A 288,358-nucleotide genomic window follows, 5' to 3' on the forward strand; every position below is an offset into this window, starting at 1 on the left:
AATGATCATTTTGCCTGAATTTTGCTTTGACTTCTCCATTGTCCCTATTTATATGCTTTGTTTCAGTTTTTAGTTCTTGTGTTTAATTATTTCTTCCCTGTGTGTGCGTCAGAGCCGCCTGACCCTAATTGGGTAAGACATTGTCTATTTAATCAATCTTTTTCCATGTCCAGAACAGAACAGTTCATGTGATCAAGCCTTTAGACTCAGAACAACTTGTCCTGAAACTAAATTATTTTAAGCTTAAGGGCAGGAACCACAGAGTTTTCTATTTTCTCACACCTTCTGGTTCTCTACATCAAAGGATATTCAATAAATATTAAGTAATGTAAAAGTGATTTCAGAGAAAATATTGACTAAATATTAAAGTGGAATAGCTAACATGTCTGATAGTTTTAGAGAGGCAGATCCTAAATAGGACTTGAATTTGGCAGGTTTGGCACCAGCCAGATCTGGATTTGAGCATTGGTTCTGCCACTGACTTTGTGGTCTTGAGCCTCAGTTTCTCTATTTAAAAAATATTAGTAAAACTTATCTCATTGGAGTCTTATGAAGGATAAATAAATTAAAATTTTTGTTAATGCCAGGCAGATAGTACAGTGCTCTGTAGAAGTTTTTTCTTTGATCCTTTATAGACTTTATTAATATGAAATAGAAGATTCTTAATATATTATTATATATACATTATAAATATATACATTTATATATTATGTCTGCATTTTTATTGGCTATTTTCTTTTACAAAGAGACCATTTTTATTTATTTATTGCAAATTTATGTATTTATTTTTGGCTGTGCTAGATCTTTATTGCCACCCAGGTTTTTCTCTAGTTGCAGAGAACAGGGGCCACTCTCCAGTTGTGGAGCAAGGACTTCTCACTGCGGTGGCTTCTCTTGTTGCAGAGCACTTGCTCTAGGGTTGGTGGGCTCAGTAGCTGCAGCTCCCAGGTTCTAGAGCTCAATAGTTGTGGTGCAGGGGCTTAATTGCTCTGCAGCACGTGGGATCTATCCTGACCAGGGATCAAACCTGTGTCTCCTGCATTGGCAGGCAGATTCTTTACCACTGAGCCACCAGGGAAGCCCCAAAAGACATATTTTTAAATGAATGTAAAAGCCTCTGTGTCTTTATAATTCTGGGTATATAAGAGTGCATGCAGTAAACAAATGGATTTTATGTTGCTGCTTCCAGAAATGGAGAAATCTGGATACTGCACCAGAGTGTCAAGAGGATACAATTCTGCATATACCCTCCTTTTAATCAGGTGGTCACTAAAAATTTCCAGTTCCAAAATGAGTTGTAGAAAGTACTTATTTAAGTTAAGGAGAGTTGGCCACTTTAAAGTGGAATGCAGGATATACCATTTTTATTTTAAGGTAAATGATTGCTCCTATGATATGATATGCTTTTCAAAGCACAGTATTAAAGTTGAAAAGAAATCTTTTAATTATGCATTTTTATTTTTTTAAGCAGTATTGAAGAAATCATGTTATTTAGAGTAGAGACCAGAATTGGGATTGAGTTGTCTTAAAATCTGGTTCTTGAACTCTGTCATTACATCAATATGCAAATGAGGGAATTATAACTAAAAATAATTTTATACATAGTACATGCAAAAATGTAGCCTAATTCTAGAGTTCAAATTTCTATGGCATCCTCTGTTTCAGAATTACTTAAAATAATTCTGGGAGAGTTGATTAAGTTCTGCTGTTTTGTCTTCTGTATGATAACACAAACTGAGAAATCATTATATATTTGAGTTAACATCTTGAAATAAAACTTGAAAAGGGAAAATTACACACATATATGTATATATTTAAGGTTTTGGGGAGGCCAAATTTATTCCCCTCAATCACAGATACAGCTGCACAGTCTGAGGTCTACAGTGGAGCACAGCCAGCCCACAAGGGTTACTGCCACTCACAGCAAATCTGAATGTCTCCCTGCAGGCAGGAGGATCCAGAAATAGAGCCCGGAAGGTGGAAGACAAGTTTTCATGTTCTTTCTACTAAAACCCTTAATAAGAGACTTTACTCCTTCCCTGGGAGGAGTAAGGAGGTGAACAGAGCCTGGAAATATTATTTTCTCACTTTTCCCTCTGGGAGAACGGGTTGAAAATTTCCCCTATGAAAACATGAGGAGCATGTGTTTGTGTGTGTATGTATATATGCATATGTGTGTGTGTGTGTGTTATATTGATACTAGTAACACATTTAAAATTTACTCTTTCTCTATATGTATCTCTAGCATTTATATAAATATGTATGTATACATAAATACATATACATACTCTCCTTATGAGAGAGAAAGAAGGGTGGGGGCAGAGAGGAAAAGGAAAAAATAGAAGGAAATTTTTCAATAGTTTCAAGTTTCAAAGTAAAAAGCCAGATTATTCATAAAAGTCCAGGAACATCAGCTAATTTAAGATAAATTGCCATAATTATTTCTACCTATCTTTGATCTTTTATTGTTATGATTAACATTATTGTCATAATATGTAATATCACCAGAATCATGAAGAGCTTAATTATGATCATGATATCATTTTTCAGAATGTAAGACAAGTGTGCTGCTGCTGCTGCTAAGTCGCTTCAGTTGTGTCCGACTCTGTGCGACCCCATAGACGGCAGCCCACCAGTCTCCCCCATCCTTGGGATTCTCCAGGCAAGCCACTGGAGTGGGTTGCCATTTCCTTCTCCAATGCATGAAAGTGAAAAGTGAAAGTGAAGTCGCTCAGTTGTGTCCGACTCTTAGCGACCCCATGGACTGCAGCCTACCAGGTTCCTCCGTCCATGGGATTTTCTAGGCAAGAGTACTGGAGTGGGGTGCCATCCTAATAAGTGCATTTTGCTTTATTATTTGTTTAAGATCCATTTTCTTATAACATTTATGGTTTGTTTCCCATGTTTTTTTCTGGAAGGATTGTGGTGGCATTATGTTATAAATTCCTGTGTTTATATACTTGATTATACTTTCAGAATCTACAAGGATAAAGTCTTAACTACATAAATACCTATTTCCTTACTTAAAGATCAAAAATTCTACCTATATTATCCACCAACTGAAATTTTAAAAAAACTGGTAACTTTAGTATTACATATTGTTCTTGAATCATATACGACAAAAGAAATTCACAACATTTTTATATAAGGACTCAAAATCCAAGAATATGATTGAGTCAATTTTCTTTTAGAGGTTTTTTCAAGAAAAGAGCTTACAGTAATTAAATAGTAAAATTGTTTATATGTAAATTTATTGTTCATTTTATTATTTACTTTTTTCATTTACATACTGCTTTTTCAGGTTTGCATTCTCTGCCAGAGGATATAGGATGTCAACATAAACTGAAGATGTGACCATAGATTTTCTAGACAAAGAAGCTGTGCTTAGAATTTAATAAGACTACAGAATAAATGAAGAAAGGTTATTTATGTTCGTGCAGACAGTTGAAGTATAAAGAATGCTATTAAATTTCACTGACTCCCATTTTCACTTTTATGTTTTAATTCTAGTTGAATTATTTGTTTTATAATATAAATAAGATATTTTATAAAATAGCAGAAGTTCTTTATAAGTAGTAAATAGATTTCATATTCTATTCCTGTTTTAGTCATTTTTAATTTAAAAGTATTTATTTGTTCTTATCTTTCTATACACATTAGTGGTATTTAATGAAATATTCCAGTAACTTAGTTGGTATATAACTTTCTTGGAGAAACTGTATACTCTGGTTATAATATTATTTGTTTATGTTTATTAGGGATTCCCTGGTAGCTCAGCTGATAAAGAATCCGCCTGCAATGCAGAAGACCCTGGCTGGATTCGCCGATTGGGAAGATCCCCTGGAGAAGGGATAGGCTGCTTACTCCAGTATTCTTGGGCTTTCCTGATGCCTCAGCTGGTCTACAATGCGGGAGACTTGGGTTCAATCCCTGGATTGGGAAGATCCCATGCAGAAGCCAATGAACTTCTTTGTGAGGGCTTCCCTGTTGGCTCAGATGGTAGAGAATATGCCAACAGTGCTGGAGACCTGGGTTTGATTGTTGGGCTGGGAAGATCCCCTGGAGGAGGGCATGGCAACCCATTCCAGTATTCTCCTCTGGAGAATCCCCATGGACAGAATAGCCTAGCAGGCTACAGTCCATGGAGTCGCAAACAGTCGGACGCAACTGAGTGAGAACAGCAAACACACAGCATTGTTAATTTATAGGAAATTAAATTTCACTGGAATAGTAGTAGCTTTGCCTTTATTAAATCTTAGAAGAAATAAATGGCTTTTCTAAAAATAGCTCTTTGATCTTTTTAAATTTTATTGAAGTAGATAGGTGATCAGAGTATTTTTATTGTCCCTAATATCGCAGTCCATGGGGTCGCACAAGAGTAGGACACGACTGAAGCGACTTAGCAGCAGCAGCAGCAGCAAGCAGCAGCAATATCATTGTATTGGTTTCCGCCCCCTCCCCACCACCCTTCTCTTTCAAAGTACTTGGTCATTGCTTGATGTCCACTGCAAGCAGCAAAAGTGTTCACCACTGTTTTCCCAAGCTTGTACCAACTAGGTCTGCTCTTTCTTCTCAGAGGACAGAGGAGGAAGCCTCTCCTGTCTCCATGACAACCGTGTGTCCTTGGGGAAGCTGCTGTTAGTGAAAGACCTTCTGAGAGCTGAGGGGGAGGGGCCGTTTCTAACGAAAATCTCACCTCATTTCCCCTCTTTCCAGCGCAATTTTCTAATTGTGTCTTTCTTTTTTTATGTCTCTACCTAATGCTGTACCCCAAAGCCACACACTCCAAACCTGATTTCATAAACAAAGAGCCATATCACCAGGATCTTTCTGGCATCTGGCACATAGTTTCACCTCCTCCCATGTTTTGCGTTAACTTTAACTTTGTCTCTAGTTTTCCAATTCCCTGAGATGATTTAAATATTAATGATCATTGGAAAGTCAAACAACTGTCTTAGCCTGGGAATATTGTTGCTATACATTATGAATATTTGAAAGGAAAAAATGTTTCTTTCTTTGCTTTTTGTTTAGACAGACTTACTAGTATAATTTTAAAATGTCACTCACAGGAAAAAAAAAAATCATGGTTAGACAACAAAGATGTGTGCTATATAATATATATTATTCAAACCTAAATTTACCAGATTAATTCATTAGGGGATTTGATTTAATTTGCCACAAATTCTCAGCAATATTTAACATATATACTTTTTCCTTTAAATAAGCTCTGTTTCAAGAAGATAAGTTTAAATTTTTGCTCTGTGGCTCTATCTAGTAATGGTACTGGGCTGCAACAATAACCTTCTCTCTCTCACTTTTCTATATTTTCTTTCAAGTCAGTCTCTTCCAGTTTTATGGCTTAAACCAGATCCTGAATCAGATAAATTATCAATACTCTTGTGTTAGGAGTGTCTTGGGTCCTGCAGACTTAGCCTGGTGTGGGAACTTCAAATGGAACGAATTCAGATAAGGGGAACTACGTTTCCCAGAATTCCCTTTGCGGCCGGCTTCAGCTTAGCGAGGTCCACGGGCAGAACCTGAGCAGCCACCCTGTTTGCGCCCTGAGATGGAGCGTGGCTTCAAGCAATGGGGCCAGATTGTGCCTGTGGTTGCTTGCGTTGTAGGCCTCGGATAGCACTTAGACCTGCGACTCCTCTGGATCCCGCCTGGCCTCCTTCTTCACCTTCTCTGGGTCCTAGACCAGGCTGGTGTTCGGCTTTGCGCGTCAGGGGCAAGCCTCACCGGCAGGCCGCTCATCCTTTGGATCTTCTCTTTTGTCTTTGAATCTTGGACCTGGTGCGTGCACAATGAAATATGACCAGATTTAAGCGTGACAGATCCACAATTATATGGGCGACCTTAGCCTTCTTTTCTCCGTAACTAATAGAATAAGCAGACAAGAGGTCAATATAGAGATGTGTAAACACTATAAATCTCTGTACCTCACGATAGGAGAATAGACATTGTTTTCAAAGATGTGTGGAATATTTACTGAAAAAGACTACATGCCATCTCTTAAGTAAATCAGCAAGATTTTATCTTTTAAAATTTTATTTTATTGTACACACATTTAAGAGCTACCCTCAACACATTTTTAAAGTGTACAAAATATTGTTAACTGTAGCTACTGTGTTGTACAGAAGATATCTAGAGCACATTCATCTTGCTTAATTGAAACTTTATGCCTGTTTTAACTTCCCATTTCCCCTTCCTCCAACCCCTGGCCCAATCACCATTCCAGTCTCTGCATCTATGAATTTGCCTACTTTAGCTACCTTGTATAAGTGGAATTATACAATATTTGTTTTTCTGTGAATGTTTTATTTCACTTCCTATCATGTTCTCAGGGTTCATCCATGTTGTCTCATATTGCAGAACTTCTTTCCTAAATAGTATTCCATTGTATGTGCATACCACACTTTCTTTATCCACTCATCTGTCAATGCACATTTATTCATAGATTGTTTCCATACTGTGACTACTGTGAATAGAGCTGCAGTGAAAATGGGAGTGTTGATATTTCTTTGAGATTGTGATTTCAGTTCTTTTGGATAAATAGAAGTGGAATTGATGGATCGTTCGGCAGTTTTATTTTTTAATTTTTTGAGGACTCTTCATACTGCTTTCCCGTTGTAGCTGCACCATTTTGCATTCCCACCAGCATTGTGAAAGAGTTCCAAATTTTCCAAGTGCTTGCCAATGTTTATTATTTTCTTGTGTGCTGCTGCTGCTAAGTCGCTTCAGTCATGTCTGACTCTGTGAGACCCCACAGACGGCAGCCCACCAGGCTCCGCCATCCCTGGGATTCTCCAGGCAAGAACACTGGAGTGGGTTGCCATTTCCTTCTCCAATGCATGAAAGTGAAAAGTGAAAGTGAAGTCGCTCAGTCGTGTCCGACTCTTAAAGACCCCATGGACTGCAGCCTACCAAGCTCCTCCATCCATGGGATTTTCCAAGCAAGAGTACTGGAGTGGGGTGCCATTGCCTTCTCCAATTTTCTTGTGTAGATTAATGCTTTTCTTTAAATTCGGAAAGTTTTCAGCCATTATTTCTTCAAATGTTTTCTCTCTTTCTCTCTCCTCTCCTTTCGATATGACCATTGCACATATGTTCGTGTGCTTAATGGTGTCTCACATTTCTCTGAGGCTGTTTATTTTTCATTTTTTTCCTCCCTCTCTTTTTCAAGTGGTGTAATCTCTTTTGATCTATCCTGAGCTTTGTTGACTTTTTTGTTCTGCCAGATCCAATTCACTGTTGAACCCCTGTAATGAAATTTTCACTGTAGTTATTGTTTTTAATTCTTTAGTTCGCTATGGTATGATTTGCTTGTTTTTTTTTTTTTTTTTTTAATTTAAAATTTTTATTTGCTTAATGATTTGGCTGACCTAATTTTGTAAAGTCTATTTCCTTAGTGTGGCCTCTAATTTCCCTGCTTAGGTTGTTTTCCCTTATTTTTCTCTTTTAGCCTGGATAACTTGATATTACCCTGGGGTCAGCATCAGCACTAGCTACTTAACTGGTCAAAGGTTCTGCTTGAGCCTCCTTGGACAGTTAATTTTTTCCACTTCACCACTGGATGTGTGTTTGGCTTGGAGGCTTGTTTTCCCAGGCCAGGGACTTTGGCCCCACGTTTAGTCAGGAACTAGTAGTTAGGAGTTTTTCTAACTGATTGCTGCTGAGGAAGTACAACCTTGAACTTGCACATAGTCTTTCAGATGGCCAGGGATGCGTCTGAGTTTTTTTAATCCTGGCCTCCTAGGAGTCACTTTTGGGTGAAAATAAACTTCAGTCAGTATTTGGTTGAAGGTTGCCCTTAAACCCTTCATGCAAGTGAGCCTTCCATCCTATTTTGATGGGTTTGCCTGCAGTTCAGAGAGTACTTACATGTCTGCCCTATGTCCTGTTCTGATTTCTCCTGACTGGGTAAGGCGTACTGCACAGATACAGCCTTCTTGACCCATAGACTTGGCTGTGGTCTCAATAGGGCTCTTTGGCTTTCTCATTCCTTGGTTCACTCTATAAAACTAATGGCTGCTCACTGTTCTGCTTGTATCACAGAGATGCTGCTGCTAAGTCGCTTCAGTTGTGTCCAACTCTGTGCGACCCCATAGACGGCAGCCCACCAGGCTCCTCTGTCCACGGGATTCTCCAGGCAAGACTACTGGAGTGGGTTGCCATTGCCTTCTCCTTCATGGAGCTACTAGCTTCCTCTTAACTAAATGTTCCTCCTAGATAGCTCTTGTTTTTCCATAACACCCTCAGACATGGAGTTCAGTTCCAAGCAATGTTAATCTTCTCAGGAACTGTTATAGAGCTTTTTATCCTGTTGGCCTATCTGTCTGGACAGAACCCCCATACCACTGCTGCTGACTTGAAGGTTGGGCCCTTCTTCTCTCTAGATGGCTTCCTTCTTTAGGAGTGGGCACTCGATGGTGAGTTAGCCCCTGGTCCAGACATGCAGCTCCTGGAGTAGAAACTCTGACCTCTGAGTGAGCTATAGTGAGTGTAGTTGGGGCCCTAGGTACTAGCTGTTGTGAGTGTAGTTGGGACTCCAGGTATTCCTCAAGTCTGTCATACCTGGGACAGCATTTGTGCTATGCAGATGGGGACTAGGTGAGAGAAGAGACACCTGGTCCTCTCAGGGAAGCCTCTCTGGAATAAAATTCCTATAGTATTTGGCTGGGGGTGGGGATTGGGTTGAGGATGAGAAATGAAGGCAGCCTGTTTTTCCTGGGACTGAGCACTAGGGGCAGAGGGAGTCCTGTTTCTTCAAGTGTTCCTGGAACATGGAACTGGGGACAGGGGAAGAGAGTGAGTTGTGGCTCAAATGCCACATCTCCACATATCTTTCTGATATTTAGTAGATTTTCTTGAAGGAATGTTTCTCTATTTGCTGTGTGCCATTAGGACAGTTTCCAGAGACCTTAAATAATTGGTTTAATAATTTTGACCACTTAAATAGTTGTTTAGCTGGTGAGTTTCTTACTCATTTATTCCAGAAGATTAACCTATTATATAAATATATTTCACTTATGTGAAGAGTAAAGTTGGTCAGTAATTTTTCCTTGTGTTACTGTCCTTGTTTAGGTTTGGTATCAAGGTTTAGTTTAGCTTATAGGATGGTTGGGGAATGTTTCTTCTTTTTCTGATCTGTGGAAAAGTTTGTATATGCCTGTCTTTTCCTTGAAATTTGCTTGAAATTTGAAACCAAGTGTGTTTAGTCTCTCTTTGTATGGGGATGTGTAATTTTAACAATTGATTACATTTCTTTTTTTAAAAGCTACTGATTAAATTTCTTTTTTTTTAACTATTGATTAAATTTCTTAAAGGTTATAATTTTTCAAAAATTTTTATAATTCAAAAATTTTAACAATTTGTAAAAATTATTTTATTGTCAGTGTTGGTGTGCTGTTTTTCTCAGAATGTATTCATTCTATTTTTCAAAAAGTTTGAAAAAAAGCAGTTTGTTGTATCCTCTATTATTATTTCAATCTTGGCAGTACCTGTAATTTTTTCCTTATATTGTTTACTTTTTTGATCAGTCTTGCAAGAGTCATTAAGTTTAAGACACAAATTTGTCTTTCTTTATTCTATCACTTTAAAAATATTTCATTAAGTTTTCTTCTCTATCTTCCTACTATTTACCTGTCTTCTTACTTCTAGCTTCTCTTGTTTTTAAATTACTCCTGAACTCACTAAGTTTTAGCCATTTTATTTTCTAGTAAAAAGATTTCCGGTTGTAAATTTAAATTTATCTGCCTTTGACTACTATTTTAGCTTCATCTCACAGTGTCTACACTGTGGTATTTTTATATTATCAAACTATTTATAATTTTTATTTTGTTTTTTAATCCTTAAGCTATAAATAAGTATATTTTTAGATTTGATGATTTTTATTGATCTTCAAGGTTCTTGACCTCTATAATTTCTAATATGCTGGATTAGATTTTTATGTTAGATAATTATATTTTCAATTATCAAGTTTTCTTTTAGTTTATTTTATTGCTTCTAATTTTCTTTCAATATTTCATATCTGTTCATTCATTATAAGTGTATATTCTTTTTTTAATCAATTAATTTATTTTAATTGGAGATAAGCATATGTTCTTTTACAGACCCTAATACAACTATATGACTGCTTCAGAATTTTTACGTGTTAAGTCCAATACCAGGGCTTCTGTTGTATGCCTTTTATGTTGAGTGTTGTGAAAGGTATCTTGCAGATTCTCTGGCTTCTATTCTGTTCCTCTGATGAGTATACGATGAGTTCAACTCCAGGCTCTTATCTTCTCTGCAGTGGGCAACAACTGAAAACCCTGAATGTTTAAGACTTAGCGTGGCTGCTTTAAATCTGTCACACATGGGCAAATTTAAGGGATCAGCCAGATTTGTATGGTTCTGTCACTTTCCAGCTGCTGTGGTTGTTTCAAACTCTGTGCTTTCCACTTGTAAGACTGTAAATTTCTATCTGAAGTTCAGCTCCCTCTTTCACTCTGTAGCTTTGTTTTCTCATTGTTTTGTTATTTCTCTAATGTGAGTTCATGTTCCTGGGACTTTGTGGGAAATCACTGAGGCCTGACCTAGGGTGTGGCCTTTTAGAAAGGATTTAAGTTAGTTTCTACCAGAATCTTGGGACCACCAGCAACCTGTGTCTGCTTCAAATTGAATATTTGCCTTGCCTTTTGTAACCAGGCACTGGTATAAGTTTGGACCATAAATACAGGTGAATCCTGGGTCTATAACTGTGCGTTGGTAGAGAGACTTTTTTCTGTAAACCAGAGTTAAGACCAGACAGAAACATCTGCTGCCTAAGGTTTTAAGGTTTTCTTTTGATCTGTGTTTGCAAATTTGATCTTTAAAAATGCTTTCATTAAGTGTGTAACTTTTTGTGGGTCTTGAATTTATTCAGGATCTCTAATCCACATTGGATCTAAGTCTTTGTTTTCTGTTCCCTGTACACAGGCAATTAAAACCAAGCTATAGGTCACTGGGATCAATAGAACTCCACAGGATAGCCGCTGACTTAAGTGCTAGCTTACCTTTCACTATCACCTGTAAGGCATTTCCCTTGTTTTCTGGTAAAATTTTTATTACCTGTCTCTAGATATTTTGTGACAGAAGGGTTTTAGTGTAATTGTCCCATTGTGTGCTGGAAGTATACATTCACCAAGCAAAATCCTAGTTATCAGTGTATTATCAGAGTACTTATGAGTTATTCAAGTGAAGAATATGTGCATGATTAAGGTAGTGAAATAAAACCTGACTACAGTTTTATTCATGCAACATATTTCTAGTTGAGAACCACTAAAGAAATCTATTCTTTCACTGGCAGAATTAATGGAAATGAAGTTTTTCTTTGTTTGTTTGTTTCAATAGTTTTTGTTAGGCAATTGGCATTACTTGTAAATTATAGTTAAAAGGTATTTCTGAGATATTTGTGTATCTTGTAATTAATTGTGACTGGTTTATCTGAATTTAGATGATGATAAATTTGAGAGTCATTCTCAATAAGGTTGAAAGAAAATTTACTAGTGTTACTGTTTGGCACTTAAGTTTTTTGTATGTTCCTGTAAGAATCAATTCTAGCAATATATGTGAAAACTGATAGTCACATACCTTTTAGTTATTGGTGATAAAGGGTAAAAGGGTGATAAAATTAATGAAGTGTGTCCCATACCTTGTATGTACTGTAATCTATTAGAAAAGATACGTAAAAGGAGGTAATGTAGCACAGTATGGTTCATGCCATCCTAGGTGTACTTAGGGAAGTCTGAGGAGAAAGGTTTTAGGGCAGTCTGAGGAAGCTTCATAAAAGATGATGATGTTTGAGCCAGTTTTTGGAAGATGCAGATGACACCACCCTTATGGCAGAAAGCGAAGAGGAACTGCAGAGCCTCTGGATGAAAGTGAAAGAGGAGAGTGAAAAAGCTGGCTTAAAACTCAACATTCAGTGTGGAGATTCCTTAAAAAACTGGAAATAGAACTGCCTTATGACCCAGCAATCCCAATGCTGGGCATACACACTGAGGAAACCAGAATTGAAAGAGACACATGTACCCCAATGTTCATCGCAGCACTGTTTATAATAGCCAGGACATGGAAGCAACCTAGATGTCAGCAGGTGAATGGATAAGAAAGCTGTGGTACATATACACAATGGAGTATTACTCAGCCATTAAAAAGAATACATTTGAATCAGTTCTAATGAGGTGGATGAAACTGGAGCCTGTTATACAGAGTGAAGTAAGCCAGAAAGAAAAACACCAATACAGTATACTAACGCATATATATGGAATTTAGAAAGATGGTAACAATGACCCTGTATGTGAGACAGCAAAATAGAACAGTCTTTTGGACTCTGTGGGAGAGGGAGAGGGTGGGATGATTTGGGAGAATGGCATTGAAACATGTATAATATCATATATGAAACAAATTGCCAGTCCAGGTTCGATGCATGATACTGGATGCTTGGGGCTGGTGCACTGGGATGACCCAGAGGGATGGTACAGGGCGGGAGGAGGAAAGGGGGTTCAGGATGGGGAACACGTGTACACCCGTGGAGGATTCATGTTGATGTATGGCAAAACCAATACAATATTGTAAAGTAATTAACCTCCAATTAAAATAAATAAATTTATTAAAAAAACAACATTCAAAAAATGATGATCATGGCATCCAGTCCCATCCTTTCATGGCAAATAGATGGGGAAACAATGGAAACAGTGACAGACTTTATTTTCTTGAGCTCCAGAATCACTGCAGATGGTGACTGCAGCTATGAATTTAAAAGATTCTTGCTCCTTGGAAGAAAAATTATGACCAATCTAGACAGCATATTAAAAAGCAGAGACATTACTGTACAGACTAAGGTCCATCTAGTCAAAGTTATGGTTTTTATAGTAGTCATGTATGGATGTAAGAGTTGGACTATAAAGAAAGCTGAGCAATGAAGAATTGATGCTTTTGAACTGTGGTGTTGGAGAAGACTCTTGAGAGTCCCTTGGACTGCCAGGAGATCCAACCAGTCAATCCTAAAGGAAATCAACCCTGAATATTCATTGGAAGGACTAAGGCTGAAGCTGAAGTTCCAATACTTTGACCAATTGATGTGAAGAACTGACCCATAGGAAAAGACCCTGCTGCTGGGAAAGACTGAATGCAGGAGGAGAAGGGACAACAGAGAATGAGATGGTTGGACGGCATCACAGACTCAATGGACCTGAGTGTGAGCAAGCTCCAAGAGTTGGTAATGGACAGGGAGGCCTGGTGTGCTGCAGTCTATGGGATCACAAAGAGTCAGACATGACTGAGTAACTGAACTGAACTGAACTGAAGTAATAATTTTTCAGGGGGAAAAAATAGAAAGACATTTCAGGCAAAGACTGTAGGATGTGCCAAGACAGGAGAGATATCAAAAAGTTGTGTAATTGGAGATTATGGATTCTGTGGGGAGGAGGCATGAGTTGGGGAGTGTTGGCCAATGATAGATGATAGTCATGGGATATGCAAGGGGCACTTTATGCAGAGATTTTTTTTGACTCTGTAATAAGATATGGAAATGGATTCTCTGACTAATGGGGTGCTGTCAGTTTTAGAAGATTTCAGATATGTATTTCAGTGTGTCAGCTGGCAGAAAGACTGCAGAGAAGCAGAGAGAAGAAATATTGCAGATGGAAGGATGCATGATAAGAAGTCAGTTACAATAAAAGTTGGATGCATCAAATCATAAATGGCTTCTCTGTGAAAGAATAAATCATTTTAGGTGCTGTTATAAGAGAATGATGTGCATCTTTTATTCTTTTGCCATAAAAATTAGTGCTCTAGGGAATATAAGACATAAGCCCAACTTCTTGAAGTTTTGTGGCAAATATTAATGACAAAGAAGTAGTTGTCATTACTTGTAGTTCAAGACAATTTTATGTATAACTAATGATACTGTTGTTTTAATCTCTTCTGTTTTATATCAGATGTTCTCTTTTAGAAATATGTAACACTATAGGAAAGAAATAATAACCATCCTTTCAACTATTTAAAACATTCTTCACCTTTGTCATATAAAATCTTTGAGGCCAAGGAGGCTTCTTCATTAATGGGGCTACAGTCAAGGTGAAATGTTGTGTTTTTATTTATTTTTAAAACATTTTTGGCCACACCCCACGACACTGGATCTTGCCCAGGGATCACACCCTTGCCTCTGCATTGGAAGATGAAGTCTTAACCACTGGACCACCAGGGAAGTCCCTCGTGTTTCTATTTAAAGTTGTCTGAGTAATCATTTACATGGTGTATTGACAATATGCATTTTTCATTAAATATTACTCATATAAAGGAAATTACTCATTTTGAGTAGGCAATTTGATTTTGAACATAAAACTGTAGAATTAAAGTATCACTAGAGACAACATCCCTAATCCAGCACCCCCATTGAAATAGAGGGGTAATCTGAGGGGCCAGAATTGATTTTCCTAGATTACACTGCTAGTTTTGTACCAGAACTGATACTAAAAGTCAAGTGTCAGAACTTTTGATCCATTTTTTTGTTTTACATTTTCCATGTCCACAAAAAATGGTCAGCAAGGACATTCTTTATGATTACTACTAGTAGTTTGAAATTTACAAGAATGATTTTTGATATTGTATTCTAGTTGTTTGAAAATTAGTAAAATGCATAAGTTTATATAACCATTATCTTTCAACTACAGTATTTGAAATGCAGAATGCAGAATACTCATTTTTCTCTCCACAAAAATAGTTTTTCACTACTAAAGGATCACTTACTGGTGATTTAGAATCATGTATTTGTGCTTTAGTATCACTTATTGGTGAATTTAAATTTCTTTAATTTCTTGGTATTGTTATTTCTGTGTCCAACTTGATTAATTCTATTTTTAACAAAATTATATCATGAAGTTTAATATTAAGAGGATTTTTCTTGTGAAAGTAGTTATTTCAGAAATCTATCAGATTACATTAGCAACCCTAAATTCTGAATGTTTTCAGAATATCATTTAGCTAGGTATATTTTTTTAAATACATATATTTTTTAACAGCTGAAGACTCTTCGGACCATAAGATCATTTAGATATAATACATATCAATAGATATATTTGGCCAATAATTATATAATTGGGTACATAAAAAGGTTAAGGACTTTGCATAGTAATACTTGACTTCTCTGTGGTGTTGGCAAAATCTGAAAATTGACTTGAACAGAAAGAAGCCAGTGAATTCCAACCAAGTCACCTTATGCCATCTGCATTGGTGAAACTGTAAAATGCATGTTTAGATCCAATTCATCAAAAATAGAAGCATTATAAATGGAGTTTTCCATTGAGAATAAATATTTTGTTTTGGCCTGACATAAATCCAAGGGGACCCTGGAAAAAAAAAGATTAATTTCTCAGTCACTACATCATTAATATTTTATGTGTAAATAGAAATTCATAAAATGAATTTAAGTAACAAACTATGTACTACAACATTTATTTACTACCAAGAAATTTGGAGATTACATAGTGAGGAGTTGAGATTAAAATGTTTACAACCAAGAGAATTAATTGAAATTGATAACTGTTGTAAATGGCTACTATTACTGTTGTTAAACTTGCAAGTTGGAATACGTGGGCTTGATCTTTTGCACACAGAAAAGTTCATAAAAACTGCTTTTAATTGACTTTATAGTATTTCTTGGTAAATCGTTCAGTAGGTTGTAACAAAATTCATGTGAACTTTTATGTATACAAATGTCAGATCAAGTACAGGTTTCATTAATTATATATATTTTAAACTTCCAACAATAAAAACAGAAGCCAAGAAATTAAATACAATAAAAAATGAAATATTTATTCATTTGGCTCAATAATGACATAGCTCACCATTCTTTTTAATAATAGCAATTCCCTGCATGCAGTTCATCAATACACTACAAGTAAATAGTTGTGTAAAAGGAATTAACATTACTCTTTTGGTTTGTGCAAAAACAAAAATTTATATCATGTTAAGTAATTGCACAACTTTGCCACTATGTTCATGGCTAAAAGGGACAGAGCCCAAGTTATATCTCTGATAGCTTTAGTGCAGCAGGAATTAAAAAAATAAGACTAGTCTGCATAAGCAAATACTACAAAAGTTGAGTTAAAAAAAAAACCTTCCATGAATAAAGGGTTATATTGAGGCAACCATAGTTGGTAGAAAATGACCTAGGTTTGAATTTTTGACCAATGTATATCCTACTGGAATGATAGAAAAAATATTATAACAAAGAAATTCACAAAACCCTTGTCTAACTTTTATTTTAGGAAATTATCCATTGAAAAGTCTAATGGATTCAAAAGTTTGGAGTTGTGATTAAAAATAAAAAGCAAAAGCATAAAGTAAAATAAATTGCCATGTCATCAACTTGAAAATAATTATCTTATGTATAAAATGCAGCAAATAAAATTGATCATATTTTTACATTATTTATATTTAAACAAGTTTTGGACATATTTTTAGCAAAATACGAAGTATATGTTTTGACAGTAGGCAGTATGCAGTGTGTTTCCTTGAATCTAGAGAGACACCATATGACACTCAAATTGAATTAAAAATGGAAAAGGAAAAGTGCTTTTAAATAACTGTAAGCTATTCTGCTTGACATACTAGACATAGAGCAGGTTGAAATCACTGTACTACCAGCATGTGACTTCTAACCAAGACTTGTGAAGAATGGATTGTGTAAAATAGAGCAGCATAGGCAATTAACATGCATTAGTGATAATCTTCAAACTATTTATGTTTAATGAATGGTGCAGGATACATCCCTGTTGGAAGCTTGCAAAAGACACATATACTGTGGTACATATTTGATTTAATAGAGGTTGTTTATCAGGATATATATATATATATGTGTGTGTGTATATATATATATATATATATATATATGCAAATATGCCCCCACAGGATAAAATAACTATTTACATAACAGAGGGTGTGGTTAATTGACATAAAATGTCAGCTTTGCTGAGAGCAGAAGATGGCAAAGCAATACTGCAGCAGAAAGTGGAACAACTATTCTAAAGTGATGCTTTAGATATACTTTTCTAGAACAGATTTATTAGATTACTTTTTTTGGGAAAACATTTAACCAAAATTAAATATAGTGCTCTGGAACTTAGAATAAAATTTGCACTTGCTGAAACAGAATACTTTGCATAAAAATAATCCTTTAAAAATTAGAGGAGACTTTACAGGCACATAACTGTGTAGATATAAACAAATGTAGACTAAAACACTTTCAAAATTAAAGCCATCTAGAAAATGGAAGTACCTGATATTGTTGTTAGAATTTTTTTCTGTTTTTGAGCAAGAATTTCATCTCTTGGGCAAAGCTCTTGTTTGATTTTCAAGAAACTTGTGAAATAGGAACACAGGGCTCTTATATTCTTTTTTTCTCAACCTAAAGCTCATTTACAAAAATAGTGACGTCGTATTATGAATAAACTATGAATTAGCGACCAGGGAAATCCACTAGAACAAATTTTGTAAAAATATGGCAGATATGGAAGTTAAAAATAGAATAGATGCAAGTACTGTACTAAAAGTGTTTGGTGTGGTTACAATGGATCACTTTGCACAACTATCCCTATGGTCTAGGTAGCCATTGAATTTCTCCTCAGCAGTGTCAGCTGGTAAAGAAAACAGTAACCTCTTGTCAGTGTTGATACCCTGATTCACAGAGTTGTAGTGACAGAGAGGTCACTGTCTTGTTATAGGCACTGACCATGAGTGTTTGTTAAAACAGTCAGTTTGGCATAGACCTCCTCTGGGAGTTCAGTTGACACATTAACTTTACCTTCTTAGGCTGTAAACAATTGATCACAAAGATAATTCTTTGTTTCTTTTTTTTACTTTTGATTTTCCCTGACCTCTTTCCCTTTGCTTTCTTTTTCTGGTTTGTCCTTCTCAAATTTTTCTTTGTCTGGCTTTGTTACACTATCATAGGAAGGAGGAGAGGTGGTAGAGGAACTTCCATCTGTTTTTTCTGGGGTGGAGTTCCCATTTAATTTGTCAATAATCATGTCATCTTTTATAGGTAAGTCAATCCTCCCTTTGATCGCCTCTTTGTTATACTCATTTACTACCTTCTTTAACCTTTGCTTTAAAAGATAACACCTGAAATTACGCTGAATGATAGCAGCAGACACCTCCTCTTGTTTGCGTTTCAGAGTGGTTGTAATGGGCTCATAGGAGACTTTGGAGGGATTTGACGCCATGAACCGATCTTCCATCTGAATTCGAAGGGCATCCATCTCTCCACTCTCACCCAAAACACGCTTTGTAAAGGCAAATAAAATGTCAAGGCAGTGGATCCTGTCCCCACTGACCATGGGCAGGTCCATGGCAATGAGCTGGACTTTGTTCGGTTTTGCTATGAGAAGAGGAGGATCCAGGGCAGCTGCAAAATCAGAGAGCTTGGAGAACTCTATGAACTGGGTGGCATCGGGATCAAACTTCTCCCAAACCTCGTAGAACATCTCAAAGTCGTCCTCACTCAGGGGCTCTGCACTTTCTTCAGTAGCAACACTGAAGTTCTCCAGGATGACAGCAATGTACATGTTCACCACAACCAGAAATGATATGATGATGTAACTGACGAAAAAGAAAATCCCAACAGACGGGTTTCCACAGTCTCCCTTAACTGAGCTGCCAGGGTGAATTGTGTCAGGGTCACAGTCTGGTGGTGCACTGTTGAGAATAGGTGCTAGCAATCCGTCCCAGCCAGCAGAGGTGGTAATCTGGAACAGGCAGATCATGCTGTTGCCAAAGGTCTCAAAGTTGAACATGTCGTCAATTCCAGCTTCTTTTTTAACATAGGCAAAATTGGACATTCCAAAGATGGCATAGATGAACATGACCAGGAAGAGCAGGAGGCCGATGTTAAACAGCGCAGGAAGGGACATCATCAAAGCAAAGAGCAGCGTGCGGATCCCCTTAGCCCCTTTGATCAGACGCAGGATTCGGCCAATCCTGGCAAGACGGATCACTCGGAACAAGGTAGGGGACACAAAATATTTCTCTATCAGCTCAGCCAGAAACATACCTATGGAAAAATACAGAAAACCGCTAACAGTGAGTATTTTAGGCTTATATGGATGCTTTTTCTTTGCGAGGTTATTGAAAACAACAAATTTGTCATGAGTATAAATCTTTACTATTTGGATCCACTTTCTAATGTTACCAATGAAAGATTATAGAGTTTTATTTAATAATTCTATAATGTCATAAACCAATGTGGACTCTTGCAAAATCCTATAAATTAAATAATCTCACATACTCGTATGGCATTTTAAGATTACATACTCCCAATTACTATGAATAGTTATCCTCATATATGAAATGTTTCAACAGCAAACAAAGACTGTTTCTGAAATCTTCAAATATATTGCTTTCTTTTTGAATACTGTCATTTTTCAATTAGTGGAAAATGACCAAGAGTGTTGAACTTTAGATCTGTACACATGATGATTCTCAGATCTAATTTCCGTGTCACACAGGTGGTAGGCTGTGGGGGATTTTTTCAACAACTATACTTCTATACTTCTCTGTAAATAAACCATTCTTACCTACGATGGAAAGAATCACTACCACAAAATCAAAGATGTTCCAACCTATGGTGAAGTAGTAGTATCTGAGGGAGATCAATTTCAGCACAAATTCTCCAGTGAACAGGATAATGAACACAAGGTTGATTCGGGACAAAACTAGAGTCATGTATTTGCTCTGGTCATCAGTTTCTACCATCATAGTGACCATATTGAGACAGATAAGGATCATGATACTGATATCAAAAACTTGTCTGGTTACAAAATCAAAGACCATTCCTTGGAATTTGTTCTAGAAAGAGAGAGAAAACAAGAAGGTTAATAGGCATATTTCATAAATAATGAGCCACAAAATTGAAGATGAAGTCCTTCTGTATATGGCCCATGGGATGTGTACCCTTCTCATACTACCTGAAACAAATCTGTTTAAAAAAGAGAAGGAAATGAAAAATGTCATATGACAAAAGCAAAGCATAATTGTTTTATTTAGATTCTATGGGAAGACAAAGCTGAACGACATAAATTGGTGGCAACTGGCTGATAATGTGCATGGGCTTTGCTTGATTTTAATAACTGGTAATTTTTACAAAAAATGTAACAACTAACAATGAAGATTTACAAAGTAGGTTAATGTAGATAGACTTTTAGATGGATGAATATGCCAGTTGATTTATCAACACTTAGGAATTTTGAATTATGTCTTATTTCTGTCTGTCCATGACTCAAAATATCAGTCATTTTTTATTTAATTCTGCTTCTTTAACAATAATACTTAAATGACATTCAGTAAAGTAGGTTTATGTCCTTTTGTGTATCCTGTCCTACTTTCTGCCTCCCCTCCCTTCCCTCCTGCCCCTGCCCCGCCACCCCTGCCCAGACTGTACCCTCTTAAAAATTATGCAAAGTGAAGTCATTTATAAGATTCATGAGATTTTGTCAAGTCCTAGTTCAGCAACTATAGGCTTTGTGACTTTGGGTACAATATATACCTTCCTTGGGTCTTAGTTTCCTTGTTCCTTACCCATCTAAGAGGATAGATAATTTAAAATACAACTCTGTGGACATAATACACCATCTTTATGTCTTTTCACTATAATGAAGCTCTACGGGGTATGCGTTCTAGATAAATCATTTGTGTGTGTGTGTGTGTGTGTGTGTGTGTGTGTGTCTGTGTGCTGAAACCAACTATTTTGATGACACCCTTTCCTTTCTAAGTAGGTGAAAAATCGTTTTCTGTTATAACAATGGAGAGAACAAATGGCACAGAGGGAGGTCATGGGTGTTGAAGGGGAGGTTTTAAGTTCATCTACTTAAAAGGACAAGAGGGGGGTCATATCACAGATCAGAGAAGGAGAAACCGGGTGCGCCGTTGGCAGCAGTAGGTGGCAGCGGGAGCATGAGCTTGCTTTGGGAGCAGTTAGCGGAAACTCTGACTTGGAACTTTTCAACTGACAAGTAAAGAACATTGCTTCATTTTTAAGAGCTTAGTAATTCTTAGAGTGTAGTAATTGCAAATTGTGTTATACAATATGTACTTTACGACTAGATCATGGTATATATATTGGTGATATCACCTAATATGTTCTGAACCAGCACTGCCCAGTTTCATCATATGGAAATAGGGCTTTGGAATGTTCAAGGAGATGAGTAATTCTTACTGCAGGCCGAGGTATGGGTTTCTGAGGTTTCTTAGACCCAAGTTTCTTCATTGCATTGTAGTATTTTTTCTGTTCCTCTGTCATAAAGATGTCTTGACCTCCAAAGTAAAGACATAGTAGGAAACTGGTTACAACCCAGCCTGTATTACAGCAATACTTTTACAAAAATACTTCTGAGTCTTTCCTTTAATCCTTCTTTTCAATTGTTAAATGGATTTTACCCTACTTCATATAGATTTATTCTGCTTTTTCATTTTATCTGAAATTCTGAGTACCTTAACACTATGTAAAACCCATAATCACATAAAACTCTGATTAGTACAGGATTCTAATTTGATAATATTACATTTAGAAGGAGGCTCAGGGGTCTCAAATATATTTTCATTAAAGAAAAAAATCTTAGTCCATTTCAGTGTTGACAGCTTTATTTTTTATTCAACACTTTTTGAGCACTTGCTGTAGGACAATGTATTCAGTATCAGAATTACGTAGATCTACATCTATATGTATCTATATGCATCTATATGTAAACAAATAAAACAACCCATCACTGCAGAGATAGCAATAAACTCCAGGATTCAGAAACAGGCTTTATATAGGGGAGCGGTTCAGATGTTAAAGAATCTGCCTGCAATGCAGGAGACCCAATCTTCCCTGGGTTGGGAAGATTCCCCTGGAAAAGAGAATGGCTGCCCACCCCAGCATTCTTGGCTGGGAGATCCCATGGACAGAGGAGCCTGGTGGACTCCAGTCCATAGCATTGCAAAGAATAGAACACAACTGAGCGACTAACACCCTTAAGCTAGACCTTAGAGGATGATTAAGGGTTTGCTAGACAAAGCATTTTAGGAGGAAAAAAAATATCCTGTGTAAAGTGACAGAGGGAAAAGAGCATACCTTGTTCAGAAAAGGGCAGAAAATCCATGTAGCTGTGTGTGTAGCAAGTGATGGTGTTAATGGTGGGTGGGTGGTTACTGAGGAGGAGGGAAGTGAATATAGAAAGTGTGTGGGCGAAGATGAAGCTGGAAGACTGGGTGGAGATAATTCCTGAAAGGCTCTGTAAGCAAGGGTAAAGCATTCAGGCCCACTGGATGGTTTAAGGCAATATGGTCATTTTTCTAAGTCAGAATGACACTATAGCAGATCTGCAGAGGATGAACCTGGAGAGGAGCCACCAGTTAGAGGCTGGAATCCTCTGCGTTTGAACTGACCACATAGTGAATGGAAAAGAATATAAAAATGACCTAAGTCGGTCCTGGTTATTGGGATGTAAAAAAAGAAAACCAGAATCTCAGAATGGGGAAAGGTGAGAGCTGAGGAATACTTATCTTCTTTTTCTGTTGGTTGAAGTTATCTATGATGACACCAATGAATAGATTCAGAGTGAAGAATGACCCAAAGATGATAAAGATGACAAAGTATAAGTACATATACAGATTTTCTTCATATACAGGCTGAAGTTTAACCTAAATAATATTGAAAATATTAAATAACATTTAAAAACACAATAAATACTTGGGCTAAATTAAAAATTTGGTGAGTGTTGTTACTTTCTATAGAGCTATTTTTTGCCTTGACCTGAGATATTGTTCTGCAAAAGCAGTTCTTTTTTTAAATTAGTATGACCTAGTATAATCTGCCTGCAATGCAGGAGACCCAGGTTCCATCTCTGTGTCAGGAAGATTTCCTGGAGAAGGGAATGGCTACCCACTCCCTTATTCTTGCCCGGAGAATTCCAAGGAATGAGGAGTCTGGTGGGCTCTAGTCCGTGGGGTTGCAAAGAGTCAGACATGACTGAGTGACAAACACTACTAGTATATTGAAAGTTTGTAATTTTTATGATTGTTCTTAAATCTGTTTTCCCATTGGGGCTTACCTGTACATATTCTTTAGAGTAAATAACAGTGGTATAAACAAGGCAAACATTTTGAACCTACTGTTTGTCTTACTATAATTTTTTTTTTTGTTGCAGTTTTTTCAACTTGGGTTTGGAGTTAAAACCCGAGATAACTCCTTATCTTGGAGATAAGGCTTTAATAACAGAACATCTACTTCTAAGAGGAAAATTCAGCAATAAACAGATGTGTGCTGAGGAACTATTTTTATTCCTATTTTCTAAATTGAGTTTCCCTGAAACTTGCTTACTTTTATCATGATATTTTTGGAGGCCGCTTTACAGTCTCTGATTTATCATACTCTTCAGGGATGGAGGAGACTAGTTCCTTCCTGCCTGAGCAGTTTTCCCAACCTTAAGAGTCTCATTTACTGGACTGACCTGATCGACCTGTTATTAGATGTATAACAGACATATATGAACCAAAGTATCATTTACATGGAAGTGAAGTGGCTTAAAAAGAGAATCTCTACATGCAGTTGTAAATGTTCTGATTCTGGGCCTTCCAGTTAAATTATCACAAATGTTCACTATGGAAAAATCTAGTAACTATAAATAGTTATTTGAGTGATACTTACATCTCGTGAATCAACAGCTGCATACATAATGTCCATCCAGCCTTTAAATGTTGCCTGTTAAACAACATATGTTTGAATTCTGCATAAAAACCTAATCCAACAGTATGCATTTTACCATATGAAAATATGATAGCTATTACAAATAATTTTTGTATAATATTTTGAAATACTCTACAAAGAGCCTTGAATTCTCTAAGAGTTGAAATTTCAATGAAACTGAAATCGAATAGGATTTTATTTCAAACTGGAACTCGTTTTGTCTTGGAAAGTATTCTATTTTTTTCTACACTAACATTTAACTGGATGAATCTCAGGCTCAAATCACTTTCAGAAGCTAAGCTCTATCATTCAAACCTCTGGTGTGTTTAAGCACTCAATTGTTTTGGTTAATTTCTTGATTAGTTAATATATTATCAATTATGTCAAAATAATTAAATATTACAAATTTTAAAATCCACACCAAAAGATTTGCATTTCCACACCTAATAGCTCTATACCCTGAAGATGTTGATACAATTAATTATCTGGCTAATAGTCTATACATTTAATTAATTACTACTATATATATTATTACTTTAATACACAAAATTGCTTCTTTGGCAATTATTGGTACAGAAAACTAAAAATGCTACTAGCGCAATAACAATAATAAAATAAGAAAAAACAGGAAGCAGAAATATAAAATCATATTAAAACATACTAACAACTGAACACTGGGGGACATACATTAAAATCACTGCAAAATATCTTCTTTGCAGTCAAGTCAAGCTAATAGTACAGCTGTTAGAGTACAGCTGTTATCATCAACTACTTTTGTGCTGTCAGATATTAATCACTCAAAGAACATCAGAGAAATGATTTACTTGAAATCTTTTTCAAAACTCATACAGTAGGTACTTACCACTTGAAGCAGTGCAAGATAGCCAGCGCCAACATTATCGAAATTTACTTTCACATTTTTCCACCGAGCTTTCTTGCCAAGAGCCTGACAGTCACTCAAATTGTTAACTTCACTAACATCAAACATGTTACCCGTTGTCGTGTTTACACAGTGGTAGAACTTGCCAGCAAACAAATTCACACCCATAATGCTAAAGATCAGCCAGAAGATGAGACAAACCAGCAGCACATTCATGATGGAGGGAATTGCTCCAACAAGAGCATTCACAACGACCTAGAAGAGGAGACAAGAATGAGGCAGCTTACAAGCTGTTAAAATGGTAACCATTTCTTCCATTATATAGTTAACATAAAATGGGTGTTTAATGAGTTAAATAAAAATCTGGGTGGACAAGTTGTTTCTTCCGATATTTTCTAGAACATATTCAGTAAGGGAAAACAGACAGTGACACAACTAAAAAGCTAAAGGATTTAAGGAAAGCAAAATATTCCAAAGTATGAAAAGAAATAAACAAAAACCTGATAGAGTAAGATGGAGTCAGAAAATGTTTGTATGCTAGGGAAAAAAAGAAAAAAAATGTATTAAATACCGACAGAAGAAGTAATCATCATTCAGCAATTCACTTTAATTTTCAAAGGTATTAATGAATAATTGGTGGTGTGAAAACATGGTTAAACAAACCCACTACAAAGAAACAAAGTAATGATAATGCCTTAAATCTGTGTCCCCAGATCAAGCTAACTTTTGATGATGATGAAGAATAGTATTAGGAATTTGCAAGGTCATTTTTTCCCCCTACTGATAATTCCCAATTTTTTAAAAAGTGAATTAAGATGGGAAATAAGATGGAATTTATCTCTGGACATAAAAGTACTGAACGTATTCCCATTATTATTGTTCCAAATCTCTTAAAGGTTTACTTCAGGGCACTCTTTACCAACCCAGGCCAACCTATTTGATGAAGGAGACGTTCCATCACCTTTCCTCTAATTGAATTCAGAAGAGATTAATATGTATTTTCAAATCTCTAGCAGTTTGTATGTTATCTAATTAATCTGTTTTATCTAATTAATTAATATTGGGACTATTTTGTTAAGCACTTATAAGTGAAACTATTATTTTTAAATACTGAAACATTATTTTAGAAATCAACACCAAAGAATTTTAAATTAATATCAAAACTTGAAATCCAAAATTGTAAAAACTTCATATGCTAGTTGAATCTTATTTCTTATGGAAATTGTCATGTATGTTATACCAAAACCTGTTTTTTGCTCTAAAATTGGTGTAATATGACCTCCCACAAATTTTCTTATCATCAAGTAAATGCATGATACCTTTTACCATGTTTTATACCTAGAATATTAATTCTGTCATATTATAAGAATTAAAAATGTTAATGTAGAATAGTTTTCAGATTAGAGCAAATTTGGAAATTTTTAATTTTGTTCAGTTGCTGTCTGCCCTCAAAAATGAATTATTGATATGAAGCCATGCAATCAGAAGAAGGCTTAAATAATATCAGTAATACTAAAAGATTGGTATGGAAAAAACTTGAAATTACATAATGATTTTTAAAAATATCATCTTGTGTGTTTATTTATCAAGTAACAATGAAGTAAAATTATAGTGTAACACTAAGCATTTCCTTGCTTACAGCGCATCTGGAGAGCGGTTTCATTCTTCCTGGTGAGTGAATCTCAAAGTTAAAGCTGAAGTGTTTTTTAAAAGTGCTTCAACAAACCACCTCCTAACATAAAAGCCCTATGGCCTAGAAGGAATTCAATATCCATGTGCATTTGCAAGCTGGATTAAACAAAGCTGGCCTTAGTGCTAACTAGTATTTTGAGGGGTGTGGCAAGTAGATGTGAATATGGTGTACTTTATGTTTAGAAGCATAAAATGTACACTAAGGGATAGAGATGGAGGGTCAAATACAAGTGTTAATGGAAAAAGTGAACCTCATTCAGAATGCTCACTTAAAAGGGAGATCTGTTAAACAAACCCCAGGGGTTGCCGGCAATGCTTAGTTAATTATCCTAACCCCTACTTTGGTGGCTTAGGATGCAGATTTTGTCAGAGACTACAATTTAGTGTTGTTTTCTTGCACAACAACTTTTTTATTACCAATATTAATGGAAGAAGTAGAGCACACAAAACCTTCATTACTAGTTATTTTTAAGAAATCAAACTACCTATTCAAAGGAAGAATATCTCCTCCTAGGATGAATGTCAGTAGTAAACAGTCATTATAAAATGTATAAGCAGTGAAAAGAAATAAATGGCAACACAGAGTTTGTAGTTGTGTGGAAACATCCTTGATCTGTTACCAGGAGACCTGGATTCTAGTTTTAGTACTGCCACAAAAAATTTTTTTGAGGGCCTGTTTTAGTTTTAGGAGGCTAGGCGTAGTGATCTTTAGGATTTCTGCTTTGAAATTGTATAATTCTATGAAATGTCAGAAGAGTGTGGCACCCCTCTGTATCTAAATCATTACCTACATTTAATTTTGATATGAATCGTGAGAGCTTTTATTCTTCTTACCCTCATGCCTTCAAACCGGGATAAAGCTCTCAGTGGTCTTAAAGCTCTTAATGTCCGTAGGGATTTGATGGCACCAAGTTCTGAGTAGCCAAGAGCATTGGCTACCAAACTAACCAAAGAAACCTGAAGAAGAAACAAAAATCAGTCAGTTCACCAGGAAATAAACTATTGACTAAAGGCATGAGACGTAATATCTCTTTTTTAGTGCCAATCAAACAAAGCTTTAGACAGCCCTTGGCAGCCTTCATTTTCTACATAGTAGTGTGCTCATTTTACCTTCCCAGTCTCATTAATTAATTGCTTTTCTTACCAAACATCCATAAGGCTCTCCAGTTAGATATTTTACCCATGGAGCCCTTTTCAGCCCAGACATAGACCACTGATGATTCGAGATTTAATTCAAAAGTCATATCCTTCATAGATCTGTGTTTAACATCATTGATTAATAATCATACTTCATTTCCAAGTTTTGCAGTATCCTGGTTATGTGTATTGCAGGCACTGACCATAATCCAGGCCACATTAACTCTTTATGGACTGAAATGAAACATTCTTATTTCAATGTCTCTAATAATACCTGGTTGAATATCTTTAGTCAGTATATGTTGGATAAATAAACAAAGAAGAAAATATTACCTGCAAAAACATTTTATCAGACCACATAGTTTCATAACAATGAAGTTTTTTTTTACCTAAACTATTGGATTTATGATTTAGAATACAATACCTCTCATTCAGAGTGATGATATATCTTTCTGATATTTACATAAATGTTGTTTTACTTAAATATATGAAAGGTTAAAGAAGACATGTCTTTTTCAGGAGGAAGAAGCACTATTTGCTTTGATTTTCTTTAATAGCCTGGCTTAGTCGCTTAGTCATGTCTGACTCTTTGCGACCCCATGGACTATAGCCTGCTAGACTCCTCTGTCCACGGGGATTCTGCAGGCAAGAATACTAGAGTGGGTTGCCATGCCCTCCTCCGGGGAAGCCAGCATTTTATTAAATGTTGAACATTTACTATATGCTAGGTTCTGTTCTGATTGTCTTACACCTATAAATCTCAAGAAGTATGTAGTATTACGTTTGCCTTTTCACTGATAAAGAAGTTGAGTTTCTCCCACACCTCTGCTTTTTTTTTTTTTTTTTAAAAAGATGTACAGATAGAAAGAGATGAAGTTAGAACCCAAGTGATTGGACTTCAAAACTGTATCTTAACCTTTTCCCTCCATTACCAGAAATTCATTCTTAATCTGAACCACAAAACTCAAGAAATGACTTGAATGATTATCTTCACTTCTTGTAAGGATTATATATAGCTTGATGGATAGGAGAGAGGATAATTTATGCATCCACTGGATGGCCTCAGGGCCATGGTGTAAAGGTGACACCAAAACCAGAACTGAGACTTTAAGGCAGACGGAGCCACTATCCCCTTATTGTTAGTGTTGAACAGAAAAATAAATGACTTGAATGTTAGACTTGACTAGTGGCTGCATAATTTATTGAGCTATTAATTTCTCTCTAGTGTTCACTGCTACAGAAGACTGGGAAGATGGGGAAGGTTATTATTAGAGAACACACAGGCCTTCTACATTCTGGACTCATTTGCCTCGGAAGCATTCACAACTTCTTTAAGTTTCTGCAGCTGCTTCTGAAGACTTATCTTCCCAACCAGGTCCTGAGATGGGGGCATTTAAAGGGAAAGTGGAACTGTCAGTCCCTCAGTCTTGTCTGACTCTTTACGACCCCATGGACTGTATCCTGCTAGGCTCCTCTGTCCGTGGAATTCTCCAGGCAAGAATACTACCATTTCCTTCTCTAGGGGATCTTCCTGACCCAGGGATCGAACCCAGGTCTCTTGCATTGGAGGCAGATTCTTTACCATCTTAGCCACCAGGGAAGCTCAATTTAAAGGGAAGTGGCAGGAAATTTCTCATGACTGGGAAGTAAGGAAGCTCATGCTTTAAAAGGAAAAGAAATATAATGGCTAGAGCCAGGAGATTCTGGAAAGACAGCAAGTTGTGGCTTCAGAGCTGAGAGGCACTACTTGCATATAACTACCCCATCATACTGCGGTGGCTCTGTGGATTGCTAGAGAAGCTGGACACTAGTGAACCCCCCTTTTTATGCACCTGTCATTTTGTGTACAATAAAAACTCATTTTATTGTATTATTGTGAAAAACTAAATATGGTTTAAACTCAATTTTGAAGTTAAAGATTTGAAATATTCTTAAAATTGGAAGATGATGCCTAATATTGGTGCATGCGTGCATGCTCAGTCATGTCCAGCTCTCTGAAGCTCCATGGACTGTAGCCCACTGGGCTCCTCAGTTATATTGGTAAGGTGCTGTAAAACTTAAAATGATCTTTTCCACTCATGAGCTGTGTCTCAGAGTAGTCAAATATTAGTCCAAGAAAAGGTAGCAAGGGGCAAGAACATAACTGGAATTTCTGTTTTCAGGTCCAGTGCGTTTCCCACCTCAGCAACTTCAGACTCGACCTTTCAATACAGTGTTTTAGTCTCTTATGCTCAACACAAAAGGCATTCTTACTAAGGTATCCTAAGTGTAACAGAACCTCTTTACCAAAAACTGAATTTTTAATACAAATTTACATGACTCTAGGTACCTTACTAAGGAGATCAGCCCTGGGATTTCTTTGGAGGGAATGATGCTGAAGCTGAAACTCCAGTACTTTGGCCACCTGTTGCGAAGAGCTGACTCATTGGAAAAGACTCTGATGCTGGGAGGGATTGGGGGCAGGAGGATAAGGGGACGACAGAGGATGAGGTGGCTGGATGGCATCACTGACTCGATGGACGTGAGTCTGAGTGAACTCCGGGAGTTGGTGATGGACAGTGAGGCCTGGCGTCCTGCGATGCATGGGGTCGCAAAGAGTCGGAAACGACTGAGTGACTGAACTGAACTGAACTGAATGCTTCTAATGGAGAAGGCAATGGCACTCCACTCCAGTACTCTTGCCTGGAAAATCCCATGAATGGAGGAGCCTGGTAGGCTGCAGTCCATGGGGTCACTAAGAGTCAGACACAACTGAGCGACTTCACTTTCATTTTTCACTTTCATACATTGGAGAAGGAAATGGCAACCCACTCCAGTGTTCTTGCCTGGAGAATCCCAGGGACAGGGGAGCCTGGTGGGCTGCCGTCTATGGGGTCGCACAGAGTCAGACACGACTGAAGCGACTTAGCAGCAGCAGCAGCAGCAGGTACCTTACTATCCACAAAATATATGAAACTGTCTGTGCTAGACGCTTCAGGGCGGGGTTTGGTTGTCAGTCACACCTTCCACATTCCAGTGGCCGTTGAGACTGAGAACGAAAGGAATAATGCAGGAAGGAGTTGATGGTTCTGAAGAAGACCTTGGAAGTCCTGTGATTGTTTAATGAACCAAGTGACATGACATTATTTCCCTTAAAAATGGCTAAAGATAATTTTTTAACTTCAGTATAAGCAGTTAAAAGATTAAAACCATAGGATCACCTCCATACACTGAAATGATACATTTCAGTGCAAAAGCTTGCTTGATTTTTAATGGAAAAATTTAGAAGTGTTTCTATTAAAACCAGAAGTGAAAAAAAAATGCCAGCTACTAACATTATTTTTTCCACCAACATTATTATTTAACACTTTCTGTAAAAAGAAATGAGCTAAAACAATTAGAAAAGTAGAAGTCATTATTTACATATTTGTTAATGTTGACCTAAAAAAATCAGAATAAAATGAATAAAATGAAAACTACTATAAATGATAATATAATTATTTTAGGTTCTGACTAATATATTTTTCATATTAATTTTTTAAAGTTTATATGTGTCTTTTGAAACTGCACAAAACAAAATATTATAAAGAAAATACAGTATAAGAATAATCTAAAATATTATTGTTTTAAGAAGAGCAATCAGAAAGGACAAATTCCATATAATATTAAAGCTAACTATAGGATCTTCAATAATTAACGCTATCATATAAATAAACAAAGAAATGAGTGAAACAAATCTAAACTGGACCCAAGGCATACTGGCATACCAAGTTTTAGCATATGGAAAATGGTAGTATTTTAAATAAGAGGTGAAAGAAACAAGGGGGACATTTTGAAATGTTTTAAAATGTCAAAATCATTTTGAGGACAATAGAATTGGAGCCTTACCTCACACCTTACACCAAAATAAGTTCTAGATTGATCAAAAATTAAAACATAAAAGTGAATAAATAAAACTCAAAAAATTTGAGAAAAAAAAAGCATGAGAAAATGTTTAATAATCTTAAAGCAAATGGTCTTTATAAGCATAAGAAAAGCCAAAAAGGGGAAAAAAAGGCTGATATATTTGACTAAATCAATATGAAAACCTTTTTACATGACAAAAAAAGCTCAAAAGACAAAGCCCAAGTCGGCAAAACAGTCATACCACATGTGACAAAATAGTAAACTTCCTTAATGTAAAAAGAAGTCCTACTAATCAGTAACAAAAAGGTCATTAACTATAACATACAAATTCCCTCTAAACTTTCATTTTAATATATTTGAACAACACATTTATTTATACTCCTTATTGAAATTTAACCAGAAAGAAATCTAAAGAATACACAGAGAATGCACAAAGGGACAAGAAGGAAAAAGGTTTTAAAAAATTCTTGAGTTAAAAAAAAAAAATAAAGTGCACTGGAATGATCACTTTCTCCACAGAGCAGCAGAAACCCAGGTGCTTGCAGAAGTAAGTCAACTTTTTCTAGTGGGCTCTGAAAAGGTTCTGGACCTGGAGGCACCATGTTCTCCTAAAACAGGGGATAATGCATGGCACTGAGAACAGAATTGATTCAAAGTCTCTGCATAGGGAAGCTGGGCATTCTTGACTGCCTTCCTCCACTTCTCCCCAGCTCTGCTAGAGAGCATAATGAACTAATACTCCTTTGTGGCTTACAAAGTAAAATCTGTATTTGCTACAGAGGTCAGAACATAGCAGCAATAATCTGCATTGTGGTTGGGTTTCCCTGTTAGACCACAAAAGCCTCTTTAATACATCATATAATGGAGGGTTTTCCATTAATACTATCATAGGGTTTAAACAGCCTGTGGTCTAACTCAGTATTTCCGAGAGCAGGCACCTAAAGTTTCAGATTCCTGAGTGCATATCTCCTTCCTTTCAGCCCAGAACAGTTCTGTTTTTTGTCAGATACACAGCTTCTAAAAAGGGCTCAGGTGGTGGTGAGGGACAGGTACAAAGCGTCCATGGAAGTGATGGCAGAAGGCTCTTGGCAAAGATGGGAAACTGGGGATACTGGAGATGGCAGGATTCTTCAGCTGCGATGGGTAATTTTATAGTAGGAATGGAGTGAAGACCATCCAGTGTCTGAGAAATGAAGAGCAGTTCATATGCATCATCAGTCAGGAGTGAGAGTCCTTACACTTTTATATAAGGGGTGTTTGTAACTCACCCCTTGCTTTTTACTTTTGACATTTTTCTACTTTTATAGTAGGTTTTTGCAGTTTATTTGTCTATAGCTTTTTACATGATTTGGAAATTCAGAGGAGGGCATGGCAACCCACTCAAGTATTCTTGCCTGGAGAATCCCCATGGACAGAGGAGCCTGGTGGGCCACAGTCCATGGGATTACAAAGAGTCAAACATGACTGAGTGACTAGGCACAGGAAATTCACAGTACTCACCAGACATGTAAAGGCATCTCAGTAATTATGGTTTTGTTTATGGCAGAGAGAAACTGGAGATAACCTTAGTGCTCATTCCTGGAGAACGGATGAGTAAATTCTGATGGTACATCACTGAACTGCACTGTGGAATATATATACCATGGGTACCATAGGAATTTCATTTAAATATTCCAGACACCATTTATTTTAATAAAATGAGGGTTTTGAATCAGGTGATTTCTAAGTTTGCTTTCTTGCCTGGAATTCTATGATTCAGAAATTTCAAGATGATTAAAGCAATATAACACAATATGTTATTCACTCTGGAAAGATAAATCATAGTAACTTTACTAATGGATATATCATCTTTAATCAAGTACTCACTCTACTGGGAAAATACTTGAGTGCCGGTCTGATTGATAGCATGATTACTTATGGGGTATGTATTAATAATTGGGAATTTATCCTTAGGTTTAATTATTGTTATTTCTAGGAAAATAAGAGTCGTTTTTGACATTCAATATAATGAACATATGTTATATCTATACAGAAAAATCAAATGAACTTTCTGATTGAACTTTTTGGCCAACCCAATATATAATAAATTAACAGCTAAGGAATTATTCCGTGTCTCAATTTCTTCATCTACAAAATCGAGATCGTAACAGTGGATGCCTCAGTGGTGGTTGTGATGATTAAATGAATTAAGGCAAAGATTAGTCATTATTAATATTATACACGAGAACCCTAATCTGCCTTCACTTTCATGCTCATAATCTTAGCAGTGATGAGCTGGTATAATCTTTCACGGGAATGCTTTTAGAAAAAAAAAAGAGCCATGTGGATCTTTCTAGGAAGCCATTGCTTGGTCCAGCTAGTCACTGTGGTGTTGATACGGTGTTGAAGAGAAGGGTTCAGACCTCCAATTCATTTTTCAGTTGGTAATCTGGAGTAGAATTTGCTGATTGACTGTGAGGTGTAAAAGAGGGAGAGGCTGAAGACAGGACCGTTAGCTTAGCTTCATAAAGACAGTACTACCAGAGTAAACAGGACATTCAGGAAGAAATGCATGATTGAAGCGTAAAAGTAATGAATGTACTCGGTCAGGAGGAGTGTCAGTAGTATTATCTGGGAGGCAATTAGAAATGTGAATGGGGTTTAAGGAAAGACCAGAATTGTGCTAAAACTCATAGTCTTTTAAAAAATGCAACACAGAATTTATGCTGTTAATAGGATTATTTCTTTAAACCTAGCCAGCGAAAATTTTTTCTTGTTAATACATTGATAATGGTAAAAGAATTAGACACTTCCCAAAAAGGAGAAAAGTGAGTCATTCCTACTAGGAGGCATTTGCAGAAAAAGCCAAAGCACATACGAGACTGTTTACATAGAACTATGTCTGAGAGACCAGAAATTGATATGAAAATGACAGTAATTTATAACTATCCAGTTCTTATCTCAAAGTTCTTTTACTTTAATCAAATCTTTCCACAAGAGTTGCAGGTAAAATTCACGGCGGGCGGAGAAGGCAATGGCACCCCACTCCAGTACTCTTGCCTGGAAAATCCCATGGATGGAGAAGTCTGGTGGGCTGCAGTCCATGGGGTCGCTAAGAGTCGGACACGACTGAGTGACTTCACTTTCACTTATCACTTTCCTGCATTGGAGAAGGAAATGGCAACCCACTCCAGTGTTCTTGCCTGGAGAATCCCAGGGACGGGAGAGCCTGGTGGGCTGCTGTCTATGGGGTCGCACAGAGTCAGACACGACTGAAATGACTTAGCAGCAGCAGCAGCAGCAGCATGTATTGGTAAGACATCTTATTGTTTTCATTCACCGCTGCTAAAGGCAGCCATCTTCAGAGTGTAATGTGCGAACTTTTTGACTAGTGTCAACTTTTTGACCTTTAAATTTATCTGGGCTCTGTTGCAAATCACAGAACAAAGAAGGAGTACAGTGCTAGATAAAGGTATCTCTGTTACTTATAGCTGTGTGACATCTCTAAATTTCATTTTATAAACCTCATTTTATTAATAGCAAAGTAGAGGTAATATTAAGAATTACACCACAGGATTGTTGAGGATTAATAATATATTATTTAAAAGAGATACTGACAATGAGATTTGTGATGTAGGGGGTTCGGAAGCAGGGTCATTAGAGCCAGATTCCTTGGTTACAAAACCAGCTTAGCCTCTTTCTTAGTAGTGTTAGTCAGTCAGTCGTGTCCAACTCTTGTAGCTGTAGCCACGTGGACATAGCCCATGGACTATAGCCCACCAGGCTGTTCTGTCCACTTCAGACAAGAATACTGGAGTGCGTAGCCATTCCCTTCTCCAGGGGATCTTCCTGACCCAGGAATCAAACCTGGGTCTCTTGTATTTCAGGCAGATTTTTTACCATCTGAGCCACCAAGCTTCTTTCTTATTTACTGTGTTTGCAACAACAACCTTTCTTTGTCTTAGTTTCCTCATCTGTAAAATGAGCCTAATTATGGTTTCTAACTTACAGAGTTTTGAAGATTAGGTGAATTAACATATATAAAGTGATTTTAGCCACAGTTGTACACAATAAGCACTAAATCAGAGTTACCAATTTTCTCTACTGTTAGGTAAGGCTCTTAATCAGTGCTATTTCCACAGGAAGGGCTAGGCATCTTATTGTGGCTACTAATAGCAATAACAATTCTGGCTTCATTATTGAGGATGCTGCTATGTCAAGAATAAATGTTAAGAACTAAGGTGGGGGTTACCAGATTCTAGATGTTGATAACAATTGAAAATACACATTAGAATCAGAAAATGTCCCTGTTCTGCTTTTGTTCACTTCATCAGAGCAGCTGATGAGGATTCTTTTTTTTTTTTTTTTTAATAGTTTTTCTCCTGTAATTGAGATCTAATCTTACTGCATTGTGGTCAGAAAAGATGCTTGGAATGATTTCTATTTTTTTGAATTTACCAAGGCTAGCTTTATGGCCCAGGATGTGATCTATCCTGGAGAAGGTTCCATGTGCGCTTGAGAAAAAGGTGAAATTCATTGTTTTGGGATGAAATGTCCTATAGATATCAATTAGGTCTAACTGGTCTATTGTATCGTTTAAAGTTTGTGTTTCCTTATTAATTTTCTGTTTAGTTGATCTATCCATAGGTGTGAGTGGGGTATTAAAGTCTCCCACTATTATTGTGTTATTGTTAATTTCTCCTTTCATGCTTGTTAGCATTTGTCTTACATACTGCGGTGCTCCCGTGTTGGGTGCATATATATTTATAATTGTTATATCTTCTTCTTGGATTGATCCTTTGATCATTATGTAGTGACCTTCTTTGTCTCTTTTCACAGCCTTTGTTTTAAAGTCTATTTTATCTGATATGAGTATTGCTACTCCTGCTTTCTTTTGGTCCCTATTTGCATGGAAAATCTTTTTCCAGCCCTTCACTTTCAGTCTGTATGTGTCCCCTGTTTTGAGGTGGGTCTCCTGTAGACAACATATGTAGGGGTCTTGTTTTTGTATCCATTCAGCCAGTCTTTGTCTTTTGGTTGGGGCATTCAACCCATTTACGTTTAAGGTAATTACTGATAAGTATGATCCCGTTGCCATTTACTTTATTGTTTGGGGTTCGAATTTATACACCATTTTTGTGTTTCCTGTCTAGAGAATATCCTTTAGTATTTGTTGTAGAGCTGGTTTGGTGGTGCAGAATTCTCTCAGCTTTTGCTTATCTGAGAAGCTTTTGATTTCTCCTTCATACTTGAATGAAATCCTTGCTGGGTACAATAATCTGGGCTGTAGGTTATTTTCTTTCATCATTTTAAGTATGTCTTGCCATTCCCTCCTGGCTTGAAGAGTTTCTATTGAAAGATCAGCTGTTATCCTTATGGGAATTCCCTTGTGTGTTATTTGTTGTTTTTCCCTTGCTGCTTTTAATATTTGTTCTTTGTGTTTGATCTTTGTTAATTTGAGTAATATGTGTCTTGGGGTGTTTCGCCTTGGGTTTATCCTGTTTGGGATTCTCTGGGTTTCTTGGACTTGGGTGATTATTTCCTTCCCCAGTTTAGGGAAGTTTTCAACTATTATCTCCTCAAGTATTTTCTCATGGTCTTTCTTTTTGTCTTCTTCTTCTGGAACCCCTATGATTCGAATGTTGTAGCGTTTAATATTGTCCTGGAGGTCTCTGAGATTGTCCTCATTTCTTTTAATTCGTTTTTCTTTTATTCTCTCTGATTCATTTATTTCTACCATTCTATCTTCTAATTCACTAATCCTATCTTCTGCCTCTGTTATTCTACTATTTGTTGCCTCCAGAGTGTTTTTAATTTCATTTATTGCATTATTCATTGTATATTGACTCTTTTTTATTTCTTCTAGGTCCTTGTTAAACCTTTCTTGCATCTTCTCAATCCTTGTCTCCAAGCTATTTATCTGTGATTCCATTTTAATTTCTAGATTTTGGATCAATTTCACTATCATTATTCGGAATTCTTTATCAGGTAGATTCCCTATCTCTTCCTCTTTTGTTTGGTTTGGTGGGCATTTATCCTGTTCCTTTATCTGCTGGCTATTCCTCTGTCTCTTCATCTTGTTTAAATTGCTGAGTATGGGGTGTCCTTTCTGTATTCTGGCAGTTTGTGGAGTTCTCTTTATTGTGGCTATTCCTCACTGTGTGTGGGTTTGTACAGGTGGCTTGTCAAGGTTTCCTGGTTAGGGAAGCTTGTGTCAGTGTTCTGATGGGTGGAACTGTATTTCTTCTCTTTGTTCAGTCGCGCTGTGGGGAGGGAGGGAGGGATGCTGCAAGCAAATAACACTGGCGTGCGCTCGCAGTGCCTCAGCCACACTGGGTCTGCCCCCGCTCACTGCGCGTGTAGCCTCCCTGCCCACACTGCTCGGGCTCTAGGTTGTTCCGCTGGGAACAATCCAAGGCTGGCCCTGGGTTGCATGTACCTCCCAGGTCCAAGCCGCTCAGGTTCAGGCACTCGGATAGTCCTCAGAGGCGCAGACTCAGTTGGGCCTGAGTATTGTGCTCTTCCCAGGTCCGAGCAGCTCAAGTGATGAGGTGTTTGGCGAGCGCCAATGCTGCGACTTATCGCCTCCCCGCCACTCGGTTATCTGGGCGCAAAACCGGCGCACCTTCTTAGGCAGATGTTAACCGTCCAGACCCCCAAGAAGTTTTAGTTAGCAAAGAAGCCTGCTTACAGTTTTATAGATAATGTCTCTCTGGGGCTGCGATTGCCCCCTTCCGGCTCTGGCTGCCTATCACCGGAGGGGGAAGGTCTGCAGCCGGCTATCTCTGTTCAATTCTTTGTTCCGTGCACGGGCCTGGCGGTCTTAGGTTGGGGCTGGCTTTTCGCGTAGTAGATATCCCACAGTCTGGTTTGTTAGCCCAAATTATTTCGCTCAGATAGTGCTCAGGGTATTCAGGCCAGATTCTTACTCTAAGCGATGCAGCCCGCGCTGCGCCTCCCTGCCCAGCCCCCGCTTGTTAATGGCGCCTGCAGGCGTCTGCGCTGCTTCTCCACTGGGGGAGTTACCGTAGGACTCGCAATCTTCGAGTTTTAATTGTTTATTTATTTTTTCTTCCTGTTACGTTGCCCTCTGTGCTTCCAAAGCTCGGCACAGATTCGGCAGTGAGAAGGTTTCCTGGTGCTTGGAAACTTCTCTCTTTTTAAGACTCCCTTCCCGGGACGGAGCTCCGTCCCTCCCTCTTTTGTCTCTTTTTTTGTCTTTTATATTTTTTCCTACCTCCTTTCGAAGAGTTGGATTGCTTTTCTGGGTGCCTGATGTCCTCTGCCGGCATTCAGAAGTTGTTTTGTGGAATTTACTCGACGTTTAAATGCTCTTTTGATGAATTTGTGGGGGAGAAAGTGTTCTCCCTGTCCTACTCCTCCGCCATCTTGGCTCCTCCTCCCTCCTCAGGCAGTAAGGCTTTATCCTCTTGCAAAGCTGAAGCTGAGAAAGGCTGGAGGATGGGGAACTTTCTTGCAAATTTGTATTTGTTTTCCTCTGTTGCTTCACAAAGCTGAAAATTTTTCTTCCTGTTAAAGGCAGCCACCGCCAGGGCCAGTGTGACGATAATGGAGAACCAGGAGACCCACAATGCCTTCTTTCTGTAGTTCTGGGCTTCATGAGGTTTTAGCCGAGTGTATGAATCAGAAAATTAGAATTAGAAATTAGATTAATTAATTAATTAATTAATTAAAATTAGAATCAGAAAATGTCCCTGTTCTGCTTTTGTTCACTTCATCAGAGCAGCTGATGAGGATTCTAAGGAGCACTTGAGCAAGCAGGATGTCTGAGTAGCAGATATCAAGCATCCATTTCAGCCACATCAGCAACCTGTGCTGTCTGTAAAGTGGAAATCACTTGCGGGCAATAAATATTTTATGATAGTCGAATCTTTACCTGGAGTGTGTTTTGGACACTTAGCAGCTTACAATAATTTAGAACCAAATTTGAAGTTGTCACAATAGATGCCCAGTGTATTTTCTTAGGGATGAAATTTATACAAAAATCTGTAAGGAGTATAAGAAATGTGATTTCCCCCCCCTCCATAAACTATGATCAACTTAATACATGTTCAGTTCATTCTGTGGATAATAATAGCATCTAACATATTGCTTGTATAGTTATAATACAGGATAGTTTGGTTTTCATATGGAGATAGTATCTTTTGGTCTTTGGATAGGAGAAAAAAGTTATACAGAATCAGAAAAAGTGGTCCATCGAGTGTGGCATTCTGGCAAAGAAAGACGTGGTTCAAGTTGTCTGACTTGATTCCAACCAGAATTATCGTACTTGCTGTCTCTGTCTCCTCGCCTCCATTCTTTCCTCAATTTTCCCAATGTTTCTAGAACTCTCTTCCCATCACTCTACCATGGTATCTCTTAACCATGACACCAATGATGTCCATTCTGCCAAAACGAATGTAATTTCTCAGTACTCATGGCACTTGCCTTCCTTGCAGCCTTTGACTAAATTGATCCTCTGGACTTCTACGATACCATGTATATTCTGTTTTCCTTTTTCTTCTAATTGCCACTTCTCAATCTAGTTTACTGGTTCCTAGTTTTTTGTAGGAACCAGTAAACTAGATTGAGAAGTGTTGGAGAAGGAAATGGCAACCCACTCCAGTGTTCTTGCCTGGAGAATCCCAGGGACGGCAGAGCCTGGTGGGCTGCCGTCTATGGGGTCGCACAGAGTTGGACACGACTGAAGCGACTTGGCAGCAGCAGCAGTTTTTTGCGTAACTTCTAAAAGTTGAAGTGTCTCTAGAGTTTGGTCTGGGCTCTTGTGTTTGTCATGTTGCATTCTCTGCCTAGGTGAGCTAATCCAGTTGATTCATGACTTCAAAAACCATCTATTTCCTGATGAGTTCTCAATTCATAATCAGGTGTTAACTTCTCTTCAGAACCCAAGACTTGTGTAAACCTCACCATATACTCTTCAACGTCTAATTGGCATCTCAAACTTAGTACATCCCTCTTCCATCTACCATCTGCTTGCCCTGTCAAGCCTGTTTCTGATCTTCCTGATTCCAGTAAATGGTTTCATCCTCTACCCATTTGTTAAGACTGAAAAAAATCTTTTCTGAATCTCCTTTTTCTTCATTCTGTACATCCAGTTCACCAGTAAGTCTTAACCACATTAGTCTAAGACATAATCTTCTCTTTCCTAGACCATTAACACAGTTCCCTCATTGGTCTCCCTGGTTTGACATTTTTGCTGTTCCTTCTCCATAGCCAGATGTGATCATTTAAGAACAGTAGAACAGATCCATGCTCACCATCCCTCCCTTGAATTTCCCATTGTAACCGTAATCAGTATACATTAAATTACATTCTCGGCCTTTTGGCTATGATGTAGTATTGGAGCTTCGTGGGTGGCACAGTGGTAAAGAACCCACCTGCCAGTGCAGGAGACATAAAAGACACAGGTTCGATCCCTGGGTTGAGAAGATCCCCAGGAGTAGGAAAAGGAAACATGCTACAGTATTCTTGCCTGAAAAATTCCATGAACAGAGGAGCCAGGTGGGCTACAATCCATGGGGTTGCAAAGAGTTGGACACGACTGAGTGACCAAGTGCACATTAAATAACAGTAAAACATGAACTTCTTACCATGGCCCTTGGCTTTCTTTCTGAAGTCAGCATCTATTACTATTGCCCGTGTTTCATCACACACAAGCACAACAGTTTTCTTTCTGTCTCTTGAGTGTCCTTGGCTCATACTTCAGGATCTTGAGATTGCTTTTTTCTGTTCCCTCAGGTATTCAAATGACTGGCCCATTGTTATAGACAATGTCTATGTGCCCTTCAAATTCATATGTTGAAACCTAGTCCCTAGTGTGAAGGTATTCAGAGTCTTTGGGGGGATTAGGTCATGAAGGCAGAGCCCTCCTGGGTGGGATTAGTGCCTGTACTTATAAAAGACACCCCAGAGAGCTTGTTTGCCCCTTCCTCCGTGTGAAGACACACTGAGAAGACTGCTGCCTATGAATCACAAAGTGGGCTCTCACCAGACATCGAATCTGCTGCTTTTTTCTGGGACTTTGCAGCTTCCAGAATAATGAGAAATAAATTCTACTGTTTATAAGTCACTACATCTATGATATTCTGTTGAGTGTGTATGTGTGCTCAGTCATGTCCAACTCTTGTGACCCCATGAACTGTAGCCCGGCAGGCTTCTTTGTCCATGGAATTTTCCAAGCAAGAATCCTGGAGTGGGTTGCCATTTTCTACTTCAGGGGATCTTCCCAACCCAGGGATCAAAGCTATGTCTCCTGGATTGCAGGGAGATTCTTACTACTGCACCACCAGGGAAGCCATGATACTCTATTACAGCAGATCAAATGGACTGAGACACTCTTTCTTATTTATCTTCCAAAAAGACACCTTCCATAGACACTCTGGCTAATACTCTCCTCTGGCTCCCATTCTGTAGTCCTTCTCTATCTCATTACCCTGTTTTCTTTCATAGCAGTGATCATCAACTGCTTTTATCTTATTTTTGGATTTTATTTGTTTACATCTTTACTGTCTATTTCATTTTCTCCTAGAGTGTTAAATCCTATAGATCTAATAGAGCTTTATTTGTCTTATTCATATCTCCTTTATTTAAAATAGCTTGTGGCCCAGTGTTTGGAATTTTTATTAGATAAATGAATGAATGTTAATGTAATGTTACTGAATGCATAGTATCTTTACTTGGAGGTAGGGAATTGAAGAGATTACATTTGTACATAGATAAGTTTCTCAAAGTTTAAAAGCCTGTTTCTTCTAGTTTGAAGTTACTTCACATATACTTCAGTTTGGGGAGTTTTGCTTTGTTTCCTATTGAGCCTTCTGTGACTGTTAAAGCATTATACCTGATGGACTGTAAACTGTTTTAAGCACGTTTTACTTGTACTTTCAAAAACTATTTTAACTCTACATTTACTTTAGCTTACTGGATCCACTGGTCTGAGATTAAGTTGTTAGTTAAGGTTACATTAATTCATGCATTTTAGTCCCTTCTTTGAGAAAAAGAAGAAAATAGATTCATTTACTATAACATAACTTGCCCAGAGGCACCCAGTTCCATTCTACTATTAATAATCTAAATGTACTGAAAGGGAAGTAACTTGGGGGGCACCATTCTTTGACATTATTCACTAGATAATTAAGTGTCTATATTAGGTTTCTAAGGATTCAAATATGATACAAGACTTTGATAGATTTTTGCATTATATTTATTCTTTCTATATGAGAGAAATGCATGGAAATAAAGTACAGTGTAATGAGTATTTCAGTGAATATAAATGTTGCAGTAAATTAAAATATAGGAAATTTGAGAATTTTCTGGAGAAATTATGTCACTTTTGTAAGTGATCATCATACATGACAATTTTTTTTTTTTTGGAACTGGAGAAGATTCTTATATATTTTGTGTTCCATCATTTCAGAGAAAAGCTAGAGATTATAAATGCTGAGTTCCAAAGCCAGTATGAAGATATAAATATAACATTTGTACCAGTTAGATGAGAAATCTACAGGGCAAAGGAGCACTGAATTGAGAATTAGGAAATTAGAACACTAATCTCAATTTTGTTACTAAGTAGTTGTGCTATTTTAGGAGAATTCTTTATACTGAGGCTTTAATTTACAATAAACTGTTCAGAAAACTGTGTAAATAAAGTCTGCTGCTGCTGCTGCTGCTAAGTCACTTCAGTCGTGTCCGACTCTGAGCGACCCCATAGATGGCAGTCCACGAGGCACCGCCGTCCCTGGGATTTTCCAGGCAAGAACACTGGAATGGGTTACCATTTCCTTCTCCAATGCATGAAAGTGAAAAGTGAAAGTGAAGTCGCTCAGTCGTGTCTGACTCTTAGCGACCCCATGGACCACAGCCCATCAGGCTCCTCTCTGTCCGTGGGATTTTCCAGGCAAGAGTACTGGAGTGGGCTGCCTCTGCCTTCTCCGAAATAAAGTCTAGATACTCTTTAAGGTCCGTTCTAGCTGCAGAATACAAAAATATTAAACTTCTCTGTTTGGAAACTTCAGGACAACACCGAGATTCTTCTCTATTATTCATTAAAGACCAGACATGAAAAATTGGAAGTCATTTCTGATTTATTAACAGTGACTTGACTGCAGATTTCTTCTCAACTCAAAGGGTTGAACGTGCATTTTGGTTATAGAACTGTGAGTGTATATGTGGGGAGAAAGAGGAGTAGCATTTAGATAGGCCCACACTTGTCAAAGATGATAAAAAGAATGAATAAACAGATACAGCAATCATTGATTCACAGTGACAAGTGTTAGAACTAAAAATAAGGTGCTTTATGATCATTGGGAAACAGCTAGAGATAGTGCTTAAAGCACCTTTTTGGGGGTCAGGAGGGAGACTGAGAAGCCTTGTGCAGTGGAATATTACAGACTACAAAAGATCAGCTGACTGTAATTTTGCCCCAGTGCCTCTCCATTGCTATAGTAAAAAAGTATGCTGCAAGTCAGACAGGTCTCATTATTGATACAATTCCCATGACTACTCACTTCATGGTAATCCGATTCAGAATAGGACTTCTACATCTAACTCTTTGCCTGGTAAATATTCCATTAGCTACTAGGATATCTAACTACCTATGTAAGAATGGTGGAGAAGGCAATGGCAAGCCACTCCAGTACTCTTGCCTAGAAAATCCCATGGATGGAGGAGCCTGGTAGGCTGCAGTCCATGGGGTCGCTACGAGTCGGACGCAACTGAGCAACTTCACTTTCACTTTTCACTTTCACACAATGGAGAAGGCAATGGCAATCCACTCCAGTGTTCTTGCCTGGAGAATCCCAGGGACGGGGGAGCCTGGTGGGCTGCCGTCTATGGGGTCGCACAGACTCGGACATGACTGAAGCGACTTAGCAGCATGTAAGAATGGAAATACATTTTATTGTCTCTGTGGACTTGTGGCTGAATGAATATAGTAAATAGGTTATTTTAACATTATTCAGCAACATGCATTCTAGTAAGGGATTAAAGTGCAATCCTGACAGTTTCCTGGCCCCAAAGCTGTCTTGATTTGACCTCCTAGAGAAACTTTTTTTTTTTCAATTGAGCTTTTAATGAGCTACGCCTGTCAATGAACAGACTGTTAGATATTCCTTACCTTGAGACCCTTAACTTTCACAAGAAGAAGAGCTGTCTGCTCGTGGCATAGAACAACTCTGTCTGTTTTCTTTTATCACTGTCCACATTGTTAGGACCTCTTCTACTGCTTTCCCATGACACTTTCCTCATTTTTGTATTTATTGTAGTTTTTAAAAGGTAGTTGCATAATTGTGGCAGAATTAGTGCAACTAGGTTCTAATTAAAGTCAAAGTTTTAATTATAGAAATAAATGAAATGTCACACTTGCCTTTTTAAAAATAATTTTATAAAAATCACATGGGATACTTACATCGACGATCAAGAAATCTAGCCAGCACCAGGCATTAGTGAAATATGTCTGAAATCCATAAGCTACCCATTTGAGAAGCATTTCCAGGATGAATATGTAAGTGAAGACCTTATCGGCATATTCTAGCATGGTTTTAATAGTCTTTCGCTGTTCAATGTAAATGTCTTCAAAAGCCTGTGAATCAAGAATGCTTTTATTTTACTTGAATGGCTTGCCTGCACCAAACACTTGATAAAATTGCAAGTAGTATACTTGGCACAAAGCACTAATTTGAGAAATATTGGCTAATGTTAGATTGACATGGAACCAGACAAAATCTAAAGACTGAATCTAATGGAAAATATTGGCAAGGAAATGTCAATATCTTTACTGATTTAGTGTATGCTTTCTTCCCTGCCTCTCACCCCATAATCTCTATCTCAATTACTACTAAGACATGCTTTTAGAGAAGCAATGTAAACTCAGAAAATAACCAGAATTTCTGTTAATGAGGGATAGACTTGGCCTATTCTAACCTTACTTTCATTGATGCTCTGAATAATCTGGCTCATATTGAAAGAATAAATTAATTAGACATAAAAAAAATCCACCATCAGTCCATAAATATTATTATGACTGTTAGGGAGAATTGGATGGGATTTGACATGGTAGGTAATGTAGTTACAGAATATCCCTATAAATGGTTGTCTCAGTAAGGAAAACATCTATTAGAAAAACACCAGATGAGAAATTCCATCTGGCTGTTCATGGTTGTGATTTATTCCATACTGAATTTTGTACAGTTAAACCCTGGGTGCCAAGCTCTGCAAGGTGTAGATGTACCTCTTTTTTTGCTCCTTAAACTAAGGGTATGCTTCTGGTATTTTTTGAGTAAAGCTATTTCACTAGAACCTGATTCTTGCCAATATGTGTCACACTCACCAAAGCACCACTACTGAGAAGAATCATGAAGACAATGAAAGTCTCAAACCAGTTGTGTTCAACAATGCTGTAGCAGGTTTTCCGAAGATTCCACCAGATTTTTCCTTTGCCTTCTTCTATACTTACTTGGCAGAATGGAAACTTTTTAATACATCCTAAAAGATAGCATACATTGTAATACATTAGAAAAATATATTTCCATCTTCTGTAGGAAGAAATTAACTTTGCTGCTCCCTCCCCATCCTAGTCTCAAATCATCATTTTATATAGTAACTGGCTACTTCATTTCGTAGTTATTTTCAGCTTCCCTCCTGTATAGGGAATTATTCTCAGACTTACATATGAGCCAGCTACCTAGAAATCAAGGAATTACTTTACCGAGAGTTACCTGAGTACAAACAGTTCCATTCTTGAACACTGCATAGGATCTCTCTTTGCCTCAAGGCCAATCATAGATAAGGACATCTCTGAGGTTTGGGGAAAAACTACATGTTCAAATTGTTTATTCATTTTTTGTGTGATCCTGGATTTTTACTCACTTCTTTTCACATGGAAAATCCCTCTGTCTTCCTGGGTCTCATCCTCTGTCAGTTTTCCCAAGCTATTTATTTTCAACTTCAGAGCTTTTCTTAGTCACACCTATGACTCATCTTGTCAGTCAGTATCTCTCTTCCTTTGTCCTCCCCCTCTTCGCTTTCATATTATTTCTAACTTCCATCCACTCTTGGGCTCTAACTGTCTGAGTTACTACTTATGGGATTCAGTCCAATCACATTGAATCAGCAAATCTTTATTGATTTGTGTGCTGGACACTGTACTGGTGGCTGTGAAAATAACTTGGTCTCCCTGCCAAGGCTCTGCAATGCATCTATATCCCCCAACACCTCTGGTCACAGCACAAATTAACCACATTTGAAGCTGTAAGAGATGGGGTATAGTTATTGCGGCATCTATAAATCAAATCACAACATTGCCAGTGAAGTCTGAAGGGATTGCTTTGTCAATAATGAGAAGATGTTCCAGAATACCATTTATCTCCTAGGGTTCACTTCTCCGCATTCTGGGATGAAAAAAAGGACATGTCAAATTATCTTATTGTCCAGGCACAGTAACTACTATAGTATAATCAGGAAATACAGATAAATGAACTTTTTGGAAGAAAAGAGCAAAACAAAGATAAATATGCCTTCACTATTTCTTTGAAATATTTTGTTCAAGTGAGGTATATTTAGTCTGTAAGGAAAGAGGGGGAGATTGGATTTAAGCATTTTAGAGCTAGTTTACCTTCAGTAAAACAAGCTTCTGGTTTAAGGTCCTCCTCAGGTTCAATTTCAGCTTGTTCACCTTCTCGAGGTGGAGCAACATCAACTGTACTTCCTTCAGATGAGCTGGTTGCATTTAATTTCTGGAAACAAAACCCCATTGAAAAGATGTGATTTTTCTTCCCTTTTATTCCATCAGTTTGAAAATGCTCGGACATGGTGTGAAAAAAAATGGTGGTGGTAGTGATAGTATTGGCTCTCTTAACAGTCCTGATAATTTTGTACTCATAATTTAACATAAAGTCCTATTATTCAAAACAACATAACTACCAACTTGATTCAGACAGAAAATGGTTAGAGAGCATTCAGTGTGGGTGATTTGGAAAGGAGCGATTATACTGATCAACTTCATGATCTCTGTTTGTCTATGGATGCCATGTGAAAATAATTTCATACATTAACACTCAGGCCAAATTGAGAATAGTTTGATAAGTTTGGTATATTGACATTCACAACTGATTATATTAATTAAAATGCTTCAAATCAAATTGTTATTTCCACTCTTCCAATGGAAATTTTCAGAGGGCAAAGAACATTACCAGTTGTCTATAACTACAGTTCATGTTTCTGTAATTTTAGAAAGGAAGAGCAGCAGATTAACATTAGTCACAGTCATTATATTTCAACTTTGTGCTATATTTTTCTCTGGCTTACATAATTTTCTTCTTACTTTACAAGCTGGAAAATGATGGATCTCTCTCTCTTTTTTTTGAACTGCTTAAATGAATTCAGTACTTGCCAAAGAATTCTAAATGAAATGGAAATTTCTTCATGAATGACACTGCTCAGAATCTATATAGACTTTCACTAGGAGCGTATTCTGAATTCAACATGTGATCAGGCTGTGAATTTTTCCTTTAAATAAATCATTGTGACATGTCACATGGCTAGAAGAGCCACTTTAGTGTTGCAAGAATAAATATCTTATAAGAACTCTAATAACACTTGGGAAGACAATATGGATGTGGAATTCGTTATGAAAAGTGATGCAAAGATGTGACATATAGCACAACCAGGCAATGTAAAGCTTTTAGAATGAAAGAACATGGACATGTTAATGGTTTCAAAGTCCCCATTAACTTTAGTAACTGAGAGGTAGGGTCCCTCTGCCCTAGCTCTCTGAAAGAGTTAACATGTTACTGAAAAATACCAGAATGACTACCTAAACAGGTCGTATTAGAGGATATCTGACTCAAAATTCTTAGCTTTTTGAAATCACCATGCAAATGTTAGTTTAATACTTTATAATGTGAACCCTGAAGAGTAATATCCAGGTGATACTTTCGGTGGTATTACTTGGAGGATGAGGTTAACTACGTCCAGTTAAATATACTATGAAAGTTACCCTAAGTCAAGATATAATTCTGTAATAAAATATCTCCATGTCCAAAGTATGCTAAGGAGAGAATAAGCCATCAATTATGGCTGATGGTTCTTCGGATCATTATAGTAAAAAAGTTTTACCATTAAAATCCTCTACTTTTTGTAGAGGTGAAAGTTCAAGACATATTTTCTTCCCTCAAAATTTTTCCACTTTTTACAGCCAGAATGTCTTTATTTTTGTAAGAAAATCCCAGGAAAGCTACTACTGAATAAAATTGCAGTAGATTCTGGTAAATCCGAGAAAATACTAAATAACTCTTCCCTTTCAGATTTACTGGTTTATAGGTTGGACACTATGACATTTCTTGAGTGGCAACAATAATATCCACTGTATAAATAAAACCAATAAGAAACCAAATTATTTTGAGGTTAGTTATAAAAAGCTTAATGTTTCTTCTTCCTCTTGGCCGATCCAAGCTGAAGAATTTATTCTGAGCCCAGTCATAATCCCTTCTCCATGAAGCTTTTCTTTATTATGATTTCTCCATGTTAAATTTTTATATAACATTTTGTCCATAATACTTGTTTTCTTTGACTAAATATTCTCATAAATATATATGTATATTTTATATATATACATAAAATTGTATAATTATGTACATATATACACATATATATTCAAATGTACACACATACACATATTTATACACCAAAAGATCCAAGCATAGAATAGACACTAAATAGGCTGAATTTATGAAAAATGAATAAATGAATGAGTGAATGCATTTTGTTATTACTGTTATAGAGAGAATTATGCTGCTGCTGCTGCTAAGTCGCTTCAGTCATGTCCGACTCTGTGCGACCCCATAGACGGCAGCCCACCAGGCTCCCCCGGCCCTGGGATTCTCCAGGCAAGAACACTGGAGTGGGTTGCCATTTCCTTCTCCAATGCATGAAAGTGAAAAATGAAAGTGAAAAGTGAAAGTGAAGTCGCTCAGTCGTGTCCAACTCTTAGCGACCCCGTGGACTGCAGCCCAGCAGGCTCCTCCGTCCATGGGATTTTCCAGGCAAGAGTACTGGAGTGGAGTGCCATTGCCTTCTCCAAGAGAGAGAATTATAGTGTTTAGATAATTTGATCTCTTCATTTTGATACACAACTCAGTTGTGGTCTTTACAGAAGGTTTAATTTTATTAGAAAATGCATTTTCTTAATGAATAAAAATTATTTAATTAATGATATTTTAGTGGTAAAAGTATGTTTCCAAAATGTTTCTCTAAAATATTGGCAGACATTCAATAAAGAAATCTGAAGGAAGAAAGTAATAAGCATATATGTATATACACAAAAATACACATATACTTTTCCATTTGAAAACTTTAGAAAATATACTCACCCTTCACTTCTTATTTTACCACTGTTAATACAGTTGTGAAATGTTCAATTTTTTGCATTATAATTCTCTGTCATATATTATACAAGAGTCTTATATTTAAAGACAAATACTTATTTAATTTAAAGCAAATCCTTCACAGCACAAGTAATGGTAGCCATTAATCTGAATGACAGTTCTGCTGTTTACCAAATATTGACCTCTGGCTGTATCTTTGTTGTTGGTATTGTCTTTAGATTGTGAACTTTTGTGAATGTGGTTAATATGTTTGAATATAAATACTTTCAATTTTCTAAATGTCTATGGAGGTTATGTACATTGTAAAGCAGAGAGGGTCAGTGTGTGAACTAGTTTACCTCCGTCTGCCTGGCATTATGAAGCTTAGCATGTCTTTTGGAAACAGACAAGGACTAAACAATAACAACAAATTCTGTGCTCAAATGAGCAAAACCCATTTAACATGAAGAATTGCTTCACTGTTATCCAGGAGTTTTGCTAAGTATAAACTCGTCAATCTTATGTTCTGGAAAACTCCTTAAGGAATGTTCAGAGACTTGATGCACCTAAGCTTAAAAAATAGTTGGCAGGCTAGTGTTCTTGCCACTAAAAAGTGCTTTGTGGAAGGATCCTTTTCATTGGAAATTGACATAAAGCTAATCTTGATAGTTGGAGAGTCAAGCTTATTCATGGTATAATCCCCCTAGGCCCCATTTTTATCATACAAAAGTACATACACTTTATCCTATGAGTTTATAAAAATACTATATCAACTATATAAACATTTTAAAGTTGTGAATTTATCTACATTTATAAATTAAAACTTAGACTGTGTTCTTATTAAGTTGCAGCAACTTACCAATTAAGATATACGGCCTGATAAGTTTTAGTCACTGGAAACATACAGAATTTTACTCCTGTATTTTTAAATTTTAAAATTTATATCCTAGCAAACTACTTAAGCATTTAAAATTCTGTACATGGATATGATACTATCTTCACAATCTAAACACTTCTAATTAAATTCAACACTTTGGCATTCATACTCAGAGAGTAATTTGTGATACATTTTATCATAGCCATACCAAAATGACTTCCAAATTTATTTAAAAGCATGTAACTAATTTAAAAGCAAGTGACTAATGATAAATACAAAGTATAACTTACTTTTTTTAAATTGCCATAGCTGTGATACTACAATGATAAAAAACAAAAAACCAAATAAACCTGAAATGAAGTTTTCCACATTAAGGAACTTGGTGACTATACTAAATAACTAAAATTAATACTCGTTCTAAATTAGTCAGAAAAATGTAATGAGGTATATAGACATAACAGTAGAAAGCTTCCATATAAAGCCACATAGTACAAGCTCATCACTTGTTTCCTTGTACTATTTTCTCCCTACCCGTCCAATATTTTATGACACTTAAGGTAGATTCTTCCATCCCTTGTAGAAACTGCTGAGTCTACAGAGGGATGATGGCTTATGCTCTACAAATGCACACTGGAAAGCAGGTTTGAAGATGCAACATTCTCCAGGCCTAATTCAGCCACAGAAAACATGCCTGGCTGTAGCAGAAGCCTGGCGCAATGCTGTGGAAGCTGCACGCTGATCCAAGAACCATGTTGTCAAAGACATGGTACCTGAATGTCAAGTTTTCAGGGTTAGCTGCAAATACAACTCATAAGAAATGACAGAATCAGCCCCGCAAATGGCCATTTCCCCTCTGATAACATGAACTTATTTAGAAATTCCCCTTTATGGCAATATGGCTCTTAATTTTTATCCAATTAAATAGTGAAATTTAACTTTCAGAAATAGAAGAGAATGTTAGCAACTGGCCTACTTCCACCGAAATGCGCTCACATTTCATTTATTTTCAATCAGCTATCAAATGTTTGACTCTCACAAATTGCTGTATGATTCAAAAGGCAAAAATAAAAGATTCAGCCATTACAGATTGCCTTTAAAATCTAGCCATTTCTTTCAAAACTTCTGGGTTTCGTCTTGCAAGTAGAAACAGACAATCTTTTGGTTATACAATCTCTCAGGGCCTTAGTCTGATCTTTTGGATATGCATATCCATATCTTGACTTGGGATATCTCACTTTAAGAACAGGTAGCCACACAGTGAGGCCACGAGGCTGCTATTCCGAGGCATGAAGAATGTGACTGAAACCAACAACTCTTTTTTTATGGACTATTCACTGAATGGAGAAAAATATAAACCACCTCTATTTGGTTTGACCTCAGCATATTTTGTGCAACAACCCTGATGCTCCTTTAATTTTGAAAGAGCCTTACTAAGAACACAGTATAGCAAATTGAAATTAATTATATGGTGGTTGAAGGGTAAGGCAGAGGGGCATCCAGCAGGCCAAGGAAAAGATGGTTTATCTTAGGAAGATATACAAAAATTTCCATCTAAACTTGCACTACTTTTTATTTTAGCAGAAATAAACTGAAGCACCAAAATCGTTCCCTGAAGGTCAGGATAGGTTTGAAATGTCTCACATTCAATTTCACAAAGAACATTTGGAAGGCAGGGAGAACCTAATAGAAATGGGAAGCCAGCGGTTTTCTCCCATTGCTCTCCAGATTCTGAAAACAGAGCACAGGGCCTTTTCCAGAGGGGTAAGTCCATTCTTGGGACCTTCAGTCAAGCATCATTTTCAAAGTCTCCATAATGGCTTTGAAAAAGAGGGAATCTTTACAAACATTGTGTAAAAGGTAATTTTCCAATACCATTTAATTCTGCCCTGCTTGTGAAGAAAAAATAATCAGATTTTCTTCAATGACTAATAATATATTGTTTTACTCCTAAAACTAAAAAGTCATTGCTAAGTAAAATTACATACATCGCCAGGGACTATGTTTTTTTCTATTTTTTGTTAATAATTTAATGTCTGAATTTGTTGAATTTTACAATTAATTCTCAGTTGTTCCTAAAGAAGAAGAGAGTATGTATTAATTAAACCTGGAGACAAACCACAAGATCTAGTTAGATTTTTTTTCCCCCACCAAAAGCCTGGAAAACTTTTCGTGAACTAATCCTCATGAACTTTTTACTTTTGCTCAAGAACACTCACTATGGCTGATATTCCAGTAACAGGAAAAATTGAGTCAAGAGAATTACCTAAAGATTTATTTCATCCACAAACCTACAGTAATTTTTGGAAATATCCTTTACTCGTCATAAAACCATAGTTAATAATTAATAATAATCAAAAGTAGTCTCCTTTTTGCCTGCTCAGTTTTGGGTTGAACATTTAGGGAGAAATTAATGTAGATCAGGGGGAAAAAACCTAATGGGTACACTGAACCAATTACTTAATGATCATGATGCAGTGAATTTTTCCTAGATTGTATCATGTTGCTTTTCATCTTTTAATTACTTTACAATGATCACTTAGAGTTCTGCAGACACATGACTTAACAATTTTTCCAAACTACATGAAAATCCAAGATATGTGGTGCCCAAATGTATACAGACTATGGCCCTTCATATCCAAAAATTCATGATCACCTTATTCTTTTTTTTTTTAACAGAGGCTTCCCACAAAACATGAAAGCAAACATTTCCATCTGGAGCACACGAATTGGATGGGTTGAAAATTATATTCACAGATCTGAATATAATGATCTGAAAATGGCAATACTATTAAAAAAAAAAACCTGCGAGGCTCATTTTGGTAATACAATTTACTTATAAGGGCTGAATCAACAACAACAAAAAGTTGTGATCTTATTTTAATGAAACAAAAGCAGAAAAAAAGTGCATGCTCTCAAATTGAACTTTAAACATTTCTATCATTTAAAAATAGATATAAATCCTATAGAGCATGCAATTATTGCTTTTGAAAACCTAAAAAGACTAAACTGGAAAGTCATTAGCAGAATCCAATGTGGTGTTGGGACTGCCCGTCTTGCCTGACCATGCTGTGATGTGTCACACGATTCAGCAGACAGCAGCTGGGCACGTCTAGCACTTCCTTGCCATGGCAGGGGAAGGAACACAGCTGAGTAGCATGCAGGCCAGTCAAAATTTACTTAGAAAGTGATTGTACATGTACAACTTGCTTGGGTAACCTGGGTAAAAGTGGTGACACGAGCCTCTGGCTGGTTTAAAAACACCAGAGTTTCATTCTTGATGGCTCCAGCTTGATTTTACCCCTGTGAGAAGTAAGAATGGTAAGCAGTGAAGGTCACAGGATGATATTCCTAGACTGTACTATGGAATTCAACTTCAAATATGATTCTTAAGAGCATTTATTCTATATCCTTCACCTAGGAAGACAATGAAACCTTTTAAGAACTAAATTGTAAAAATCCATAGTTACATAAAAATGTCAAGAAATTATGTTTATGTGAACTGTAAAAATATAAAAGCAAAATTCTATATTAAATCTTGTCACAAGACAGGTATAATTCCAAGTTTGCAAAAATAAAAAGATCACTATTTTGAAATCCATGCCTTCAATTTCCTTAAATTTTTTTCATGCAAAGCTTTATGTTTGTTTCTATACCAAGTCTTTTTATGCTAGCGGTCCATAGAAAGATACACATGTATAAAATTTATATTACATAATATAATAGCAATTCATATTTTTATTTTGAAAAATTTCTAGAGATCATTTCTCCTCGACTGTGGTATAGCTACATATACTTTATTATGAAAATGAGTGGAAGTAATTGAGTTGAGTTTTTAAATACTATCTAAATTAATGATTAATTTACTGCCTCTTCTTAAAGCACAAATAATGTTGCAAAAATTTTTTTCTTTTCTTTTTCCTTTCTTTTGAAATATATTGTTCTGTTAGGTTTAACTTGTATGATTTTTCAGTTTGTCAGCAAAAAGACATTTCGTGTCCCCCAAAGCCCAGCCCAATATGCTTTTTCTACTTGTGTTCAAAAAACTAATAAGCATAAACCAAAATGCTATTTTATGGATACATTATTTTTAATTTATGTGTGTATGTATGAGTGTGTATGTGCTATAGCTATTAAAAAAGAACAACCCAGCCAACATAAATATAAATCTGACTTGTGACCTGTGTTTAATGACAGCAGTTTTCAGAGATTTCAGATCAAAATTGAAATTTGCTGAAATTTATCTAAATCTGTCCTATAATGGTTATTTTTGCTTTTGTTTTTAAAAACAGTGTACAGTTGACCCTGGAACAATAAAGGTTTGACCTACTCAGGTGTACTTACACACAGATTTTTTTCAGTAGTAAATGCTACAGTACCGTAGGGTCTTCAGTTGGCTGAATTTGCTGATGTGGACCATGTATATGGAGTGAAAGTCGTTCAGTTGTGTCCTACTCTTTGAGACCCCTACAGCTCATGGAATTGTCCAGGCCAGAGTACTGGCGTGGGTAGCCTTTCCTTTCTCCAGGGAATCTTCCCAACCCAGGGATCAAACCCAGGTCTCCTGCATTGCAGGTGGATTCATTACCAGCTGAGCCACAAGGGAAGCCCAAGAATACTGGAGTGGGTAGCCTATCCCTTCTCCAGTGGATCTTCTCAACACAGGAATCGAACCGGGGTCTCCTGCATTGCAGCTGGATTCTTTACCAAGTGAGCTATCAGGGAAGCCCTTGTATATGGAGAGTCAACTGTAAATTGTACTGGGATTTTCATCTGGGTGTAGGGTTGACACCCCTAACACTTGTGTTGTTCAGTGGTCAACTGTACTTTTACACTTTGTGTGAGCATACGTGAGAATTGCCCTACTATTTAAAAAATTCATCTGCATAAAACCTATGCTTGAATTTAATTTTACTGTGCAAAATAATTTGAAGTTTTATCCTAACTTTATAGAAGTATTTGATTTTATATTAGCTTGCAAGTATTTTCCCTCTATTATATCTGTATATTTTAAACAATTTAATTTAATTCAGTAACTGAATTCTATCTACCCAAAACTAGCTAGGAAGAGGACAGATGATTATTTTAAAAATTCACCCAAAAAAGAAATCTTACTCCAATAATAAAATGTTTTCAATGGCTTGAAAATAAAGATATATTTCCTTGTTCCAAATTTATGATTTTTTAGCTATTAAAAAGATACACTAATAAGGTAGTAGTATACTAAAGCAATCATTTGAAATATCTATTTGAAATAGAGTTTTTGAAGTATTCTGGAAACCAACTTTTTGTTAAAAAGAAATTAACATATATCATTTCCATGAGTGCAGTGAGATGAAACCTATAATATTAATGTAGCAAAAGTTTCTCAACCTCTTTGGCTTTTCTATCTCTTCTTGACCCCAAGCTAGTCTTGTCCCTAATCTTCCCTTGTTTTCTCTTTGCAATTACTTCTGTGGCGAACTCCTTTGTTTTTAAGAAATCAGATAATGATGAAATCTGTGTTATCATATCTATTTTTAAACCCTGACTTCTCATCTAGGCTGTGGTTCCCATTGTATCCCACTTCTAATTCAGTATATCCCAGTTGAATTCCTTCTTTTCCCATAAACCTGGTAACCCAAAAGATCATTTCAGACAGTTACATTACTATTTTTCCAGTTTCTCAGACTCATTACTAGGTTTGTCAAATTGCCAGTTAGTCTCATCTGCCATACTTATTAACATAGCCCATATTTCTATCACCTTATTATAATCAAATGATTGTTACCTCATTATTCCTCAAGATAACCCTTATTCCTCACTCTAAACTGCTTTACTCATTACTATGGAATAAATTTTCCTAAAGCATCCCTTTCCTATTGCTTTTCACCTGCTTCAGAACAGATAGCTCCTTATTGATCATATAGCCAATTCCAAACTCTTTGGCTGATTTTCAAGACTGTATTATTTGAAACTACCTTACTCACTCAAACATGTTTTTCCACTTTCTCAGCCGATACATTATTCATACTGATTATTTCACTGCTGCACCTAACTGCCAAGCTCACTCTAACTCTGGCTTCTGTTTAGTGGTTTTCTGCTTTTGGCTTTCTGTTCATGTATTTGACCCACATTTCGAGGCCTACTTCAATTTTATCTCTTCATTTAGCAATTTACTATGTTCTTGCTGTTCTCAATACCTATTGTCTTTATACTCTTATAGTCAGTCCTTTAGGATTAAACTTTTTAATAGGCCTTTAATGATTTTCTGAGTTAGTATTAGCTTCCTTGAAGATTCTGAAAATTCCCTGAAAAGGGTTATATTATGAATCTCTCCTTTATCTCTTCCTTTACCCTTACTGCCCAGAAGTTGCTGAGTTCACAGAAGTGCTCAATCAATGCTTGTTAACTAATTGATGATTTTCTTAAGTAAATCTTTGTCAAGTGATGGGAAATAAAATTAGAATTGAATTCTTATCTTACCAGAAGGAGCAACATATAAATTAGAATTGAACTCATTAGACTTTGAGTGGAATTTCCGAGAAAGGATATTATGCCTCATTTTGTATATATTTTTACCTTTTTCAAAATATTTCCAAATTTACTGTTATAATATATCTCAGAAGCTCTGAAATGCCTGAAAAAAAGGCATGTAAATTGTGACACTGTCAGCTACTTATACAAATTCTGTTGCCACTGTTATTAAAAAAAGAAGGTTCCAAACTATGCAAATATGCTCACAGAATCAGATGTCATTTGTCTGATTCCTATGGTGTCACTATTTATACTTTCAAGTTAAAATCTGTCTTTATAGCTCTGTGCTAGACTTAACTTCCTACTAGCATATCAGAACTCTATAAATAAGTAATAGTAAAAAATTTAATCCTGATCTCCACAACACAGAATTGGGGAATTAATAGCCTTGAACTACTATCATAGACTCCTGTGAATTCTAATCCTGCAAGAATAACATTGCCTTTCCTTTTTCCTTTTCTTTTAAATAAGTAGTAATATGACAGTAAGAATAGCTTTTCAGTCTACAGTTCAGCTGTAATCCTTAAGCGGAGTTTTTCCAAATAGTTCTTAGTATTTCCAGGTTAATCTGGAAGACCTTATAAATATGCTCTTCCTTGACTGGGCCAAAATGTAATCATTACTACTCTTATTTTCCTATTATGTATAAAATTTTCATTAATGAATAACACTGTTATCAGTAGTCAATAAAAGGTTCAGAGGTGAACAAAACTACACAAACATTCACATTGAAATATCATAGCAAAACTTAACGTATTATAGAAAGTAAAGATATGACACTTTCACAATGATCAGTAAAATATGGTTTGTTTATTTTTCTAAAGAGCATAATGTAGTGTATAAAAGAATGTGTTAAATAAAATCTCTTTTTTGGAAGGCCATATTTTTTAATCAGACTTTAAAATATCAAGATGAATATACTAACTATTCAGAATGATGATTTCCTGTGAAAAGTTGGAATTTCAATGGAAGGAATTCCCAAAGAAGAATATCTGATAATTGTCCAACATTACTGTATATATGGCTTTTAATATACTTTTTAATAATGCCTATAAACACAATAAAAATTATAAGTAACTGTGGTACATGGTTTGTATAGGAAACGCAAGAAAAACTTTAAAATCATTCTTACCTCTTTGCTTTCTTCTAGTTCTGACTCACTGCTGAACTCCTCAGTATTTAAATTTTCAAAGTCAGACTCTCCAACAGCAATTGGCACCGTTACAGTGAGGCTGGGATTGTTTATGAATGACATATAATCGTTTTCATCAATTACATATTTTTCAGCACTGCTTCCAGTACCTACACCACTGGTGGTTCCATTCCCATCTTTAAGATAATTAAGCTCTTTGCTTATTTCAATTCCAGTATTATTAGACACACAGCTGTCTATTTTGTTGCCTTCATGGATTTCTATAACTTTTGGCTTTCTGAAAAAGGTTTTTTGGAAACACTCCCGTATCTTATTTTTCACATAATCAATTCCCTTTTGCATCCTTCCTACTGCAATCTGGAGATTGTTCATTTCATTATCATCATCAGTAGCAGCAAGATTGTCTGAGCTAAATGAACTCAACAGTAAGGCCAGAAAGAGGTTCAGAACCTAAAAGAAAAAAAGAAAATTTTGCTGTATTAATATTGAAATATGTGTAAACATAATAGTTTAAGCAGAGCACTCACAGCTCTTTGCTGAAATTAATTCAACAAATGCTTCTTGACTGTTTGCTATATTTCAGACACCTTGTCTTAGTCACACTCTATTTAAAGAATCTGCTCTAAGGGCAAAATGGTAAAACAAATGATTTTCCTTTCAAACGGAGGACAACCAGGAAACTGGAGCTTCTGAGATTTAAATTGTGTCTACTCAGAGTTGCTAGTGAAAAACAAAAATCCCATTTTTGTGGTTTTGGCCAAAGAGGAAAAATGGGATATTTTCACTTCAGTCATTTTACCAGTTTGTCTAGGGAATGTCTAGCTTTGTGTGTGTAAATAATGAATTTATTTATTTAATAGCCTGATGGATTGTATTAAAACAATATACTTGAAATGTAAATTCCAATGGCCAAAAGCTTTTAGAGCAGCCTGAAGGCAATGGCAACTCACTCCAGTACTCTTGCCTGGAAAATCCCTTGGACGGAGGGCCTTGTAGGCTGTAGTCCATGGGGTTGCTAGGAGTCGGACACGACTGAGTGACTTCACTTTCACTTTTCACTTTCCTGCATTGGAGAAGGAAATGGCAACCCACTCCAGAGTTCTTGCCTGGAGAATCCCAGGGACGGGGAGCCTGGTGGGCTGCCGTCTATGGGGTCGCACAGAGTCGGATACGACTGAAAGCGACTTAGCAGCAGCAGCAAAGGCAACCCACTCCAGTATTCTTGCCTGGAGAATCCCAGGGACAGAGGAGCCTGATGGGCTGCTGTCTATGGGGTCGCACAGTCAGATACAACTGAAGCGACTTAGCAGCAGCAGCAGCAAAGGCAGATTATATAAGGTTTAACACATTTCCCATCAATATACTTTGAAGTATATCTGTCCAAATAGTTCAACAGATGGAGAAAAGTCTAAAATTAATCCAGGGTTTAGGCTAGACCCATATAATGTAAATTACTTTTCTTTTTCCTTTTTTTTTTTTTGCAGAAAATGTGGTGAAATCTCAGCATATCATTGGGATACGTGAGGGAAAATATTATTCAATTAATTGGCAAAATATGATTAATACAGGAATAGTTCATTATAACTGATGCAAAAGAAAATTTATGAGAATATTTTTAGCTTGAAATGTAGTTACTGAATTTCAAAAAATGTTACATGGTAGGAAGACACACACTTAGCCAGAACCCCAGTTTATTTCCTTATTTTTATATCAGATTTGTTCAGAATCTAGAACTTCCTTATTTACAATTCTGAAAAAAGTTGCATGTCCACAGATATCCCACAAACCATTTTTAAAGAAATCTCATTTGATATGTACTTCTCAAAGGAAAGTTTCAGAATGATGAAATAAAGAAATACTCTGACACTGCATAATTGAAAAATGTAAGCATTAAAACACACAAACATGCAAATTGTGGTTCTATATTAGTGCTTTTAAGTCAGAACTAAAAGTAAGCCTTTTAAATCTGGTCAATGTTTATACATGTGTATAACTGAAACTACAATAATTTATTTTCCTTTGATAAAACAAATTCTGGGAAAAATATATTTAGTCCCCTTCCAATTTTTTTGGATAATTACAATACAGAGCTAAGATTTCATTGAAATTTGTCTTTAAAATTTGGTGATATGCAACATATGCCTCTGAGTAAACAAACAATATAAACTATGTATGTGTAATTACTGGAGATCATTATCTTGTCAAAATAATAATAGAATAAAAAATAATTCAAGCCATAAAAATAAAATTAGGACAAATCAGTTTTGATGCTGAAAACATTTCTTTGAAGAAGGAAAACTAATATTTTTGTCCCAAGACTTTCACAGATATATATACCTCATGTAATCCTCACATAAACTACAAGATTTCAGTTTTGTTATTCCAGTTTCATAGTTTGGAATTTGAGCCTGAGGGAAGTTAAGTGACTTGCCCCTGCTCAGAGTCCCAGTACTGGGATTTGAGTCTACATTGTTGATGGTAAAACCAAATATGTCTGTTGCATCAGGCCTCCTTCCCACCTACTATCTGATCTTGTTCTTAATTATGAGTGTTTGTAATACATACGTACCACCAGGTTTCCAATGACCATGACCAGCATGAAAACAATAAGGCACATGGTTTGACCGGCGACTTCCATGCAGTCCCACATGGTCTCTATCCACTCTCCACACAGCACCCGGAACACAATCAGGAAGGAGTGGAAGAAGTCATTCATGTGCCAGCGTGGGAGTTCACAATCACTAGAAATCTTGCAGACACATTCTTTATAGCTCTTCCCAAAGAGCTGCATGCCGACCACGGCGAAAATGAAGACGATGATGGCCAACACCAAGGTGAGGTTACCCAGAGCTCCCACTGAATTACCGATGATCTTGATTAGCATATTCAGGGTGGGCCAGGATTTTGCCAACTTGAAAACTCGAAGCTGTAGTCAAGTGAAAATGTACTCTTAGTAGTAATCACAATATAATTTTAAAAGTTAGACATCGTTTTATCAGTATGTTACACTGTAGACCCACCTTTGAGGAATATAAAATTTCAAAGCATACTAATCAAATCCATAAAAAAGTGTTAATAATACTGGAATTGTAAGTCAAATCATAATATCATTTAAATGCAAAAATAAGAGAAAATATTTCAGAAATGATAAATAAAACATTTGATTTATCAGCAGATATGACCATAAAAACAAATTAATATTTTAATTATAGACATTTGTGAATTTAGCAAACTAATGTCACCTCTGACTATACTTTAGAGAGTAAAAAGAAGTATTAAGAGTATGAGTTATATTTTTTAATGGACATTTAAAATATAAAAGTAAATGAACTAATTTTGGTAAACATAAAAAGTTCAGTTCAGTTCAGTTGCTCAGTCGTGTCCGACTCTTTGTGACCCCATGGGCTGCAGAACAAGACCCAGTTTCCCCCTCAGTCAGTCTCTCCCATCAGGAAGCTTCCATAAGCCTCTTATCCTTCTCCATCAGAGGGCAGACAGAATGAAAGCCACAATCAGAAAACTAACCAAACATAAAAAAGCTTGTATCAATTTTAAAAATACACATTTTACTTAATTTCCTATAAAAGTTTGCATATTTAAAAATTTTTTTTTGCCAAATTCAAAAATTTGTTACACCATTTTCTAAAGTGCTAATGGGAACACATTTTTTTCCGTGTCCCTTTACTAATATATGTTGATAAAAAGATTAATTGGGTGTAAGCTTTTTATTTGCATTTCTTTATAGACTTTAAAGCAAAAAATGTTTAATGCATTTAAAACATAATTTTAGAAGAACATGTGTATTTTAAAATGTGTCTTACACAGCTAATAATTATGAAGTGTTTCATTTTTCATCATTCTTGAAAAACAATCACACTGATTCATTTTTTAAATAAATGTTTTGCCAATGAAAGATAGAATATAAGCATAGTCTAAGCAGATACCAGTCTGAATGATCTCAGTACAGACAATCCCTCCACATTTGCCAGGCCAAGCTCCATCAAACTAAGGCTGACAATAATTCCATCAAAGATATTCCAGCCCTCTTGGAAATAATAATATGGATCCATGGCGATGATCTTGAGGACCATTTCTGCTGTGAAGATCCCAGTGAAGACCTAAAGTAACATAGAGAGCAGTACTTCACAAGCATTGGAAAACTTTTAACATTGAGAATTTGTAAAGAATATTAAACTGTTATGAGTAAAAATATCTAAAATTTAAAGTGAAGAAATGTGACAAATGGATATACAAGTTTAGCATTTTTTTTCTGGGGAATATTTTAAATGGGTTTGTGTTATCTAATGAATCTGCTAGATTTCCAAGACGATGCTGAGTTATAACATTTCGTTGTCCATATTTGAAATTTAATACTGGTAGTTTATTATTAATAGCTACTATAGCTATTGTGTACCCTATACTTCTACCATAATCACAACCAATTTTTAAAAAATATGGCATTAAGAACAAATCTATGTATTATTGGAAGTCACTCAAAAATTACTTCAAATGGGGAAAAAAACATGTTTTATTCTTGATTTTTATGTTGTTTTATTCAATGGATACCATTCTTATTTCTATAATTTTATAAACATTCCTGAAATAAGAATGAATTTGCCACAAATGTTTCTGTAATAATTATCTCTGGATTCGTGCCTCAGAATTAACATTAATGGATAAATAGAGCAAGGAACAGCAGATTTAATTGAAAGCAGTAGGAGAACATTCTCAGTATGCATACACCAACAATTAGGATTAATAAGTTATTTGAGAGGCTGGATGAATGTCTATTTGAAAACAGTTTTGTTTTTTAACTCAAAACCACAGGCTAAGACACCCAAGGACATGAAGAGCTATGAAATTACTCTTGCAAAAATTCTTTTAAAGCAATTATCTTAATTAACTATAGATAAAAGCTGCGTATTATGACTAAAGCATACCGCTTAGCAAGGTAAATCAGCCTTTACCTTGAATGAACTTTATCAAAATAACAGTATCAAGATTATTTGGTTTCCTAAAATATTAATTTAAGGAAATCTTGATCCACTCTTACAAATGTGTAAATGCAAGCTAACATCTCACTTCCTCAATCACAGAAAAACCTAAGGGAAATACCCATCCCAGAAAAAAATAGCATAACTTCAGTTATCATTCATTCATTCTAATAGAAGTAAAACATAATTCAAGTAAGCTTAGTGCATGAAAATCCAGATATGTGGTATAAAGCGCATTAAAATTTGTTTTTTTTTTCTTTTATTTTATATAAGAACTCACTCTGAAGTATTTTTTCCCTGGTTAATGTAAAATAAGTTATAAAGTTTTAGGAGCAGCTACTATTTAAATAAACAGCCTAATTATAGAAACATATTAGTTAAATCCAGTTAGAAACAATCCAGGTAAATATCTCTTCCTGTAGAAAATTATAAAGGTGAACTTTTTAGTTCTTCTGAAATGTCATGAGGATGTTCTGCATTTTAAAAACCCTTAAATTTAAATTTCTTTTAAATTTATAAAAGGAATGTCTTAAATTTATATTCCTATAAGTTTATAATCATGAAGTTTATAGCATGAAACTTCTCTTTAAAAACATTTGAATTACAGTTTGCAGTTTAATGTCAGAGCCTTTTATCTATTTAAATGGTTTCAATTTAGGCCCTAAAAATCATTAATAATTGTTTTTGTTACATTTCAATCTAGTTCAGCATTGTCAGTGGTTAAGAGAAGACTAAGACAGTAAAATTATCAAATGTTTATTGTTTGGACTTAGGCTAATTATATCTTGTCTTCTGCGGAAGCTTTTTGTTTTTCGAAAGTTTGGATTACATGCTTCTGTAGACATTCATTTCATTCATAAAAAATAGCTGCTTACTTACTAGACATTGTTTTAGGCTTTGAAAAGAAATACAGTGCTAATTAGGACATACAAGTTGAAATTGCAAACCCAATTCATCTAGGCTGGTAAATTTCTTATGGACAATACATTTATAGACTTCCAAAGCAGCTTCTTTAATAAGGAGATGTTTAGTGAAAAATCTTTAATATTATACATGATGACACATGACAGTTAGTGAAAACATAAGCACTAAAGATAGGGATGAGAATCAGCCTGAGAGTCTGGATCAAGAGTAAACAAATTGTGAGCATTTTGGGTTGTTTTGAAGGACACTGAGCTTGAATGATCAAATGTTAGGGGTTAAGGTCTCAATTCAGGGATAGAAAAATTTCCTTACTGAGTATTTACTTAGAGAGGAAAGTTCTGTTGATACATACATTAAAAAGATAGAAATGTTCATTCTAAAGGCTGAAGTTTGAATATTGGTCAGTTTGCTCCACAGGATCTCTACTTGTCCAGACTGACATTCCACTCTTTTGTAGTGAATTTGACATACCTGTAGCCTCCTTTCATTCCATTACTATTAGCTTCTTGTTTAAATACTTCTAGTTTAATCATACCCATGCCTTTTGGGTTTGTACCCCCAAGTATTTGTTGCTCATTCTTTTTTGGATGATGAAATTGAAATATATTTAAAGAAAAATGATGGGAAATCAGTCAACATTTATGATTTTCTTTTCTCCCATCTGTCAAATGGGGATATTCATCAGGTCTGTGTTTAATATTCTTGGATTTCTATCAGTATTAAATTGCTTAGCAAATTTTATTAGAAATTGTGGTGTACCCATAATTATTGTTACATAACAATTTTGTTAGTAGTGCTTAGTAAGAGACAACAATCAATTTTCTCTTATACTAGGAAAGGAATTAGGTAGCCAAATAGCACTTCTTCATTGATGCAAGAGGCTTCATAGGTGAGTTCTTGAATTTGGCTTCTAATGATATTATCTTTCAATAAACAAAGCCATTTTTTTCCTTCAAGATTTCTAAGATTTTGTATTCACATCCTAAACCACACCATTTAATTAAAATAATTTGCTAATCATGTTTCTTTAGGCTTTTATTTGAAAATAGCTTATAAAGTCCTTAGAACAGGTATCATTTTCTAAGTTCCCATCTGGGTCTAGCAGAATAGAGGGATATTGTGAATCTTTAATCTCTAGTTGGGAGAGTTGCAGTAAGAAAAACAAATAGTGTAGGAGCTAGAGATCTCTATCGATATTCCCTGAAGAAAAAGTTACAGGGTAGTTGGAAATGTTTATATGATGAAGGGATTATGTAACCTACTATGTTTGATGGAAGATTTTTTGCTTATAGAATCAGTAAAATGAGTGCATGTGTTTAATAGTGGTTAAAACAAACAAAAAAAAACACAAAAGCAAAACAGAATCTTAGAGAAACTCAATCAAGATTTGAGGTCTCTTGAAACTTAAATTTGATCCATGCAATCAACAGGGAAATGATATAATTTTTATATGTTTCAGCAGAAAGAGGATACAAAAAAGCACATTTATCTAAATAAAGGCTGAAAGTGCCACAACTCTTTTATGGCACATTCTTTTGTTATTAATTCAACCAGAAACTCAATTTCCTTATTTATAAGGCAGTATGGAATCACTTGAATAGTAATAAACTAGTCCAGAGAAATTTTAAATTGATTTTAGTAAGAAAACTATAAAATCTTCACAAAATACGCAATGCAACACCCATCTATGGTATATACCATAGATCCAAAGTCAGCTAAGTACTCATAATGCAAGCAATATTTCTCTCTCACACAGAGAGAAAGAGAATATTAATGAGCTTTTAGCTAGTAGTAACAGTCAGTTTACACATTCGCCTGTTCTTACGGTTACAAATAGTTACGTCAGTTTCCGGTCACCTGTGTTCTCTATCTTTGAGTCTTGTTTCCCTAATATTAAACTCAGCTTATCCATGGTTCTGTTACAGTCAACCACTGATCAGTATTTCACTTCACTTCTCTACCTCATTATCTCCACTGATACTCAAAGTTATAGATTTTAGCATGAGGAGAGACATGAAAAATCGTCTAGTCCCAACACATTGTACTCATGAGAAAACAATATTTGTGACTTTTTCAAGATCAGATTTTTAGCACAGACAACTGGACTTGGACCCAAATTTGGTGTTTTAGTCTAGTGCTGTTCCGTTTGATCATCCTATAATCCAACATCTCCTATCCTGTGCTTCTGTACTCCATTGCTTCAACGTCAAAATTCTTTAAGACCTCAATTTCCTGTGTCACTCTGACAAATTTCCCAAATTGTTCCTAACAGTTCAACTTCCCTAACTGTCCTGGGAAAAATACAGAGCTAGACCAGAACTGTTTTCCATCAGTATTTCAAAGAAAGGTTAATAGCGTACATAAGAGGAAGGAAGCTGTTTATTGAGCACGTGCTAGATGCCAGGCAAAGTGTTGTGTTTTCACATTATCTCATTAGACCGTCAGAGCAACTCTGGGAGATGAGTATTATTATATCCGTTTCAATAATAGAAAACAAAGACTCAAAATTGTCTTTATCATGCTTGTCCAGATGCTACATTATTAGTAAGGTCAAACCCAGTTCTACCTGATTCCAAAGCTCATGTTCTTTTATGGATAGGAAACAAATGGTTATTTATCAAGCTACACCCATGTAAACACTCTGAGAGATACAAAAGAAAAGTAGGATGTGATCTCTGCCATGGAGTAATATGTAGTGGAATTGAAAAACAAGAATTATGATGCAACAAGAAAATGTTTAATGTTCAACCATGTTCTATTCACAGAAATGGATTAGGAGTTAAAAGTGTGCTCAGTATGGACTGAGAGTCATATTAGAGGGGAGAGGAAGCTATGGCTGGACCTTAAAGAATATGAAAAATTGAGATGAAGTGATTTGAGTCAGGACACTTTAAATATGAATATAGAGAACTGTGAATTACTTTCCCTATATAAACATATAAACATTTGTGGGTTATAGTGTCAAGGCTGTTCTGAGAAGACTGATGGTGACTGGCTAGGAAACAATGGAAAATAAGATGACATAGGAAGGATGGGATTAGAGGGGGAGTGTTGAAAACCAGGTAAGATTGTTGAACCACAAATATAGACAATAGATACTTTGGCAAGATGAAAGCAGACTGAGTGTAGAGTACTAGAATTACAATTTTAATGGTAGCTATAGAGGTAAAAAGAACTGATACCTAGAAAAAAGAAACAATGGGTCTTGATATAAAATTGTATATAAGAAATAAAAGGTTTCTATTTTGAAGCTGGCAGCCTCTTTGAAACTGAAAGGCTACTACTAGAGGTAATACAAAACTAACTTGAAATTTTTAGGGCTTTCAATAAACTGTGAGAAAGATCATCTTTCAGATGTTTAAAGTTATCCCGGGGCAATAATCTATAACAGCTGGAAATACAGAAATAGAACACAACTTGTAAGAGTAGATAATACATAGAGCTGTTGAATACATACAAATATTGAGTGAAAAACATAGCCCTAATAGGCAAAAGAAGAGAAGTCCAGAAAAGGAAGCAGAGATATTGAGTGATTGGAAAGATGAAGGAGCCAATTAGACACATACACACAAAAATCAATATCACAGGTGTCAAAGATGAAGAAAGTCTCAAGAATCTGGTGGGTGTTATACTGAGTCAAATAATGCAGTGAAGTTGAGGTCACTTATTGAAGTAGACACTTAGACAGTTGTTTGCCCAGTATTCCCTTTCTTCTTTCTGTTGGGAATTAATCCTCCACCTGTGTAATTCCTCAGAACTGCGATTTTCACATGAATCTACCTTCGCCAATGTTGGTTAAACCAGAGAGAAGCATCTGATCCAAGCTATGCTAATCAGAGTCCTATCACGAGAGTCTTTAAACTGGAACTGAAAAAGAGATTCAGTGTTTTTCCATTGCAGAGGTTACAAGATTTAGAACCAACAAGGTATGGGTGATCATATTTCCTGACCTACAGACAAAAGATGCAATGAATGGTTGGGCTACATCCAATCCCTTGGTTAAAGCATTTCCTGAAGCCCAGTTGCAAAATTATCCTCATATGGTTTGGTAATTCGTCTTTTTCTTTCCATTTCATGAGACAGTCTTTTTATTTTCCTCTTAGGCTATTGAATTCTGTTTCTATCTTGTGCCAAAAAAAAAAGGTCTTGATTAATAAACTATTTAAATTCTTTTTTTACTTGTTCATCCATTTCAGTTTCTTCATTAGAAGGAGGAAATGTATATGTCGGCATACACATATACAGATGTCTGCCCAAGTAACATGAACCAGAGTGTGGCTAAATTACAAATGCATTTTTATCAACTATTTCTTCTCTTGTGTGAATTCTACTGAAGCATTTTATTAGGCAGTTCAGTTTGAAACAACTATGCCCTCGTTTGCACAGAAATCAATCTTTATGTATTCCCTTCAAAGAACTATTTCTTCATAAGCTGTGTATGTTAAAACTGCATGCTTATGGAGCCAGAGTTAGACCTCATGATTTCTGCTTTTTTTTCAGCAAGATTGACAGTAAAGATTTTAACAAGTTTACAAAGGGTAAAACACCATGATCAATCAGCACAGATGTTGGTCTCAACAGTCAGTATTCATACCAGTTGAATTCTAGACCTTATCCCTGAGAACGCCTTCAATATTCCTTTAGATATTTCTTCCTCTGAGAAAAGAGGGTATAGTTCGGGGGTTCTGCATAGCACAAATGGATTTCTTCTTTGGTCTATCTGCCTTATCTCTGACAAAGTAAATAAGTAAACTTCAAATGAACTCACCAGGTTTCCTACAGTCAGCACACTACTGAATTGACCAGTCATTGGGTAGTGCTCCATGGCCATGAAGAGGGTATTTAAGACAATGCAAATAGTGATGGCAAGATCAACAAATGGATCCATAACAATTAAATTTACAAGATGCTTTACTTTTAACCATGCATCACAGCAGTCCCAGATCAAGAACATATTGGCAAATCTATACCAGCATGGTGGACATTTCTGCCTAGATTCTTCAAGTTCTGGAGGAACAATAAAGAATGAGATAGTAAATAACAATATAACCAAATTACTGTTGTTGTAGATTATACATTATTTGATAAAATTGATACTTTTACTTAGGGACGGAAGTTCATATTAGTTTAACAGACTTGAGAAGACAATTCCATTGAATATTTTCACAAAATATTTATGAAAAATGTCTTTTAGCCGAAAAAATACTTCAAACTTATTATGTTGCCTCAAGTTAAATAACTTAATTACCTATTAATTAGGTAATGGGTTATTAAATTGCTATATTTTCTTTATCAAAACAGAATTTTAAAGTAAGTTTTAGAGAACTATTAAGTGTATCAATTACTGTTTCTTTTGAAAGAGCTTTTTCAGAATACTTTCTAAAACTGTGATTATTATTAATATATGTGACCCTTTATTCTCTGTCTCCACATTAGCATTGATCTTGTACACATCAAGATATAGTATGTTTTTCTTTTTAATATAGATTCAGCCCCAAATCTAGTTCTGTTATTCATATTTACTCATTTTTTTTTTCAGAATTCTAGCCTATTAAAAAGGTACTAGTAATTTAATGGGTGAAATATATATGAAATATATGCCCATTTGCATATCCAATATACCAATAGACTAAGATACAAAATATAATTGAAGTTTTCTAAAGAATTCATGTTAGATATGAATTCTGATTGGGATTTATAAAATGACAGTACTGATGTAATATTCCTCCAAGCTTGAAGAAATGGGGACTTATTTAATGAATGAACAAGGAAGTAATATTTGTTGTCCATTCCTGTGTGTCAAAATCAACAAATATTTGTGTCAGCTCTTCATTAAAGGAATGTAATGGTTTCTGTGTATGTGGAAGATGGAGGAAAGATCTTTTCTTAGGGCTCCTGTGGAAACAGAACAAAGGTTTTGATTTCTCCAACTCAACCCATATGCCTCCTCAACCCATCACCACTCCTATGCCTGGAGAACAGATTGAAGTTTTAGAGATGTTTCTTTGTGCTTCTGCATACCAAAACTTAAAAAGGGAATTTTTTTTTCTCTAATTGCTTGAGGATAATATAACATAAGGATAAATCCTCGCTGATGAGCTATCGAGTGGTGAAATAATCACTCGGTAGATGAGAATCGGAATCAAAAAGAAATAGAGGCAATATTAGTTGTGTAATCAATGTGATAATAGTGTTCCATATATTATCTGCTTAGGTCCATTATACAGTTCTGATCTTGGGTAACTGACTTTCATAATTCCATGGGAATAAGTAATAGTTCTCCAAACTATATAATCATAGAAAGCTGACTATCCCATAGCTGCCTTCTTACCCTCCATCGTGTTAGTCAAGATGCTGGCTATGCTCATGGCTCTTTGCCTTCCGGAGGAATCTTCTAGCATCTCCATTGAAATCTGGTAAGAACTTAGCCTTCTCTTTCTGACTTCCGTTTCAGTGGTGGTACCCTGCAAACCAAATACTGATGGCTCAAACCACCCTTTTCAGTGAGTAATACAACACAACATTAGCATTTCTTTGGAAAGTCATGCCACGTGCAGTTTTCCCAAGTAACAATTTTCAAATAATAATAAAATACTAATTTATTATTAAATTATAAATACTTAAAAAAATCACAGGTGATACCCTACAGGGTTAAAACAAGAATTTACCAGTTGGGTGCAATTGTATAAGGCAATTATGTTGCAGAAATATTTTAATTTACCTGTTGGAATTTCCAGAGAAATTTTTCATAAATCATTTATTATTTCATTTAATTCAAATGAAAAGTATTTTAGCTTTCTCAATAATTAAAATCAGATTACTCTTCCCCCAAAACAAATAATAGTATTATGTAATATTAATATTAAGGCTGAATTATTTTCTTGAGGCTATATTGAAAATATTGACATATATGGGCCGATTTTTTTCTATGCACGAACACAGATGTACAATGAAATGTGTGTGCTTTCCTGAGATTTTTTTAATTATTTCCATGTGCCATCCTATAAGAAATCAAAACATTTTAGAGTCATTTAATAGACATCAGAACATTTTAGAGTCACTGTAAAATATTGGCAGTTGTACCGAAACTGCCTGTTATCAATATGTTGGCCATTAAATTATTTAATTTTAAGTATATGAAATTTCCAGAATATGAATAGACTATTATACAATTCTGGGTGAACAGACATCTGTAATAGGTTGTCATAGTGCCCATTATTTTGTGTTGAATTTGCAGATAGGAGTTTTCACCCCAAACTCTAAAAACCAGGCTCTTTTAACCTAAAGCATTTGAAAGTTAATGGTCCCATACAATTCAATTGGTTCTCAAGAGTCTATTGGTTTTTTCATTCAGTAAAATCATATGTTATTTTTAAGGACTTTCATTTTGGGGAAGTAGGATAGTATAACAGGCTAAACCGCCCAGGCCTTGATTATTTCAAATCGGTGTATAATGTCAGTAGTAGCTAATTTATTATCTATTATCACCTCTGGCCGATGTCCAGTAGGTGAGGTTAGAGCTGATGGTCCACCCACCAAGGAAACCACACCATTGCAATCCACAGTGCTGTGCATCTTCCCATTGGCTGGAAGCCCTGGCACCATCCTGGATGACATACTGGCCTGACTAACGTTACTGTTGCGTCGCTCTCCGTGTCTGTGCGGCACAAACAGTGAGTCTCTCCTGCTCTCGCTGTCTTCAAATGTACTGTGTTCGTCATCAGCAAAGTCATTTTCAGAACCGATATCCTTTGCCCGACCTCTGAAGCTGAAAATACTTGTTTTGCTATTGCGTCGTGGGGAAAACAGGGAACCACGGATACTTAACAGAGACTGAGGAGAGAGCAAGGAAGGAAAGAATGGGGACAGGGGACACAGCTATTTAATGAAAGTCTTAATATTGCAGAATCTATTTGCTTTTGGGTAAGAATAGTCTTGCTCTTAAACACGGTTTATCAAATTTATAGAGAACACATATGTTTTGATATTTTTATTAAAGACCACAATACAAATTTAAGTAATTTTTCTGATTAGGAGTTCTAATCTGCAGTTTACTAAGTGCATGACCACTTCATTTAATCTTTACTGTAGTCCTATGAGGTGGATTTTGTCATCGTAATGTTCTAGGTGGGGAACCTGATGCTGGAGAGGACAAATGATTCTTTTTAACAGGTGACTTTCACTCCTAAATGCTATAATCTGAAAGGGCACACGACTTGGAAACTAAGTTACAGTTCAATGAGACTGTTGGCTTGAATTTAAAATATTTGGACCAAGTAAGTTTCTTCTGGATGATTTAAAAACAAAGGCATTATCTCTCCATTCTCTTTTTTTGAGTTTTAAAAGGAAGTTACTGTTATTTTCTGGGCCTTCTTGTCTTTTGCACATGGGCATAAAAGCCACAAAACTTATCTATGATGCGGTCTTCTAAATTTGCTAAGTTTTCCAGATGGCTACTAATGATTCACCTTGTTTGAGAGAATATATGCCATAGCAAACACAACAGAGAGAATTCCTAGATTGATGTAAATTACTATTCTTACTTAAAATTTCACACTAGTTTTAAAAATACTTATACATGTCTTCACCAGTAAGGGTGATGTAGAGGATAGCTTATCCTTCTAATATCAATTTAATTTCATTAAAAGGAACTGGATGATTAAAAACTTTAAAACTTATATATATTTATGAATAAATCAAGTAGACAGTTTCTGATACTAAATAATAAGAATTTAACATGAAGTCCCTTCTTTCATTTTTTGAATGGCTTTTAAATCAGTAGCGCCAAATAATTCTTTGTTTGTTTTAGCCTTGATGATAGTTTTCAAAAACATCTCTAGTCTGCTGCCGAATATTTGTTTACTCCCTTCCTCGTTGACAATGGCATTTCCCATATTTTGTCCCCTCCCCTGCCCCAGCAACCTCTCATGACCTGTTCTAAATCTCTGTATAGCTGGGTAACATATGCATACACATACATATGCATACATATCCACATGCAGCTGGAAATATACCTAGACCTTTCCTTTCTTCCACAAAGCTTCAATGTAAAACCAAAAATAGTAATTTTGGCAGAAAAAACTATAAGGAAGGCAAACTCCCTCAAATTTAGTTTTGGTCCCTCTGCCTAATTAGGTCATGCTGATTTTATTATGCCCCATTTTTAGCTTTATTTTATGGCTTTCCCCTGACTGCAAAGCACTAGAATCATCTTTTTTGCCTTCTGTGTCAGTGATATTCTGGAAAGATACTATTCATCGAGAAATGTGCTATTCCTTTGGATTTGGTTAGAAATATTCACAGGAATTAATGACTGCTCAGCTTATCCAGGCTGAGACTGTGTCTATGTGACACTCAGTTCATGTAGCAAGTTTGTCTACCCAATGTCAGGCAGTATCTAGACTGATTTTCTAGTCATCAAAGTGATCAAAAAATTAGACATTGTGAAGACATTCATTCAGCCCTCAATAATAAGGAATGATGATGCTTTTAATCTCCTCACAATCAATTTAAATTATCAATATAATATTTTTATGTCCACACTCATGTTTTGAAACCTTGGTGTGTATTTTTAGGTCCCAGCTTTCTGGAACTGGGATTCAGTAATCAGGGGTAGGACACTGTGGTGGTGGTGGTGATGTCTGACTCTTGTGATCCCATGGACCATAGCCCGCCAGGCTCCTCTGTCCATGGGATTCTCCAGGCAAGAATGCTGGAGTGGGTTGCCATTTTCTTCTCCAGGGGATCTTCCCAACCCAGGAATCGAACCTGGAGCTCTTGCATTGCAGACAGATTCTTTACCGACTGAGCTATGAGGAAAGACCCAGGACACTGGGATCTGAGAATTCAAACATAGATTCTAGGTGATTCTAATGCAGGTGGACCTCACCCTGCACTCAGAGGAATGCCAGCTTTGAAAAGAAAGTGAAAGTGTTAGTCGCTCAGTTGTTTCCAACTCTTTGTGACCCCATGGAGTGTAGCCCACCAGGCTTCTCCAGCCATGGGTTTCTCCAGGCAAGAATACTGAAGTGGGTTGCCATTTCCTTTTCCAGGGAATCTTCCCAGTCCAGGGATTGAACCCGGGTCTTCTGCATTGCAGGCAGATTCTTTACCATTGAGCCACTATGCAAGCCCTAATACCAGCTTTGTCTTACACTAATTCCTAAGATGGTTCAATTCAATCATCTTTATATCCCTGTATTAGAATATTGTCTTTGGAAACTTAAAGTCTGTCTATACATAGTGGTTGGGAGTGTGTGATATGTGTGTACATCTAAAATGTATCTGGTACATGCCTTTAATTTGCATGTTTTTATGTTGACATGTTTTCAGAGGCGTTTCAAATCCTTGGGTTTATTTGAAATTTCTGTTCACTCTTTGGAAAGTATAATAATGGGTGTGAGCACAGCTTTCAAGACAACAGAGACTGAAAAAAGAAGATAGCAAAAATAGTATTCAGAGAAAATAAACCAAAAATAACACACTAGAAGATGCAGCAGAGTGCAGGGAATACCCACAGCTGTGGCAGCCCTTTTTCTGGAGAAAACAAGCTTTTCTGCATTAAGGACCAAAAGCCCAACTTTCTTTGCCTCAGGCATGCCAAAATATAAATTCTAGGTATCTTTTTTTTTTGTCTTGTTCTAAGAAGGTAAATCTGAATTCTTTTTCTTAATTTTCAGTAGCAAAAGGTAAAATCGAAGCATTTAAGTGTAAGGACACAATCCTGCATGCAAGAACTGAACTTGAAGTGAATTTGGGAAGTCAGAATGGAAGACACAGAGAATTTGAAGATGTTCTAATAGAAGCATGGCATTTCAAGTTAAATGTATGTGGCTTATCAATGTTTCCAGTAAGTCAGCAACTACACTTGGTTCTAGCTATGAAGCTTCTGTTTTAAAATAAATTGCTTCCCTGTGTTCAAACAACATTGATAAAATCTTGGCAGGAGGATTCACTTTCCATTGTTTGCCTTTAAGTACTTTTTCACGTTGTACTATGAATATGTACTCTGTATTTAAGAATAAAATAATATAATAAATGTAAACTAACACCTAAAATTTATGTTAGTAGAGGACAGGGTACTCATAATTTATGCCTAATTGGCCTTAATGATTTTAAAGATATATTTGTTTTGAACATTATGCCCTGTCCACCTTGTTTGTTTGTGTAAACAAACTCTTTCCTTTTAGAGAGTTTGTTTACACAACCAGAAACTGTAAAATGCTTCTGGTATATTTTTGCTTGTGATTGTGTTAATGTTTTGTGCATATTTTTACTGGGGTATGTAACTGTCAATGCTAATAGGCTATTTCTTTTTCTTTGCAACATCTGTTGTCTATTTTATCCATTTATCTATCAGTCTACCTGCCTATCATCCTACCATCTCCCTCTCTTCCTATCTCCCTATCTGTCTCACTATCTCCAAATATGAAATGAACTACATATAATATATGTATATACCAATTCTGTTTTTAGTATTTAAACTCTTGATTTTCAGCTAACTTCCTATTGCTGTTGCTCCTCTTGGTTCACTCAACAGGGGCTTCTCAGCTGCTTCTTGAACATTCTGGGCATATTACCACATCAGGGCTTTCCACTTGCTCTTCAGTGAGGCTAAAATGCACTTCGATAGATAGCCTGTTCTCTTGCCTCCTCAAAATCTTTGCTGCAAGGTCTCCTTTACAGTCAAGGCTTCCCAAACCATCCTATTTAATTTTTTTTAACCACCAGCTAGTGCTCTTGATTTTCTTTTCTTGCCTTTCCCCTGCAATTGTACTTATCACTTTCTGACATAGTCTGTGACTTACTTATCTTATTTATTGTCTGTCTCCTCCTTCTGTATAAAAATCCATGAGGTCAGTGAATTACATTGTTTTGTTCATTGAGTTTTTTTTTTTGTAGAACTATTTCTTTCTCTTGTGAACCATAGTAGGTGAGCAATAAATATTTGTTGGTTGGCTGACCCAGGTTAAAATAATTAGAAGAGTTAATAATTCATAGCACATGAAATTCTAATGGAACCAAATAGGGTTCTAAGCCATAACTGTACTTATCACAGATTTCATAACTATTTACTCTTCATTATGCAACTGATAAAACTTATGAGTAAAGTTGATACTGTTTACCCTATTTGACTTGAAAATATGCTGAAGAATTGGGTACTTGGCATTAAATCAGAGCAAAATAGACCGTCTTTTATTTAATTCTCTTCGAGAGAATTTGGGTCATAATTTCATCCTAATGTATCATGGAATGACACCATATCAGCATAATGGAAGATACAGTACAGTTCTCACATCAAAAGACAGAAACAAAATCCATAGACATTTCTTTGCAAAATTCATACATATCTCACAGTAATGTATCTAATACATTAGATATTAGTAATATCTAATACTCAGATATTAAAGGCAGAAAACCATGTGCAAAAAAGGTAGGTTCATTTGAGGTCTCAAAATGGAAAAGGTAGACAAGAGATTACAAAACTGCCTCACTGAAGGAAAAAGTTTGATAGGTAGGTTTCACTCCTCCTATCTCCCAACAAAGCAGATTGAGAAAATGGCCTCAAAATACTATAGTGCTTAAAACTGATTACTGTAAAATCAAACTTATTAATGATTTAATAAAAGTCTCTTTTAAAGACAGTTTATGATATACATTTAAATAATCATATTAAATGTTAGTTCCCTGTCCCTCATTTACATCAGATGCTACAAAAATATACGAAGATACAGAAATGACAAAACAAACTGGAATCCTTAGTAGAAAGCTGTACCTGATGAGGGGAGTAGAATTTCTTGTCACTAGTTAGTCGATTTCCATCCATGGAGAAGAGGAAACTTCTTCTTTTGACACTGTCCTCAGATTCAGACTTGGGAAACCTGTTTCCCTCTCCTTTGTTGTTTCCTTCAAGATTCTCCCTCTGTCTTCTTTTCTTTCTTCGGTTCCTCCACTCCTTAGCACTTTTGGAGCTTAATTTTGATGCTTCTGACGAACTTTCCAAGAGCTCTCCTAACCCACCTATTCCACTGAAATCTCTTGAAGCAGCTGATGCTGCTGCAACTGCCTGTGTAAATAAAACCAGGCACTCTTTAGAACATGCAACTTTGGAAAACAGTTGACTGTGGTACATATGTTGCCATTTAATACAATGAACTATATTTGAAAGTGTATGTCTTTCTGGTCATTTTTATGTTTTACTACAAGAGAGTACTTAATAATGATACATTTTCGCATAGTATAAGGCAATATGTTAGCTTATGAATTAGAAAAGTCTGGTTTGGCACATCTTCTGAAGTCTTTTTTAAAAAACTCTGTTGAGATTAGCTTCATTTCAGGAAACAACTGCTCTCTTAAAAATATCTTCTACACTTTAAAAGCAAATGTTCTCTTAGTGGTGGTGTCTGGTCTGATTACTATTCCAATTCCATCCATAGGTTTGTTCCTCCCACTTGTGATTGTGAACAACTGAGTGGTATTTTTTTCTTCTAAATCTAGGACAAAAGACTTTTCTTTTTTTGTGAACTCAAAGCATTTAAAGTATCTACTTTTTACCTCTAGGGGGAAATAGTGGGAATGTATTGGCTAATTTATCCTCTTCTTCATTTGAATCACATTCAGTAGTATTTATTATTCGCATTTCTGGGTTCATGCGTACTCATCTGCTCAGTCGTGTTCAGCTCTTTGTGACCCCACGGACTGTAGCCTGTCAGGCTTCTCTGTCCATGGGATTTTTCAGGCAAGAATACTGGAGTGAGTTGCCATTTCCTCCTCCAGGGGATCTTCCTGACCAAAAGATTGAACCTGCGTCTCCTTCATTAGCAGGCAGATTCTTTACCACTGAGCCACCTGGCAAGCCCTCCCATTCCTGAGGTCATATTAATCCCAGAGTCTAACACGATTAATTTACTGCATAGCACTTTTAGCTTAAAATTTTAAATATTTATTTATTATTATTATAAATAATTAACGAAAGTTTAACATATCAGTCAATAAATACCTGTAATAATCATTCAAAGGATTATGACTACTTCAAATATTTTCTTTCCATATTTCAACACTAAGTATACTTAAGCATTTTAGTATATGTACTGCTGAAGCAAGCACTGCTGCTGCTGCTGCTAAGTCACTTTAGTCGTGTCCGACTCTGTGCGACCCCATAGACGGCAGCCTACCAGGCTCCCCCGTCCCTGGGATTCTCCAGGCAAGAATACTGGAGTGGGTTGCCATTTCCTTCTCCAATGCATGAAAGTGAAAAGTGAAAGTGAAGTCACTCAGTTGTGTCCTATTCTTAGCGACCCCATGGACTGCAGCCCACCAGGCTCCTCCGTCCGTGGGATTTTCCAGGCAAGAGTACTGGAGTGGGGTGCCATTGCCTTCTCTGGAAGCAAGTACTACTTAAGCTTTTTAAATTTCTGCACCTACTAAAGAAACACAGCAGCTTTGAGGTAAAACATGGCATGCCAAATCTTTTGTATTTTTATTTACGTGAATGGTATTTTTAAACGGGAAATGATCTAAACACTAACTGGAGAGGATATGAAATTCAAAGCTGAGTTCTCATTAAGTATGTTCCTGTTTATAAACATAATCATCAAATGGAAATAATTAAAATAGTAGACTACTGGTTCAACTCTTTACATATGTCATTACTGAATACAAGCAACTCTAATACAGCTGCTCCTTGTTCTACCTTCTCCTCTTCGCCACTAGACATATTCTTGTCTATTCCTATAGATAGGAATTCTGTCACTTGTGTATGTGTGTATGTGTGTTTGTGTCTGTCTGTGTGCACATTGCATATTATGTCATTTGACATAAAAAAGATTCAGTAAGTGTTTGGTGAATAAGGGTAAAAAAAGGCACTATACTGTCAGTTGTCTCAGATATTGAATGCGGGTATGGGAAGAATAAGACAGACTTGACTTTTCAAGATCTCATAAAAGCTAGGTTTCAGAATAGTCTGCATAACAGAAATATATTTTAGAAAAGAACATAAAACTCATATTGAATGCTTTGACAACATTTTCTCCTTCTTGAGAAGCAGACCCTTCTAAGTAGCTTCTATTTCTGAACCTCATCTCAACTAAAAATTTTAAAAAAGGTTTAAAACTAAAGGTTCTATGAAACACATTCCATGGGATTAACATGACCCCACGGATGGGAACCATAATATTACATATAGTACTAAATATATGTGTTGGGCCAAGGAACATGTAAAATGTTTATATTGATCGCTATAGTCATTATAGAAACCTGGATCTAAAACTTGATAAAAGACAATCCTAACATTTAAATGAAACATTAATTCAGAATTTGTATATTTATAGAATGCATATAATCAGATATCCAGATTTTTTTTAATTGAATTTTTCTCTTTTTTTGGCTGAGCCATGTGGTATGCAGCATCTTAGTTTTTAGTTCCCTAACCAAGGATCAGTCAAACTCGTGCCCTCTGCAGTGGAATCTTTGAGTTTTAAACGTTCAACCACCATGGAATTCCCAATTAAATTCTTGATCATGGATATCACTTTCAATGTCAGTAATGAAAGATGATAAATATTAAGGGCCCTTTATAAATATAAATAAATTTAATATAAAAGTATAAAATAAAGTGGATAAATGAAGGACTAATTTGAGCAAGTTAAATATAGTTGCATAGTGCTTGATACATAGGAGATACATAATTTACAGCACTCCTTGAGAGAATGAAAGTATACACATTTCTTTTTATCCAAATAAAGTCCTTAATTTTCCTTTCCACTTTGTATAGAGAAAAGCATACAATTCACAGTGCCAAATCATTTATTCACTTGTTTGTTGTCAGGAAAAAAGGAAGTGGAAGTGGTGGTAATAGTCTCTTGACATAATTCTGAAACTCAGGTCCATTAAAATCACTTCCAGAATTGGTTTTGCATAAGACATGATTTCCCTTCCTAGACTGGGGTAAACAGTTGGAATAACTCAAAACCAAAACAGATTTTTGTAAGGCAACAACGGTAACCTCCCGACACAACACATTTTCTGTGTCACTCGTCAGCTCGAATCTGTCACTTATTCCACTTCCAGGGATTTGTCAATTCCCTCAGAGGCAGATGTTTCCTGTCACCTCCCATGTCTGTGTACCTGTTTATACGCAGCGCTGTGACATGGCCAACGTCCTGCTTACTTAGGCTAATAGCATTACTTTCACAGTGGGTTTGCTGAATTCTTATTGTAACAGATAACAAATACGTGCTTAATATTTCCACAGGGAATAACATTTTGTTTCTCTTATCTCTGTGTGAAACAAAAGAGGCTCTATAACTTACTGTATCTGTGTGTCCTTAAAAAATAAAATAAAAATATATCTGTGATTATACTTCAGTGTAAACATAAGATCCAGTTTTAAAATCTCATTTTAAAACCTCAAGACATTAACTATACTTATTACAATTCTACCCCAAATTATATTGGGCCTCTTAAATGTCACTATTTCTAATTTTGTGCCAAAGTTTACTGCTAAATTTTTCCTATCAGACCAATATATACTTCTGTGGAATATGCTACGCTGAGCACTTAGACATTTAAAGATCACAAATTAAATGCCAACACAATTATGATGACATAGCACAAAACATTTCTTTCTTTGTCAGTATGTCTTTGTCTTTTAAAGTTGTACTTGGTTTGTGAGCTGAATATGACTTTTTTTCATGTCTAAACAGTGACTAGCACTTGGAGGTCTTTGAACATATATAAATAAAAATGGAAATGATGCTAGACTTCATGAAGTCATTAGCTAGATAGCTTTTGAAGAGTCACAGGTGATTAACCAGACTGACATTACACTGGAGCCCCAGTGATCTCATGGGTGTACTAAGTCTCCCTCTCTTTCTGTCCCCACCTCCCACTTCTCCATCAGCATGGGCTATTTACTGGTCACTGTTACCTGCATTGTCAATAAGGAAGTAAAATTAGCTTAGCACCCGTGCCATCCCCATCAATATTAAAACACTGGGATAATTTACTCTGAAATCAGTTTAAACTTTTGTGTATATGAACTTAAAGCTGAATCATGATTTGATCTCTGGACTCCAATAACTTTCAAGTGAAAAGAACTGACATTTTGGCTGACCTAATTAGGATATAGATAATTAGATTCTTTAAACTTCTACTAGACATAGTGTATTTACTGCTAAATTTTAAAGATTATACTCTTTTAACTGATGTAATATTTTACCCTAAAATGGCTGCATTTCAGAAGACATTCTTACTCCTGTACTGTAGGTTGGTTTAGTATTCTCATGCACATTGCTTTTCTGTTTTTGTAAATGACAATAGAATAACCCAATGCTTTAAAATACAACTAGTATGCACTATCTGTCTATATGTGTATACACATATATATTATTTCCTATAACTTTTATTTTTAGCTTTGAAATGAAAAAATTCTTTGCCCTGTAAATAGCTACCATTTCATCATCTTACAAATGTGTTTTATTTGTAACGATCTGGAATAAACTCTTGAATACTTGAAATATAGGAGAAATTCCTGGCAAGCATGAGGTATATTTTATAAGTTACACTCAAGTTATCACCAAATTAGTTTATGACTTTTTTTATAGATCAATAAACTGTAACCATGATACTACTCTGTACCCAGTGTTAACAGGAAAATAGAATCAGCATGTTCAGCAACTATTAAGTATATGGTTGGTCTGAGTAACCAGATAAACAATTCATTGTCAAATCCGTCTCACCAAAAAAAAAAAAAGCCTCAGTAAAAAGTACCTCTTGCTGTATGTTGTACATCTTCAGAGTAACTCAGAATTATTAAAAATTTAAATTTTCAACACACAATTCCAAGGATATACTGACATTCAAATAATGCCTCTAATGTTTGGGAACATCCATTTAAGAAAATCACTATGCACAAAAATTATTTGGATTTCTGCTTCTGGTTGAGATATAGTAACAGATCTGATTCACTCTTCCTCCTAAAACAACCACTAAGCAGCCTAGATACATGTAACAATGGTTTTGAAGAAATTATGAATGGGGGAATTGAGTTGAGTTTTCAGAAGGGTTTTCACCTAGCAGTAGGGAATAATTAGCCTTAGACTATGTTCTAAGTTATACCTAACAAATCTTCAAAGATTTAGGATCAAACTGTTTACAAGTAATTTAACTATGTTTCCAAACTAAGATCAAGAATTTTTATAGAAATACAAAAATATCCAGCACCCCAAAAGATCAAGTTTCAAGTGTCTGGAATTTAACCAAAGTTTGCAATAAATGTAAAAAAATCAGGAATATATAATCAATAATGAACAGAAATGATTAAAATTGATCAAGATCTGACACAGATGTTAGAATTAACAGACAAGGACTTTAGGACTCTATAAACATTTATTATAACTGTATTGTGTATGTTCAGTATGTTACCTATATGGGAGAAGTAAAAGAAATTCCAATCAAGCTTTTCAAGATGAAAGCTATAATGTTTGAAATGAAAATACCCTGGGTGGGACAAAGACAAATCCGATGATGCAGAAGAAAAGATGATAAACTTGAAGATGTTAGTCACAGTAGAAACTATATGAACTGAAATGAAAAAGCTAATTCTAAAACTCATATGCAGCTACACATTTTAAAAATATATTTGACCAAGAATAGTCAATACAGTCTTGAGAGAGAAAAATAAAGTTGGGGAGTTACCACTATCTAATTTCAAAACTCACTCAATAGCTACAGTGATTAAGAGAGTGTGGTTTTGGTGTAAAGAGAAATAAATCAATTGAACTAAATAGAATCCAGAAATAGACTTACTCACATATGGACAATTGATTTTGACAGTTTCAAAGGCTGTTTAGTGGAGAAAAAATATTTTGTTCCACGAGTGATGCTGGAATAACTAGGTATCCATATGCAAAAAAAGGGCTTCCCGCAATGCAAGAGACCTGGGTTCAATCCCTGGCTTGGGAAGAACCCCTGGAGACTGGACTAACTACCCACTCCAGTACGGTTGCCTGAAGATTACATTGACAGAGGAGCATGGTGGGCTACAGTTCATGGGGTCACAAAGAGTCAGATATGAGTGAGCGAATAACACAACAACAATAAATTTTTAAAAAGATTCGACTCATAAATCACACCACCTTACAGAAAAATTAGCTTAAAATGGGTCTTTGATGACCTAAATATAAGACATAAAACTTGCAGAAGAAAAATTAGGAGAAAATATTTGTGATGGAGACTTGGCAAAAATATCTTAGATGCTACACCAAAAGCATGATCAGAGAAACAGAAAAAAAAATCTTGATAAACTGTACTTCATCAAAATTTAAAACTTTTGCCTAAAAAAGTACAGTTAGGGTGAAAGACAAATTACAGATTGGGAGAAAATATATTCAAGGAATAGTTATCATGAAGGACTTTTTTTTTTAATACATAAAAATTACTCAATCTCAATGATAAGAAAACAACCTAGCTAAAAATATGGGGAAGATAGTTGAATATCCACTTTACAATAGAATCCATACAGATAGAAAATAAGAACAAGAAAAGATGCTCAGCTTCACTAATTGTTAAGAAAATGCAAAATAAGACAAATGAAATACTGCTAGTAGAATGGTCAACAGGCTTCCCAAGTAGCTCAGATAGTAAATAATCTGCCTGCAGTGCAGGAGACCTGGTTTGATCCCTGGGTCAGAAAGATCCCTTGAAGAAGGGAATGGCAACCCCTGCCAGTATTCTTGCCTGGAGAATTCCATGGACAGAGGGGCCTAGAAGGCTTCAGTCTGTGAGTCGCAAAGTCATGACTGAGCAACTAACACACACGGAGAATGGTCAATAAGACTGACCATACCAAAGTTGGTGAAGATGTGAAGGATATAATTCTCACTGACATGAATTGGATTTTGATTTGTCTTTCCATGACTGTCATCTTTCAATTTATGTTTATTCTTGTAGTCAAATATTGTTCTTATCTCTTATTTCCTCAAGACATGAATGCCCCATTCTCTATGCCCCTAGCCCAAACAGCCTTTAATATTAATGAAAATTTAAAGTCGGCTCTAATAGCAGATGCCTTCTAAATATCCTGATACCCTATTGTGCTATAGAAATCCTGAAGAATGGTGCTCGCTTCGGCAGCACATATACTAAAATTGGAACGATACAGAGAAGATTAGCATGGCCCCTGCGCAAGGATGACACGCAAATTCGTGAAGCGTTCCATAAAAAAAAAAAAAAAAGAAATCCTGAAGAATGATTAAGCATAGGTAGGCATGAAGTTTTGAGTTCAAAATTTGAGATCACATTTGAGATCAATCAATACAGAATAAAACTTCAAGTGTAATTAGGGGTGAAATAGGAATATTTGGAAATACCAGTTATGTATCTTTTTTTGTATTAAACTGAAAATAAAGTTCTTCCATGAGATTTCATAAGATAATTGCATAGTTAACTTCATCCTGAATATGTTTTCTACCCTGAGCTAATTTCCTCATGAAAGTGAAAGTGAAAGTCGCTCAGTCCTGTCTGACTCTTTGTGACCCCATCTACAGTCCATGTAATTCTCCAGGCCAGAATACTGGAGTGGGTAGCCTTTCCCTTCTTCAAGGGATCTTCCCGACCCAGGAATCGAACCCAGGTCTTCCACATTGCAGGTGGATTCTTTACCAGCTGAACACAAGGGAAGCCCAAGAATACTGGAGTGGGTATCTATCCCTTCTCTAGTGGATCTTCCTGACCCAGGGATAGAACTGGGGTCTCCTGCATTGCAAGCAGATTCTTTACCAGCTGAGCTATAAGGGAAGCCCTCAGTTTCCTCATATATAACATCTAAAAAGTTACTTTGACTCTAACTTAGGAAACAATTTCAAGTTTCAATAGCTTTTTCTTTTCTAATGACAATGCCAGTGTGCCATATGAAAAGCCAGCACCAATTTTACCTCCGTGGTACAATATGCCTACTTTAAATAACAATGACAATGATGATAATAATAATAAAGCAGCTTTGCTTTTTATCACTTAGTACCTGAGCTTCTTCCTGTTGCTTTTTAATCTGTTCAAGCATCTGCTGAAATTCAGCTTCTTTCTGTTCAGCCTCTTCCAGCGTTGCCTGATTCTGTTCTTCATAGGCCATGGCCACCACAGCCAGGATCAAATTCACCAGATAAAACGAACCCAAGAAAATCACCAGCACAAAAAATATCATGTATGTTTTTCCAGCAGCACGTAATGTCTAGGAGGAAGAAAAAGATCAATCTCAACAGTATTTTATAAAATGTCCCCAAATAAAGGTCTGCTTACTAACATTAGATAGTCGGAAGACGAATGCTTATTAGCATACAATGTATTTGACCAAGATTATTTTTTGTTTTAAAATGCATACACACACAAGTAAAATTATTTAAGACTTGATTGTAGTGTCATTTGATGTAAGCATACACATTTTAAATTTGTACATATTGGATATACATTTGAGGACTACTAAAATGCTTTTTCTTAGAGTCTATAATGCAGGGAAATATTACAAGTAAGAACACTATTTTAATTCCTTTCGTGGAGTTACTACTCAGTCCACACTGTCTTTCCACATCATCTAGAGATAACATCTTTCTTCCCTCCTAGAGCCAATTAACCTTAAGTTGAATTTGAAAATTTTATATAATTGAATTTGAAAATCTTTTCACATGTTCTTATTACATCCACAACTATATTATAAGCTCAAGTCATGAACATTCTCTGTATCCTCCATAGCCCCTAGCAGAATGCTTCTCAACAAAGAATGTCAAAATACATGTACTGACTGAATGAACAGTTGGGATCCTAGGCACACTCACTTTATGATGGACCCTTCTCAGTATTTTAGAGTATTATAGACAAATGCCTATACTTACGATTTCATATATGCTCATAAATTTAAATTATATGCATGTTATTTTGAACCTTACTGCTGTGCTCTGAATGTGAGTGTCCTACCAATTCATGTGTTAAAATCCTAATGCACAATGTGATAGTATTAGGAAGTATGGCCTCTGAGAGGTGCTTAGGTCATGAGAGTGGGACCTCATGAATGGGATTAGTGCCTAACAGAAAGAGCCTCCAGAGAGATCACTAGTCCCTTCCTCCAGGTGATGACACAGCAAAAAGGTATCGGCTTATGAGCCAGGAAGAGGGATCTTGCCAGAATGCATTCATTGTGGTGTATTGATCTTGGACTCCTCAGTCTCTATAACTGTGAGAAATACGTTTCTGTTATGGCATTTTGTTATTGCAACCCAAAGGGACAAAGACATTTACCAGCTGATAAAGGTTCTCCCAGTAGTCTTGAGTCATGAGTCGAAATAGAGACAAGAAAGCCCAGCTAAAAGTGTCAAAGCTTGTGTAGCCATAGTTGGGGTTTCGACCAGCCTTCACACAGATGTATCCTTCTGGACATTGGCTGCAAGAGAGAGGAATGGAGCTGGGCTCAGCAGAGCAGTTATAGCTATTTGAATCCATATTGATTTATAGGAATTGTCAAAACCCAGAGTTGCTGTCTGTGATGAATTTTCTTGCTTTCTTATCCAGAACACTTTAGGTAATTGCTCACAGTGAAACTGTTAGCAGATGAAATTTATCAGGAAAACCAATAGAAAACTTAGGTGCACAGGAGTCCTATTTATAGATCTTTAGCATGGCAGAGCAGCAGAAATCACACATTTTTGCACTGACACCTCTCTTTTTAAAGTGGCAGCAATCAATGATTAAAAATGAAAACCCAGAAAACCCAGCCAAAAGGTAGGGAACTGCTTAATAAGTTACTTCATTAGCACTTCTGTAAAAATTCCTAAAATACAATTTTTATTTTAGAATAATTTTAGATGTGCAGAAAAATTACAGAGTACAGAAACTTCCTATATGTCCTATGCCTGGTTTCTTGTATTACTAACATCTTAACGTTGGTATGTTTTAATCAATATTGATACATTATTATTAATCAAAGTCTGTCATTCATTCTTATTTTCTCAGTTTTTCCTTAGTATCCTTTTTACATTCCAAGACCCCACCCAGGAGGCCACGTTATGTTTAGTCAGCATGTGTCTCTAAAGCTCCTCTTGGCTGTGACAGCTTATCAGATTTGCTCTTGTTTTTGATTACCTTGACATTTTTGAGGAATATTGGTCAGGTATTTTGAAGAATTTCTTTCAGTTGGGATTTGTCTGATGTTTTTCTCATGATTAGATATTGAGGTTATGAATTTTTGGGAGGAAGATCACAGATGTAAAGTATCATAATCCTTACATCATATCAAGGTTACATGCTATCAATATGACTTATCACTGTTGATAATAACGTTCATCACCTGACTTGAGATAGTGTTTGTCCAGTTTCTCCATTGTAAATTTACTCTTTTTTCCTTGTTTTTCCATCCTGCTCTCTTTAGAATACTCATTATGTGTTGCTTACACATAAGGAGCAGGGAATTATGATCTACCTTCTTAAGAGCAAAGTATGTGCACAAATTTATTTGGAATTCTACATGAGATTTATCTATTATTTCATTTATTTATCTAATATTCAATCTATTTTATGAGTATATACTCATGGGTATTCATTTTACACTTTGAATTATAATGCAATTTTATGTATAATATCATTGTGTAGTTTTGCTTACGTTGTTCCACTTTTTGCCATTGGACGATTTTCAGGTGACTCCTATATCTCTTTGCCATCACTCTTGGTGGTATGTGTTTTGTTTTTGTTTGTTTTTCCACACTTTATTACATTCTGACACTACGATATAGTCCAGGCTCATCTTTCATACTTCCTGCCCCAGTCCTATAATCAACCATTTCTCCAAGGAGCCTTTGCTCTTTTATTGAAGAGTGGCATTAGAAACCATGGTAAAGGTGTGTCTGTGTTTGTGTATACACATTTGTCTCCTTGCCCTGCCGACTGAGGGCCCAGAAGCAATGACACTGCCTTGGCAATCAACATGGCACCCAGATCGTGGTTTCTAATACTATTCATATAGCCACCTGTGCCTAGGTTAAACTAAACGTGAGGTCATAGTCATTTCCCCAACTTTATTTCATTATTGCTGGATCATTCCAGATTCCTCCCTTTACTTATCTGTAACCCCTCACTCCAAAAGTGAGAAACCTGAGTTCTGTCATCTACTATCTATTTACTTAATTATTCAGTGCCAGTGTACATGCATAATTGTTTCTGGATTGTTAATCCATACTGTGATGGGAAACAACTTTATCAAGAAGATTATAGTTCCTTTTGCCTTTAGTCTTATAGGCTAATTCATTTCCAAAGTTACTTAGATTAGTACCTATTCCCTTCCTTCAGTTTATTATTTAAGTGTATTTAGATACTTTGTCACATTCTGTGTTTCAACCTGAGATCTCTCATCCTCACACGATTAAAAAAAAATTTGCATATAGTATTAAGTTTTTGTGCTGTAAAGTTTTGTAAAGTTGACAAATACTTAATATTTACCATTTCAGAATCACACAGAATAATTTCTCCACCCTAAAAAATCCCCTATACATTACCCAGTCAAGCCCCTACTCTGAACCCCTGGAAAACATTGATCTTTTTATCATCTCTATTATGTATCTTTTCCAGAATATCATGCAATTGGAATTATACAGAATGTAGCTTTTTCAGATTGCCTTTTTTTTTTTTTTTACTTATTAAGATGCATTTAAGGTTCATCAATATTTTTATGGCTTGATAGTTTATTTATTTTTATTACTCAATAATATTTCATTGTATGAATATACCACAGTTTGTTTATCTTTTCAGCTCTTTAGGGACAACTTGATTGCTTCTGGTTTCTTGTGATTGTGAATATAGATGGTATAAATAGATATTTACCTCAGGCTTTTGTGTGGATATAAATTTTCAAATTAGCTAGCTAAATAGTTAGTGGAGTAATTACTGAGTTATATGGTAAGACTGTGTTTATTTTGTATGAAACTGCCAACTTGTCTTTTAAGTGACTGTACTATTTTGCATTCTAGCCAGCAGTGAATGAATGAGAATTCCTGTTGATTTGCATCTTTACCAGCAGTTGGTATTGTCAGATTTTTTGTTGTTGTTGTTAATTTTAGTCATTCTAATAGATATATAATCAGATCAGATCAGTCGCTCAGTCGTGTCCCACTCTTTGCGACCCCATGAATCGCAGCACGCCAGGCCTCCCTGTCCATCACCAACTCCCGGAGTTCACTGAGACTCACATCCATCGAGTCAGTGATGCCATCCAGCCATCTCATCCTCTGTCGTCCCCTTCTCCTCCTGCCCCCAATCCCTCACAGCATCAGAGTCTTTTCCAATGAGTCAACTCTTTGCATGAGGTGGCCAAAGTACTGGAGTTTCAGCTTTAGCATCATTCCTTCCAAAGAAATCCCAGGGCTGATCTCCTTCAGAATGGACTGGTTCTGGATCTCCTTGCAGTCCAAGGGACTCTCAAGAGTCTTCTCCAACACCACAGTTCAAAAGCATCAATTCTTCGGCGCTCAGCCTTCTTCACAGTCCAACTCTCACATCCATACATGACCACAGGAAAAACCATAGCCTTGACTAGACGAAACTTTGTTGGCAAAGTAATGTCTCTGCTTTTGAATATGCTATCTAGGTTGGTAATAACTTTCCTTCCAAGGAGTAAGCGTCTTTTATATTCATGGCTGCAGTCACCATCTGCAGTGATTTTTGAGCCCCCCAAAATAAAGTCAGCCACTGTTTCCACTGTTTCCCCATCTATTTCCCATGAAGTGGTGGTACCGGATGCCATGATCTTCGTTTTCTGAATGTTGAGCTTTAAGCCAACTTTTTCACTCTCCTCTCTCACTTTCATCAAGAGACTCTTTAGTTCTTCTTTTTCTGCCATAAGGATGGTGTCATCTGCATATCTGAGATGATTGATATTTCCCCCAGCAATCTTCATTCCAGTTTGTATTTCTTCCAGTCCAGCGTTTCTCATGATGTACTCTGCATAGAAGTTAAATAAACATGGTGGCAATATACAGCCTTGACGAACTCCTTTTGCTATTTGGAACCAGTCTGTTGTTCCATGTCCAGTTCTAACTGTTGCTTCCTGACCTGCATACAAATTTCTCAAGAGGCAGATCAGGTGGTCTGGTATTCCCATCTCTTTCAGAATTTGCCACAGTTTATTGTGATCCACACAGTCAAAGGCTTTGGCATAGTCAATAAAGCAGAAATAGATGTTTTTCTGGAACTCTCTTGCTTTTTCCATGATCCAGCGGATGTTGGCCATTTGATCTCTGGCTCCTCTGCCTTTTCTAAAACCAGCTTGAACATCAGGAAGTTCACGGTTCACATATTGCCGAAGCCTGGCTTGGAGAATTTTGAGCATTACTTTACTAGCGTGTGAGATGAGTGCAATTGTGCGGTAGTTTGAGCATTCTTTGGCATTGCCTTTCTTTGGGATTGGAATGAAAACTGACCTTTTCCAGTCCTGTGGCCACCTTTGAGTTTTCCAAATTTGCTGGCATATTGAGTGCAGCACTTTCACAGCATCATCTTTCAGGATTTGAAATAGCTCAACTGGAATTCCATCACAGTAACTCATTATTGTTTTACCTTTCAACGCCCTAATGACAAATGATGTTGAGTGTCTTTATATATCCTTATTAGCCATCTGTGTATATTCTTTTGTGGGTATCTGTTCAGTTTGCCCATTTTAAAATTGGGTTATTTTATTTTTTTTATTTTAAGGGTGCTTTATGTATTGGGGGTACAAATCATTTATCAGATATGTATTTTGCAAATATTTTTCCCACTCTGTGGCTTCTCTTTTCACTCCCTTTACAGTGTCTTTGCAGAAGCTTTTAAATCCAACTTATAAATTATTTCTTCAGGTATTATGCTATGGGGTTTATATTTTAAAGCTCATCACAAAATCTGAAGTCATGTAGCTTTTATTCTATGTTTTCTTAAAGAATTTTTATAGTTTTGTGTGTTTTGCATTTAGGTTTATGATTGGTTTTAAGTTACTTTTTGTGTATAGTATAAAGCTGTATCTAAGTTCATTTCATTGCACATGAATCTCCAATTCTTTTAGCATTCTTTCTTGAAAACACTTTCCTGTCTCTATTGAATTGCATTTTCTTTGTCAAAAATTCATTGACTACATTTTTGTAATCTGTTTTTTTGAGTCTCTGTTCTTTTTCATTGATCTATATCTAGTATTTCCCAATACCATATTGTCTTGATTACTTTAGCCTTATAGGGAGTCTTAAAATGGAGTAGATTTCTTTAGAATTGTATTTGATGTTTAACAATAGAGTGACTATCAATTTTACTGTGTAAATTACCTGACCCATAACAGATACTCAATAAAGGGAAGTGATTACTATGGTTTAATAGAGATAAAGTATACATTAACCCACCTTATCCAAAATTTTATCTAGGCTTTTACATTAACTATAATAATAAAAACAGTAGCCAACATGCAATAAATGTTTATGACAGACCAGGTGCTAGTCCAAGTGCTTTATATGTATTAAGTAACTGATCACCATAACAACCTGAAGGGAGAGATGATATTACTCTTCAGTTTAGAAACAGACTTAAATACAGAGAGCTTCACTCTTTCCAAGGTCAAGAGTTTGTAAATGGTGGAGTTAGGATTTGAACCCAGGTATATATGAACAGTTGGAGAAGGGAATGCCTACCCACTCCAGTACTCTTGCCTGGAAAATTCCATGAACAGAGGAGCCTGGCAAGTTACAGTCCATTGGTCACAAAGAGTTGGACACGACTGAAGTGACTTAGCACACACACTCACGTATATGAACTGTAGAACTTTTGCTCCTGTTCTCTACCCTCTCCTATCAAAGTTTGGGAAAACTATCAGGAAAAAAAATTCCCCAAAATTCTGTCTTTGTTACTGGTCTATGGTTTTAGTAATCCTCTTAGATCTTTATAACCACACCAATTTCCCATCTTCTGCTGCTGCTACTGCTAAGTCGCTTCAGTCATGTCTGACTCCGTGTGACCCCATAGACGGCAGCCCACCAGGCTCCCCTGTCCCTGGGATTCTCCAGGCAAGAACACTGGAGAGGGTTGCCATTTCCTTCTCCAGTCTTCTGGGATGACTCAAAATATGTTCTCTGTAAGTTCTGCGATCTAAGAGTCACTACTGCTATCCCTTGGCTTTAAAAAATTTCAGTCTCTATCCTGAGTTATGGGCTTCAATAAAGAATCCACTTGCAATGAGGGAAACCCTGGTTTGATCCTTGGATTGGGAAGATCCCCTGAAGGAGGGCATGGCCACTCACTCCAGTATTTGTGCCTGGAGAATTCCCCAAGGACAGAGGAGCCTGGTGGGCTACAGTCCATGGGGTCACAAAGAGTTGGACCCGACCAAGCGACTAAGCACAGCACAGGACCCTGACTTATAATTAATTTGCAGTACTTTTGGAAAAATATGCTAAGTATGAGAGACTAGCAGGATGACTAAGACATTACAGCATCTCTTATTGTGTAATGTGACAGAAAAGAACTATAAAATATGCAGACGCAGACCAGAACATGCCTTTGACATACATCTGCCACTTGGATTCCTTGTATACAGGGGTTCATCCAATTTCAAGAGTATCTGAGTTTCTCAAAGCAGTTTTCCAACCGGGTTTGCACCCTGATGACCATGTTACAGCCTGGATCTTTTCCAATCAGGGCAGAACTTGTCCCATCAATACATCCTGGTGGTAGTTTATGGTTTAATCGTTAAGTCTTGTCCGACTCTTTGCGACACCATGGACTATAGCCCCATGGACTATATCCTCTGTCCATGGGATTCTCCAGGCAAGAATACTGGAATGGTTTGCCATTTCCTGCTCCAGGAGATCTTCCCAACCCAGGAATTGAACCCGGGTCTCCTACATTACAGGCAGATTCTTTACCAACTGAGCTATGAGGGAACACATCCTAATACCAGTCAAAATGTGCCCATCTTGTTTTTCCTTCTCTGTAATTCTTAACTGACTCTGATGGGTTTACAGATAAGACAGACACTGGACCTTCATTCTTGAAAGAAAAATTCATGTACATATTATCTGTGAAATTCTGGATAAAAGGTCTTCACCCAAAGGGATGATTTTAATGACTGTGAGTTTAGAATAAATACCAATCCCAAAAGATGGAGAAAGTACTTCCTAGGTGGGCAGCACCACTCTTTATTAAACACATGCAAGACTACCCTTGTATATTTTCTTCCTATTTACTTTTGCTTTTTCCCAAAGTGTTCTACATCTTAAAAAAAATTTTCCTTACCCTGCATCTGATCCATTTCCACAGAGTAAAGGGTCATTTTGTCCATCCAGAACATAAAAGTGACCTGTTAATATAAAGAATAAACTATTTCATATCAATCCTATTGACATTAGGGATAAATAGAATTTGTTTATCTCAGTTATTTCCAAAGTGGATACCAAAAAAGTAATTTACAAAGATGGCTTCAAGCCCACAGCTTCAACTATTTATAGTTAAAAACTCATTCAGCAACACTAAGATTAACAATGGAGCAATATTTCTTACTGTCATCTTCAATGTAATCCTTCCAGTTAAATGTGCTCATTGTTACATTAACAAATGTCCCATTTGAATTCATTGTGCCATTAAATAAAGAGGTGGTGTTGGTTTCAAAAGCAGAATCGCTTGGGGGCCATTGTAAGCATTTATTCCGCAAGTTGCCCATGAACAGCTGCAGACCAATTAGGGCAAACACGCTCAGACAGAACACAGTCAAGATCATGACGTCAGAAAGCTTCTTCACAGACTGGATCAGGGCCCCCACGATGGTCTTTAAACCTGTGGAGAGAGAATGAGATCAGCTGAGGAAGAGTGTCAGAAGCCACAGAGTCTTCTTAATAGTCATATACATTCTCTTTCCCCACAAACAGTTGCCTGTCTGTTTAGACATCAAAGCTTTATGGACAGCCAGATGGTTTGGGAAATGAATGAAGAGCAGATTTTTTTTATGAGCAGTGTGCTTTTGGGAGGTTTAAAATGAAAGGGTAAAGTATCTAGGCAGGAAGTTTTTTGGTTTTTTTTTTCATGTGTAGTTTTATGTGCTGCCATGAACATGTAAAGACAAACTTGCAGTTATTTTTCACGTCACATTTTGTGTTTCAGGAGGCTGTTTCTCTCCAACCATTTTTTAATACTAGCTTTCCAAGTTGCAGTGGTTTAGAGGAGAAAAGAATTTTAAGATAATAAAAATCCCATGCCATGTAGTACATGCCGTTCAGTAATAATCTTTTCTCCTTTGTAAGAGGAGATCCACTTTCAAAATATATCTGCAGTAAATGGGAAAATCTAAATCAGTTAGTAAAGCCATGATAGCAAAGCTTTTATAGGATGTAAAAAAGAAAACATTGCATCATAAATGCACAAAAAAGTGGGTGAGAAAGAGAGCAAAACTAGTATTTTGTATAGACACCTCATGCAAGTCTCTGTTAAACTCAAAGGCTGACTTTATAAATCAATATTTAATTTCATTTGGCATTCTTGAAAATAAAAAAACAAACATAATAAGCCACAAGGCTCATGTCACATGTGTAATTTCAACCTCAGTATTATTATAGTGTATTTAAAGTCAGCCTCGGTGTTTAACCTAGCTCTCACCTGGAATGACTGAAATTGTTTTCAAAGCTCGGAGAACTCTGAAGGTTCTCAACGCTGAGACATTGCCCAGGTCCACAAACTCTGTCACATATCTGTAATAGGGAGTTCACACACAAACACAATAACAGAAAAGTTGGAGATATAAGGGGTCTACCATCTTACACCAGTTTCTTCTTACCTGGAATTACAGAAATAGTTTTCAGAGCTCTCAAGACTCTGAAAGTTCGAAGAGCTGAAACATTGCCTAGGTTTACAAATTCTGTTACATACCTGTAGAATTAAATCAGAGTTACTGATAGTTTTGGCAAAGTTTATACTACATAAAGAATGAAAAGTGGGTTGGTTTGGCATATAGAGCCCCTTGAATTTTACGGAAATGCTAGACTTCAGGGTGCCATGTGCTAAAAGCTGCCTTTAAGGAATAAAATTTTGTTGCTTTATTTCAATACAGTTTTCACTAATATGAACGTTTGTTTGCAAAACTAATTAAAGTACAGTTGGTGGTATTAAATTTATAGTCAATGAATAACTTCATTTTGATGAAGTAGAAGACTATGACATGAAAGTAATTCCATTTATTGCTCATTTATCAGATATTTACCTTGCAATATATATTCTAATATGTATTCTCAAAATATATGAGGCATATAGTTAATTTGGCTAACAAGCAAACTCTACATTTAAAATATGTCACAACAACCTGTTTTATGCTACAACTGTTTCATGCCTTTGAGCTTAACATGTTTTTAAAAATACTCACGCCATGACTATGACACTGAAATCCAGCCAGTTCCATGGATCACGAAGGAATGTAAAATCTTCTAAGCAAAACCCTCTTGCCAAGATTTTTATAAGTGACTCAAAGGTATAGATTCCAGTGAATGTGTACCTAGGAAAAGCATCCAAACAAAAATTAACAATTTCATTCGAACTGTTAAAATACAGCAAATCTGATTCTTTTGTGGTTTTTCAGTTCACTAAGATGGAATTCCTTATTCCCACCTACAAAAAAATCTACTAGTTTAGTCTTACGAGTAAAGGGTTAAACTGAAGAGCTAATACCTTCTACTAAGAGTTTGATCTTGTTTAAATATTTAGGTTTGATAGTAATAGTTTCATGTGTTTTATGGATAATCATCAGGCTTGATCCTCTAGAGTAACACTGTCCAACTGAAATTTAATACAAACTACATATATAGTTTTCAAATTTCTAGTAATCAAATAAAAAGAAGAAATGAGTAAACTTAATTTGCATGTTATACTTTATTTAAACCAATGTGTCTAAAATGTTATCTCTTCAACAATTAAAAGCAGCCACATTTCAAGTTTCAAATTTCAAGCTGCATGTGTCTACCTTCTCCCTCACTAGACAGTGTAGCTCTAGAGCTAACATTTCTTGGATTTGTTTATTTATAATAAAACATTTCATTCAGACTTCTTAAATGATTAGAATAATTTGGGGGATATTTTATGTATCTAATATCAAAAATGAACTTCCCCTTTATATCTATCCTTAAGATTCAGGCATAACTCTGTAAATCTGCTTCTCTTATACGCTCACCAAAAATGTTCAGTTCATTAGTGTTCTATGTGTGTGTGTCTACACAATTATCAAAATTCAGGGATAACAAAATTCCTGAGTATAACCTCACATCAGTTACTATCTCTATGCACTTGGGCCAAATCAGTTCAGTTCAGTTGCTCAGTCATGTCTGACTTTTGTGATCCCACGGACTGCAGCACGCCAGGCCTCTCTGTCCATCACCAACTCCCAGAGTTTACTCAAACTCATGTCCATTGAGTCGGTGATGCCATCCAGTCATCTCATCCTCTGTCATCCCCTTCTCCTCCTGCCTTCAATCTTTCCCAACACCAGAGTCTTTTCAAAAGAGTGGGTTCTTCACATCAGGTAGCAAAAGTATTGGAGTTTCAGCTTCAGCATCAGTCCTTCCAGTGAATATTCAGGACTGATTTCCTTTAAGATGGACTGGTTGGATCTCCTTGCAGTCCAAGGAACTCTCATTTAAACATGCTCAAATTCAAATTTCAATCCCTCAAATAGTGAAATACTTTTCTATTTGCTTTTTGGTAGAGCATTACCAGCCCTCTCCTTTGAATGTTGACAATGTAAGTTATTTCTGTTTCTTCCAAAAATAGTTGGGAGAGAGTATTTGTTTTTCAACATTGAATTCTTTTTAAAAAGTATAATCTAAGTTTGTTCTTCAGATTACTTCACTCAAGCCACAAAAATTGAATTTACTTTTATTAAAATTCACTATATTTTCCAGTCTACTAGTATTTTATACATGAAAAAAAAAAAGGGAAATTATTTTTTCAGGTTTTTTTTTTCTGTAGAAATTTCTTTCTTATGAGGGAGCAAAGAAATCACAGGAAAATGTATGTCAGAATCTTCATGTCTAGCTTTCCTAGGAATGTTCTTTCTCCTTTTTAAACAATGCAATTGATTTCATGAAGAAAAGAATAATTCCTGTCTTTACTTACTATGAAGTAGCTGATTTTATTAGGAAGAGAGATAATTTCCAATGCCAAGCTTATGGTTACTTGTGTTTTGGTTTGAATCTTTGTATATTTACATATAATCGCCATGATATTTCTGTTTGGAGAGATTCCTAGCATTGCAGAAGACCATAAAAGACAGCTCCCATCTATGTTCTGTTTATCATATTAGTAGATAATGCCCTATGGTTTATGCTAGGCAATTCTAAGTTATTTACAGAGTTGTTAGGAGTTATTTACAGAATTGTTAGGAGTAAGATTTGGAGGAGGCATTGGCACCCCACTCCAGTACTCTTGCCTGGAAAATCCCATGGACGGAGGAGCCTGGTGGGCTGAAGTTCATGGTGTCGCTAAGAGTCAGACACAACTGAGCAACTTCTCTTTCACTTTTCATTTTTATGCATTGGAGAAGGAAATGGCAACCCACTCCAGTGTTCTTGCCTGGAGAATCCCAGGGACAGGGGAGCCTGGTGGGCTGCTGTCTATGGGGTCGCACAGAGTCGGACACCACTGAAGTGACTTAGCAGCAGCAGCAGCAGTAGGAGTAAGATTAAAGTCCCTACTCCTATTTCTGTTTTGGGGAAAGGAAGAAAATTTGTGGGGACATTTGGAATATATGGTGAGTGTTGATAGCTATTCAAGGAAGAGGGTCTTAGAGCTTAACATTTAAGACAGCTTTGCACAGGACAGGTGTTCAGATATACCTGTTAGAAAGCTAGATTGAATGCGTCAGTGAGAATCAAGGAGGACCTTGATTTTTCCTGGCTCTGACCCCACTAGGTTCTTAATCATGTTGTTGATTCTGTCCATGTTACAAGGTGTTTTCCCCCTGTAATTTTGATATTTATAGAAATGATTTGCCTTACATATTATGACTCTCACTGTATAATATGGTCCTTGGGATGCCATCTCTCTGTATAGGGAAGATTTCTGCTGTCAGTTACTTGTATTTTCCTGTCAAAACTGACTTCTCTTTTCATTGGACTCTGTTTTTTTAAGGTTTTTGTTGTTTGTTTCTTTTACTGTAATCACTAATGTTTTGCTTATTTTCCTGCTGCCTTGCTGTCAGGTGACTAGAGATAATTGATTAGGAAACCTGTGCAAAGTTTTCCAATTAAACAGTGTAAGTCAAAAGCTTTTGTAAAGCTGACTTTTCATAATGGATATAGGCATCTCTAAAAATAACTTAAAAGAAAACTGCATATTCAAATAATAATATTTGTGTCCCCTTTACCTGTCTTTTAATAACATTATATAAATAAATTCATACATGTTTAAGTATGTCAATAATTTATGCAGGGAAAAATACATACAGAATAGTTTTATACAGGTATATCCACTTGTTAAGCCCCAAATGGTAACTGAGAATTCTGTTAAATGGCTTGCCTCAACATAAAAACTGGATTCTCTACTAAAATGATTTCTAGGGAGCTTTTTCAATCTACTGTCAAAAAAGTCTTTAATTTGTTAAATCACTGATGAATGATGGCTTAGAATGATTCTGTAAATTCTCATAGAAATCTACAAAAAACAGAAATGAAAGTGTCAGTATTTGTTATAATAGCTTATCTCCTATTGGACATTACTTTAAAAATATAATGGTAAAAACATACAATTTTCTTTTTCACTAAAACAAATACCTGATCATTGTATTAGCTTATTACATAAATAGACTGTCCAAGCTAAACACCTGTTTCACTAAAAAAAAAAAATAAAGCATGTTTCTTTCACAAATAATCTTATATGTGATTGACAAATTGGGGAATAATGCTGTTATAATGCAAAGATTTTTAGTTAAAGCACAGTTTTCCTCAGCACATTCATGTTTTGAAATAATCAGGGGCACCTTTTCCTTCACACTTACATACAATATCCTAAGCAATAAAAGACCTTAATACTACTGTAGAAAAATCGACAGATGTTCCTTCTTTCGTGCAAGCAGGGTGTAGTTTAACATGCCCAAAATACTGTGCTTAGACCTTTCCCTCTGTATTAAAATACTGAATCAAATGTTTTACTTTGATGATATCATTGCCAGGGTCTCCATTTCAAGGCAGGAAGGACAAGGCCCAGGTCTAAGACTGCAGAGAGGTTGCTGGCTCAGGCTTTAGGTACAAATGTCCACAGAGATTTAACTGGGCTAGTGTCTTTTTATTGGGACTGTTATGTTTTTTTATTAATATTCCAATTACAAAGTTTTAAAAGTTTTGAGAGATCTGTCCATAATCATGTTTTCTCCTTAAGCCTTGTTATTATTTGAATATGGTTTTGCAAAGACATTTTGCTTCCTTTACAGATTTGTGATGTTTCTAGTACACATGTGTGTCTAAATAATCTATGTATCTTAATATAACTAAATATCAAAATAACTTAAACACCTAAGTATGTTTTTTTTAATGTACCTATATAGTGTATAAATGAATTGCCTAGTGATATAGAGCTAAACACCTAAATTAATTTTATCAGAATATAACAGTAGTAGTAATATAGTAGAATAAAATAATTTTATTTATGCTCAAATGGTAATTGTATTTTATCTAAAATGCATAATTGTGATTCAATCTTAACTTTTATGATAAATGATTATTTAGCTTCAGTTCAGTCGCTCAGTCATGTCCGACTGTTTGCGACCCCATGAATCGCAGTACGCAAGGAAGGCCTCCCTGTCCATCACCAACTCCCGGAGTTCACTCAAACTCATGTCCTTCAAGTCGGTGATGGCATCCAGCCATGTCATCCTCTGTTGAACCCTTCTCCACCTGCCCCCAATCCCTCCCAGCATCAGAGTCTTTTCCAATGAGTCAACTCTTCACATGAGGTGGCCAAACTACTGGAGTTTCAGCTTTAGCATCATTCCTTCCAAAGAACACCCAGGACTGATCTTCTTTAGAATGGACTGGTAGGATCTTCTTGCAGTCCAAGGGACTCTCAAGAGTCTTCTCCAACACCACAGTTCAAAAGCATCAATTCCTTGGTGCTCAGCTTTCTTCACAGTCCAACTCTCACATCTATATATGACTACTGGAAAAACCATAGCCTTGACTAGATGGACCTTTGTTGGCAAAGTAATGTCTCTGCTTTTGAATATGCTATCTAGGTTGGTCATAACTTTCCTTCCAAGGAGTAAGCATCTTTTAACTTCATGGCTGCAATCACCATCTGCAGTGATTTTTGAGCCCCCCAAAATAAAGTCTGACACTGTTTCCACTGTTTCCCCATCTATTTCCCATGAAGTGATGGGACCAGATGCCATGATCTTCGTTTTCTGAATGTTGAGCTTTAAGCCAACTTTTTCACTCTCCACTTTCACTTTCAGCAAGAGGCTTTTGAGTTCCTCTTCACTTTCTGCCATAAGGGTGGTGTCATCTGCATACCTGAGATTACTGATATTTCTCCCCACAATCTTGATTCCAGCTTGTGTTTCTTCCACGCCAGCATTTCTCATGATGTACTCTGCATATAAGTTAAATAAGCAGGGTGACAATATACAGCCTTGACGTACTCCTTTTGCTATTTGGAACCAGTCTGTTGTTCCATGTCCAGTTCTAACTGTTGCTTCCTGACCTGCATATAGGTTTCATTTAATAACCTTTCTTAATCAAATGCTATCATTTGTTGAAAGAAATATCTATCTCATAGGAGAAATACGCCCCCCCCCAAAAAAAATTCCCTTGTTTTTCCATATTATGCAAATAATAGTTTCTTAGAAGTGTTTAGTTTGACTTCAAAAAGTGGAAACCATAAGTCAGACCATAATTAAAAGGAGATTGCTAGAGAATTTGAGTGTGCATTTCTCATTCCAAGAAATCATTTTTACTTACTCTACATTCTTTGTCCAGTCTGGAGGATTACTCAAGGTCATAAATACACAGTTGGTCAAGATAGTGCACATGATAAGCATGCTGAATAAAGTAGATTATAGTTAAGGAACAAATGCTAGTATAATTTTGTGGCCATTTACAAATAATCCAATGCAAAGAAACCAAGTTACCTGTAAAATTAATTTTACTTATTTGTTTTAAAACAATGACAAAGAAAAAAACGAAACTCCGAAGTCTATCATATATTCTTTGTATTCTTGGTTCGTTGTTTTTTTATTTTGCATCATTCCCTCACAAAACTGAATTCAATAGAAAGAGATCTCTGTTTGAAGCAAATGGGAATTTTCTAGTGTAAGTCTAAAAGTTATACTTCAGCTACCCTTTAAAATTTCCACTGATGGACAAAAGGTTAATGAATGGAATATAATAAACCTGAGAATGTATATCCCTGTGTATTCAAGGATTACATTGATTGATTCTACTGTAATTAGGAACTCTAGTAGCCGTACAGTGATGGAACTTGTCCCTTTAGCATTTACCACATAAGAATAAAGGGAGAGACAAATTTTGCTAATGAGCTAGTTTTATTTTCTAGCTTTTTATTTTCACTTGCGAGTATAGGAACTTATCAGGACATTTAATTATCTTTCTGTATCTTGTCCTTACCATACCTAAACACACACTGTTTTTAAACCTTTCTAAGAATTAGCTGTAATGATTTCTCTTAGAATTTCAACCCAGACTTCACTCTAAGAAAACTTAGGATTACATTTTTTGAAGTAAATCTTTCTGTTTTAAAATGTAAATACTTTCCAATAGCAAACCATGGACTGGGAGAATTCAAAAGCACTTCAAAGGCTATCCGTCCTCTTTTCCCTGTCTCTAGGTCAACCCTGTGTCTTTTGTCTCTCTTTTAGTTTTTATGTTGACCTGTTTTGAATGTTTGTATAAGATGCCTATTTTGGATCACTGCCTCTGAAGATCATCTAGTTTATTATCACTTCTTGAGAGTTTTCTTGAAATCCACACCTATTATGTCATTTTACATAAAGTTTTTGACTATCATTGTAGGTAGTTTTAAGTTCAATGATTTTTAAATAGATGCTATCAATCAGATGCATAGTAGTTTAATAAATATTTACTGAAGGAAGAAAAGGAGGAAGGAAGGAAGGAAGGAAGGAAAGTCCAGGTGATGAAGATACAGAACCAATTAAGGCAAAAAAATTTGAACGTTTGGAATATAGATAATAATACTAAGCACAGGAGGCTATGCTTCTTTAATGATGGCTATATATGGTCTAATTGAGGTTAATAACAGTTTGAAGGAGATTTGCTGTTGTTCCTGCTACACAGTGTGTTTCATTTACTATCATAGTTTTCTTTTTACTACTAGAATCATAATTGTCATTCTACAATAATCTTGTTATAAAGAGCAGAAAATCAGTGAGTACAATAGATTAAATAACAAGGTTATCAATTAATCTGAAAGAATTATATATATATATATAATAAAAAGAATGACATTCTTTATAAAATCAGCTACTAGAAACAACATTTAGACAATTCACATAAAAAGGATATGAATGTACCAAAATCTTAATAGCAATTTTCCTAATAGGGTTTAGTGGAGTTAAAATATACAAGGCAGAGGTGGCACTGAATCGGAAAATTGCCTTCCCTTTATTCAATACTATAAAAGTCTGAAAAAGAACACATGAGAAAAAATTACTAGATTAGACATGTGGCTTATATGAAGAGCTTACACACATAAAAACTTTTTACCTGATTTATTTGAACTTGTTTAAGCCAGTTTGTATAAGTATAAACATATTAGATATCATTTTTTCTCCCCTAAATTAACATATAACTACAAATAAAGATACAACGTACTATTATCTAATCTGTCTCTCAGGTATTAATTTCCCAATACAAACTGATGATCCTACACAAAATTTGTATCAAGTTGTAAATTAACTTTGTGGACTCTAATTCTATTTAAGGCTTACCATCTGTCCCCAGTTTTGGTAACTTTTCAGATTATTCTGTACATACTGGTATTAAAATAATCTTTTATAAATATTTTAATTATATCAAATCTTTTAACTCCAAAGTTTATGAAGCTATTTTCCCTGTGGTAGTTGTCCTACTTTAAAATGTTCAAACAGGCTGAATAAACTGGTTTTGCTGGTTGTATAGATCTGCTGTAATATGAGAAGGACCAGCCGCATTAAGAATTAGTCTGAAATGCATCATTTCAAAGGGCATTCTGTCTCTAAATTCCTATGACCTGAACCCTATAATCATCAATTTAGCATTTAGGCTGGGCTTTCCTGGTGGCTCAGATGGTAAAGAATCTGCTTGTAATGCAGGTCCAATCCCTGGGTTGGGAGGATCCCCTGGAGAAGGGAATGGCTACCCACTTCAGTATTCCTGGGACTTCCCTGGTGGCTCAGATGGTGATTACCTACTAGGTCTCTCTGGAATCATCTTTTTGGTTTGCTTCGCACCAAAGCACCTTTGTTCCAGCCAATTCAATTCACTTGTCAATCCCACTTACTATCAACTTCTCACTCTGATTCTCAAGATGAGTGTCATAGAATCCTAGAGGAAGGAGGCACCTGAGAGGTCGTGTAATGCAAACTTACTTTTGTCCAGATCCATAACAGATCTGACGATAAGGTGCCATCTACAATGACCCACTCTTATATCAGATGTTCTTAGTTCTGTCCACATGTTAGAATCTCCTGGGGTGATCTTAAAATTGCTGTTATATGGGATCCACCCAAGAACAACAGAATTAATTTCTGGAGGATGGGCATAGACAATGGTATGTTAAACATTTTCCCCTAGTGATTCTATATGCAGCCACGGGTTGAAAATCCCTACTCTCCAGGAATGTCATCAGCTGTCAAAATCATCTCCACCATTATGTCTTTCCAGATAAATCACACTGCCTTTTGATCACTCCCCAATTGTTTCCCTTTTCCAGTAAGTCTTAGTATATTAATATACACACATTGGCATGCTGCTTGTAATTATAGCAGCAATTATTTGTAGAGTTCATTCCACTGAGGACTAGCTTAGAAGTTGTTATAAATCATTGAGCATAAAGAACCAGTTAGCTACTTTTTTTTTTTTCATTTTACACAGCATTTAATAGCCTGGTTTGCAAATAAACTCTTTTCAATTAAATGTGAGTTTACCTTTAAGTTGCTATTTACTTTTAAGATATCTATTCTATATAACCGTTTAGTTATGAATATGTTTTCACTATTCTCAAGTTTTACACGATCAATTTGAATGCCATTAAAATGCATTGTGATGTTGCTTATATGATTAAAGTAACTAAGGGCTGTATCCTAGACATTCATGTTCACTGACAACATGCTCTGTTTGAGTAGAATATTGTGAGTATGATATTTACATTTAATGAATAGAAAATATTTATATATAAGTGTAAAGCATAGAGAAAGCGACCTCCCTGCACGTTGCCTTTTTGTATTCAAGACCATAGACCTAACCAACTATTTTCTATGAACTGTCTGTAGATTTGAAAAATGCTCTGATAAGGGAAAATAAGCTGTTCTTTACTAGCACTGAGATTATTCACAAGGGAGAGTGGGCACTGGGATGCCTGCTCTTGAAACACAATGCATTAAAGGATTTTTGAATTCATAGGATTAAATCATTTAATATTATAGTCAAGCAATCTGGGTCTGTTTAGATATTCAATGATAGCAGTAACATGTAAAGTTTACCACAGTTTAAGGTGCATTTACTCATTTTTTTTTTTAAAACAATATCCCTGAAAAAGCCAACTGTAACATTGAGAGGATTTTATTTTGAAAAATTTCCAAGGTCAAAGTGAACAGAAATGAACTGTTTCTTTAAACATGGAAGCCTCTCCTCTTCCCATAAGATTAGCCTTTGCAGTACTAATGGGATTAAAAATGACATAGCAAGGGCATCTTCAGTGAATTTACTGATTCTGGAATAAAGGAGACCTTAAGAACACAATCCCAGTTTATTTCTGGAGAACAACCCCTCACAGAAAGAAAACCTTGAGTTCTGAGAAGTGAAGAATAAAGGGTTGTTGTCCTGTATGGTAAACAAATGACAAGAAAGGCATTTGAAATTTGGGGCTCTTTTGTTGAGAGATATATTGAAACTGAAAATTATTGGAGAGAATGACTGATAAATAGAGGAGAGATCAATAGTGTCAATTCCAAAATCTGTTCTCCAATAAATAGTAAGTAATGATGTGACTTAAGAAAATAGTACTATATATTGCAACTAAGGTGATGAATGTTATATCTGAAAGTATGTTAAACTGGTTATTATCTACTTTGGAATGGTGCTTGCTTCTTTTTTCCAGGTAAATGTACATTTTACCGGTTCACTAAAGGTTTTACTACTTAAGGCAAGAATAAGTTCTCTGAGTAGAACCATATCCATCAGAGAATTGAAAATTATATAACTAATTTTTAAAAACATTTTCTTTCATTATATGATAAACACAGTATATAGCTTTGCTTAGTGATTAAGAGCTCTGGAGCCTGACTGCCTAGGCTCACATCCTGATTCATCACTTACGGAGTGTTAACTTTGGGCAAGTTACGTAACCTCTCTGTGCTTCACTTCCCCATCTATACAATGAGATAAATGTAGTACATGCCTTGTTTTTTGTTGAATGTTACATAAGTTATACGAGTTAAAGCACTCAAACAATACCTGACAAAGTATGAGCATAGCAAATTTTAGCTATTACCATAATCACTGTCACTAGTCTCAAGTTTCATTTGATCAATTTGAATGCCATTAAAATGCATTGTGATTTTGCTTATATGATTCAATTAGGTATGCAAAATTATAACATTAATTGATGGAATCAAAGTTTCATAATGCTTTATAATTTTAAGACACCTTTCACCTGCAATTATTCCATATAATTAACAAGCTTTATACCATATTTTAAATTCCAGAACTTCTCCATTAGCTTCTTACATTAGCTCCTTCTGTCCCAAGAGCTATTTTCTTCAATAGCCCTTCATCCTTCATCCTTATAGACTCATCATAAAGGAAAGCAGGGCAAACAACAGTATACACTCTGGATGTCTCTTAAAATGAGTCATGGCCATTATGAATAAATATGGGTTCCACTCTTGTTGTCAGACAGGGAGGCAATAAAAACTGACTTTGTTAGCACATAGAGAGCAATTCTGTTTCCTAGCGGCAGACTCACGTTAACCAAGCTTGAAAGCCTGATATAAAGTTAAAATGCCAATCTATTTATATACAACCAGATAGATCACTGTCACATGGGTTGGAATAATTGCTGTAGCAGAGCCAGCACATTCTTTCCTTTAAGCAGATGTATGGGAAGACGAATTATAATAAGATACTCTTTGTTGAGTGTGGAGTCCTAATAAGCTGACTTAATTAATTAATATGGATGTTTGATGACATCTCAATTAAGTGGCACAGTGTAGGCCCTCCCCAGTGTAGTGACTTTCTGAGAGGAAAGTACTTTCAGGACTACTACTAACTGAAAATCTGTCTCCCTGAAAAAATGTTAATATTTTTCTTCATTATTCTCTTTTGCCCCTCCTTAATTTTACCAATTCCCTATCTTAAGGATAGGTAAAATTCCTTTCTTTAAGTAGCAAATACTTTTAATCATGTCAAAGTATAAGTCATACTGTCATCTCTTGAAGGCATCTTTGCAAATGTATAGCTTGAATCAATAATTTCCAGAGGAGAATTTTCTTCTAGTTTCTTGGGGAATATCTCACTTGCATCATCATATGTAATAATACAGTAACTAAATTTCAAAATTTTCTTTACCAATTCTATAGTAAAGTACTGGAATAAATTATTTTTAGAACTATATGAATATATATTATATGCCACCTTTCATGCAGCTAGTTTAAAAGGAAGCAGAAAGAATCTGTACTTTAACATTATCCTCTGTATGTACATAGTTTCATACAATATGTACATAGTTTCAGAGCAATAGGGCTAGTTCCAGGTCTGAATGGTTGTCAGTTCCTTTAGCCATCGTTGATCTTATAAGCTGTATGCTGCTTAAAGAATACAGTTTCTTTAGCCATTCCTTTTAAAAGGGCTGGCTTTGACTAATAAAAGTGCTCATTTTTTCCTTTAATCTGTAAGCCAATAACTCTTGGCGATATTAATGTTCCTTTAGTTTCTACATGGGCCAGTTTTTATGTCTGTGAATGTGAAATATAAATCATGGTTGTAAGCTGCCAAAATACCTAATTAGAGAGCACACAATCTATCATGAATTCTTTATACTTCCTACAAAATACTGCACAGTTGGTTTAACATAAAAAAACTAGCTAATTCTGACAGAATTATATGGTTATTATCGTATTAGAAAGACACAGTCATAATTGTTGATTTAAATCATATATAGTTGGAAAAACTTGAGTTTCTGTTTCTGTTTTTTTGTCTTCTGTTCTTGACATTTTTTTTTTCTGAGTGATGTTTTAACAACATATAAGTGTTCTGGAATCTAGCCTGTCACAGATTAAGTTTAAGAGAAACTCCCAATCAGGTTACTGGACCCCCAAAAAATGTATCTTTGGGTGAACATTTTTTTCTATCTTCCTATAGGAGGATGCTAAATAAAAGATTATTTATTACCCTTTAGACTACAAATGTATCGTGAAGAAACCTCAAGTCAAAGAACTGAAAACTAAGGACATGTGCCCTGTAACTCTTCTTTCACACAGCTATTATTCTGTTGTCTACTGTGTGTTTAAACATGTCACCAATAACAGATGTTTTGCTTTGTTGGTGTCAATTTTAATTTTGTCAATATCAGTGGCTGTGAAATTGTAGAAATGGTTCATCTCTATATCACTTCACTTTGGCCAGATCTTGACTTCCTTTCTTACGTTTCTGCTCATTATATTGTACTTAAAAATAAGTGGAAATAAGTGTTATAAAATCTTAAACAATAGAAAACTTATGGTGCAGGGTATCCATGAGCCCCAGAAAAGTGTATTAAAGTTCCAAGTTAAAGACTTATGGGAAGGATAAAATCAACACTCACTTTCTTATTGATATAGTAGGGGTCCAAGTCCTCCAGCGGCTCTGACACCATCCCTGGAGGGATGTCTCCGTAAATGAATGGAAGATTCTTTCCAGCCTCCAAGTCACTGTTTGGCTTTGGTTCGTTCTCTTCATCATTGTCTTGTTCTCTCTTGGGTTTCTTGGCTTTCTCTTCTGCAGCACGTTTTTCGATAGCAGCAAGAGATTCTCTAGTAAAAAGGCGGAAGCTTTCAGGTCCTGGGGGTACCAACAGTGCCTGTGCCATCTTTTCATCCTGCACATTTAATTACGTTTAGCTTCTTGCATAAGAATAGCCTGCAATTAAAGAAAATGCATGAGGGTTAGGAAAGCAAGAGAATGAGAGAGATTAAGAAAATCAACCAAAATGTTATTTAATATTTCTTGTATTAATTATTTTAATGTAAACATTAAGTAATGCTTTTCATGCTGCACTACAAATTTTAACTTAGAAATATCATTCAGTCTAATTTTCAATAAGACTTTATATGTCTGTTCTGATACCTTTACACCAAAGCATAGTAAACATTTGGTAAAGATTAGTGCCAAGAATGCTTGTCGATAAGATTACTTAGGGACCCATTATTTCTCTCCCTCCTCTTTTTATCATATCTTACTAACACTCCAAAGAAAAATATCCTGGTGACAATATAGTGATATACTGCAGACTCATAAAATCTCAGGGTAGGAAAAGAATTTTGTGTAACCCAACCACTGTTCTAATTACCAGCATCATTGAACACTGGTTCTAAGGCAAGGTCTGACTGTCAGCATCGACAGAGAAGTCAAAGCTGTTTCCTTTTAGCTTTTCACTTAGGTTCCTCCTGAGGTATCTTCTGAAGCAATGCAGAATGTATTTACTTTTCCTGTCTGCTCCTCTTTAAGTATTCCAGGACAGTTTTCATCTTCCTGAATCTTTCATTTGGTGTAGGGTTGTAAAGGGATGGACTACGGAGCCAGATTCCTTCTTTTCTAAACCCTGGCTGTCACTGTTGAGCGGCATGACTTTAAAAATGTAACCCCTCAGTGCTTCAGTCTTCATCTATAAAATGGGGATAATATGAGTACTGAACCCCCCAGGTTAGTAAGGAATTAAAAAATTAATTTGCATTAAATATTTAGACTAGTTTCCAGAATTAGCAAGCGTTGTGTTAGTGTCAGTGATCGTAATCTAATTATCTTTAGTTCCTTCCTTCAACCTTTTTCTCTGTTGCGGTTTCAAGCATCTTTGCAATTCAAGCCACTGTTCTTTAAATAAGGTCCTAACTTGCTGGAACTACAGCTAACTGTGGAGCTTCAGGAATGGACTGGGGAGTGCAGAGTACAGGGGCACATTCACACACGCCTACCCCATGGCTGGAAGAGGAATGGAGGAGACAAGGCAGACATGCGGAGTGGACTTGCTCAATTTCCCAGGGGAGGGAAGAAATTCTGTCTGCTGGAAATGTGACAGAACTGTCAGAAATACAGGAAATCAGCTAAATTTTGAAACATGAGTTAGCAGTTATTTTATTTTGCATTGTGCCAAGAATCTCATTTTAAAAATCCATATAGAAAATAGAAACAATAACAATGAAATGCAATGAGTACATCAGCCATCTTGTAGAATGATCTACAACCATGGCATCAGAATAATCATGGAAGTCATCTGTGATATTTCCCTATCCCCAGACACCTACCTTCCTCTGCCCCGACACTTACTCTAGTCACCATAGTAGTTTATCCCTAAATGGCATTCTAATTCTTGGCAGTTCGTTGCATGGAGATAGTGAGTTTCCAGACAAGGAGAAATTCTAGATCTTATAGTGACATAAGAAAAATAGTGACTCAAAAAAAAATGTGTTTTTGGAGTGTATATCTGAATTACTGGCTCCCAGGTCTGTCCCAATGACAAAAAACTATTTTAATACCTATGTCTTTCCATTGAATTCATATTCACAGTATGATACCATCATTATATTTCCTGCTATTATGAAGGTATATTCCCGATAAGTTATAAATTGTCAGACTTGTCAAAAAATTGTGCCATATCCCCTACTAGTTCTGAAAAAAGAACTTCTGATTTGTGATGGGACATCAAGTGGTATATGGATCAGAAGGTTTGGGAACAGGTATTCTGTTTTACTTGAAAATCAATCAGCTCTCTATTTTGTGCCTTCTAAATTCATGGTAGATGCACAAAGTATAATTAATGGTTTCAGCCATTTTATGTTAAATCCAATGGCGACATAGTCATCTCAACTCTAGGCAGCTGTGGAATAATCACAGCTTTTGGACTTTTCAGTGGGGAAGGAGTTTGCCTTTAACTCAAAGCCTTAAATAACCAGGTATGTGTAATCCACCTGTCTCTTATCACCTGTCTTGAATTGAATGGATAAGGGTTCTTCCCAAGTGCTAAATGAAAATGACGAAGCATGAGAAAAATATCTTTAAAAATTTCTGTGGAACTTGGCTGCTCTCTTAAGGGACAAGAAAGGTTGCTTTTGTAGTTAAGCATTCACTTGAAGTGATTTTGGTTTCTTTATTGACAGTGGGAACCTTGCCGCAGTTGGTTTCAGAGTCTGTGACTACTGAGTTTGTGGTATTGAGTTTGTCACTTAATCTTCCTCAGCCTCTTTAAAGCACCTGCTTGCCAATGCAGGAGACAAAAGGGATGTGGGTTTGATCCCTGTGTCAGGAAGATCCCCTGGAGTAGGAAAATGGTAACCCACTCCAGTGTTCTTGCCTGGAGAATTTCATGGACAGAGGAGCCTGGTGGGGCCCCCGGTCCATGGGGTTGCAAAGAGCTGGACACAACTGAGCACACACAAGCAAGCAACCTCATTGACATTGAAACACCTTATCATATATGTGACAACACTTTTCCATAAAGAAATAACTACTTTTACTCATTTAATTAGAGTCTCCTGGCTCCTGAGTTCTAAAATGAAATTATTTTAAACATATCTAATGTAGAAAATCTTCCAGTAATCTTTATAAATGACTTTGATTTCTCTGAGATGACACACAAAAAGGTACCATCACAAAATCATGACAATTTATTTTAAAATAAATAATTTACCTTCATTCACTTATCAGGGGCCAGAATAAAGATCTCGAGTCTTGATCAAAAGGAAGTAAAGACGTCTCTTTGAAATTACCATGCTGGTGTCTCTAAATCCCGAGAAGACAGTCCAGCTCTAGACTCTCAGCTTTTTGTCTGCAAGGAGACCTAGGGTTTGCTCAGTATTTGGGTAGGCTGAGACATTAAAGATTATAGTGAACAGAGTTTCTTGGGGCTTCACCTATAGTGTTGCTGTTTAGAAACCTCTCGTAGTTCTTCAGTAGTTCTATTTTAATTTTTTTCTATTCTTTCTTGTTCTTTGTGAGCTTATTATACTGAGCTCTTACATAATTTTATATTCCTATTAGGACAGACTTTAAAAAATTAATTCCAGCTGATGCCTTGGTGTGGAATATCTATTATTAACGAATATATATGCATTATAATTTATTAAAACACATCAAATTTTCTCTAGAACTGTCCTTGCAAGGACAAAAAAGGAGAAAAGATCTGAGGAGATGATCTCTTTGATTAAAAACTCTAAGTTTGTTAATGTGTATCAATAAAACAAATGCATCCTTCTGTTAATCAAGAAAGACTGTGGTTCAGAATATCTTATTACAGGGATGGATGACAGAATTTCAAACCTGGAAGGAAACTTAGGGTCATTTATTTAGGAAATATTTATTGAGGGACCACTCTGTATCAACACTGTGCTTGAACTAGGTACCCATAGTCTCTGCCCTCAAGGAATTGACTGTCCATTGGGAAAGACAGATTTTTATACTAATAATTATAATATAATCTTATATAACTGGTTATTGTCTGAGGTGCATTAAAGGGAGGAGTTTATTCTACCCAGGGAAGGGCATGGTTAAGACAAGTTTTCCTAAGGAAGTAATATTAGGGTAAGTTTTGTAGACTGGTTGGAATTTGACCAGCTAGTTGTAGTGGTGGTGGTAGATGGGGGAAGGTTGGGAAGAAGCCATATTAGTAGAGACCTATTAGGTAGGCAGGGGGGAAGCATGTATATGGACCCAGAAATAACAGAGCATGGATTGTTTGGGAAGAACTAACTATAAGAAGTTCATTATGGGTGGAAGTCAACCTGCCTAAAAGGGAGGGGAAAAATAAAGGAATGGAATTTATGCAGGATATAGATCACCAAAGGCCTCATTCAGCACACTAAGGAAAGCTGTAGGTGGGACACGCATGATCACTTTAAGATTGGAAAGATGGTGGCAGTATGAAGGATGGACAGATAGGGAGTGATCCTAGAGCCATGGTTTTTAAACATTTTGGTTTCAGGATCCCTTAATGCTCTTAAAATTATAGGTGACTTCAAAGAGCTTTTGTTTAAGAGACTTATCTATCCATATTTACTGTACTAAAAATTAGAATAGAAAATTTTAAAACATGTCTTGATTAACATAATATGTTTACATATAAAACAGATTTTTAATGAAAACACCTTAATATACCAATCATGTTTCAAAATGAAAAGAATTGAGTGAGAAGAATGAACTTGTTTTACATTTGGGCAAATCTCTTTACTGTCTGACTTAATGGAATATAGCTAGATACTCATATCTGCTTAAGAATTCAATCTGTTGAGATATGTTGTTTTGATTAAAGTACAAGAAGAAAATCCCCTCACAAATATGTAGTTGGAAAATAGGGAGCATTTCAATTTCTTTATGAAGCAGTTGTGAATATTTTTCTTTGATAAACATTAAAACTCTACAAATGGTAGTTTCTTAAATTAGTTTCTATGTGGAATCTAAAACTATCAGTGAACTTCTGATTGATCTTGCCCTTTGGATGGATTTTGTACCATCATGCATAGATCATTTGGAAAATATCAGCACATTGCTATGCAGATTTTCCAAATTTTGACCAACTTTATCATGTAACATTCAAAAATAGCATTTGTTAATATCACCATTGATCTCTAGAGAAGATCATAATGTATTGGGAGACTGTCAAGCTCCCAGTTCAGTTCAGTTCAGTCGCTCAGTCATGTCTGACTCTTTGCAACCCCATGAACTGCAGCACGCTAGGCCTCCCTGTCCATCACCAACTCCCAGAGTATACTCAAACTCATGTCCATTGAGTTGGTGATGCCATCCAACCATCTCATCCTCTGTCGTCCCCTTCTCTTTCCCAGCATCAGGGTCTTTTCAAATAAGTCAGTTCTCCCAGCTTCAGGTTTTCCAGAATTCCAATTTCCCCTTGAAAGCTCCAATTTTAACATCGACAACAACTGCTATCATTTGCTTTCCCTGAAGTGACAGGTTTTTCCTTTATTCACTTTTGAGAAAATATCTGCCAAATATCCGAGTCTGAATAACCAGAGTTTGTCAGTTCTTTCTGTCAAGTGGAAATGGTGTTCCGCGAAAAAGTAATGCGCATTCAGTTCTTGACTGACACAGTCACACAACTCTTTTCCTTGAGACAGCTTTAGTGCTTAGTCCAAGAGGAAATGCTTTCTGTATTCTTTCCCTATCATCATACAGAATATTAAAAATAAGTGTTCTGTAGGGTCAAGATTTAATAAAACTAATAATTTTTACTGCCTCATCAAAGATGTTCTTATGCGAACTGGCATTTTTTTTTTTTTTCCTTACCAAAAATTGTGGTGAAGAAAACAAGGACTCCTCCTACAGTTTGATGCCACTGCCTTGATTCCTGCTCAGGCGTTAGCAGTTCTACTTCCATGACTTTAGCACTATCGGTGCAAATGTCAGAGCAGTGAAAAAAGGCAAATGACAATTTGGTATTTTTTAAGAAAATAGTTTAGACCTCACAGACACTCTGAAGCAAACTCAGGAACACCCCGGTGTCTGAAACCACCCTTTGAGAACAGCCTCCCTAAAAGGAAGCAGATGGACACCAGTGGTTTAAAGCAAAGGGCAAGAGAATTTTATTGTAGCTTTACTACTTAAGGGTGTGGACTTGGTGGTCAGGACTGCATTCAAGCCCTGGCTCCACTATGTTCTAGCAATGTGATAATTTTTTTTTTTTTTAATTCTTCATACTCGCCAGGTTCCCTATGAAGGTAATGATAGCAATGACAGCACATATTTCATAGAGTTAATGTTAACCTTTAAATGAGAAAATGCACTGAAAGCTGAGCAGGTGCCTGGAGGATAGAAGGTCTTCAATAAGTTAGAAAGAAAACAAACCATGGCTGGAGGTTTGTACTGAAGGCACAATTAGGAAGAGAAAACCAATGAGATTTTGTGATGATTTGATATGAAGGGTGAAGAAGAGTTATGGGGTCAAGTTTATCTCCAGATTTCTGGTTTAAGCCTCAAGTTTAACCCAACCAAGAAGTAGAGGTTTGTAGGAATAAATTCTGCTTGAGTTTTATTTAGTTTGAGATGCCTGTGAGACAACTGGATGTATATTTATCTGAGACTCAAGAAAGCTGTCTGGGCTGGGTAAATGTTGATTAAGGAGTCACCAGTTAAAGCTGACGGAGAAGGCAATGGCACCCCACTCCAGTACTCTTGCCTGGAAAATCCCATGGACGGAGGAGCCTGGTGGGCTGCAGTCCACGGGGTCGCTAAGAGTCAGAGACTGAGTGACTTCACTTTCACTTTTCACTTTCATGCATTGGAGAAGAAAATGGCAACCCACTCCAGTGTTCTTGCCTGGAGAACCCCAGGGACGGGGGAGCCTGGTGGGCTGCCGTCTATGGGATTCCACAGAGTTGGACACAACTGAAGTGACTTAGCAGCAGCAGCATTAAAGCTGAAGAATACACAGTACATTATTTAGGAAAAAATTGGAAATATGAAGAAGCAGGACTCTTGTGATTACCATTTTTTAAAGAGAGGGAACACAGAGGATATTAAACAGTGAAATTAGAACAGTTATATAGATGCCAAAAGAGGAATTTCTAAGAAGTTAATTAAAAGGCATGCATTGGATTTGACAAAAAGTCCAGCTACCTGCCTTTAAAATAAATGAGGAACAGGCACAGAGAAGTAATCTTCATTGAAGTATCTATTGACAAACACAGATTGTTGCCCTAAAGCGACACATTTTCCGTACATTCTGTTCTTGACTGATTTTTCCTATTATTGTTGACATTTTTTATCTTGAATCTTACTATTGTGTGCTTTGATATTAAAGATCTAAGCTGTGTATAAGTACAGAAAGATAGATTTGTGTAACCCAGATCAGTTTTCCAGGCTCACGTATCTGTGTGCTGTGATACTAACATAAGCTGCTGAAAACATGTAAAACCAACGAATACAATGAGTACAAAATTAATAACTGTTAGTGAATCAGAATCTGAGAAAAATGGCACAGTAAATATTTGAGATATGCCGTAGCACTACCGCAGCAGAAACAAAAGTATTTTTTCCATTAGTCATTTAGCCCGTGAAGTCTCATCTTGCCTAATTTTCCAGAACAGAAGACAGTTTGGTGAATTGTATTGGTCTATAGCCTGTTAGTATCAATAGTCTCTCTCCGTCTCTGTAGGGATTTTTATAATTACGTTACAGACAAAATCAATTAGTTCTGGTCTATTTCCATGGAAACTGAATTATGTCAGAGGCTATAAATTTGCCATCTTCAAGGAAGGAAAGTTGTTCTGTGTCATACAACTTGAGAGATCAGGGAAGGAAAAAACAGCATCCGAATATATTTTCATGTTCTTGACGACAAGAGAGAGAGTTGTCAGAGAAAGACTGGTTTCATTAGTGAGAACAGGATGCTGTCTGTGTTTTCTTGGTATCAACAAAAGAAATAGGAAAGGTATAATCTAAAAGATAGAATGGACCAATTAACTATTTTCCTACTAAATAAAGTTATTATTTTTTCCAAAGGAATTTTCGTTTAGGGCTTATAAGTGGCATGTGTGACCAAAAGCATATTTTATCAAAGGCATACACATAGCATTCAACACATTATAATAATAACCACTGGGCACTCACCAAGGCTGAATAAAATATTATTGTCTATGTTTTAAAAGTTTTGAAATTATTGCTTTGTTGGTGTGCCTACGTAACCAAGTGACTTTGAGGATTAAATAAAATAATAGATAAAACTCAATTGAATGATCACTATGTCTTAGATAATTTACGTCATGTAATTTACGTACACTAACTTATTTAATTGTCATTTTAACCCTATGAGGGTATTACTATTACTATTTTCCCCGTTTTACAGATAGGAAAACCTAGGTATAGGTAGGTTGGATAATTTGTCCAAGTTACAAAAGTAATAAGGAGTCAGGATTTGAATACAGATAGTTTAGGATAAAGCCTGGGTCCCAAGCCTGCAAAATGAGAAGAATTTTAGTTCATGTCTTCAGAAATGGAATTACGATGAGTCAGCTACCTTATTAGGAGGTTATTATGTACAGAGGTTGTTATGTATGTATGATGTTAGGAATGGGGTGGTACCATCTAAGAAGCACAGCAATAGAGTCCTCACCTTTGCTTTAAAATACAAAACAAACAGGAATGAATTAATAAACATAAAAGGCACATCTAATAGATACCTGTTCACATGTATGTTAAACATTTTGGAGCTATTTAAAGGTAAATTAAATTAACTAACGGTCTGGACAAGCCTATTGAGAAAGTAACTCTGTAGTGTGGCTATCACCATACTATGGCCAAATACAAATTAAAGCTCGACTTTCTCTACTATTGTTCCCTTCCTGTCAGATAAACACATGATTGTCCATAAAAGAACTACTTTGGTCTTTTTCTACCTGGACTTAATGTCAGACATCTGAAAAAAATAGCTGAATGTGAAAGCAGAAGTTCATCTCTGGCTTCAGAACAGTTTTTGTCTTGGAAATAATTATTATTTTTTAGGAGATGATGTTGCCTGTGACTTTATCATTATCAGATAGATATACGCTCAGAGAGACCACTGCTAACTAATAATGACAATTAAGCCAATATTGTAATAAACAAATCAGCATCATTGGTTTTATCAGCTCCTCAGTTTGTCTACTGTGTTTTCAAACTGAAGTAAATTTTGTGTTCATCTTCCCAACAGCCATTCCACTTCAATACCTCTTTCAAACCCCTTGCCTATCATTAGTTAAGGATTAGACATTTGGTCCAGTTCTGGCCAATACAAGATGAGGGCAAGTCTGCCAACTTGGCATCTGTAAAAGTTTTCTTCACTCAAAAAAGACTGAGGGGGAAACAGAGTTCTCTGTCCTATGGACATTGTTGCATCAGGGTATGATGGTCCTACTGCTGGCACTTAAAACCAGAAGGCGTGCCATTGTGAGGGCAAAGCTGACACGCTGAGGGTGGCAGATCACAGAGACAGATCTGCCCTTGGGCTCTTGATGGATCACTCACCTCCTGGACCCAAGCAGCCTCTGCACTGCTTGTTAGTTCAATAAACATCCTTCTTGACTTACATAATTTTAGACAGCTTTTTTCATTAGTTGCGACTGATAAACACTCCTCGGTAGGTTCAAAAACTTGGCCAGTCCAGGAGCCAGCTTACAGTCCAATTCTGACTACATATTTAGATGTCCTTTATCCTATACACATAGATGACCTACAGAAGCAATTACCAAATAAATAAGTTCAACTAAATACAATCCTGGATAATTTGCTGAATACACAAGATGAATGTGTCTCTTGAGAGAAAAAGAAATAAAATGCTGGTTTAGTTTCTCTTTACTTACATCAATAGCCTTTGTCATCTCTCCACTCCCTGAGGTCATCTCTGCCATGTCTCTTGAGTGTTTTTCTCTTTGGGAGGAACAAACTAGCAAGGAGGCAGGAAATCCCTCTTCTGCCTCCTTTTTGTCCTGAAACTGTTGCCATTGTTAGTTTACTAGATTTTAGTTTACTTTGCACAAACACGATTTAGACCCACTAGAAGTTTAGGTACCTTAGATAGTCACAGCACCTTTTTCCGGAAAAAACTCCAGGCCAATTCTGGGAATTATCTCATTTGTTCTTATACGACCCTTATAAGAGATTCTGTGTTTTTATTCCAGTGTGCCACTCTGCCACAAATCCTTGACAGGTATCTCATCCCTGATGAACTCTGATGTGGCTTGACATTACCGTCCTTGCTCCATGACCTGTGAAGAAAGAGAACACAGGTGAGGTGAATCCAGCACCTTTGACATTTGGATTGATATGGGTACTCTGTTTCTGGATCTGGATTTTGTATGCACTTTGTTTACTTATAGTCCTAGATCAAGAAATCAGGATTCACACAAAACATGTTGTGTGAGCCTTATGAGCAGCGTACCCTTGTGTGCTCAAGGGATGATGGGACCGGGAACCATTGTCAGGATCCTGCAGTGGGCATGGGACTCACCTCCTTCAGTGGCAACCTTGATTCCAGTCCTTCTGAAGACAGACTGGAGCTCCAGGGCATCTGCCTGTTCTTCACCTCCTACTTCCTTCCCTCCTCTCCTCTCTTTACTGCCCCTTTGCTTCTTTTCTTCAAATACCAGAAAGATCAAAGAGGTAGACCCTTGGAGTGTACGGTACACATGGAGGTTATGGGTTATTATCCTAATTCCTTTTCCTCTCCACCTAAAATCCCATTTTATTTGCTAAGATAAGACCAATAAACTTTATTCAATGGCTTCTATGAATAAATTTTAGATAAGCAGAGGTGAAAAAAACCAGCATGTTAAACCAAGGCGTAATATATATCAATCTGATGTCATAGTCCTTCCGGCTATAACCATTAGCAATGGCTAAGCCTAGTTAAACCAATGATTATTTAGAAGGATGATATATGAAAGTGAAAGTGTTAGTCACTCAGTTGTGTCTGACTCTTTGCGACCCCATGGACTGTAGCCAACCAGGCTCTTCTGTCCATGGGATTTTCCAGGCAAGAATCCTGGAGTGGGTTGCCATTTCCTCCTCCAGGGGATCTTCCCAACACAGGGATCAAACCCAGGTCTCCCACATTGCAGGCAGATTATTTACCATCTGAGCCACCAGGGATACCCAATCAGTATCCCTGATTTAAATCAGCAATTAGTATTTTTTAAAAGACTTCATTTCATGTATACAAATCTTACATGGCAAACCAGTCTGGATCCTCATGAATGAATCTCTTTTTACAATTTACTGTGAAAAAAAAAGTCCCATTAAATGTCACCTTTTTATTTAATACATAGTTTTTTTTTTTTTTCATCTTCATCTCCAGAGGAGAACTCACTCCTAAACAACAAATCTCTTCTTTAATCTGTCATCAGAGTGATCTTTTAAAAATATGTATCTTATCCTTATTAAACTTTATAAGTGCTTCTTAGTGAGTTATACTTAGGAAAGTGTGCCGGTGCCTTTGTGATCTGGCCTTTGTCTTTCCTCTCTTTCACTTGGTAGCAACACAGACCTGGCTCTGCCATTTGCTAGCTGTTTAACATTGAACATGTTACCTGACCAGTCCAATTTTTAGTTTCCTCTCTGTTCATGGAAACTATAATACCCATGGAAAGAGGGTTGTTGTTAGAATTAAATGATCTTCACACATACACACATGCATGTAGAGTCATTTGTACAATAGCTGGTATAAAGTAGGTTTTCCATAAAAGCTGGAGGTTTTAGTAGTAATAGAAGTAGCAATAATAGGAATAACAGTATTATAGTTATTATTACTTTACTAATACCCATCATCAGATCTTGAAGCATTAAATTTCATTCAAGTATTACATTGTTAAATTTATAGTCCTTAAATAAATGTTAGTTGCTTCTACTTTAAGTCACAGGCTAATAAACACTACTTCTCTCCTTCACAGCATGTAAATAACTGAGTTTTCAATACCTTGATCTTCATCCTGACTTATAATGAGCATGGTATTAAACAACTAAAATATCAAATTTAGATATTCTAAATTATGTGCAGTCTTTTCTCTGGAAACATTTTCAGCCTTTTCTCTGGTGCGGGGGTGAAGTTGGGAGGACTAAATATCAAAGAGAAACTAAGAACTTCAGGATGAACAGAAGAGTGGAGTTTGAAAAAGCATGCCAGAAAGTTCTGATTCGCTTGAGTTCTTATTCTTCACCCTCCCCTTGTGAAAATCACTGATTCACGGATTAGAGAAAATATATCTCATGGCCTGGGCTCCAAATGGGAGAGATTTTTTTCAGTCTCGAGTACACATGGGAAATAGTGATTTCTGCATATGGTTTCACACTCCAATTTAGGTCCAATACTTTGAGTTGTATTATGTCTTAATAAGATCTCTATCTCACTCATCATTCGAAGAAGACCACGGTTTATAGATTAATTGTAAGATAAAATAGGACTACTTGAGTTAAGAAGAGAATGAGGATTCTTTAAATCAGTTCTGAACTTCAGTGAGCATAAGAATCACTTGGACTGCTTATTAAATCTGTAGACTTCTGGGTTCAATCTATGGAGATTCTGGAAAAATTAGTCTTGGGCAAGACCCAGGGATCTGCATTTTAAAATAGTACCTTAGATTAATTTGATGGAAATGGCACATTGAGTACAGTTTAAGAAGGTTATTCTGAAAGGAAAGAGTAGAGATTACTATGAATATGAGATGGTCACTTTATACAATCAAGGCTGGAATTTAGCGCTTATGTTCCCAATAGGTAAGGAAAAGTGGAAGTACACAGAATCATATGTATCTGATTTTATTTTAGGAAACAAAACAAAACAAAAAGATTCTTAAACACTGTGTATAAAAAGACAATCTTTCTCCAAGAACCAAACTGAGGGAAGAAGTTTTGCTATCAAGGGATACTACATAACATGCTTAGCAGATATCTTAAATTTAATTTCACAGAAGACCCATACAAGGTTTAATCTAATAAGACTTATACTAATGGTTAAAGTAGTTGAACTCAGTGAATTCCATTAAGATGGTGATGAGATAAGATGATTTAGAAACTATACTTTCAGATTATTTAATATAAGTATTGGACCTACAGATCCCCCCAAAATGGATAGCCTGCCTTTGAAATTATCTTAAAAGAATTTTAGCAGTTCAGAAATTAAGGGAAATTCTTTATACCATGAATGAGGAAGTTGTTATTCAAAGAGTATGACAGAAACTTTACTCTAAAAAGGGTAGATGTCACCAGCTGAGGAACTTTGCTTTAATTTTATTTTTCTTAGCTCATTTTTATTTATACTGTTAATATTATTAATTGTAATATTAATACCAACAGTTGAATTTTCTAGAGATGAGTTTTATATTTCCTTTTGTGTAAGTTTATCCTAACAATTGATTTATCCTTTAATTTCTTCTAGTCCAGTGTTTAATTTTTGTCTTGAAATTATCTTAAAAGAATTTTAGCAGTTCAGAAATTAAGGGGAATTCTTTATACCATGAATGAGGAAGTTGTTATTCAAAGAGTATGATAGTAACTTTACTCTAAAAAAGGTAGGTGTCCATTGTTTTTAAATCTTATTTTGCCTCTTTAGTTTATCCTTTAACTATTTGCAAGAATACACAGAAGAACTGTACAAAAAAGATCTTCACGACCCAGATAATCATGATGGTGTGATCACTCACCTAGAGCCAGACATCCTGGAATGTGAAGTCAAGTGGGCCTTAGAAAGCATCACTATGAACAAAGCTAGTGGAGGTGATAGAATTCCAGTTGAGCTGTTTCAAATCCTGAAAGATGATGCTGTGAAAGTGCTGCACTCAATATGCCAGCAAATTTGGGAAACTCAGCAGTGGCCACAGGACTGGAAAAGGTCAGTTTTCATTCCAATCCCAAAGAAAGGCAATGCCAAAAAATGCACAAACTATCGCATAATTGCACTCATCTCACACGCTAGTAAAGTAATGGTCAAAATTCTCCAAGCCAGGCTTCGGCAATATGTGAACCGTGAACTTCCTGATGTTCAAGCTGGTTTTAGAAAAGGCAGAGGAACCAGAGATTAAATTGCCAACATCTGCTGGATCATGGAAAAAGCAAGAGAGTTCCAGAAAAACATCTATTCCTGCTTTATTGACTATGCCAACGCCTTTGACTGTGCAGATCACAATAAACTGTGGCAAATTCTGAAAGAGATGGGAATACCAGACCACCTGATCTGCCTCTTGAGAAATCTGTATGCAGGTCAGGAAGCAACAATTAGAACTGGACATGGAACAACAGACTGTTTCCAAATAGGAAAAGGAGTACGTCAAGGCTGTATATTGTCACCCTGTTTATTTAACTTCTATGCAGAGTACATCAGAGAAACGCTGGACTGGAAGAAGCACAAGCTGGAATCAAGATTGCAGGGAGAAATATCAATCACCTCAGATATGCAGATGACACCACCCTTATGGCAGAAAGTGAAGAGGAACTCAAAAGCCTCTTGCTGAAAGTGAAAGTGGAGAGTGAAAAAGTTGGCTTAAAGCTCAACATTCAGAAAACGAACATCATGGCATCTGGTCCCATCACTTCATGGGAAATAGATGGGGAAACAGTGGAAACAGTGTCAGACTTTATTTTTTGGGGCTCCAAAATCACTGCAGATGGTGACTGCAGCCATGAAATTAAAAGACGCTTACTCCTTGGAAGGAAAGTTATGACCAACCTAGATAGCATATTCAAAAGCAGAGACATTACTTTGCCAACAAAGTCCGTCTAGTCAAGGCTATGTTTTTTTCTGTGGTCATGTATGGATGTGAGAGTTGGACTGTGGAGAAGGCTGAGCACCGAAGAATTGATGCTTTTGAACTGTGGTGTTGGAGAAGACTCTTGAGAGTCCCTTGGACTGCAAGGAGATCCAACCAGTCCATTCTGAAGGAGATCAGCCCTGGGATTTCTTTGGAAGGAATGATGCTAAAGCTGAAACTCCAGTACTTTGGCCACCTCATGCGAAGTGTTGATTCATTGGAAAAGACTCTGATGCTGGAAGGGATTGGGGGCAGGAGGAGAAGGGGACGACAGAGGATGAGATGGCTGAATGGCATCACTGACTCGATGGATGTGAGTCTGGGTGAACTCCGGGAGTTGGTGATGGACAGGGAGGCCTGGTGTGCTGTGATTCATGGGGTCGCAAAGAGTCGGACATGACCGAGCAACTGAACTAAACTGAACGATTTTGGAGGCTTCCTGGTAACTCACGCAACAGTAAAGAATCTGCCTGGCAAGCAGGAGACCTGAGTTCAATCCCTCACTCTAGAAGATCCCCTGGAGAAGGAAATATCAACCACTCCAGTATTCTTGCCTGGAGAATTCCTTGGACAGAGGAGCTTGGTGGCTACAGTCCATGGGGTGCCAAAGAGTCGGACGTGACTGACTTTCATTTTTATTTCACTTAGCTATTTTTAGCCATTTATGCAGCTTTCTTTCCTTTCAATCCATTTTATCCTCATTTATGTTGACATAATGTACCTGCTTCAGAATTTTCCAGATCAAAACCATTTCTGGCAGGCATTCGACTGTAAAACTCTGGGGACTCAGTTAGCTCTTTGTGCAGGGGCTGAAGTAAATCCAAAGCCACACACTAAGGAGTTCACAGCTATTGTCATCAGGTCCCTGGCAGTGTTTCCCCATGGGGAGGGGACCTCCTTCCATCTGGATGGGATTGCTGGTTGGCTTTTGGCGTCTGTAATAGCCCTATCCTACCAGCTGCTCCTTTGGTTTTAGGACTTGAAACTGTTATCAGGTAAATAACTTCAAATGGTCAAATCACCAAGATGTTATGAAGTAATATACTGAGAATTTTGTCTAGGAAGGAAAACCACACATCTACTTCTCTGGGTACTTCAGATTCTCCTGGAGTAAATTTGACCATTAGAAGACTAAATGAAGGTCTCAGTTAATTTAAAATCTGAGATTTCTTTCTTTGAGTTGTATTAAATTCATTTCTGCCTTACTCTAAAAATGTTGAGGCTGAGACTCAGAAGCTTAAATGTACATTCTAAAACAGTGACTTCATTAATGCGCAATGTTGAACAGGTTTAATCATCTACATTTTCTCCATTTTCATCGTCTTCAACTGCCTGTTGCTCATGTATTTTGAAAAAATAATGTACCATTTTACTTTATTTTTTATGAAGAGATAAAATATAATAAAAACAAAAAGTTGTTGCTGTTCAGTTGCCAAGTTGTGTCTGACTCTTTTGTGACCATATGGACTGCAGCCCACCAGGCTCCTCTGTCCATGGGATTCCCAGGCTAGAATACTGGAATGGGTTGCCATTTCCTTTTCCATAAATAAAAGTTAAATTTCTCTAAATACATGATTTAAAAGATGTATTGGAACTTGGAAGTCCAGTATTCTAAAACTGAAAAGGCTCCTTCTGGCATCTAGTTTCACCATTAGAGTGTCAGTGGTCCTCAAAATTTAGCATCAGAATCACCTGTAGGGCTTTTAGTAAATCACAGCTTGCCAGGTTCTACCCCAGAGTTGCTTGTAGATACAGGTGAAGCCCCAAATGTTGTGTTTCTAATAAGCACACAGAGGATGCTGATGATGTTAGCCCAGGAATCCCATTTTGACAATGACTGGCTGATAGAATCCAGAAATTTTTTTGTTTGTTTGTTTGTTCTGTTTTTTGTTGTTGAACTTAGAAGCATATGTGCCAGTCATACTGTTCTCATTTTTATGATTTCTCAAAGATAATAGCCATAGCTTCTTCAGTCTCATTGTTTATTTGTTTAATGTCCTGTGGTGTAATTCTTCTGAACCTGGAAGCTTAAAATGATTTATGGCAGTATTTCACAGAAGCCTGCAATAGCTTTGTAAGCGTCTCCCTGATTCCAGCCTGACTCCCATGGAGCCTATTTTCACCCAGCAGTCAGAGTGATTTGGGGAAAAGAGAAAACAAATCGAGTTATTTCTCTGTGCAGGAGCCTACAGGAGCTACCCAGAGAAAAGGCCAAACTCTGTATTATTGCCTCTAAGACCTTATGAATGGCTTTCCAGTTACCTTGCTGAACTCATCCTGAACTCATTGCTCTCCTTTTTTCTCACTCCTCTCTAGTCACACTGGCTACTGGCTGTCCTTTGCACCTGCCAAACGCAGATATACTGCTCAGTCTCCTAGGAGTGTTGTTTCCTCTGGATAACCTAACTTTCTCATCTGCAAGTCTTGGTCAAAACTTTACCTTTTCAAAGAGACCTTCTGTGCTTCCCCTCCATCTCCTTACCCCACTTTATTGTTTCCAAAGCACTTATCACCTTATTATGTACTATATAATTAACTGATTTATAATGTCTGTTATTCACTTTCTATTTTTCCTGGGTAGAACATAAGACTTAAAGGGGCTGGAATATTCCTTTCTTGGTCCCTTTTGTTCACCAGTGAATCCCAAGTACTTAGAACAGTGCATGGCACATAGTGGGTGCTCAACAGATATTTTTTGAATAAATGAATTACTTAATGTTAGTTTCTTATAAAGATTTAAACTTTTTACTTAGATTTGCTATTTCAAATTCAGCCTACAACTACTCTTTAGAAAGTCTTGTATTCTATTTAGGTAGCATATTTTATAACAGCAAAGTCTAGAAAAAAACTGAAATATCCACTCATATAAGATTGGTTAGGTAAATAAAGTAACGTAGTTTTGTGTCATATAGCCATGAAGATGGTAAAACATAGAAAAGCAACAAAAGCCAAATACTCTATAGGCACAATATTTGCTAATTATGTAATTGTATTTCTTCTAGATCACATACATACATTCAAAACCTGTTTACCTCAAAGATTATTGACTAAGTATGCTGAGTTTGGGCTTCCCTGGTGGCTCAGGGGTGAAGAATCTGCTGCCAATGCAGGAGACCTGGGTCCAATCCATCCCTGAGTCAGGAAGATTCCCTGGAGAAGGAAATGGCAACACTCCAGTATTCTTGCCTGGGAAATCCCATGGAAAGAGAAGCCTGGGCTACAGTCTATGGGATCTCAAAGAGTCGGACACAACTCAGCGACTAAACAACAACATGCTGAGTTTATCAGACCCTCTTTAATACAAAGCAAAGTGAGGAATGAATATTTTCCTCAAAGAATTCCACACCTCAAAATATCTTAGAGAAGGAATAGTAATGATAATAGAGGACACTGACTTGCTCTGTGCCAGGCACTGATTAGCTCATTTTTATCTTGACAGTAACTCTATGAGATAAAGGTGATTATTGTCCTCATTTTGCAGATAAGGAAACAATAGGATTCAGAGAGGATAAGTAAGACGTCCAAAGTCACATGGCTAGTAATCATGCCACCAAATCCAGTGTCTTTTTTTTCTTCAGTTCAGTTCAGTTCAGTTGCTCAGTCGTGTCCGACTCTTTGCGACCCCATGAATCGCAGCACTCCAGGCCTCCCTGTCCATCACCAGCTCCCGGAGTTCATCCAAACCCACGTCCATTGATGGTGATGCCATTCAGCCATCTCATCCTCTGTCGTCCCCTTCTCCTCCTGCCCCCAATCCCTTCCAGCATCAGAGTCTTTTCCAATGAATCAACACTTCGCACGAAGTGGCCAAAGTACTGGAGTTTCAGCTTTAGCATCATTCCTTCCAAAGAAATCCCAGGGCTGGTCTCCTTCAGAATGGACTGGTTGGATCTCCTTGCAGTCCATGGGACTCTCAAGAGTCTTCTCCAACACCACAGTTCAAAAGCATCAATTCCTCGGTGCTCAGCATTCTTCACAGTCCAACTCTCACATCCATACATGACCACAGAAAAAAACATAGCCTTGACTAGACGGACCTTTGTTGGCAAAGTCTCTGCTTTTGAATATGCTATCTAGGTTGGTCATAACTTTCCTTTCAAGGAGTAAGCGTCTTTTAATTTCATGGCTGCAATCACCATCTGCAGTGATTTTGGAGCCCCCAAAAATAAAGTCTGACACTGTTTCCACTGTTTCCCCATCTATTTGCCATGAAGTGATGGGACCAGATGCCATGATCTTCGTTTTCTGAATGTTGAGCTTTAAGCCAACTTTTTCACTCTCCACTTTCACTTTCAGCAAGAGGCTTTTGAGTTCCTCTTCACTTTCTGCCATAAGGGTGGTGTCATCTGCATATCTGAGGTGATTGATATTTCTCCCTGCAATCTTGATTCCAGCTTGTGCTTCTTCTAGTCCAGCGTTTCTCATGATGTACTCTGCATATAAGTTAAATAAGCAGGGTGACAATATACAGCCTTGACGAACTCCTTTTCCTATTTGGAACCAGTCTGTTGTTCCATGTCCAGTTCTAACTGTTGCTTCCTGACCTGCATATAGGTTTCTCAAGAAAAAGTAAAAATCAGAGGCTCTCCCTAAAAAATAATTTACTGATTTGTTTCTCCAGCTTCATCTTACATGCTCTCCTACATGTGTGCTCCTCCCTAGTCAAATGTATGTTTGCCATTCCCCGAAAGTCCCGTCTCTGGCCTCTGACTTTCAGAAACCTTCCCTCTGCCTGAATTCTCACTCACCACCAATTACTGCCTGTTAAAATCCTACCTATACGCCAAGGCTCATCATACCTAAATTCTGAGTCAGAAGTTGTTTTGCCTTCCCCTGAACTCCAACAACTTGCACAGATTGTCTTTAAAATTCATATAATTATTATAATACTCTGGCTTCTGCTTTTATTAAGGATGTGCCTTATTTCTTCTACATTTTAAATTTCTTGAAGATAAAGATTTTATTGCTTATCTACCACAGTCAGCAGGATATTATTAGATATCTTCTGAATATTATTACCTAAAACAAATTCTGCTAGTGCCCTATCCAGTGTGTTAGCTCTGGTCACATGTAGGAATTGAACACTTAAATTATAGCTAGTGCCAAATCTGAAATGATAATATTTTTGGATATTGGCTTAAATTTAAAAAAAAACCAGCATTAGTAACCTTAATTTCACTTGTTTCTTTTGTCTTTTTTTAATGTTATCATCTAGAAATTGTCAAAGTACATATGTTCATCTCATATCTGTAGTGATGAGTGCTGGTTCAGTGTATACCTTTCTCCTATTCCTTTTCCATCCACCAAATGATCAAACCTACTAACAAATGAATTAAGAAAGCAGGCAATCCCCTGTTCTGAGATGCTCTAAAAGGGAGAGGCACACTCTGTCTATCATTTTCTGTTTTACTTGGTTAGATGGTTGTTTTCGTCTTTAATTCCTAGGATTTTGGACCAAGAAACAAAAGTGAACATTGTGTGTTTCTGCGTGTGTGTGTGTGTGTGTGTGTAAGAGACAGAGAAACATGGAAGGTAACATTTAAACACATTTAAACATCTAAATCAGAATATATCCAGAATTATAGAAAGCTTTCTATTTTGAAGTAAACTGGCATCAAGGAAAATAGAAAGCAAATAAAGTTCTCAGCCCAGTAAACAGCCCTTGATCCATTTCTATCGTAATGTCAGTTTTGCTTCAGCCATAATAGAGAGCCCTGCAAGTTGCCCCCAGCCACGTCTCTCCTCCTGCTTGCTGGTGCCTTGTGCTTTAGGCAGTTTCTTTCCAGGCAACCACAGACTGTTTACTGACTGTAATCAAAATGACAGCACACTGTTTTCACAACCCAGCGTTGAGTCGATTGCCTTTTTCACTTGGCAACCTAAGGGAGCTTGAGGTATAACTTGCATCACTTCAAGATGGTGGTGCTTACTTCATATGTAACCTGCATCCTCTGAGGCTTAAACTACAGAGGAATTGAGAGTTATCTAGCATGCAGCAGGGAGGCTGTGAAATCAGCCTTCAGATTAGTGCTAGTGGTAAACTCCACTGGAGCACACTTATTTAGGTGTGGCTGCAGTTCTGCTGTGGTTCTTCCCCAGCCAGAACCCAGCCGCCTGAGCAGCTTCTCTTTTAAGCATCCCCACCCCACCCCTGGTGGGCTGCTGTCTATGGGGTTGCACAGAGTCGGACACGACTGAAGCGACTTAGCAGCAGCAGCAGCACCCCACCCCCACCCCATCCTAGCTAGATGGTTATAATGTTGTGGAGTCTGACCACCTTGAAGATGGAGAGGAGAGGCAGAGGAGAGTATAATACAATAGAAACATGCCCTGCCCCTAAGAGAGACAGAAGAAAACAGATAGGGGAATGCCTGTGACTCAAGTAATCTGTAAGTTCTAGGCTTGTCTTTGACGTCACTTGCTGTGACATGTTGAATGCTCAGTGTTTTTGGTATTGAGTGTCCACATCTGTTATGGAGAAGGAAGCGGGGATGTGACTAGTTGATATGCAACGCCTCTTTTATCTCTACAGCACTGAAACTCTGTGCTTGGTGTATTCCAACATTTATCCCTTCTGAGAGACAGTGATCTGAAGGTGCAGCAGTTGCCTTATACTCTGAACTCAAAGGGTCATTGAATATTGGACTAATGATGTAACTGGGGTTGGCTGTGTTATACCTTTTAGAGTCTGTCTTCATATTCAGAATACTTTATGGGCTATGTGCTTGTTCAAATTTGAGCTATGTTTTTTTGATGAATCAATATTATGAATACCTTGAGAAGAGTATAGCTGGAGGGTTGGTTGCTGAAGAGAATTGTCCCTCACATCTTTTCTATTTAGATACTCAATTCTGTACACATAATTTCTTCCTAAATTGGTGATATCAAAAATCTTCTATACAAATAACAATTAAAAAAAAAACTAACAAAACCTCGAGTCTAGGTTTCAATGAAATACGATCAGTCATTGAAGAAAATGTGAAAACAGAGAGTCTATGTTTTTCCTTCAGCCACTTAGCACATCATTTGTACCAAAATAGAGCAAAGACCTCCGTGCGCTGCCTGAGTTAGGTGTAGATGTTACCACTTATTTGGGATTCCCTGTTGGTCAGTGGTAAAGAATCACTCTGTAAAGCAGGAGACATTCAATACCTACATTGGAAAGATCCCCTGGAGGAGGGCATGGCAACCTACTCCAGTACTCTTGCCTGGAGAATCCCAGGGACTGAGGAGCCTGGCAGGCTTCAGTTCATAAATTTGCAAAGAGTCGGACGTGACCGAAGTGACTGAGCAGGCACCCACATTACCACTTAATTGCAGCAGGATCACACAGTGGAGGGTCTCTGCATGTAAACACAGCAGGGATACTGTTCAGAGCTCAATTCTTTGGGGGCTAAAGGAAGCCAGAATGCCACAGGCAATAGAAAATTACATTTGATGCAAAATTTTCCTTAGAGATTGCAGCAACCAATATGCTAATTAGAGTCAAGACAGGCATAGCCTGCCTGGCCCTTCCCAGGATGCAGGATCTAGCAAGACTCTGGCTAGTGAGGGCAGCAATCATAAGGAGAAACAAAAGCGTTGAACGGAGGAGATGCTAGGAAGGACAGAGCTGGAATTTGTGGCATTTCTACAGTGTTCTTGAACTGAGAACTTCTTCAAGTATGGAACTTGAACTAACTACTCAAGGACATGGATAATTTAGGGTTCTGATAAAATTGCCTGTGCAAAGTTGGGCATTGAATTCATTTATTCTTCAAATGTCTTTCTCCTTTTAAAAAAATAATAGACTTTATTTTTTTAGGGCAGTTCTAGGTTACCAGAAACTTGAATAGACAGTTCACAGACACAGAAAACACACTTATGTTTACCAAAAGGGAAAGAGGGAGGGGAGGGATAAATTTAGGAGTTTGCAGATACAAACTACTATATATAAAAGAAACAACAAAGGCCTACTGTATAGCATAGGGAACTATATTCAGTATCTTATAATAATCTATAATGAAAAAGAAAAAATGCATATACATATATGTGAATTACTTTGCTAAACACCAGAAACCAACACAACATTGTATGTCAACTATACTTCAATTTTTAAAAAATCCAAGAAAACATAAAATATCTATCAAATGTTGAAAAAAAAAAGTCAAAGAGTTTCCAAATCAAGTGTGCCTCTTTATGTCTTAGATATTTAGTTTTCAAATGTTTTATTCAGGAAGAAATTGAGAATAAATAGAAAGTATTTTGTTATGCATAAAGTTTCCCAAATTTAGCTTTCCTGAGGGATCTGGGTTATTGGAGAAAGTGAGTATTATTTTATGGTTACATCTGTATCACAGAGTGTTGTTTCAAATGTAATACAGTTATAGTACATTTAATGGATATTTAAAAGAAATGTGTCTTAACGATGACTCAGGATAATTTTGAGACACAGAGTAAACAAGTTTAACAAATGTATTAGAGAGCTTACTACTGCAGTTTCCAGGGCGTATTTTAACTCGTGCTAATTTGCATAGAGATCTGCATCATGATTTGGATGTGCTTTGCCACTTTTCATTTACTCCTGAGCATTACCCTTCCCCTTTTCAAAATATACTTAATGCTTTTGAATAACAAATTGGAATTCTTTTCCCCAAAGAATCCACTTATTTCTCACAGTTGTCACTGTGTTGGTAGAGGAAATGGTCATATCAACCATAAATTTTTTGCTCTCTACACTGACTAATTTAAGGTGTTTTTACCTTTCATTAAAAAACATTTCTTTTTGGTTCAGTTCAGTTCAGTCACTCAGTCGTGTCCGATTCTTTGCGACCCCATGAATCGCAGCACGCCAGGCCTCCCTGTCCATCACCAACTCCTGGAGTTCACCCAGACTCACATCCATCGAATCAGTGTTGCCATCCAGCTATCTCATCCTCTGTCGTCCCATTCTCCTCCTGCCCCCAATCCCTCCCAGCATCAGAGTCTTTTCCAACGAGTCAACTCCTCGCATGAGGTGGCCAAAGTATTGGAGTTTCAGCTTTAGCATCATTCCTTCCAAAGAAATCCCAGGGCTGATCTCCTTCAGGATGGACTGGTTCATTCTTATTAATATTTTACTGGTTTGTTATTTATATTTTTATTGTAGACCACCTAAGTACTTTGAATATAAAGGTAGGATGTCATTTTTTTAAAAAAAATCAGTGATCTAATCCCAGTTTGAGAATCCAAGCACCGTTTCATCGACGTCTACCATAAACTGAGCCCAGATATAATATAGTGTTGCTTCTGTTCACCATGCAACCACTAGCCTCCTGTTTCAAAATACATGTATTCTCATCCTGAGATTTAACAGCTCTTTCATATTGGATGATAATTTTCGTGACCTGGTTGAAAAAATGGTAGAAATCATGAAGAAAGCATAGTTGAGTAGAAATATTAAAGGATGTTTCTCCAGAGGAAAGACTTTAGGATATAATCTGCTCTGAAGGATGGAGCGGATTGCTTTTATAGAGGCTACCACAGACTCTCCCTAGTTGTGGAAAGGATTGTGGGAAATCAACATGGAAAAGCAACTGCGATGTTAACCCAGAAAATGTTGAAAAGGCTGACTCACCTTCATAATGGAATTCGTTTTAGGAAAATCAATTCATTATTAATTCCACTTAACTATTAGGTTAATTCACTTTTTCCTCAGAAATGCCACTTTCTGACAATACATTTTTAAGTGACTTTTGGCTTTAAATAATTTGTTGGTTTACAGATCTGCTTTACCTCGAAATGTGCCACAATTGAAGTTTCAATAACTTGAAATCAATGTTTTGTTTCCAATTGAATGAACTGGCTATTTGAAAAATTATCTTTCAATGACCACTCTTATTTGATTTTAAGACTTAATTTTCAAAGGAACAATTTACAAGGTACAGAATAAGAAGAGGGCAAATCTCTGGTTGTACAAATTGAACTTCATGGATGCTTATGTCCAAGTGTGCACAATTGTTTGTATTGTTAGTTTGAAAAATATATCACAACCAGCAGCTGAGTCAACTTTCTAATAGAGGTAAGGGTAGGAAATTACCAATTTGAAATATAAAACTGCTTAAACATATAGAGTAAATACCAGTGTTTTTAACCGAAGGGGAAATGGACACGAATGTACTTTTTGTTACTTTAAGTATTTGCATAGTCTTTTAACTTAACATGTGCCCACTTGTTAGAATTTTGAAATTATTCTAAAAGCCATTTCTCAGTTGTCTTTCACTTCTCTAGCCAAACTTTCACTAGCTTTTCTTGTTTTTCTCCATCTTTCTTTAGTCAATTGCTTTTCAAACCTGACTGCATATTTGAACTGTGCTTGCAGAGCTTTTAAACACTGATGCCCAGGCTCAGCCCAGCGCATTTAATTGAATTGGCCTAAGGTGGAGCAAGCTTTACTCTTTTTTTTTTTTAGCTTTGCTCTTTTTGAAGCTTCCCAGATGATTCCAGTGTGTAGCCAGAGCTGTGCCCCACTCTCTGAATAAGCTCATCATGTTTTATCTGTTTCCATTTTCTCTCAGATGTTTGCATCTCTATTTCCTTTAAACTGTTTTTTCCCCCTCCTTTTATTATTATTGGTGAGGTTTAAAAAATCTGACTGTTTTTTTTTTCAGTTTTCATTTTGCTTTTTCTTTCTGATTTTCCATGTACTGGTGAAGAAGTTCTCATTCCAGACATATGTATTTGATTTTTATTCTTTATACCACCAAGTTTTACATCAATGAAAAAGAATGCAATATATTTGTGTATTATACTTTTGCCTGTTCTTTCAATGCTAATATAATAATGTACTTTAATTTTTGGAACTGATATATTAAGATTGATAGTAGAGCCCGATAAAATTGTTGAAAACTAATATGAAGAATGGGTTTACTTGAGTTGTCATCATTAATGGCTATGATTAAAGATACTTTAATAAGATATTTTGGAACTTTGAGACCATGTTAACTCAAGGACATGTAAATATTCTATTAATGATATCTTTTATCTTTTCTCAGCTAAGGGACATGTTTTTCCTACAAATTTCAATAATTTCAGAATAGTGTAGAAGTGAGAATATTACATACTTCATCAACTAGCATAGCCGTAACAAGATATCCATAGCAAGAGAAGTATTAATAGCAATAAAAAAAAAGGGGAGTAAAAGGATCTAAGTAGATAAAATTCAGTGAAGTAATTGCAGCAGTAAAAACAGAATTTTGGGAGGGAATATGTAGAACATCCAAGGATTTGAAATGAAAGAGAAAAATGGTGGACAGTTAGTTAAGCCTGGAGGAGCAGATAGGAACTATGAGTGCCTGTGTGGCACTTCCTCCAAATACAGTCAAGCCATTTCTTCTCCATGAAGTTTATTTACCCTTATTGGTAAAAATACTGGTTAGATTGGCAAAAGGAAAAAATACCTGGCCAAAAATCCCTTGGCCATATCCTGCCTGTAGGTATGCTTTGTGGAATCTATCCAATATTGTAAATAATTTGAAATAGATGATAACATTTAACAAGAGGGAAGTTTCTCAAAAAAGAAATCTAGATTTTAAGCTTCTTTGGAAAAATCGTTAAATTCAATAGTCTCCTGGCCCTTAGGAGCAGTCCCTCTTTAGAAAGCACGTGGGCTGTGGAGTTTTTTAGTCCCAACCTGACTTGCTTTACTCATTTCTCTCACCTGCATCATGCATGTAGGAATTTGGGCTTGTTTCTTGGAGAATTCATTCTTAAGTGTATGCCATCCATGGTGTAAGTTCCATGAAAAGAAATTGCTCGGAATACTTTGTCTATGGCCCTACCATGCTGAATGTACTCAGTCTCATCAGAATACTTTGCAAAAGCAGTTTACATTAAGAAAAATAAATGTTACAAGCAAAAACAGCAAGGACACAGAGAAGCTAACAAACAGGTGATTGGTTCTCAAATAGAGGCGTGAGCCCATTAAATGTGTCCTATTAATAAGCTCTGCATGAATATTTGGGGTTTGGTTCAGAAGTGCAATGTCACTTAATAACAGGAGCTGGGATTTAGTGAATTATTCCAGTTCAAGCTCTTGGAAAAAGAAAAGGACAAAATGTTCTGTACGACCGAAGTAAGAATAGAGTATCTTCTGAATATTAGGAGATTAAAATTCCCAAAAGTGAGCTTCTTGGCAGAAAATGGCCAAGGTTATTTAAGGAGTGACTTCCCATCTTTGAAATCACCCATTGAATAAAACAATATTAAACTACTGTTTAAAAATTTAAAGACCATCATTTCTTTCTCTTTCCTCCAGCTCAGAGCTTAATCACATGCAGGGCTCCCTATATGCAGTCTGCAAAAGCATGAAAACCTAATTCAACTATTACAGAATTAACTCCAAACTTTTAAAAGGTTTCTCTGAACTAAAACAACCCCTGAGAATTCCCTAATACAGCTACCACCTAGCATATGTTTATATGCACTGTATTTGTGTTTAATAGGTAGATTTAATTTGTAAGCATGCTTATAAGTTACTTTGCAGTTACTCTCTATTCATTTATCTTGAGCAGAAATTTCTTTAAGGTTCTCTCTATAAAGTCCTTTTTTACTTCAAAGCCTGGACAAAAGAGGTGGAGTATTATAAGAATCACTCAATAAATAGGAGGCATATTAAAACTTCTGTTATGCAGTTGAGTAGGTATTCATATAAAATTTAAAGAATTCTTCTATTGTGGCTAATTAGACGTCTGAGCATAGATTCAGATTTCAGATATCTACAGAGCTGGTGCCCATCAGACAGGTCAGCAAGCACATCTTTGCTTAGCAAGAGAGCAAGATTTTCTTTATTAACTTACTTTCAGGTAAAATTAACAGAAAATTAACACTATTCTGCTCTTAACTCTACACATAAACCCATTAAAATGTATGCAAAGAATGTGTTAACTTCACCCCAGTGTGAAAAATATTATCAAGTAAAGCTGAACTAAAGTGGTAGTTTTCTAATCAAAGATAAATATATGAACTTGCAACCCAAGAGGCAATAAAATTGGCTTTTATCCTTCCCAGATTTTATAACTACCTCAAAGAACAACCTACCTCAAGAACTTGTAGTTTGGATACCAGGTTCTACATAGGATTGCCATTAAAGGTGTTTATGGTGTAAAATTCAAGTGGAAGTACAGATAATTTAGGATTAAAGTTAATAAAAATTTCAAATAGATCCCTAGGACGGAAGTATACTGTTAATATCCTAAATTATATTTCAGGAGTTACGTGTATGTGTTATCATATCTGACTCTGTGACCCCACGGATTGTAACTCACCAGGCTTCTCTGTCCGTGGGATTCTCCAGGCAAGAATACTGGAGTGTATTGCATTCCCTTCTCCAGAGGATCTTCCTCACCCAGGGATCGAACCCTAGTCTCCTGCATTGCAGGCAGATTCTTTACCATTTGAGCTATAGGGAAGTCCTTATTTCAGGAGCAGGTGGATAAATTAATCCTCAAGTTTTAGAAAACTGGTAAAACAATCATCAATATTAAGGTAGAAAGAATAATATATTTTAGATGACAAGGTAAACATTATTCCCAACCTTCAGTGAGTTCACAGTGTTCCTATACATGAATGATGATGAGAAAGAAAGCAATCTGAACAGCCGCTCATGCAAAGACATTTCACCATCTAGTCACATTTCATTCCTCAGTGGAAAAAAAGTGTTTTTTTAATATGCTTCCACTTATGAGTGCTTTCATTTAACCCCTAAAAATAAGGAATCAGAAGAGCTGGGAATGAGCTGGAGTCAGGAAGATGGACTAAAGCAGGGCACTGTCTAATTGAGAAACTTTCCCCTCGTGTCTTGAAGACTCTCAAACTCAAGGCCATCTCAGATCTGTCTAATCATAAGCCCATTAAGTCGTCTTGGCTGCCATGAAAATGAAACTGACATCACAGTTATTTGAGTCAGTTTAAAGAGGCCTAGGGTGGTTGAAGGGAAGGATTGGGAGGCCTGGGGTGCTGAAAAGACCTCCCAGCTCTAGCTCCCTAAGATCCCAGTAGCACACAGCTGTCAAGAGCATGAAGCTGGGTTTGTAGAAAAAATCCTTTGTAGAGAAGCAGAGATTTTGCTCTATGTCAACAGTTTCATCCGGCACAGTTTGACTTTCCACCCTTTATTGCACCATCAATTCTATTTAAACGGTAGATAGTTTGAGTTGATCACATAGCCTACACATGCAGTCATTTCTGGGATTTAGGTTCTTTAACTTGATGGTCATAGTGAAATTAATTCTTGGTGAAACCTAATTTTTTTTTCTGACTTCACAGAGGCCTTCTGTCTAATAGTTGTATTGATTAAAGCACAAGCGAAATAAAGCCTTTTGCCCCTATTTTGTTAAAAAGAAAAAGGCCTTAGAAGTGGGGTCCATGATAATGTATCATTGGCAAAAGAGTGGTCTTCTAGAAGGTATGAGAGTTCTATGAGCAATTCAGGAAATGGCTAGGATGTTAACACTAATTGATATTATTATAGAGAACACATTTTGTTGTGTTTCAGCAAGGGCATGCTTCCAGGATAAGAACTATTCCCTTTTCAACTACGGAATTTCTTGGCAGTTTCACTGTATTCTTCCTGTTGTTGTAGAAGATGCACTACCATCACCAGCATTAAAAAATAATACCTGTTCCTTTTGGCAAGCGTTGGTGAACAGGGGAGGAGGGATGGGTTGGCACTTAATTGTGCCCCAGGATATGTAATAAACACTGGACAGACAGTATTTATTTACACAATGCTGCAATGTCAGCATCATCATTCCTGTTTATACAGGTGATATGATAGAGGCTCATAAGATTAAAATCTTTGTTAGTTAATAGTGGACCTAGGATTCATTTGGGACTTCCCAGGTTGCTCAGTGGAAGGAATCCACCTGCCAATACAAGAGACGCAAGAGACACAAATTCGATCCCTGGGTCAGGAAGATCCCTGAAGTAGGAAATGGCAACCCACTCCAGTATTCTTGCCTGAAAAATTCCATGGACAGAGGAGCCTGGTGGGCTGCAGTCCATGGGATTGCAGAGAGTTGGACACGATGGAAGCAACTAAGCACACACAATCACGTATATGAATCAAGCGCATACACACACACACACACACATATAAGATTCATTCCACTAGCCATTGCTCTTAACCGCTTCTCCATGTTGCTTTCTGGTTGTTCCCACCACAGAAGGAACTGGCTAAGGACCTTTAAACATCTCTATTTCTCTATCCTCATGTTTAGCACAAGATTAATGGTAATATAAAACTCAGTGAAAATCAGAGATATATCAGATTACAGTTAAGCTGAGAAATCAATTGGTGAAAATCCAGATAAATTAGGAACAATGAATGAAAAGTGTCCTTATATATCCTTGATTCCCATTTCCATATTTTACAAGTGTCCCTTCTGAGGCAACAAAACTCATTAGTAGCAGAATTTGAATCAGAAATCAAGACTTCCAGCTCAGTGCCCAACCTATTTTTCTCTACCACACCAGTACATTACAGTATTATTTTTGACCTAACAAATGAAGTCACTACTAGTTCTTTTTAAGAATAAGATACCAAATGTACTTGATACATCATTTAATCGAAACATGTTTGATTTCTAACAATTTTCAAAGAGCACATTTGGTGAATAACTCTGTATGCATTTGCTCTTCACATGGTTACTACAAATATAGAAAGAATTAAGAGATTCTTGCAACTATACTGATAAAAATATTACTAATAGGAACAAAATAGAAGCATCCATTCATAAATATAAAACAGTTCAGAAAGACCAGCTCTGGTGTTTACACAGAACAAAGTTAAATTCAGTCACCTGTAGTGAAGCTTGGAGTGTACAATATGCTCAAGCCAATTAGCATCCTTTTCTGGGAACCCTTTTCAAAGAAACAGTTTTCTTTATAGCCAATGGTAGGAGCTCAAAAATATACAAGACCCAGGGATTTTCTCTGAGGCAACCACTATTTTGTAATTTTTTAGAGGAAGTATTATTGCTAGCCAAGGTAAAATCTTGGATGAGAAATCAGTATTTTTCCATATCATTAGAGATTATAGTTGTTTTTAAAGCAGAGGCCGCAAGTTCTATTTTTAGGCTGGTTTGACCAGTACTGACTAGAAACCCGTGTTGAAATCAGAGGTCTTTATTCCACACAGGGCACTCACTGCTTGGACTGATTGTGATGAAATGTTTTCATGCATAATCTTCTAAGTATATACACTTTTATCTTTGTCTCCATGTGTTACATTATACCACCTGTTGTATTTTTTAAAAACCTCTATGATTTTTAAAACTCTTCATTAAATGAATACTTAGAGATTTTCTGCCAATAATTTTCTGTTCTATGTGATTGCTAATTGAATGCAATCTTTATGATTATTCTATAAAATATTTTAAAGAAACTGCAGAAAATATAGATTATAAAATAAATAATTGCTTTTTGTCCAAGTAGCCCTCCTTGATAAATAGTAATAATAATGATAATAATAACCAGTTATTAAAATATACACAGAAAAAATACAGAAATATATAAAGCTTATAACTCATCAAGAGAGTACAATACCCTTTAAATCAATAAAGTGGTAAATAATGTAAAATGAATATGTTAAAATAAAAAATAACACATAATGGAGTATTTAGGGATAGTTTTAATACTAGAAGGTTAAATCTCATTTTAATGGGTTAGTATTGGTGAGAATAGATTATTTTACAGACCAATGGTAATGTTTTTCAAACAGCTATACACCTCTATATTGTTATCATTCCCTATACGCATGGCCTCCCAAAGCTGTTACAAAAAGACTAAAGCACGAGAATGATAGTCCCAATGTCACTATACATTTATGTTCAAAAAACACTAGGCACACTGGACATTTAAATAGAGAAAGTATAGCCACAAAATCAATTAGGTTAGCTTTGTGTAATAAAAATATTTCCTCTTGACTACAGTGAATCATAGGCATCTACATGTTTCACAAATACAAGCTCAGTAATGCCTAGTCTGTACCATAAGTCACCATTTCTAGACAGAGGCTCTTCCTTTGAGATAAAGGAATAGTAAGCAGTTTACACATCAAACGATGCCTTTGGTCCTTGTAATTGACATTAAAACAACATTAGGTTAAAAATAGCAGCATGAAGATGATTTAAAATAAGAGAAATGATCTGGTTGTTAAATTCTATGTTTCAGAAAATTGAACGTTTTGCCAGCTTACCTGATGAAACAGAGCCTTATGGATCACAGCATAACAAAGCCCGCATCCAAGATGGTTAGAGTATAAAGAGCCTTCCCCTGCAGTTGTTCAAATTTTTGGCCACAGAGGTTTACATATTAACTACAATGCTTCCCCCCAAACCCCCTCTTTGCTTTCTCTCTGAACAAGAAAACAAAGAAACCTTTCCAGAATCCTCTCTGCTTATGCCTCCGCTTCCTGTTCTGAGATTCACTCTATGGTACCCAACATATATCAGAAAACAGCTTTGAGGGGAAAAAAAAAAAGAAAAAAAAAAAAAAAAAGCTGACAGCACTCGACATGGTACCGCCATCTACTGGCAGACACACAAAATTGAACAAAAGGATAAACATCCCCATTATTCTTTATCATACCTATGCCCTACACATGAATATGTAAAAAATATTCTTTTGCATACTAAATTGTTGGAGTATGCACAGTTTTCTGATATTATATATTTTTCTAAATTTTATGTTTACAATGTTGATTCAACCATAAATGAATACAATTAAAAACCCTCCAAATTTCTGTTTGAAAATCAGATTTATGGACTACATGTAGAGTTTTGCAAAATCTCTCTTGTGGCCTGCTCTAGTCTTCTGAAAACTTTGTCTTCCCACTGGATTAATTCTTTCTGAGTGAATAATCTGTCTCCTTAAAGAACAAGGTAATAGTCATTCACTGGCAGTCATTTTGTGTTGCTTTTTTGTAAAACATTTGTAAGTAGTAATATCTGGGAAAGTATTTTTAACTTCAGTGAGGCTTATGTAATTTAGATCTATGGATTATGTGTTCTATGTATACGACAGGAGGAACAGGTAAAATTCATCTTACATATGATAATATAATCAAAGGTTATATATTATTATATCTATGTCTTTAAAATATTAAGAAAACATGGCTTATAAGGATATTGAAACACACAATACATAAGCAAAATGACTTTATCAGTTTATTAAGAGATTTCTTAACTAATCAAAGTGCATTTCATTTGACTTTTCAATTTAATTTAGAGAAAGCAACTATAATTTTATTAGTTTTTCATTAATTAAATATATTCATATTAGGGAACACCTTAATATACATCAGGCTCTATGGTAGCTTTGAAAAGACAAAGATGAAAACACAGTGCTTGTCATCAAGGAACTTATGTATAATGAAGAGAGGAATATAACGGATGCCTTTTTTTTTTTTTTTACTATGTGCTCAAGGAGTACTTAGTTTTTTAATTCTAGCCCCCATTTGCCTAATGGCAGAAAAATAAATCCTGTCAGTTTGAGGTGGACTGAGTCACTTGGGAATTTTTCTAGTGATTTCAGGTTTACAATCTTCTCACGGGGACTGATCTCAGTCCGGAATATATTTAAGGAAAGCAGAATATGATCCCCAGCCTCCCACTTCTCTTCGTGGCCATTTAGTGGGCTGTGCGTGCTGCAGTCCATGGGGTCGCAAAGAGTTGGGCACAACTGAGCGACTGAATTGAGAGTCTTGAATGATTCTGGAACATTATCAACCCTTCACTCAGACATCTGCCAATGTGCCTATATTCCTGTTGGGCCCCAGAAGCTCCATCGATTCAGTTTTGCATGGCAGCATCCCCTCTTCATGACCATTAGTTACCTCAGGTTTTGTCAGCTCTTTCTCTTGGGTAACTTTTGCTTCTGTACTTAGGGGAGGAGGGAAGAAAAGCAAGTAGCAACTTTCCAGGGTCACTTTGGGCTATAATTAGCTGACGTAAGTCCCACGTCCCAGGCACCCCACACGGCCATCTCTTGCCTCCTGTTTTCATCCCATGGAGCATAATATGCTCTGTGGGCTTCAGAAAAATGAGGCGCAGTCCCTGCTATATTAGAAAATTTCAGCTTCTTATCTTTCTGCTTTTTAGCTACTCCTGGGGAAGGCAAACTATGTAGGAGGTCCTTAACAGACACCCCAGTTGGTTTGAGTCTTGCTTCCTCACAGACTTCCTTTCCAGCCCCCAAAGAGTATAGCTTGAATCTCTTCCTTCTGTGCCAGTAGTAAACTGGATCCAAAAGTTTTCCTCGGAAATCGTCTGTCTTATACATAATGTGATAATTTGCTGCTACAGCAAAGGATCGCACTGGTTAGCTCAGACCCACAGACATTTATTATCTCACAGTTCTGGAGGTTTGAATTCCTAAGTCAAGGTGTCAGTGGAATCATGCATCTTCTGAAAACTAGCATCCTCCCTGTGTCTTTCAGCTTTTGGTAGCCCAGATATTCCTTGGTGTGTGACACTAATTCTAGTCCTTGTCTCCATCTTTCCGTAGTGTTCTCCTACATCTCTTTGTATCGTCTTCCCTCTGTGCTGTCTCCACGTCCAAATTTCTCCTTTTTATAATGTCACAAGTCATTTTGCATTAGGGTCGACTGTAATGATTTCATTTTAATTTGCTTATCTCTGTAAAGACCTTGGGCTTCCTGCTGGCTCGGATAGTAAAGAATCCACCTGCAATGCAGGGGACCCGAGTTTGATCCCTGGCTTGGAAAGATCCCCTGGAGAAGGAAATGGCAACCTACTCGAGTATTTTTGCCTGGAGAATCCCATGAATGGAGGAGCCTGGTGGGCTACAGTTGCAAAGAATCAGACACAAATGAATGACCAACACTTTACTTTTTTTCAGAAAGACCTTATTTCCAAGTAAGGGCATATTTTGAGCCCCTTGAGATTAGGATTTCAAATCTTTTTTTTTTTCTTTCTTTTTCTGAGGATATGTGGGTGCAGTTCAACTCATACACTTAGATTAACACCTTTTAAATTTAAAATACAAGAATCTGATGATTCTTTTTTATGTTTCCCATAACAGTTCCCCATAGGGAATGATAGTTTAGATATCTGGCCAGAATGTTAGGGAGTGGCTGGGGGAAGAGCCTCGGGTAATAGTGAAGAAATTAAATAATAACAATAACAAAAACCCAAATTTATTCAGTACTTTGTGCCAGATGTTTTTCTATGCATTTTGCATATATTCATTTAACGCACTCCTAGAAGGTATTATCACATACATTCTACAGATGAAACAGTGAAATGTGGAAGAAAGTAAAAGCATATCAGTTAGCACTTTGCATATCTTACCATACAGGCAATTGTAATCTAGTAAGATAACTGTTATGATACAAATATGTACCAAGTGCTGGAGGAGCAGAAAGGAAATGAACTTCTGCTAATTTAGACTGCTGCTACTCACACATTCAGGGAAAATTCAAAACAATTTACCATTTTGTTGTACACATTTTCTGTCATGAGATATTTCTCTTTTTGAGGAACTTTTATTTTTTTCTCTTGTCACAGACAAATTTATCCCTTCACTGCATGCTAAGTCGCTTCAGTCATGTCTGACTCTTTGCGACCTTGTGGACTGTAGCCTTCCAGGCTTCTTTGTCCAAGGGATTCTCCAGGCCAGAATACTGGAGTGGTTGCCATGCCCTCCTCCAAGGGCTCTTCCCAACCCAGGGGTTGAACCCACATCTGTTATGTCTCCTGCATTGGCAGGCAGGCTCTTTACCACGAGTGCCAACTGGTAATGTTTATTAACTGCCAGTCCCTAGCATGCCATACTAATTTTTCCACTAATAATGTTACTTAGAAGTATGTTCATTCTGATGTCTACTTTTGGGTATTCATTTGCTCAGGAGAGTTCCTGGTAGTGTTTTCTGGAGAACCGATTTTTATTTTAGATGATTCTAAGCTCTGTGTGTGTGTGTGTGTGTGTGTGCATGTACACACATTAAAGTATAAACCTTATTCTTAGGACATTGAGGGGGAATTATCATGGGATAAAATTTGGGGGAAGAAAAAGAAAAGCAATGAAGTTCTATAACAAATCAACAGACAGAATTATAATTATAGCAAGAATTATATAATTCTTACTGAATATAAATTATATTGGATGAATATAAATGATACCAGATTTTACAGACAGAATTCATACATCATCATGAAATTATTTGCCTTATCTGATTCACATAGTCGTTGCTGTCGGGAGCCACATTAGGCATTACTGACAAAATGGAGGCACGGCCCCAACCGCCTCTCCTCATCTTGCAGGCACGGCCCCGGGATGAAGGAGTTAGGCCTTGTGATTCTGACTTGTTCTTTCCTTTCTTCCGTTGAGTTGGCTGGAAAGAATGTTAAGGTGCTTGAGAGAAGCATGAGAAGCTTTGTGCCTACAAAGCCTTCTGCAGTTGTGCCCAGAAAATAATCTATAAACTAACCATTGACATTTGTTCAAGGATCTTTACAAAGAATGTCCCAGGATGAGCATGTAGGCCGCAGCTTGAGGCCATGGGAAGGATTGTTTTCTGAGACCTGTTTGTGAGGGAAATATTTATGGCAAAAGAAGTTTGCTGAGTTTAGGGTTTAGGAATAATTAAGAAAACAGAGACATTACTTTGCCAAAAAAGGTCCGTCTAGTCAAGGCTATGGTTTTTCCAGTGGTCATGTATGGATGTGAGAGTTGGACTGTAAAGAAAGCTGAGTGCTGAAGAATTGATGCTTTTGAACTGTGGTGCTGGAGAAGACTCTTGAGAGTCCCTTGGACTGCAAAGAGATCCAACCAGTCCATTCTAAAGGAGATCAGCCCTGGGTGTTCTTTGGAAGGAATGATGCTAAAGCTGAAACTCCAGTACTTTGGCCACTTCATGTGAAGAGTTGACTCACTGGAAAAGACTCTGATGCTGGGAGGGATTGGGGGCAGGAGGAGAAGGGGGACGACAGAGGATGAGATGGCTGGATGGCATCACTGACTCGATGGACATGAGTTTGAGTGAACCCCAGGAGTTGGTGATGGACAGGGAGGCCTGGCGTGCTGCGATTCATGGGGTCGTAAAGAGTCGGAAAGGACTGAACAACTGAACTGAACTGAAGAATAGCTAGAAGCCTTAAGATGCTATGGGCGAACAGGATTTAGAAAGATAAGAAATAAACTGAGGAATGTAGCATGAGTTACAATGTAATCACAAGTTAAGTATAGGACGTATAAGAGAAAGTAGATAATAGATAGTAAAGCCGATTCAGGAACTCTGTTTGAAGGACAACAATGATTTCTGGAGACAATAAATCTGGGTGGGGGAAACTGAAAATGTCAAACCTCTGACATAATGCTTTTGTCAGAGTATAAAAGAGAACCCGAAGCTTGAAATAAACATATAGTTCCGTACTATGAGTCAGAGGCTACATTATCGTCTGCTAACACCGCTCACCCCTTCAGGCTGATTCCCTGTCTGCTGGAGCTGGACTCCGGCACATTGCTAATTTTTTAATTGCTCCACTAGGTCTGTCAATGAGTAACAATTATTTTCCAGACATACAAACCTGATTTAGCATTTTTCTTTTAAATTTTCCTAGATATCTCCCTTTTGTTGCCTTCCTCCTCTACCTTACAATTTGGAATGGTGGTTCCCTGGGCCTGGACCAAGCAAAAACCTTGTAAATCTGAAAAACTCAAGACACTACATGAAGCTAAGATAAATATATAAAAATATATTTAATATCCTAGATGCATCTATGAAGTGAGAGTAGGATACCTTGGGGGAATAATATAATAAAAAGTGCTCATAAATTATATAATAGATAAAACAAGGGGAAATCATTAGACAGTTTGAAAGAAAATAAAGACATATTTTAGAAAGTTGAACACAACACAAGGATATAAAAATGTACTGGGGGAAAAAAGCACCAATCCCTAAAGTAAAATAGCAAATACATACAGTACAAGACAAATTTCAAGGGTTTGACAGCTGTCATTTTTAGAGGAGGAAAGAAATGAAGAGTAAATGTATGGAAATTTCAGGATTTGCTGTGTATATTTCTTTTCTGTCTGAAACATATACAATTATATATGTGTGCATTACCAGTGCAATTAAAAATATATTTAAAATACTAAAAATACACTAAATATGTACCTTCATATTTATTTTTCCCTTTTAGTTGGGTTTAGAATAGATCCCCTTTGCTATTCAAAGAGATCCTGGAATACGTCGTCTTTGAGAAGAAGACATCCTCATTCATGATGATGCTCAACTTCCATGCTTCTCTCTTTAGTCACCTTAATAGTATAGTTACCTACCACTCTGCTTGCATTTATTTTTATTAATTGCTATTTTATGAAAACTTAGACTAATTTACATTATATTTTCTGTCCTTTTATATTTCTGTAGTCCATTTTAGATCAGAATCTCATTGTGGTAAATATTGACACAAGCACACTTTGCCCAGTGCTTAATATACAAGGTGTAAATTACAGCATGAAATAACTTCTTCGTTCTGAAAGAAAACAATGAAATATTTTTACATTTATTACATCTTTTTTTCTTTATAACACCTCTAGAAGTTGAGAAGTGTAGATATTTTTCACATTTGTTAGCTGAGAAAATTGGTACAGAAAAGCAAAAATTACATGGTGGTAAAGTCGATCTGAAAAACAGGATAATTGTCAGTTTCAAGTCTATTCAGTAGACAATATGATTTTATCTCATGGGCTCAAATATTCCAGATGTAACAACTGTCAAAATATTACTTAAGTGTGCTTCAGTTCAGTAATATTAAAATATTTTTATCGTTATTATAAAAGAATAATGCAGTAAGAAATTCTCTGCTTCCAGGTGATTCCCAAATATAGACTACCTCCATGTTGTAGCTATCCAGCTATGTAATTACAAGTATCTGAAGCTATCTTGGGCCATGATGCCTTCTTAATTGCTATTCCCTTAGTTTGAAATTATGTTTCATCATTGCCTTTTTCATCCCCATTTCCCTTCTAACACCTGGACAATTGCTGTTTATTCTTGGAGACTCAGGATAATAAACCTGATATCCTCTCCTGCTCTCCCCATAAAAGAATTATATACCCTCTTCTGCTTTTCCCAGATTATGGGTAGCATTGTATTACATGGTTGTACTTTATTATTGCATACTCTTTGATAGTATTTTTCATACTGCACTATAAATGGTGGCTTAGCTGTGGTGTGTCATCCTCTTCAAACCTCTCCTACACAGACTATGAGTTCCTTGAGAGCAAGAACTCTACTTCTTTATATCCTTGTCTTCATTACTTAACACAGTGCTTGGCAGGGAGTAGTATTCAATAATTACCTGTTTTTCACAGGATGGTATTTTGTCACTGTGTATAAATTGGCATATTGTTTACCTCTTTCATTTAGAAAGCCAGTAATGAGAAAAGCTTTGCCATCTAGTGTAAGAATCTACTCTATTTTTAGAAAGTAAGCAACTGTACTTCACGTTTCCTAGTAACAACTTGTGGGGACCTATATTTAAATGTGAGGCATTAACTTCACTCTAACCTTTCAATGTTACCTTTCATACTAGCATACACATTGTCAGAAGTGAGACTGTGTCATCCATTCAGATGACTCAATATTCTTAGACTCCTGTAAATGTCCATTATTTACCCGGAGATTTCACTTGGAAAGGACAGATGCAAAGCAGATAAGGTCAGGTCTTGGAGATACGCTCTGCTTCTCTCAGGAAAGATCGCTGGATAATGTGTTTACCCATATGCACACATGCTTTTCTGCTCTGTGGCTTTGTGACTAAGCAACAGACCTTTTTTTTTTCCTACACAAACTTTTTTAGTGTGACATTGTCACATTGTGAATTCAGCTAAGCTAGAGGGAAAAATACATTATTATTTTTTCCATGAGACTATAGTGTCTATTGCTAATTAAAAGCAAGCTCTTAGACAATTCACTTATACAATTCCTCATTCTATCTTCTGAAATTTAGTGCATGCAAGTAACTACACGCCAATCTATGCAGAATTAGATCAATAGGAAAGAATTAAATTTTTTATTTAATATACTATTTTTAAAAATATTTACTTGAACTTACATTTTTGCTGTTTGTCACTAGCATTATTTAATGCTAACACAAAAAGATTGCAAAGTATTTGTAGGCTGTATGTCTAAGTAGAGGGTTTAGTCCTTTGAAAAGCTTGTTTAATGTAAGATGTATTTTTATTTAGTTTATTGATTTTAAGAGGTGAATTTAGCTGATAAAAAAAGTCCATTGCAGTTTGAAAGTTCACTTATTAGTGGAGAAAAGAAATGAGAAGAATTGTTTCCGGTTGAAATTACTGTGTTTATATTTCAGAAAATAATTACCCTAAGTTTGCAAAGATAAATACATTAATGAAATTTTGCAAAGTGCTTTGGGCAGAAAAGAAGGGTCATTGAAAACAATGGAAGGTCAAGGAGTGTGGGAGAAATTGGGAGAGGAAGATGAAGGAGAAGCTAGAAAGAAAGCAAGGGGCTGCTTTCTTAGGCCAAGAGGAAAGTCAGGGAGAAACATGGTGTGTTGTTGTAAACCTGGGAGAGAGATGATGATCTACATAAGTTGATGGAAGTGGAAATAGAGACAGGGAAGCCTGGCGTGTTGCAGTCCATGGGGTCGCAAAGAATCAACATGACTGAGCGACTGAACTGAACTGACTGATACAGATTTGAAATATATTATAAAATTTACATTGCATATATGATTTTTGTCTATATCCAAGTATATGAAAAATTACAGGTTGATAATAACTTCAGCTGAATAATTTTACTAGAGCACCTCCACCCATCATATCAAAGTTCTAGACTCATGTAGAATCAGTGCAGAAGGTAGGAGTGAACAGCTCAAGGATTCATTTATTCAACAAATATTATTGAGGATCTATTATTTGCCAGGAAATGTTCTTCATGCTTAAAATATCAATCAGGAAGCAAGATGAAGATCTCCACTTTCATGAGGCTTATGTTTTAGGGATGGAGAAGATACAGGCAATAAACAATAATCATAACAAGTTAGTAAATTATAACATGTCAGAAGATGATCAATGCTATATAAAGAAGTTAAAATTAAAACAGCAGATGGGATTAAAATGTTGATGGGGTACTTGCTTGCAGTTTCGAGTTGGGTGATCATATAGAAATATTTATTAAGTAATAATATTTAAGCAATGAGTCATGTCTTTGGCAAATTTGTCAGAATCTTTTATGAGGCTGGGGATCTTGATTGGGTTCACATCTTTTGGCTGTAAAATTCAGCATTCCTTTTTAAGGTTTTGGTCCCTTAGCTACTAGAGAAGAGAACTCAGATTTCTGCTTCAATCTGTGTACCAATTTAAGGAATTACTACAGAAATCTCTCTCAGTGTTTCTTGTTTAACTTTCTTTTCATTCTTTCAAACCCTTACTTGTTTCTTCACACCATACTTCTATAACCCACTATTTTCTATTCAGTTTTCCAGCTTCGGTAGTTGGGACAAGTTTTGGGATCCATTTGCTATCAATCTTGTGTATTTTCTCAGAGTCCCATGCACATCCCTTTCTTTCTCTTGCCCGATGTTTACCTGGATCAGGTTTCCCTTCTCTAGACTCAGAAACAAACAGCGCAATAATCAAGGTGTGAGAGTCTACTTTTCTGAGTGGCTGCTGAGTGGCCAGACTGTGCAACTCAGAAGTGTAGGGAGTTAGCTCTGCATGGCATCAACCTTGACTATCTGAGTAAGTCTAAATTGTAAGTCCACAACCTAGGCATTTAGGAAATGCCACATTTCCTTATGTTCTACAAACCTGTTTGGATTTTGGTGCTCCATCCCACTGAAGTGGCAGGAAATTCAGATGGTCATTTTCAGGACCTATTTCCTCCCTTCCCCATCACCAGAAGTGACATTTCCAGGGTCTTAGCCAACATCATTAATCTCCTATCTGAACAATTTACATCTTAATTTTTCATTGGTTTGTCTCTCTGACCTTTCACCTCTCTGATATTTTGCTATACAAATATATAACCATGAAAATGGAAAAAATCCTCACATGGATTTTTTGTTTCTTTTTGGATTTTTTTTTTTCATTTGATTTTCACAACTCTTAAGTGCTGGTATTGTCTTCACTTTAAAGATATAGAAATTGAGGTTTTAAGAGGTCAGAGAATGTAACCAAGATCATACATGTGGTGAATTTACAATGAGAAGGTTTGTGGTTCCTGAGCTTTTTTTCTTACAGTAAAGTATTTAGTGGGAAAGCTGGTTTGCTGTCTCTTAGTGTTTGTTATGTGTAGACTTGTAGCATAATTGTTAAATATCTTACTTAGATCACCTAGTAGATTGTAAGTTTCATCAATGCTTAAATAGTTTGCTTATCCTTATAATTCTAAATTTTCTGATGGGGTCTCTTGTACACAGTAGTTTGTGTGTTAAATAATTATGAAAACAAATTGGACAAAACCATGTAATAAATTGCAATAAAATATCTCTGAGAGAAATGATTATTTCTTTGATAACAAAAGAGGCAATCCTTTTTGTAATGCTGCAGCATTTCTAATCTGAAACCTAATTAAGCAACTTGGAAAAAAAAGTGCTAAAATTAAGAACCACAGACAGCAGGAGTGCTCACATCAGAAATTTTTCATTGCCAAGTGTGAGACAAATAATAAAAATGGAGGATACAGGACTTATGAATAATGATTCTCAAAATTGACCCAAATGAAGAAGGGAGCAGTGGTACAGTTGGTGAGAGTACAAACTCCATCGTTGGTTAGTCATTAGGTTGTGTCTGTCTGACTCTTTGCAACCCTGGACTATAGGGAAGTGTTCATTGTGTTACAGTGTTTAAGCCTGAGGAATGGAAAAACAGAGCAGTGATTTTAAGTATACAAAATTTGGTTCTGTGGAGGAAAACTGTAATTTACTATAGATCTACTCAGTTGTATGGATGTAGCTAAGCAATTTTTATCATATTTACTTACAATAAGTAACACTAAGTATCCTTTTTAAAAACAATTTTTATTGAAGTATAGTTGATACATATTATATGTTTGAAGTGTGCGACATAGTGATTCACAATTTTAAAGGTTATTTTCCATTTATAGTTACTTAAAACGTTTGCCTATATTCCCTGTGTTGTACAACATATCCTTATAGCTTAATTTATATGCAGTAATTGTAAATAACTGTAATCCCTCACCCCTGTTCTGCCCCTTTCCCCAAGTTTGTCTGTATATCTGTGTTTGTTTCTTTTTTGTTATATCCACTAGTTTTATTTTTTAGATTCCACATATAAATGATATCTTTCTCTGACTTACTTCATTTAATGTAATATCTTTCATGTCCATTCATATTTTTGCAAATGGCAAAATTCCACTCTTTTTTATGGCTGAGTAGTGTCCCATTGTGTATATTGTGTATATTTATATGTCTATATATATCTGTCAGAGAAGGCAATGGCACCCCACTCCAGTACTCTTGCCTGGAAAATCCCATGGAGGAGCCTGGTAGGCTGCAGTCCATGGGGTTGCTAAGAGTCGGACACGACTGAGCGACTTCACTTTCACTTTTCACTTTCATGCATTGGAGAAGGAAATGGCAACCCACTCCAGTGTTCTTGCCTGGAGAAGCCCAGGGACAGGGGAGCCTGGTGGGCTGCTGTCTATGGGATCACACAGAGTCGGCCATGACTGAAGTGACTTAGCATAGCATAGCACAGCATATATATCTGTGGCTTTCCAGGTGCTCAGTAGTAAAGGATCCACTTGCCAATTCAAGAGATGCAGGAGACGTGGGTTTGATCCCTAGGTAAGGAAAATCTCCTGGAGGAGGAAATGACAACCCACTTCAGTATTCTTGCCTAGAAATTCCCATGGATAGCGGAGCCTGGTGGGCTGCAGTCCATGGGGCCACAAAGAGTCAGACTGAGGGACTGAGCACATTCTGACAGGCGTGTAGTGATATCTCATTGTGATTCTGATTTGTGTTTTTCTGATGATTAATGATGTTGAAGCATCTTTTCACGTGCCTGTTGGCCTTCTGTATGTCTTCTTTGGAAAAATATCATTCAGGTCTTCTGAACACTTTTTATTTGGGTTGTTGGTTTTTTTTTTTTCTTTTTGCTGTCAAACTGTATGAGCTATTTAAATATTTTGTATATTAACCCCTTATTAGTTACATCATTTGCAAATATTTTCTCCCATTTAATAGGTCATCCTTTCATTTTGCGGATGGTTTCCTTTGTTGTGCAAAAGCTTTTAAGTTTAATTGTGCATGTGTGCTAAGTTGCTTCAGTCATATCTTTCCACCCTATGCACTGTAGCTCACCAGGCTCCTTTGTCCATGGGATTCTCCAGCTAATACTGGAGTAGGTTGCCATGCCCTCCTCCAGGGGATCTTTCCAGCTCAGGGATCGAACCTGTGTCTCATATGTCCCCTGCATTGGCAAGTGAGCTCTTTCCCACTAGGGCTGCCTGGAAAGTCCCAAGTTTAATTAGATCCCATTTATTTATTGTTGCTTTTGTTTGCTTTAGGAGACAAATCCAAAAAATATTGCTACAATTTATGTCAAAGAGTGTTCTGCATATGTTTTCTTTTAGGAGTTTTATTGTTTCTGGTCTTACATTTAGGTCTCTAATCTATTCTGAGTTTATTTTTTATATGGTAGATAACTAGTGCTAAGATATCTTTTAAAGTCTTTCACAGGGCAACTGCATCCATATTTTTCTTGCAATAAGGTACTTCTAGCAACACAAGTTGTCATTGTGTATATCTCTATCTGGAAAAGAATATTACCTTTACTTCCCTTGGCAAAATATTCTTCCAACTAGAGATATTAATTTGCCCCAAACTGGCAATGTGTAGTCTTCTAGAAAAATCTTTCCCTCTGCTACCCAGCAGGCAGGTGGCCCTGGCTTTGGTCCCTGTTGCTATGGATCACTGCACACCTGGATCCATTTGTTCAGCTTCAAGTGGAGCAGGTGTGATGAAGGTGGGCTGTCCTATTGGACATAAACGGACTTCACACAGTGCTTTGCTCCTGCGCCAGGCAGCCTCACTGAGTGAGTGGGCTAGTGCTATGGTAGGCTCGGGAGGCAGTCAAATAGAAGGGCTGATAATGCAAACACAGACTTTAGAATCGAAAATAATTCCTAGCAGTAAGTAGAGCCTGGCAGCCACTCGCCCAGTAGTTAAATGCTGGTTAACACCAAGGCAGGTGCTCTGCATGAGCTGGATAATTGTAAGCACTTAGATAAATATTGGTTGTTGATTTATTCTCACTGTTTTAAGACTGTCAGTTTTCCAGCCTTCAGATAGATACTACTAATTTACTTCCTCTAGCCCCTTATTTATTTATTTATATTTAAGAGCACAGCAGATGAAGTCACAGTCATTTTAAAGCAAGGCTGCAGGTCCTTTGATCTGGGTAGGCTCGGGAACGCAAATAAAAACGTGCAGCCTGATTAGCTCTATCTCTTAGGGGTAGAAGCTTCAAGGTGAGAATTTTGTTATTCATCTGTGCTCACTGATTATTATGATAGATTAGGGACATGCTCAGTGTGTTTTATGTGAAAAATCATGTAGTAACACTGTTAAAGGATGCCTTGAGACGGGGAATCTCAGGAACTGTGACAGTAATTTTGATGATTTAAAATGTTGTAGTTTGAATTAGTCATTTGCTTAACAAGTATTCATTGAAAAATGCATGGTGGGAATGAGTAAGAATAAAACACAGTCCCTGGACTGAAGGAGTTTATGGACTAGGGAGGGAATCTGACGACACAGCTGTTTCAACACGATGCACAACTGCAGATGGAGGTACACACAGGTGCTGCAGGACGCCTGACTGAAACTTGCCCTCAGAGAAAAATCATTCCTCACTTTTTATGTGAAATAGAAAAAAAAAAAAAAAAAGGCAGCTTCAAAAATGGGATAGCTGGCTTTACAATGTGTAAGTGTCCCGAAGTCACTCAGTTCACACAGAATGGTCTCTGTGAAGTATATTAACAAGCGCTCCTAGAAAACTACTCCAGAGGAAATCATATGGCTCTGTTGACACCATGTGCATTTTGGAGCTCGCTGGATTGTAAGTGACAGAATCCTGAATTAGGACTCAAGACAAAAGGTGCAGTTGTTGTTGTTTAGTCGCTAAGTTGTGTCCGACTCTTTGCGACCCTATGAACTGTAGCCCTGGAGGCTCCTCTGTCCGTGTGATTCCCCCACGTCTCCTACATTGCAGGTGGACTGTTTACTACCGAGCCACTGGGGAAGCCTGAAAAGAGCAATAATAGGCTCATAGAGTAAAAACTGTGGGATTTAGAGGAGCTTTGGGCACATCTGGATTCAAGTCCTGAAACATGATTCTGGAACCTTTCCCTCTATCATTGGCTGAGTTTTCTTCTGCACTGGTTTCCTTCTTATTCAGGCTGTCTGCACATGGTGTGCTCCTGCAGGTCCTGGCTTTCATCCACCAGGTTCAGGAAGAGTGAGAATGAAGACACTTCATCACCAAGGGCACCAGCAAAATCCCCAAGATCAGCTCTGATGACCTTTGATTGGGTCAAGTGCCCAACCCTGACCAGTCACAGAGACTAAGAGGATAAGTTGCTTAAAAAGATCAAACTTGCCACCTTTAGAGAAAAGAACTTGGGCTAGGTGCCACCTTTAGAGAAGGGGAGGGAGTCAACTCACCCAAATCAAGTGGACTGAGAGCAAGGGAGAGGTAGTTAGTTACCTGTGGGAAATTGGGGAAGTTCTCTTATTAGAAGTGAGAGTGGTTGCTGGGCAAATCATCCACCAAAATCCCATGGATTTCTGTTTAATTAAACTTTTTATTTCCAGGAAAGCTGTAGACCCATGTGTTTTTAAGTGTCAAACATTATTTATAGATGTAAAATAATTCATGTGTATTTACTCAAGCTTCATAAGCTACTCTCTCAAAACAAACAAACAAAAAAGCCCTTTGTTTTAATGCTGTTACAGAAATTTTCCATTGAAAATTTGCATTGAAATCAACATCTCTTTTAGAACACAGGAAGAGCCCTGGGTTCCAGTCCTAGTGAAATAAAAATCTGGGTGGTATTAGGCAAAATACTTGACCTTTTCAGGCTCAGTGTTCTCAACTGTAGATGTGTAAATTTTATGGCCTCACTTCCCTCACAGGATTGTTGACAAGATAAAGAAAATGGAAATATGGTTTTCAAACTATAAAATACTACATTTATTCATAAGGCTTATTTTTGAGACACATATTTTTACTTGACTTTGTATAAAGATTTCTTTCCACTCTATTATTTTTATCTCCTACACACAGACACACACACACTCTCTCTCTCAATTAACATCTAACTTGATAATTTAGCCTCCTATTTTTTCCAGAAAATGAAAACTTGGATTTTTCATACTTCTCTAGACTCTTCGAAAGGCTTTTCATTGCTTGTTTGTTAGTTATCTCTAAGTTATCCGGACTTATTTGACAATTTGGAAGCCTTTGAAATAAGATAGTCATTCTGTTTGTAGCTAAGTGGCTACTAAAATGCCTGAACAAATTACAGCAAAAACTCTCATTTGGGAGCTCTAGGAATAAATATCCTCATAGGCATTGTGACCATGCAAATACTGGGTCATCAATTGTGTACAGACTGCTGCTGCTATTCACAGTCAAATAACATATTGAGCAGTCCAGGGCTCACAGAGTATGATATCAAAGAAAATTCTGTTTTTATTACCACTGTTTTCAAAAAGGAATACAGTGGAAGAATTTCTTATCATGCTTATAGTAAAAATCTTGAATATGCCCAGTAGTTTTTCTTGTCACTCTTCAATGATACAAAGGCTTATAGTCTCATTTTGTTACAAATTTGATCTCAATTTATTATTAATAGCTATATAAATAACCCATTTAGAAAATAACATTTTGAACTTGATTTAAACTTAAAATTCTTTTTCTGATGGAAATAAAAATATAGTCATTTCTCTCTCCTCCTCAAAACTCTACCTCTCCTCTCCCAGAATACCACTTTTGCTTGGGTCCTGAGCTTGCAGGATTAAAGATAGGAGGAGATGGCCAGTGAAGAGGGAAAATTCTTACTTGACTGGTAAGGCTGTAAGACAGCTTCATCATCTTGATGTCTTAGGGATTGCCAAATGCTTAGGGGCAATATTCTTTCAAGACTGATTTTTAGAAGGAGTATTTGAGAATTTTTGATTATTCTTCCTCTCACAAGGGCAATGTGTTTTTACTCCTAGAAAATACTCCCCCTGAGTTCATAGTTTTCTGAAGATCCACTTCATCCAAGTTTTTTGTCCACCTCTCTGCTTTTTGAGATAGATAATTGAAAAGGTTTAAAACTGGTTCAAAATTGACTCTCCATGTGGAAAACTTTGTGGTTTTTTGCCTAACAGTTTATGGAGATGAACTCCGATCCCAATACAGAAACCACCTCTCTTTTGCTTTACAAAAGCAGCATGTTAGATTTTCTTGTTTCCTATGCCTGAATCATATCGGGGACATGTATTAAGTCTCATGGTTGATGCCTTTGAAAATCCTATTACTATATTTGAGGTGAAGATGGAGATACCTCCACTCTTCTCTCTTGGTGGAAGGTGTTTTGAGGACTAATAGAAGTTTCAGAACAATTCTTCTCCAAAAATCCCCTCTAATTTTTGCAGACCAAGTTTGGTTTCCTTGACGTAGGTACAGGGTTGTGAGAATCATGAAACTTCATTCAGATATGTATGTCTGGAACCTTCTTTGGAATACAGCATTGCATTTATTAGTTCTTGGTTCCTTGGTTGAAATTTCCAGTTTAAATGTTGTGATTCACTTTCTAGTTAATCCACATTCATTTCATCATCTCTCCAAATCCATTGTAGTATGCTGTTGCATCTGTCTAAAGCCCCACTGATTCACTTAGTTTTCAACATCTCTGTAATCTACTGAATTTTCTACTAGCAGAATTGATCAGACACTACAATGATTTTGTTCTTACTGGGTTCCTCTGTTTGAAGAGTGTCCTTGTAGATTAATTGAGCTAGGATTGTCTATATCATCACTGACAAGCAGCATGATGATAACTGTCAGTAATGCAGTTCAGGGTTTGTTTTGATTTGTTTTAACTGAGTGGCATGAACAATTTTTCTTCACTGTTTAAAAATCTGTTCTACAAATTCCAATACTTTTGATAGTAACTTTAAGAACAACAGAAGGTTAAGGAAGTAGGTTTTATTTTTTAAAGTTGCTAATTATTAGTAACAGAGTGCTTGCCTTGAACAACAAGTAGGTAACTCAGCAAGTAAGAAACAGCCATAACAATAAACCAGAGTTCTCATTCCCTAAAATATCACACCAAGAATCTAGAGTCTGACATAGCTAAAGCCACATAATCTACTACATTTTTGATCACCCCTGATGATCTAGACAGAAATGGTCTGTCAGAAAAAAATATATATATTCTGATTATGATGGTTTGGTTACATGGAGAAAGATTAATGATTCAAGGTATAAATGGTCCCTGATTAAACACACATACAATTTTAATTAGAGAAGAATACTAAAATAATCTCTAGAAAATTTAGTCCTATGGGGTTGTTTTTTTTTTTTTTGCCACTACAAAGGAGCAAGCTATCAGCTAAAGAAGAAAACATTGAAAAACTTACTGATTGTATGGGTCATACATTTGGAGAAATGAATGAGGTGGCAAAGCAAGGTTGTCTGCCATGTCTCTTTTGCCAGTTGGAGGTCTTTCATTTAGGTAACATACCATGTGGGCTTCCCTGGTGGTTCAGATAGTAAAGAATCTGCTTGCATTGCAGGAGACCTGAGTTTGATCCCTGAGTTGGGAAGATCCCCTGGAGAAGGGAATGGCTACCCAATCCAGTATTCTTGCCTGAAGAATTCCATTCTGTTGGACAGTCTTCATGCCATTTTTAATGTGGAGGTCAGTTGCAGGAATCATTGCAGGTATTTTCCTGAGGGTTTAATTCACAGGGTGTTTTCCAAGCATTAGCAAAAGTAAAGCCCAGTGCGTGGTAACAACAAATAAAATGAGATTGCCATTTAATAAACCAGATTTGTAATTGAGTACAAGAATTTCAAGTGCTAGAACTAAAAATGCTTTCTGAGAGCTATCACATATCTGATAATGTTTTCCCTGAGCACTTGCAAATAAAAAAGTTTCTTTAATACGGTGCTATTCCATTTATGTTTTACACAGACTTAGATCAATCACAGTAATAGTCAACATCATTTGGAAAGATGTTTGCTAAGCCAGCCTTAATTTATGATTTAGTATTATGTAGGCGCCTTAGGTGGCTATGGAAAAGACTGCTCAGTTTTCCTTTGCCTCCATGAAGCAGGTATTTTAGGAGCAGTGATGTAAAAGTTAATTGGGATTATTTGGCTTCAAGTGACAGAATGCTTACCTATAATTGGCTTAAGTGAAAAGAGAGTTTTTTGGCTTATAGAATTGGAAAGTCCAGAATATGAAATGGCTTTGGGCAAGCCTGCACCCCAGAGATCAAATGAAATCATCTGGACCTAATCTCTCTTCCAGATGTGGCCTTTTCTTTTCTCATTATTGTCTTTATTTATAGATATACTCTCCTTTTTTATGCCAAGAGGACCTCCAGGAATTACATGTTTATATCTTCACAGCTCTAGTCCAATTGTAAAGTTTTGGTATTTTGATCAGTTGGTTCTTATTGAGACTAATATCTTGAAACAGGCTTGGTGGCCAGAGAAATACATACCTATGACAGAAGCCAAAGGCAGGGACAGGGTTACATGGACTGTCTTAGGCAAGAAAGATCTCTGAGCAGTAAGGAGTAATTGTGCTTAGTTGCTCAGTCGTGTCTGACTCTTTGTGATTTCCTGGTCTGTAACCCACCAGGCTCCTCTGTCCATGGAGATTTTCCAGGCAAGAATACTGGAGTGGGTGGCCATGCCCTCCTCCGGGGGATCTTTCCAACCCAGGGATCAAACCCAGGTCTCCAGCATTGCAGGCGGATTCTTTATCAGCTGAGCTACCAGGGAAGCCCTTAATAACATACTGCTGCTGCTGCTGCTAAGTCACTTCAGTAGTGTCCAACTCTGTGTGACCCCATAGATGGCAGTACACCAGGCTTCCCTATCCCTGGATTCTCTAGGCAAGAACACTGGAGTGGGTTGCCATTGCCTTCTCCAATGCATGAAAGTGAAAAGTGAAAGTGAAGTCACTCAGTCGTGTCCGACTCTTCGTGACCCCGTGGACTGCAGCCCACGAGGCTCCTCTGTCCATGGGATTTTCCAGGCAAGAGTACTGGAGTGGGGGTGCCATTGCCTTCTCCGAATAACATACTAGTAAATGTCAATTCACACTAATTAGGATTAGTGATAGAAGCTACCCTTTTCATCAGTATTAGAAGTCTTTGAAAATGATGTGGAAAGATTTGTGCCTTTTCTAGCTTGAAGGTCTGTGATACCCTAGTGATAATGGTGTTCAGTTCAGTCGCTCAGTCGTGTCTGACTCTTTGTGACCCCATGGACTGCAGCATGCCAGGCTTCCCTATCCATCACCAACTCCCGGAGCTTACTCAAATTCATGTCCATTGAGTCGCTGATGCCATCCAACCATCTCATCCTCTGTCACCCCCTTCTCCTCCTCCTTCTCCAATCTTTCCCATCATCAGTGTCTTTTCCAATGAGTCAGTTCTTCACATCAGGTGGCCAAAGTATTGGAGTTTCAGCTTCAGCATCAGTCCTTCCACTGAATATTCAGGACTGATTTCCTTTAGGATTGACTGGTTGGATCTCCTTGCAGTCCAAGGGACTCTCAAGAGTCTTCTTCAGCACCACAGTTCAAAAGCATCAATTTTTCCATGCTCAGCTTTATAGTCCACCTCTCACATCCATACATGACTACTGGAAAAACCATAGCTTTGACTAGATGGACATTTGTTGGCAAAGCAATGTCTCTGCTTTTTAATATGCTATCTAGGTTGGTCCTAGCTTTTATTCCAAGGAGTAAGCATCTTTTAATTTTATAACGCTTAGGAGAAACAAATATGGAGTTCAAATTTTTCAAACTGCCTTGACTAAAACTATATAAATTAAATGTTTAAAAATAGTCTGCTTGGTTGTATTTCTTCAATATGGATATTTTACATGGGAAAAAGTGATGCAAGAAAAATATAAACAAATATTAGGTAAAAACTAGACCCTTGTGCATGAGTGCTAAGTTGCTTCAGTCATGTCTGACCACATTTAAACAATTAATTTATTTTACAGTTGATAGAATATTTGTTTTGTTTCTACTTTTTAGTTACTCTGAATAACCTTGCTGTGAGCATTCATGTATTCAACACATGGTTTTGTGTGAATGTATTTCTTTTTTCTTCTTTTTGGTATATATCTAAGATTGAAATTGCTGGGTCATATGGTAACTTGAGAGTGCCTTGGACTGGAGATCCAACTAGTCCATTCTGAAGGAAATCAGCCCTGGGTGTTCTTTGGAAGGAATGAGGCTAAAGCTGACACTCCAGTACTTTGGCCACCTCATGCGATGAGTTGACTCATTGGAAAAGACTCTGATGCTGGGAGGGATTGGGGGCAGGATGAGAAGGGGATGACAGAGGATGAGATGGCTGGATGGCATCACCGACTCGATGGACGTGAGTCTGGGTGAACTCCGGGAGTTGGTGATGGACAGGGAGGCCTGGCGTGCTGCGATTCATGGGGTCGCAAAGAGTCAGACACAACTGAGCAACTGAACTGAACTGAACTGATGGTAACTTTTCTCTTAAACCTTTTGAGGAACTGCCAAATTGTTTTCCAAAATGGCTGAACCATTTTACATTCCCAACAGGGAATGTAGAAGGGGAATTTCTCCATATCCTCAACAACACTTGTATTTTTTATCTGCTGCTATTGTTATTTTTGTTATCATTGCCTTCCTAGTGGAAGTGAATTTTGGTTTTGATTTGCATTTTCCTAGTGATTAATGATGTTCATCATCTTTTCCTATATTTATTGACCATTGATATATTTCCTTTGAAGAAATGTCTATTGAATTCCTTTGCTGGTTTTAAATTAGGTTATTTGTTTTTTATTGACTTGATGATTTTCAAAGGTTTCTCCCATTCTGTGGGTTGTGTTTTCATTTTCCTGATGGTAATCTTTGAAGGATCAAAGTTTGTAAGTTTTGATAAATTAGAATTTATTTGTATTTCTTTGTCATGTGTTTTTTGTGTCATATATAAGAAAGTATTGCCTAACTCAATGTAATAAAGATTTACTTCTATGCTGTTTTTATAATTTTAGTTCTTAAATTTAAATTTATAATCCATTTTGACTTAATGCTTCTGTATGGTGTGAGGAAGGGGTCCAATCTCACTCTTTTGTATATGGATATCCAATAGACCCAACATCATGTGTTGAAAAGATCAATGAATTATCTTGACACCTTTACCTTGTTTTGAAACTTTGTATAATATTTTAATATCTCTTTTCTATTTTTCTTTCCATTCTGTTGCCTCTGCCTTAGTTAGGACCTTATTAGTTCTCATTGGGTCTAGGGAATGTATATAGTTCATGTGTTTGTATGTATGTGTATGTAACTTCATCCATAATATATCACCATGTTTTGTGTGTGATCCCTTAACTTTTTATTCATGAAACACACAACCTTATTCCATAAAGATTTACTTGTTAAAAAAGAAGACAGTCTAAGAACAGTTCTTCAGTTCACAAACTGCAAGACTGAATTCTTAGAAACCATCTTTTTACAATTGTTCTTTAGGAAGCAAGTAAATGATGAGAGAACTGAATAGCTGAAATGAGGAAAGTGATTCTATTAAAGGGAAAAAGAGAGTCTGGGATGTAGAAATGAAATTGTATGAAGCAAGTAAGAGTGAGGATCCTGGCAAAGTTGGGTTTTCCTGTATGTATTTTGTTTTGTGTTAAAGCATTCAATAATCTTTTAAATAAGACGTGAGAACAGTTGACCTTGAATAGTGTGGGGTTGGGGAGGGCGGGTAGGGGTACCGATCCTCCCTGCAGTCAAAAATTCCCACATAACTCTACGTTCGGTCCTCCTGCCTTCCATGTTCCCAATTCTGCATTTGTGGGTTCAACCAAGCAGGGCCTATGCAGTCTGCAGTACACATTTGTTGAAAAAAATCCATTTCTAAGTGGACCCTTGTGGTTTAGACCCATATTGTTCAAGGGTCAACTGTAAATGCATCTGTTAATACTTCAAAAGGGCCTTCCTAGGAATATTTAGGATATAGTATTGCTGGAAAACTCAGAAATGAATAATTTTGATTCCCGGTTTTGCTAAAAAATGTACCTTTTTTTAGCCAAAAATATAGTTAACATGAATAAACCTGCTTTATCATGGTCTATGATATCATTTGTATAAATACCACAATAACATTTATAGAATGTCTACAGTGTTCTAGACATACTACTTTTTAAAAAACTTAATACTCACAACCTTACCAAATAGTTACAGATGGATATCACAGAGGAGTTAATTGGTAGTAAAAAGGTTAAGTAAATAGTTGAACTGAGATTTCACCCAATGATGTCTTGCACCAAAGCCCACGTTTTTCCTAGCCTAGGCATACATCAAAATATTGACCATATACTTGTTCTGTTATTGTCAGAATCAATGCAAAAAACTCAGTGTTTACAGAAGAGAGGCATTGTGGGCCAGGGTAGTCAGGGCAGGTTCAGAAAGAGGTGACTCCAGAGTCACCCCTAAGGAGGATGATGGAGGAGAAAGATGAAAAGATGAAAGAGAGATGGTGAAGGTATTCTACCATAAAGAATAGCATAGCAAAATAAAATAGTCTCTTAAAACATTTGGTCTGAACTTAATAAAAAGTTCTTTTTTGATTCATCTTTTTGAGACAGATATTCTTGCCTGATTTAATAGAAATGGTATTTTCTCTGCAGATACCTTTGAGCCATACTCTGAGATGCAGAGATATTTCTTGTTGGAACCAACTCTGCCAGCATGCTTGAATAAGCAGAATTATTCCTCTAAGCTATCTGAAATGGAGCTGAGACACCAATAAGCAAATCATAACACACAATAATGGAAAAGACAAACATTTATTCCATCCAACTAGTGCTTACATTAATCTGATTAATTAAAGCATGAATGAGAACTATTTACTTGTGCTTGTTGTAAAAGAGCAGCATTAAATTAGCTCTTTACCCTTGGAGACACACCATGATTGTTGGCTTTCATTGTGTTTTTAGCCTCATTGCTTTCTTCTGTAAAAGCAATGGCTTACTGTTTTCTCACGTTTCCTACTAGTTGAAGCAAGGCTGGTGCATAGCCAAAGAGCTTTTGTTCATTTCTTTTTTATTTATTTTTATTTTTAATTGGAGGATAATTGCTTTACAATGTTGTGTTAGTTTCTGCCATACAGTAATGTGAATCGGCCATAAGTATACATTGTGTCTCCTTCCTCAGGAGCCTCCATCCCACGGCCCACCCCATCCCACCCTCTAGGTTGTCACAGAGTACTGGGTTGAGCTCCCTGTGTGATACAGCAACTTCCCACTAGCTATCTCTTTTACATATGGTAATGTATATGTTTCAGTGACACTCTCTGAATTCATCCGAATCTCTCCTTCCCCCACTGTTTCCACAAGTCTGTTCTCTATGTCTGCACCTCTGTTCTTGCCCTGCAAATAGGGGCAAACTCAAAAGCAGGGTTTTAATATTGAAATTAACCATGAAATTTGTCATCTGACAACCTCATATGCTTGCATGTAAGACAACTACCCAAATGAAAGCAGCAATAACAGGAGGGTCATCCTGTACCTTTTTGAGAATTTTTTTCCCAGAGATTTTCATTTCCATTTGGGTTTTATCTAATCAACTTTCCCTTTAAAAGTTTCATAAGCGTGAGGTTTATTTCCAACTTTTTATGTTTACTATGGGGTTCAGTGGCTATAAGTCATTCATATTGAATCAATTCTAAAAAAGGATGCTTCAGGTTTCCTCAAAATACATAAGAAGCTTAAGAATCTAGTAAAAATTGCTCATAAAATAGCCTTTTACTCAAGGTCTGATCCTGGCTTAGCCTGGCTTTGACCTTGCAATATCTATCTGGAACGGACTTACTAAATTTATGAGTGAGACTTAACATGATCCTCTGTGTTCATAAGAGAGTCTCCAGTCTGTTCAAAGGACTTGAAAGTGTTAATAGTTTTATAGATGCAGAAATGAAAGAAATAGAGTATAGAAATAACTTAAAACTGCTATCAGCTTAAAATGAAATTTAACTTATAAGAAATTAATTATGACACTGAGTGCTATAAAACTGAAAATATTTGGCTAGAAAAAATTCCTTAGTAAGAAAATAAATATGCAGAATAATAGTTTCATATAACATTAGGTCACATATAACATTAGGTTGGGGCTTCCCTTGTGGCTCAGCTGGTAAAGAATCTGCCCGCAATGTGGGAGACCTTTGGTTCGATCCCAGAGTTGGCAAGATCCCCTGGAGAAGGGAAAGGCTACCCACTCCAGTATTCTGGCCTGGAGAATTCCATGGACTGAGTCTATGTGGTTGCAAAGAGTCAGACATGACTGAGCGACTTTCACTTCACTTCACTTCAACATTAGGTTTTGCTTAAAGAAACATCAAGTTTATCTAAAATTCAGACTGGATAGAAGGCAAGAGAGGAAAGTGCTTTAACTGTAATTTAAAATGTAGGTTATAAACATTTTTCCAAATTTAGAAGATATTTGACTAAATGGTAAGTTCATAGAACATATGCTCTAAAGGGCTGGGCAGGAAAAACAAAATAGGTTTTGATGGAAAGTTGTTTAAGTATACTGGTAAATATATTTTGTTTTTTCACCTGAGAAATCTTTCTTGATCTCTTTTTGCTTCCAACCTGTGAAGATTTATTAGCCATGTCATCATGTCATCATGCTTGTCTGCATTATGAAATGTATCCCTCTCTGTGCAAATTTTGGTTTTGCTTTTCTCCCATAGGTTAGCAGGAGAGCTAGCTACTTGAAGCAGAGGCTTTCCCTTGTTCATTTTTGAGTCCCTAGCATCTAACATCGGGCCTGCTAATAAATGTTTTTCCAACTGAATGGATCTATACAATGGTCTGGATATGCTCAGACATTTGGGATGGCCTTTATTTAAAGAGACAGGGCAGGTCTGAATCTTTTGTCCTGTCCTTTTAAGTTCACATGACTAACACCTAGAGGTGCAAACGAAGTGGAGGAGAGCCCAGGGAGCTATTTCTAGGAAGAAAGCGTTTCTCTGATCCTTTGCTCTGCCCACAGTGTTAATAACACTTTGTTCAGCACCCACACTGTCAATTTCATTCCAGCTGGGACTCTTCTGATTAGCAGTCTGCTCTTCGTGTTCCCAGAGACAGACTAAGAGGAGGGGCCGAAATGACAAAATTAAATAAATAATGATATTACAGTGTGACGGAACCTTACGTCAGTGCCAAGGGAGAAAAACAAAGAAGCACAAACGTTCTCTTGGGATTATTATCCAGCACTGCCTACTGATAATTTCAAAGTAATTTCGTAGCTGTTTATTGTTTCAGAAATAATTTCCCAGCTTCATTTCACTGATCTTTATAGCAACCATGTGAATCTGAGTAACAAGAAGAGCTGTGACACTATATCTAAAACAAGGGAGAAAGGAGTGATGAATTTACCTTAGATGGTTGGCCAGGTCTGCACAGGAACTGATCTCTACAAGACTAGTAGATTATCAGGCAGGTAATGGAACATATAGAAGGTTCTCAGTGAAGGTAACAACATGCAGGAGGGAACAGAGATGTGAAAATGTATAAATTGTTTTGGGGAATATCCAGTAATACAGAAGCTAATGGTCCATGCAAGAGCAGAGGTGGAGGTAAAGCTGCAGAGATAAGGCAGACAGAAATTATGTCGTAGAAGCATCTTGCTTGTCATTCTTAGGGGCTGGGACTGAATTCATCCCTGAACAGTAGTGAGCTGCTGAACATTGTCTTGCAGGGGACAATTATGATTAGTTCTGTGCTTTGTAAAAGTTACTAAGAAAATGCAATTGCTTATGGGCTTAGCTGGTAAAGAATCCACCTGCAATGTGGGAGACCTGGGTTCGATCCTGGGGTTGGAAAGATCCCCTGGAGAAGGGAAAGGCTACCCACTCCAGTATTAGAGCCTGAAAAATTCCATGGACTGTATAGTCCATGGAGTTACAAAGAGTCGGACATGACTAAGTGACTTTCATTTTCACTTTCATGGGCTTCCCAGGTGGTGCTATTGGTAAAGAACCTGCCTGCCAATTCAGGAGACATGAGACCAGGGTTCAATCCCTGGTTCAGGGAGATCCCCTGGAGGAGGAAATGGCAAACTACTCCAATATGCTTGCATAGAGAATCTCATGGACAGAGAAGCCTGGAGGGCTACAGTCTATAGGGTCGCAAAGAATCAGACACCACTGAAGTGACTTAGCACATATGCATGCAAAACAGTGGCATGCAGTATTTTTCTGCTTCAAAATAATACTGTTCACACTTTAGATCCAGGCCCCCGATTCTACCCAAAGTCAAGTGCTATTACCAATGCACTAACTGTAAATATGACTTTTTTTTACCTGTTAAGAAAGGCTCTCTGAATGAAAGTTAATGGGACTCATGCTATTATAGGGGCAATCCCAGATTCACTTTAAATTATACATAAAAGTAATCTTTGCAACTTTTAGCCCATTATCATTATTAACAAATTAACCATGATAGTCTACAGAAAACACGGTGTCTGATCAGACAGAAGTGATCGTAGAAGGAAGAACGCAAAAGAGCAATCAGAGTGCTAGAGGGAGAACCAGGAGAGAGACCTGGAATTGTTGGTACATGACATAAAACCTGAGCTTTGCTGCTGTAACCACAACTGCCACTAAATTTGTCCCGACAGCAAAACTCCCACTCTTATATTTTAAGCCTCTTGTGCTGGTACTCTGTTCTAAACTTATAAAACTGGATGACTCCTAGCTAACAAGTGTTAAAAATACAGACTGTAGTCTGTGGATAATTTTTTAATGTGTGGGTAAAGCATTTTTCTCCTTCAAGAAGTTCAATTGAAGAACGCCTTTTATGCTATTTCCAAATAGATACACATATTTGGGGGACATGAGATAAATTCCCTGCCATTATTTTGACTTGTGTTTTTTTTCTTTTAGAGTCTATGGATAAGAACTCTTATGTTAGATTCTGCATCATTAGTTTATTCCAAAGGAACTTTAGAAGTGAGGGTGGGGGATTAGAGGAATCGACTCCTCCAGAGATCTTTTTATCCATTTAGGGCAAGGGAAGTAGACTGGTCCTGCTTTTGTAGCTAGAGGAGTTTAATAGGCCAATGTTTCTGGTGGTATGTCCTATAGAATACTATCCCCAGAGATGTTCCAAGGTAAAATGCGTTTTATAGTCCAATGTTATGGCAAATTCTTATTTTAAAAAATCTCTGTTAAAGAATCATAATGCACATTAGTGCTTTATATCTTGAGGAATACTTTAATAAAGAAATAATTTGCTAAATATTTTTAGTCCAGTGTGATAAACTACTAGTACCCTCCCCAACCCAAATATGTTCTTGCCCTTTGCCAAAATAATGGAGTTTAACCTGTGAACATGGCCACCTTGTTTTTTCCCTTGAAATTTTCCCTTGAAATCAGACACTGCCAATGCCATTGAGTTCTTGCCAGTGGATTGTAGCTGAGTATATATGTTCAACTTCTGCATTTGCTCATTCTTTACTTCCTCTCATCTTCCCATGGGCCAGAATGTAGACATGTGTGTCAACCAACCTTAAATATGTAGATGAGAGCAATACCCGAGGAGACAACAGAATGGGTCCCTAATGACCTTATGAAGTAGAGCCTGCTTTCATACTCTAGACTGTTATGGGAGAGAGAATTTTCTGTCCTGTTTGAACCAGGGTATAACTTTGTTTTAATATCTCATTTCAGGAAACACATTTCAGGCAACATTGGACCATGCCTGAACCAACACTGGACTTTGATTCTGATTTCTTAGTCAGTACCACAAGCTTTGAGGCATGTCTTGCTCTATGATTTTCCTCACCATTCTCTATTTCCTGATTGGTGCTACTCTAATTGATGACCCAAGGCCCAATTCCATCTATCGAATGGCTCTTCAGAATCCCCCAGTGGGTCCTCTGGACCTGGCCAGGATACAAGGACTAGAAGAGTTTGTCAAGGATCACATGACAAGATTGAGGGGCCAGCCCTGCAAGAGATAGCACCACTCTTGCTTCACTTTGTTTGGGTATAATCACATCATACTGTTCACTTCCAGAGAGCTGAGGATTGTAGCTTAGTTGTGTGTTAAAGAAGAAAATGAAATGATTTGATTAACACAGAGAATTGTTTCTGCTACCCTGGAGCCTGAAAAATGTCAGACACTCATTTTCTCAATGCAGCTCTTTCTAGGTGCATTCTCTTTTGGAAATACATGAATGCTTCCACCTGGAGCAGGGAAAAGAAATGAGACTTCTCTTTCTACAATTCCTATGAGGAACCGCACATCCTTTCCATAGCGAGTGACTACTGGTTTAGTGAAGAGGACACTGGTTGAGAGATGAGGTAGGTGGGAGGACTTGTGGTTTTCTCGTGAAGTGATGTCTCTGTTTAGTCATCTACCTTTTCTGAAATATAAATCTCAGATATAAATTGATTTCCCAATTTCTCAAACAAGAAAGGTATTTAGATGTTTGTCCTGGTAACAGTATTGTGTTATTTAAGAGCCAGAGTGGGTTATAAACAACAGCTCTTTCTACAAGCAGTACAAAAATCCATATGACAGCATTTTTGATAAATGTTCAAACTCTGTGATATTCAGAGAAATTCCTGTCTCCAAGCAGCTCTTTCCTTTATCGTGTAGCTATCATTACGTTCTATATTATATTGACCAAAAGCATAATGATAAAAGCAGGTGGAACTTAGAGATTTGAGTCCTTCCTCTTCACCTGAGTTACTTGTGAATCTATTGACAATTCCTCTGCATTGTTTACACATTCTTTATAATTATTTAAATACTATGTATTATCATTAAACTCTCTCATCTTTAAGTGTTTGTTCTTCTTTTGGTCCACTCCTCCAATAACTGCCCACCAGTCCTGGGGAACATAAAGAATCTGAGCGTTTGATATCTAAGCTTTATCTTACCTTCCTTATGTATGGATTCACTTTGTATCTCAAGATTCATATCTTTTACTTTTGGTTCACCATACCCAACTACTCCCTTTGTTCATGCTAATGTGAATTTTATCTCTGTTATAAAAATGGTTTAATATGCTATATCTGACAATTTTGCCTCTTTCTGTTCCATATCCGTATATGGAAACTCTCCACCCTGCTCAGTCCATATTTTCCCTCAGTTGGTAAAGAGTCTGCCTGCAATGCAGGAGACCTGGGTTTGATTCCTGGGTCAGGAAGATCCCCTGGAGAAGGAAATGACAAGCCACTCCAGTATTCTTGCCTGGAGAATCCCATGGACAGAGGATCCTGGCAGGCTGCAGTCCATGGGGTCACAAAGAGTCAGACACAACTAAAGTTGAACACGAGTTAATGACTAAACCACCACCACCAAGAGGGAGAAGGAGAAGGGTTAAGTGTCTCCAAATACGCAGATATTTTTCTCCCAGGTCTTACAAACCTCAATGGGTGAAAAGGTAATTATTAAGATGAAACTTTTATGCCACTTCTAGCAGTATGGTGGGACCCTCTTGTGTACAGACCACAAAACATGGACTAAGGCTACATAAAGTATCTGCTTTGAAAGATCCTAGTTTGGTCGATGCATCCTGGTCATTTCTAGGGTTTCCTAGTTACGGGCTAACTGCTAATTTTCCCACTGTTTGTCACAATTACTGATCTAAAGAAGTCAGAGATTCATATAATCTTTGACTAGAACCTAAGCCTTCCTTACCCAAATATCCTCTTGATGTCTGCTCTACAACCTGGCTTAGAAGTTCTGATGACTCCATTATACTTAGAGGATTTTACTCCCCCAGAAAACAATTCTTATCCACTTATATTTTTCCAGGTAACTGGTCCTGCTCAAGTAGTGAGATCAACTAACCAGTAAAATCATCTTTGAGTCCTGAGCACTTTCCTTTGAGATCATTTTCTTGAACACAGCCTGTCACTGCTGCTGCTGCTGCTGTTGCTAAGTCGCTTCAGTCATGTCTGACTCTGTGTGACCCCATAGACAGTGACCTACCAGGCTTCCCCATCCATGGGATTTTCCATGCAAGAGTACTGGAGTGGGTTGCCATTTCCTTCTCCAATGCATGAAAGTGAAAAGTGAAAGTGAAGTTGCTCAGTCGTGTCCAACTCTCCGTGACCCCATGGACTGCAGCTCACCAGGCTCCTCCGTCCATGGGATTTTCCATGCAAGAGTACTGGAGTGGGGTGCCATTGCCTTCTCCACAGCCTGTCACTAACTGACCCTAACTGGTTTGAAGAACAATTATAATATGACACCCACACAGTTATTGAGCACCTGACCAGCCTATTCAAGGGTTTCTATACCCCTTCCTCAAAAACTGACCTCACACTTTAAATATTGGATAGTTATCATTTTGGTGGTGTTTGACTCCTTCAAAGGACACACTTAAACTGCTACCCTGATTTTAATACTCCCCTCTCCTTTAGCATCTCAGTGACTGACAACATGTCTAAAACAATGTTTGTCTTCCCAGATAACTCTGTTTCCAGTAATGTTTAGGACAAGGAGACACTCACTGTAGCTGCCTAGTCTCTAAGGAAACTACATGCTGGCCCTCTGCTGGGTTTGTGTGCATTGTCCAGTGGGGCAGGATGCTGGAGAAACACCATTTGGTGCCTAGTGGGCAAAGTTTTAAATTCTGTGGCATTTAATTTCTACGTGTTCTTTCTATTCCTGATGTCTCTTATCTTCTGTGAGTCAGTGATTTGCCTGACTCAAGAAGGCACCTTCCTAAATGAACTACAATGTCATAGAGGTAACTTTAGAAGTAACTGGTACATTGTGATGAGCATGGGTCAAGGATAAAGATATGCAGTACCATCTCTCTTACCTCTAGAAACTTACAAGCGAGTACTTATCCCCACCAAAAGTGAACCTGGAGAAACTTAGAAATTTTAACAGATGTCATTGTCCTCTGCCCACTCCATCCATAAAATGATTAGCATCTTTTAGGCCACAGAGGAGCCTGGCAGGCTGCAGCTCATCATGTCACATAGAGTCGGACATAACCGAAGTGACTTAGCATGCCTGCCTCATCACTCTGAGTTCACTCTTCTTATTTTCAGTGCTAGAATTTTCTCACTCAGGCTCTGGTCCTTGTAACTTGTTACAATATAGCAAGCTCAGTAAAGGAGAGGGCTGCTTCTAGTAATTAAAACTTTTCTTGCCTGCCCTCTCCTAGTTCAGCCTTCATGTTTTATATAGATGAGCAGCAGGGCTCTGCCCAACGAAATTCCAGAATTTTAATCACCTCTGGTCTCTCCTTTCTGTCCCATCATCTCAGTGAGTTCTTGCTAAAATCATTTATTGGATTCAATTAACTGCCGTTCTCTACCTTGTGTTATTAGCCCCACTGAGAGGTGAATTTGTCAGAAAATAAAAATAACAATGTATCAAATGCAGTTTTTAATGAAAATTTAAGCTGATAATTACCATTATCAGTGATAATAATAATGATAAGCTTGGAGGGAGGGGGAAGGACCGTTGAACTGTTACCACAAGAACCACAAAGAAAGATTTGGAGTTTATGATCAGTCTTCTGCCCATTAGGAGATTTTTGTAGACACCAAGTGACTATACTTTGGCTTAGGGTTTGGAAAATGTCATCATGTCTAAATGGTTCTTCATTGTATTGGTTTTTTTTTTTGCTTCAGGAAAAAAACCTGCCTCCCAATTAAGGATGTCAGGATAACCTGATTATACCTTCCTTATTGTCAGTAGGGGCCACCAACAGGCATTTATGTATTTCTGGTGTCAGTAACAGAATCATGCAAGGCTTTTTGCACAAATGAAAACTTCTCATTCAGTGAATCATAGACAGATTCATTCTTTCAGAGAACTATCTTCTGGGAAGAGACAAGTCTTCGGCAAAGTCCCAAGGGGCCTGTGCTCTTCTTTTGCCCTTTTCTCCAGCTCATTAAGCTTTTGGTGATTTATTTCCTTTAATCACTCTAACCCCGTTTCTCTTCCTGTCTTTCTATGTTAGTCCTTCCGTCTATGTATAGCCCTTCCATTGTAAACTCATTGCATGCGTAGTCAATTCAGTCGTGTCCGACTCTTTGTGACCCCATAGACTGTAGCCCACCAGGCTCCTCTGTCCTTGGGATTTCCAAGGCCAGAATACAGGAGTGGGTTGCCATTTCCTGACTCAAAAATGCCCCAGTGAGGAGAAGCACACCTGAAGTTTATCCTTTCTCCAACTTCCATTCTTGCTCTTCATGCTCACATAACTAATGAGACCTGGGGCTGGAACAAAAAGCACATACATTCTAAAGGTCACTGGGATAGTTTCCTTGGAGTTCCTATCTCCTGAGTCTCAAAGGATTCAAATGGAGCCCAAACATCGAAAATTGAGGTCTGAGTTGGAGTTCAAGAAACATCTTTTGCCAGCTGAGAGATTTTTAGGCTTATTTTCTCCATCTTTATTAGGGGGAAAAAAATTAAAACCTAGTTTATAGGCCTGCTGTGGGAATTTAATGAGACAATCTATGCAAAGTGCTTGGCACATAAACAGTACTCAGTAAACATTAAGTTGCTGAAATTATTTGTCACACCTCCTCTTTCAAAAGTTTATGGCAAATACTCTATCAAATTTTGTTTATGGAAATTATATGCTTTTGCTAGCCTAATTTTTATTTCCCTTTTATTTTTTCATCCATCATTTAATAACATACCATGCTGTGCTGTGCTATGCTCGGTTGCTCAGTCATGTCTGACTCTTTGCAACCCCATGGACTTTAGCCTACCAGGCTCCTCTGTCCATGGGATTCTCCAAGCCAGAATACTGGAGTAGGTTGCTGTGCCTTCCTCTAGGGGATCTTCCCAACTTGCATCTCTTATGTCTCCTGCATTGACAGTTGGGTTTTTCATCTTCCTTTATTTCTTGAATTACACAAAAGTTTTAAAAAGTTGAGTGAGAAGTGGTAAAGAGTTACAAAATTAAGTCTTAATCAATATCTACAACTTAATGGAGGTAAATAAGGCTTACCTACTATATTGGGGTTCTTTAGAGAAACAGAACATGCATGTGTATATCTGTACTGTTATGATAATAATATTATATGTAGGATCTATATAATGTGTCATCTATAACACATACAATAATATAATATAAACATAATATAAAATATTTTATATCCAATTTATTATCTATGTAATATATAATATATAAAGTAAACAATATTATACACAGATATAAAGCTGGAAACCCAGAAAAACTAGTGAAATACTTCAGTCTGAGTCCTAAAGCATAAGAACCAAAGGAGCCCAAAGTGCAAATCTCAGTTGAGAGCAGAAAAACATGAGACAAGCCCTTAGCCTAAGAAGGGAGGCTTTTTTTTTTTTTTTTTTTTAAGGGAGAAATGCCTTCTTTCCTTGCTTTTTGTTCTATTTAGATTCTCAATGGACTGAATGTTGCCCACCCACTCTGAGGAGGACAGTCTACTTTCCTGAGTCCACCAATTCAAGTGCTAATTTCATCCAGAACCCTAACTGATACACCCATAAATAATGTTCAATCTGGGGTTCCTCTTGACCAGTTAAACTGGTACATAAAATTAACCTCTACACTTGCTTTTATCCCTAAAATTTAAAGTAATTTTGAAAATTGATCTGCCAAAATAAAACTGTAGATTTTATGATTAAAATAGTGCCAGAGAGATAAATCATTAAGAAATTATATGTCATTGGCTTGTTGTTTTAGCCAAATGAATGTCAACTCAAGTTTTATGAGTATATATATTATATATATATATTGATATATATATATATTCTCTCAGATAGATATCAATACACACACATAATGGGAAGCATTGCTAATATTTTTATAATTATTTTTAAGCAGTTAAAACTATTCTCAGTTCAGTTCAGTCGCTCAGTCGTGTCCGACTTTGTGACCCCATGGCCCCACAGCACACCAGGCCTCCCTGTCCATCACCAACTCCCGGAGTTCACCATGTCCACTGAGTCCATGATGCCATCCAACCATCTCATCCTCTGTCGTCCCCTTCTCCTCCTGCGCTCATGAAAATAAACATTTTTTAACAAAGTACAATTATAATGGTCGTTTCAAAATCTATTCAAAGTCTGGTAAAGCTCTCCTGGTGGTTCAGCTGATAAACAATCTGCCTGCAATGTGGGAGACCCAGGTTCGATCCCTGGGTTGGAAAGATCCCCTGGAGAAGGGAATGGCTACCCACTCCAGCATTCTGGCCTGGAGAAATCCATGGACTGTATGGTCCATGGGATTTCAAAGAGTCAGACACGACTGAGCAACTTTCACTGTCACTTTCAAAGCATGTTAATATGAAATGAATTGTTCAGTGATATTTTAGCAAATTTTTTTCAGAATGTCATTGAAAATAACTCAAAATCTTAGTGATCTAATTTCAAAATTTATGTAATTAGCTCAATGTATTTATTGAATACCCACACTATGTCAGACTTTCTGTTTATATCTAGGATGATTGTTTAATTAAAGACCATGCTATTTACCTCATTTTTCACACTCTGTGACAGACATATTCATAATAACATATGAATTCACACATAAATATAATAACATTTCCATGATGTATTAATAAAAATGCATATTCTGTGTCTAAGACATTCATTCATTATTTGAGAAGTTTTTAAATATGCCCCAGATACTGTTTTAGGAACCAGGTTTATAGCAGTGAATGAAACCAACAATTCTGCCTTCATGGAGTTTATGTTTTCCTTAGAAAGGCAACAGTAAACAAAATGTATGGTTATCAGCTACAGGGAAAAATAAAAACAGAAGAGGGGAATTAGGGCATAGTGTTCGGGGTCAAAGCTAGCCTCACTGAGGAAGTGGCTCTGAGCCATGACCCAGAATGAGAGAAGTGAGATATGAGGAGCCCAGGTGAGAGTATTACAGACAAGGAGATCAAAAGTTGGGAATTTCCCAAAGAAGGAAAATTGCTGCCATGTTTGAGTAACTGCAACAAGACCGGAAAGGATGGAGTAGAGTGACCTATGTGACCCTATGGACTGTAGCCTGCCAGGGTCCTCTGTCCATGAAATTCTCCAGGCAAGAATACTGGGGTGGGTAGCCATTCTCTTCTCCAGGGATTTTTCCCAACCCAGAGATCAAACCCAGGTCTCCCACATTGCAGGCAAATTCTTTACCATCTAAGCTACCAGGGAAGCCTTAAAGTAGAGTGAGTAAAGGCAAAGGTAACTAGAAAAGAGAAGTAAAGTGCATTAGACAGGCCTTGGCTTTAATCTGAGGCAGAATTGTCTCCACTAGAAAATTTTGAGATAAGTGCATTATAGGACTTATAGTTTAATAGGATTACCTAGTTCCTGTGTTAAGAATAGATTATAGCAAAGGCAAAAGAAGTAGAAAAACACATCAGTTAAGAAGAACTGCATAAATACAAAATAGAAATGAAACTAACTTATGGCAACATAAATTAGTGAAGTAGTGAGTTAGATTCTGGATACATTTTGAAGTTAACAATACTCAAAAACTAATATTAATAACGTGAAACATGAAAGGAAGTATCAAAGGTGATACAAACTTTTGGTCTAAGTAATTGGAACAATGGAATTGCTATTAACTGAAGATGACAGAAATGGTATGGACCTAACAGAAGCAGAAGATATTAAGAAGAGATGGCAAGAATACACAGAAGAACTGTACAAAAAAGATCTTCACAACCCAGATAATCACGATGGTGTGATCACTGACCTAGAACCAGACATCCTGGAATGTGAAGTCAACTGGGCCTTAGAAAGCATCATTACAAACAAAGCTAGTGGAGGTGATGGCATTCCAGTTGAGCTATTTCAAATCCTGAAAGATGATGCTGTGAAAGTGCTGCACTCAATATGCCAGCAAATTTGGAAAACTCAGTAGTGGCCACAGGACTGGAAAAGGTCAGTTTTCATTCCAATCCCAAAGAAAGGCAATGTCAAAGAATGCTCAAACTACCACACAATTGCACTCATCTCACACACTAGTAAAGTAATGCTCAAAATTCTCCAAGCCAGCCTTCAGCAATATGTGAACCGTGAACTTCCTGATGTTCAAGCTGGTTTTAGAAAAGGCAGAGGAACCAGAGATCAAATTGCCAACATCTGCTGGATCATGGAAAAAGCAAGAGAGTTCCAGAAAAACATCTATTTCTGCTTTATTGACTATGCCAAAGCCTTTGACTGTGTGGATCACAATAAACTGCGGACATTCTTCAAGAGATAGGAATACCACCTGATCTGCCTCTTGAGAAATGTGTATGCAGGTCAGGAAGCAACAGTTAGAACTGGACATGGAACAACAGACTAGTTCCAAATAGGAAAAGGAGTACGTCAAGGCTGTATACTGTCACCCTGCTTATTTAACTTCTATGCAGAGTACATCATGAGAAATGCTGGGCTGGAAGAAACACAAGCTGGAATCAAGATTGCTGGGAGAAATATCAATAACCTCAGATATGCAGATGATACCACCCTTATGGCAGAAAGTGAAGAGGAACTAAAAAGCCTCTTGCTGAAAGTGAAAGTGGAGAGTGAAAAAGTTGGCTTAAAGCTCAACATTCAGAAAACGAACATCATGGCATCCGGTCCCATCACTTCATGGGAAATAGATGGGGAAACAGTGGAAACAGTGTCAGACTTTATTTTTTTGCACTCCAAAATCACTGCAGATGGTGACTGCAGCCATGAAATTAAAAGACGCTTACTCCTTGGAAGGAAAGTTATGACCAACCTAGATAGCATATTCAAAAGCAGAGACATTACTTTGCCAACAAAGGTCCGTCTAGTCAAGGCTATGGTTTTTCCAGTGGTCATGTATGGATGTGAGAGTTGGACTGTAAAGAAGGCTGAGCGCCGAAGAATTGATGCTTTTGAACTGTGGTGTTGGAGAAGACTCTTGAGAGTCCCTTGGACTGCAAGGAGATCTAACCAGTCCATTCTGAAGGAGATCCAGTCCTGGGTGTTCCTTGGAAGGAATGATGCTAAAGCTGAAACTCCAGTACTTTGGCCACCTCATGTGAAGAGTTGACTCATTGGAAAAGACTCTGATGCTGGGAGGGATTGGGGGCAGGAGGAGAAGGGGACGACAGAGGATGAGATGGCTGGATGGCATCACTGACTCGATGGACGTTGAGTCTGTGAACTCCGGGAGTTGGTGATGGACAGGGAGGCCTGGTGTGCTGTGATTCATGGGGTTGCAAAGAGTCGGACACGACTGAGCGACTGAACTGAACTGAAGATGGAGAACCTCACTTTTGACATATTAATAGGGCGTGAAAATGATGAGTGCCATTTGAATATACTAAGTCTGGAGTTTAGGAGACAGGTTCAAGCTAAAACAGTAACTAATTTGAGAGTTGTGAAAGATTGCTTTCTGGATCCTGTCAATATTCAAGCTAGGGAAATGGAGGAGGAGATCAGTAAAGACAATGAGAAGCAGCAGCCATGTGTAGACGAAGTACCTTATAGAATGGTGCCAAGAAAAAACAAACGTAGAAAGTATTTCAAAAAGAAAGAAATAAGCAAATGTTTCAAATGATTTTTAATATTATGATCACAAATTTACCATGGGGTTGAATGTGAAGAAATTGGATATAATGCAAACAAACCTTTAGTTAATTCATAATTTTTTGGTTTGGTTGATCCTAGCTAGACTCAGCTGATTTTAGGATGGATTTGCTCATTCACTTGCATCACAGCTGCCAGGTCAGCTTAGGACTAGCTGTTCTTAGAAATTCATAGCCAGGAAATGGTCTCTGCTCCATGTGGTCTCATGTCCTCCACTAGGCAGGCCCAGACTAGTTCATGGGATGGTCAGAGAGAGCTCCCAGAGAGAAAGCAGAAGTATGTAAGAAATTTTGAGGACTAATCTGGAACAATGTCATTTTCATTACATTTTATTGCCAAATCATGAGTTCAGCCCAGATAAAAGATGAAAAAATAGTTTCCCATCTTTTAATGCTACTCACATTGCAAAAGACAGGAATATGAAGAGGAAAAAAGGATTGTGGCAACACTTACATTGTGACTTCTACAGAGCATGCTAAAAATGAAGAATGCAAATATATTTTATGAGGTATCATTTATTCATACTGGACTCCTACTTTTGTGATTAGTCAAAATAGAAGTTATATGCTTGAAAGGAATACATGAAAAAAGGTTTCAAGTAATTACCTTTTTGCTGAAATAAAGTGACTTTATGTTACGTAATTTCATGGTTTTCAAACTGGGATGTTATGATCCCAGGAGCGTATGGTGGCATACCTGGAGGTCTGTAAAATCCCAAGATAAGTTAAATATACCTCCATAAAGGGTAAATTTTACATTCAAAATAGTGGGAAAATAATTGATGTTTTAAGAGAAGTATTTAAATGTTATATAAATTATTATAAAGATCAAGTGAAACTTCAGTGATATTTCATGTTTGTGACATATCGGATTCTAATCTTATGAGTTCAATATTTTTGGCCATTAGGAGTGCTTTGCTGAAAAATTACCATAGTTTATGTGCTCTGAGAGGCACCTGCACTTGGCTGGAGCAGCCGTGGATAGATACCCCACGTCCAAGGTCAAGAGCGGCAGCTGCGCTATGCTGGACTGGCTGTGAGGAGATACCCCGTGTCCAAGGTCAGAGAAACCCCAATAAGACGGTAGGCACTGGAGCGGCTGTGAGGAGATACCCCATGTCCAAGGGTAAAGGAGAAGTCCCAGCAAGATGGTAGGATGGGTGAATTTGCGTTTAGACCAGAACTTACATAGGACTGGGAAATAGATTCTTGGAGGGCACAACAGAACCTTGTGCACCCTGGAAAAAGAAACAGTGACCCCCACAGGAGTCTTGCCTGTGGGTGTCTGGGAGTCTCTGGTGGGTGTCTGGGTATAGTTTTTGCACTCAGTTGTGGATGTGACTGGTGGTGGAAGCAAGGCCTGATGCTGTAAAGAGCAATATTGCATAATAACCTGGAATGTCAGGTCCATGAATCAAGGCAAATTGGAAGTGATCAAACAGAAGACGGCAAGAGTGAATGTCAACATTTTAGGCGTGGGTCGGTGGTGGCCTGCTGCAGGGTTGGGGGCACTGACTGTAGCAGTACATGCCTGGGATCTTTTGAGGGAGGTCAGCATTATCTTCATTACCTCCACCATAGTTTGGCCCCAGATAAATAGCAGGGAGGGAACACAGCTCCACCCATCAACAGAAAATTGTATTAAAGATTTATTGAGCATGGCACCACCCATCAGAACAAGACCAAGTATCCCCCTCAGTCAGTCAATCTCATCAGGAAACTTTCATAAGCCTCTTATCCTTCTCCATCAATAGGGCAGACACTGAAAACCACAGTCACAAAAAGTAACCAATCTAATCACATGGACCACAGCCTTGTCTAACTCAGTGAAACTATAAGCCATGTTGTATAGGGCCATCCAAGACAGACAGGTCATGGTGGAGAGTTCTGACAAAATGTGTTCCACTGGAGAAGGGAATGGCAAACCACTTCAGTATTCTTGCCTTGAGAACCCCATGAACAGTATGAAAAGGCAAAATATAGGACACTGAAAGATGAACTCCCGAGGTTGGTAGGTGCCCAATATGCTACTGGAGATCTGTGGAGAAATAACTCCAGAAAGAATGAAGAGACAGAGCCAAAGCAAAAACTACATCCAGTTGTGGATGTGACTGGTGATGGAAGCAAGGCCCGATGCTGTAAAGAGCAATATTGCATAAGAACCTGGAATATTAGGTCCATGAATAAAGGCAAATTGGAAGTGATCAAACAGGAGATGGCAAGAGTGAACGTCGACGTTTTAGGAATCAGCAAACTAAAATGGACTAAAATGGAATGGGTGAATTTAACTCAGATGACCATTACATCTACTACTGTGGGCAAGAATCCCTTAGAAGAAATGGAGTAGCCATCATAGTCAACAAAAGAGTCCGAAATGAAGTATTTGGATGCAGTCTCAAAAAGGACAGAATGATCTCTGTTCATTTCCAAGGCAAACCATTCAATATCACAGTAATCCAAGTCTATGCCCCAACCAGTAATGCGGAAGAAGCTGAAGTCTAACGGTTCTATGAAGACCTACAAGACCTTTGAGAATTAACACCCAAAAAAGATGTCCTTTTCATTATAGGGCACTGGAATGCAAAAGTAGGAAGTCAAGAAACACCTGGAGTAACAGGCAATTTTGGCCTTCGAGTACAGAATGAAGCAGGGCAAAGGCTAATAGAGTTTTGCCAGAGGTCCCACTGGTCATAGCAAACGCCCTCTTCCAACAATGCAAGAGAAGACTCCACACATGGACATCACCAGATGGCCAACAACGAAATCAATTGATTATATTCTTTGCAGCCAAAGATGGAGAAGCTCTATACAGTCAGCAAAAACAAGACTGGGAGCTGACTGTGGCTCAGATCATGAACTCCTTATTGCTAAATTCAGACTTAAATTGAAGAAAGTGGGGAAAACCACTAGACCTTTCAGGTAAGACCTAAATCAAATCCCTAATGATTATACAATGGAAGTGAGAAATAGATTTAGAGACTAGATACGATAGACAGAGTGCCTGATGAACTATGGATGGAAATTTGTGACACTGTACAGGAGACAGGGATCAAGACCATCCCCAAGAGAAAGAAATGCAAAAAAGCAAAATAGCTGTCTGAGGATGCCTTAAAATAGCTGTGAAAAGAAGAGAAGCCAAAAGCAAAGGAGAAAAGGAAAGATAAATGCATCTGAATGCAGAGTTCCAAAGAATAGCAAGGAGAGATAAAAAAAAAAGCCTTCCTCAGTGATTAATGCAAAGAAATAGAGGAAAACAATAGATTGGGAAAGACTAGCGATCTCTTCAAGAAAATAAGAGATACCAAGGGAACATTTCATGCAAAGATGGACTCAATAAAGGACAGAAATGGTATGGACCTAACAGAAGCAGAAAATATAAGAAGAAGTGGCAAAAATGCACAGAAGAACTGTACAAAAAAAGATCTTTACAACCAAGATAATCACGATGGTGTGATCACTCACCTAGAGCCAGATATCCTGGAATGCAAAGTCAAGTGGGCCTTAGGAAGCATCACTATGAACAAAGCTAGTGGAGGTGATGGAATTCCAGCTGAGCTATTTCAAATCCTAAAAAATGATGCTATGAAACTGCTGCACTCAATATGTCAGCAAATTTGGAAAGCTCCACAGTGGCCACAGGACTGGAAAAGGTCAGTTTTCATGCCAATTCCCTAAGAAAGGCAATGCCAAAGAATGCTCAAACTACCGCACAATTGCACTCATCTCACATGCTAGCAAAGTAATCCTCAAAATTCTCCAAGCCAGGCTTCAGCAGTACACGAACCGTGAACTTTCAGATGTTCAAGCTGGTTTTAGAAAAGGCAGAGGAACCAAAGATCGAATTGCCAACATTTGCTGGATCATCGAAAAAGCGAGTTCCAGAAAAACATCTATTTCTGCTTTATTGACTATGCCAAAGCCTTTGACTGTGTGGATCACAATAAACTGTGGAAAATTCTGAAAGAGATGGGAATACCAGACCACCTGACCTGCCTCTTGAGAAATCTATATGCAGGTCAGGAAGCAACAGTTAGAACTGGACATGAGACAACAGACTGGTTCCAAATAGGAAAAGGAGTCCGTCAAGGCTGTATATTGTCACCCTCTTATTTAACTTCTATGCAGAGTACATCATGAGAAACACTGGACTGGAAGAAGCACAAGCTGGAATCAAGATTGCCGGGAGAAATATCAATAACCTCAGATATGCAGATGAAACCACCCTTATGGCAGAAAGTGAGAAGAACTAAAGAGCCTCTTGATGAAAGTGAAAGAGGAGAGTGAAAAAATTGGCTTAAAGCTCAACATTCAGAACATGAAGATCATGGCATCCAGTCCCATCACTTCACGGTAAATAGATGGGGAAACAGTGGAAATAGTGTCAGACTTTATTTTTGGGGGGCTCCAAAATCACTGCAGATGGTGACTGCAGCCATGAAATTAAAAGACGCTTACTCCTTGGAAGGAAAGTTATGACCAACCTAGATAGCATATTTAAAAGCAGAGACATTACTTTGCCAACAAAGGTCCGTCTACTGACCTAGTCAAGGCTATGGTTTTTCCAATAGTCATGTATGGATGTGAGAGTTGGACTATAAAGAAAGCTGAGCACCAAAGAATTGATGCTTTTGAACTCTGGTGTTGGAGAAGACTCTAAGAGTCCCTTGGACTGCAAGGAGATACAACCAGTCCATTCTAAAGGAGATCAGTCCTGGGTGTTCTTGGAAGGACTGATGCTGAAGCTGAAACTCCAATAGTTTGGCCTCCTGATGGGAAGAGCTGACTCATTTGAAAAGACCCTGATGCTAGGAAAGATTTAAGGCAGGAGGAGAAGGCAATGACAGAGGATGAGATGGTTGGTTGGCATCAGCGACTCAAGAACATGAGTTTGAGCAAGCTCCAGAAGTTGGTGATGGACATGGAAGCCTGGCGTGCTGCAGTCCATGGGGTTGCAAAGAATCAGACATGACTGAGCGACTGAACTGAACTGAACTGATGTGGCCTGAGGGTTTTTAACAGTATCCTATTTTTGCCAGAAGCTTATGCAAGGCAAGAGTTTGAGTGTGCATATTTAAATAATTTGATCTTCCAAGTCATTTAAATTGTTTATATGTGCAATGTTATTATGTATTTTAAAAACCATACAAATATGTGTTAATGATATTGTAGAAACAGAAGTAAGGTAAACTTTAGAGAAACAGATTTGTTCTTCTGACTTGCTTATTGACTTGACTCTGAATTTACTGAAGAGAAGGCTTAAGTACCTTCATCTGTTCAGTGTGGGAACTAATGCTGAAACAGTCTGTATAATATAACTTCATCAAGAATAAAATGAAGTATTATATAGAGGGTCCAAAGAAGCATGACTTATATTTTTATTGAATATATTTATCTTAATCATGGCTTCTGGTCAGTATGTATACTATATATTCTGTGGATAAAATATTAATTACTTTTATCTTAGGTACTGTAAATTATTCTTGATTATATAGCACTTTTAAAAATAAAATTTACATGAAATATTACAAAGACAACATTTTAGACCAGTTTAAAACCTAGAGGGCTTCCCTGATAACTCAGTTGGTAAGTAATCCACCTGCAATGCAGGTGACCCTGGTTCAGTTCTTTGGTTGGGAAGATCCGCTGGACAAGGATAGGCTACCCACAAGGATAGGCTACCTACTCCAGTATTCTTGGGCTTCCTTAGTAGCTCCACTGGTAAAGAATCCACCTGCAATGCTGGAGACCTAGGTTCGATCCCTGGGTCGGGAAAATCCCCTGGAGAAGGGAAAGGCTACCCAGTCCAGTACTCTGGCCTGGAGAATTCTGTGGACTGCATAGTCCATGGGGTCTTAAAGAGTCGGACACGGCTGAGCGACTTTCACTTCGCTTTCACTTAAAACCTAGACCCTTTGAGTTCGGAAATTGATTTTCAGTACCACGGACAGCGTCACATTGTTTTCTGCAGTAGCTGGAAAGACAAAACTGTGGAATATCAAAACACTAGTAGGGAGGACTTCAGTCCATACATATGTCTGTCTTCAGATTTACATGGTATTGTGAAAATGTTGAAGAAGGACAATCCATATGGTTATTTAAAACTTTAATAATTAACCAGAACTTCACAGTTAAGCATAGAAAAAATAAATACATATTGAGCATGTAATATGCTCAGTATGCTGCTGCTGCTGCTGCTAAGTCACTTCAGTCGTATCCGACTCTGTGCGACCCCATGGACTGCAGCCCACCAGGCTCCTCCGTCCGTGGGATTTTCCAGGCAAGAGTACTGGAGTGGGGTGCCATTGCCTTCTCCATGCTCAGTATAACTGGTGTTATTTACTAAATGCATTATCATAATAATATATTTTTTCTCTTATCCTTCTAATAAGATATAACTACACACCATAGGATACTACAATTCTTATATTCATGTAGCATATAATTTTATATTTGTAAATTTTGAAATATCTTTAAAAGCTTAAGTTGACTAAAGACTTTCTAGTTTGTTGTTTATTAATTTCCTTGTCATACATGTTCATTTGCATGCTCAATCACTCAGTCATGTATGACTCTTTGCTACCCCATGGGCTGCAGCACCCCAGACTCCTCTGTCCATGGAATTTTCCAGGGAGTGGGTTTCCTTCTCTAGGGGACCTTCCTGATCCAGAGATCAAACCTGTGCCCCCTGCATCTCCTGCATTGGCAGGCAGATTCTTTACCACTGAGCCACCTGGGAAGCCCTTGCCCTTCATTAACTTTCACTTTAATCTTTTAACATCTTCCAGATAACATTAACAAAATAACATAATGCAGAATTTCTCTAGTAGCAAAAACTTATATGACATCTCCACAAAGAAGTGTTCAATAAAAATAAATTTGACATCTAAAATTATTTTGTAGGAGATACATATTATTTTTGCTATGGCAAATAAAGTTAAGGTAAGCATTAAAATTTTAATAATGCTATGACAGGTTTCAGTTAGTTTAAATACAATGTAAGAAAATTGAGCTAAACCCCAAAGTGAACCACAAATTTTAAAAATTCATACTCTAATGCTTCTTAAATATTTACTTTGCAGTTAATTAAGGTAGTCAGTTTCAAATACAGTGGAGTTATGGGCTATACACCACATCAAACTTGCTAGATGTGGCATTGCCAAGGGATCTTTAATGAAAATGATTCCCCTTTTGGCCAGGAGATGGAGCTGACATGTAAGATGCGGCCTTACATTTATTTATTTATTTTTTTCAGTTTAGCATGCTGCTTTCTAACAGACAGTGGGTACCATAGAGTATATGTCAGAACAGAAAGCTAAGGCAGAAACAGAGAGGATGCTGCAGTCGTCCTTTTTGTTTTTTCTTCTTCAGTGAGGATGGAGCACGTGTGAGATTTTAGTTTCTACTGTAGCCGAAATTCTGAATAACTGCATTGGAGAATATTATATTTAACACATATGTGGATTCTGAGCTATGACTTACAATTCCCTTTATTTCAGGTAAGCCAGAATGATTCTATCTTTGACCTACCAATGAATTGTTATTTATGTTAATGGTAACATTTAAAATGTGTGCTTTGTGAGCTTGGATTTTGATCTAGGAGATTCAAAAGCTGTAATTCTAGCTATTCTGTATCTTTAAATCTTCCTAGCCTGAAATGAGCTCTGACTTTAGCATGCTGTATTTTAGTATTTATTTGGCTTTCTGATCTATTTCTGTGGCTATGTTTGTTACCTTTTGATGATAAAGCTTTCAAGGTGAAGGATGGATCTTCCTTTCAGGAGGGAAATACTGCTCCTTAATGTGGTGAACAAATTGTAGAAATGTAATGAAGCAGATTAACATGGCAGCAGGCTTTTCCAAAGCCCAGGGCTGAGCCTTTTGATAGCAGCCTCCGAGGCACGTCCACATCCTGAGCCCAAAGGCCTTCTGAGCAGTTCTTACCAGTAATGATGATATGGGTTATTTATGCTTTTTTTCTTCCCATTTATGAAAAATATGTAAGTCATTTCTCCCACATGAGTGGAAGATTTATGTACTGTGTTTAGTAGACTTGGAATGATGGTACAGACCCTGCCCTTCTTCCAGTGTGGTTGTGAGGAGGACACTGAAAACAAATTAATTACTGAGAAAATGAATTTTTCTTAGATTGTGGTAGATTTGTGAGGATAGGACTGTGGCCACTTAAAATAGTTGATGTTGTATAAGATGCTCACATTTAAAATTATTTTTCGTCATGTGACATTAGCTGTGCTGAAGAGTGGAATGACTCAGGAGCTAGAAATTGCATGCCACAGCCTTGCTTTTCTGCTGCTTCTCATGCTTTCCCCTAAATTCTCTGGGTGTTATTATCCAATTAACAGGAAGAAAACAATTTAAAAGTCCCAGTCGTCATTTAGGTGAATTTATAATGGAATTTTAATATGTTGAAAAATTATTTTTGTAAGCTCATTTTTAAATATCTGATTCCTTCCTCTTTTGAAAGTGCATTTGTATGTACGTGTGTCATGCTGGTGGTGGAGGTGGCAGGTGCATCAGGATGTTTCTATCTTACGCATCGTTTTTTCTTTTTTTCTTGTAAAGTGGTGGTTGTGCTGTGTCAGAGGTTGTGAAAGCAATGGGGAATGATCTTACAGAAGGGTTCGAACCACTAAGAAAAAAATTAATTCCTTTCACATGTGGAATCTAGAAAGAGATTTAAGTTCCATACAATTCTAGTTACATGAAAATTTTTTAGGAACTCAGATTTTTAGCATTTACCTATCTCATTATTTAAAGAAAAACAGTTGTGGCTGAGAGAGTAAGTAAAATTTCCCAGAGCCACATAATTAGAATCAGAGGCAAGGCTTGAATACTGACTGACAGGGTTCAGTCTTTCATAGCAGTAACACAGTTTACCTCTAGTGTGAACATATCCGAATGGCATGTACCAGGTATACTGATGTTGACTCTCTCTGTGTGTGTGTGTGCGTGTGTGTGTGCAGGGGTGTAAATTTTGTGAAGTATTTTCTTTTAGTGTTCATGTTACAGTGGCATAGCATATACAGTGTTCAGTTTTCTCAGGGGTCTTGATAAAGCACCCAAGAAAACTAATAAAAGAACTATGGAGATGCTCTGTTTCTTAGTATTCTCCTTACACCCTTTGATGAGGTATGTCATTCTACTCTCTGCCCATGAATGATATGGATGGTCACATACTATCTTGCAACTCCATTCCTCCTAGCTAATAAAACAGACTATACATGTGGTCTGTTGACCCTGAACATCATCTCATGCCCTGGCTTTCCTTTTTTTCACCTCCTGGGCACAGGATGCATCCTACTATTTCAATATCTTGAGGGGGGGAAAAAAGAGACCTGGATTCAACCCTTGGGTTGGGAAGATCCCCTTGAGGAGGGCATGGAAACTCACTCCAGTATTCTTGCCTGGAAAATCCCCATGGACAGAAGAGCCTGGCAGGTTAGAGTCCATGGAGTCTCAAACACTCTGACACAACTGAGCGACTAAGCACAGTACAGCACACACCTACCGAGAACAGTCCATGGAAGGGACTGAGATGTAAACAAAGGCATATAGTTTATACCTCATGGAATGTAGCATGGAAATGTGCTTGTACTCAAAATATTATAAACATCAAAATGAAAAATGAAGAAAAGTGGGAAAGTGAACGGAACAGGTATATGAGTACCTATCTAGTGCGAGGTGCTGTGTTACAACCTGAGATTCACAATAAGCCAAAAGTCACAATTTCTGTCCACAAGGAACTCAGAGCCCAGAGATAATGATTTTAAGGGGATATGATAGTTAATTACTTCTTTAAGAGTGATCTAGGTATAAATAAATAAAAATATAAAGTTGTTTATTCTAAGCACAAAGGTTAGGCATGCAAATATTGCTAAGACATAGTGAAGACGTTATATAGGGAAATTAAAGAGAATGGTAAATAATCCAACCTGATTGAAACATGAGGGTGTTGTATTTATTTCCCCTGTGGCAGAAAAAGTAAGGATAATGAATTTGGGTTTTGATGTTATGCATTTACATACTAATTTGTACTACCACACAGAGATGATCTGGAAGATGGTGAAAATTTTACATCCAAATATCAGTTTAGAAGGTAAAGCTGAATATATGGATGTGTATGAAGCTGTGGCAAGAATTAGGTCACACATAAATGAACATCAGTAGGGAACAAAAGTGGAATGGAGTGGTAAAATAAAAGTGGCTGGAGTGGTGGAATAACACAAGTTTAGAAAGGATATTAATTGATTGTGGGAACGTAATGGGATAAATTAGAGTTAGTTTAATAATAGGGTCATAGGAGATAAAGCAGGTAAATTGACTACCAAAAGCAAACCCATAAAGTGTTTAACAAGAGAATAGGGTGGAGCTGACCTGTTATTAGGTCATGGATGGATTTTAAGAGAAGTTTAGTAGATCTACAGAGACATGAGCTTTAATTGAGGACTAAGTGGAAAAAGAGAAAGCTGAAGAGTAATTTTAGATTTTAAGGTATTTATCAGTGAAGGTAAAGAGAGATAACATGTTTTTATCTTGAAGGGTAAGGTACTGTTAAGGGTAATTTGATTTAAGCTAGGATTAGAGAAACCTCAACACCTTCATCCAGTAAGGATATAAAGTCAGTAGAGAGAAAGTGAAGAAAGAAAAAATAATAAAATAAATTGAAGTCCTACAAGAGACAAAAGAGGGAATGTTTGAGAATGTTTTTGTGTTTTTTTTTTTCCCTTTGAGATCAGAAGAAAGGGTAGGAGATGATATAAAAGAAAGCTAATATAACCACTTTAGGTGCCCTGTTCTTGGAAATGAAATCCTTGTCTGTGAGATAAAATATCTCTTCTATTTAAATCAGTTGGTTCCTCAGAAAACACTATTTATGGCATATGGGCTTTCTGGAAGAAATAATTCATCCTCAGTATCAAAACACTTTCCAGCGGAGCATATTTTAATCATATTAATTCTTGATTTGGAAACTAATAACACTGTTTCACATTAAACTTATTGTATCTCCTTTGTTATCTATTTCCTATTCAGAATGACGTGTTGGAAAACAGGTTCTATTTTAAACTTGAATAAGATTCGACCAACACACACACACACACACACACACACACATATATACATATATATATATATATATATATATATATACACATTTAGTTTGATTAGTAAGGACTGGTTTGCCAGCATCTGAATTAAATATTCAAGCTCTTGCCTTTTCCTCCCTCGGTTTTATTAGCAGTTTCACAGGGCTGTGTGTAAAGAAAAAAGAAAGTCAGTTTAATTACAAATGTCCTTCCCTTAGGGTGAACTAACCTCCTTTATAAAGCTCCCTTTCTCCCTTTCTGTTGACAGTTCCAGAATCCTCTTACATCTTTCCTAGAGCGCATCTCTTCTAGGCATTCCCTTGCACTCAACTAGCCATGGGACAGGAATGTGAAGCCTTGAGAAGGCAGAGGCATGATGAGAGTCCCATCCTTTACAATGAAGCCTCTGAAATAGCTGCTTTCTTGGGTAACATTAACTGAGTTTGGTTTAGAATTGCCTGAATAGGACATTACTTCCTTCTTTCAAGACCTGGCTGGGGTTGTACTATGAGCCTGACAGGCCATGGAACAGGAGCAGGCATTTAGGTGGCAGTAAACTACCGCACAATTGCACTCATCACACACGCTAGTAAAGTAATGCTCAAAATTCTCCAAGCCAGGCTTCAGCAGTATGTGAACCGTGAACTTCCAGATGTTCAAGCTGGTTTTAGAAAAGGTAGAGGAACCAGACATCAAATTGCCAAGATCCACTGGATCATCAAAAAAGCAAGAGAGTTCCAGAAAAACATCTATTTCTGCTTTATTGACTACACCAAAGCCTTTGACTGTGTGCATCACAATAAACTGTGGAAAATTCTGAAAGACATGGGAATACCAGACCACCTGACTTGCCTTTTGAGAAACCTATATGCAGGTCAGGAAGCAACAGTTAGAACTGGACATGGAACAACAGACTGGTTCCAAATAGGAAAAGGAGTCTGTCAAGGCTGTATATTGTCACCCTGCTTATTTAACTTCTATGCAGAGTACATCATGAGAAACGCTGGACTGGAAGAAGCACAAGCTGGAATCAAGATTGCCGGGAGAAATATCAATAACCTCACATATGCAGATGACACCACCCTTATGGCAGAAAGTGAAGAGGAACTAAAAAGCCTCTTGATGAAAGTGAAAGAGGAGAGTGAAAAAGTTGACTTAAAGCTCAACATTCAGAAAACGAAGATCATGGCATCTGGTCCCATCACTTCATGGGGAATAGATGGGTAAACAGTGGAAACAGTGTCAGACTTTATGTTTCTGGGCTCCAAAATCACTGCAGATGGTGATTGCAGCCATGAAATTAAAAGACGCTTACTCCTTGGAAGGAAAGTTATGACCAACCTAGATAGCATATTCAAAAGCAGAGACATTACTTTGCCAACAAAGGTCCGTCTAGTCAAGGCTATGGTTTTTCCAGTAGTCATGTATGGATATGAGAGTTGGACTATGAAGAAAGCTGAGCACCGAAGAATTGATGCTTTTGAAGTGTGGTGTTGGAGAAGACTCTTGAGAGTCCCTTGGACTGCAAGGAGATCCAACCAGTCCATTCTGAAGGAGATCCAGTCCTGGGTGTTCTTTGGAAGGAATGATGCTAAAGCTGAAACTCCAGTACTTTGGCCACCTCATGTGAAGAGTTGACTCATTGGAAAAGACTCTGATGCTGGGAGGGATTGGGGGCAGGAGGAGAAGGGGACGACAGAGGATGAGATGGCTGGATGGCATCACCGACTCGATGGACGTGAGTTTTGAGTGAACTCCGGGATTGGTGATGGACAGGGAGGCCTGGCGTGCTGCAGTTCATGGGGTCGCAAAGAGTCGGACACCACTGAGCAACTGAAATGAACTGAACTGAACTGAACTGAGACACAGATGGGGCTTCCCAGGTGGCTCAGTGGTAAAGAATCCACTTGCAAAGTAGGTAGGAGTCTTGAGAGATACGGGTTTGATCTCTGGGTCAGGAAGACCCCCAGAAAAGAAAATGGCATCCCACTCCGGGATTCTTGCCTGGAGAATCCCATGGACAGAGGAGCCTGGTGGGCTGCAGACCATGGGGTCACAAAGAGTCGGACACTGCTGAGCACAGCACAGCACAAACATAGATAACTTCCCTTAGGGCTGACCTTGGACAACCCTGTATAGCAAATTTCACCCCTGCCTCATGGGAGTCACATATAGATAGTCTCATAGCTATCACATCGGCTTCTAAGCTTTATAAATGAGAATATCATTATCTAGCCTCAAATCTGCGGTTATTAAAATATTAAGGTAGAATTTAGATTTTATTTGGGTTTGCTTTTATTCTTTTGTTATTAAAACATTTTAGATTATTTTTGCTACCTGTGGAACTCTTAACCTTTATCCATCCATTTCAGAACCTGATGTTTATTTGTCTCCATCTTTTCCTGACCAGCAGCATGGGCACTTTGAGGGCATACTTGGGACAATTGATGATTTGGATTGAAACAGTAGTTCAAGTTCAGTTCTACTAACACTCATTGTCGTGGGCAATGCTTGGCACTAGATGTTCTAACTGGAAACTGGAAACTGGAAAATGCTAACTGTACAGTGGCAAATCCAGTGTTACCAAACTTAGCTTCAAGAATCCAACACTGAGACACAAGTGTTGGTAAAAGGAAAGATAACTATTGAGGAAACTGTGAATCCTGTGGAGAAGGTGGACTCTTAAACCTTATCCATTTCAGAGCTTGATGTTTATTTGTCTCCATCTTTTCCTGAATAACTCTTGTTGCAAAAAACCAACCCCCCATCTCCCCAGGTTTTGCTCAGAGATTATAAAGGGAAAAAAGAAAGGGTTACCTGTTGGGGACGGGGTAATCTTCTATTTTCAGAGATGATTGTCTTGATCACATGGCTCAAAGTAGCCGTCATGTCTCGCTGTGACCTGAGGCATAAATCTTTGATCAGCTAGTCTTTCTGGTTCCAACTCATCTGGGCTCTATACACTTGTGGTCAGTATACAGTCAGCGTTTCCCACCTGGTGGGGCTTTCAGTATCTGCAAAACATCTCAAAGGGTAGGGCTCAGAAAATTGTCCATAGCATTTGAGAAGGATCTAAAGATCCTTCCTTGACTTTGTTTAAAGGCTAAAGTGTTATTACTTTGTATTTCTTTGACTGTTTTCCTTTCTTTCTGTATTTTCTTACTTCTGTAATTAAATTTATTCTTTGGTTGGAGTTTTTCCACAGACAGGAGGCAGGTGAAGGACATGGGGTGGGAGAGGACTGTCTTGGAAGGCCCATGGGGCTCTGCTCAGTTCCATATGTGCCATCACTTCTCAGCTCAGGGTACTTTCAAGGGATTATATTCTGTCTGGTTTTAAGTATTTCCCTTTGAGAAATACTTATTTTAAAATGTAATTTTCTAGTAAGTCATAGGAAGCACAAGGTAAGGCTTAGAATATTTTTCAGATTCCTGCTCTAAGCAAATATGCTAGAAGGTACACATCGAGGTCTTCTAAAACTTCTGTTAAAAAAAAAACCAAACTTTTCTAACAAAATTCACACATACTTTTAATATCAACTCCAGATCACTTTCAGATGCTTCCTGTGGTTAAAAAAGCACTACTTCCCCTACTTGTATAACTGCTTGCTCTATTAATCATTAATGCATTTTGCTCAGTGTGCTATAAATACTGATAATGGTTGCAAACAAGTGGAAAATAATTCAAATGGTTTTAATATAGATATGCGCGTTCCGGCCGAAGGGGGGTAAATTTCCCAACTCCAGGAATTTGTGGCGGAGTGGGCAAATAACCGCGGCTCTCCAGGCGCCAAAAAAAAAAAATACATAAAATAAAATAAAATACTGCAGATTTGTAGTTTTGCCTGTACCTACTTCACATGTCTCATGTCTAGAATAGAAGTTTACTATGATCTTCTCTAGTGTTTAATTATAGCAAAAGTAAGATTTATGAAAAATTATTTGCTATGTTGGAAAAGGTCTTGCTTTAGGATTCAAACAAGAAGAAAGATCATCATTCCAATGAAGGCAAATAAGCTTCTAATCATCAAAATGTAATTTCATATTATATTTATTTTAAGAGCATTAAAAGTGTATATACATTTCATGATAAATAACATTGGCTATATGCCTACTGAAGTATTATTTCTAAGTAGGAAAAGATGGCTTGCATCAAGAACATGAAGTGAAATCATATTAAAATTCAAAAGTAAAAGCTATTCACTTATCTCCCTATAATAGTCACACATTAGTGTAATCTCCACCTTACTGTATTGGGGTTAGAGAAATTCGAGGTGGGTGAAAGCAGAGAGGGAGGTGGACTTGGCAAATCAAAAATGTAAATTTTTACCAGTGATATGACATTAAATTTTTAAATCAAGGCTTTTATTTGGAAGAAAATATAGTTACTAACTACATTAATAATTTAGAAAGAAAACATTTCTATCATATAAGGACCTTTGTTATTTGTAGGAATTTTTGGAAAAATGGTTTAAGAATCAAAAGTAAATTTAAATACATTTTATCTATTAGAATATATTATTATTTTTTTTTCTTTTTTTGTTGTTTTTTTTAAATTTTATTTAATTTTTAAACTTTACATAATTGTATTAGTTTTGCCAAATATCAAAATGAATCCACCACAGGTATACATGTGTTCCCCATCCTGAACCCTCCTCCCTCCCCATACCATCCCTCTGGGTTGTCCCAGTGCACTAGCCCCAAGCATCCAGTATTGTGCATCGAACCTGGACTGGCATCTCGTTTCATACATGATATTTTACATGTTTCAATGCCATTCTCTCAAATCTTCCCACCCTCTCCCTCTCCCACAGAGTCCATAAGACTGTTCTATAGAACATATTAAAGATTTTTGAGGTTAAGTAAACATAATTTTTGTTATCTTTTTGTGTCTACTTGCTAAAAAATAATTTTGTACTAGAATAAAATGGTCTTAGGAATCAACCACCCTCAAGAAGTGCTTTGAATTGTTTGAATTATATTTATAGTTTTGAATGACTAAGTCTTATATTGATATCTAGGAGCAGTTGGGATTATAAAATGCTTCCAGCATGAGCATGTCTTGGTAGTATTAGCAAATAATTATGCAATTATGTGATTGCATAATTATACTGTGCTATATCTTGTGTTGGATGATATTTATGGGAGAGTGATAAGTGAACAACACTTCCTATTAGGCTTGTAGGAAGGATAGTAGATTGGTTAGAATATCATGAAAAAATAGAATTTATGATAAGAGATCATTTGAAAAATGATCCAAATTCCTGTGCATGCATGAGGCTGCAATCTTGACCTTTGTAATATGGAGAGTTGAAATTCAGAATCCCTGTGTACAGCATAGAGCCTTAAGGAGTTGTACCCTTACTGAAATGAGAATTAGAGAATGTAATCTGCTGATACAGGAATTCAAAGAAACTTGTTTCTGTCCTGTCTTTTAGGGGGAGGAAAGAGTCTTTTAGAAAGACTTAACTCTAGGACTGTGTGTGACTAGTAAATCAAGTCACTTTAGCTTCTGGATATATACCATTCTGTGGGAAGGAATTCCTCATTGTATAAATTAACACAGAGATCAGTATCAGGTCAGTGACATCTCAAGTCCTTGGCAGATGGAATTGTAAAATTGCTAAATCACTGTAAACCTAAATCATTGTAAATGTTTGTAAAATCATTTTCTCAAATTTTAAATATGTAAGGAAAAGAATCTTAAGATAAACTCATAATAAAAAATTGTAAACTACATGAGAAATAAACCACCATAAGAGATATTCACCAGACATAACAAAAAATAATTAGAACTAGCATCTCAGGAATTTGGGATAATACAATAATCTGTAATAAAATATAAATGAACATATTTAAAATTATAAACTGTTAAGGAATAAAAATGCTACTAAGTAAAATAGGTATATTTTAACAGAAACCAAATAGAAATTTATAAATGAAAATTATAAGAACTAGCATTTTAAACTTCAGTAAATGGATTTAGTAGAATAGATTCAGCTGAAATAAGAGTTAAAATTTTGTAGATGGATATAAGGATTTACCTAGGATGTATCAATTGCATTCTTGATGTTAAAAAAGCAAAATAAGCAGAGTTAAAATTTTCAGCAATAAGAAACAGATATTTGAGAAGGAGATAATTGAGATAGTGGGGGAGAATTAAATAGAAGAGAAAATTCCGTATTGATCAAGACATGTTTCTTTGGATAGAACCCCAGCTTGAACAGTATTTTAACCCAACTAAACCCCAACTCATTGGTCTTATCACACTTTCACTGTTCTTAATGTCCTCTTTCCTTTTTTAAATAAATTCTATGGTCATTCCTTACATACACACATACACACTTAACAAACTCTCCCTCACTCTTTTTTTAATTTCCTGGTGAAATCCCCTCCTAGTTATATCCAACTCTCCCCTTACTCCATGTGTGCACCCGTGTAGCTGGTCACAAGCACAAAACCCAAGTGGGCCCTTGATGCTGCCCAGCAATCATACCACCGTTCCCTAGACCACTCATATCCCAGTTTCCTGGACTTGGATATCATGCCCTTTCTTTTCTTCTCAAACCACCAATACTCCCTACTTCATGTTCACTCTTAGTCGACAACGCTGTTTCCTGAGAAAATTGAAACAATCAGAAGATATTTTTCCTTCAAGACTTTCCTCACTAAATGCATTTCCCCACCAAGCTCTGCACCCACATATCCTACTTCCCACCTGTTACCTTAAATTAGCTACCTCTGCTTCTACCTAAAACAATCCATGCATCTGTGCACTAGACCCTATTCCTTCTTACCTACACAAGACTCCACTTCAGCAATTTTTTTCTCTCTCTCCTATACCAGTAATTTTAGCTTCTTACTGTATGATCATGCAAACATTTTATTATTGCTCATATGTTAAATCTTTTTTCTTCCTTCAGCAACTACTCCATTTCAGTCCTCCCCTTTTCAAAATGACTTGTCAAGACTGTTTGTTATATTCTATGTCCATTTTTCTCCACCCATTCTCTTTTAGTCAAGCTTTCACTCTCACCGTTTTACCAATTCTTGATGGGAATACAGGAGCCACCACATTGTCCAATGGTCCATTCTGTCTTTGTCTCTGTCTTTGTGTGTGTCTGAGCACAATGCAGTATTGGACATAATGCATCATTGCATTTCCCTTGATGTACTTCCTTCTCTTGGATTCCAGGACAGGACATGGTCTTGGTTCTTTTTCTATTCACTCTTCCACATCACTTTTCTCTTTACCCTGCCTTTCCAAAGTTCATTACTTATGACTGTCCCTGATCCATTCCCTGATTCTCTTTTTTTCCCTCTATCTTCATCACCTTCTTGTGATTCATTGAGTCCCATGGCTTTAAATGCCATGTAAATAGTCATAATTTCCAAAAGACTTATGTGTCCCACTGTTTATTTGACATGTTGCCTTTGATATCTCAAAGAGAACTCAAAGTTAACATGCCCTAAACTACATTTCTGAATTTTTCTCTCCCTGACCAACCTGGTCCACCCCCTGCCTTCCCCATTTTACTTCTTAGGGGATAACTCTAGTCTTACTTATCCTCAGGCTAAAAGCTTTAGAATCACTTTTGAGTATTCTCTTTCTCTCATATCCTATATCCATTCCCTATGGAATTCCTGTTGATTTCATCTTCAGAATACATTCAGAAGCTGACTACATCCTGGCATCTTGACTGCTACTTCCCTGGTCCAAGCCATTACCATATCTCTCCTGGATTTATGCCTTGGTTTCTTAAAACTGGACTTAATTCATCTACTTCTTCTCCTTCTACACTCAGCAGATGGGAGTAAGATTGTGCCACATCTCTTCTCAAAATCCTCTAAGTGTGCCTATTGCTCTCAGAGTAAAAACTATGTTACAGTTTCCGATAAGATTCAGTTGAATCTGGTCTCCGTCACATTATTTCTCTGACGTCATCTCCAATTTCTGTTTCCCCTATTCACTTTTACTATTTCTTGAATGTTCCAGGAACACTCACATCTTTAGGGAGGTTCATCTTCCTGGAAGGCTTCTGCCTCAGATATTTGCATAACTAATTCCTTCACCTGCTTCAAGTCTGTGTTCAAATGGCATTTCTAAATGATGCCTATTCTGACTATGCAATTAAAAATCTCAGCTCCTTCCCCTACTCCATTCTTTTGATTCCCCCATACTCTGCTGAACTTTCTTTTTACTTTTTGCTTTACTCTTTTTTCCTTTCCTTTCCTTTTTTTTTGTTCCTTTCCCTTCTTAAAACTTACAACTTCTGGCACACTGTGTAATTTCTATCTGCTCTGTCAATAATGTAAACTCCAAATGGACAGAGATTATTATCTTTTTGGTGCACCGATTTATCACAAGTGCTCAGAATGGTTTCTGACAAATAGAAGTAACTAAAATTGTATTTGTTTGAGTAAATGAATGAACCAACTTAAATTGTATTCCTTTAAGCACGCTTAGTGGTACTCTCAAGCACCTAGTCCACTGCCTGGTACGTAAGAAATTTTCAAAACATGCTAGATTAATCATAGACTGAAAATTGAATATTGATCTAGTGTATACTATGTGTCCTGAACTTTCTCCATGCAGATTCCTTTAATTCTTGCAACAACCCTGAGGAGAAAAGTGTAAGTTTCATTTTTACAGATGTGATAGTTTTCATTTTTACAGCTGTTTGGCCCAGGACTCTATTCTTTCTCAACTATTTCTGTGTCCTCACTGTGTTATTTTCAGAGACTGTATCATAGAAGGTTAAATCTATTCCCTTGTTTAGAGATGACTAGAAGTAATAGTTGCAGTGTCAAATATATTGGGAATGTTCTGTTTTTGTTTTCAGTTGGAAGCAAATCTTTAGCGTTGTGAATAATAATTAATTTTCTTTTGTTGTCTTAATAAGTTAGGAAAATTGACTTTATATTTTGTCCTTTTAACTCTGTAACTGTTATAAAATTATTTACTATTTAATATACATCAACCACCAGGATTTTTTCCTATTTTCTTGTGATATAATTGATATATAACATTGTGTAACTTTAAGGTATACAACATGTTGATCTGATACACATATGTTGGCAAAATATTACTTATGTAGTGTTAACTAACACTTCCATAATATCACATAATTATTGTTCCTTTTTCTGTAGTGAGAATTTTTAAGATCTACTCTCTTAAATTTTTGACTATGTAATACATTATTGTTAATAATAATTTAAACAATAATTACAACACTGTACATTAGATCCCCAGAACTTGTTCATCTTCCAAGTGGAAGTTTCTATTCTATGACCAGTATCTCTCCATTTTCTTCACTGTGTACCCCTAGGCCTTGATAACCATCATTCTCCTTTTTTAAGAGTTTGGCTTTTTTAGATTCCACATATAAATGATATCATACAGTATTTGTCTTTCTCTGACTGACTTCACTTAACCAAATCCCCCAAGCCATTAATTTTGTCACAAATGGCTGGATTTTTCTTCCTCATGGATGAATAATATTCAGTTGTATATAGAATATGATATATGCCACATCTCCTTTATCCATTCAGTCATTGATAGAGACTTAGGTTATTTCTGTGTCCTGGCTATTGTGAACAACACTGCAATAAGCAAGGGAATGAAGATATCCCTAAAATATTTGTTTCATGTCCTTGGATATATGTCAAAAACAGGATTGCTAGGTTATATGATGATTTTATTTTTAGTTATTTAAGGAACTGCTGTACTGCTTTCTATTGTGGTTGTACCAATTTACATTCCCATGGCTGGTGCACAAGAAAGAAAGAAAGTGAAAGTGAAGTCACTTTGTCATGTCCGACTCTTTGCGACCCCACGGACTGTAGCCTATCAGGCTCCTCTGTCCGTGGGATTTTCCAGGCAAAAGTGCTGGAGTGGAATGCCATTTCCTTCTCCAGATCCTCACCTTTCTCCACATCCTCACCTCTACTTGTTATCTCTTGTCTTTTTGATGATAGCTATTTGGCAACCCACTCCAGTATTCTTGCCTGGAGAGTCCTAGGGACGGGGAGCCTGGTGGGCTGCCGTCTGTGGGGTTGCACAGAGCCGGACACGACTGAAGCGACTTAGCAGCAGCAGCATTCTAATAGATGTCAGTGATATCCCATTGTGTTTTTTATTTACTTTTCCATGATATGATGATCAGTGATGCCAAGCACCTTTTCATGTATCTGTTTCCCATTTGAATATCTTCCTTGGAAAAATTCCTATTCATGTCCTTTGGCATTTTAAAATAGGCTGAATTTTTCCTATTGAGTTGTATATGTTCTTTATATGACTTTGGATATTGGCCTCTTATCCAGTATATGGTTTGCAAATACTTTCTCCCATTCTGAAGGTTGCTGTTTCATTTTGCTGATTGTTTCTCTTGTTGTGCAGAAGCCTTTTAGTTTGGTGTAGTCCTCTTATTAATTTTTGCTTTTGTTGCTCGTGCTTTTGGTGTCATATCCCTCCCCCCAACAAAAGCTGTTGCCAGACCAGTGTCAAAAAATTTCCTAATTTTTTCTAGTAAATTACAGTTTCAGATATTATGTTTTAACTCTTCAACTCATTTCAAGTTAGTTTGTGTATGTGGTGTAAAATAGGGGTTCAGTATCATTCTTTTGCATGCGATTTTCCAGTTTTCCCAGCACCATTGATTGAAGCGGCTGTCCTTTCCCCACTGGGTGTTCTTGGTTTCTTTGTCAAATATTAGTTGGCCTTATATGTGAGGGTTTATTTCTGGGCTCTCAGTTCTATGACAGTGGTCTATGTGTGTGTTTTTATGCCAGTGTCTTTCTGTCTTGACCATTATACCTTTGTAATATAGTCTGAAATCAGGTGATGCAATTCTTCCAGCTTTATTCTTCTTTCTCAGTGTTTAGCTATTTCAGGTCTTTGGCATATAGTGCTCTCACGGAAGTAGTTTTGTTTGTGGATAGATGCCAAGTTTCTGTTGTTGTGTGGGAAGAGAAATACAAGGGACATCTTATGATGACATGTCATTAAACCACTATAGTTTAATTGAAACTACCCAGTTTAGCTGTCCCAGAGTCTTCAATGATGTCTTCTACATTTCAGCTTAGATATTTGTCTTTTTTAAAGGCCTATATATGTCTTTATTACTTTATTTGTAGAAAATTCTGCCTATAAAATATATAGTCTATAAAATATATGCCTGAAATATATGTCTATAAAATATATAATCATATAGAAAATATATGACTTTCTACTTAATCATACTGAAAGATATATTCACTGAATATATTTCTGTCCTCAATAGATTCCAGGGTTCCAATGAAAAAATTTTTTATAATATTCCATGCTTCAGAAAACATATGTGAACTTTTGTCCTCATTAAATCTAACTCAAATGTCACTTCCTTTATAATGCTGTCTCTGATGTCTTCACATGCAATGTCACATTTTCCTCTATACTTCCATTGCATCCTGCAGCTCTCTCTACACTTGTCATAATGTGGGCTAGCCAGATTTATGTGCACCTGGGTCATCTATCATGTAAAATTGTTTACTGCGTAAGAACAGACGTGTGTCTTATCAGCCTACCAATCTATCCAGTACCTACACATACTGTCTTCCATAGAAGGTGATCAGTACATTTGCTGAGCTGTGGTCATTTAAAACGGCGATGAAGGTACTATTTGAAATGTCTGACTTTCACAGCATAACTATGTTCTACTTTAAGTGAGTCATTAAAATAGTTTTTAATTGTTTACTTTAATGTAATTGGCTTAAATGGCTTTTAAATTTTGTGTTTTAATAGACTATCTGGTGATGTGTAAAAGAATATGGATGCAGAATATATTTTAAAGTTTCAGACAATAATTATAAATATAATTTTAGGGGTCTCTTTCTGTCTCTCTCACACACACGCAGTCTCTACTCAAGATATCATTCATAAGGAATTCTCTTACTCCATGACTGAATAAGGTTTATAATCAATAGCAGAATTAATCAGCAATAGTCCCACAAACACATATGCATACACACAAATATCTATGGTCTTTCCCTCTATTATTATTAATATATTATAATTATTATTATCAAACTTTAAAAATGCAACCTAAAAAGTAAATTGACCAAACATCTGGAGGAAGTAATAAAATGTAGATTGCAATACTATTCTGGTGTCACAATAGTGAGGGATGTGTATCTTGTAGAATGCATCAATTCCTTAATTGAAGATCTGTTTAAGACAACACTTTTTACTCAACCAATACAGTTTTTTAATGTTTTTGAAGGTCTTATTTTGGATTAATTTTAGGTTTGAAAAAGAGTTGCAAAGATAGTGCAGAGAATTACCCCACATATCTGTCACCCAGTTTCCCCTGATGGAGACCTCTTCTAAAATCATGGGACATTTATTAAAACAAAGAAATGAGCACTGCACTGTACTGTTAACTGACTGTAGGTGTTAGACTGCCCTGTTCTGGGTCAGATCCAGAACAAAGCATAGCATTTAGTCTCCTTGCCCCTTTGTCCCCTCCAACCTGTGACAGCCTCGCAATCTTTCTTTGTCTCTCTTGACCTCAAAACTGCTGAGTAGTGGTCAGATATTTCCTAGAATATTCCTCAATTTGGGTTTTGTCTGATGTTTTCTCATGCTCACACTCAGATTATGGATGTGAGAGAAGAGTACCCCAGAGTTGGGTGTTTTTCCCTCATGCCATGAAGGGTGCCTGCTATCAGCATGATTTGTCACTGATGATGGAAACCTTGATCACTTGGATAAGGTTCAGCCAATAAATTTAATCTCTGGTTCCATGTCATTCATCATTTTTCCGTGAGCTTATGGTTTCTCAAATTCCTGACCTTGGTTAAGTCTTAAGAAAAATAGTGATATAATTGTATTGATGTAATTTTGATTTGAAACAGACATTAACAAGTAAGAAGGTTTCTTTTATTTCTCTGACAAAAAGAATGTATAATAATTTATGAGTAAATATGAGACATTAAATGCCATTTTAGCATCTGGATATAGTTCATATTCTTTATTGATTCACTGACATAATACATTTCATGAATATATTTTCTAATACTGTATTATTTTTTCATGGCTATTTTGGTTGTTGCTTTTCGGTGTGCTATTAAGTAATGAACAGATTTTGTTTAAGATTTTTGTATCTGTTTTCACTAGTGGTGTTGGTTGTAGATTCCATTTCTGGTAAGGTTTTACTATGAAGTTTGTATTTGTTTCTTAACTCTCTTGGATAATTTGTTTACCTCTGCTTTGAGTCCATTTAAAAATGTGGAAATAAAGTGCTTCTGTATAATGTCAATATTTATTTTCTAGAAGATATCAATAACTTCTGTAAAGCAATACCTTTGTTATTATAACTTAGTTTTACATATTTTTTCAATTAGTTGTCCTATAATCTGTCTGATCAAGTTTTCTACTTCTTATACGATATTGACAATTTCATTTTCATGCATGTTATACGTTTCATAGAGAATGTTAAAGATTTATGAATTTCACAATAAGTTTTATAATGTGTTGTAGTCAAGGAATGTGGGCTAGGTCTGAAAATTCTACCTTTTAGAGTTTATTAAGTTAGGATATTTTATTTGTTTAGTTGCTTGTTTGTTGCTTGTTGCTTTGTTGCTATACAACTGATCAGTTTTAGAAATTATAAAAGAAAATTTCTCTGTACAGTAGAAGGTTTGGTACCTAGTTATTAAAACAACAGTAACAATTATTTTATTCATATCTTCAATGCTTCTATCTTACTTTTATACTTGATCTCTCAAAAACTGAGAGAAATGAATTGATGTCTTCAACAGTTGTGTTGATTTATGTTGAATTTCTAAGTTTTGCATAACAATGTACAACTATTCATTTTACAAATTGATGAGTAGTATAAATTTATTGGAAGGTTTACCTTTATAAATATAAAATTACATTATTTATCCATTTATTATTTTTGCCTTGACATATATTTTGTCTCTAGTAATATTGTAAAAACCTACATTTTTGTTTGTATTTGCCTGATATATTTTTGCCCATTTTTTATTTTTAATTTTGGCAATTTTTTCTATGCTTCTTTTAAATAAACAGCATCTGTTACGCTTTTACTTTGTGATCTAATTTGGTATTTTTTGTTATTTAATGCAAATAAACCAAATCACAATTTATTATCATAAATTTTAGGTATATTTGGCCTTTCTGTTTTTTCTGGTAACTTGTCTTGTCATTTCTACTTTTATTCTTAGTGCTTTTCCTGATTTTTCCTGGACTGTATCAACTATCATTTTTTTACTTTCTTTTTTTCTCGCATTATTTTTTCTAGTTTTTGGAATACATTTATAGCCTCATTTTATTCCATAATTTTAAAAGAAATTATCACCATCATAAATGAAACAGTATCTATTAGCTATTCCCTTATAAGATAAAAATATTAATTTTTCCTTCACTTTCCAACTATTCCCTAGTGTTTTGAAAGGTAATCTGGTATTTTATACAAATTTATATAAATGTTCTTAATAAGTCTATTGTTTCTAACCATCGTGACAACAGTGGTTTACATATTGCTCTATGGTTTAACTGTACGTCCTGAGAGTTCTTTTATATACACTTTCACCATTTTTTCCTCATCATCTTCTGTAGAGCCAAAGTATATCTTAAAATCATCTTTTTATGAAGGATACATTGCTGATATATATTTTCTTACCTCTTGTTGCGTGAGACTGTTTCTCCAATGCCTTCATAGGGGAATAATACTTTAATTTGATATACAACTATTTTTCTTGGAAATGAATCATTTTTTCATGCCATATACTTAAAAGACTTATATCTTCATCTTTTCCCTCTCTAGCCTAACAGAATATGCCTGAGTTTCAGTTTGTTTTCATTGATGAGGGCTTCCCTAATAGCTCAGTTGGTAAAGAATCCTCCTGCAATGCAGGAGACTCCCGTTCGATTCCTGGGTCGGGAAGATCTGCTGGAGAAGGGATAGGCTCCCTTGTGGCTCAGCTGGTAAAGAATTTGTCTGCAATGTGAGAGACCTGGGTTCGATCCCTAGGTTGGGAAGATCCCCTGAAGTAAGGGAAAGGCTACCCAGTCCAGTATTCTGGCCTGGAGAATCCCAGGGACTGTATAGTCCGTGGGGTCACAAAGAGTCAGGCACAAGTGAGCAACTTTCACTTCACTTTGCTCGTCCCTTTTGATGTACAGAGTCTTTTTGATACAAAGATTCCATTCTTTCTGGAGATTAGAAATTGTTGAAACTACCATGTTTGCTTTAGTTTTCCTTCTGAATTGCTAGTTTTAACTATAGTATCTTCTTGGCTTTTGCCTCATACATTTTTTATATTTTTAATAATCATTTTTCTCTTATTTCTCTCCCCTCTTTAATCTCTGGAAAGAGATTGTCTTTTCCAGATTGTCTTGAGTTTGTCTTCTGTTTTATTTAGTGTATTTAACTTCCAGCATTTTCACATCTACTGTTTATTGTTTGTATTCTGCTTATGATCTTAGCTATTTTTGGAACTATCCTTTGGGCTTCCCAGGTGGCTAGTGGGTAAAGAATCCACCTACAGTACAGGAGGCGCAGGAGACATGGGTTTGATCCCTGGGCTGGGAAGATCCTCCAAAGGAGGGCAGGCAACCCACTCCAGTATTCTTGCCTGGAGAGTCCCATGGACAGAGGAGCCTGGCAGGTTACAGTTTATAGGGTCGCAAACAGCTGGACATGACTGAAGTGACTGAGCACACTTGCACAGAAGTATCCTTACAGTCTCCAGTTGGACTCTCTTGCTGTCAGCTTTTCTTTCATATTTAAGCTGTCCTCTTAATTAGAGTATATTTCAACATTAGCTTGTCTTGTTTTGTAGTAATTTTGTTTCATAAGGAGGCATCTGAGTTGATTATTACAAACATACACCTTATTTTGAAGAATCATATGTCTGGTCATTTTTCTCTGTTCATTCATCCTTCCAGAAAAAAGTCTATGCTGTAAATAATGGATTTGTGATGATTCTGTCAAGTATTGTTGATTTCCTGTAATTGTCTAGAGATCTTTTAGGCAGAAGAGAATGCTTTAAATTCCCAGTTGTTATAACTTTGCCATTTGAAAAGTCCAGTGCCAAAGGAAAATAAGAGCTAATCACAGCAGGGACTGGTAGGTTTGGCAGCCAGGATCAAATCTGGGGAAGTAAGACATTTCCTGAATTCAGTTGTCTTCATGGAGAGCAGCATTCCTGTTCTTTGCTTGACATGGCTGTCTGCACATATTGTAAGCTACACACGGACTTTGCCATCTAGTGAACATCCTAGATATATTGGTGAAAGCTGTAGTGTTCTATGATTGCTGCAAAACATACTCTTCTTCCAACATTCGTCACAGGCTCCAGCAGTGATTATGCTATTCAATGGGCACATCTTTCATTTATTTCTGAGTGAAAACTGATCTTCCTTATGCCCGCAGTTCTGCATATGTTTGGTTTTCTTTCAGTCTGCTGCTGCTGATCTATATCTAGAAAGACACTTAGAGCATGTGCAGATCTGTCTTCCTAGTTTCCAGCAATGAAACACATTCTGCCTCCCCAACTCATTTCAGAATGTGCAGTGCTCTTTTCACTTGCATCTGGCAGTTGAGAGGGTAGTGCATTGAAAGGAGAGGAATTAGATGTCTGTGACCGAGAGACTGTTTCACCCAAAAGTAAATGCCTTCAAATCCTAAGATTATCCATGAATAAAGGAAAGAGATTTAACAGAAGTATTAACTGACTCAAATGAATAGGTAGTTTTGTTTGCTTAATAGATAATAAAGTCCCATTTTTATTTTCAGCTCAAATAACTTTTATTTCTTCTCTCTCTCTCCCTCTCTTTTAAATCTCACAGTTTCTTTAGAGATAACAAATCATTATTGGTGAAAAGAGGACTGGACTGGGAGTTAGAAAAACAGAATTCTTATCACAGATCTGATACTATCTATACTCTTAAATTTGACTAATATAAGCTTCAATTTTATTACCATTAAAATGAAAAAAAAATGGCCTACATCTCTGCAAAGCTGCATAATTTTTCTAGTTCACATTATTAGAACCATAGATGATGATATATTTAAAAAATTAAAGCTAGAGGTTGATAAGACTATTTCCTTCTTTAGAAAACAAGAAGTTCCTCTCACTCCAGGTCTGAAATAGTAGGAAGACATAATTTAAGCAGTAGGTAGACAGTGTGCTGTAAACGACTTATCCTTGACTTTGTCCTACTAACTTCTTCTGTTGTATTGATTTTGTACCATTTCCCAAAATAAAATATGCTGAATTACCTCAAGTAGGGGTACATTTATGAGGTGAGAGTGATTTGGAGCATGCTCATGCAGACCTCTTTTTTTGCTGCAAATTATCCTTAATAAAGAATATTGCTGTGTTCTAATACCTCCTTGCATACCTTCCTCACATGCTTGATCATTTTATCACTTTATCATTCTACATCACTACATATGATGTTGAATGTTTTAATTTTTTGAAGAATACAAAGGGGCTGATCTTTCTGTCTCACTCAAGTGTTGATTTGTAATAAATAGTCATTTACTATTACTATTTCTATGAGTATTGTTTAATCTATACAATGAAAAGTACTATAGTTATCTCTCAAAAGGAATGGCCTCTATTTTTTAAATGATAATTAATGAAAAATATTGCAAGTGAAAAAAAGTGTAATATCTTATTACTTTTGCAAACAACCGAAAATCTGCTTCTTATCAGTGAAAATTATATGACCCATTATTCTTTCCTATGTCCATAGTCATTCAGGTACTCTGTCTATCAGATCTAATCCCTTGAATCTATTTGTCACTTCCCCTGTGTAATTGTCAGGGATTTGATTAGGATCATACTTGAAGGGCTTCCCTGGTGGCTCAGATGGTAAAATGTCTGCCTGCAATGCAGGAGACCTGTGTTCGATTCCTGGGTCAGGAAGTTCCCCTGAAGAAGGAAATGGCAATCCACTCCAGCACTCTTGCCTGGAAAATCCCATGGATGGAGGAGCCTGACAAGCTACAGCCCATGGGGTCGCAAAGAGTTGGACACAACTGAGCGACTTCACTTTCGACTTCACTTTCATACCTGAATGGCCTAGTGGTTTCCCCTACTTTCTTCAATTTAAGTCTGAATTTTGCAATAAGGAGTTCATGAAGAACCTAGACAGCATATTAAAAAGCAGAGACATTACTTTGCTGATACAGGTCCATCTAGTCAAAGCTATGGTTTTTCCTGTGGTCATGTATGGATGTGAGAGTTGGACTGTGAAGAAGGCTGAGCACCGAAGAATTGATGCTTTTGAACTGTGGTGTTAAAGAAGACTCTTGAGAGTCCCTTGGACTGCAAGGAGATCCAACCAGTCCATCCTAAAGGAAATCAGTCCTGTATATTCATTGGAAGGACTGATGTTGAAGCTGAAACTCCAATACTTTGGCCACATGATGTGAAGAGCCATCTCATTGGAAAAGATCCTGATGCTGGGAAAGATTGAAGGCAGGAGAAGGAAACAACAGAGGATGAGTTGGTTGGATGGCATCACCAACTCAATGGAAATAGATTTGAGCAAGCTCCAGGAGATGGTGAAGACAGGGAAGCCTGGTGTGCTGCAGTCCATGGGGTCATAAAGAGTAGGACACAACTGAGCAACTGAACAACAAAATTATTCTTTCCTGAATTTTCCAATCCAAATCTTCTTTTTTTTTAAGATCAGTATCTGCATAGGACTTTATTCAAAAGATTAAGGTAATCAGATGAATTTGATCTTCTCCATTGTTAACCTTAATTTAATCGTATTTCTATCCATTTACTCTGATTTTGTCCTATACATAATGTTATTTTTCTTGATTTCAAAGCTTAATGACTTCTTCTTTGTTCTTGACCCTGTTCTACCTCATATTCCAAGAGAAATTCCCCATAAGCAAGTACTCTCTCAATATCTTTAATTTCCTATTCTTCATTAACTTCTTTTGTTCTGCCTTTGAGCAAGTATAGCTCTTTCTTACACTGAAAAATGGGCTCTTTGGTTCGGTTTTTCTTCCCTTGAAAGTGAATTTCTTAAGTTTTGTGTACCAAATTTCTTTATTTCTTTATAACATGTGCATGCGTGCTCGGTATCTTGGTTATGTCCAATTCTTTGCAACCCCATGGATTGTAGCTCACCAGGCTCCTTTGTCTGGAATTTTCCAAGCAAGAATGCTGGAGTGGGGAGCCTTTCCTCCTCCAGGGGATCTTCCCAAAGCAGTTATCAAACTTGCATCTCCTGCATTGGCATGCAGATTCTTTACCACTGAGCCGCCTGGTAAACTCATCTTTATAACCTAATTGTTGCTTATCCACTCTCACTACTGTACTAAAATTGTAATCTTAAATATGTACTAATATTTTACAATATTTAAGATATTTTATAATAGACACCTTTTCCCTTAATATTTAATTTTCCTTCTTAATGGCTTTAGCAAATTACACTGACTTTTGGCATTTTTTTAATTTAATTTTATGTTTAATTGGAGAATAATTACAATATTGTGATGGTTTCTGCCGTACATCACTGTGAATCAGCCAAAGATATACATACATCCCACTCCTCCTAAGCCGCCCTGCCACCTCCCTACCCATCCCAACCCTTTAGTTGTCAAGGAGCACCAAGTTTGTGTTCCCTGCATCATACAGCAAATTCCCACCAGCTATCTATTTTACTTATGGTAATGTATATGATTTAATACTACTCACTCAAATCATCCCACTCTGTTCCTCCCCCACTGTGCCCATAAGTCTGTTCTTTATTTTGTGTCTCCTTTGCTGCTCTGCAATAGGATCATCAGTACTATCTTTCTAGATTCCATATATATGGGTTAATATACAATATTTGTCTTTCTCTTTCTGACTTACTTTACTCTTATAATAGTCTCTAGGTTCATCTACCTCATTAGAACTGATTCAAATGCATTCTGTTTTATAGCTGAATAATGTTCCATTGTGTATATGTACCACAGTCTGTTTATCCATTCATCTGTCAATGGGCATCTAGGATGCTTCCGCGTCCTAGCAAGTATAAATAGTGCTGCTATGAACATTGGGGTACATGTATGTACTTTTTTATTACGGATTCCTGGGGGTATATGCCCAGTAGTAGGATTACTGGGTTATGTGATAACTTTATTCCTAGTTTTTTAAGGAATCTCCATACTGCTATCCATAGTGGCTGTGTCAGTTTCCTTTCCTACCAACAGTGCAAGATGGTTCGCTTTTCTCTACACCCTCTCCAGCATTTATTGTTTGTAGACTTTTTGACAGTGGCATTCTGACCAGTGTGAAATGCTACCTCATTGTTTTTTTGATTTGCATTTCTCAATGGTCAACACCGAAATCAGATTGATTATGTTCTTTGCAGCCAAAGATGGAGAAGCTCTATACGGTCAGCAAAAACAAGACCAGGAGCTGACTGTGGCTCAGATCATGAACTCCTTATTACCAAATTCAGACTTAAATTGAAGAAAGTACGGAAAACCACTAGACCATTCAGGTATGACCTAAATCAAATCCCTTATGATCATACAGTGGAAGTGAGAAATAGATTTAAGGGCCTAGATCTGATAGATAAGAGTGCCTGATGAACTATGGACAGAGGTTCGTGACATTGTACAGGAGACAGGGATCAACACCATCCTCATGGAAAAGAAATGCAAAAAAGCAAAATGACTGTCTGGGGACGCCTTACAAATAGCTGTGAAAAGAAGAGAAGTGAAAAGCAAAGGAGAAAAGGAACGATATAAGCATCTGAATGCAGAGTTCCAAAGAATAGCAAGAAGAGATAAGAAAGCCTTCCTCAGCAATCAGTGCAAAGAAATCGAGGAAAACAACAGAATGGGGAAGACTAGGGATCTCTTCAAGAAAATTAGAGCTACCAAGGGAACATTTCATGCAAAGATGGGCTCGATAAAGGACAGAAATGGTATGGACCTAACAGAAGCAGAAGATATTAAGAAGAGGTGGCAAGAATACACAGAAGAACTGTACAAAAAAGATCTTAACGACCCAGATAATCAGGATGGTGTGATCACTGACCTAGAGCCAGATATCCTGGAATGTGAAGTCAAATGGGCCTTAGAAAGCATCACTATGAACAAAGCTCGTGGAGGTGATGGAATTCCAGTTGAGCTATTTCAAATCCTGAAAGATGATGCTGTGAAAGTGCTGCACTCAATATGCCAGCAAATTTGGAAAACTCAGCAGTGGCCATAGGACTGGAAAAGGTCAGTTTTCATTCCAATCCCAAAGAAAGGCAATGCCAAAAAATGCTCAAGCTACCGCACAATTGCACTCATCTCACACGCTAGTAAAGTAATGCTCAAAATTCTCCAAGCCAGGCTTCAGCAATATGTGAACCATGAACTTCCTGATGTTCAAGCTGGTTTTAGAAAAGGCAGAGGAACCAGACATCAAATGGCCAACATCCACTGGATCATGGAAAAAGCAAGAGAGTTCCAGAAAAACATCTATTTCTGCTTTATTGACTATGCCAAAGCCTTTGACTGTGTGGATCACAATAAACTGGAAAATTCTGAAAGAGATGGGAATACCAGACCACCTGACCTGCCTCTTGAGAAATGTGTATGCAGGTCAGGAAGCAACAGTTAGAACTGCACATGGAACAACAGACTGCTTCCATTCAGGAAAAGGAGTATGTCAAGGCTGTATGTTGTCACCCTGCTTATTTAACTGCTATGCAGAGTACATCATGAGAAACACTGGACTGGAAGAAGCACAAGCTGGAATCAAGATTGTCGGGAGAAATATCAATAACCTCAGATATGCAGATGACACCACCCTTATGGCAAAAAGTAAAGAAGAACTAAAGAGCCTCTTAGTGAAAGTGAAAGAGGAGAGTGAGTAAGTTGGCTTAAAGCTCAACATTCAGAACATGAAGATCATGGCATCTGGTCCCATCACTTCATGGGAAATAGATGGGGAAACAGTGGAAACAGTGTCAGACTTTATTTTTTTGCACTCCAAAATCACTGCAGATGGTGACTGCAGCCATGAAATTAAAAGATGCTTACTCCTTGGAAGGAAAGTTATGACCAACCTAGATAGCATATTCAAAAGCAGAGACATTACTTTGCCAACAAAGGTCCGTCTAGTCAAGGCTATGGTTTTTCCTGTGGTCATGTATGGATGTGAGAGTTGGACTGCAAAGAAGGCTGAGCACCGAAGAATTGATGCTTTTGAACTGTGGTGTTGGAGAAGACTCTTGAGAGATCCAACCAGTCTATCCTAAAGGAGATCAGCCCTGGGATTTCTTTGGAAGGAATGATGCTAAAGCTGAAACTCCAGTACTTTGGCCACTTCATGCGAAGAGTTGACTCATTGGAAAAGACTCTGATGCTGGGAGGGATTGGGGGCAGGAGGAGAAGGGGACGACAGAGGCTGAGATGGCTGGATGGCATCACTGACTCGATGGACTTGAGTCTGAATGAACTCTGGGAGTTGGTGATGGACAGGGAGGCCTGGTGTGCTGCGATTCATGGGGTCGCAAAGAGTCAGACACGACTGTGACTGAACTGAACTGAACTGACCACTGTCTTGATGACTATAGCTTTGTATTATAGTCTGAAGTCAGGAGGGTTAATTCCTCCAGCTCCATTCTTTTTTCTCAAGATGGCTTTGTCTATCCAAGCTCTTTTGTGTTTCCATACAAATAGTGAAATTATTTATTCTAATTCTGTGAAAAATACCATTGGTAGTTTGATAGGGATTTCACTGAAGCTATAGATTGCTTTGGGTAATATAGTCATTTTCATAATATTGATTTTTCCAATCCAGGAACATAGTATATCCTCCATTTGTTTGTGTTGTGTTTAATGTTTTTCATCAATATCTTACAGTTTTCTGCATACAGTCTTTTGTCTCTTTAGGTAAATTTATTCCTAAGTATTTTATTCTTTTTGTTGCAATGGTGAATGGGATTGTTTCCTTAGTTTCTCTTTCTGATTTTTCGTTGTTAGTATACAGGAATGCAAGGGATTTCTGTGTATTAATTTTGTATCATGCAACTTTACTGTATTCAATGATTAGTACTAGTAGTTTTCTGGTGGCATCTTTTGAGTTGTCTATGTAAAGAATAGAGTCATCTACAAACAGAGTTTCTTCTTTTCCAATCTGGATTTCTTTTATTTCTCTTTCTTCTCTTATTGCTGTGGCTAAGACTTCTAAAATGTTGAAATAATATTGGTAAGACTGGGCATCCTTGTCTTGTTCCTGATTTTAGAAGAAATGCTTTCAGTTTTTCACCATTGAGAATAATATTTGCTGTGGCTTTGTTATATATGGCCTCTATTATGTTGAGGCATGTATGATCTTTTTAATGTGTTGTTGGATTCTGTTTGGTAGAATTTTGTTGAGGATTCTTGTATCTATTCATCAGTGAAACTGGCCTGTAATTTTCTTTTTTTGTGGCATCTTTGTCTGGTTTTGGTATTAGAGTGATTGGTGGCCTCATAGAATGAGTTTGGGAGTTTTCTTTCTGCTGCAGTTTTCTGGAAAAGCTTGAGTAGGATAGGTGTAAGCTCTCTGAAATTTTGGTAGAATTCACCTGTGAAGCCTTCTGGCCCTGGCTTTTGTTTGTAATAAGAATTTTTGATTAAAATTTTCAATCTCTGTGCTTGTGATTGAACTGTTCATATTTTCTGTTTCTTCTTGGTTCAGTTTTGGAAGGTAGTACTTTTCTAAGAGTTTGTCCTTTTCTTCCAAGTTGTTTATTTTATTGGTATATAGTTGTTCATAGTAGCCTCTTACAATCCTTTGTATTTCTGTGTTCTCTATTGTAACTTCTCCCTTTTCATTTCTAATTTTATTGATTTGAGTCTTATCCCTTTTTTTCTTGATGATTCTGGCTAACAGTTTAGAGTATTGCTTATCTTCTCAACAAACCAACTTTTAGTTTTATTTATCTTTCCTATAGTTTCCATCATTCTTTTTCATTTATTTCTACTATGATCTTAATGATTTCTTTCCTTCTATAACTCTGGGATGTTTTTATTCTTCATTTTCTAGTTGCTTTAGGTATAACGTTAGGTTGTTTATTTTATGTCTCTCTTGTTTTTTGAGGTAGGCTAGCATAGCTATAAACTTCCCACTTAGCACTGCTTTTACTGCATCCTAGATTTTGAGTTGTTGTGTTTTCATTGTCATTTATTTCTAGGCATATTTTTATTTCTTCAGTAATCTGTTGGTTATTCAAAAGTGTGTTGTTTAGCCTCCATGTATGTGTGTTATTTATAGTTTTTTCCCCCCTATAGTATATATCTAATCTTACAGCATTGTGGTCAGAAAAGATACTTTAAATGATTTCAATTTTTTAAAAATTTACCAAGGCCTGATTTATGATCCAAAATGTGATCTATCCTGGAGAATATTTCATGTGCACTTGAGAAAAAAGTGAAATTTACTGTTTTTTGATGAGATTCCCTGTAGGTATCAGTTAGGTCCAACTGGTCCAATGTATCATAAAACTTGTGTCTCCATATTAATTTTCTGTCTGAATGATCTGTCCATTGGTGTGAGTGGTGTATTAAAGACCCCCCCCACTAACACTGTGTTACTGTCAACTTCCCCTTTAATCAGGTCAGCTCAGTTCAGTCACTCAGATGTGTCCAACTCTTTGTGACCCCATGAACTGCAGCAGGCCAGGACTTCCTGTCCATCACCAACTCCCGGAGTCTACACAAACTCATGTCCATTGAGTGGGTGATGCCATCCATCCATCACATCCTCTGTTGTCCCCTTCTCCTCCTGCCTTCAATCTTTCCCAGCATCAGGGTCTTTTCCAATGAGATGGCTCTTCACATCACATGACCAAAGTATTGGAGTTTTAGCTTCACATTAGTCTTTCCAGTGAACACCCAGGACTGATATCCTTTAATATGGACTGGTTGGATCTCCTTGCAGTCCAAGGGACTCTCAAGAGTCTTCTCCAACACCACAGTTCAAAAGCATCAATTCTTCAGCACTCAAATTTCTCTATAGTTCAACTCTCACATCCATACATGACCACTGGAAAAACCATAGCCTTGACTAGACGGACCTTTGTTGGTGAAGTAATGTCTCTGCTTTTGAATATGCTGTCTATGTTGATCATAACTTTCCTTCCAAGGAGTAAGTGTCTTTTAATTTCACGGCTGCAGTCACCATCTGCAGTGAATTGGAGACCAAAAAATATAGTCTGTCACTATTTCCACTGTTTCTCCATCTATTTGCCATGAAGTGATGGGACCAGATGCCATGATCTTCATGTTCTGAATGTTGAGCTTTAAGCCAACTTACTCACTCTCTTCTTTCACTTTCACTAAGAGGCTCTTTAGTTCTTCTTTACTTTTTGCCATAAGGGTGCTGTCATCTGCATATCTGAGGTTATTGATATTTCTCCCGGCCATCTTGATTCCAGCTTGTGCTTCTTCCAGCCCAGCATTTCTCATGATGTACTCTGCATAGAAGTTAAATAAGCAGGGTGACAACATACAGCCTTGACATACTCCTTTTCCTGAATGGAAGCAGTCTGTTGTTCCATGTGCAGTTCTAACTGTTGCTTCTTGACCTGCATACAGATTTCTCAAGAGGCAGGTCAGGTGGTCTGGTATTCCCATCTCTTTCAGAATTTTCCAGTTTATTGTGATCCACACAGTTAAAGGCTTTGGCATAGTCAATAAAGCAGAAATAGATGTTTTTCTGAAACTCTCTTGCTTTTTTTGATGATTCAGCAGATGTTGGCAATTTGATCTCTGGTTCCTCTGTCTTGTCTAAACCACCTTGAACATCTGGAAGTTCACAGTTCATGTATTGCTGAAGCCTGGCTTGGAGAATTTTGAGCATTACTTACTAGAGTGTGAGATGAGTGAAATTTTGCAGTAGTAAGAGCATTCTTTGACCACTTCCAATTTGCCTTGATTCATGGACCTGACATTCCAGGTTCCCATGCAATATTGCTCTTTACAGCATCGGACCTTGCTTCTATCACCAGTCACATCCACAACTGGGAATTGTTTTTGCTTTGGCTCCCTCCCTTCATTCTTTCTGGAGTTATTTCTCCACTGATCTCCGGTAGCATATTGGGGACCTACCAACCTCGGGATTTCATCTTTCAGTGTCCTATCTTTTTGCCTTTTCATACTGTTCATGGGGTTCTCAAGGCAAGAATACTGAAGTGGTTTGCCATTCCCTTCTCCAGTGGACCACGTTTTGTCAGAACTATCCACCATGACCCATCCGTCTTGGGTGGCCCCACATGGCAGGCTGTTTCATTGAGTTAGACAAGGCCGTGGCTCATGTGATCAGATTGGCTAGTTTTCTGTGATTGTGGTTTCAGTGTGTCTGCCCTCTGATGCCCTCTCTCAGTGCCTACCATCTTACTGAGGTTTCTCTTACCTTGGACATGGGGTATCTCTTCATGGTTGCTCCAGCAAAGCTGGCGTTAAAGCAGCAGCTGCACTTATGTGCTGGAGCGGCTGAGATTAGATACCCCACGTTAGGTCAGGAGGTGCAGCCAAGAGTATATACCCCACGTCCAAGGTCAGGAGCAGCAGCCGTGAGGAGATCCCCTTTAAATAGTTGTTAGCAATTGCTTTATGTATGGAGGTGCTACTATGTTGGGTGCATATATATTTTTAATTGTTATATTTTCTTTCTGGTTGATCCCATGATCATTATGTAGTGTCCTTTCTCTCTTGTAACTATCTTTATTTTAAAGTCTATTTTATCTGTTATGACTACTGCTACTCCTGCTTTCGATTTCCATTTGCATGGAATATCTTTTTCCAGACCCTCACTTTCAGTCTGTGTGTGTCCCTGAGGTCTGAGGTGGGTCTCTTGTAGACATCATAAATAGAGGACTTGTTTTTGTATCCACTCAGCCACTCTGTGTCTTTTGGTTGGAGCAGTTAGCTCATTTACAGCTAAGGTAATTACTGATAAGTACGATCCTGTTACCATTTACTTTATTGTTTGGGCTAAGTTTTATGGGCCTTTTAGTTTTGTGTGTCCTGTCTGGAGAAGTTCCTTCGGCATTTGTTGAAGAGCTGGTTTGGTGGTGCTGAATTCTCCTAACTTTTGCTTGTCTGTAAAGCTTTTGATTTCTTCTTTGAATCTGAATGAGATCCTTGATGGATAGCATAATCTTGGTTGTGGACTTTTCTCTTTTATCACTTTAAGTATATCCTGCCATTCTCTTCTCTCCTGCAGAGTTTCTGTTGAAAGATCAAATGTTAGCCTTATGGGGATCCCCTTGTATATTATTTGTTGCCTTTCCCTTGCTGCTTTTAATATTTGTTCTTTGTGTTTAATTTTTATTAGTTTGAATAATATGTACATTGTTGTGTTTCTCCTTGGATTTATCCTGTGTGAGACTCTCTTGATCTCATGGACTTTGATAGCTATTTGCTTTCCCATTTTAGGGACTGTAATCTCCTCAAATATTTTATCATACCCTTTCTTTTTGTCTTCTTCTTCTGGGGCAAATGAGTAAAATGTTGGGGCACTTAATGTTGTCCCAAAGGTCTCTGAGGCTGTCTTCATTTCTTTTTCTTCTTTTTTCTTTATTCCACTCTGCTTCAATTATTTCCATCACTCTATCTTTCAGTTCACTTATCCATTCTTCTGCATCAGTTACCCTACTGTTTATTCCCTCCAGTGTATTTTTAATCTCAGTTATTTCATTTTTTGTTGTTGATTGTTTATTCTTTAATTCTTTTAGGTCCCTGTTAAACATTTTTTGCATCTTCTCATTCTGTGCCTCCGGTCTATTTATCCATGCCTCTATTTTGTTTTCAAGATTTTGGATCATCTTTACTATCATTACTCTGAATTCTGTTTCAGTTAGACAACTATTTCCTTCTCAATTGTTTGGTCTTGTGGGTTTTTACCATGTTCCTTCATCTGTTGCATATTTCTCTGTCTTTTCATTTTATTTAATTTACTGACTTTGGGCTGTCTTTCCTTTCTGTAGGCAGAAGTCACAGTTCCTCTTAATTGTGGAGTCTGCCTACTGTGGGTGGGGTTAGACCAGTGCCTTGTGAAGATTTCCTGGTTGACGGTGGGGGGGGTACTTGTGCCTGTGTTCTGGCGGATGGAGCTGAATCTAGTCTCTCTGGAGGGCAGTGCTGTGTCTAGCAGTGTGTTTTGTGGTATCTATGGGTTCGGTATGGCTTTGAGGTACCTGCCCATTAATGTGCAGGGTTGTGCTCCTGTTTTGTGGAGGATTGGCATGGGGTGTCCTGCACTGGTAGTACTAGTGGTAAAGATCCACCTGCCAGTGCAGGAGACATAAGAGTTGTGCGTTTGATCCCTAGGTGGAGAAGAGCCCTTGGAGAAGGAAATGGCAAACACTCCAGTATTCATGCCTGGAGAATCCCATTTACAGAGGAGCCTGACAGACTATAGTCCATGAGGTCACAAAGAGTCGGACATGACTGAAGCAACTTAGCATCAAGCGCGCTTGCATGTCCTGCACTGTAGCTTGCTGGCTCTTGGGTGGAGCTTGGTCTCAGTATTAAGATGGAGGCCTTTGGGCATGTTCACATCTGTTAATGTTCGGTAGGGTTGGAAGTTCTCTAGTGGTCCAAAGTCCTGGAGTTGAGTCTCCTGCCTCTGGGGTTCAGGCCTGACTTCCTACAGTAGCACCAAGACTTCCCATGGATGGAGGAGCCTGGCAGGCCACAGTCTTTGGGGTCGCAAAGAGTTGGACATGACTGAGCAACTGAATACACACACAGAAAAGCAGGTTATAAAAATAGAAATTAAAGGAATAATAAAGAACTGTATTAGGACAATATGAGAATAAAAGGGGAAAAAAAATAGGGGACGAGAAATAGATAGAGAATGATAGTGAGAGGAAAGACCCAGTGATTCCTCCATCTTCCTGCTCGTGTCAATTTGTGTACTCAGAGTCCTGCAGTATATCTAGGAAGGTCTTTGGGCCTGTGGTGGGCACAGTGGAGTCAGTTCTGACTGCGATCTTCCCTTGTTCCAGTTTGTACTTGCTCTTGCAGTCTGCTGTTTTCCATAAAGTACTTAGTCTCAGGTTAATTGCAGAAATTTAAACTGTGCACCTGTAACCCTTTCCTTTGCTTGTGCTTTTGCTTTGGTTTTGGTCCTACCTGTGCTTGTAGGTCTCTCTCCAGCATCTGATCTCTGCCCTGACATGGAGGAGGGAAAGTGGCTGCTTATTCAGTCTCACTTGCTCAGCTGTGCTGTGGAGAGGAAGGGATACTGCAAATGCCAGCGGGGTGTGGGGGGAGTGCTGACCATGGCTGGGCCACATAGGGGTTCCCACAGCCTGAAGCAGGTTGTGCATGTCCCCAGAGGAGTTGAACCCGGGTTGTGACACCTTTGGCAGAGCTGAGCTGCTTAGGATCACAGCTTGGTGGAATTTGCCATCTCTGGTACAGTAGACTGCAGCTGAATTGCCCCACTTCGATATATGCTAGGGCATGTTCCTTTGTCCTGTGAATGCCTGGAGTTAGCGCAAAGAGTTAGAGCCTTCCAGCAGGCATACTCTTGTTTCTCTGGTGGTCCCAGGGTTTCTCCTGTTCTGTCTCTGCTGTGTTACTTTAGCCCCCTCAGGGTATCTTCACAGCAGTTAGCCCCAGTCCTCTCCCTGAGGACTGGGCCCCAAAGCCTGAGTCCCCGCACCCAGGCCTCACTTACTGCAGGTGAACACAAGCCTGTGAGCCACTTCTTAGCTGGAAATTGCTGTTTGGCCTGATCTCTGTAGTGAATTTTCTGTTTTGCCTTGTTGTGCTTCCTTCTGAGGATCCAAAGTTCCCCCCTTACCTCACCTGTGACAGGGTTTCCTATTGTGTGGAAACTTCTCCTCCTTCAGGACTCCCTCCCTGGGACAGGAGGACCCATCGTGAAATCCTTTGTTTCCATTTTTGTCTTTATCTTTTCTGTACCTATTCTGAGGAGATTAATTTGCCTTTCTGGATGTCGGGGTCCTCTGACAGTGTTCAGTGGGAATTATTCCACACACACATGATTTTTTGATATTTTTGTAGGGGAGAAGGTGGTCTCTCAGTCTTATTCCTTCCCCATCTTGAAGCCACCTCTTGACCTTTGGCATCTTTTGTTGACACTTTCCCCATTCTCACCTCTGTTATCCTTCCCTGATTTGCTCTAGGCAAGAACATCCTCTCTAGTCCAATTGGATCTTTTCATTTGCTCTTTCTCCAACCTGCCTTGTTCTCTCTTGTAGGTTAGAGCCAGACCCTACTTAGGGCTGGGCCTTTGATTATGCTTTCCCTTCCAATAGGAATGTCCTCTTCTTCTGGTATAACCTTTAAAGCTGAGCCTAAGTTCTACCTCATCTAAGAAGCTTTTGTTTATCTTCAGCAGTCAATGACTTTAACCTTTTTTGAATAGCAAGGGACATAAAATAAGTTCTTGTGGTGGGAGGTAAAGTCAAAATATGCAAGTTGCACTCTTGCATCCATTATGTATATGCTGTGACCAGTAGCATAGGCTGACTGAAAGCTTAGTTTCTTTATCTATAAGATGAAGCTATTCATACCTCCCTGAGCTACCCACTGCGGTTGTTGTAAGTGATAAATATAGCGTATATAAAAACATTTTGTAAAATTTTAAAAAAATTTATCACAAACAAATCAACCTGTTAGTTGTGTTGTTTTTGTATGTTGCTGTCTTGCGCTGCTACTGGACTCAGTGCTGTCACTTAAATTTCCATGTGTTTATTTGGAATACTTAATTAGGCATTGAATTCTCTTTTTTTTTTTTTTTTTACATATTCATGAGAAGATAGACACAAAACAGTTAACACTGTACATCTAGGAGTTAGAATTTGAAGTAAGTTTTACTTTAAAATTTATACTTTTTCTATATCAAAACATTTCATAATATGACCATATTATTTATATAAGCAAAGAAAATTGCTATTTTAGTTCCAGAAAATAGAATACAAATTACTTTAAATAATTTCTTTTGAAATTAATGTGATGAAATACATAATTTCTTCTCCCAGGTAATTAAGAATTTATTAATTATGTAGGGAAACAGATTAACAACAATTTCTGTATTCTCTACCATTTATTTTCAGTCAGTAACAAGAATTTTTTGCCATTTCTGACATTAATAAACAATTCTTAAAATATACAAAGTAAGTATATTCTAATTAACTTGTCTTTTCATGGTGTGTGTATATGTCTGTGTATAATTTTTGTTTTAAATAGTATTTCTCTTTTTTTTTTTTTTTTTTTTGGCATTGAATTCTCTAGGGGACAAGGAATATTGATAGTGATGAGATCAAAGGCCAAAAAGATCCAACTCCCAATTATCTTAGAACTAATTATCTTAGATACATAATTGGCTCATACTGCCCTTTAAAATGTGAATCTGTAGCAAGGGAGCTTATACTCTTATCTTGACCACATAGAGAGAGTAAATTGAAGGTATCTGATGGGAACACTCTATCAGGTGAAAGAGGGTCAACAAGAGAGTGAACAAAGATGGATTGAAACTAAAAGAATGACAAAAGGTATAGCATGTAAACACTTAGCAAAGAAAGATGAAATGTCAGTATTAATATCAAATAAAATAGACTTCAAGACAAGGAATGTTAATACAGATTAAAATGTTCATTTCATTGGAATAAAAGGTCAGATTTGTAATAGGACATAACAGTCTTAAATGTGCATGACAAAATCATGACAAAATGTGTATGATAAACATTCCAAAACAGAAGAAGAAAAAATTGACAGAATTAAAGTGAGAAATACACATATAGATGCACAATTATTTTTAGAGATTTGAACAGTCTTCTTTCAGCAGTTGATAAAACCAGTACAAAAGAAAATCTGTGAGGATTCTCAGTTATCAAACATGAGGCTCCAATTTACTTATAGAATATTCTATATTCTGACCTTTTATTACAATACACATTCTTTTTTTTAATTTATTTATTTTAATTGGAGGCTAATTATTTTAAAATATCATAGTGGTTTTTGCCATACATTTACATGAATCAGCCATGGTGTACATGTATTCCCCATCCTGAATCCCCCTCCTACCTCCCTCCCCATCCCATCCCTCTGGGTCATCCCAGTGCACCAGCCCTGAGCACTCTGAATCATGCATCAAACCTTGACTGGCAATCTGTTTCACATATGATAATATACATGTTTCAATGCTATTCTCTCAAATCATCCCACCCTCACCTTCTCCCACAGAGTCCAAAAGACTGTTCTATACATCTGTGTCTCTTTTGCTATCTCGCATATAGAGTTATTGTTACCATCTTTCTAAATTCCAAATATATGTGTTAGAATACTATATTGGTGTTTTCCTTTATGACTTACTTCACTCTGTATAATAGGCTCCAGTTTAATCCACCTTTTAGAACTGATTCAAATGTTTTCTTTTTAATGGCTGAGTAATATTCCACTGTGTATATGTACCACAGCTTTCTTATCCATTCATCTGCTGATGGACATCTAGGTTGCTTCCATGTCCTGGTTATTATAAATAGCCAATACACATTCTTTTTAAGTGTATATAGAACATTCACCAAAAATCATATGCTGGGCCATAAAGTAAGTTTCAATCTATTTGTTTATTTGGCTACAGTGGAATTAAATTAGAAACCAATAACAATAAATTACATAGAAAAAGTCCTTTTCTTTGAAAAATTAAGGAACACTTAAATCAATCTATGAATAAAAGAAATCATAAGAAAAAGTAGAAAGTGTTCTGTACTGAATGACAGACAACTACAACATGTTAAAAGTCTGAGTTTTCTCACACTGGTGAGAATGACCATCATCAAAAAATCTACAGACAATAAATGCTGGAGTGGGTGTGAAGAAAAGGGAACCCTCTTACCGTGTTGGTAGGAATGTAAATTGATGACACTATGAAAGACAATATGGAGATCCCTGAAAAACTAGGAATAAAGCTACCATATGTCCCAACAATTGCATATACTTTGAGGAAAGCATAATTGAAAAAACACATGTACCCCAGTGTTCACTGCAGTACTATTTATAATTGCTCAGACATTGAAGCAGCCTAGATGTCCATCAGTAGATGAATGGATAAAGAAGCTGTGGTATATATATGCAATGGAACACTGCTGCTGCAGCTGCCTCTGCTAAGTCGCTTCAGTCGTGTCCAACTCTGTGCGACCCCATAGACGGCAGCCCACCAGGTTCCCCTGTTCCTGGGATTCTCCAGGCAAGAACACTTGAGTGGGTTGCCATTTCCTTCTCCAATGCATGAAAGTGAAAAGTGAAATTGAAGTCACTCAGTCGTGTCCGACTCTTCACGACCCCAGGGACTGCAGCCCACCAGGCTCCTCCGTCCATGGGATTTTCCAGGCAAGAGTACTGGAGTGGGGTGCCATTGCCTTCTCTGGCAATGGAACACTACTCAGCCATAAAAAGGAAGGCATTTGAGTCAGTTCTAATGAGGTAGATGAACCTAGAGCCTATTATACAGAATGAAGTAAGTTAGAAAGAAAGAAACAAATATTGTATTTTAATGCATAATATATGGAATCTTGGAGAAGGAAATGGCGACCCACTTCACTGTTCTTGCCTGGAGAATCCCAGGGATGGGGGCGCCTGGTGGGCTGCCGTCTATGGGGTTGCACAGAGTTGGACACGACTGAAGTGACTTAGCAGTAGCATATGGAATCTAGAAAGATGGTGCTGATGATCCTATTTTCAGGGTAACAGTGGAGACACAGACATAGAGACAGACTTGTGGACATGGCAGGGGAGGAAGGAGAGGGTGGGATAATGGAGAAAGTAGCATGGCAGCATACACACTGCAGTATATAGAATAGGTAACCGTGGCAATTGGCTCTATAACTCAGCGAGCTCAAACCAGGGCACTGTGACAACTAGAGGAGTGAAGTGGGGTAGGAGGTTCAAGCGGGAGGGGACATATGTATACCTGTGGTTGATTCATGTTGATCTATGGCAGAAACCAACACAATAGTGTAAAGCAAGTATCCTTCAATTAAAAATAAATTAAAACTGCAAAAAAAAAAGCCTGTGTGTTTATGGTGTTCAACTGCAATGTTGTCTCAAGAGCTGATTAATCAAGTTAACATTATATTTTCTTCAGAAGAACTTGGGGAAGAGAATGGACAGAAAATCAGTGTCAACTAAAAAAATGATGCATAACGTGAGAGTTGCAAGTTAGATTTTACTGGGGGCAAAATGAGGACTGCAGCCCGGGAGAAAGCACCTCCAATAGTTCTGAGAAACTGCTTCAAAGAGGTAGTTGGGGAAGGTCAATATATGTAGTTTTGGTGAAAGGGGAGTTCACACAATCAACACTTCTTTTACAAAAAGTTTTCTGCTAGTCAGAGGAGCTGATGTCAATGAGGAGATGCAAGGATTGGGATCATGATATCAGTTCCTGAAAATATCTATCTAAAGACCTATTCCACCAGTTTTCCCGGAGCACAAAGTGCTTCATTCCCCACCCTGAAAGCCCTTCAGGGCTTTTTGAAGGTCAACAGCTACAGCAGCACAGGATTCAATCTCCCAAGTGGCATGTGGCAAAATGCCCTTGGCAAGTGACAATTTGTAGTTACCAGCAGACTACAGGCTAAGAATTATAAGGGTCATGCCTACATGCTAGCTAATGTTTTTCTTTTACTACAGTTCTTATTGAGTCACTGTATCTTGGTTGAACTAAAAGATAATATCCTTTCAATGTTAATAAACAGAATGCTAAGTAAATGTTTGGGCAATTTTACCTTGATAAATCCCATACAGGGGTGTATATGGTGCTTCTCTTTCCATACAATGAAACACTGACAGAAATAGTCTGGATAGTGTTAATAGTAGCAGAGGTTATAACTAAAGAGTAAGTTAGATGGTGATTAAAGAGTTGAATAGACAACCAAGGAAAGTTGTGAAATCTCTGTTCCGAGATCTGAGACAAAGCCATCTGTCTCCGATTTTAGTTCAATCCTTAATGAATAGAAGTAGTCTGACTACATGATCTCTTTGGAGGCCCCCTTCCAAACACAAAACCTATGATTTTAATTAACATTGGTTACAGTGCGAATACAAGGGGAAATTTTTTTCTCAGTGCCATAAAGAAAGTAGAGGTTTAATTATGAATATAAATGATGTCTTCTAATTTACAAATTCTTTTATTTGGATGAACATTTTCTTTGTATTAATAGAACTCAAATCATTCTCTCTCTCTCTCTCTCTGTCTCTCTGTATTTTTTTTACAAGAAACCACAAGAAATTTCAGTTTGCAATTTGTGATCAAGATTTGAACTTTTAAAAAAAAGTGTGAGTCATTTCTTGCCCTTTGATAATTTCCAAGCGATGAGGCTGTTTTTACAGATCAGTCCTTGCTTTTAATGATTTCACTATATTTTGTCTGATTGGAAGTGAGAAAAGCAAATGGGAAATGTCATTCATGAATATGAGCCTGGAAATGAGTATGTAGAAAGCAAATGGTCACTTTACTGGGGGAGGTGGTATGTTTTCCTCACTTTGCTCTTTTCCCTTCTCAGACCTGCTGCTTTTCCTGTTTTAGTTTTCAGGTGAAACCGCTACAGTCGTATGGTGGGATGGAAATCATGTGACCTGTCATGTGTGGGCTTATGCATCTATGTGCATGGATAGAGAACTCTTTAAAATCTAACCATCTTATAGGTTCTAACCATACCTTTATAAATCACATACATGGAATTACATAAGGAAACTTTCAAATATAGAATGCAAGAGGTCATTTCATTTAAAAACTCTTTCTTCATTCATTTCTACTGGCAAATTATGTTTTAATAATATTAAGGAAAAGGATAAACAATGTTATAATGCTTTAAAGTTCAAAAAATGGTTTACTGTAAATAATCAGAATTCATCCCAACAGCAACATTATGATTTTGATCAAGATAGAAGTTATCCTTGTTTTAAAGGTTGGGGTGGAGGCAGGGGAAGAAAGAAGAAATAGAGAGAGAAGGGAGGGAGGGAAAAGGTAAGGAGGAAGCCCCTAAGACTTAAGGGCAGAGTGGCTAATTCTCTATTTGTTCTCTCTAAAATGTATTAGGAGTGGTTAGAAGCCAGGGAATATGCTAGTGAAGATAGCTGCCAACATATTGAATAGACAAATGTAATACCAGCACACTTTTCACACATAAAAATGAAAAATTTTGTAGCAGTATCTGTTTCATAGTTTTAATTTTAATTGGTGTTATATAGTTTAACTAGTCTATTTTAAAACTGCATCCTGGTCCACAAAAAATACCCCTTTTCTAATCTCTTAAAATTGCAGCAAAGATTTCTAGGCATCAAGGATAGGCAACATTTTGCTTTGACTGCTTTACTGACGTTGAGCTGTTTCTAGCTGCTAAATTTGGCCCCGTACTCCCCATAGCTATCCATAACGTGGTTCTCGGGTCCCACCCTGCAGATGGCCATCCAGGCTTAGATTTTTCTGAGCTGTCAGGAATGCTATCCTGCTTTCAACATCCCTTTTTGTGCTCAGGCTAAGGGCATTGAGTGGCAGCGAGCTTTTCTTTCTATCTGTTATGATTGCTGCTTCTCAGGGTCTGGCTTGGGCTCTGATCTTGACATTTATGTCACAGGTGTCCCCGGTAAAACTGCTGGGCAACCAGATGGCAGGCCTAACTGAGGTTGGCAGCGTCTGCTGGTGTACTCACTGTCCCTGCTACCTGCTCCAGTTTCTTCTTCCTGTTGACATGCTGGTGTTTTTGTGTGGTCATTTCACTCTTTCAGTGTTACTTACCTTGCTATAGCCCTCTCCAAACATGAGTACCTTCCTGTAACTCTGCAATGCATTGGCTCTGCTTGGAACCCCATCATCCTGGAAGGCTTATGACATGGTTGTCTTCCGTGAATCCTTCAGGGCTTTGGCTTAAATGTTACTTCCTCAGCAAGACTTTCCTTGACCGCTCTATTTGAAGTTACCACATAACCTTCTTCTCCCTCACTCTCTACACTGGTTTATTATTTTTTTTTCCTCTCTCTTTCTTTTTTCATAGCGTGTACCTCTTGCCTTCTATATTCTATATGTAATTTTCTTATACATAATCTGTTTTATTAGGATACATAAAGTATAAGCTCCATGAAGGCAGATTGTCTGGAAGCATCTGGACAATAGTGGCCTTTAGTGAACACTTAAAAGTTTTGTTTGTTAAATGATGGACTGCATTGTAAATTGCAAAAATTGTAAAATTGTAAATTGGACTTCAAGCTTTATATGTAGGCTTATTTATTCTGTTTCATACAGTATTATTTGGAAGAACTTGAAGGGTGCAGGAAAAAAGTGGGATAAGTAACACCCTCTGTGTGTGCTGGGTAATTTACTTATTTCTTTCATTCTCACTATAATCTAAGTACTTTGCTCAAAGAACCATAGCTGGAAAGTAGCAGAGTAAAGATGCAAACTAGTTCTGGCTCCAAAGTCATTGCCTTTTCTTCAGAAGCCTGGTGCTCACCAAATAACAGTAAGTCAGTTAGAGTACCTCAAAATGAGTGATGTTGCTAAATCAAGTGTAACTAGAAGCTGAGTGCCAAAGAAGTTTCATGGAAAAAAAGAACTCTAAATTATCTTCCTAGAAAATAGGCAACAATTCCAAAAGAAAAAAATCCAAAATTGTTTACAGCCATAGCCCTCTTGGCTTAAGTGCCTGGACCACTAATATAACTAATTTTAAAAAAGAAGACATGTATCTGGACATATATTTTCATATTTTTGCTGAAAATATATTGTTTACAATGTGAACTCAACAAAAATAAATAGATTCATTCTTGATCCTTAAAAGAGGCAAAAATAACTTCTTAGTATTGCTTTTCAGTGTTTTCTTATTGCGGTCTAAAAAACCATAATTGATTGTATTTTTAAAGCAAGTCAGCTTTTATTGTTAAGATCCTTTTTTTACTATGTCCTCTTTCTGACCTCTTTTGGTCTAGTTATGCAAATGCAAATTAAGTCTCATTTTTAATTCAGTTCCACATATTTATGGGGAAACCACATGATACAATGAGAAATGGAGAAGGAGGTGGTTAGCAGTTCCAGAGGAGCTCCCTGCCCTCATGCTGCTCATCGCCAGGCAGCAGCAACCACTGATCAGGGAGGCAACGCGTCTTCTCACTGACTTCTGGATGTTGAGTGATCTCTAATCCAGAATTTATGTAAAAAAACCATAAAAATTTGTTTAATTCTACCTTCATTTTTCTCACTTTAGTAAAAGATAATTAGGTGCTCTGCCTTTTTAGGCAATCATACAATCTGGAGGTTGAAAATATTTTTGGAGTTATGTATTCCAATTATTTGCCCAGACAAGCATTTTTTCTATAGTACCGGCTTGAGTATCTCCAATAACTTAGAATTACTTCTTATTAAAGAGTAGTTGTTTAGATTTATGCAAGTCAAATAATTTGAACATTATTATTTATAGTGAATCAATTTTTTCCTATGACATATTCATCTTAGATCTGTCCTCTCGAGTCACAAGAGCCTATTTTACATCCAGGACCCCTTCAACGTCACATGCTAAGTCCCTTTAGTTGTGTCTGATTCTTTGCAACCCTATCAGCTGTAGCCCGCCATGCTTCTCTGTCCATGGGATTCTCAAGGACAAGAATACTGGAGTGGGTTGTCATGCCGTTCTCCAGGGGATCTTCCCAACCTGGGATTGAACCCGTGTCTCTTACATCTCCTGCATTGGCAGGCGGGTTTTTTAACACTAGCACCGCAGGTTATTCAATACCGCCTTTTGGAAATATTCTGTTATTTAGTTCTTTTGTCTACTTTGTACAAGGTATTGCTTTATGAACTTTTAGAGTTACCGAGAGGAGGGCTTCATAGACTTACTTCAAAGCAGTCATGTTAGTACATCAAATAGTGTGTAAAAAACAAGTATTATTTGGCTCAAAAGTGAAAGGACATATTCAGATGGAAGGATGTGGAAGTACTTATGGAAAATGTAGCACTTGAGATTTAAAACTGCTATTGTTTTATCAGGTTGAATTGGTAATACAGTGAATTTCAGGTCATGAAAACAGCAAAAACATTAGCTTGGAAGTGAAAATACAGAGAACATGATGCAAGTTTAGGAAAACTTGAACAAATTATTGTGTCTTTAAAACAGGGTACTAATAAGGGTTGACAGGAGGAAAGACTGGAAAGGACATTTGGAATGTTCTTTAAATATCAGTTAGGAGAATTTGTGCTTTATAATATAAAGTGGTAATGAAGAATCAGTTGATAATAACTGGATGAAAGTGACAGATGTCAGGCTATACTTTCATTAAAACTGACCAAGAAGTAGTTTTAGGGACAGATTAACACAAAGAAAAATATATGTTAATGTATCCATTAAGAGGTTAATGCTGTGATATTTTTTCTTCTCTCTGTGGGAGAGGGAGAGGGTGGGATGATTTGGGACAATGGCATTGAAATACGTATAATATCATATATGGAACGAGTCGCCAGTCCAGGTTCGATGCACGATACTGGATGCTTGGGGCTGGTGCACTGGGACGACCCAGAGGGATGGTATGGGGAGGGAGGAGGGAGGAGGGTTCAGGATGGGGAACACATGTATACCTGTGGCGGATTCATTTCGATATTTGGCAAAACCAATACAATATCGTAAAGTTTAAAAATAAAATAAAATTTTAAATAAATAAATATTGATATAATGGAAATTCAGAAGAGGAAGAAAAATTTACAGAACAATGGCTTGTGATGAATTGATAAGATTGTGAAAGGTAGATACATGAATGTTGAACTTTCTGGGCTGCTGAAACAAGCTAGAGAAGCAGAAACAAACATATCTCTATATATATGCATGTGTGCGTGTGTGTGCGTGTGCATGTGTGTGGTGTGCGAGTACACATGGGTTGGATGGAGAGGGGAGACAGTGAGGATAGTAGTTGACTTTAGGTTAAGTGCATGGATTAGGTAAAGTAAGCTCAGTATATGGAGGTGCCGTAGATGTAAGAAGTCACTTGTAAAGTCCTATATAACTGAAACAACAACAACAAAATCAAAAATCTAAAATTAGTTGGTGTCATGACACAAAAATTATCCTGGAAAGAAAACAAAGACCAAGAAAACTCCTGAATAGATACGGGGTTACAACTGTTAATTCATCGATGATTTACTAAACACTTTATCTCAGATGAGTACTATGCTAGACCCTGGAAACCACAAAAAATGGGATAAAATAAGGAAGATGGGACAATGGAGAGATAGGCATTACTGAAATGACAAGCAACAGCACTAAGATGTCTCTGAAAAAAGGAAAAAAAAAAAAACAACCCAGCATTTACTAAGCATCTACTATGTCTCAATCATAGTGCTTAGTTTATTCTTTTTAAATTTGTTTCATAAAACTCAAAATGAGTCCTCATTTCCACTGATGCGAACTCTGAGATTAAGAGAGTTTAAATCTTATTCCAGCGAAAAGTCAAGCTAGCCTCACAATAGCAAGATTATGAAGGGGAAACAGTAATTCCTGGTAGGCCACCAGTTTGTTTAATAGTAGTGGGTCTAGGGTGGGCTTCCCAGGTGATGCTAGTGGTAAAGACTCCACCTGATAATGCAGGAGATGCAGGACATGCAGGTTCAATCATTGGGTCAGGAAGTTCCCCTGGACAAGAAAGTGGCACCCCACTCCAGTATTCGTGCCTGGAAAATTCCATGGACAGAGGAGCCTGGGGGTGCTACAGTCCATGGGGTGCCAAAGGGTCTGACACAACTGAGCACCCACGCGGGCGTAGAGTATCCCATGAATATCTGAGCTATAGATGGGGATCCAGTGACTTAAAGAATCAGATGTATTTCACAATACCCTTCTCAATTTGTGAATCAGTGGTACTTTTCTCACTCTTGATGGAAAATGGGACAACGAAGTTTATTTAGAATTTGACATCAGACACATGTGAGTTTAAATGCTGGCTCCGTGTGACCGTGCCAGGTTACACAGCCTACCATAAGCCTATATCACACTGCACATTAGGAAAGTGACAATAATATTACGTCTTTCACAAAATATTACAAGAATCAAGTGTGGTAACCAGTAGAACCAGAATTTAGATCGTGTTAACATGGCATGAAGAAACAAACCTGTGGTTTCTTCAGGCATTCATTCTCATCTCTAGATCTCTGTTTCTCTGAGGCACACACGTGCATCACATGTGTGCACACACACACTGGCACGCACAAGTTTTGTATCCAGGACACTCTGGAATGTACCTGTTTTTTGAGAGCACTGTTTTTCATTCCAAAGACCTTCTGCTCTTGGCTCTGCTTTCTTGTTCTTTCCTGGGGAAGATGCCCCGACATTCAGATCTACTATCCCACTTAAGAGTTGAGAGGGCACTTTTTTTTTCTCCTATTAAAGAGGATGGAGGCTGAGGGGGACAGTTTTGGGTAGCAGTACTCAGTGACACAGAAGGACTGAAGAAAACTGAGCTAGAAATATTAAAGTATTTGGAACACATGGAAATGTCTCATTCTCATAGGGAGGATCATACCTTAGGAAATTTTCTTCCTTGCTTGACTATTAATATCCAGAAGTAGAACTCTGTAATTCCAGTATGATCAATCCATCAAAAAGCAAACTGGTATGTCATCAGATTAGAGGTGGACTTCCAGCTGATAAGTCATTTAGGCAGAATTGAAGTAGTTCACAGATGGGAATCTCTGTTTAATACATCTGAAAATTAAGAAAGGATGTAGAAACAAGTTGCCACTCTACTTTCAATAAAATAAAAATGCTTGTTTAAAAATAGAGGTGTATCTCATATATAATGTTTTTTTCCAGGAAATTTTTTGAAAGTGGTTATTGTTAACATCGAATGATATTTCCCAGGGATCACGATAACATCAGAGTACATTTCTGTTAAAGAAAAACAAAATGTATTTAAAACATAACAGTCATTTAAAGGAACACTGAACAGTACATACTGAGCCTATGTCTTTTATTTTCTGTTATGTTCTTCCTCTAATCTGTAGTGAGGCAACACATAAGTCTAGTTATTCAGATCTTTCTCGCTCTTATGAAAATTGTTAGTTACAGAATTGAGCTAGTGGATCAAGGTTAAAAAGATAAGGATATGCAAAAACACAGCAGTGACAATCAAAGAGTTTGTGAGAAAATAGACTCAAACCTATGGAATAAAGAAACTAGAAAATACAGAAAATAAATCTTCAGGTAATATTTAGCAAATATTTCCTTGGCTTGTTATCAGTATTAATGTGCTGAAGAAAACTCAAAATAACAGTTGTAAAATAGAATTAAAAGATCACTTTCAGAAAAAGAGATCCCTTAGTCTTTCTCAGCTTTCTTAACTCTTGGGTTCTAAATCCTCTAAGTTTTTTAAACACTTTCCACAGTCAGTAATTATGATATAAACTTTTATAATTATTTGTTTATCTATGAAATGTAATAAGCCAATAATGTTCTTCATATAAATTTAACTTTAGAGTACTTATTTATATAAATGTAGATCTTCATGGAAAGGAATTAAAGTCATATCCTATTTATTACTTCTTTGTTTTGTTATTGCCCTTTCATATAAATGTAATACTATTTTATAGATATCATTATGGGTAATAACGTGGCTTAATTTTTCTTTTACATTTCAATTTAGAAAATTAATGTTCCTCTTTTATAAGTGAGACAAATTTAAAACATAAGGAATTGAAAAGGAAACATAGAAATGTCATCAGAATCTAGAAATCCAATTCTGTTTTTCCAACTACTTAAAATAACATTGCTTGCCTTTCCCATTATTTATAGGTCTTCCCTAATATAGCCTCTGGCCTTAAAAGTTGTAATACAAAATCTTCTGCCTGTAAACTAGTACAACTAATGAAATTTAAAAGCTATGTAACATGTATCATTTAGCATTCTCATAAAATGTCAGTATGATGTTAACCAAGGGCAGAACAAATGCAAGAAAAACTAATGTGCATGACTTCTGAAAATCTCATCCCAGAAAATCAGAAACAAGAGACTATGGTTCCTATCTATATTTTACAAAAGTCAATTTGAAACAGAAAAAATATTTAGATGTTGTTCATCATATGTCTTGGATGTTTTGGTAAAATATTGGTGGTTTATCCTTTTAAATATCCTATGACACATTCACTGACTAGGAGTAATGGGAGAGGAAGGGGTGATCATACAACTAATGTAAATTCACATATCTTGGGAGTGTTCGTGAGAGTGAATAATTCTGGAAAACGACTTAAGAAGCAGCACATGATGGTTAGAACATAGATTCTGTAGCCTGGGAGCATGGGTTCAAATCCTGATTACACTTCTAACTGTGAGAACTTATACATGTTGCAAATTATTTAACTTCTTGGTACCCCAGTTTCCTCTTGTTATAAGTGAGGATGATCACAATATCTACTTTATCAGATAGTTATAAAAATTAAATGGTCCAATATTCTTGCCTAGAGAATTCCATGAACAGAGGAGCCTGGCAAGCTATACAGTCCATGTGGTCACAAAGAATCACACACTTCTGAGAGGCTAACACTTTCACTTGGGCTTCTCTGGTGGTTCAAATGGTAAAGAATCCACCCGCAATGCAGGAGACTCTGGTTCAATCCCTGGGTCAGGAAGATCCCCTGGAGAAGGGCATGGCAACCCACTCCAGTATTCTTGCCTGGAGAATTCCATGGATAGAGGAGCCTGACAGGCTACAGTCCATGGGTTTGCAAAGAGTCAGGCATGACCCAGTAACACTCTTCAACAACACAACAACATACTTCTTAAAATAATGCCTGGCAAAAAATAAGCACTATCTATGTTGATCACTGCCCCCTGAATATTTGGCAAAACAGTTTGTAAATTTTTTGCTTTTTAGTTTACTTTTTAAATTATTAATAGAATCTTTTGTATAACAAGTTAGTCTATTGTTGAGCACATCTGTAAAATAAGACTAGAATATTCAGATACAGGCATATCTTGTTTTTCTTTTAATTGCACTTTACTTTATTGTGTTTTTTAGAAATTAAAAGTTTTCAGCAACCATTTGCTGAGCAAGTCTATCATCATCATTTTTCCAACAGTCTTTACTCACTTCCTATCTCTGTGTCATACTTTGGTAATTTTCAAAATATTTCAAACATTTTATTATTATTATATTTTTTATGGTGATCAATGATCAGTGGTCTTTGATGTTACTGTTACAAAAAGATTATGACTCATTGAAGGTTCAGATGATTAGAATTTTTAGTAATTTTTAGCAATAAATTAAGTTTCAATTAAGGTCTGTACATTTTAAGACATAAAGCTATTGCACACTTACACTAAAGTATAGTGTAAACATAACTTGTGTATGCACTGGGAAACCAAAAAATTCCTGTGACTGACTTTATTGTAATATTCACTTTATTGCAGTTGCATAGGACTAAACCTGATCTCTGTAGTATGCTTGTGTTCATTTGATAAATGAAGTTAGTGCTCATCATAGAGATTTGTAAAATATTTTATTGTGGTAGGACAAGTTACTCTGAGGAAGTAATCTAAATTTCTTGCCTGGTTTCTAAGTCTTTAAAATGATATACATGGAAGGCAATGAAACTTTTCCTAATGAAAATGATGAAGCTAGAAAATGATATATGTGTATAAACATACCCTCTATGCTCTCCATATATGTGTGTATATCAGTTTAGTCCAGTTCAGTTCAGTCACTCAGTCATGTCCGACTCTTTGCGACCCCATGAATCGCAGCACGCCAGGCCTCCCTGTCCATCACCAACTCCCGGAGTTCACTCAGACTCACGTCCATTGAGTCAGTGATGCCATCCAGCCATCTCATCCTCTGTCATCATTCTTTCTGGAGTTATTTCTCCTCTGATCTCCAGTAGCATATTGGGTACCTACTGACCTGGGGAGTTTCTCTTTCAGTATCCTATCATTTTGCCTTTTCATACTGTTCATGGGGTTCTCAAGGCAAGAATACTGAAGTGGTTTGCCATTCCCTTCTCCAGTGGACCACATTCTGTCAGATCTCTCCACCATGACCCGCCCGTCTTGGGTTGCCCCACGGACATGGCTTAGTTTCATTGAGTTAGATAAGGCTGTGGTCCTAGTGATTAGATTGACTAGTTTTCTGTGAGTATGGTTTCAGTGTGTCTGCCCTCTGATGCCCTCTTACAACACCTACACCTACACAAGCACACACAGAGTTACTTGAGTATTGAAACACTGCAAATACGACCACTCTGTGACCAGCATGCATACTTGTTTGCTTGCTTGTTTTTGTTGGCCAGAATCAACCCCCTTTTATTCCAGTAATAGTACACAAGCTCTGCATTTCAGGAATGTTGCTGTGCCACCACCACAATCCTCACTGTTCATAGGTTTCAAGTAGAACTTCCTCCTAGTTCCAGGATGAGGCATTGGCTTAGGAGAAGCCAATCAAAGCACAAAGCATGGCATCTCCCTGGACAGAGTGATTGCTTCAGGGATAAGCATGTGACCCAGCTGAAGCTAATGAGACGCAATGAGATTTTTTCTGGGTCTTTGTCCCTATTGGATTTAAATCTGTGATATTGGGAAGTCAGAGATGCTATAGCATCTTACTATAATAAGGAACGAAGAGCTATCACGATAGAAGTTAGAGCCAAAGCATACAGCATAACTAGATTCTGGTAACATCATTGGGCTTCCAAAGCATTTATGCCTATAGCTAGCCTTAAACAACAAACCTTGACAATGAATCCCCATGTTCCTTTTCCTTTCTTTTCTTCTTTTTTCTCTCCTCCCTCTCTCCCTCCCCACTTTCCTCCCTCCATCCCTCCTCCTAATCTTTTCTTCTTCTTTTTTTTCTCCTTTCTTTCTTTCTCTTACCTAAGCCATTTTGGGTCATTCTTTTGCTTCTATTACCAAAAGAGACTTGCTAGAATGAATTACAGAGTTATTTTTTGGCAATATCTGCTTCTTGCCTGTCTTAAACAGTTTTTCTAATGATACAAATGAACTTACCTGCAGAAGTAAAAGAAAAAGACTCACAGACTTAGAAAATACACTTTTGGTTGCCAGTAGAAGGGATAGTTAAGAAGTTTGGGAAGGTCATGTACACAACACTATGTTCAAATGGAAAACCAACCTATTGTGTAGCATATGGAACTCTGTTCAATGTTATGTCCTAGCTTGGATGGGAGGGAGGCTTGGGGGAGAATGGATATGTGTGTGTGGGTGAATCCCTTTGCTGTGAACCTGAAGCTATCACAACATTGTTGGATCAGCTATACCCCAATACAAAGTGAAAAGTTTAAAGTTTGAAAAAAGAAAATCATAGGTCAAACACTTAAAAAAAATACCCTTTCTAATGAAAATGGTGAAGCCAGAAAATATGCAAAAAATGTAGATATGGTCAGTTGCTCAGTTGTGTCTGACTCTCTGAAACGCTATGGACTGTAGCTCACCAGGCCCCTCTGTCCATGGAATTTTCCAGGCAAGAATACTGGAGTGCATTGCCATTTTCTACTCCAGGGGATCTTCTAGACCCAGGGATTGAACCCTAGTCTCCTGTGTCTCCTACATTGGCAGGCAAGTTCTTTACCACTAGCACTACAATCATGACTGTTTCTGATTATAATTGTTTCCTCTTACCGATTTTATTTAATCTTTATTTTAGGTTTACTTACGTAAGCAGGTGTTTCGGTTTTTGTGTTGTTTATAATTGAATAACAGAGAAGACAATGGCTCCCCACTCCAGTACTCTTGCCTGGAAAATCCCATGGATGGAGGAGCCTGGAAGGCTGCAGTCCATGGGGTCGCTGATGGTCAGACACGACTGAGCAACTTTACTTTCACTTTCACTTTCATGCATTGGAGAGGGAAATGGCAACCCACTCCAGTGTTCTTGCTGGAGAATCCCAGGGACGGGGGAGCCTGGTGGGCTGCCGTCTATGGGGTCGCACAGAGTCGGACACGACGGAAGTGACTTAGCAGTAGCATAATTGAATAAAGCTCACAGATTTTGAGCCTGAATCCTGACTGTGTGATTTGAGGTAACTTCCTAACCTCGATGTATTTCCTTTCTTAGATTTTCAAATAAGGATCATGAAAGCCTTTATCTGATGGAATTGTGGGGAGATGGAATGATACAGTATATGCAGACTCAGCCCAGTCAGTGACTGGCACATATTAGTCCTCAAATCTTAACTATGTTATTAATCTAAGTACTGGAATTTAGTCTCCTTTTGGCTTTCAGGTTTTCCGGTTGCTTTTCAGCCACTTAAATTAGAGATAAAATAAGATTGGTGTCCTATTAGTTTTATTTTATTTCTAGGGAAAGTTAGTTTAGCTAGCTCTTTGTTGAACTAGCAAAGGCCTTTATTGGATTTCAGAGACTCTGGGTCTGAGGTTAATGTTAAATCCCATGTAGGTAAGACTTTCATTAATATAATTGCTGTTTTATAAGTTTTTACTTTTAGCCCTTTATTATTTACCTTCTTTTTTACTTTGAATTATTTTTATCCATTCAGTGACTTTTGGCTTAGCAAATAAAAAGCATGAACAGAAGCACTATTCATTAACAAAATTAGTGATTGAAACCGGCTAAGTCTTAACGTTCTAAGAAAAGCCTTTAGAAGATCAGAGCTCCATTACTGAGAGCTTTGAGCTGTTTCAAACACGCTTCTGTGTGTACATTGAGGGTTTTCTCTTCACAGCTCCTCTGCCCTCTAGTGGTAGCTATAATAATGCCATTTTGTAGTCCCCACACAGGAAATGCCTGGTCTTACTTCAGTTACCAGAATCCTTTCACAGGAAGTTAGGTGTGGTCTCTGAAGGAGAAATTTTAAAAAAAAAATGAAAAAAAGAAAAAAAAAAAGCATGATGGAATTTTAGCTGCAGTCTTCTTGGTGCCAGCTTATCAATCCTAAACTCTGGGTGTAAAAGACTCTGCAGGGGTAATGTTTTAATATTCTTATTATGCTTATTTTCTGTGATGCTTCTCTACCTTTACAGTAGAATCCTGGGGGAATCTGCAGAGGACCACTTTCATTTTGAAGCTGCTGGCTGCATGTTTTAGCATGTCTCTTCTATTAGAGCATCCAGGCATGGCAGTTTCCTCCCTGAAGTGTGCCGGGACCTTCTTCATTCCTGTGCCTGTCGCTAGGCATAAGGGTCTCTGGGGATGGGTGAGGAAAATGAGGGATGTTTTAGAGGCACTAGGATTCTAAGAGGGCAGTCTGCTACTGGTGGCTGAAAGGTCCTGGTCTACTTCAAAAAAAAATGTGGAAATGATGCAGTAATTATCTTATTTTAGATTTCCCTATTTGATCTGACATATGCTGCAGGAGTGACCTGGATGTGAATGAATTTTACTCTTAGATAATGCACCTCATATAATTAAATGGGAATGCTCATTCCTGTAGGGTAAGGGTTAGAATGGACTGATATTTTACAAAGAAGGAAAATAGATAAGTGATTGTATATAGGCGGCATTCAGGAGTCAAGATTTTGGTTATATTGTTTCAGAAAGCACAGAAACTCTTGCCACTGATTCAGAGATAACGTTTGGAATGATTGGTGTGCTCACTTAAATTATATATGCTAGCCCAATAAAATTGGGCTAGCCCAATAAAATTTACTGTTAGAATACAGTAAAACCACATTTATGTTACCACAAAAACCAAAATAAATGGAGCTCATGTTAAAGATAAACTATCTTAAACCTTATTTTTTCAAGTCCAAATCTGCTATGTGGATTTTTAAGAAATGGGCATCATTTGAGAAAATGAGCTCTCTCTACAGTATTTCCTAAGATACTGCAAATTTGTTAATTTAAGAAGCAATTACACCAGCTAGCAGCAGGTGCTCAACCAGGGGGTCCAAGCTCCAGACCTCTGACGTGGGTGACTTCCTGCCCGGTTTGGCAGGAGCCAGGTCCCTTCCTGTGTAGCTTCCGAGCAATTCCAAATACAACCGGGCATCCCCTGCTCCTTCCCGCTCCTTGCGTTCAAGCAGAATCTACCTAGGTTTCCACAGCCTGGCATTTCAGGATTTCCAGAGCTCTTTACCAGGTGCATTGATTTTCAAATCAGCTCTTTAACGTGGAGAGTGGGCCAAAAGGAACATGGAAAAAAAAATATGGAGAGATACATGCAAGATCTTCACACACCCCAGTTCTACAATTTTGAGTGATTATTCATCTCTTGTTATGGATCTCTGATATATTTTTTTTTTCAGAAAGGATGCTGAAAAAGATGGCTGCCAAAATAATTCACACAAATGAAGCAGCAAGCACAAACCAGTATCCTCCATTTCTGAGCTCCGAGTTGGATATTTTCACTTAAAACATTTTGGGAGTGGGAGATTAGATTACCTCATAGACACCTACTGAATGTGAAAGATAGATCTCCATGCAAGCAGATGAATGCATGCAGGCGAATCCCCTGAATGCCAAGTGCAGCTTCCTTAGTAAAATACTACAGATAGCTTCGTTTGTATGTATGATATCTCAATATCATGTCATTGCCCTTTTATCCTAACGACCATTGCTTTTTTTCCCTCTCTTTCTCTCTCTCTCTCTGTTGTTTCCATAGCACTTTCTTATGCAAGGAGCTAAACAGTGATTAAAGAAGCAGGATGAAAAGATGGCACAGTCAGTGCTGGTACCGCCAGGACCTGACAGCTTCCGCTTCTTTACCAGGGAATCCCTTGCTGCTATTGAACAACGCATTGCAGAAGAGAAAGCTAAGAGACCCAAACAAGAGCGCAAGGATGAGGATGATGAAAGTGGCCCAAAGCCAAATAGTGACTTGGAAGCAGGAAAATCCCTTCCATTTATTTATGGAGACATTCCTCCAGAGATGGTGTCAGAGCCGCTGGAGGATCTGGATCCCTATTATATCAATAAGAAAGTGAGTTCTTAGTCAAGTTGCCTTTATTTCCTCTACTTCCTAATTGCTTCTGGGCTAGTGCCAGGCATGTTAGGTGAAGAATGTTGTGCCACCTCCCCTCTGTCTGAAGTATCACTATGGTAGTAATGGGCTTGACCATGCCATGGCCCCGTTGTCCTAGAGTCTTTGGGAAGCACTTATTTGAACCCACAGCCAGGACAGGCAGAGAGCTGAAAGAGCATCTTGCAGTGGGGGAAATGAGGAAGGGCAAAAGTCTGCTGACCTTACAGTGTGGTGAAGCAGAAAGTAAAGACAAGGAGTTTATTTTTTATGCATTAAAAACAATATTTCCAGGAGTCGTATACAAAGTTCTCTTTATAATATCTAGCTCTACAAAAGGTACTTTGATTTTCAGCACATTTATTCCCTCACATATAAATTTGGCCCATTCCATGGTTCCCTCAAGAAGAAATAAAAGCAGGTGACTTCCAAGTGCCCCCTAAAAGCATTTGATCAACTACCACCTCCAGAAAACACTGAAGTTCCTGTGAGAAGGCTTTTATCAAATTGAAAAAGTAATCAAAGCCTCATTCTTGAGCTCTTTGTGAATTATAAATACAGTTTGAAAATACTGATATTAAAACTTGATGGTGATGCTAAGTATTCCTATGGTAATGACTATATATTTTCTTTATGTTCCTTAAATCCTCATATCTCTCACCAAATTAGGGGAGTTTATAGCATTCAGAAAGAGAAAATACGTAGCATCATGTCATATGTTAGTAGTTAGTATATTATTATTTTATAAAATCATATTTCTAAAAAAATTGTATCACTTTTTTCTCAAATTGTTCTTAGTTTTAATATTGCATTTCTAACTTCTGTTTTATGTGTTTGTTTTCTTTTTCAGACATTTATAGTATTGAATAAAGGGAAAGCAATCTCTCGATTCAGTGCCACCCCTGCCCTGTACATTTTAACTCCCTTCAACCCTATTAGAAAATTAGCTATTAAGATTTTGGTACATTCATATCCTTTTTTCAAATAGTCACTTACATGATTTTGCTCTTTGACTAACTTATTGAGTTGGGAATTTTTCAAAAATGTATGTGGTTGGCAACATTACATGCTCTTTCTTTTTTCCCTCTTCCTCAACAGTTTAGCGTTATTGCCAAATGGGATCACAGGTAAGTGAACCACTTTCCGCATCTTCTAAGTATTTCTCCTCTCCTTGACTCACTACTTATTTCTTTCTACCTCTGCTCCCTTCTGAATTGCCTACTACATCCAAGACTTGTTCATTAACTTTGACAGTGTTACCAGGCTCTCCTTTTATAAGTCTTCAGATTTTATAAGGTTATATAATGGGTAAACTCTGTGAACTAATTTTCTTTACTACTTTTACATTTGGAATATATCTGCATAATCTGAATTACACAATTTTATTTCTTTTGATCTTAATTTTTACTGCTTTCTGCTTTTCACTTTAGTATTTGAAAGCTTTGAGTTACAAATGTTTATAATTGTGATATGACTGTATATGCATTAGTCTTTCAAGTATTTCTTCCAGTTCTTTTCCCAAGCGTCATTTGTATTGATTTTCTATTTTGTTTTTCTTTCTTTTTTTGGTCACTTGTTCCTGTGTTTTATTCAACTCATGGGTCCTGCTGCAGTTTCTTCCCACATACATTCTCATTTCATTCTTTATTCTCCTTATGAAGTATCTACTTCCTAGAAATGGAATTGATGACACCTTGGTGGGAGATAGTGATTTGATTTAAGTTAAATAGAGTAGTTGTAAATGGGAAGTTTAGTTCCAGACCAGAGACAGTGGTCTGACAGCCAGCCAGGCCTGGAAAAACCAAGGAGGCAAAGGTTTGGAAGACGGGTATGTCAGTCAGGGACATTTACAGGAAGAACACAGAAGCCTTGGGATAAGGAACGGACACACGTCAGGAACCAGAGGTAAGGAAGGGGAAACTGAAACTTAAGCAAAGTCTCAGATAGGACAACTTTAAATTTTGTTTCCTAATTAGAAAGAGTCATCGCCTTTGATTTACAACACGGTCAGTCCAGGGCCTGCTTCAAGGCTTCCAGTGTAAAAGCTTACTTTCCCTAGCAGGCCTAGAAAATAATTCAATTTGATATGGTAGGGAATTAGATAAGATAAGGAATTCAGGAGATAGAATGAACTTGATACAGGGAACTCATCTCAGTTCTGGGTGTTGGGCTGTAAAGCGTGTCCCCAGACTTGCCTGGCAATTTGGCAAATGACGTCTGTAGAAGCACGGAGTTCTGGAATTCAGTTTCCTTTGAACCTCTAGGTCATCCCTCTCCATTACCCCCATGTTTTGCATAGATATATTTTAATTTTGTATTTATGTTTTAAGATTTGATAATTTTCTTGTGAGCTTCTTTAAGCAATAATGATTCCTTACTTCTGCTATTCAAATAAAAGAAACATTTTACAGAAAGAAAAAAATGTCTTTGAATGAATAATAAGCTTTAGGAATGAATAATAAAGTTGAGATTTAGATTTGAGTCCCATGAACTATAAGTTATGGTCCATTATGATGTTTGAGTAGTTAAAATCTGTGCTCTGAATAAATATTTCCATAAATTATTCATTGTATCTAAAAATAATTGTTCATCCCTATGTAATCACAATTTATACATGAAATCATGTCAAAAAATTCAGACTTAGCCCATTGCTCTGTTTATAGTAAATACTGGGAGAGTATGAATTAAAGAAGTAAGTGACAAATGAGTCAAGGAGTTAAATGATTAGACGCAAAACAAGTGACACAATGGAAGTTTGGAAGAGGTCAGAAAAATCTATTTTGCCTTCAATATGAATGAAGAAATCACATTAAGAAAGCTCAGTATTAAAGAAAAAAGGCAGGACTGTTGTTGTTGTTATTGTTGTTTTAAAACTTTTGTGGGGAGATAGCATATTTTTTTGAAAATTTCATGAAAGCTATTATATCATCGCCACTCCAAAAAATTCTAGGAGGTTAGAAGACCCAGGAATCTTAACATAAAGCCTTCTGGGAAAAGAGACTTCCAGTGGTAGAGGATGAGAGTAGTTTTAGAAGTTCTGATCGGAGACTCTGGGCCTTGAATCAGACAAAGTTTATGGTGGGCTCTCTTTAGGAATCAAGATACGATTTGAATTTGAAGAATTTGAAAGTTTGCACTTACTTCCCAGAAGAAAGAAAACCTTCAAGGGGCACAGTTGTCAGGAGGTCTGCAGTGGTGTAAGTTGAAATGTGAAGGCAGCTAGATAAATCTAAGATTTGCTGAACTGAATGTTTGACTCTCCAAAACCTTACAAGTGGCATGGAGCTACACATTTCTTCTAATGCAGAAAAAGTAGATTTTTAAAAATCTCTGATTGCCTGAATTAAACTATTCTATCTCAGCTATCTTACCTTGGAGTAGAGATAGAAGATAGACACATTCTTTGGTCTTTTGGTGATAATGCACATTTGACTGTATGTCCTAGTAAACTTTGCTGTAAATAATACTGGACAGTGGCAGGTAACTTTCTCAGTGACTTTGTCTTATTCCTCACAATGCACATCCTAAGCTCAAATCCTGGTTTTCTAATTTTAAGTGCCTTTTGCTATAAGATAAAAATGCTTGAGGTTGCTATCTGCATTTTAGGCACAGTTAAGAGGGCATTGTGTATTTATTATCATTAGTTTATAATCCATAAAATGGTCATTCACAGTAAAAAAAAAAAAAATTGGCATTTTCAACCTAGACTGGTATCTCTTTTTCCAATGAAAACCTTGACTTATTTCTTCAGGAGCTGTTATCTTCATTAGGCATTCTTGCATATCAAATTAGCTTTGTGTCTTGATTTTGGCAGAAAAACCTTACGCTTACTCTATTTTTGCCAGAGTATATTTTGAAAACTGAAAATGCTTTTGATGTGCCTATTATCTTGTTTTGATAGTTAAATAAAATATGGTTATGTTTTTTAGATAGTAAACAAGTAAAAATTTATCCATATTCCTAAAATTTCCTATCAGAATTTTCAGTGTGTTGCATGTCAATATTTTTATTATTTTAGCTTAATGTGCACACTCTCCTTCACTTTGCATTTGTTATTCATTTCTTCATTCAAGTACCTACTGTGTGGCAAATGTTCTTCTAGACACCGTGATGCAACATAGAACCTGCTAGTCCCTGTCAAGTATCTGTATTCATGTGTATATGTGTGTTTGAGAGGAGAGAGATAATACAAACAATTGAGCTAGTGTCGGCTAGTGATAAATGCTATCAAGAAAAATAAAGCTGTATAAATAGAGAAGAGTGGCGAGGTACTGTTTTAAATCATATGATCAGGGAAGTCCTCTCTGAAAAGATAGCATCTGAGTAAAGATCCAAAGGAAGTGAGGAAGTGCAACGTGGAAATCTAAGGAGAAAGGTGAATAGCAAATATGAAAGCAAAGGATGAATGTAGAAGTGTACCTGGTGTATTCAAGAGTCCAGAGTCCAGAGCCCAGAGTGCCCAGAGGAGAGTGGGAAGAGTAGAGAGTAGAAGGGGATGAGGTCATTGAGAGTGGAGGTCAGGGCTGACATTGTAGGTGGTTGGTAAGACACCCAGTTTACCCTGAATTAGATGGAGAGAGAAGACCGGAGGGTTTTCAGCAAAAGAATGTCATCACCTGAGTCAGATTTGAAAAAGATCACTCTGGCTGCTGTGTAGAGAACAGATTGCCTGAGGGGAAAGGGTGGAAGTAAGAAAGTAGATTGGGGGTTTACTGCCTTTATGAAGGCAGAGGATGCTGGTGGCTTTCGTGGAAACAATGAGGGTAGCAAATGTCATCAAATTCAGTTGTGTTTTTCAGAAAAGCTGAAAGGTTATGCTGATCAATTGGATGTGGGGTGTGAGGGAACGAGCAGAACTAAGGAGGACTCTAGGTGTTTAGTATGGTCAAGAAAGAAAAGTGTAGCTCCTTGAGCTTGGGACAGACAACATTAGGTGGAGAGATATGCTGGGTAAAATCAAGAGCTTGAGTTTGAACATTTGTTTGTTTATTTGTTTTTGAGAAGCCCGTTAGACAGTCAGTGGAGGAGCTGCATTCCATTAAATGGAATGCAGGTCTGGAGTTCAGAAAAGGGTTGGGCTGGAGGTAAAACTTTGAGAGATGTAGTCATCATTATGTTGCTGTACAGATGGTATTTAAAGTGGTGACAAAGACCTAAAACACTCCAAATCACACAGTAGTGCAGAACTGCCCATCATTCATACAGGTTAGGAAAATGAAAAACGGATTTTGGAGTCAGAAAACCTGGATTCAAACCCTACCTCTGAGATTTACTTATTGGCTCTATGACCTTGGTCCGAGTTACTCCAGATGTTTGAATCTCACTTTGTCCATCTGTATTTTGCAATCATAATTTAAACATTAATGATAATAACTATATAAGTACCTGTCACTGTGATTAGCACTTGGTTGGTGTTCAGTCACTCAGTCATGTCTGACTCTTTGCAACTCTATGGGCTTCCTGTCCTTCACTATCTCCCTGAGTTTGCTCAAACTTACGTCCATTGAGTTGATGATGCCATCCAACCACCTCATCCTTTGTCACCTCCTTTTCCTCCTGCCCTCAATCTTTCCCAGGAGCAGGGTCTTTTCCCAATGAGTTGGCTCTTCATATCTGGTGACCAAAGTATTGGAGCTTCAGCTTCAGCATCAGTCCTTCAGAGAATATTCAGGGTTGATACAGCACTTGGTAGGAACTTGATAACTTGTAACTAGGACAGCTGTTCTTGGTAGTACTAGCTACAATTCTAGGAGCAAGTGCTGCAAGATTAGCAAAGAAACAGTCTCATATTATTTAAGGAATTCCACAAAAAAATTCTGTATAAATCTCTAGTCTCTTGAGGCTTGATTTTGCAAACAGAATGTTTATACAGCACCAGAGTTAGAAGCTGTTGAGTGATGGAAACATAATGTGGTCAGTCCCAAGCACAATCTCACTTTGCAGATGAGTTCATTGAGGCCCAGACATGTTTAGTCACTGTCTTATAAGCCTACATTTTATATACGTGGCAAGGCCAGAACTTCAGACTAAGCCTTTGATTATCAGCCCAGTATGCTTTGCAGTTTCTATCTAACAGAAACTGCAGTTTCTATCTATCTTTGCTGTTTCTAACAGATTTCTAAACCCTCAGGTATAAATTATGTATTAGGGGTACATAATTTATCTACCTGTGCTTCTATGTATCTCAAAGGTTGTTTTCAGTGGCTCCAACTTACTAATTCATGAAATAGGAAGTGAGCTTTTTAGCTCACCCCAAAATTATATGGTATCTATTAGAAATCAAAAACAACATGGTTTTCCATAAAACATTATAGAGGTCTGTGGGAAAGGAGGGTGAACAACTTACTGTTTCTGTTTCTCCTGCTTTCAATGCTCAAAAGTTACCACGTGTCATCACATGGTTAGGAATTTGTTAATAACAAAATTAAACAACTCAAGAGTTAACAGTATATATGTGACATTTAGTTGACATTTCTGCTGCCTTGCAAATATGTACGACTAAGTAGAAAAAGATCTATCTTACTTTGCTTAAATTCTCTATGTTAGAAATCTCTTAGATAAAACTATCTTCTGCCTCTAGTTCATATACATTTTAAGTAAAAAATGTCTCTGCAACTTCTCTGGATATTATGTATTATTACAAAATCCCTGAACAGAACAATGTCTTTCCCTTCCTTAAGAAAACAAAGAGAAAATAAAAGAAAACAAAAAAATGCCCTATGTTTTTATATTTAATAAACAAATGATTAATAGTAATAAAGATAACTATTCACTAAGAGAAGTATTGGTATTATTATCTGTATTTGCATAAGAAAACTGAGCCTTCAATAATTAACTTGCTGAAGCCCATGTGATTGGTAAAGGATGCATCTGATCCATAGTTTATCACTTTAAAACTCATACTGCTGCATCCTACCCATGTGGATATAGGGGTAGGCATGCCAGTACTTTAATCATCTAGTTCCCAGGTCAGAGGTTATGTAAAGCATTTTCAATATGAATATGAAGAAGTCTTTCCTCATCATACACACAGGAAATATTTTAGACTTGCCAACTGACAGGTTACTACCAATCAAAAGGTTAACACATTTTTATGAATACCTGGTATAGAGAAATTATTAGATTTTAAAAATCCTTTTTTTCTTGATATTATATGAGGTTACCCTGCATCTATTTTTATTTGTATACAAAATCTCACAAGGAAATACTACTCTAGGATTCATTGTTCTTCTGAAAAAATGTACTTTATGTGCTATATATTTAGAAAATAAATACATGCATTTTGGGCTTCCCTGGTGGCCCAGTAGTAAAGAACCCACCTGCCAATATAAGAGACAAGGGTTTAATCCCTGAGTCAGGAAGATTCCCTGGTGAAGGAAATGGTATCCTACTCTAGTATTCTTGCCTTCGGAAATTCAGTGGACAGAAGAGTGTGGTGGGCTACAGTCCATGGGCTTGCAAAAGAGTTGGACACGACTTAATGACTAAACAACAAAAACATATGCATTTTGTTACTAGTTCTGGCCCCTTGAAATCTGCCTTGATGTGGAATTTCTATATTTTTTCAGTGTATGGTATCACCATACCATGTCTATACTTTTTTTCATATTTGTATATTTGTTATCACTATCTAAAATCTTACTATTTCAATCACTCACCAGACTCCAGGTATCTTAAAGGTATGAGACTCCAGGTGTGAGACTGATAAAATAAATTTATAGTGATTTTAAAAAGTAATGGATTTTGAAACTCTCTATTTGGAGATTATCTATTAAACTACAAGCATAAAATCTGACTCTAGTTATCTCTTATTTTATTTAAAAGAAAAATAGTTTTATTTGGTTTCCTTTTTGATCATTTGTCAGGATCGTTAAGTTAAATGTATTTTTTTAATTAAAAATAGTCATTCATTGATAGTCAATGTGAAAAACACTAATTTGAGTGTAATGATTTATTCCTTTCGACTTACTGGGTAATATTTACTCTTTCTATTTATTAAAGTATAATATATATTTTACTTTATTATATATACTTAAATTTTATCATTATAAGGAGTAAATTTTTTAAGGACATAAAACCATGGCTCAGTCTGTTATGTGACATAAATCTCATGAGCCTTTTAATTTCCACTTTGTATTTATCCAGTGTTCTCTCTTTCAAAAAATGTAAAAACCTGTGTACTTGATATATGTGGAAACAAATTTCATGCTGTATTTTTGATCCATATTTATAAATATATCACTAAAAAGGAAAAATGTACTTCACTTAGTAGTAAACAAGGTTCCAAACTAACATCGTTCAGTAGTCAACTGACCCTACACAACGGCAAGGGTGTATGGTGGCGAGCAATATAGACATGGCCCTCGTGTAGTTGACCATCTAGTGGGAAAAAAATCAGTTAGGCTTTGGAAGAGTAGCATCTGGTGCGACAAGGATATATTACTGATAGACCTAATCAGGAAAGGTGCTATTGTGCACAGGTTTTACTGAAAATAACTTCTAATCTGAGTGCTAGAGGAAAAGTTTGAGTTGGCTAATGTGAGATAAAGAGCATATTCAGGGGAAAGAGGTAACATTTGTTAAGATCCTGACTTGAAAAAGAGCTTGCTTCATCCATGACCTAAAACAATTGCGATAATATCAGACTTGGGAAAGTGAAATGAGGACTAAGGAAGCTGAACTTAGGGTGGACAAGAATTAGACCTAGACTCTCCACTCTTTGTTAATATAGTTGATCATAAATGATCCAAATTAGATTTACAAAGGTCATTTTGGTACAGGGTGCAGAAAGAATTGAATAGAATCAAGCATGGGTTCAGAAAGAACAGCTTGGGTGAAATTACAGTAATTTACATTAGATTTGATGGATACCTAGACTAAGTGGTGTTATGAGGATTGTGGGAAAAGTGCACTGAATCCAGGCATAGCAGGTAGAATTGACAATACTTGGTGTTAAGTTGAATGTGGAGGTTCAGGGAAGAGAAAAATGCAAGATGGCTCCTAGGTTCCTGGCTGAGTCAATCAGTCAGTTCAGTCTCTCAGTCATGTCCTCCTCTTTCCAACCCCATGGCTGCAGCATGCCAGGCTTCCCTGTTCATCACCAACTCCCAAAGCTTGCTCAGACTCATGTCCATCAAGTCGGTGATGCCATCCAACCATCTCATCCTCTGTTATCCCCTTCTCCTCCTGCCTTCAATCTTCCCCAGCATCAGGGTCTTTTCCAATGAGTCAGTTCTTCGCATGAGGTAACCAAATCTCACATTCATCCTGGCTAAATCATGAGACATTGTGATACAGAGATGTCAAAGGAGTAGTATTTGAGAAGAGATGAGGGATAGGATTAAAACATGTTTAGTTTAGTTTTAGAACTCAAAAAAATTTGAAGTGTCAATGAAATAAGTGCACATAAGTGCAGATGTAATATGGAATTGGGTAATATGGATTACTGAGTTCAGAAGAGAGGGCTAAAGTGAAGTAGCTCAGTCGTGTCCGACTCTTTGCAACCCCCTGAACTATAGCCTACCAAGCTCCTCCATGGGATTTTTCAGACAAGAGTGCTGGTGTGGGTTGCCATTTCCTCCTCCAGGGGATCTTCCTGATCCAGGGATCAAACCCAGGCCTCCCACATTGCAGGCCAATGCTTTACCATCTGAGCCACCAGGGAAGCCCATCCATAGTTCCCTGAGCTAGAGAGGGCTAGTCCAGAGAAAAATACTTGAGATCGGTGGGTATGTAAATGTATTTGGAGCTATGTGTCTTAATGAGCTCTACTAGGATAAATACATCAAGAGAGGGAAAATGACTTGGATATCCTCTGTCCTTTTTAAAAAGGGAAATAGAACATTTCAAAGGTTATTAAAAAATTGTTGCCCATGAAGGATAAAAAAATCAAAGGATTGGGATCTCATGAAAGCAAAAGTAAGAGAACATAGTTAAAAGGGGAAGAATCAGGCTGGTCAAACTCTACTGAGAGAACAAGTCAGATAAGAACTCAGAATTATCCTTTTGTTTTTAGTTACACAACATGAAGATGTTGGTCATATTTGGGAAGAAAACTGGTAGGCTGAGGATGTGGTAGATAAATGAAGGCGAGTAAAGATAAACATCTCTTCTAAGAAGTTTGGCTGTGAAATTGGAGAAGAGAAGTCTGTAAGTGGTTAGAGGACTGTGGGCTGTAGGACAGTATTCTCTTTTATACCAAAAAGATAAGAGAGAATTAAGCAAGTTTGTGTTGACTGTAAGAGCAGATAGAGTTACTAATGGAGATATTAAAGATAAGAGAAGAAAGTGATAAGAGATTGCTAAAGTGTTCTGGAAAGGTGGAAGGTGTCCAGAGTTTGGGTAAAGGGGTTGACAACTCCCTCCATTGAAATGGGAAGGGGGAAAGAATCTCAATACAGAGAGTTTGTCAATTTGGGGTTAGGAAGTAAAGATATGACCTTCTGATGCTATCTCTTCTCTCAATAAAATAGGAAATCAGGTCATGAGTTTGAAATGGGTAGCAAAGGAAGAAGATTGGAGATCAAAGAAGAGTGGAGAATATTCAGAATTATCTTTGCAGAGCAGTGGGGACATTGAAGTGGAGAAATATTAAGAATGTGTTGAGCATGTTTGAGGCTGGGAACTATGTATTTTGAATGATGCCAATCTGCCAAGGGGTTGTTTTCTACAGTAGATTGTTATTGTTCAGTCGCTAAGTCATGTTCAGTTCTTTGTGACCTCATGGACTGTAGCCTTCCAGGCTCCTCTGCCGTCCACTATCTCCTGGAATTTGCTCAAATTCGGGTGCATTGAGTCAGTGGTGCTATCTAGCCATCTCATCCGCCGCCGCCCCCTGCAGTAGGGCCAGCAACCTAACAGACACAGGATCCGCTAGTTTTATATACTAATGATGAAGTCATCTTTAAATTTATCTTATTTTTTGTTTCTGTTTAGCAAGAAAGGAAAAGTATTTCTTCTTTGAACTGGTGTTTTTCTGTGTTCTCTAGGCTGTAGTGCCCTCACGTGGCTGATCCGCATCATTCACTTATGAGTGTTTTCATGTGAACGCACTTGAACAAGTTGAGAATTAAGCATGTGCCCTGCATCATTGCCAGTCAAAATGAAAAATCAGTGACTGCTTTGACTAAAGTCAGTTGAAGGTGCAAAGAAACTTCTTTTATAGATTAACACAATACATAACACAACACATTGGCAACAAAACGCTGTTCTATTTAACTGCACTTAAAATCATGCTGATATTTTGCTATGTGTAAGTAATATGAAGATTTATGATTAAAAGAGTGAAAAGGGACATTGATAGCATTTATTCATTCTGGAATTTTTATCAGTTTTCTAAATGTACCTTGATAAAGCTCTTGTTTTACAAAACTACAACTGAATCCCTCTTGTGCTCTTTATTAACTATGAAAGAAAGTTATTTCAAATATTTGACTACTGAATGTTCTCTTAAAGAATTTTTTTGTTGCTGTTTTTCAACACAAAGGAGGGTGAAGGGCATTGGCTATCTCTATACACATGGGCAAAGTGGGGTAGAATGAGAAAAACCAGATATTTGTCGTAAGTAGTGTTCTCTATGATTTAGGAAATTAGGAAAGTAATTTATTGATTATCTACCATATAAGGCACATTAAGTTGCAAGAGATTTAATATATTTTAACTAATTTGATCCTGACAGCAATCCTATGAAATGCTTTTTCTTTTTCTGTAGTGTAGCAAAATGAACCAAGGCTTAGGGAAAAAAATTAGTAATTTGGCCGCAGTTGCAAACCCACGAAATGCCAGTACTAACACCAGTCATCTTTTTTTTACTATCTGGAATTTAATGATCAATCACTGTGTATTATATACTCCACCTAGAATTTTATTAAGAATATTCCAACCAGGTTATCCTTCAGATGGATTATAATACATTCAGTTACAGTTGGCCCTCCCCATCTGCAGGTTTCGTATCTGTGGGTTCTATATCTACAGATTTAATCAATAGTAGATGGTGTACAGTGTTCAAGATCCATGGTTTGAATCTGAGGAGACAGAACCCATGGAGACAGAGGGGCCTTATGAGATCTGAGCATCCTTGGATTCTGGTATCTACTGTGGGTCCTGGAATTAATCCCCCACAGATAATGAGGAACGACTGTTACTTGAAATCTCCTTTTGAATTTTTGTCAGAGTCTTCATATATGCTGAGCTTGCACTTTAGTTGTTGAGTCTTTAAAGAAAAACAAACCGATGAATTATTTACCAGTGCACTAATTTTTTTGTGTGTTTAGTCTTTTTCAATACTAAAATGACATGTTGCTGCTAAGTCGCTTCAGTCGTGTCCGACTCTGTGCGACCCCATAGATGGCAGCCCACCAGGCTCCTCTGTCCCTGGGATTCTCCAGGCAAGAACGCTGGAGTGGGTTGCCATTTCCTTCTCCAATGCATGAAAGTGAAAAGTGAAAGTGAAGTTGCTCAGTCGTGTCCGACCCCTAGCGACCCCATGGACTGCAGCCCACCAGGCTCCTCCATCCATGGGATTTTCCAGGCAAGAGTACTGGAGTGGGGTGCCATTGCCTTCTCTGAAAATGACATAAATAGCCTCAAAATAGTTTATGGCTTGGCCTGACGTGACTTGAGTATGGAGTTGCTAAAATTACGGGAATGGAAAAAGCATGCTCAATAATAAGATCAAAAGGTCATAAAAGTTCTAAACTTCACAATGCTAAAAGACATAACGGTATATGAAAGTGAAAGTTTACATGGACCTTTGTCTTCCTTGACGGTATTCTTCTACTTTATTCAATGTGCTCATTATGTGCACTATTCTTACCAACTGTGTATTTATGACCATGAGTAACCCTCCAGACTGGACAAAGAATGTGGAGTAAGTAGAAGATTTTTTTAAAATCTTGCAATGTTGTTGTTCCTTTATGTTTTGAGTTGTGCTTCTATCATCTTGACACCTCATCAGTTTCTTCAGCAAATTGTACTGGCTACTCCAAACCAGTTACACAGTGACTCAAGTTCATTTCAACCACTGATTTTCTGTAGTACAAAGCTTGCCCTGGCTCATTCAGGTACTGCACTGATTTGACTGCCAATATGTATAGCCCTTTATCTTCCTCGTGAGTCTCACACTCTTTTCAAGATCATGAGTGTTTACTAGTATCTGATAATAAATTTATGCGTAGTTTGTATGTTCTTTTCCTCATAGCTATCACTTTTATATGATTTATTAGTTTATATTTCATGGCTCGTAATGATGCCCACTTTATTAAACAAAAAAGTCTTCATTTATTTTTGTATTAATAACTACTTGCTTAAATTGGACCAAAACCAGTGTATTTCATTTAATATGTATAGAATCATGTTATTTGAACCTTCAAATTAATTAATATAAGCAAGTACAATACTCATATTTAGTCAATAGAATGTCTTTCAGTATATAATGTTTCTTTTTTTTTTCTTAAGTCCTACCTATGGTCTAAATCATGGGAAGACCAATATAGACCTATATAGAACCCTCTAATTTTTATTTGTTGCTTTTCTCCTTTAGTATATTTACATGTAAATTACCTTCAGGATCTTTAATGTGGGCTTGGCTATTTTCTCTCAGGTACACCTTTACAGGAATTTATACTTTTGAATCACTTATAAAAATACTTGCAAGGGGCTTTTGTTTAGAAGATTTCACATTTCTACGGGACCCATGGAATTGGTTGGATTTCACAGTCATTACTTTTGCGTAAGTACCTTAATACATTTTCTGTCCAGGAAGACTAAATCATTAGTGGAAGTCTATACTGTATTTCTCCTTGGTGGCTTCCCTTAACAGATCAAGCATGTTTCTTGGTTATCCTGTGAATTTAGGATATTTTTCCTTCCAATCAAATTATGCACTTTGGAGAAGTTAGGGGCTATCATAGTAAATTACGTGGCTTTGATTTCAATTAGTGGTATAAAGCAATAAAATATTTCCCAAGTAATAGAGATTATGATCAACAACAATGCCATTTCCCTCTTAATTGGAAAATATGATGGCAACACTCATTGAAGTTGAAAAGGTCTTGTTGAAAGACCAACTTAGATTTCCCTAAATTCTGAATAACTCTGATTTAATTCTACAGGTATGTAACAGAATTTGTAAACCTAGGCAATGTTTCAGCTCTTCGAACTTTCAGAGTCTTGAGAGCTTTGAAAACTATTTCTGTAATTCCAGGTAAGAAGAAACTGGTATAAGGTGGTAGGCCCCTTATATCTCCAACTGTTTCTTGTGTTCTGTTATTGTGTTTGTGTGTGAACTCCCTATTACAGATATGTGACAGAGTTTGTGGACCTGGGCAATGTCTCAGCGTTGAGAACCTTCAGAGTTCTCCGAGCTTTGAAAACAATTTCAGTCATTCCAGGTGAGAGCTAGGTTAAACACCGAGGCTGACTTCAGCAGCATTAGTGGTACAATCACAGCTTTTGTGCGTAAGCCTTGCTGCTTTTCACTTATTGCAAATGTTTTTTAAAAAAAGCAAGAATCAATACACCGTGTTTTGGATGGATTTGATTCTTTGCTTTTACTAGTTGTTTTCTTTAAAATGATCAGTTCTAAATCAGCCTTTGAGTTTAACAAGTTTTTGCATGAGGCATTTGCAGTAACAGGCTACATGGTTTGCGTCCTGTAACATCAAGCTTTCCGCATAGAAGCTAAACTATGAGGCATTCGAACTGATGCAAATTTGACCAGTTAGGTCTAAAATTGGTAATTATGTTAACTTCAAATAAATAAAAGAGCGAGAGATAGCATGAGTGCTGCATGGGACTCGGTTTTCAGATGTCTTCCTTTTTTAACCCATTCTCAAGCTGATAGAATTCACCAATATATAACCTCATAATTCAGTGACTTCAAAATTTCTTACTATATTATTCATACAGATTTTTCTAAAACCAGTGAGAGGTTAGGGAGTAAGACATCTGCAAATAAAAGCAAAGTCTTTATACAAGGTTGATGTTTAAGCATGAATATCAAAACCATTTCTTTTGCTCTGAGGAGTATTTGGAAATACACTTTTGGTTTGTTTCCATTCACAGTTCTCTAATGAAAATACAAATTCTGCTTTCATTCATTTTCACCAGCTAGCGGGCTTTTCATGAAAGTGTTATTCAGTCACAAACATTAAACTAATATTGTTGGCATTCTGCATGACATCTTTATTTTCCAGGACAAGCTCCTGATGTTTTTCTCTCTAACATAGCTGTTGAATAGTATACTTAAATTCCTCCCTTTGATTTTATTTGTAGGCCTGAAGACCATCGTGGGGGCCCTAATCCAGTCGGTGAAGAAGCTCTCAGATGTAATGATCCTGACTGTGTTCTGCCTGAGCGTGTTTGCACTAATAGGATTACAGCTGTTTATGGGCAACCTGCGAAACAAATGTTTGCAATGGCCCCCAGATAATTCTTCCTTTGAACTAAACATCACTTCCTTCTTTAATAACTCATTGGATGGGAACGGTACCACTTTCAATAAGACAGTGAGCATGTTTAATTGGGATGAATATATTGAAGATAAAAGTAAGATATACTCTTTTAACCATTAAGCTGTTTAGTCCTTTAAATATTAAAAAAAAAGTATATATAGTGAAAATTGTCTCAATTTTGATGTGAACCAAATTAGTTAGACCAGTTTAAGATAACTTAATATATGTGATGGGAAGTCCCCTGGTGGCTCAGTGGTGGAGAATCTGCCTGCAATGCAGGAGATACGGGTTTGATTCCTGGATTGGGAAGATCCCCCAGAGGAGAGCATGGTAACCCACTCTAGTATTCTTCCCTGGAGAATCCCATGGACAGAGGAGCCTGGTGGGCTACAGTCCATGGGGTTGCAAAGAGTCAGGCATGACTGAAGCGACTGAGCACACATATGTGCAATATATGTGATACAGAAATCAAATAATACCTTACTCCTTTTTCCTTATCTTTTGATCAACATGATAAAAGTTACCATTTGAAGACATATTCTTTTCCCCAATGAGTCTTGAAAGCAATACAATATAATGCTGTATAAACAAAAATATTTATTTGAAAGACATTGATCAACAGTTTTCAGTCATCTTAATAAATAAATCAGTAATTTTAAGTATTCAGTGTATGTTACTGAAATGGATCGCTAAGAAGACTGAGGAATTTGACTCAATATATGTACTGAGCACTTATGATATATCTGGGAGTATAAAAATCAAGATGAAATCTGAATTTGTGTACTCATCAGAAAGTTAAGTTAAGCAGCCTTAGTCCAGCATCACTTATTAATGAGAAAGTATAAACTCAAAACCTACCTTTATAATATTTTCATTCCAGCTTATCTCTTTGGTATCAATCATTGTATTAGAATTGTTTGATTTTATTTTAAACATGGACTTAAAAACATAGTAATGATATACTTCAGTATAGGGCTTCCCTGGTAGTTTAGCAATAAAGAATATACCTTCCAATGAAGGAGATGTGGGTTTGATCCCTGGGTTGGGAAGATCCTCTGGAGAAGAAAATGGCAACCCACTCCAGTATTCTTGCCTGGGAAATCCCATGGACAGAGTAGCCTGGCAGGCTGCAGTCCATGGAGTCTAGAGTCAGACATGACTTAGCAACTAAACACACACACGTACTTCCGTATAATTTCTTATTGAAGGCAGCCCCTCTGTCATTGGAATGTCCAACTTCCTCATTCTTGGTATACAATTAACTAGCCAACTTCCACTGGTCTCCTGATTATCAGTATTCCACAGGGATGCTTAGTCTGAGGTATCTTTCATGACTTTTAGAACTATATGAAAATTTATCATTTCCCACATTATATTAATGTTTTAAGAGTTAGTATTGGTATGAAGATTTATACTGGAGAGATTAAGGTTCACTGGCTAAGTGAATAAATAAAACAAATAATTTAATTGTTTATGGGCTTTCCTATTTATTAATATTATAATAGCAGCATAGTGACAATCTTTGCACATAAATTTTCTTTATTTCTGATTGTTTCTTTCAGATAGATTTATACCAATAGAATTTTGGAATGTTAAAGAGTTTGACCATATTAAGGCTTAGTTCAGTTCAGTTCAGTCACTCAGTGGGGGTCCGACGCATTGTGACCACATGGACTACAGCATGCCTGGCTTCCCTGTCCATCACCAGCTCCTGCAGCTTGCTCAAACTCATGTCCATCGAGTAGGTGATGCCATCCAACCATCTCATCCTCTGTCGTCCCCTTCTCCTCATGCCTTCAATCTTTCCCAGCATCAGGATCTTTTCTAATGAGTCAGTTCTTCTCATCAGGTGGCCAAAGTATTGGAGTTTCAGCTTCAGCATCAGTCCTTCCAATGAATATTCAGGACTGATTTTCTTTAGGATGGACTCATTGAATCTCCTTGCTGTCCAAGGGACTCTCAAGAGTCTTCTTCAACACCACAGTTCAAAAGCATCAATTCTTTGGTGCTCAGCTTTCTTTATAGTACAACTCTCACATCCATAAATGACTACTGGAAAAGCCATAGGTTTGACTAGATGGACCTTTGCTGACGAAGTAATGTCTCTGCTTTGTAATATGCTATCTAGTTTGGTCATAACTTTTCTCCCAAGGAGCAAGGGTCTTTTAATTTCATGGCTGCAGTCACCATCTACAGTGATTCTGGAGCCCCCCAAAATAAAGTCTGTCACTGTTTCCATTGTTTCCCCATCTATTGCCATGAAGTGATGGGACTGGATGCCATGATCTTCATTTTCTGAATGTTGAATTTTAAAGTCAACTTTTTCACTCTCCTCTTTCCCTTTCATCAAGAAGATCTTTAGTTCTCTTTCTGCCATAAGAGTGGTGTCATCTGCATATCTGAGGTTACTGATATTTCTCCTGGCAGTCTTAATTCCAGGTTGTGCTTCATCTAGCCTGGCATTTTGCATGATGTACTCTGCATTAAGTTAAATAAGCAGGGTGACAATATGCAGTGTTGACATACTCCTTTCCCAGCAACAACCAGTCTGTAGATACATGTTCAGTTCTAACTCTTGCTTCCTGACCTGCATACAGATTTCTCAGGAAGCAGGTCAGGTGGTCTGGTATTCCCACCTCTTTAAAAATTTTCCAGTTTGCTGTGATCCACACAGTCAAAGGCTTTGGCATAGTCAATAAAGCAGAAGTAAATGTTTTTCCGGTATTCTCTTGATTTTTCAGTGATCCAACAGATGTTGGCAATTTGATCTCTGGTTCCTCTGCCTTTTCTAAAACCAGCTTGAAAATCTGGAAGTTCACGATTCACATACTGTTGAAGCCTGGCTTAGAGAATTTTGAGCACTACATTGTTAGCATGTGTGATTGTGTGGTAGTTTGAACAATCTTTGGCATTGCCTTTCTTTGGGATTGAAATGAAAACTGACCACTTCCAGTCCTGTGGCCACTGCTGAGTTTTCCAAATTTGCTGGCATGTTGAGTGCAGCACTTTAATAGCATCATCTTTTAGGATTTGAAATAGTTCACCACTAGCTTTGTTTGTAGTGATGCTTCCTAAGGCCCACTTGACTTCACATTCCAGGATGTCTGGCTCTAGATGAGTGATCACACCATCATGCTTATCTGGTCATGAAGATCTTTTTTTTGTATAGTTCTTCTGTGTATTGTTGCCACCTCTTCCTAATATCTTCTGCTTCTGTTAGGTCCATACCATTTCTGTCTTTTATGTGCCCATCTTTGCATGAAAGATGGCTGGAGAGGCATAGTCTCAAATTCCGCTCTAGAGAGATCAAACTATATAACTCCTATAGCAGTGTCGACTTTACTGAATTCCCATTAATATTAACTGTTACTGTATGGTAGAGAGAAAAGTATATTTTCTTTTTAATTATTAATGTGGTAGAATTTATAATATGTTTATCAGTAGCATTAGCAATTAATATATTTTATACAATATGAATTATCTGTTGGTATTTTTACTCATTCTATGAAATGATAGTATATTTTGGGAAATTCATAAGAATTCTATAATTTATCAAGTATATTAACCTTTTGTCTTTTTTTTTGCAAATGTATTCTATAGCTTGTTTTTCTTCTCATTGTTTTTGATGCCTAAAAGATTTTGATTTTTAGGCAATCAAGTCATCAAATTTGTGGGGTTTTTCCCCCCATATTTAAGTTTATAAATGCCTCTGGATTCAGAGATAATACAAATTTTCACCTAGATATTCTACATATAAAACAGCCTCATATATTCTACATTATAGAAATTCTTCATATTTTTATATTAATGGACTTGTTTCTAAATCTTTAGAATTATTTTTTGATATATGTTATGAGGTAATGATCTAATTTTTTTCATAAAATTATGACTCAGATTGACCTACGTAATAAATTAAGATATTCTTTGAATATAGACTCTAAGTATTTCTGAAAACTAAAAAAAACAATTTGTGAGGGGTATGTGTGTGTGTTTAAATGTGTTTATGTCTGTGTGTTTTTGTATGTGAATATGTAAATATGTATGTTTATGCATTTGTCTGTTTCCTGAGATATTCTTTGCAACTTATTAGCGTCACGTAGAAGGTATTCCTTAAGAATAAAAATTAGGTATACTTAGAAAATCTTTATCTCCAAAGGGACAAGTTTATATTGAAAGACAATAATCAAGCCAAAACTCAAAACAAAACACTTATTTATAGCATCATGGAAAGGGCAAACAACTAAGCCCGCTTTTCACAAGAACCTAAGTTAAAAGTGGCGGGAAAAACATGTCTGAATCCATTTTGACAAAATGTATTTGTAGAGTAAAATGTTACTTCATGGCAGCATTTAGAAGCAACAAGGCTTTTCTTTCTCTCACTTTCTGTGCCAAGTAAAAAATATCAGTTTGACAACTATTTTTTAATTATCTCACCTGGGTTCGATCACTGGGTTAGAAAGATCCTCTGGAGAAAGGAATAGCGCTCCAGTATTCTTGCCTGGAAAATTCCATGGACAGAGGAGCCTGGCGGGCCACAGTCCATGGGGTCGCAAAGAGCTGGACATGACTAAGAGACTAACACTTACTTAAGTGATTTGAGTTTATATTTGCAATAAAACTGATAAGGAATGCTATAATAGTTACATCTTACAAAAATTTATTTTTAAACAGATTTTCTAAACATTTGTTTAATCAAAAATGTTTGTGATATTTGTATAGTATCAGTTATTATTTTCATTTAGCTATATACATATTTGGGCTTCCCTGGTGGCTCAGCTGGTAAAGAATCCACCTGCAATGCAGGAGACCTGGGTTAGATCTCTGGGTTGGGAAGATCCCCTGGAGAAGAGAAAGGCTACCCACTCCAGTATTCTGACCTGGAGGATTCCATAGGACTGTATAGTCCATGGGGTCTCAGAGTCAGACACGAGTGACTTTCACTTCACTTCATATACATATTTATTATTTTACCAATTTTATTATGCTTTTAAAAAAATGTAAGCTTTATTACCCAGACACAGTGGCTGAAGTGTTTTGAAGGTTCTTCAAAATGATTCTTTCTATTCTTTGCTCTTTTAAATAGGTCACTTTTATTTTTTGGAAGGGCAAAATGATGCTCTGCTTTGTGGCAACAGCTCTGATGCAGGGTAAGTGCTGTTTTGTGTCGAGCCTCAGTCTACACTGCTCCATAGGCCTTAACCTGCCACTTCCCACCCACCCTGCCCCCACCTGCTCCTCATTCAAAGCCCTCCATAAATTCCACTTCACGCTGACTCAAAATAGCTGGGATAAGTGTGGATTCTCACCTCCTTCACACACTCAGGCAGCAATTATTTCTCCATACTAGGTCACAGCTAATCTTCCAAATTAGTTCAATGGAAAATAGAAAGAAAAACAATACATATACATAAAAAGCTCAAATTAATAGAATTCATAACCATGTTCTTTTGTAAGTGTGATATTCTATATATACTAATGTGGTCTCCATGGCATAAAATATATCTGAAGATAATGTCAGTATCTGATCTGTGGTGAGTACGTGTTTAGCATATTTTAGCAAAATGGTTAAGAGCATAGACCGGAGAGTTTACACAAATTCAAACCCGAACTTCACCATATAATGTCACCTTTTCTTGCCCTGATTTCCCCATGGGATAAGTGGGAATAAATTATAAGGTGGCTGTGAGAATTAAATGGATTAATGAATGTATAGCTATTACAGCATTCTCTAAGTACTTTTAATTATCATAACTCGCATTATGTGAATGCTTGTTTTTAAGAAGCATTTTCCCTGGAGCTAAAGCTAGGAGGAAAATTCAGAGAAATAGTTCTTTTTGTATTTACAAGATTTTAGAATCATAAATGGAAGGCTGATGTTCTTTCTGAGGAAGGTGCTATTGTGGACATTAGTAACTAGTACCTGTAGCAGAATCCCCAACTGTAACAAGCTTTGCATTTGGCTCATATGATGTTGTGCTGCGTTTATCTCCAGATCTTAATGATAAGTAACACAGACTGATTTTAACTCTTCTCTGTACTGTACTGAGTGTTTTACATACGATGCCTTATTCAGTGATTGTAAGTTTGGAGGCAGGGTGTGTTATTAGCCTTTTCTTACATACAAGGTGTCTCAAACCAGCAACTTGCCCAAGATCACACAGCCCAGAGTGTCAAGCACAATGTTGAGTCCAGGTCAGCTCAGTCATTAAGGTCATGCTGTGAGATGTTCACTCTGCAGACTCATTCACTCTTCTTGGTATGTACCCCCCCGATCTTTTTCTTACCCCGCTTTCCTACCTCCACACTCAACACACTTCTGCCTTTAGGTATCTTCAGTGAAAATCAAATTTTTCCCTGCAGACTTATTTTTCTGTTCATCTTCACAAATATCAGAAGATAGTAATCATAATATGATTGCTCTTATAGGGAGACATGATAAATATAATAATGGCAATCATAAATCACAGAGAAATCCACAAATAGACTTAGCAGATCCTGTTGTTATGTAAATCAGTCCCCTTAGTCCTGGACTCAGCACTGAGTAAAGTGAGAACACTGCTTTTTCTTGTGTTGCATAAAATAGACATCAGGGTCTATAAAAACAGGAAAGCCAGCCATCCAACTTTCAGTGACTGATGTCCCCTCTTTCTTTTCACCTAATCACAGCCAGTGTCCAGAAGGATACATCTGTGTGAAGGCTGGTCGAAACCCCAACTATGGCTACACAAGCTTTGACACCTTTAGCTGGGCTTTCCTGTCCTTATTTCGTCTCATGACTCAAGACTTCTGGGAAAACCTTTATCAGCTGGTGAGAACAGATAAAATGATTCTTCTGGGAAGCATGAACTCCTGAGATAAGAGAACTGCTATAAAATACTTTATTACTGAGAGTACATGCTTGTAACATTCTGTGTAAAATTTGATAAAATATCTCTTCCATTTTTACAGACATTACGTGCTGCTGGGAAAACATACATGATATTTTTTGTGCTGGTCATTTTCTTGGGCTCCTTCTATCTAATAAATTTGATCCTGGCTGTGGTGGCCATGGCCTATGAAGAACAGAATCAGGCAACGCTGGAAGAGGCTGAACAGAAAGAAGCTGAATTTCAGCAGATGCTTGAACAGCTTAAAAAGCAACAAGAAGAAGCTCAGGTATGGTAGCAAGCATCGAGCCCTTTTGTGTTTATCTCCATCCTCTGACCATACTGTCAAATCAGAGACATTTAAACACACAAAATCAGCAGTGATAACTGACATTAGAAACATGCCATATGTGTTTAATACGTGTTAGTTAGGAGCCTATTTGGTGAAGGCAATGGCACCCCACTCCAGTACTTTTGCCTAGAAAATCCCATGGACGGAGGAGCCTGGTGGGCTGCAGTCCATGGGGTCGCTAAGAGTCGGACACGACTGAGCGACTTCACTTTCACTTTTCATTTTCATGCATTGGAGAAGGAAATGGCAACCCACTCCAGTGTTCTTGCCTGGAGAATCCCAGGGACGGGGAAGCCTGGTAGGCTACCATCTATGGGGTCGCACAGAGTCAGATACGACTGATGCGACTTAGCAGCAGCAGCAGCAGGAGCCTATTTGGTAATTAGAGACTTATTCTTTTATTTTGATGATTACTTGGGCTTCCCTGGTGGCTCAGACTGTAAAGAATCCACCTGCAATGCCATAGACATGGATTTGATCCCTGGGTTGGGAAGATAATGCTGAAGAAGGGAATGGCTACCCACTCCTGTCTTCTTGCCTGGAGAATCCCACGGAGAGAGGAGCCTGGCAACCTACAATGCATGGAGCTGCAAAGAGTCAGACATGACTGAGCCACTAACATGATCACTTAACTATAGTAATGGCATACAAACGTGGCAAATTATAATGAGTTCATTGGCATTTTTTTCTCTCTTGTAACCCTTCATTCACTCAAGCTCACAAAGTAGTTATACCTACATGCCTTCAACTGAACTATTTTCTTAATCTTCTGGGGAAGCAGAATTCAGTTCTGGTTGCTTCTTCGTTAGTGTCACTAGAGGTGGGAAAGGTCAGAAAACCCGGGTCAAACTGAGAAGATTATTTTATAGAGTCTGGAAAAAAAGACAAAGACCTATTTATTTTCTATTTGAAGAATTCAAATGCAAGTTTGTGGATTGCGTAAAGAAAACACTGGTCCATAAACATGCTAAATCATTACATTCTGTGCCCACTACCCTGTAAATCGTATAATTTGGACTTGATGAAGTTTCAAAATAATTTCTCTAGTTATATGTGCTTGCCTTAATGTTGTTAATCCAATCGCCTATGTTCGTTTTTATTGAATGTAGAGTACAGCTCCCTTTTAACACTGAGCATCCTAATATGTAATAATGATCAGATAAATAAAATTATACTGGAATAGCAGCAACAATATTGAGCACTTTATCTTTCTAATAATTTGTACTGTTGTAATTTATAAATTCACTCAGATGCCATGATCGGGGGTTTTCTTATATACAGTCTCTAATTTGTTTTCATTGTGCATTTCTTAGTGAAATAATCATTTTAAGTCAAAGAGAATAAAAGGTTTATTAAAACAAAATACTTGACTGAATTAAATTTAAATATTTATACTGGCACTAAAAGTCATTGTCAAGTGGGAGTGTGCTAGGTCAGGTTAAAACAGGAAACATTTAGTTCTTAAATTATTTGCTTCTTATGACAGTATTTAAATCATAGAAAAAATCTTTATGATATTTGAGTGTCTTATGCATTTTATTAGATAATTAGAATGTGTAGTGTGAAGCCACGGCTTGAAGATCTCCCTTGAAGTCACATGTGTCATCTTTCACTTTTCTCTTAATTTTAATTCTTTAATTGGTTTAATGATCATGTGTGTGTGTGCTAAGTCGCTTCAGTCATGTCTGTCTCTTTGCGACTCGATGGACTGTAGCCTGCCGGGCTCCTCTGTCCATAGGATTCTCCAGGCAAGAATGCTGAAGGGGGTTGCCATGCCCTCCTCCAGGGGATCTTCCCACCCCAGGAACTGAACCTGTGTGTCTTTTACACTGGTAGGTGGGAATTTTACCGCTAGGACTATCTGGGAAGCCCGACAGTGACAATACATGAGCTGTTTCCAAAATACATACTAGAACGGAGAATCGTTTTTTAAAATCACACATTCATGATACCAAAGATAAGTGAAGCAGTAACATGGACAGAGTTTTTCAAAGTTCATATGCAACTGCCATTTCCTTTGGACCCTTCTAGGCAGCAGCTGCAGCAGCTTCGGCTGAATCAAGAGAGTTCAGCGGTGCTGGTGGGATCGGGGTTTTCTCAGAGAGTTCTTCAGTAGCATCAAAATTGAGCTCCAAGAGTGAAAAAGAGCTGAAAAACAGAAGGAAGAAGAAGAAACAGAAAGAACAGTCTGGAGAAGAAGAAAAGGAAGATGGGGTCCGCAAATCTGAATCTGAAGACAGCATAAGAAGAAAAGGTTTCCGGTTTTCTTTGGAAGGAAGCAGGCTGACATATGAAAAGAGGTTTTCCTCTCCACATCAGGTAAACATATTATATTATATAAATTGCATTTGTTATAGCAAACACATGTATTTAAAATATGCCAGAATTTGGTTAGAGATAAAACTGCCTTCTTCCTTGATGACATGATACTTTCAGAATGGTAATGATGGATGAATAAGTTTTGGTTATCACCTCAAGGAATTTGTGAGTTTTACAACTTTTTGGAATTCCAGGAAAGCATTTTTAGAGCATAGATCCCACTGCACTTGGGAAGGCTTGTGATTTTGAGATTTCCCTAAAGACTGGTAAGCATCTCAGGGCAATTTTCCACCTGAGGAATAATCAGCAGATGGCTCTCATCCCTTCTTAGCTGTGGTGCCAGGACCCAGTGAACTGCCAGTTTTCTGAGTGGCAGCTTCCTAGAACTGAAGAGTGGATTCTCTCAGACCATCTGTGCAGTTGTTCCCATCCACCTGCCAACTTCATATGAGGAATGTATTCTTTGTGTTCTTGTTTCAGGGGAAACTGGAGCGTCATTTTTCTAAAAGCATCATCAAAAATTTTAGGTAGATGCAGACTGAGGAAGATCTAGGATACTAAATAAACAGTTGTGTTTAATTGCACTTGATTGCCTGTGTCTCATGTTTAAGGAGACTTGAGTGAAAATAATACGTTGACTTATATAGTGCAGAAAATGTTATCTAGATGCTTCTGGCTTATCTACCAGCACCAGCTGCTGCAACTTTGAACTTTAGGATCATTAATTGTTTTTAAAATTATCAAAAGAATTACAGGTTTTCGGTACTGAAAAACTTCACGTCCATGCAATTAACAGTAACAATTTGAACACCGACAGCAATGATAATGGCTAACACGTACATGGTGCGTTGCTTCTTACAGTATAAACTTACTGAGGCCGCTCACTGCAGCCCTAGGGGGTACTGACATCCTCATCCCCAACCTGCAAATGTGAAGACAAGGGGAGGGGTGGTATTATTTGTTGAGTGCCTGTTTTGTGTTTAGCATTCTTCTTCTTCTACCGGAATTAATGTTAACAACCCTGAATATGACTGTTTTCACTACTTTTTAGGCTAGTCAAGTTAAATAATTGCCCAATGTCATATAATTATTAAACTATATGCCATATAGTTATTAAAGATTGAAGTGGCATTCACAGTTGGCCTGACATTGAAACCCTTGAACTTTCTGCTGTATTAGGCTGACTAGAAAGAATATTTTTTTAAAATTCTTAAGAAACTGATGAGAAAATTTACAATTTGATTTCTTTTAAAAGATATGTATATTTAGGATATGTTCTTTGTATCCACAGTCTCACATAACCTTATGTTTAATATGTATATGATTTTTATAGGTCAGCCTAATTCACTCTAAGTCTAGGTAACATTATGAGATATGCTACATGAAAGGATTAGTGCAGCTGAATTCAAATTTGAAGTAGAATCTGTTTTAAAATAAGTACCGGCATTTACTCACCCTTGTTCATGTTGTCATCATAATCACTGATTCCACTAGGAGAGACATGAATCTCAATAAATGTGAATGTAAAGAAAATCAAATCTCCCTTTGAGTATTGCTTGTTTTGAAGGAAGGGAAGAGGGAAAGGAGAGAAGGAAAAAATAAGGGAAATAAGTTAGCTGGGGGAAAACTACCAAAATTTGAAACTGCAAACCAGATACCAGATACCACAGAGAGTCACCCCAGTATGCTTTATTTTGACTCCAATAGAACTAATTCTAGGCAGAATAGTAAAGTCTGAAGATGTTAGGTTCTAGCCCACTTTTTTCTGTACATGTTGTCCAAAGACGTAACATTTTCCCCATACCGTCTTCTTAAAACTTCTGCTTCCTAACTAGCTGAGTTTCATAGGTGATGACTGACTTATACAACATGTAATATCTGGCTCAAATGGATATCTGTTTCTGAAGTGGTATTTGTATAAAAATAGAACTGAAGATTTTTATCTGATAAATAAGTAATCAAGCAACTAATTAAGAACATGGAGAGGGCAATGAAGATACAAAGAGAGACAGAGAGAAAAGGAGGGGAAAGGGAGGGTTGCTGAAGTCATACTAATTTCGCTTTGCAAGACCCTGTAAGTAATACTGAAAATAGTGAGCCTGGGTAAGGGTCCATAGCTTTTGCTAGGTTTTGCAAGGGCACAAGGCCCAAATGTATTTTAAAAAGTATTGTTTTATAGGGACATGATAGGCAATTGTATTGGTAACCATTGATATTTTCATATTGAAAAAAATATATACTTTTACCACTGGATTATAATTTCCTCAGAGCAGGTGGATTGTATGAAATACTTTTTAGACTTCTTAAGACTTCTTATTAAGGATAGGGGAAAGAAGGAAGTCAAGAGTGCAGTTTCTAACCATGGCTCAAGACAATCTGGATATTTTATTTTTAAAGCTTTTATAAGATACTGTAGGCCTTCTAAAGTTATTATTTCCTTCTGTATTTGTGATAAACCAAAGACCACTTATTATGGCAGATTGTTTTCTTACTGTCCATCCATCCTCTATTTGTAACAGGACATTTGATTGCTATCAGTTCAGTTCAGTCGCTCAGTCGTGTCCAACTCTGCAACCCCGTGAATCGCAGCACGCCAGGCCTCTCTGTCCATCACCAACTCCCGGAGTTTACCCAAACTCATATCCATCAAGTTGGTGATGCCATCCAGCCATCTCATTCTCTGTCGTCCCCTTCTCCTCCTGCCCCCAATCCCTCCCAGCATCAGGGTCATTTCCAATGAGTCAACTCTTCACATGAGGTGGCCAAAGTACTGGAGTTTCAGCTTGAGCATCAGTCCTTCCAGTGAACACCCAGGACTGATCTTCTTTAGGATGGACTGGTTGGATCTCCTTGCAGTCCAAGGGACTCTCAAGAGTCTTCTCCAACACCACAGTTAAAAAGCATCAATTCTTCGGTGCTCAGCTTTCTCCACAGTCCAACTCTCGCATCCATACATGACCACTGGAAAAACCATAGCCTTGACTAGACAGGCCTCTGTTGGCAAAGTAACGTCTCTGCTTTTGAATATGCTATCTAGGTTGGTCATAACTGTCCTTCCAAGGAGTAAGCGTCTTTTAATTTCATGGCTGCAGTCACCATCTGCAGTGATTTTGGAGCCCCAAAAAATAAAGTCTGACACTGTTTCCACTGTTTCCCCATCTATTTCCCATGTAATGATGGGACCAGATGCCATGATTGTAGTTTTCCGAATGTTGAGCTTTAAGCCAACTTTCTCACTCTCCTCTTTCACTTTCATCAAGAGGCTTTTTAGTTCCTCTTCACTTTCTGCCATTAGGGTGGTGTCATCTGCATATCTGAGGTTATTGATGTTTCTCCCGACAATCTTGATTCCAGCTTGTGCTTCTTCCAGCCCAGCATTTCTCATGATGTACTCTGCACAGAAGTTAAATAAGCAGGGTGACAATATACAGCCTCGATGTACTCCTTTTCCTATTTGGAACCAGTCTGTTGTTCCATGTCCAGTTCTAACTGTTGCTTCCTGACCTGCATATTTATTGCTATAGATTTATGTAATTAATATAAGCAGTGGAAGTTGAGGCTAACACATGGAGAACAATAATTTTTCATATAGTTGCCACATATACCTTTGAACTTTGAGAAACATCGTGTCTAATTTTATAACTTATTTCTCTCCAAACCATCTACTGGGACTAATTGAGGGCAGTTCTTGTACTATAAAAATATAAACTGTTACTAAGAGTGGTACATATACGTAATTTCTACTTTATTTCCTATTGTCAAGCATTTATTGTCTGGCTTTCTTTCTGAGGAAATGATAACCAGTAGGTCACAAATTCTGTAGATATTATATCCTTATATCTAATTCAAAGTCCCTTGTGAATAGAGAAAGGAGACATGAAAGAAACTGTATAGTGTAGGAGAGGTTTTAAAAATGTTCATATGGAAATAATAAAGGAAATGAATTATCTTACTAATGAAGTTGATAATAGGATGAAAAAGCATGAGTATAAGAAAAGAAGAAATAAGTTCTTCTGGGAGAGTAGATCAGTATTCTTAGATGTGTTTCTTTCTGTAAATAATGACTAAGATCATATAAGATAATATTTAAAGATTACAGACATTTTATAGATGTTCATAGGTGTCACTGAGAAAATCATTCTTTAGCGAAAAATAAAATTAAATGAATACTTATTAGTCAGGTAATGTAAAATATATATAGGTGCACAATGATAATTTTAGTTAGCTTTAAATCCTTTGGTGATAAAAAGATGAAACTAGTAATGTTTAAATGATGAGTTGGTATTCTATTCATAATCATAGGAATCCAACTTAAGCCAGCTTAAGCAAAAAAGAGAATTAGATCATGAAAATAATACCAATGAGTAGCTTTAGGCACACTAGACTCAAGGGCTCAAAACATGTTACTAAGGCGAAGTATCTCTCCACATCTACAGATTCCTCCAATATGGTGATAAGATGCCTGCCATGGCTCCAAACTTATAGTCAGTGGTTTTTAGCAACCTCAATAAAAAATGCACCCCTTTCAGTTGCAAAAGAAATTGGTGACTGTCAGTGGACCATTCAGAGTCCCCTACCTACTTTTAAACCCGTCTCCCTGGCCAGAGGCATGAAATACACTCATTGGCTAGACCTGGATCATGGTCTTGCCAGAGAGCATTTCTTGAAGATAATCAGGGTACTTTCAACAGACAAAGGACAAATGGATGTTGGAGAAGCAGAAACAAGTGCTCCCTAGAGTGAAGTTGCAGCAGCAGCAGCAATAGTAAACAGCATATGATTCATTGTGCTCAATGCTACTGTGCTTGAGAATCAAAGTAAAATGAATGACACCAGTGACATTGTAGCCATCTAGAAAATTGTCAAATGATTGTGACCAGACACTTAGTGAAAACCAGGTTTTTGTAAATATGGTGCTCTTCAGATTTCTTGAGACAGACAAAAGAGTGAAAATCAGGGAATGAATCATACAGTCTTTCAATTTGGTCTTTCAGTTTGATTTGTTTAAATTATTTGTGAGGACTGTTATAAAATATGCAGGGGGAAGGGGAGAAATTGCTCCTTGTTACTATAATTAAACAGACCTACTAGCAAGATTGATTCCATTTTTCTCTGTGGTGAGATCTGCATTGGGGTGTGGTCCTGTGGTCACTAGTGCACTCTTAACTGGTGGAGTTTTGACTTCAAAGGAACTAAATGTAGGTGTGTACTTGATTGTTCTCCATTGGATTGTTAAATAAGAATAGTTTCTAGAGAAGAGTTTAGTAAAGATTTCAGTTCTGAGTGCCAGAAATGAAACTAAACAGTCTTCAGGGATATTTCTGACTCTCTGAAGTCATGGGTAAAGTAGAAGAAAATGACAGAAAATCAGATCTCAGAAGATGTAAATGAAGGAAGGAAGGAAAAACAGGAAAAGCAAAAGAAAAGAGCTGAACCCAGGACAAAGTTCCAGAATGCCACCAGCAGTTACCATACAAGCCCTTGATCACACCCATCCAATGCCTTATCTTAGGTAAGTCAGCACTATGAAATGATGAGTCCTGGCTCATATTTTCCAGAACACTTAATGCTGTTCATCTGTTTTTGTATCCTTCCTTGTTGATAGTCTTTACTGAGCATCCGTGGCTCCCTGTTCTCTCCAAGACGCAACAGTAGGGCGAGCCTTTTCAGCTTCAGAGGCCGAGCCAAGGATATTGGCTCTGAGAATGATTTTGCGGATGATGAGCACAGCACCTTTGAGGACAATGACAGCAGAAGAGACTCTCTGTTTGTGCCGCACAGACATGGGGAGCGGCGCCACAGCAACGTCAGCCAGGCCAGCCGTGCCTCCAGGGTGCTCCCCATTCTGCCCATGAATGGGAAGATGCACAGCGCTGTGGACTGCAATGGAGTGGTCTCCCTGGTTGGGGGCCCTTCTGCCCTCACATCTCCTGCTGGGCAGCTCCTACCAGAGGTGAGACCAGTGAAACCTGCAGCTGTTGGGAAGGGAGGTGTGGCTGGCGCAGGCAGGAATGGTTTTCTATTTCCACCTTTATGAGTTTTAGTGAGTCTACTCTTCAAAGGCCAAGGGTCAGTTCAGTCAAGTTATGAACTTACTTTGTCAAATTGTTCCTTTCAGACTTTTCTACAAATGAATTAAAAAATAGGTTGAATCTCATAGACTATAATGAGAAGTCCTCCATCATTATTACTACAGTATCAAACTTGCCAAAAATATAGCAACAATTTATCATGCATTATTTGTAATTAATATAAGCAAAATAAATGCAAGAAATGATATAAATACCCATCTTAAGCATCTTGTTATTTCTAATCCTTTAAAAGAAGAACTTGACACTTACACTTGAAGTAGATAGTATTACTAAATGTATCTAAATTCTGCAATGCAACGTTCTTCCTCTTGGCAGGTCAAGGTGCTATAACATTTTAGCACCCAATCAAATGACCATCGTACATTTATATGGTAAAGGAGCCACTCGAAGTGCCTGGTAAAGTCATGTGTTATAACTGTTAGAGCAGATTTCAATTTTTATATTACTGTCCTGAGTTTTTTAATAAACATAATGGCCAGAAATCATGCATACAGAACTTAGTGGAATTTAGTTTCATTAAATACAAGACACTGGGATATATTATTGACATTTCCTTTGTAAAACATAAGTGCTTTTTAACTTTGGTATTAAATAAGATTTAAGACTTCATTTGCCAATATAAAAAATTCTAGCAATTTGGTTGTACTTTATAGTTTATCAAATCATATTAAAGTCTTCTTTGTATGATTTTTTTTTTTTTTGCCAAATTTTACTCATTATAGTTGGATAAGCTATGTCAGTCACATTAAAATAATATGGAGTCAGTTTTCAGTCACCAAATAGAAGAACTTCTTACCTTGGATTATAGAAATAGCCATTGATCATCTTTACTTTTTTTTGCCTGGCCTCTCCCCACCACTTCTCCCAGAGAAATATTCAAGTATCCTAGAATCAGATCAAATCATGAATAAAAATAGAACTTTATTGTGAAAAAATCTGGAAAAATGCAAAAGGAATATCAACTTCTCTTAAAAAATAATCATGCCTAACTATGTACCAGACAGTGTCCAGAACACTTTACTTGTATTAATTCATTTAGTCCTCGCAATAATGCTTTATCATAGTTATTAATATTACCTCCATTTTACAGAGAGGAAACTGAAGCCTGTGCATGATGGAGCTAGGATTTGACCCTATATATGCTGGCTACTGAACCTACATTCTATCCATATTGCATTACCTCCCATTAATTTTCTTTAAATTTTCTTAAATGGAAAGGAGAGATGGTTAAGGAAACAAACACTTTCATTTTTACCCAGTGTTTCTCAAAATATATTTCGTCATCAGACTACTTGCCTCAGAATTCCCTGGGATACTTCTTAAAATGGAGATTCTTCATTCCCCCCTCCCTCCACCCCTGGCAGCCACCATTCTCCTCTGCTTCTCTGAGTTTGATAACCAAAGGGTCCAGCGTTTCAGTTATGCAAGATAAATAAGTTCTGGAGATCTACTGTATGGCATAGTACCTAGAGCTACGAATACTGAACAGTAAACTTAAAATTTGCTAAGAAGATAGATCTTATGCTGTGTTCTCAACCCAAATAGCAACAGCAACAATGATAAAGCAGTGAAAGGAAACTGGAAGGTGATGGAAATGTTTATGAACTGATAATGGTGATGGTTCACAGGTATATACTTATCCTTAAACTCATCAAGTTGTGAGCGTGAAGTATACATAGCTTTTTACATGTTGATAATACTTCACAAAAGTGGTTTAAAGAAAGAAATGAAGACTTTTGGGCCCACTCAGATTTACTCAGACCCAGACCAAAAGAAGAAATCAGTGATTTCTTCTTTCTTGACAAGCATCCCACATGGCTCTTATACATAATGAAGTATGAGTATTTCTGATCTTGATAAATGCTAATTGGGAACACAAAAATAAATCTACAACTTCTTTACATAAATGCAAGAGAATTTCAGTCCATCAGAAAATATTTAGTGTTTATCAGTAATTATCACTCCTGTCCTATCACAGAGGGTGGAATAAATCTCTGAAGGTAAATTTGGGCAGTTTAAACAAAGCCTAGTTTAGTATCTGTTTCCTGCTGCCTGGTGTCCATCCTTCAGTGTTGCAATCAAGTGCTGTGAGGCAGGGCACTGCAGCATGGTATAGCAGGAGCTGCAGAGGCAGACCAAATCTGTGGCTTTGCAAGACTGCAGAGAGAAACAACAGAAAATAAACAGCTGTGGGCAAATGCTACCTTCCAGAGCACACAATATCCTGCATTTTCACATTAATTCAATTGAAGCAATTTAATTTAAGAAATAATTTCCTTGGTAGTATCATTACAGAGTTTGAAATCTAGCACTAAAAATTAGACAAATATCGGATAACATACATGATTTTGTATAGAGCAGAAGGGACCATATGGCCTTTAAGTGACCCCATTTTTTTCCTCCAAACTTTGACTTTCTCTGATGAGGCAAAATATTTTCAGTTCTGATGCAACATTAATAGGATGTTGCATTCTTAATAATTAACTAAATAATAATTAAACTAAATTTTATAACTTTATCTTACACTTAAAAGAGAACCCATCCTTGGCATTGAAACTCTAATTTAAGGCAAGATATAATAATGGGGGATCTTTGATTTTTAGCAATGATATAATGAATTGATTCTTTTCTATTCCAAAAAAAACTCACCAGAATTTCAATATGGGCAGAAATGTATTCCTACTTCAAGAGTTCAAACAATGAAGTTAGTGATCACAGGAGAAAACCGGGGCAAGACTCAAGCATTTCTAATGCAAGTCTGAGTGCTAATAATAAAGAAGTCACTTTTATTCCTCTGAGGATTTTCCTTATTTATATAGCAATATGAGTACTGCTCACCTACTTTATTGTGCTATCAGTAATTAACATTATTTTATTAACCTTGTTACCTCTAATACATACATAGTCAAAAGCAGAATTTCCACTCCATTAATAGGACTGTCATTAATGAGGATGAACATTCATTTAGGTCACCCTAAAATTAATTTTACCATGAAAGAAAAGTAAAATTCATGAGAAAAAAGTAACTCCTCTCTGAAAAAAAGCTTTTTAAATAAAAAAAGTTGTCTCTTAGAATTGAAAATATTTAGCCTCATCAGGGAAAGGCAAAGTGTGAAGGTAAAAAAGTGGGGGTGCTTAAAGGTCATCTCGTCCCATCTGCTCTATACAAAATCATATGTGCAGCCCTGTATCTGTACCTGTCCATAATGAACAGAAGCATTTTAATATGGAATTCACACTTTAGGAGAGCTACTACTGATGCATATTAGGGAAACCCGTAAAGTTCTTTTCATTCATTAAACCACATGAATATATATAAAGATCTAATAACATGTAAGTAAATCAAGGAGTAATATGTTTCAGTTTGAAGCTCTAGATAGGATTGACTAAAATGCTAAAATGTTCTATCCCGAAGCAGGATCCCTCCAGCCCAAAGCCCCAAGATGGAGGAATTAGAAAAGTCCATCTTGATCACAAACCCAGGCATCCCTGAATTCTGAGAATATGATGGGCTTTCAAACCCTTCCCAAGAACAATGATTCTAGCAATGCCTTAGTGAGCTGTTTACATCTGACAAAGCACAGTGAATATTTAGCTAAATAACACCTATTGTGGGAACACTTTGGGTTTTGCTGCCCTTTAAAAATAATAGTTATTTCATATGAAATTTTTTTTTTAGGGCACAACTACTGAAACAGAAATAAGAAAGAGACGGTCCAGTTCTTATCATGTTTCCATGGATCTTTTGGAAGATCCTACAGCAAGGCAAAGAGCAATGAGTATGGCTAGTATTTTGACCAACACCATGGAAGGTATGTCAGAAGTCTTACAGCACAGTTACTTGGTGGTGCTTTGGTAATGGTGATAAAAACTTTCATAAATTCTAAGAGTTAAATTCTTCCTGAATTGATACCACAATATTATTATTCCTTTTACTAAGTAAAAGTAAAATCTACATGCAATACATGGATTTTGTTGTCTCATATAGATTTTTACATTTAGCCTCCAGGAAGCTACTGCAAACTCAAGGTATACCTGGAATATAACCTTGGTAGATTAAGTTCCTAAACTGTTGACGTTTGTCATGTGCATGACATTAAAAGGAATGTAACAATAAATGTTTATTTTTATAGTGATGCTAACACAGTTGAATTGTATTAACTGCTTGAAACTCTAGCTATAAGCTCATTTGATTTAACCAGAAGTATAAATGAAAAAAAATGGAAATTAGGGTTTAATATTAACTACTTTGAAGCCAAGTTTTCAAAATTTTGTAAAACTACTTTTGCCTCTCTCTCTGATCAGAGTTTAATAATATCTCAGCTTTCTCTTTAGTTCCTGATTATATATGAGTAATTAATATATTGTTAAGAGGTCTGGATGTTATAATTCCAAAATAAAGAATTTGGGGACAGCTTGATTTGTGATCGGTTATTGGCTCTGTGTCTATATGTGGCTCTGTAGTTCATCAGTAAAGTATTGATAATGATGTTTAGAATAACACTGTTGTAAAGACTAAATAAGACCTCATCCATAAAACACCTATGTTCCTGGCATGTAGAAGGCAGTCAATAACTAGTATTATTGATTGCTTTATCATTGTTTTGTTAATGCACATGTTTATGCCTCTCTGTGCTGTTAATGAATTCAAACATCAGCTATCAATTTCACCTTGGAAAATACTTTCATATAAAATGTATTCTATCATCCTCCCTGCTCTCCTTTGCCCTTCTCTCCCTTTCACTTTATAACCCTCCCTTTCCTTCCCCTCCCAAGTGTGTGTGTGTGTGTGTAGATGTGTGGAAGAAGGATGGAGAATGAGAAAGAGAGAACACAAGCATGTGCGCGTGTTTCTCTGTTAGTTCCAGTTTCTCTTAATACTGTATAGATTATTGGAATAATTATTTTCCAGTCTGAATGCAAAGATCCCATGATATTTAATATCAGTACCCAAAACCTGAGAGTCATAGCCAGGAAAATCTCACAATGTAGATGGCCATATATATCACAGCCATGTCAGTTACTACAGTCCCAACATTCGTAATGTCCTAATGCAGTATCAGAAATCTTTTCACTGATTCCTATGGGATATTAAACTCAGTACGTTCTTCCCCAACCTCGCCTGCGTTAGCTTGCACTCCCTCTTCCCCCCCAGCTGCCAGTAGCTTGCTCCTCCCTGTCCCTCCAGGTAAATCTTTTGAAGATTCTCTGGTCTTCTGCTCCTTGCCATAGCAAAACCACTGAGAGGAAGCTGCCAGTGGTTCTGCTACCGATGTCAGCAGCATGTCTGCTCCCTAAAGCAAGAAGTAGAGAAGGAGACAGGGTAAGTCTTAATTAACACTAATTTGCACTACTGATGGCATTAAGTTTGAATTAACCTAAGAAGTTACTTAAAAACATCAAGCCACCACCACAAAATTGAACTTATCCACTAAGATACAGAGTTAAAAATGAACGCACACATTCCCATATCGCCCTCCATGAATATGTGTCTCATGGAATTGCTTAGAGTGAAATGATGTCCTAGAGATAAGAGTAACTTAGGAAGCAGGAGACTGAGTGTTTGGCTTTAATATCTGCAGAGCTTTTAGCTTGATCTTTTTGCGAAGAACATGGCTGAGTTTTCATTCTATTTTTCATTGGTTGCATAGAATGCAAAGCATACTTTTCTTTATTCAGTTATATCTAACCACTTTGAATCTGGCATTAATCAAGGCTGGTTGTTAGCTACATAGTGCACACAGGCAACTAGAAGTGTCTTTAATATAGTCCTTTTTGGTTCCTGATAATGGTGGAAAAGTGTCTTAGGTTGACATAATCTGTTTATTTGGGGATCCTTTCTTCTAAGTCTAATCGTGTTTTAGTTCACCTTTGCTTTTTTCAACCAGGCTTGTTGACCCATGCTGACAGCTTTTGTTTTCCTTCTTTTGAACTACAGCTCAATTTCCATTGTCCAGGGTAATGAATAGGCTCCTACTTAATGACACTGTAGGAGACACAGATAAATGAATTGTTTCCTTTTCAGGTTTTTAAAATGCAAAAACCACATGGAAATATTTCCTGGGCACATCTTTGGGAGGACTGGTGGGAGGTGAGGAGGAAGCACTGGGGAATTGAGGGAAGCCAGAAAGACATAAACTGAGCTGTAAATGCGTCTCAGTGTGGATAACCCACCCAGGATGATGGAGACGTGGCTGTAGTTCTCTCCTGAGTGCTTTGTTTTGTTTCAAAGTGTAATAATTCTTTTTTCTTTTTGGCATGAATAATTGAATGATTTTATTTTAGAACTTAACAACTCGGCTCCACTTCTTCCTGGTGTCAAGATGAGCAACACTGGCTGTGTTTTCCCTTTTGACCTTTTCTCTTATTTTTTTCCGTTTGCTTCTCTTTATCTACTAAACTGCAAGTAGCATTTTAAAAAATACTTAGGCTGACTGTACATAAGGAAAGAGATTTTTTTCAGTTCTCTTTAGTTATTTACTGTAAATGATATTGTCCTTTTATCTTCAGTATAAATATGAGTTTATTTGGGAGTCTTAAAAGCATCTATAAAACAACACATAAAAACTATACGTTTTCTTCTGATTTACAACTTAACTATTCTTTATTGTTTAGAAAATTACATATTAAGAGAAATGGAAATAAATTGGGTACCTAAAGTATTTCAGTATCTAAGGACACAATTGAAGAATCTGCTTCTAATGAAATTCTGTGAAGAATAATCAGGAAATTAATTTACTTTAGTGAAGTAACAAACTTTATAAAATTAGTAGTAAATGTTTATCAGCAAAGCAAAAACCACTACCTATGGTAGTGTTTGTCCATTGTATGAATTCCCTTAAAAAGTTTAATTCCTAGTAAACTGTCCCAGATTTGGAGAGATATTACAGTTGCCACAGTAAGAATACTAAATTGACCAACCAGAGTCAGTTATGCTATTGATGAACAAAGAATTTTTTCCTCAATTATAGTGCTAATCAGGTCTCACATTTGGCTGAGCAAGTGATACAATGTAATATTGGCAGAAAACAACAACTGCATCCTTTTCTCACTCAATAACTGATTGAGATAAATATACCAAAGAAAAATAGTAGATAATTTCCCACTTTCTAGTTCTCCCAAATTCTTTGCAAATATTTACTTTTTATGTATTTTGAGCATCACCTTAAAGATCTGTACATTTCTGTCTTTTCTCTCCTATTATTTAGTTGAAATTCTTTTTTGAAATCATTATACTATTTTCTGAAGTAAATGTGTTTTTATATGAAATCTTTTATCATAGGTTTGGTGTGATTGTTATTTTAACACATTAAAATAAATGCATTTCATGAAAATTTATTGATTATACATATGTTCCATCTAAGATCCTCTTGCATTTTACCAGTAGTGCATCAGTCACATTTTGTGAAACAGCGAGGATCTCACTTTCTTAGGGTGGATATTTCCTCTTCTTTTGTGTCATCCAGTTAAATCAAGAAATGTGGAGGAAAAAAAGAGTCTTGCTAAGTTTAATATATAATACTATATCAAATTAGGTTTAACCAGAAACTTTTAAGATCGGTGATACTGACAAAACTCTTTCATTAAAATACCGCAAAAAAACACATCTAATCCAGGAAACTGAAATTCATCATGACTAATAAAGGTTTTAAAGACTTCTCCTGAGAGACAGTCTTTCATAATATAAGTGCTCTATCTGGAACATAGATGACGTTTAAGTATACTCAACACAAGTCCTACCCATTAATTTATGATAGCCTTGAAGATAATTATCAGATAGTTTAATGTTATAGATAGAATCTTGGAAACCATTTTTAACTAAGATACATTTGTAAAGTTTACTAGCCCTTCCACATTTTTTATGACAGCTAGTCTATCACTGCTTTCCTGCTCAACCATCAAATTAACCTATAATGCCTTTTAACAACTTCAGAATTTTTTAAGAGTCACTTTCAATTTAAACCAAAGGCTTCTTGAAAGGGAGGAAGCAGTTTTCATAAGTATTCTGTTTTCTTCCAGAACTTGAAGAATCCAGACAGAAATGCCCACCGTGCTGGTATAAATTTGCTAACATGTGTTTGATTTGGGACTGCTGTAAGCCATGGTTAAAGGTGAAACATGTTGTCAACCTGGTTGTGATGGACCCTTTTGTTGACCTGGCCATCACCATCTGCATTGTCTTAAACACCCTCTTCATGGCCATGGAGCACTATCCCATGACGGAGCAGTTTAGCAGTGTGCTGTCAGTTGGGAACCTGGTAAGGCTCACTGAGGATTACTCTGCTCATTGAAAGAGTTTATGGTTACTTTAATGAATTTCACATATCACTCTCAAATTAAATATGAATTAACTGGCCATATTTACTTGGGCAACAAAAGTTCAGCATTACTTTTTTATAACAAATTATATTGCTTCATTTAAGCAGTAGAAAAGAGTCAAAGATTTTATTTATAGTTTGACTTAGAATTAAATATAAATTGCCCATTCATTAAAAAGATCATTATGAATTACAGGGGACATAGATCTATGGTAAAATGCTGATGTGTTCCTCAGGTATTTAGAATAGACTCTTTCAGACATGTTTACATTTGTCAAACATATTAAGTCAGATAATTTTGAAATATCTGTTCATACCTGAAAATGGATTTTTAAAGGAAGAAACATCATATAGAGGTTATTATTTCTGTTTGAATTTGTCCTATACATTTTAGGAATTTAAAAATGATTCAGTTCAGTTCAGTTCAGTTCAGTCACTCAGTCGTGTCCAACTCTTTGTGACCCCATGAATCGCAGCACGCCAGGCCTCCCTGGTCCATCACCATCTCCCGGAGTTCACTCAAACTCACGTCCATCCAGTCGAGGATGCCATCCGGCCATCTCATCCTCTGTCATCCCATTCTCCTCCTGCCCCCAATCCCTCCCAGCATCAGAGTCTTTTCCAATGAGTCAACTCTTCGCATGAGGTGGCCAAAGTACTGGAGTTTCAGCTTTAGCATCATTCCTTCCAAAGAACACCCAGGGCTGATCTCCTTCAGAATGGACTGGTTGGATCTCCTTGCAGTCCAAGGGACTCTCAAGGGTCTTCTCCAACACCACAGTTCAAAAGCATCAATTCTTCAGCGCTCAGCTTTCTTCACAGTCCAACTCTCGCATCCATACATGACCACTGGAAAAACCATAGCCTTGACTAGACAGACCTTTGTTAGCAAAGTAATGCCTCTGCTTTTGAATATGCTATCTAGGTTGGTCATAACTTTTCTTCTAAGGAATAAGTGTCTTTTAATTTCATGGCTGCAGTCACCATCTCTAGTGATTTTGGAGCCCCCCAAAAATAAAGTCTGATACTGTTTCCCCATCTATTTCCCATGAAGTGATGGGACCGGATGCCATGATCTTCGTTTTCTGAATGTTGAGCTTTAAGCCAACTTTTTAACTCTCCTCTTTCACTTTCACCAAGAAGCTCTTTAGTGCCTCTTTACTTTCTGCCATAAGGGTGGTGTCATCTGCATATCTGAGGTTATTAAGTTTTGCATATTTTTTAACCTAAAATTCTATACTAACATTCATGGCTACATGGTAGAGTGATAGAAATGAAAGTCAAAATGAATAAATTCAGGTAACAAAAATATATTGATATCAATGTAACAGGTTTATTAAGTTCTCATGAACCTCCCACCTTGATAAATGAACATATAGACAGGTTCTATATAGATAGTAAATGATATATTCTGAAGGATGATACACAATATTTTTAGACTCTGAAGTAACCATTATTGTTCTGTTATAACCAGATAGGTCTTAACTGATAAAGTTACAATATATATGCTGACCTCTTGTTTTGTACCAGGCATTGTGCTAAATGGTTTACATAAAATCCCTCTTTCTAGGTACCCACAAAGTCAGTCCTCAGGTAGATACTATGAATCTCTGCATTTTACAGTGAGGGGATCTATACCCATGAGAAATTGACAGAGCAATGAAAGCTCTAAATACTGTAACAGAGACTCTAAAAGATATTTCAGAGACTGTTTTAGGCTGTGCCCCAAAATCATAGAACTTTAGGAAAGGACAATAATGGTACCTAGTCCAAATTTTTTCACATATGTAGGAATCACCTCAACATTATCTATAAAAAAGTGAGCAAGGGATAAAATAAGCTTTATGGAGATGAGTATTAGGAAACAGCTCAAATGAGCTTAAGCAAAAATAAGCAAAATAAATTTAAAAAAGTAATTCATTACTTAAGTAACTAAAGTCCATTTGGGCATAGCTCCAGGTTTTAATCTGTCTAGATTCAAATTCCCAATCAATGTCGTTGGGAGTTAGCTTCTTGCCAGCCTTTTCCCAGTATGTTTCTTTCATCTCTGGCTGGATATTCTTTTGAGGGTAGTGTTCTACCAACTTCTATCCTACTGACACCACTCATTAAGCAGAAGGAATATGCCTCTTAACTAGTATTTCTAACACAAGCCCAAGTATTGAATACCATCAGCCTGGTTGGAATTACAGAACCATTTCTAAGCCAGTCAATCTGGTTCTAGGGTTAGAATGCCCTAATAGGTAATCATTTGGTGAGTTTTTGGAAAGCTAGGGAGATCAGAGGAAAAGTCAGGGTGTTGACTGCAATGAGTAACCTGAAACTTTCACTTAAGAATATAAAAGTGAGAATATTAGTTTTACTGTCTGTCTTAATTCTTATATTCTTCATCACTTGATAAACCTTGACTATAGTAAAAAATTAAATATCAACTTGAATACAAACCATTTGAGGATACTAATTTCCTGGGTCTAAATCAATTTTTAAAACTCAGAACTAAATTGTGATTTGTTGGGATTAAATTAAATTGCTTAATAGTTATTTATGCTTTCAAGAGTCATCACTCATGTAATAAACATTTCTCACTTAGGTCTTCACTGGGATCTTCACAGCAGAAATGTTTCTCAAGATAATTGCCATGGATCCATATTATTACTTTCAAGAAGGCTGGAATATTTTTGATGGTTTAATTGTGAGCCTTAGTTTAATGGAACTTGGTTTGGCAAATGTGGAAGGACTGTCAGTTCTCCGATCATTTCGACTGGTAAATTAACTGAGAGTAACCACAATATTTTTATAAATAATTTAATTAGTAGTCACCCTTTTCTTGTAAAAATTGAAAGATTTCCCATAGCTTTAATTTTGTTTGAATATATTTCTAACAAAGCAGATGGTAGTTTCTTCTTCATTACAGTTTTAATGCACAGATTAAGTTTAATTCAAATGAACAGCCAATAATTCTCTCCTTAGTAATTGAATGTCAAGGCTAATGGGAAGAGAGAAAATGGAGGTCATACATAATCCTAAATCAAATTAAACAACACAATACATACCTCTCAGGTATATGGGGTTTGCTTAAACATAATAAGGGGCTTGACTGGGGCTTTGGATGGGCTCCAGTTTCTACCAGAGGCTAAGAGATTATGGAGTTGCCCACTTTGCCCCCATACAAGACTCGGGACTGGGTAGAGTGCACAGAGAAGACGACAGAGCTTCTATTCATCTGTGCCTTTAGCCAGGCAGGAAGTCACCAAATCCACTCTCTAAGAAAAGTTGCCTGTATAATATTTTAATTTTAAGGAAAGGCTTTTTCATTTGTTCTTTATATTTAATAAGTTTAGGCCTCTTTTTAAATTAAAAGACAAAATATCACTTGACCCATTTCCATTTAAAATTTGATATGTTTTATTGTGCTCTATATTTGAGTTGGCTCCAACATTTTGTGATTTATTTTCAAACAACAGACATTGTATTTGGTGGTAAAGATAGATTCCTATAGGCAACCTACCTAAATGGTGATTAGTTTCAAGAATTTGTGATCAAGTCTGTTTAGAAATTTCCTTATTATTTTCATTTTTTTTTCAATTTTTATTTTTATTTTTTATTTTTTTAATTTTATTTTATTTTTAAACTTACTATTTTCAAATATGTTAAGATCCTTAGAGCTGTGATTTCCTTTCCTAGTCTTTAGCTGTGGATCTAATTTGAAGCTAGAAGGATTAAAAAAAAAAAAATTAGGAGTGATTATATAACAAGCGAAAATGGGCAACTAATTTTTAAAAGCTTAGGAGGTCTTTATGATAATGTGATGCAGTTTAGGAAGGTATTAAGCATAATATCACTATTGTCTTGCTTAGTATATCAGGCTGTTTTGCATTAATTATTCTCTGGGAATAAATTAAAATTTTTGGTTCTTATCTTTGCTCCTTTGGGTCACTTAGTTGCCATTAAATAATGCACTACTCTTAGCCTGACATTTACTGAAGCATCAGAAATAAAATGCTGATGCTGTTTAATGGTAAATGGTACTCTAGAGGCTTCTATGAGCTAATATAACCAATGTGTCAGGCATAGTGGTGGCAAGCCATTTATGCACTATAATGAGTTGATTAATTAAATCACTGAAGACATAAAGGTTGACAAAATACAGCTTTTTATTCAAGTCCAAGTATTTCTTATTTGAATATAATAAATCTCCTTTAAAATATAGCCTAATATTACAACACGCTAAAGGTCAAAGCAGTCTAAGATTTAAAGAAATTAGTTGGTTTTTCCCTTGTATCTTACCTAATTTAAGTGTTAATGTTGTTTACACTTGTGCATTTCAGCATGATATTTCAAGTACACTGAAAAATATATCCATTTTGGGCTTTTAAATAATGAGAGCCTCTATTATAGCCTCTACTTCTCTGAAGCAGTTTCTGCTAATGAATCACCATTAATTTTAGGTATTTCAGCTCCTTACAGAAAAACAAAAAGAATAGTATAAATGCTTATGTAAGATTATGGAATTTAAATACCAATTAAAAAACTGTATTCTTATTTTATTTACAATATATACTATTTCAAAATGAAGAATATAGACAATAGTTTGGCACACAAATAACCCATCACCTAAAACTGAGACACTGTAGATTTTCCCTATAAACAAATATACAGATTCTTCCAAATGCAGAGCAGTAATGACCTTGTTTCTGTTTTCAGCTTAGAGTTTTCAAGTTGGCAAAATCCTGGCCCACCCTGAATATGCTAATTAAAATCATCGGCAATTCTGTAGGGGCTCTGGGTAACCTCACCCTGGTGTTGGCCATCATCGTCTTCATTTTTGCCGTGGTCGGCATGCAGCTCTTTGGTAAGAGCTACAAAGAATGTGTCTGCAAGATTTCCAATGATTGTGAACTCCCTCGCTGGCACATGCATGACTTCTTCCACTCCTTCCTGATTGTGTTCCGGGTGCTGTGTGGAGAGTGGATAGAGACCATGTGGGACTGCATGGAGGTCGCCGGTCAAACCATGTGCCTTACTGTCTTCATGATGGTCATGGTCATTGGAAACCTGGTGGTATGTGGTAAAACATTTTTCTCATTTTCAGTAAAAGATAATGTAACCATCAGGAATGTTTTGTATATTTTTTTAAATCAAGTGTCAATTCTTCATGATGGCAGGAGTCAGTTATAGATCAGACTATAGAAATCTACATGAACTCTTTTTAATATCTGCTTATATTATTTTAAATTTTTTCCCTTTATATTGAACTGTAATTGACATGTAACACAAGCTCTTAAAATATCTTTTGAACCAAAGTTGTTCTTCATCTCTGTACCTCTTACTGTTCCATGGAGAGGGCCATTTTTGGCTTTTATCTTTCCGTTCTTATGCTAAAGCATGGCAGTGCTATTAGACAGTCATTCATTTTATTTATAAATACTAACAATATTGTCACTTGAAAATGTTTCACATTTGGGATCTCTGCAAGTTGGAGTTAAAAAAAAATAGTGATCATCTCAGTCCATTAAAAGCACATCAGTATTTGTTGCATAGAAATGACAGTATGAACAAGTAACACTGACTCAAGAATCATTTGTTATCATTTCTGTGTAAAATGAACGATGCCCAACACACCTCTACTGAGTCCTGGAGGCCTGGGAACGATGGTAGGATGATAAATATGGCATAGTGATAGGACATTTACTCAAACAGGAATAAAAAGAGTAAGTGAAAAAAATGTGCAAGCAAAGTGTTGTATGTAAAGTTCACAAGATGGAAATGTTGCTTTGCGATGGCAAGGATCATCACAGAAGGCTTTGTCAAAGAGTTCAGACCTGAAAATATCTTTAATTGAGATCTGAGAAGAAAGTAGACCATCCCAAGCCAGGAAATAGTGGACCCAGTGGTTGGGGAAGAAAGGACAATAGATTTATTTGAGAGGGATCAGACTCTCACATGTTAAATTTATTATACTAAGTTGCTTGATCAGGCCCCAACTCAATGGAATAGAACAAGGACTATCATAACCAATATTTTAAAGTCTGCAATTTATAGACTTCATTTTCTTTCATACTAAAAGTAACCTCCAATCCCCCAGTCAGTTCACTTCAGTGGCTCAGTCGTGTCCAACTGTTTGCACCTCCATGGACTGCAGCACGCCAGGCTTCCCTGTCCATCACCAACTCCCAGAGCTTACTCAAACTCATGTCCATTGAGTCGGTGATGCCATCCAACCATCTCATCCTCTGTCATCCCCTTCTCCTCCTGCCTTCAGTCTTTCCCAGCATCAGGATCTTTTCAAATGAGTCAATTCTTCACATCAGGTGGCCAAATTACTGGAGTTTCAGCTTCAGTATCAGTCCTTCCAATAAATATTCAGGTCTGATTTCCTTTAGAGTGGACTGACTGGCTCAGTCCCCCAGAGGAAGAGAAAAGGGAAAGGGAAAAAAACAAAGAATTATTAATTTTTTCTATTTTTTGCAATATTTCAGTCTTCTCAGTATCCTGTTTTTAATTCTGACCTGTTCTTAAAATAACAAGAAACATGAATAGTGTACAATCCAGAAATGTGAACAGTGGCTTATAACAATACACATTTATTAATTATCTCATAATTTCTATAGGTTAGTTAAAAGATTTCTATCAAGATGTTGATGGGAGACAGTTATCTTGACTAAGATTGAAGAATTGACTTCTAATAAGGCTCACTCTCATGGCTGTTGCTGAGAGGTCCCAGTTCAGCCTTACTGGATGTTGGTAGAAGGCTTCAGTTTCTCTCCACATGGATCTTGCCTTTGAGTTGATTATCTTCATGACATGGCAGTTGGCTTTTTCTTCCAGAGCACAAGACACAAAGCAAAGGGCAAGGAGAAAGCTCTTTTTATGTTCTAATCTTGAAGTTGCATTCTGTCACTTCTGCAATATTCTATTGACTAGTCATTAAAAAGAGCTCACATTTAAGAAAAAGGGATTAGACTTTAACTTTTGAAGGGATGAGTATCAAATAATTTTAAAACCACTACAATTCCAGATATAACTTGCTTGATTTCAGAAGATGCAGGAATGCATGGAACAGGAAGAAACAATCACAGAGCTACATAGAAGAAAAACAGAGAAAATGTCGTTGGTTTGTATTTTAGATTTGGTTTGATTTCACTTATATATCTGGCATACATTGGAAGAAGAGAATAGAAGGCAGAGAACAGAATCCAACAACGAGTGAGAAGACTGGATGCAAGCAATGAAAATTCATAGTTGGGTAGCAGAAAGTGTTTGAGGCCAGACTGTGTAGAGTTTAATTTATGAAAAGACTGATTATGCATTACCGAATTGAATATTTTTTCCTGTAGACAGTTGAACGCTACAGATGTCTTTTTATCAGGAAAGTGGCAATGAGCAGGTGGAATTTGGGTAGAATTTATGGAGCCAGAAAACATAGTGAATTTAAAGAAACTCAACATACCACATATGATCTTTAGTTTACTGAAATAGGACACATTTCTCTAACTGTACAAAGGATTTCAAGTTGAGAAGAGAATTTCAGGAAGTATTCATACCTATGGATGTCATTTGTATTAATTTGGATTGCTACATATACATAAAATGGTATAACAGATAAAATAATAATTTCCATCTATTGGCATATATTTAAATTCTGTACTTTTTTAAAAAAATTGAAGAATCTCCTTATTTACTATAAGTTAAAAAGTATCCCTCCTTTTGTGATATCTTGTATATTTTTTCTAGAGTAACTAAGGTGGTAAAAATATCTGTCATGTTTATCACTATTAAGGAAATATGTTCATATCACATTTCCTTAAATAAGGTTGACTGAACCCAGTGCACTGCTTCTTACAATTCTTCCTTCTCATCCTCACCAAAAAGGTTAATGTCCCCCAAACATAACCTCCTGTAAGCACACATAAACTGCCATGTAATGCTCGACCACAAGAGGTGTAAGTAATCACTGCCTAGTCCACAGACAAGACAGAGGTGGGGCTATAGATTGCTTTTCCCAGGCTATCATCTTGGTTTGCTAACACTATGGCCAGAAATCCTCTTACAGGTTTAAGACAGGTGCTGCAGAAAAAGAATACATTTTTTTTTAAGATTATCACATCTAGAAGTAGCAACCTCTATCTCTAAGTGGGGCATTAGCACACAAGATGGAGAAGGCGATGGCACCCCACTCCAGTACTCTTGCCTGGAAAATCCCATGGATGGAGGAGCCTGGTGGGCTGCAGTCCGTGGGGTCGCTAAGAGTTGGACATGACTGAGCGACTTCACTTTCACTTTTCACTTTCATGCATTGCAGAAGGAAATGGCAACCCACTCCAGTGTTCTAGCCTGGAGAATCCCAGGGACGGGGGAGCCTGGTGGGCTGCCGTCTATGGGGTCGCACAGAATGGGACACGACTGAAGTGACTTAGCAGCACACAAGAGGGATGTGAAAATGAGTTTTTCTCACCAATTAAAAATCAGGCTAGAAAAAGTACTGATACTGACAATATGTTTCAACCTTGAATCCCAAATGGAAATCATTATTCCAAGAGAATAATTTGGAGTCTGTCCATGACCATGTGTGAAACAGGATCCCAGGTTTCAGTTCCTGAGTAAGCTTGTTGAACTGTATTTCTTTAAATTGCCTTTGGTCACACCCACCACCTTGGTAAGCTGTTACACTGATCAATACCCTTTGGTAATAAAGGAGGTCTAGAAAAAGAGATTAGATTGAAAACAAAAAAAGGTAAATTGAAAGATAGTATAACAGAGAGTAGGTTGGATCATAGTAACAGTGATATAACAACTAAACTGTCTCAAGTGTTTACCATGTGCCAGTAGCTTTGTGAGGGCCACATGGATCCCTTAACTGAATCCTTACAACAATCTTGTAAGCTTAGCACTGAGAAAATAAACTTGATTCTTACCCAATGCTTTAATTCTAATGTGAAAAGGGAATGGACTTATCATAAGATATAACAGTAAAAGACATAATAGATACCTGCTCCAAAGCTTTGAGAGTTGGATCTCACTCTGGGAAGGTTGACTAATATTTGTCAAGAAAAAGTTCCTAATAGAAAAAGTTCATTAATGAACCTTAATCAAATCTAGAAAAAATTATGGTACCAAAATTCAGTTTGATTAGGGATAAAACCCAAAATGTAGCATTTAACTTTTTCTCTTTCATCTATTTTTATCCAAAAAATACATTCAAGGCAAATCACCATAAAATATAACTTCACTGGTAAATTCCAGATGTGAAGGATCAGTCTTAGTACGAGTACTAGCAACCATGGTGTAGCAACTGAAAGATGTCAGTATAGACTCACAGAATTATGTGCAGTCCTTGTTGGATCTTACAGGTTTTTGCCTTTCTTAACACCATTGGTTAGACTGACTCATAACTGGTTAAACAAAGGAACTCTGAGGCTCATTAGCCTATTAGAAAGATAGGAATACAGCAAGAATGCAGCATCCTTTTCGTTGGCGTTCTACTGAAAACCTTTCCTAGAATTCCTCTTCTGTATTATTTACTTTTTGTCTTTGGACCCCTTCAGGGCCATATCCTTTTCAGTCATTGTTCTGTCTGTTTGAATGATCAAGGACTCATATACTTGGTCTTGTGTCCATGAGAGTGTTCTATTTCTTAGTAAATTACCTCTTTTTGAGTGTACATAGCAGATTTATGGTCACGAATCTTTTTGCTAACCCATATCAGTGGGTCCTATTTTTGGAGACTCAAGTTGTTAATCAGTGGTCTGTAACCATTTCCTAATACTATTTGCAACTACTATATAAATCTAGTGGCCATGATTTTCTGAACCAAAAACTGAGATTTTTGATCTAGTGGTAGGTATATATATTTTTTCTAAATTGATGTTATCTAAAGTGCAAGAATACATACAAACATAAAAATAAAATAATATTTAAATATAGTGGAATCATCTTTGGTTCAGGAATAAAAGTATAATAAATTATCAGTGTCCTGGAAAACCCAGGTTACATGGGGAAAATACTTAACATCCCAAACAAAACTTTTTTTTCCCTTTTTCATTGTATAGTTATATAGATAGCAAAAATTTTTCATTTGGAAATGAACTTAATATAGAAGTTTTACATAGCAGTGGTTTTAGTAATTTTGCAATGACTAAAATGTAAATAGTGTTAATGTAGTTTTATTGGCTGG

The 288,358-nt window shown here is 37.0% G+C and overlaps 2 protein-coding genes and 1 non-coding gene across 13 annotated transcripts in view; 2 read left to right on the forward strand and 1 right to left on the reverse strand.

The window, feature by feature from the left end:
• Nucleotides 1-15,822: 15,822 nt before the first annotated feature.
• LOC147378453 (sodium channel protein type 3 subunit alpha) lies at nucleotides 15,823-140,406 on the reverse strand. 8 transcript variants are annotated; one of them, XM_086370555.1, is made up of 28 exons: nucleotides 140,105-140,406; nucleotides 118,179-118,356; nucleotides 108,216-108,529; nucleotides 102,719-102,837; nucleotides 101,138-101,227; nucleotides 95,560-95,688; nucleotides 94,978-95,069; nucleotides 93,711-93,983; nucleotides 93,447-93,510; nucleotides 86,451-86,592; nucleotides 85,183-85,389; nucleotides 76,939-77,229; nucleotides 71,652-71,996; nucleotides 70,495-70,627; nucleotides 68,932-69,170; nucleotides 62,190-62,363; nucleotides 60,815-61,171; nucleotides 58,225-58,695; nucleotides 46,954-47,074; nucleotides 45,670-45,824; nucleotides 44,749-44,922; nucleotides 27,159-27,281; nucleotides 24,615-24,887; nucleotides 23,714-23,767; nucleotides 22,570-22,707; nucleotides 21,242-21,346; nucleotides 19,605-19,875; nucleotides 15,823-19,081 (listed from the first exon to the last, which is right to left on the reverse strand). In XM_086370555.1, exons 3-28 carry the CDS (start codon nucleotides 108,477-108,479, stop codon nucleotides 17,886-17,888), a joined length of 6,000 nt encoding a protein of 1,999 aa, XP_086226681.1. In that variant the 5' UTR covers nucleotides 108,480-108,529; nucleotides 118,179-118,356; nucleotides 140,105-140,406; the 3' UTR covers nucleotides 15,823-17,885. The 8 variants fall into 8 exon arrangements, with proteins under 8 accessions (XP_086226681.1, XP_086226696.1, XP_086226689.1 ...); XM_086370570.1 differs by lacking the exon at nucleotides 94,978-95,069 and adding an exon at nucleotides 94,800-94,891 and having other exon boundaries at nucleotides 71,796-71,996; nucleotides 118,161-118,356; XM_086370563.1 differs by lacking the exon at nucleotides 94,978-95,069 and adding an exon at nucleotides 94,800-94,891 and having other exon boundaries at nucleotides 71,700-71,996; nucleotides 118,161-118,356.
• LOC147378454 (U6 spliceosomal RNA) lies at nucleotides 84,281-84,387 on the forward strand. The gene has a single exon (XR_015154034.1). It is a non-coding gene; the product is annotated as a U6 spliceosomal RNA (small nuclear RNA).
• A 44,698-nt stretch (nucleotides 140,407-185,104) lies between the features above and the next one.
• The window catches only part of SCN2A (sodium voltage-gated channel alpha subunit 2), a 137,897-nt gene continuing 34,643 nt past the window's right edge, over nucleotides 185,105-288,358 (forward strand). Inside the window, exons 1-16 of one of the 4 annotated variants that reach the window (XM_086370587.1) lie at nucleotides 185,105-185,233; nucleotides 238,429-238,746; nucleotides 239,636-239,753; nucleotides 251,563-251,653; nucleotides 252,386-252,514; nucleotides 253,084-253,175; nucleotides 254,059-254,331; nucleotides 259,321-259,384; nucleotides 260,904-261,045; nucleotides 261,186-261,392; nucleotides 263,487-263,774; nucleotides 269,380-269,727; nucleotides 273,546-273,678; nucleotides 277,886-278,124; nucleotides 280,775-280,948; nucleotides 282,889-283,245. In XM_086370587.1, the coding sequence (XP_086226713.1) occupies nucleotides 238,480-238,746; nucleotides 239,636-239,753; nucleotides 251,563-251,653; nucleotides 252,386-252,514; nucleotides 253,084-253,175; nucleotides 254,059-254,331; nucleotides 259,321-259,384; nucleotides 260,904-261,045; nucleotides 261,186-261,392; nucleotides 263,487-263,774; nucleotides 269,380-269,727; nucleotides 273,546-273,678; nucleotides 277,886-278,124; nucleotides 280,775-280,948; nucleotides 282,889-283,245 (2,922 nt within the window). In that variant the 5' untranslated portion in view covers nucleotides 185,105-185,233; nucleotides 238,429-238,479. Of the gene's footprint in view, nucleotides 185,234-236,666; nucleotides 236,791-238,428; nucleotides 238,747-239,635; nucleotides 239,754-251,562; nucleotides 251,654-252,385; nucleotides 252,515-252,896; nucleotides 252,989-253,083; nucleotides 253,176-254,058; nucleotides 254,332-259,320; nucleotides 259,385-260,903; nucleotides 261,046-261,185; nucleotides 261,393-263,486; nucleotides 263,775-269,379; nucleotides 269,728-273,545; nucleotides 273,679-277,885; nucleotides 278,125-280,774; nucleotides 280,949-282,888; nucleotides 283,246-288,358 lie in introns of those variants that run through there. The other 3 variants (XM_086370594.1, XM_086370581.1, XM_086370598.1) reach the window with 3 other exon arrangements.

This window comes from Bos grunniens, chromosome 2 (genome assembly GCF_055505025.1).
Source record: "Bos grunniens cultivar Pamir isolate PY7600 chromosome 2, Bosgru_T2T1.0, whole genome shotgun sequence".
Lineage (NCBI taxonomy): Eukaryota > Metazoa > Chordata > Mammalia > Artiodactyla > Bovidae > Bos > Bos grunniens.

Coding starts and splice junctions, on each gene's coding strand:
- LOC147378453 (XM_086370555.1), bottom strand. CDS start 108,479: ATGGCACAGGCACTGTTGGTACCCCCAGGACCTGAAAGCTTCCGCCTT. Junction 45,825..46,953: donor AGAAGCTTGTTTTACTGAAG/GTAAACTAGCTC, acceptor GCTATCTTTTAG/GATGTATTAAAAAGTTTCCA. Junction 22,708..23,713: donor CAGCTGTTGATTCACGAGAT/GTAAGTATCACT, acceptor AATATTATTTAG/GTTAAACTTCAGCCTGTATA.